Consider the following 243,793-nt stretch of genomic DNA (forward strand, 5'->3'; position numbering starts at 1 on the left):
TTTCTCAGAGAATCCTTTCCTTACATGTAGGTCTGTGATGGTGGTAATTTTGGTAAGAAATGATGCATGGCATTGTAGAATGTAAAGTTTGTAAATGCTGCTACATGATAGTGAAGTAGCAGTGTCTGATGTATTTCAGATGAAGATATGTAATTTACTCATAACTAAATGTAAATCTACTCAAGATAATTTGTACACGTTAGTAGAACTTTATTTTTTTTACTAAGATTCAGTTGAAATTCAGCTTTGAAAATAGGTGAGTTTGAGAGAAAATACCACGGAAAACCATGCAAAAATCCTATTTTTAACTTGTTTACAAAGTGAAAAACAGCCACCTACTGGAAATTTCACAGGAGATAAAAAATAGAATACGTGCAACAATGAAAAATAAAAAGTTCGGGTATTTCCACATGAAATTTAATGATGCATGCATTTTGTATTCCACAGAACTCTAGTTTGAGGCCCCTACTGACTTATTATTGTTCTAAATAAAGCATCATCAAGCAACAAAGAATGTGACTGTGGTAACTGTCACCTTTACTAAATAAGGGGGCCCCAAATGAATGGCTTTGCAGCGGGGCCCAAGATTGGTCCTGCCAAGTTGTTTCATTCTCTCTTCTTCTTATTTTTCTCCTCAGCTATGAACAAACTGAAAACTCCTACACAGAGGAAAAAGATGAAATCTACCCAGAGAGAGTCATGGAGAGCAGCTTAGAGTTAAATAATGGAACAGCTTTGTGGTTACCATTCAGGCAGCTCTCCAAGTCAGGGCTATCAGGCAATGAGGTAGAATAATGAAGCTACTCCTTCAGATAAGAGATCTGCTTTATAAATATGATCTTTTGTACAGCAGCTGTAGGAGAACTGTACCCTTGAAAATAAGCTTGTCATCTCTCTGAGAGTAGGTGAAGTGGGTCTGGTTTGTGTATGCTTATGAGTTTCTGGTAACATTGGTAATTTTATAGAAATAAAAACAGAAAAGTAAATCTTCAGAAGGAAAAGCTTGTTAATGTGTAACAATCCAGGGATGAATGCATACATATGTGGTCACCAGCTAATCAAAATGTGTGTGGCTTGAAGAACGAGACTCATAACCTTTCATTCCAAAAGCACAGGCTTTTACCACTTGAGCTAAGAGAGACCCTCCCTTCCCGGTCAGCAGTGTGGGGTTACATCCTCTTTTCAAGCTAGCCACTAGAGTAGGAGAGCATTACCTAATAAAATACTTGAACAGGTCTGACATTCCATCCAGCACAAAAACCACTACATTACAAACTCAAAAACACTGGGCATGTGCTGCATACAAATGTTTTCTGTATGTCACCATGCCAAACTAACATGAAATTTGCAACCACCATGAGCTTTTATGTCCAGTTGCTCTATTTAGGGAAAGGCTATTCCCCAGAGAAAGCGTAAGTAAGGTCTTTCATCAAAGGTTTTAGGGTAGGGCAATTGTTACTGGAGCATTATTTAAAAGTTTAACAATCAAAACCAAATGTATAGATTTAACTTTTTTGCTGGTTTTACAAAATAGTCCCACATTTTTCCTTTGCCTGGTATATTTTTTGCTTGCTTTTCTTATAAGTAAACTGCAGTTTTGTTATTAATAATAATAAATAGCGTGCATTGCATTGATGTATGTAGTGCCATTTATCACAAAGCGAAGATGAACCCCCAAACAGCCCTTTGCACCTATGAAGATCTCACCCACACATTTTTGAGGCCACAGAAAGATGTATCCAGAAAAGCCCATTCCAGCGAAGACAAAAAAATAAGAATCTTATAAAATTGAAATATTTTCTATTTTCCCCACTCTTTCCAACATTTTTATCATATATTTTATTACATGTTTAAATAAATTGATACAAAGGGGCATGACACGGGAAAAAATTACAATCACTGAATAACTGTGAGATCAGTATGAGATTCAGAAATGCTGAGGCAAAAATGCAAATGACCTTGCAGAATGAATATCCAACAGTGTACGGCAAGTGCTGTCTTTCAGAAAAAAAGCTTAACATGCCAAACAAACCTGAGTGAATTCTACATTTGTGTTGTTTTTCTACCTAAGTTGCTAGTAGGTACCCAGAGAAAGCAGCAATAGGAAGAAAGCCCTTAGCTACATCTCTCCCTTCATGGCATTTCTTTTCTCCCTCTCTATCCAAGGGGTATTTCCCCCTAGTGGATTCATCCAGGGTGCACTCCTTTGCTCTCACCTTTTCTTCTCTCCTCTTTCTTACAGTCACCCTGGAGTGTCTCCCTTCTTCATCTGCAATATTCATCCCCTCCCTTTGCCTCCCCCATCAATTATCATCCTCTTTGCTTAGATCTCTCTGGGCACCTCTACTTTCTCATTTCCCCTTCCCCTGAAGGGAGCTGAAGCTGCTTCTGCTGCTGAGGGATGGTGGTTTGAGCAGGCTGGATGTGTGATGTTGCCTCCTTTTCTCCCTGTGCAGTGAAGCACTCATAGCAGGCAGAGGGTAGAAGACAAGAAGAAAAAAGTGAAGACAACAGGAGAGCTGCAAGAAAGGGAATGAGTGAAGCTGGTAGGCTAAGGCTGAACAGAGCAAAGCAGAGAGGGAGTGCTAGCAGGAAATGGGGTGTAGACTGAAACAGGAGAAGAGAGTGAGATGGAAAAATCAAAGGACATCAAAGAAAGACAACCAAGGACAAAGAAAGGGATTTTTTAAAAAAAGGAGAAATGAAAGAACAGAAGACGATGGAAACCCCAGAAAGAGGACAGAGGATAGAAACAAAAAGAAGAAGAGTAAGACATAACAGAGGAAGAGTATGGGGGAGTAAAAAGAAATTAGAAAAGAACTGGGTGCCCAGCAAAAGAGAACGAAGTACAGTGAAAGAACCAGGACTGGGACAAAAACCGTAAAGGGGGAGAAGGATAGAAATATTATTTTCTCCCACCATGCTCTATCTCCCAGATGATCATTCTAAATAGGAAAGGTGGTGGTGGTGGTGAAGAAAGAAGTGAGTGTGATAATGCAATAAGGAGGGAAAGGGGAGAAGTGGGCACACTTCCTGCTCATGCCCATGCACAGCTTCCTGACTCCCTATAAAAACTCTTTCCCCCTCCTCACAGGTCTCAGTTTGGAAAATGTGGTGACCATATAGGAAAGGACAGGAGGCAGTGGGTGGATCTCTTATTAATGTTGATGCTTTTTAAGAATCAGCGGAGAATGAAAATTTGTGCTGCTATTAAACAGGTTTTTCTATGTACACAAACCTCCCACATGTGTTTGCTTTGAAAAAATAACCCAGATTTTAACAGACATTTCATGTTAAACTTGCAGGAAAAAGAGACGCAATGTTTTATCTCGCCTGATAGCTCAAGGAATGGTGTCATATCAGAACACATTTCCCTATGCAGCAAACCAGGGTTAATGGCAAGAAAATTGACCAAGGATACTCTTGTTCTTGACCACCATTTCAATTTGCCTGAGAATAGAAAACAAGAACTACAGGATCATTTGTTTACTAAGGGCCTGTTCCTCCCTCCCTCCATGGTGCAGGACTGGATTCAGCATCAGCAGAGATTATTTGAGGTACAGTCTAAGTGTTCTCTCACATACACATAGATTCAATATTTTTCAATTCTTCCTGACATAGTTTTATAATCCACAATTAATTTTGTGCCAGACACTTTGTATTTTCTAGATGTTTTTTATATTCTGTTCCTCCATCCTTAGTGCATTCCGTTCTTTCAGTTTTCCTTGTATATTTACTATATGTGGAAAATACTGAAATGAAAAAGGCACTTTTAAGCAATGGTTTCTATTCTTTACATAATGTTCTGAAAAGGTTCCACATGATGCTGGCAGATATTGATGCACACAACATTTTAGCTAAACCAGTGATTGACAGGTACACCACCATTTCTACAATCTGGACTGACTGTTACACAGAGTAAATGCTAATCTTTACCCATTCAGCTGTTTCTTCACATTATTCATTTTCCCCTCCTCTGTAGAAATGACCTGTTTGCTGCACTCCTAATTCTATGCCCTTGTGCCAATCGACACCAGATTGAAATGAACACACCTGGACAGCTACTCTCTGATGGGATTAAGGGAATGACAGTCATAGTAGAGAATATCTCCAATAACTAACTAACTCTTTGGGTGCCAAGGAATAAATCTGCTAATCTAGCAAAAAGAACAGGAGTACTTGTGGCACCTTAGAGACTAACAAATTTATTAGAGCATAAGCTTTCTTGGGCTACAGCCCACTTCATCAGATGCATAGAATGGAACGTATAGTAAGATAGATATAGATATATAAAAGTTGGAAGTTACCATACAAACTGTGAGAGGCTAATTAGTTAAGATGAGCTATTATCAGCAAGAGAAAAAAAACTTTTGTAATGATAATCAAGATGGCCCATTTAGACAGTTGACAAGAAGGTGTGAGGATACTTAACTTAAGGAAATAGATTCAATATGTGTAATGACCCAGCCACTCCCAGTCTCTATTCAAACCCAAGTTAATGGTATCTAGTTTGCATATTAATTCAAGATCAGCAGTTTCTCATTGGAGTCTGTTTTTGAAGCTTTTCTGTTGCAAAATTGCCACCCTTAAACCTTTTACTGAGTGGCCAGAGAGGTTGAAGTGTTCTCCTACTGGTTTTTGAATGTTATGATTCCTGATGTTAGATTTGTGGCCATTTATTCTTTTGCAAAGAGACTGTTCGGTTTGGCCAATGTACATGGCAGAGGGGCATTGCTGGCACATATCATATTGGTAGACGTGCAGGTGAACGAGCCCCTGATGGCATGGCTAATGTGATTAGGTCCTATGATCGTGTCACTTGAATAAATATGCAGACAGAGTTGGCATCGGGCTAACATCGGGTTAGTGTTTTTGTTGTGTGGTTGCTGGTGAGTATTAGCTTCAGGCTGAGGGGCTGTCTGTAAGCAAGGACTGGTCTGTCTCCCAAGATCTGAGAGAGCGAGGGATCATTTTTCAGGATAGGCTGTAAATCTTTGATGGACTGAAGAGGTTTTAGTTGTGGGCTGAAGATGACAGCTAGTGGCGTTCTGTTACTTTCTTTGTTGGGCCTGTCCTGTACCTCTGGGTACTCTTCTGGCTCTGTCAATCTCTTTCTTCACTTCAGCAGGTGGGTATTGTAGTTTTAAGAACGCTTGATAGAGATCTTGTAGGTGTTTGTCTCTGTCTGAGGGATTGGAGCAAATGCGGTTGTATCTTAGAGCTTGGCTGCAGACAATGGATCGTGTGGTGTGTCCTGGATGGAAGCTGGAAGCATGTAGGTAAGTATAGTGGTCAGTAGGTTTCCAGTATAGGGTGGTGTTTATCTGACCATCGCTTATTAGCGGAGTAGTGTCCAGGAAATGGACCGCTTGTGTGGATTGGTCTAGGCTGGGATTGATGGTGGGATGGAAATTGTTGAAATCATGGTGGAATTCCTCAAGGGCTTCTTTTCCATGGGTCCAGATGATGATGATGTCAGCAAATGTAGTGCAAGTAGAGTAGGGGCATTAGGGGACGAGAGCTAAGGAAGCGTTGTTCTAAGTCAGCCATAAAAATGTTAGCATACTGTGGGGCCATGAGGGTACCCATAGCAGTGCCGCTGACTTGAAGGTATATATTGTCCCCAAATGTGAAATAGTTGTGGGTGAGGACAAAGTCACAAAGGGCAGCCACCAGGTTTGCCGTGACATAATCGGAGATACTGTTCCTGATAATCTAGGTTAATTGAGCTATACCTAGAGATTGTGTATGTTTATGTGGGTGTCTCATTTTATCAAAACTAATTTGCATGCAAAATAAAATCCCCATAATATAATCCTACACTCTAGTCTGTTTTAAATTGGACACCGTCTTTTGTGTGCACTCAGGACATGGAAGATTTCTTTTCCATTTTATCGGATGTTAGCTATCAAACATTCCAAGGAGTGAATTGAGGGTGACTGATGCCATAACACATAATGTTGGATTAATAATAAGAAAAGCGCATATTCTAAGTAAGTTATCTAAGAAATGCATTTTTCAGTAGGAAAATTACCTTGGGACAACCCAAAGCATATTTGGAAGGGAGTTTTATTTGAGAATATTTTTCATCTTAAATTCTGCCCTGAACAAGTTAGTGTCTTGTAGCACACACAGAGCGCTAAATTTAACAAGTTGTATAAAAACCAAGCAATTTATAGCAGGAAAAACACAGTAAAAGGAGTGACAACTGAATCTTATCCTGAATGTTGCCAGTATCAGTACTTAAAAACTAGAGATATGTACCATGATGGCCACCTACTATAAACAAAAGAATACTGATGGGGACAGGGTAACACAGGAGTTTGGGTTCTTTTGACCTGAATGGGTTCTATGCTATGGCACACACTCCATGAGAGATACTGATCCCACACCCGCTCCTCCTGTCTGTTAGTGTTTACGGTATGGAAGGAAGAAAATAATAGAAGCTAATGCACTGGAAATGGAACTATGAGGGCCAGACTTTCTTGTGGTACTCCGATCTGACCACAAGCACTGGCAGTCTCTCAAGAACGCCTGTTCTCATGACGTCACATAGTATCTACATTTTTCATCTCTTAGCTGAGCTGCACCTCTTGAGGTTTGACTAGCACTACAACAGGAATCCTCGATTTCTGAGTCTCCTGTTCAGTGAAACTATGCTGCAGGCAGGGCCGGCTCCAGGCACCAGCTTTCCAAGCAGGTGCTTGGGGCGGCATTCAGAATGCGGCGGCAGTCCGTGTCCCACGGCGGCAATTCGGTGGCAGCCCCACTGCTCTTCCTGCTGCGGCAGCTTTTGGGCGGCAGCTCCGCCGCTTTTCCAGCTGCGGCAGCAATTTGGCAGCGGTTCTACCGCTGTTGCAGCGGCGGCAATTCGGCAGCAGCTGCTTGGGGGCGGCAAAATTGGTAGAGCCGCCCCGGCTGCAGGACAATGGTTTGGAGAGACAGAACCAAATTCAGCCCCGGTACAATCAGGCACTACTCACACTGAAGTAAGAGGAGGCCATTCCCACTTATATCACAGATCAATCTGGCACACAATGTCTATAGCTGAGAGACATTTTTCATAGGAGTTCAACAACGACAGCTTGTCCTCTAGCATTTTAACCATTAGGATGAATTCATACATTGGCAGTTCAGTTATTACAGCCTTAAAGATGGAGTTTCTTTGCCCACTAAACCACAAGAGGAAAAGCAGTAGAGCGTTTCTGAAATATAAAGTGGAGAAAAGCGTTCATAATGACAAACAAGCTGGAGCAGAAGAAAGAGGAGAATAAAATTCCCTTTCAGGACTTGTTTTTTGTGAATGAGGGGCTAATTATTAAAAGGTATTTAGGTGTCTAAAGATGAAGATAAGGCACCTACAAGGATTTTCAAAAGCATCTAGGCATTAGAGATGCCCTGCTTTGAACTGGGTGGGGTGGGAGTCCGTGCTCAGATACTTTTGGCTCACAATCACAGAACAAGAAAAACTGAATGGTTACTGATGATTTTTTGAAGTGTACTTAGTGTGGATCCCACTGTAGATGTGCATGTGCCTCACATATGTCAGATGAGATATTTTTCAGTAGCAGTGTCCATTGAGGTGATACCTGTGCCCAGTGTCTTCTCATGCTCCCATGCAAGGGCATAAAGAGTGCAGCAGCCACATCTCTCCCTCTGCTCCCTCACAATTCAAAGTCTGCAGTAGCTGGCCCTTGACAGAAGATGGTATTTATTGTCTGTTTTGTGGGAGCTGGGGACTGCCAAATTACTTTTGCTGGGTCTATAAAGGCTTCATTTACAGGGAGGAGAAAGAGAGGCTGGTAGTGAATGGAACTGTCTGGCATAGACTTGGACAAGAACATCTAATGCCCATTTGGTGGCTGTGATACCTGCCCAGAACCATTTCCCAAAGGTAGGGGTAGGCTCCAGATCACTTCTGGTGTGACTCTTGACATTTCTGTCAAATCTGCTGCCTCAGAGTTCAAGCAGGAGATGGGTGCCTCTTCGTGTTTCTTCCTTTATGGATATTCCAGCCCAAGGAGTAAGAAAGAGTCCTCCGTCTTTGCTAGGGTTGATATTTGAAGGGTGGCTTGTTCAAAGGCCAGTTCTTCCTTTGTGGCCTGTACTTCACATGGAGCCAAGAGGCTGTGGCTATTGACCTTGTGGCCATATCAGATGTATCTTTGGCCATCTGCAGCAATGTGCTTGCAACCATCTCCCCGGCTTGATGATTTCTTTTATTTCATCCCTGCAATCCTGCAGATTTCCTATAGGAGTGGGGTGATTCTCCCTCATGTGAAGCAATTATACTTGGCAAACAATGCCAGGCAGTTCACCCACAGCTGTGATCAGGCTGATGAATTTGCCTTTTGGCCAAACAGGTCAAACTTCTTTGTGTCCTTCTCCTTAGGAACAACTTTAAGGGGTTTCAGGGCTTCAGTTTCTCCTGCACTACAGATATAACCAAGGGCCCTGAATTTAGGTGGGCACAAAAGTGTTCAAAACCTCTGATACCAGGTATTGCCACCTGATAACTTTTCTCCATGTATTTGCGGTGAAAGGAAGAATGCCCAGCATCTGCCAGAGCCCTTTCGCCAGTTTTAGGATCCCTTCATTAATAAGAAGAGCAATACTGTCCAGTGTTGTCTTGCTCAGCTTGTCAAAGGACTTCTGAGACTTTTCTTGTATGAATGGAGTTTCAGTGTCCAGGGTCTCTGCCATCTGGCACAGGGAAGGTGCTGGTATTACCACATCATCCAGTAATAAGGAGAATTCCTTAGGAGGAGACTGAGGTTGCTGTTGTCCCTCTATTATTGCCAATTCCTGTGGGCATGGGTGGCCTAGCCAGTGAAGCCATAGGGGATATGATCTCCTCCTTTTTCTAGACCCATGAGAGGGCAACCTGTTCCTTGACATATGGGAGAACAGTCCCCTGTAAAGCCAATATGACATACGGGTATTGGCCTGGTTGAGACTGACTGGCTCTGTGCCACTCCATCACCAGTTGGGGCGGCACTCTGAACAGGTCTCCCCAATATGCTCCTTAGAGTCCTTCTCGCATAGGAGAAGAGCAGGTTCTCTACTCAATGCTGTCAAGAAGGAATACATTGGTGATTGCAAGGATGAATATATCTCCTCTTTGAAGGATTTCCCTGGGGAATAGTGTGAAACCAGTGCCTCTTCAAGAACATTTCTAGAAGTGATACAAATGTTTCTGCAACATATCTGAGGCTCTTGCTTAGCTCCATTGTAGGTGTCAGTACCAGAATCAGTGCCAGGTCTCTAAATCTGCCCAATTGCTATGGGGTTGTGTCTTTGAAAAAGCAATGTCTTGTGTTCTCCCACCAGGATTTTCCTCAGGACGTTCCTTCAATCTTGGAGCTATGTTAAGTTGAGGCTAGTGTTGAAGCAGCTAGTGCAGGAGCCAGAGTTGTCAGCAGTGGGGTTTTCAATGCCAAGGCAATCATTGTGCTGGGACCGTCGATACAGAGGCAGTCAGCACCAGCACTGTCAGAACTGAACGTCTTGTGCACCAGGACCTTTGCTAATGTTGAGATGGTTGATGCCTTCTGCTGGCATCCCCTTCAACTTCTTTCCTCTGGCCAACCCTGGAGCAACCATGATTGCTGACCAATACTGGTTTATGAGCCTCGCTATAGTCATAATTGTCGTCTCTGCGTCCAAAGTGACCCACAGGGACAACTCAAATAGACACCACTTGAGCCAAGTGTCATTGGATTTGAAGGTTCTGGCAAGGAAGGAATGATACAAAAACACCTATCTGAAGGTGGCTCTTTCCTAAGCAGAAGGGGCATTGGGCTGTGCCTATCCTTGATGGAGAAGGTTTGAACCTGAGAGTTTGGATTCCCCATAAGCTGTAATGGTTGGCAGGAGAGTCATTGATCCATTTCTTCTTCTTCTCCTCCTCTTTTGAAAGGGATGCCCTTTTAGATGAAAATGTTAAGATAAGATTTTTTCCCACCAAATAGATCAGAGAACTTAAACTCGTTCTTCATCAAAGAGGATAGTGATCAGACACTTTCTGGGTTCCATCTCACTGCCGTGGGTGGTAGGCGGGAACTGATGGAGGGATCACGGCTGCCCTACCCCCTTATGCCTGTGTACAAGAGCATGAAGCAGCATAGGGTGCATGCACTACCCTGGACACGGCTAATAAAAAAAAATCAACTCTTGCACATATTAAGGAACATGCATAGGTATAGTGGGATCCACACTAGCACATACTCGAAGAAGAAATGTATGTTTTATCTGTCCCAGTTGCCTCAAACCCCATTATCTTGTTTTTTGGGTGTTTTGTTTTACCCCATTTGTTTTGGTTGGTCAGTTGTTTTTCTGATAAATTTCTAATACTATAAACATCAATTTTACCATGGCAACAGTAAAAGAGACCAATAGTATTTTAAATGTTTAGATTATAATCAAGTATTCAAACCAGGTTTTGGAGCTTGGATTTAGATAGGCACAATTAGGGTTCACTAAGGAGGAACAGGAGGAAGGGGAGGGAATTTACACTTTAAAGTCAAAGAATAGTTTTCATGTACTAGTATAATTCTCTTATTAGAAGGGTAGGTGAGTTTTCTACGCTCTTCTGTCTAGGGAGCCCAGATATATGACACCACTGAAGGAAAGAATCTTGTAATGCCGACACACACACACACAAATCCCCCTACCAAAAATAAAACAAAAAGAAATACTTACAACCTTCTCAATTGTATCTAATAAATTTACATTATTTTTAATATTTTAATTCCATGTTTTAATGGTGCTGTTCTAAGCCACAAGCCTAGGTGTTGCCAAATATAAACATTGCCTGAAAAGGATGCCAAGCATACATAAAGTCAGAAAGGCAGCTTTTATAAAAGGGAGTCTTCTATTTCCTCAATTACAGCAGTTATTCCAATGTGAGTTAGGTGCCTAAATGCTTTTGAAAATCCCTCAAGGTGCCTATTTGCATCTTTAGGTGCCTAAATATCTTTAAAATTTTGACTCTAAGTAACTAAACATCCCAGTGAAATAGTAGGTTTCCTTATCTAATCAAGTTCTCATCTGTTGTGGTTCAAGAAGACCAATTTACCATGGCATCTCATACCTATATCAATAAAAGAAGGAATGAAACAATATTTCCAGCTCTAAATTACTAAAACACAATTTACAGTGCTGTGTATTTCAAGCACAAGTGAACACATCTAGAAAATTATATGATATATGACTTACCTCTACCTAAAACTGGATTGCAAACAATAACTGGGGATGCACCAAACCCACAAAATTTATATCCAGATTCAAATTTCCCCAAAGTTGGGATGTTTGGATCTAGAGTTGAGGTTTATGTTCATGTCTACTGGCATCACGCTGAAAACTTCACGCAAAATTTGAGCTGAACAAGAAACCAAACTTCGTGTCCTTCTGCTATTCCCTTTTTTCAGTGATGAGAAAAGGTGTTCTCAGTGCATTTCAAGTACAGATAAAAACTGGAAGTACCCATAACTTGACAATATAGCCTGATCTCACAAGCCAGACTTCCAGGCTAATCGCATTCCACTAAGATCACTTTAGCATCTAAATGTTTGGATAGTTACCTGAAACATTGAGTGTAGGTATAGTCTTCTGATTAAAAGCAAGGACTATGAATCAGATATGCAATCTATTCCCAAACTCCTGCTACTAACTTGCTGTGTGACTTTGGGAAAGTCTCTAAGGACCCTATCTAATTTCCCTCAGAGTGAATGGAAAGGCTATCATTGACTTTGATTGAAGTTAAATTGGCTGCTGCTATTTTTGGTGCCTTAATTGACTCACCTGCAAAATCACCTGCCTTCTGGGGCTTCGGGTTGTGAAACTGGATTAATATTTGTCAAGTGCTTGGAGATCCAGAATGGAAGATGCAAATGAATTGTAAGGTATGATTATTTAAAAATATATAAAATGGACTGTAAAATCTTATGAAATTGACCCATCTGTCATTAAAATCCAACTTGGGGTAGAATTAAAAATGTGTTAAATAGTAGTTATCAAGATAGACTTTACTCATAATGCAGCAAGCAACTAAAAGGGAAAAAAGTTCACACATATTGTACATTTTTTTCTATTTATACAGCAGTAAATTGTACCGCTGTACTGTAAAATACCCCTGCATTGTCATATTGAAGAACTTCAGATTTAACCTGACCTACTCAGAATGGATATCTTCACTACAGTATGTTATGAGACCTTTGTGATACTTCTTTGATAATTCTTTGCAAACCTCTATTAGAAACATGGAAAAGCCACTTCAAGAGTGCACACTTACAGCTTACTGTTTACCTATACACTCATAAGATCAAAACTCCTGGTCTTACTGTTTTTGTTAACAAGGAGCACTAAAAGTCTTCCCACATACTGAGTTTTGGTTTCCATTTTACAATCTGAGATGACAGACGGCACAAAAATGATGAGAAAACTGTGGGGAGGCTTCCAGAAGATTGATTCTCTCATCAGCTGATTCTTTTCTAGTTAGTCTTTTATTGACTACAAAGGTATAGCCAATGCAGAAAAGGAAAACCAGACTGCCCTGTTTAATCCTGAGGGCATTGGCAAAAGGTGATCACTTTTTGAGAAAACAGCGGCCTACAAGGAAATCAGCACACTGTATGAGCCGTTAAGCTGATTTAAACACACAAGGGATGCCTGGGGTTGAGCTCAAGATCTCTGAGGTGTGAGATGAGAATGAAACCATTCCACAGACTAATATTACTGAGCTTTAGTAGCAGGTGGTATAGTTGATCAGTCAGGAACCTGTCATTTGGAGAATAGGCCAATATATCTGAGAGACATGAAAAATCCCTCATTTTTTCCCCTTTCCTACCAAGAATAAAAATATTGCAATTGTGAACTTTGACAATTAACTACAAGTTTTGCACTAGTTAGACACAAAAAAGTAAAAGGACACAACCAAAATGTATTTAAAGAACACAAAGTGAAAGACTGTAAAAATATATGAAAAATAAAAAGCAAGCTGTATTCTATATTAGATACTTTTACAACTATGATTACAATAACTCTATTTGTGATTCAGACTTCTGCTTGCTTTCAGTCAATACAACTCATCAGCCTACTCAAGAAACAAAGGAAATTCACATATGAATATGGAACGTCCCAGTGCAGAAACAGTGAGATTTATTTTATTTTAAATTCTGAACTATATAATCTGAAATTCACACTGCAGCACATGTGTGCACATTGGAGGCTCCTCACAAGCCTCTTCAAAGGCTGCAGTTAAAATAAAAAATGCTAACACCCAGAAATCACTCCCCATTTGCAGCATCCTTATTTCCATAACTCCCCATTTGCCATTTTCCACTCTACAGCAGAATTGTCACTATTTAACTGAGGGGAGAGAGTGGCTGCATAATGCTGGCCCAAATGATAGCAGATTTAAGCTGTACTGTGAAAAATGCTGTAGTGTTTTCTGCTTATTTTACACCTCCAACAATTTCTGAGTTTTCTCTTCTCTTTCCCATTTTTTTTTTATTTTTCAGTTTAACTAGACTTCAGTGTGAGCTTCTAGAAAGTTCCACTTTGCGTCTGACTGGCAAACAATGCCACAGTACAAAACCTAATGAAGACAAAAAACAGAAGAAATCTCTAATATGCGCTAGTGTCCTCCAGCCAGCTTTAGTGCCCTCCAGCCAGATAGACCCCAATTTTCAGTGAGGCCACAATCTTGTGCATGGTTATCTGCATGTATAGTTTTGATGCACTAACACAGTGTGCATGCAATTGTTAGTTTCTAAAACCTGGATGCATAAATGACGGGTTTTGCATGCATGCATTCTAACACCTGGGCATGCTGGCACTATCAACTGCATTTACAGGTGTTAACAAGCTCACCAAAGTGAAACCCCTTGGAAATAACAGCACACACAATTCAATACAGATTGGCTGACACTGATTTGATCCCAAAATAAAAGCTTTGTGGGACATGGAGAAATATAGTATCACTGAAACACATCAACCCAATACCCACGCCAGAGGACAAGGATTGCATCCAAACATAATGGCACCTTTACCATTTTATACCGCAAAATTGTGTCCATGTGAAACACAGAACTTTACAGCACTGTGGCACAAGTTATCAGAATAATTGCAAACAGTACGTATAGCTGATAAGGAAATTTTGGAGACCAACATGCACAGACCTTTGTTTATTTAATGTTAAGGTGCATAAGCCTAGAGAGAACACAATTAAACTTAATGGGTAACATCTCATGAAATCCAAAGTTAAATATTTCAGATATGCTATTTTTATTCTGGGTAGACAAAGCCACTTCCTTCAAGTGATCCCACTCTCAAATGGAGCAAGTCAGGAGTTCAGTATACATATAATACTGTATACAAATACAGACTGATTTCAGGCTTGTTTTCAATCCAGTGATTAGGTGCACCTGGACTCACAACTGTATTCCAGGTAGATCACCAGTGAAAAGGAAGCTGCAGAACTCCAGCTGACTAAGCAACTTGCCTCAGCACCTGACCTGGCTGAACAGCGTGTGTGTAGTGGTACACTTCTCGGAAATTTCTCCAGTGGAGAATTTCTAATATGATCAGATTGTGATCACTATTCTTGAATGTCATATAGCATAATTTCACAACGTGATTGGTGACTTATGAGCTCATATTTTAAGTTTATTTAGATTGTCCCATGCTCTGTTTTTCAGCTAGAAATACCTGCCCTTTTACTCCGTACGGATGGAGTTTTGACTATATCTATTTGTTAGATTAAAAATTCCCTGGGGTTAAGCCTGTTCATTCCTTCATCCTCTTATGTACAGTGCCAAGAGCACTGTCTGCATCTGAAAAATACTCAATTCATTTCAAATAATTATTAGCAATAAACAGACACCCTACATATAATCATATGTATTATACAAGTGAATATTACAAACATAAAAAACAAAGTTAAAAAAGCAATCACACTGCAAGGGAGATTATATCTGTGCTCTTGAGCCTACACAAAATGCTGATACTGTACTGCTGAGCCACAGGCTTTAGTAAAATGTTTTTCAGATGGGAATCTATAGTGCAACATAACACTGGGAATGAATATGGAGATCAGAGAAAGATGGTGAGGTGGAACTCAATGCAGTCACAAAGTCATCTAGCTTAAGCTGTGTATAGTGCTGTATGTATCACCTAAACAAAAGGAGGAAAGGGAATGGCTCAGTTTTTAAATTTTAGACTATGATGCTTTTCCATCAGTCACAAAGAAAGGTGTCTGGGGTAGGAAAGATACATCAGGTCAGCTTTGAGTGCTGTCTACTCCATGACTGCTTCTTATGAATAGACACTAACAATTTATTTGGATTTACAATCTTCTATTCCCAAGTGTTCATTTTTGAGGAATCTCATTGATTTTTGCCACCAACTACCAAGCCCCCTAGGAAGTATTACGCACAGTGCTCTCCCCTCTAATCCCATAGGTGCTGTCTTCAAAGTTAAGCTGCTGATGTTTGTTGAGTGCAGAAACAAACAAAAAAAGGCAAATGTAAGGAAATCAAACAGGATCTTTGAGTTTGCTAGAACTACACTTCAACCCAACACTTAAGTGACATCCCCTTTCTCTATAAGCATTTCTTGTTAAATTTCTAACATCAGAAGCCTTCTTAAATGAGAATAGAATAATATAAAACTAGTACTTGGCCACTTTCCTTGTTCTCATTTTATAAGCAATTTTATATTTTATATTTATATTTTATTTTGCTCAAAATTATTTCATTTGTTTTCATGATAAAGTGATGCTCAAATTCCAACATTTCAGATTGCCATGATTATTATGGAAGGTCCTCTGTGCTGCATATTTGGCATTTTGCAATGTATTTTAATATATTTGTCATATTAGTAACTATGGTATCCAATAAACTCATTGATAGGGAATCTAATTGCATAATGTGCCATTGCAACTTGACATTATAGAGCAGCTCAGATGAAAACACCTGGTGCCCACTCACTGGTTTCCACGTGTTGTTTGTAAACCTTCATATTAGCTTGTGAAATATTTTTTCCAGAGAAGGGTAGAAGTCCCATTTAAAACAAGACGAAACAAACTACTAGTAGCAAGTGGACAATAGGGAACAATTTTGCATTGACTGGGCTAGACGCCCTTTTGCATTGCCATGTCTTGCTTCCATCCCTTAGCTTCTAAGATTTGCTGTAAATACCTGCCAATTTGGTCCCTACCCATACTATAGCTGCAACAATGCCTGCCATAACCATGCTTGTGCTAGTAAAGTTTCCCTGATCAATGTGGCTAGGGATTACTTTCTAAGAATAGTGTTATAAATCCAGACTGTTCAAAAGTTAGGGTACATAGACATTAGCACATTCTTGCCATCACAGTTCTTGGAAAAAATAGTCCCCGGTCACTTTGTCCATGGGAAAACATGACTGACCTGTTTAAAAGAGGGCTGTTAGCATGGATTCAACCATAAATGATGACTGAGGCACCGCAGATGTAAGACCACAAGATGAATAAACAATCCCTTTATTCACAGGTGTCTTGGCAGTCTCAATCTCCTAGAATATGTTAACATTACCTGAAAATCGTTTAAGCAATAATGATGCCAAATAATGACCATTTGCTTTATAATATAAAACTGCAAGCATAAGCAGGCAACCAATATGATACACAGTATCCCTTGGGGAGGAATTCCTGCAGGGGCAGGATTTTATAATTGTACTATAAAAATTGATGTAAACTTTGAATTAATTCTGCCAGCCACCCTTTTTGAATAACAGAAAGGAATGACCATCTGAGATTGGGATCTTGTTTCCTACATGCATTATAAACTTCCCTCTAGTCATTTCTTTGGTTTAAGGTTTAGTGAGTAAAAGACAGGATCTTGTATTGTGTCTATGTTAATTAGATTAAAGGAAAGTTAAAGGCCTGAGCCACAACGTAAACGGCTTTGATTTAGTGAAGTTTAATTCACAATGTATTCTGCTGAATATAAAATACTGCTGTCTTCTCTGTGAGAGATGGTTTGTGTGAATGAGGAATGCATGCATCAGGAAAAGATAAGGTGTGAAAGCAACCACAAATGTCCAGATGGTCAAGAAAAAGTGAGAGACTTGGAAACACCAGGAGACAATCAGAAAACATCCATTGTATCCGATGCTATACATGTTAGCAGCATTGACGGCCTCAGAGGTGAGGCAACCACTCCTGAAGGCAAGACAACAAATAGGAGATAACGATGGGAAGCCCGACAATAACCATCAAATGATAACAGCGGAAAAACCCAAGATTACCACCACTAAAGGACTAATGATTACAGGATGACATTGCAAAATGCATGGACTCAAATGGGAATTTACAAGTATAAAGCTGGGGTGTTTTGCCATGAAACTCTGGGTTCACTCCTGCCAAAACCTCGGAGCATCGGATCGCGACCGACAGAGCCCAGCTCCTCACTCGTGTTCAATCTAACTGGCCATTAGATTGACTCAAGCTACAACAGACTGGTAACTATAAAAACATCAACTGGCAGGACTGTGTGCATGATGTGTATGTATGTGTGTGACTGAAAAGCATATGCTAACTGTTGTATTTTCAATAAATATGGTGTATTTGCCTTCTCTCTTATAAAAGATCCTCTGTGCTTTGTATAGCATAAACATAAGCAGGCAACCAATATGATACACAGTATCCCTTGGGGAGGAATTCCTTCCTTCAGTGGAGTGTTCTCTAATGGAATAAGTGTTTTTCCACAATTGACACTACATTAAATGAAATATGCTTGACAGTGAACTTCTGAACTGTATTCATTGCTCCCAGTAAGAAGACGGATGGCCGGATCCTCCTTGCAGTCACCCACAACTATTCAAAATGGGTGTAAAATTCTACTAAGTTAGAAAGGAAGGTAGCTGGAATATGTTTGTAATTGTTATTCTACTTAAGGATATGTTAACAGGCCACACTGGTCAGTGTGTGTAATACATCCCTCTCTGTGCCCAATCCACAGAGGAAATGAGTCTGTTACAGCTCCCAGCTACAGACCCTGGGGCATTAGCTCTATCTGTAAACAATGATGCTTTCAGCTATGGAGTTCCCCATCCAGTCCCTGCTGTGTTGCCCAAGATGGACACCATCACCCCTGGCAGCCTGAAGAGGGGCAGGTTAGCACATATGAAACCCATGCTCTGGAAGGGACAAAGATCTCCAGTATTCTGAAGGAGAACCCCCAAATGATTTACTTTCCAGCAACACTTCTCTTCCTACTCCCTCCCCACAACCCTAAGCCTTGTGGATTAATTTACAGCAGTGCCCTGGTGCCAAATTCCACTGTTAGATATACATGGACAACTTGTGCATATATTTCTGCTGGCAGACTCTGGCTGCTAGCACATAAACCCAGGTTGTTAAAGGAAAAAGTTGTAGGCTTGCCTCGGTTTCCTCTGCGGAGCTGCATGTTGGGCTTCCCACTCTCCTGTCTCCCCACTTCCCACTGTCCCCCAAGGCATAATGCCCTTTTTAAAGGATTAAGAAAAACTCTTCCTGTTCATTGCTCAGAACAGAGGTGTCAGAACAAAATTCCCCTCCCTCTACCTTGATCTTAGTATATGCTTTATCCTACCCCATCATGACAATGACACCAACATTAAGAGAGAATTTTAAAAGGAGCAATAGCAACAAGCAGGCTGAAGAATTTAATAATGGTATAAAGACTGTTAAAACACACAACATAAAGAGCAGTTTTTTCAGGCAATACAACAATTATTGCTCCAAATGTTAAACTTCAGATCATAGGATTTTTTAAAAATAGTGGATTCTAAAAATCTGATGATTTGCAAAGTGCAGACAAAATTTTGCTGCTGCTTCCGTCATTACTGCCTTGAAAGTAGATTATTGTTTAATCTTTGTTCCTTGAAAATGTGTCATAATTTCAAGGTCTACAATAATCTGTAATTTTTTTTCATCCTTTAAAATGATCCATTTTTTGATTGGTCACTGATGACACCTCCTTGTCATACTGTAAGTTGCTGAGGCTGTGAAAGAGTACAAGACTAGTCAGCCAATCAAATTATAGAACAATGAGAAGGTCAAAGTAACATTGCATATTGCTGTCCTTCCAAAAAAACACATTGCACAAGGCATTAAAGATGGAAATTTAACCCCTTGCTGGTGTTCTGTAAGCCTGATTTTTATTACCCGAGTAAAATGGAGCAGGTTGTCCCGCTAAGCCAAAGCGAGCAAAGAAGGATAAAACTCTCAGGAAAAGGAGGTTATAATTAAGGGTATCACTTGCCCCCTCATTCTGCCTTTTGTGGCAAAAAAGTTGCTAGCGAGGAGAACATGGAGGTGTCTTTTGTTATCCAAAGAAATGAACTATAGTTTTCATCCCACTAGGGGTTTCCACAGTAAATGGAGCTTTTCTTTCTTTCAGCCTTATTTTAGCAGTTCTCAGACTGGCAAGCTGTTAGAGCATCAAGTTATCTTCTACTGGAGCCACACCAAGGAAAAGAGAGAGCCCTTTCTTCTCTCCAGAGAAAAATAATTAATTTTAAAGAAAAGAAGATGCATAAAAGAAAATACTATTCAATTCACACTCATACACACAGTTTAAATATATAATATACACACACGTGCACATATATCTGATGTATGCTTTATGCATATATATTTTACTGGTGCAGACCAAAAAACTGCTATCGTTTGAAACTTAAACACCAAGACATCCAACATTTGTTTTATTTCTGAAGCCTGCACCTTATCTCGCTGTCAATACTGTATAAATGTTTTGCATGATGCAGGCTGTGCATCACAATTGTATTGTGCTGGATGTGCTAACACTACATGGGCTATAATAAGACTGAACAAGTGTTTCGTAAGGAGCCTGGGATTTACAAAGAAAGTAAAGGAGGAAGAATCCCTTGATTTTCTGGCATCCTATGCCACATAGCTGGACAAGACTGAGCTTTCATTCTGTGAATTTTTACAAAAACGGAGATGCTTAGCACCATCGTAACCCCATCCCCATATTACAAGAAAACTACTTAGGACTCAAGATTTATAAACCTGCTAGAAATATTTTAATTTTTTTTGAGATGATGAGAATTATATGCCATACAAGATAATTCCATTAGAAGAAGCTCACCAGCTGAAAGAACAAGCCTATCAGTGAAAGAGACAGTCATAAAATGAGAAAAGAAGGAAATGAGAGATATGAAATGCCACCCCTGGAGAAATTTCTTTTGTCAGCACTCTCTAAGCTTGGCCCTTTCAGTTTTTCCACTGACAGAATAGGCAGAAAAATCAGTTTTCAGCCATGAACATATCAGGCAGAGAGCTCAAGAAGAACTGGCCAAAGTGTTTGAACAGCTACAATATGACACCCATCTCATTAATGTTAACAGAACTTATGCACCAAGAGACAATGCATTCTCACATCTCCTACAATCTGGACCAAAATGGGACTCTCCAAAGGATTTTCAGGTCCTAGGTAATTGAATCAACTTGTCTCTCCACTTCCATCATGATTCCAATGTCGAGAAAAAGAATTCCAATTACTCCACTTTTCAAAATTCTACTTTCCCTCAGTGAGGTTTGTTTTATTTTTGGATAAGTAAACAAAATATTACTACTGTTGCATTATCATCCATCACGACAGAGGGTGAACAAGTCAATTTTATGCATGGCCTGGTTAATGGACTGGGTTAATCAGTGGCTTTAACTAAAGCACAGAGCCATTTGTGGACAGTAATTATTGGAGTAGTTATCTACTCCAGGACACACACAACAACTTGGGGGGAATCTTTCCCAAGGTTTACTACCTAGCTAGCAACTACAAAAAATACACTCCAATGTGCCAGATACATTGCTGGATGTGTGCCATCGCTGCTCCAACTGCAGAAAGGGCCAGCTGCTAGGTGCTTTGCTAATGAGGTATTGGGAAGAGGATTCATTAGAAATAAAGGCAACAGAATAATCACAGAAAGAAAGAATATATTTGTTCTTGCTGTCCTAATTTTATTCCTTACTTATACATTCTCCATTGATTTTATGTAAGCAGAACTTGGGGAACATAAGCTTGTTAAGTTTAGTTGCTGAGAACGTAATTGGGACGGAGTGTATAAACTCTGCACCAGCATGGAAGGGGTTAAGGAGCTGCTATAGCCCCCACCACACTAGGATTGCCAACCTTCCAGGATTGTCCTGGAGTCACCAGGAATTAAAGATTAATCTTGTGTGTCATGTGATGAAACCTCCAGGAATACAGCCAACCAAAATTGGCAACCCTACACCACAACCTACCGTGCCAGGAAAAGAGAATTTTAAAGGGAGGAAGCCGCACTCAGTAGTGGAGCAGCCCTGGGAAGAGAGCAAGCCATTGAGGTTCCCAGCTCCCAGGAAGAGGCCTAGAAGCTAGCAGAGCCTCTGCCTGCACAGATCTCCTGTGCTACACAGAGGGAAGAGAACCAGCGAACTTCAGAATGGACTGTGGCCCACCCAGAGCCTCTCTAAAGAAAGAGGCCAAATATCCTGGCTAGAATTCCCAACAGGATTCCCTCACCACCACCACCTTTACCCTTTTGTTTAATCTCTTTTGCTGACCTGGGGTTGTTCGTATGATTCACTGAAAAGGGGAGAAAGAGTCAGAAGGTCTCAGCCAGGGGTCTGAGAGTCAGTCATTGCTGGACTGACATTGAACACTTCCACTGGAAGGACTAGACTTGTGCCAGTGCACTTTGCACATAGCAGCCAAAAGGAGTTCTCTGTTGGGGATAGATCCTTGACAGTAATCACCACGGCCCTGAGCCAAAGCCCACTGAAGTCAATGGGAGTCCTTCCACTGACTTTAGTGGGCTTTGGAGCAGACTCCACGGGTGATATTTAGAGATTCTCACAAATGTAGATACTGTATGATAAATGAGGGGAAAGTGATGGGAGATGCTTGTTGCATTAAGTACCCCTCAGTGCCTGTGATTTCACCGGCAAGCTGACTGACCCTGATGCACTAAAATTCTTGGAGCGATGTGGAAAATATAGGTTGTTCCCTAATTATTTCTTGGTTTTCTTCTAAACTTTTTGGAACTAGCATCCACATTCCCTGCTGATAGGTGCAATATAGGTAAATTAGAGATACAGTAATCTACCTGGTCTAGCTCAATTCTAGAGTGAGGTGTCATGACAAAAAGACAACAAAACAAATTACCAAGCCACCACAGGGCAATTTTAGCGACTTTGTGGAGTCTTCAGGAGAGGTGGACTGACAAATTAAATTGATGTTACTCTATTTTCATTTACTTTTTAATCAAATATAGATGAATTCTTTGTACCATAAAAAGCAGTACACATCAATAGTCAACGAGTTTATCATGCATAAAAGACGATGATCACACTGCCCAAAGCCAGGGAAGCTTTACGCATACTTGTGTCAGATTCTTCAATCTTCAAAGGAGGTCATTCATATAAATACAGTAATGTGTGAATCTTATGCTACCTTGACCCCACTCCACCTTCAAAAGCAACTCTAAAAGCTTAAACGGTAAAATTCAAACAAAAAGGCACTTCCACTGCTGCCAACGGATAGGTAGCCTGTGCCTTCAATTCAGTTTACAAAACAGTGACATTGCTGTACATTAGCTGCTTTAATAGATTCAAGTTTACTTTCAGAATATACGTCTACCTTCAGCAAACTGCACAATGAGAACCGAAGCAAAAACTGCTGACTGAGAAAGTGTCCAATAAGCAGAAGAGACAATATAAAAAGTTAATTAACCCATTCCGATAACAATTTTCTTTTCCATCTTATTCTTCTTCAAAAATTGCACAATGGGACCAGTTGTAACACTCCTAATTTCACTATTCCAAAATTTTTAAATTGTGTTGAACCTGTTCATGCACAATATATTGTAGAAACCTGTCAGGAGTTCTGATATAGTCACCCCAAGGTCTAATCCCATTATACTGGATGAAAAACTGCAAGCATGAATACAAGACCAGCCCTACCCAAGAAACATCAAGAAAAACAAAGTACCGTAGGTGTCTGGCCTTAAGTGTTGCTAGAACAGTAACAAGCTGAAAGCAATCTATGAATCTAGGTATGGCAGTAAATAGGATTGCTTTCAGTTTATGAGCTGGTAAGCCTGTTTCATAGAGTAGTTCATGGTGACTGACAGTTAAAACATTGGGTCATCCACGAGTGCTTGTGCTACATGCCAAGTGGCACAACGCCATGAAGACTGATGGCATGAAGAGAAAAATCTCACAACAAATGCTCATCTGATGTAGCCACCTAGAGGGAAGATGAACAAAGGTGGAGAAATAGATCAAAGTTGTAACCATGTCTAGAAAGAAACATCTGAGACTATGAAAACAAAAATAAACACTGTCTTTTTAAAATGTTCCGATGATTGCCTGAACTATTGACACTATAGCAATAATTATGATAAATTACTAAAACTAACCCTCTCTCCTCAGAAAGATTTTAAAAGCAACACTCCTTCAAACTCTTTCCTCTTGAATGGGTTTTTTAATTCCTTTAATTCTATTCTTCAGAATTGGCAGCAAGTTAATTTTGAGAGAGAGAAGCCTTTTCTTGCAGCCACACCTGACATCTATTTCAGGCCCACGTAAGAGCATGTTCAGCCACTGACAATTCTCTGATATCCTTCTCTCTTATGCTTCATTTTTTGAACGTGTAGCCACTCATGCTAAGGAAGTTTCAGTGGATGCAATTACACAACAGCCTCTTTAAGAATGAAAAGGGGAGTTTAGGGACATATAGGAGAATATATTTTTCAGTTGGCCATGAGGTGGAATGAACGAGGTGCAAAATGGTGGAATGATGAGACAGGCCTCCCTCAGATGAGGAGATGAAAACACACAGGTATTAAAACTAAACTAGTCACAGAAATTCATGATAATGTCTCAGAAAAACAGAGAGGAGCAAGTACTTCGATCTGTTATGAATGGGCAAAAGCAGAGGGTTTAAGGATGGGCCAAAGAACGAAGGTATATTACAGTTAAATTCTATCAGGACTGAGCACAGTCTGTAGCAAGTCTGTGGAAGGTTAGCAAAAATAATAATTGTGGAGATAATAGAAAAGTTCAATATAAGAACTAAATATTACAATTATCATTATAGCCTACGGAGCACCTGTGGAAGGATGAAGCTGAGTTGAGGTTCTGTCTTTTTCTACTTAGCTCTAGGTAGTGCCCCTGCAATTTGGCAAACTGTTTTTAAAGTGACTTAAAGCAAATATTTATGTAAAGGGAGAACATTGTCTGCTTTCATTTTATTCTTTTCCCTAAAGTTTTGGGATTAGATCAGTATTTCAGTACTTTTGGGAAAATGTACTGAAATACTGATCTTTCAATATACCGTGGCTGGCATATTCTTATAGGCTGATATTTAACCATAGGCAAAGGGCCAATATCAGGCTCATGAAATACTGAAGTCCCACTTCAGTCCTCAGAATGGGGCTTAATGGGGACATAGGCCTTGGGCTGGTCCTCTGATTCACTGATAGAATCCAGGCATATTTAGCCTTTAATTCAAACCCTCACCACTTTCATTTTGCTAACTGCTACAAATCAGTAAGAAACTGCATCTAGCAAAAGGCAATGGGAGACGTGTGTGTGTGTGTGTGCATGTGTGCGTAAGTCTCCAGCCTGAAAGCACAGAAATCTTAGAAAACAAGTTCAGCTAAATTATAGAGGGCTCAGAGGGCTGAGAGGTGAAATGGTATATTCTTCTAAATCCGAGATGACAAGAAAAGAATCATGAGCAGAGATGAAATGAAAAGAATAATTTTTCTGGCTGGAGTGCAGTGTGCCTTCAATGATTTTTAAGGGACATTTTTGAGCATTGCGTATGTTCAAACATACATTTCCAAACAAAAAGAGTACTTTCAGCATTAAAAGTACAAATCCTCACCATGCTAAATCTTCTGACTGGTGTCCCAGGCAGAAAAGGGCAGTTGGTGCCGTCGCTCAATACTATCATAAGTCCCAGCTTCTCTCCCTTCCTCCCCTCCCTCTCTCTCTACTCGCAGACACACAGCTTGACAACCTATCAGGTCTCGTGGCTGTGTCAAGTCCACTTCTGCTAATCCACTTGCACTGTGAAGCTGTTCTCTTTACTTGCCAGATCAACAAGTGGTTCAAAAGAGCAACTGGACAAGTGATTCTGGGGTTTATGAAGCCCAACATCTGCTGCCCGTATAGATTGGAGACATCCAATGGGAGCGAGTTGAATAAAAAGGGTGTCTCAACTGTCATGAGGCCCAGAGATGTGAACTCTTTTGAACAGTGTGAACAGGCAGATGAAGACAAGAGAGTGATTTGGAACAAGTGTTTTGGCTCTGGATCACGTCAACAGCCCAGGTACTATTCTAGCAGTGAGAGGGGAAGAGAGTATCATGTTCCACTTTTGACAGCTTCCCCTTCAGTTTGCCACTAACATGTGGTACTCTAGGTAGCTGTCTATTTCTAAGCACCCTCTATTTCCACCACCACTTTAAAAGATTAAAAACTTCCTCTTTACCTGGAAATGTAAATTTGGAGACTGTCATGAGCATTGCCTAATAAGTATTTTTAATAAAAAAACCTAAATTTTAGGGGATACGTTTACAGCAAGCTCCCCTTAATGCACCCAAAATTTACAAGCACATCAGTTTTGCTCATAAAAAACCTGCATTTCTGTATATACAACAGCTAATTATGCAAACGATGGCTTGCCCAGTCAACTATTGTGTGCGCACAAATGTAGGTTCTCTCTGTGCATAATGGTTTAGCTAGCAAATTTTCATCTAAAGGAATAGCTGCACCCACTTTTATTCATTTAGATTTATAACTAAAAGGTAAAATACACCACTACTGGGCTCCAGGCACCTTGGACATTAAACAAAACTAGGGAAAAAAAAACCCATACAACCCCTTAGCTTCCTCAAAAGAAAAAAGAAAAGAAAATAACTCAGAGGTAAGAATCAAATCCATATAGTACCTGAACCCAGCCATTCTTTTCAGCTGTGGATTTTAAGTTGCAAAGATGGGAACTTAGTATTCACAAGGTGGTATTTTGTGACTAGGTTACACAAGACAAATTTCTACCTATTGCTTTTAGATGAAGTTTATAACATTATCATCACACATTCCAGCTCTTGCACATTTATTGTGAGAGATGCGATTTCTAAGTAAAATTAAGCCTCACTCATGATCTCGGGATAGAACTCTCAAATGTCAGGACTTTTTTTTTTTTTTAAAGCGGTAGCTAAAAAAACAAATCCTGACGTTTGCGAGTTCTATCCCAATATCATGAACGAGGCTTAATTTTACTTAGAAATCACTGCCAGCCCCGGGTGGCCAGACTCCGGCTGCCAGCCTGGGAAGTGGCACTCCACCTCAGCCCCCACAGGCTTGGGGCAGGTGAAGAACTCTGAAAGGAACACAGGTAAGCCTGGGAGGACTGAAATATGGCCAGGGGACTGTATTGATGGTGGGTTCTGAGTAGATGGGGTGAGTGCTGGGAGGGTGAACTAACAACGGTGGGTGTTGATGGGGTAGAGGAACTGATGGGGTGGTAAAGATGGGCGCTGGGGGCTGAACTGAGGGGGAGCTGAATTGATGGGGATTGGGTGGGGACAGAACTGGTGGGGGACTGGAGGACAGGATTCATAACTGGGCAGGAGATGGGCGGGTGTGGGAGTGAGAACAGCAGAGGCCAAAATCATCTTATCCAGTATATGTGGGAAAGTGGGCAACACTAACTGTCACATGCACGTATCCTGCTGATGGGCAGGGAGGGTTCAAAAATCAAGAGACTGACCTAAAAACACAATATAATCTTTTACTTTAAATCCCATGAGTTTGGTGGGTCCAACTCATGATTTCTGATCTCTTGAAGTTGGCAATACTGTGATATTGACTTCTTCAGGCCTGAATGGCACGTGACCATATTTTATATTACGGGGGCAGCATGGTATAGGGAGAAAGGCAATTGTCTAGGTAACCAGGGCCCAAACCATAGGCAGATGACATGTGGCAGGTCCATCGCTGAGACAACTGGCTCACAAAGGATTGAACTAGCTTCAGCAGTACCATCACACAACTAGACTGCACTTCCTTCAAAAACCAAGGCCACATTTTGGGGATTGTTCACAGTCAGACTGACAGACCAATTAATGGGCTGGGGAGAAGATATCTGTCACACACAGAGCTCCTTATATTTGTACATATGCACTTACATACATACAGAGAAAGAGAGAGACAGAACACACACACACACACACACACACACACACACACACACACACACAGAGTTAAAGATGTGTGAGATTCCTGTTAGTATACAGTCATTCTCTAACCCTGTACTCACATTGAGAAGTGTCTTCTGATCTTAATTGTCACAATGGCTGTTAGGGATGCTGCTGCCCAGATAGTAGAAGCAGGGATTTCTCCTGTGTCATATGGCATCAGATGGAGAAACAGGTTCTTCAGGAGAGCCACAGCTTGAAAAGCTGGTAGAGCTTTTCATGTTCACCCTGAGCATCAACTGTTAAAACTTCAGCAGATCCTGTGCTCCTGGCATTTGGCCAAAAGCAGCAGGATTCTAAACCAGCAACAATGAGAGTAAAGTAAACTTTTCTCCAGTTTGGGCACCAATGTCAAAATCTGGACAGTCCTCTAGGATAAGGCAGATAATTTCAGTGGCATATGTCTCAGCTAATTCTGATCTCTCAGACACCAGCTACAGTTATGGGGCAATATCTGTAGAAATCTAACCTCTCAAGGACACATGCATAGGGAAACAGATGGCTTGCAACAGACTGTTTAATCCCAAATCAAATAACAGAATCAGCACTTCAGGATGACTGCTTATATAGACACTTTTTGTCAGACAGTGTGGCCTGTAGCTAGGCATTTTATGCTATAGGACCCCCCCAAAAGGCATGTGAAGTGTGCAAGTTAACAAAAAGGTAAAAGACTAATATTTTAAAAGGCAATTTACCAAAACATTATATACAAGTCTGCTATACTTGGGAGCAGATTAGGACTTGGTTCAAAAACATTACCCCATTTGAAATTAAATATAGTAATGTATAAAAATTTTGCTTATCCATAGTGATGTATAGTTAAACAGTTGTTTCAAGCCTCCAGTTTAGCTCCCATCCACCCACCCTTTTATGGTTTGTTTGTTTTTCATTTGTGAAACGGGTCCTTTTCATAATCTTATCAAACTGGGGGCGGGGAGGAGCTTCTAAGGGTACCAAGCTAGCAAAAAATACCATTCCTTAAAAATGTTTTAAAAACTTCTCACGTTGCATTGGTACATGAGGAGACTGGGAAAATACATGGCAGACCAGAAAATGCCTAAAAGTCTAAAAGACCCATACACTCTTTTTCATCATGACAAAAACAGCTTTCATAAATTTTCTGACTACTATACAAAATTTAAAGGGAGTCAAAAAATTGTGACTCTGACATTACCATGTGCCTAGTTAAAAACAACCAAACGGGCTGCTTGGCCATCTAGCTATTCTATGAGCCTGTCCCATTTTTAATATTTTATATTTTTAATATTCATTTTATTTATTAGTTCTCACAAATGAAAGTAACACTGACCTGATTTTGAGGTCCTGAATGGCCATCATTTAAGCCAGTGGGGTCTGGGGGTGCTTAGCATCTCAGAAAATCAGGCCACATGTTCATGGGTCCAAATATAGATTTACTTCAGGCACCCAAGTTTCTAACTTCTAACCCTATTTTTGATCACTTTAGCCATTGTCTGCAGCTTCTCTTACTTTTAATGCTACCATTATTAGAATCTGTCACGGTCTTAAATAAAAATAAGCCAGGTACTCATGAGGAAACTTAGGTAACCAGTACAAACCAAGAAATCCACCCTACAGCCATTTTTCATTAACCAACAGTTATTATACCATAATGTGTTGTTTGTTGGATACCAACAGTGTGTTTGGTTGCATGGGGAACAAAGAGATAACATGGTCCACGTCCCCCAGGAACTTATAATCAGTCAAACATCCTGAATCAGTTAGAGGCTGGAAGATTACTGGGAAGCACTAAACACTCTCAGTTCTCATTAAACAGGGCCTGAGGACAATCAGCACCTCTCAGGATCAGGAATTCCATGAAGGCAAGTATGGGAGACCATCAGTGAACATCTTCTTAGACATCCAGAATTTGAAACAAATACCTTAAAAATATTAAATGTACAAGTAATCCTATGGTGTGTCCTTAGGATCTTGTCACAGCTCCTAAGCAAGCTGAATCATTTGTCTCTGGCTAAATCAGTACTGAACCAATGCCAAAGTATGGTGCTGGTTTGGGGGAAGGGGGATTATGAGCTATGGTTGCTTTTAGATGAAATGTAAAAACAAGATCCTGCTGATCATCTGTGTCATTGTGGATCCCCAGCAAGAAGAGGAGCATTAACCTGAGTCCTGGACAAATTCTAGCTTAGCCAATTACATTCTGCATTCTTAAAATTGCTCCTCTATTATTTTCATTTCCGTTTTTTTTTTTTCATTTCCTTCCTAAAAACTGTTGAGTGATGTAACTTCTCTGATTCATGTCAGGTACAGTTGCATTTCAGCGGTGAATGAACCATACCTAATCACTTTACAGATGGTCTACAGTATTTAGGGTTCCTTGTAGACTATGCATGCTGTACAAAGTTATTATTTTAACAGACTGGGAGCTGATGCAAAAGCCACTGTATAGTGAAAATTTTTAGGATCTCAGCAGAATTCATATGACTTCCTCCAAATTTCCAAAACAGAAAAAACGGCATTAGGTGATTTTGCCAAGATAATTTGAAGTGGAACCTAGCAGTTCTTCACCAGCTCCAGTCAATAGTGCTTTATGGCTTAGCACCCTTGAAATATTTATTGACAAACAGAGACAACAGAGCAGCAAATGGGTTTTAGCATAGCTAAGAAAAGAGATAATCTTTGACGGAATCAGTAAAATTAAATCCTGACAGAATCCTAAGTGAATCAGTGTGTCTGTTAAATATAAATGACACTGACAAACAATATATCTCTTCTTGAAGAGCCTATGGTTTGTGCCGTCCTCCCCCTTCTGTACTATTGAAATCATGTCCTTATCTCAAGTACTTTTCACATATCAGAGAAGTGGCAAATTTCACAAAGCTTGCACTAATGTTACTCATTTCCATTCCAAGTGAAATGCTCTTCAGTAAGTAAACATGAGTATTCAATAATGCTGTTTCTGGAGACAATGGAAAAGCTCCCTGTTTCAAAATATATTGATAAATAAATCATTTTAAAAGCATAGGATAATACTGTTGAACACTGAAGGGCTGAATCACTCAAGGCTGAGAATAGTACTGATGTGATTTTAAGTACCCTGGTTTTTATTTTTTCATTTGCTCATTGTGTTTGACAATACACGACAAGATGTTTGTATTATTACATTTTATAATTCTGTAGGTACTTGACTAGATTATCTGAGAATAATCACATTTCTGTTAAAGGACTAGGAGCATACTGAACACAGCCAAGTAAGTTGGATTTGGAATGTTTTGCATATTTCTTTTTTCAGAACTGTTTTGCACAGCTTTGCAGGCCCTGAAATTAATATTGGATTGGGTTGGAACAACTGTTTTCTCATGCTTACATTTTATTGTGTGCATAGGCAAAGTAATGATTATTCAGCCATCAGTAGAGCACAAACGCCGCAGTCAGAATCAAGACCCTATTATCCTAGGTACTGGATTAACATAGGCCATGATCCTGTAAAGGCACATCCACAGGCTTAACTTTACGTGCTTTGAATAGCGATGCACAAATAACTGATTTTTCTGTATTTTAAAAAAATGTTGCAGGTTTAACAAATGTTGAAATGAAAAGTGTTTCATTTTTGAGGGCTGTTTTTACCTTTTTAAAAATGAAAAGTAATTTGCAATTGAAAAAATGAAAGATTTCATTTAAAAAAATGTCTAAACTCAGTGTTTAGATTCTTTTTCTAATTTTTGGTTTTTTGACCAAAACATTTTGTCAAATTCAATGTGAACTCACAAACTGTTACAGTTGACCCAAATCTGCATTTTTCAGTGGAAAAAAAGTTTCGTCCAAAAAGTTTCACCAAGCTCTAGCTGTGAACAGTTTAATTGAAATCAGAAGGCCTACTCACATTCATAGAAAACTTAAGCACACATATAAGCCTTTGAAGGTTTGGGGACATAAAGGAATACATGTCCCCTGCTTCTAATAGCTTACAAAAAAAAACAAAACAGATGAAGTTTGGGGAAGTGTGATAAAACAAATGAGCAAAGTGATCAGGATAATAGGAACACAGCATTCCTTTTAACAAAAATGTAACTTATCCCTAGCCTATATATATTTTTGTAAATAGAGTCCATTACATGTTTACATGTCCATCTGATGACTGTTTTATTTTAAAAATAAAATTAGATTAAAAGTATTAAATTGCCTTCCCAGACAGCAACCCCTTGCCTCTCATTATGAGTTCTGCATCAGTAATCATTCCACTCAGTTTATACAAATTAGCAGGTGGTCTGATATCAGAGGAAGAGGCCCCTGATGGCAGAAGACCTTATCAGACTGGTTGGTCTGAACATGGTTAGACACAGTATATATAGGATGTTCTCTGGTAAAGTGTTTCATGATCCCAGATCGCACCTCCAAGAAAGCTTAGACCCCCATGCCCAAGAGTTTTATCTTTGGCCTTTTTAGTTGTAGAATCCCTATGGAACTATACAATGTGGATGGATAGGCAGCCTCTGGCAGAGCCTGGTCTTAGATCATGAAGGCCCTTGTAGATTAAGACTAGGGCTTTTAATTAAATCTAGAAACAAATAGGTAATAACCAGTGGAGTTCACAGAGCACTAGTATGAAGTGTTCTTCACCAGATCTTTTTGTTCAGCAATCATGCTGCTGCATGCTGCACCAGGCAGAATAAGTTGCAGTGATCTATCCTAGAGCTGACTAAATGCTTATATCTCAGTGGCAATATTCTCAGCTACAGATTCCTGGCTAATCAACGATGATAAAATGCACAATATACTAAAACGTACTACCTTGACAACATATGGTCAGATGCCCTCAATCAAAAGGGAAGGTTTTTTACTTTTTTCAGCTCTTCTCAATTTTTCATTTCTTCTTTCTTCCTGAATTAAAGTTGAGGCCAGTTGCTCATCATCTTTTCTCTTATACCTTCCAGACAACCTAGGTTTCTGATGTGCTAACTTATTGATTATACCTGGTCATATGTTTAACAAACAAATCCTTCTCAATGGGTCACACAGACCAGCCATTAATCCAGACACTGGCCTGCAAGTCAGACTCAGAGGCAAGAGTAAAAAAAAAAAATCTGCTTTTTCTATCTCTGTTCAGTGTTCACCTCAGATTCAATTTAAACTGATCCTACTACTCATAAGCAGCAGCCTCAGAAAACTCCCAGTTCAAATAGGGTGGGGGTGGGGAGGGGAGAGAAGCTTTGACAAAGTTTTCAGATGGAAAGAATATTTAAATAAACTGATTGTTTATTAATACAGATCAGACTCAAATCAAGGCTGATTTTGAGAAGATCCAACGTGTGTGTTGAATGTTTCCCATACTTCCAAACAGTGAAGCCATATTTATGGGGAAAATCTTAAAACTTAAACAATGCTCAACACAAGAATATATTTGCCAGACTAGCTAAGAGGCATCACAGAACCGGGCAATATTCTGCATCAGCTGTAGTCACTCTGCATGCCACATCATATTTCCATCATTTCACATCCCAACGGTTGCAGGGGTTGTGCATATTAGTTGTAAGTCAAAATTTTCAAACCTGGGTGTTTGAAGTTAGGCTTGCTAAATCAGTATTTAGTCTCCTAAATGGCAGTGGTCTGATTTTCAAGGGAGCTTAAGGAAAGCCAATGAAAGCTGCAGTCACTAAACTGCATACCCATGGACAACGTTGCTAGCCTAAAACTGGTGGAGGCAGTTCTGATGTATTGCCTCTTGTGCCAGCAATGCCTTCCTAACACCTGTGTAGGGAGAGGGAGAGGGAGTGTTGGGAGAAGGAATCAAGTGTAATTTTGCTGCTCCCGGGTCTTCACTGCAAAAGGTCACTGAAGCACCTTACATCAGTAGCACAAGTTAAAACTGCTCTCTGCAGCATTAACTTGCACTGGGGATGGTGGCTAAGAATCAGGGAACCAGCACCAGTTTCCTGATGCCCCCCCCCCCACCCACACACACACACTTCTTTCACTGTGCCCAAGCTCTGCGACTCAAGCTGTATTATAGTAGTGCCCAGAGATCCCAAACAAAATGGGGGTGCAGTTATACAAACATAGCTGTAGATTGGGTCCCTGCACCAAATACTTTAAAGTCTAACTTCTGATTGCCTCACTGTTTGCCACCCCCGCTCTCACACCCATGCAGTGAAAGGCTTCTCCAGACACTGGAATTGAACTGCTTTGTATAATTCCCAGCTTTAAGAGACTTCTGAAGTGAATGTTGCACTCAGACACTTGGGTTCTCTGGCCCCAGGTCTTGAGCAAACAAAATTCACTTTGGCCATGTCCTTTCTTCAGCAACCAGACAACGTCCCGTATGTTCAGTCACTTTGTATACTTTTTAAATATTAGCATCTGTTCTACAGACATCTGCAAAGACATGGTTTAAAGCCACTGGGCTAGATCCCTAGCTGGTGAAAATCGGCCCAACTCCATTCCGGCAGCTGACAAGCTGTCTCCCCACCACCACCTTTTTAAAAAATATACTATTGTGCAGTCAGAGTAACAGGAGCTGGCCATCCACACAGTCATTTGGTTATTTATGCCCCAGGCCTATGATCACACAAAAAAAATAGCACTTACAAAAAATAAAGACACCTTCCCAAATTTTGAAAAGCTCATTTCTCCATCACAGTGATTAATATGGGGGCTCCATCACTAAAACAGATGTGGAGCCCCTTATTTGATCACATTGGTGATGCTTCAGGCGCTTTACTAAGAGCCTAATGGTGCTGCTGCTGTTTCTTTTTCTATTTTCTTCCATATATTTTGAAGTTTGGTGGGTAGACGTGGATGCCACTGTCCCCTATTCATCTGTATCAGCACTCCATATCATTGTCCAATCCCTACATATTATTTTAAATATTTCCCTTTCTCCAAAACACATATCACATACCCCAAAATCTTTGTCAACCTTGTCCCAGTTTTCCTCACCGAGATACCAATCAGTTGCTCCCCTCACTCTGCTCCCCCCAAACAATTTTCACCATTCAATAGCTAGTTTTTTGCCATTTCTCAAGGTCTATACTTCCAAAATTGTCTCAGTGTGATGGGTGGCCACCACCTACAATACACCAGCATGCTGAGAGCATGAGCGCTGATGCTGAACCATGTTTGTCATGTCATAGCATGCAAAATTTACACTCTAATCCCTTCACTTCCCACCGTGGTGATATTTGGGTTTTATTTTAAAAATTGAAAACAATCAAAAGTGATTTTTTTACCTTTTCACTGTAACCCTTCTGCCAGGCCAAGTTGATAGCAGCAAGGGCCGGGTTCAGTACACAGGGGCTCCCTCTCATCAAAAGCAAATACAAAACTGGCTCGAGCCCCCACCCAGTGACCTGGGAAATCTTACACACCCCCTGGGCGCCTCAAAGAGGCAATACTTCCCCTCTCACAAGCACAGAGTCTCGGTGTAGTAGAGAATCTTTAATAACATGAGGTAAACGACATCAGCATTAAATTGGGGAAACACCACAACTAGTGTTCATTAACCAAACCATGAGCAAAGACCCACCCCAGAAAATTGGGCCACATCCTTTCCCTCGGGTTCTTGAGTCCCAGAACCCAAACGTCTCTTTAGTCCAGCAATCCACAAATCACCCAAAGTCCAAAAAGTCCAGCCCCAGAGTTCAAAAGTTCATCTGCATAGTGTTACTCCCCAGTCTGGCTAAAATGTGCCTGTGTGTGGGGGAAAGGGGTAAGGGGCACCTTACGTGTCCTGAAGCTGACTGCCCCACAGGGCTCTGCTCAGCTCGCCGTCTCACGACCGGCTCCGCTCTGCTCAGCTCGCCGTCTCACGACCGGCTCCGCTCAGCTCGCCGTCTCACGAACACGCCGCTGTCTCACGAACGGCTCCGCTCCACTACGACCGGCTCCGCTCTGCACAGCTCGCTGTCTCATGAACAGCTCTGCTCAGCTCGCCGTCTCACGAACACACCACTGTCTCACGAACGGCTCCGCTCCACCACGATCGGCTCTGCTCTGCACAGCTCGCTGTCTCACGAACAGCTCTGCTCAGCTTGCTGTCTCATGAACAGCTCCGCTCTGCACAGCTCGCCGTCTCACGAACACGCCGCTGTCTCACAAACGGCTTCGCTCCGCCACGACCGGCTCCGCTCTGCACAGCTCGCCGTCTCACGAACAGCTCCGCTCTGCACAGCTCGCCGTCTCACGAACAGCTCCGCTCTGCTCAGCTCGCCGTCTCACGAACAGCTCCGCTCTGCTCAGCTCGCCGTCTCACGAACACATCGCTGTCTCACGGACGGCTCCGCTCCACCACGACCGGCTCTGCTCTGCACAGCTCGCTGTCTCACGAACAGCTCTGCTCAGCTTGCTGTCTCATGAACGGCTCCGCTCTGCACAGCTCGCCATCTCACGAATAGCTCTGCTCAGCTCGCCGTCTCACGAACACGCCGCTGTCTCATGAACGGCTCCGCTCCACCACGACCGGCTCCGCTCTGCACAGCTCACCTCGCCATCTCACGAACACTCTGCCAGCCTAGCCACGAACAGCACCACTGCACTCTAGATCTTCTGGCTCCCCACTGCTTGACACAGTGCTCAGTGATTTCAGCTCATAGTAGTGGGAGCCTTAGTGCTGGTGCACCATAAGGCCAAAGTGAATGCAGCACAGTACCTGTAGCTGTAGCAAGACTCTCAATAGACCCAAAATTAGCTCTGACATTACACAGTGGAGAGAGACAGAGGTGCAATTGGCGTTTCAGGCCCTCACAAAGGGGCCCACACCACCAGGTACTAATACCTGTCTCAAGTCTCTCTCAATTCACACAGTTTTGGAACCCATGACCCTTGCCTAGCGAGTGCTACTTAGTTGATGGTGAGTCCCTCCATCATAGCAAAAGGCCAAGTACAGTTCCAAGCACAGTTCCCATAATCAGGGTAATAACAATTTATTCTTCCTGCCCCAATAACAGAGACACTGGGGATCCCACAGCAGCCGAAGTGACCATTTGGGCAGCTATGGCCTCAGTCTAGGCGGGGTGGGTGTGCCTATGCAAATGAGATCGGCCCCTGAAGGGTTTTTTTTTCCACAACTTGCCACACCTCACCACCAGATATCAGGGTGGAGCTCATCCTGACACTGCTTACATCACAAAACTGGCAAAAAGCCAAAATTGTGCGTGTAAATCTGGTTATTAGTGTAACCCAAGCCAGAGGAATAAGAAATGTTTTGTAGCTCTCTTCAGCCCTTTAAATAGTGATGTGGTGTTTTGTTGGGCAGGCAAGATAAAAATAATATAGGAATACTTGGCATTCAGGCTACATGCTTTGATAAAATTGTTTACTTAATGCCTTTCTTCCCCCTTGGGTATAGTTATTGCCAAGGCACATAGATTTATATTCACTTCTTTTTCAAGTACAGCTTTTAGAAAGGTACCCATATACCATATGTCTAAGAGCAACCTCCAAGCTGCAGGCAGAATAAAACAAATCCAAAAAGTAAATGTACCTTTTCAGAAAATTGTTGAGTGGATTTAAGTTACAATAATAAACAATAAATAATAAAGTCTCTCTGAAAGCTAGAGAAGCACGTGTGTCATCTTCATTGATTTTATCACTTCATCATGCACAACAAATCTGTGTCAACATGAGTGGCAAGTCTCTGAGGTAAAAAATGTACAAGTCAAGGCCATGAAAGCAGACCACATGCTTAGGAATTTGTCTATTGTAACCATAATGAACTGGCCTGTTGTCTCTGAGGAGACAATTCACGATACATAATATGCTAAGAGAGGAGTTCGATAAAAATACTCTTTCACTATCTTACATAGTAATCTGTAAATCAATGAAGATTCAAGTCCTTAAAAGAGAGAGAGGAATGAAGAATACCTGTTGATATTACAGTACTGAGGAATATATTTTAAAAACCATGAGCCAGATCCATACTCTAACCAGCGGTACTCAGTCTGTGTCCAGTCCTGTGCTTTAACCACTACACAAACTTATTCCATTAGAGTTCAAATGTGTACGAATGTACAATTCTCTAAATACTGAAAATTTGGGTCACCACCAGAGCTACTGAAAATACATGCTAAAGAATTAGAGTTGGAGAGCTGTGAATTGTCCCCATTCAGCTCAAAGGAGGCTAAACTCTGAAACCTACTATCTCTCGCTTTATGCAGTGGGGCTGAATCTATGTGAAAGGACACTCCAAGGATACAAGACTTCAAGGAAAAATGAATATAATTTTACTTTTATCAAACGTGTGATTTTCTTTCATCATAGTGCACTGGAAGGGAGAGGAGAAGATGGTTTAGTGGACCTAGAGTAAATTTGGAATCAGGGCATGTGAAGATCTGGAGAAAGTGAACGTTTCTAATCTCAAAGGGGAAAAAATAATATAGATGAGATGGGTGAAACTAAGTAAAGGTTAGTGAAAAATACATAGTAATGAAACATAGTATACTGAAACACTTATTGGTCTCTTCATATATTTGAGTTTTCTTTTTAAAAGTCTTGCAAACAAAGCTGTGGAGTAAGGATGTATTATATAGATCTTGGTGAAAATTCCCACGTATTTCCAGGCGCCTTAGTCACTGCTTATTTCATCTCTTTTTCCCCCTTGGTAAAATGTGACATGAAGCACCTGACCAAATTCTTCCTGCAGTTGCACTCACAAAACACATTTTAATAGTCAAGGTTTTATTTCCACATACATTCTCTTTTACTGGCATTTGAGCGAAGCAATAGTGACATCAGCTGACTAGTTGATTACAGATTTATATCCCATAAACATGAGGGCATATGGTGTGACTCTGAGATGGCTATCAAATGTTCACACAGTCTAACATAGATCATGAAGTGAAGTGTAAAATAGGACACAAGTGACTTGGATTCAGTCATTTAGCATCTGCTCCAGTTGTGTTAATTCAGGCTGGACATTACGTGATAGCAGGGACATAGCAGAAACAGCAAGAAACCCATACACACACGATAGCTTGATTGCTCATGTAGATGAAAATGTGCTGCCATGCAAGTGATCTGTGTTTGAACAACAGAGAGACAGTCCCATTCCTTAGGCTGGAACTTTGGAAGAATGAAGATGTATCTTTTGGTCTTTGTCAGCAAAGAGGGCCGCAGTGTTCCTGCACATACCCATGAGTCTGTATCATTGCAGCCTCACAAGCAGAAGACCAACTATTCTCCCAGGGATAAAGTCAGCATAGTAGGGCTACAACAGTATACATGGAAGATGGAAGGTAAATCATAGCCAAGAAAGAAGAGGTGGATTAAACCCCTGAAACCTCATTCATATTATCTGGATGTGCCAACTGTATCTTTGGGCAGGTGGGAGCCCCTCAGTCATGATCTAATTGGCCAAATGAGCACATGCAAGAGGACTTACTTTTGAATATCTAGAGCCCTGATCGTGCAAACAGTAATCAATTAATACAAATGAGAAAATGCCATATATTTGATTCACTAGGACTCACTTCACCCAAACCAAAGCCAGTGAAACTGGCCAATTAAAAAAAAAAGTGAAGACGGTAAGTATCTGTACTGTTCTTGGCAGATACTGGGCAGTAATTATTAATATATGAACTATCTGGGAGTAGGTTAGAACTTCTGTAGCTTAAAAAAACTGGATGGCATACAATGTGCTAAACAGAAGTAAAAGTTCTTGTGGGGGCCATTTAATACACTGCATGTTTATTCAGATTTGTCTTCATAGTCTAAGCAGATGGATAAGTCAATCTCTCTCTCTCTCTTTCACACACACACAGTGGTGAGCTGGAGCCAGTTCGCACCGGTTCATGTGAACTGGTTGTTAAACTTTGAAGTCAGTTTAGAACCGGTTTTTAAAGGGGTGGGCAAATTGTGTCCCGCGGGACCGTCCTTTCCGTCCCACCTGAGCTCTCAGCTGGGGAAGCTGTCCTGAGAATTTTTACTCACCCAGCAGCACTCCGGGCCTTCGGCGGTGGGTCCTTCACTCGCTCCAGGCCTTTGGCGGCACTTCGGTGGCAGGTCTTTCACTCGCTTCGGGCCTTCGGTGGCACTTTGGCGGCAGGTCCTTCAGTGCCGGCGAAGAACCGGAGCAACTGAAGGAACCCGTTCTTCAGCTTCTGACAGCTCATCACTGCATGCACACACACACACCTCTCTCTCTCCACCAGGAAAAGAGATGGGGACTATTTTGATTTAGTGCTTGTGTAGTTAATTTGCTTTTGCCACCTGCTTTTACCCTTAACACTCAGGAAACAATTTTTTCACATCACAGGTAGCAAGACACTTAGATATTCATTGTGAACTAATATTATAACATTCAGAGTACCCGTCGTGTTAGTCTGTATCCGCAAAAAGAACAGGAGTCCTTGTGGCACCTTAAAGACTAACAAATTTATTTGAGCATAAGCTTTCGTGGGCTACAGCCCCCTTCGGCCCACGAATGCTTATGCTCAAATAAATTTGTTAGTCTTTAAGGTGCCACAAGTATTCCTGTTCTTATTATAACATTGTATACTGAAAGATTGGGGCTGCTGGTATGCTTTTTATGTTATGTTGCACACAAACAATGAGACAATGTGATGAGCAGATAGGCTCCTAGGTCAGTGCAGCCCCACTATGATGAACTGGTAAGGGGTGCCCATCTTTGACATGATTGCTGTCCTCTTTTTTTCTATTTTCTCTCTCCTGTTCTTTTCTGTCTCTGCTCTCCGTTCTTTTGCTATTTTAATTTTCCATATTAATTTGTTTTCTAATTTTTGTCCCTTTGCACTCTTCTTCTGTGGAGCCCACTGCCTCTTCCTTACCAGCATAAGGGTAAATAGAGTGTTTCAGCACTCATTGGTGCTGACATGAGGTATCAGGAGAGGCATTTGGTCCTGAAGACTGCTGCCTTAGCCTGAGCCCTGTGCATGTGTGCTACTGTTGTGACCATGGCCATCTCCATCAGGTGTAGAGCAGAGAGGGTGTGGCCTTCAACAAGCTATTATTACTCTCAGCCAGCGAAGGGCAGATCTGGGATCATGTCACTTTCCCCACCTCTACTGTTTCTCTCATCTGCCCAGCAACTTTCCCGGACTGGGGCCGGGGGGGTGGGGCAGTAAACAGTAAGTGGTAAAACATACCCCAAATAAGACAAATAGGCAGAACCATGATTCCTTGGATTCCTCAGACACAGCTCAATTATAGTCATCACCTTAGATTCAATCTCCTATAAACACCGGATTCCTTTATAGGCACAGGAGCCTCCCAACCCTCACCTGATCTTCAGGTTTCCAGAGAGGCCTTAGGACACTTATGGGAACATCAGACACTGGGGGCTGCCTGAGTGGTAGATCTAAACTGGGGCTGGCTGAATGTTAATGAAAAGTTATTCATGAATATTTTTGGCAAATAAAAATGGCAAGTTTGCTGTTATTTGTCCCATCCTGTTCATTTGTTTTTGAGGATTTGAATGGCTGCTGGATGCTCCTAAAAAGGTTTTTGAATCCCCAAAGTTTCATGAACTTTAGCATGCATGAAAAAAATCCATATTGTGAGTGAGTTATATGCTCTTCACTACTCATTGTTCGTTATTTGTTATTCCCATTTAAAAAGTTTCCGTAATCCAGCTAGGATGCAGAAAAAGCATCATATGACTTAAAAAGAAAAGGAGTACTTGTGGCACCTTAGAGACTAACCAATTTATTTGAGCATAAGCTTTCGTGAGCTACATATGACTTAAGTGAACAATCGCACATCATGAATAATAGCAAATAGGTGAAGTGAACAACTACTCAACAAGACACAGGTTGAAATTTGTTTGCATATGTCATTTCATTTTTCATCTATAGCCCATCCATAAACACTCTGTTTAACTACATTTTATAATGTTTAGAATACTTCTATTGTATTGCTGTCTAGCCTCCAATCACTTTGGTGCAAGGGTGCTTTATTCTTAAATCTCTTTGAGTGAAGTTATTTTTCCCCACAGACCAACTTCACAAAAAGAAGTTCAGTATAACTAGATTTGCTTTGAATTTCACACTGAAAAGTGATGGAAAAGTTGGGGGTTTTCAGAGTCTCCATAACTGAAACTTCATTCATCCAAATCCATGATGAGCAAGTTCCATTGGCATGAAACTCCATCCTTTGTGGTTCAGTTGCTTTTTTCTCATTGATATTCATCCATTTGTATATTATAAAGAATCTTCTTTTGATTTTAGAAAGTTGATAGTTGGCCTAATGGATTGGGGAAATAATTTGTGATTCCATGCCTCGCCTTCTCTTCCAAAGAGTGTCTCTAAAGAAAGTGAGCACTGTTCATACATCATCAGGTTCAGGGTGGCAAAGCTGGTCAGCAAGAAATGTAAAGGCCCTTTTGGCACTCATAGATGAATGATGTTCTGCTAATTTCCATAGACCTTTTAACTATAGCCTTGAAACCTGATTTTTATCTACTCACCTTACAAAACCAAATAAAAGCTGTTGTTGGCTATGCTGATGGCACCCTAGAGTCCCATTAGCAAAGCCTAAACCTCTGAAAACTAATTTGACCTTTCCTCTGAGAAAAATGTGTCATCATAGAGGGTTCAGAAGTTGGCTGGTATTAGTGGCTGAGTATTAAAAGATTAAATTATTGATGATGCCAGTTTTCTTTTTTTAAAACCCCCCCACCATTTTCTACATTTTCAGATAGCTCGCTTCTAAGCATCAGAACCCAAGAAGAATGGGGATCAGAAGAGGTTCCTCTCAGAATTTAGACTAGAAATGAGAAGGAGAACATAAGCTCCCTGAAACTCAAATCACTAGAATGAACGCAAAGGAAAGGAGATTTAGAGACTGTGTAGGCTTAGGTAACCATCTTCTTTGTCTACATGTTTGAAATGGCTGCCCCAATCAACAGTATCACATGACCCAGATGCAAACCCTATACAGGTTAATTCTTCATCATTATTGGCTATAGTAAAGGATATCTCCCTCTTCATGGTTTTCCTTTTCTATTCACTACAGTGTGGGAGGAGGAATTTAAAAGTAATTCATTACTACAACAGAGTTTCCTGTTTTGGGCTATTAATTATTTCATTTGTGAAACATCAACAGCATGCTACAGTAAGTTCTTTGCAGACAGCAAAAAAGGCAATTCAATGCCCTTTTCTCTGACCCTCTTGTCATTTAACTGGGCACAATTAAGCTATTAAGGTTTTATGCAAGTAAAAATATCAACATTTGTTTAATTTAGCTATCAAATTCATTTTTAGTTTGCCAGAGATTTCAACTTTGGCTTTTTTTCTGCCTTATAGAAAATAAAATATTTCAAAAATGGAAACACAATAAGAGATTGCACGTTATATTAGTTGCTGTCAAAGAGGTCCTTCTCTCTGTTGTTTCTGGCATTCTCTATCTCCATTCCCTTTTGTTCGCTAAAGTAGCTTACTGATTATAATAAAGGGAGTCCAAGTGTCAGCTCGAGACTTCATGAAAACTAACATTCACATAAACCATTTCCCCCCACTTTTGTTAAGCTTCTTATCAAAAAGAACTCTCTCTCTCTTTCACACTCACACACACACACTCTCATTCTCTCTCTTTCTGTCCTTTTTAGGATCTCTTTCTAATTTTGCTGAGACTCCTCTGCTAAGGTACAGCACTATAGTTCAGTAACTATAGGAAAGTGAACCCAAAAGAGCCAGCTTGAGACTACCACAAACCATTTTCACTTCTTATGTTAACATTTCATCTCAAAGGACTCTTTTCTCTGTCAGTTGCAAGGCATCTCTTTGTCTCTATTGTGCTTACTGTGCTAAGGTGCCTCATTGACTGTAGTGAAGTGAACTCAAGCATGCTAACTTGAGGCTGGCACACATTTTTTTTAAATTTGGTTGAAGTTGACACCCTAAGGGATTCTTACTGTTCTAAGCAGTAACTCTCCCCCTCCCCCGCCCCCATGCCTTCACTGCTGAGATAGCTCTGAAGTATATTAGATATACAAACTTTGTATATACACATTATATGTTTAATTTGACAGAATTTAACGGATCATAACCTATGGGTCATTCAAGGGTATTTCTTTACCATCGTCTAGAGTACCTTGGATACTGTAGCAAAGTGAATCCCCCCAACAAACAAGCAGCGAGATACCCTTCAGCCCTGGAAAATTTCTTAGCAAAAGCAAAGCATAAAGATTGCTGTTTAAGACGAACCTCCCAAATGTATTTCTGAAAACGAAAGGGCCAGTTCTTCTTCCTCCTTGAAGTCCAGTTCCTCTTTTGCTGAGGAAAAAATAGCATATAAGATGACGACATTTTATGGTGGTATCAAGAATCTGTTGGTGTTTCTCAGACAGGCAGTACTGAACTTTTGAGTCTTGTTTCTCTATAGTAGCCACTCAAGAGGACTCACACTGGGAGATAATTTTAGGATTAAACATGAACTAAGCAAAAGCAAGTATCTAATATACTTACCAATCTTTTTATACTCAGTGGAGAGATGGCAGAAAGACTACAAGGAACAGGATTCATGGTCATCAGTCTGGCAGTGATATCAAATATCGCTTCACTATTTAAATGACAACAGTGAGAGCAAAGTATATGTTTGCTCCCTGGGACAAGATTTGTAGAGTAATCATTTTCTTCCAGTGATGCCCTTAAAGTACTGTATCACAAAGAATACCATCCCTGGATTAGTCCTATCTGCAATGTTTAGCACTTGCCTCTTCCTATGAACACCCAAAAATAAGACATGCTTTTTGAATTGGAAAACACAAGTCCAGTGCTATGTGATAACAATAGGTGAATCCTACAGTTTTACTGCATGACTCTATGAGTTTCTGACAAGGCAATTACAGTGGAAGATGGACTAGGCTTTTCACCTGCATAACGAAGTCTCAAAAGCACTTAACTTAATTTCATACAGTTTTATAATTGTAGAAAACACAGAGTCATGTCATGTATTTTCAGACTCAGTTTATGAATTGTATAGTATTTAAGGATCGGTAAAACTGAGGCACCCAAAAAAATCAAGAGTCTCTTTTAAAAATCTTGGCCACCCCAGTTGAAGTCAATAGGAATGTTGCTATCGATTTCAATGGCACTCGGATTTCAGCCTTGGTCTTTAGAACAGTGAGCAAGTCCTAGAAGCAGAGTGATGGAGCCTCAGAAGCAGAAAGACGAAGACAGGGGTGGGCAGGTGTCTGGAATAAGGATAAGCCTAAGTCAAAGAGCAACATTATGAAAGTCAACCTTGGGAAATCAACCCAGCCAGTGGAGCTGTGAATATAAAGAACTTAATTGATCAGCTCATTTATGTGATATAAATTAATATATTTAGTGAATGAAAATTTTGTGGTGCATTCTAAGTAGTTGCTCATGTAACAAATGTGTCATTTGGTAACATTCTTTGTTCCTAAAACACTATGAGCTTTCCAAAAACTTTTAGCAAGCCTAGAACTTAGAACATGTTAAGGCTTTTCCTTCCCCAGTTAATCATCATTTACTGTTTACCTGCAGGAAATTGAGTAAAGCTTTAAAAAATGTCCAAACTCTCAAACCTGTCTTTGGCAAACAGTGAAATGACTACAACTGGCCAATTTCAATCAGATTTCTTTGGCAATTTTTCAGAGAGACAACGAAGTGGTACATGAGAATTCTGCCAGGCCTCATGAGCCTCTGTGAATATTATGTAAACAGCAGCACTTGAGAACATCCCCAGTCAAAATTATACCAGCTGTTGTTCCAGCACTTATTCTCTGTAATAAAGTGAAGCAGCATGATTTTGTCTTCTATGTAATGCCCCCCCCCCCAAAAAAAGAACAAAAATACCTCAGCCTCATACACCAGGAAGCAGGGGTGCTGGAACAATTTTTATAGTGGGGGTGCTGAAGGTGGAAACCATGTATTTGGGTTGTTATTGCTACTTCAAGCCAGGGAGTGTGGTAGTACCCCTACTTCCAACACCTATTCAAGGAAGGAGCAATGTTAATGGTTATTTTGAGAAATATACAAACTTTGTATATACACATTATATGTTTAATTTGACAGAATTTAACTGATCATAACCTATGGGTCATTCAAGGGTATTTCTTTACCATCCTCTAGAGTACCTTGGATACTGTAGCAAAGTGAATCCCCCAAACAAACAAGCAGCGAGATTCCCTCCAGTCCTGGAAAATTTCTTAGCAAAAGCAAAGCATGAAGATTGCTGTTAAAGATGAAAGATGAAGAGAAATTTGCTCCCTCTTTGTGGGTATTTTGTGACAGTCAGGGACCAGCCATGATGATGATGATGATGCTGTTATGGAAAATAAAGCTGTACTGACTGGACTTTCATTCTGCTCCAATCAGACCATTTTACCAGATTTCTGTAAAGTTCATAATGTTTCAGAGAAGAACAGAAAGACTAACTCTGCTGTAGTTCATGGAAACTTTCTATGAGATAGGAAATGTATTCCTGTTGAAAATATTGAGTCACTAAGCCTTCACACTGCATTCCAAAAGTCTACCCGAAACATTTCAATCAGGAGTGCGAATATGTGACAGCCAGGCCATTTGGGCTAAAAAGCATTGTGCAGAATTATGCCGGCGAATCTAGTGCCCTCTAAATGACCTCATATTATGGCCATAGTATTAAGTCATGGAGAAACCTGTAAGAATAATAATTTTTTTCCTTTTTTTAAAAAAGAAAAAAGAGAGAGAGAGAGAGAGAAAGAAAGGCAAAACTCTTGAGTTCCTAGTAAGAATGCTAAATTACCCCATCTCCCAATGGAATGGTTCACTTTCATTTCCAAGTAGCAGTAAGCCTATTGACCCCCATGGTGTTATCCTTTTCACTGCTCATGCAGTACTTTCTTTAATCTCTCGGATCAAAGATTGGTCAATAAAAATCATCTCTGCTTTTGTGGGGAGCAAACAAACTGCACTCAGTCCTATGATAATTGTAAATCTTCACTAAAATCCTTGAAAAACAAAACCCCATATGTTATCATTAACTTTGCAACTGGAGATGTTTGTGTTCCCTTTTGCTCTAAACAGTCAAAATGCACTTGTTCTGAATCATAGCTATTATTGTTTTATGCAGCTTCATTCTCTTCTCACTTTTAATTTAGTAATTTTAGGCCTTGAAATACTGCCGCTAAATTATGTTTACACTCATTTTTGCCAATTGATTAGAATTATTGTATACTACAAGTCCTAATTAGAGAGACATCCCAGGGCTCATTGCAAAGAATAGCAAACTGGGCAGTATTTTAATAACAGTACCTATATGTGCCAAAAGGGTGCTATTCTGTTTTTGACTACAAGCACTAATGGGGCTTGAGCCAAAGCTCATTGAAGCTAATGGAAGCTGACTTCAACAGGCTTTGGAGCAGGTCTTGATTACCAAGTCTAGAAAATAATCCTACTGGGAAACTTTTAACACTGTAGAAAACAGTCACAATAGGCTGTGAAGTCTTTCTTGGAAGAAGTCATCCAAAGCTGATATCTACAGCCCTGCAAATCTGCAGATAACCATTTTATATCCATGGACCATGTTTGCAGATTTCAGATCAGATGCAATTTTGTATCCTCGCAAGGCTCTACTGATATCTTCTTGGCAATCAGGCTCATAACCTGGCAGCCATCTTTAATTTCTTTCTTGCCCATGCCCATACATTCAGGCTGTGTCCAAAAAATACCACTTACTGTTCCACAACTTTTCTAACATCCAACACTTTATTGCAGTCTAGATGGCAAAAACTCCCTGCCAGGCACTCATTTCTCATCTTCATTACTCTACCTTCCCCTACATCTACATCACGCATACCACCCCTATTGTTTGGCCTCTGTATACGATCTGCATAGCTGCACTGTGGGCTCTAGAGTAAGCCCTGGGACCTTTGATCAGTGCCTTGCTATAGGTCTCAAGACTCTAGCCTTTGGAACTTTGATCAGCCCAGCTGTTAGAAATCTATAAGTGGTTTATTTCTCCCTGCTGGTGAGGGGCAGTGCTGAGCTGAGCTAAGCAGGGAAAACTATATAAAAAGTGATTTGCTAAACAAACTCCAGAGATATGAACAGAATCAGTTAACAGGAGATATTCGGAGAGATTCTGAAAGGATTTCATTCCATGTTCAGTACTACGTGTGATATCAACATGGCCTGTGATGGATTAATGGTAGCATGACCTGCAATGGATGTGCCATGTTCTTAGGGTTGCCAACTTTCTAATCCCACAAAACCAAATACCCCTTTTCCAAGGCCCCACCCCTGCTCCCGGCCAATGGGCGCTGCAGAGCTGGTCCTCAGGGCGGGGGCAGCACGTGGAGCCCCCTGGTCACCCCTGCGCCTAGGAGTCGGACATACCAACCGTTTCTAGGAGCTGCGTGAAGCCAGGACAGGCAGGGAGCCTGTCTTAGCCCTGCTGGACCGTCAATCTGACTTTTAGCGACCCAGTCACCTGGCAACCCTACATGTTCTCTTTCTTGCCTGAAGACAGAAGGGATTTCATGTGCATGAAGTGCAAGCTGATGGCTGTGCTGGAGGAAAAGATTCTTGGATTGGAGGGGCAAAGTGAGATACTACTAAGAATCAAAGAAGCCGAGGAGTTCCTAAACAATCAGATTTGGGAAACATCAGTATCCCTGGTTCAAGAAAGAATGGAGCTGGCAACAAAGGAATCAGTGAGAGAGGGAGTCAGAGAAGAGGTCTGGCAGTTTGTAACCACCAGAGACTAGATGTCACAGCAGCATTTTACATGACTGGAGATGGATGAGGATAAGCAGACAGTGGCCAGCAGAGAGAATAGAAAAGAAACAGGAGGAATTTCACACAACTAGAAGTTTCAAATGAATACCAGATCCTCAATATGGAAAATATGAAAGATACAGCCCAAGATGGAGCAAGTCCAAGAGAACAGAGAGATATATGGGACATAAGTATGGATGACAGCTAAGCCCAACCTATAAGAAAATCAAGTTCACCCTCAAAGAATTCTCCAACCACCCAAGGAAGACAGAAGATTCTTGTTGGAGATTCGATACTGAGAAAAATCAAAAGTATATTCTACAAGGGACAGGTGGACAAAAGGACAGCGTGCAGCCTTCCTGAGCCAAGACAGGAGACATCTCTCGGAGATTGAATAGACTTAGGAAGCCGGCAGACAAGGATCCATTGGTGATAGTTCATATCGACACTAATGACACTGCATTGTGGAGTATCTCACAGATAGTAGAGGACTTCAGGGAACTCAGAAGCATGCTGAAGAATGTCCAAACAATCTTCTCTGAGATCCTTCCTGTCCCATGAGCAAAGGAAGACAGAAGGCAGAAGATTCTGGAATTGAATCACTGACTAGGTAAGTGGTGTAGGGCTTTGGTTTTTCAGAACTTTGGTCCACATTCTATGGGGAACAGGGGGCTGTGTAATTTTGGATGGCCTCCATCTCAACAGAAGGGGGACCAATCTCCTTGGGAACAGACTGGCTAGAGTAGTCAGGAGGGGGATAAAGTAATAGCAAAGGGGCAGCAGGGTAAAAAGAGGGGAGATACAAGCACTCAGCACAAAATCGAGATGCTGAGAACAAAATTAATCAAGAAACCAAAAGGCATGAAGAAAAGAATTCCTCAACTGCCTATACACTAATTCTAAGAGCGTGGGTACAAACAAAAGAAACTAGAATGGTCCATTTCTGAGCATAAATTCAGTCTAACTGGTATTACTGAAACCTTATGGGATGATTTGCATGATTGGAATGTTATCATCAATGGTTATGAGCTATTTAGGAAGGACTGCGAGGGAAAAAGGGAGGGAGAGTGGCATTCTACAACAAAAATTGCATTACCTGTTTCTGAGTCACTCATAACCTATAAGCATTCAAGATCATTTTCTTTTGAATCAGTGCCCTAATAGATAAAGCACAAGATAGGGCACAAGTTTGGTGTCTCCTACAGACCACCAAAATTGTACTAGGCAACACTAGGATGACCACCTCCTTTACACACACATCTATAGTGGGGTGGGGGGGCAGGGCAGAGGGGACTTCAATTTGAGTGACATATGTTGAAAGTCTCATGTTGCCAATACTAAAAACTTCCTTGGAATTTCTAAACATTATAGCTGACAATTTTCTAATTCAAAAAAAGCGTTGCAGCCAACACAGGGGAATCCTTTATTAAACCTTGTCTTAACAGACAGAGAGGAATTGATCACAGAACTAAAAAAGTTAACGGCAGCTTAGGTGCAAGTGATCATGACTTGATCACATTTATAATGTGCAAGCAGTATAAAGTCCAGATCAGAAATACCTGGTGATTTAGTGGGACCAATTTCACAAAGCTGAAAACAATTATGAGCCAAATCACCTGGGAGGAAAATTGTGAATGATAGAGAATAATTTAACACCTTACTAGATGCCCAAAAAGCCACAATCCCATAACTGAGGAAGAAGGCTGTGCTGGTTAAAAAACCAAACCTAGTTTAGAGGGGAAGTGAAGTAAATAGATTATGTAACAAATGTAATAAAGTGGAAGTTGATAGCAATTAATACAAATCAGAGGTTAGGAATTGTAGAAAATCAATAAAGGAAGCCAAGGGAAGCAAGGAGAAACCTATGACCAGCCGAGTTAAGGAAAATAAGGAGTTTTTAAAATATATTAGGAACAAAAAGAATTCTGACAATGATATTGGTTCATTACTAGATGGAAATGGTAGAATTATCAATAATAATGCAGAAAAAGCAAAAGTATTCAATAAATATTGCTGTTCTGTATTTGGGGGGAAACAGATGACAGTCTCATCATATGGTGATAAAACTCTATCCAGTCCACATCTGTCTTAGAAGGATGTTAAACAGAAGCTACTAAAGTTAGACATATTTTAAATCAGCAGGTCCAGATAACTTGCATCCAAGAGTTTTAAAAGAGCTGACTGTGAAAATCACTGGACCATTAATGTTGATTTTCAATAAAAGTCTTGGAGCACAGGGGAAGTTCTAGAAAACTGGAAGACAGTTTATGGCACCAATTTTTTTTAAAAAAGGGTAAACAGGATGGCCCATAATTATAGGTCTGCTAGCCTGACATCAGTTCCAGGCAAGAGAATGGAGCAGCTGACATAAGACTTGATTAATAAAGAACTAAAGGAGGGTAATGTAATTAATGCAAATCAACATGGGTTTATGGAAGATAGATCCTGTCAAACTAACTTGATATCTTTTCTGATGACATTACAAGTTTGGTTGATAAAGGTTATAATGTTGACATAATATACTTAGACTTTTGTAACGGTTTGACTTGGTACCACATGATATAAAATTAACATGGCACACAGTAATTGGATTATAAACTTGCTAACTGATGGGTCTCAAAATGTAACTATAAATGGGGAATTCTGACCAAGCGGGTCTGTTTCCAGAGCAGTCCCACAGGGATTGGTTCTGGGCCCTACGTTTTTCAACATCTTTATTGATGACCTGGAAGAAAACAGAGTAATCGCTGAAAGTTTGCAGATGATACAAAAATTAAAGGAGTGGTAAATAATGAAGAGGACGGGTCACTGATTCAGAGTGATCTAGATCACTTGGAAAACTGGTTGCCAGCAAACAATGTGTGGTTTAATACAGCTAAATGTAAAGGTATACATCTACAAACAAAGACTGTAGGACATACTTACAGAATGGGGGATTCTATCCTGGAAAGCAGTGACTCCGAAAAAGATTTGGAGGTTGTGGTGGATAATCAACTGAACATGAGCTCTCAGTTTGATGCCGTGGCCAAAAGAGCTAATGTGATCCTGGGATACGTAAACAGGAATCCTGAATAAGAGTAGAGGTTACTTTACATTTGTATTCGGCACTGGTGTGACTGGTCCTGGAATACCAGTTCTGGTGCCCACAATTCAAGAAGGTTGTTGATAAATTGGAGAGGGTTCACAGAAGAGCCAGGAGAATGATTAAAGGATTAGAAAGCATGCCATACAGTGAGTGAGCTCCTTGAGTCTATCTATTTAGCTTAACAATGAGAAGGTTAAGGGGTGACTTGATTACAGTCTATAAATACCTACATGGAGAAAAATATTTAATAATGGGCTTTCAATCTAGAGAAAGGTATAACACAATCCGGTGACTGGAAGTTCATGCTAGATAAATTCAGATGGGAAATAAGGCATAAAATGTTAATGGCCAGAGTTCTAAACCATTGAAACAATTTACCAAAGGTCATGGTGGATTGTCCATCACTGACAATTTTTAAATCAAGATTGGACATTTTTCTAAAAGATGTACTTTAGGAATTATTTTGGGGAAGTGCTAGGGCCTGTGTTATGCAGGAGGTCAGACTAGATGATCACAATGGTCCCTCCCTTCTGGCCTCAGAATCAATTAATATTCATATAAAATGCAGTCATTAAGATTATATTCCTGTCCTGCTGATCTGACCAGGTCACACATGCCTCTCTGAATCCCTTCACTGGCTCCCACTTTTCCATCATATCAGGTTTAAACATCTTGTCCTCAAGAAGTTTTGTCCTTCAAGGCTCTATGTAATTTGGCCCTTGCCTACTTATCAAATCTTTTCTCTTATGTTAATCCCAAGCCCAAGGAATTTGGCAACTCCTGTTCATCCTATGCTTCCACAACCATCTCCACACTTTCTTCCATGCCGCCACCAATGCACGTAATGCCCTGACAGAGGGCAAAGCCACTACCTTCTCCTCATTCAACCCCCTCCTTAAAAATCTATTGCATCACCTGTAAGAAAGTATTAAAAATAAGATTTATATATTTCTGATTAGTAAAAAGAACATTTAGCGTGCTGTGAACTAACCTTTGCTGAGAAAGGGCCCAGTCCAACTTCTACTGACTCCAGTAGGAGCTGGATCAGTCCCTAACTGTGTAATCTTACTGCTTTAACCCCTGTCCTTCCTCACCAGACTCTTTCTACTGTCTTGCTACAGCTCCCACCTCCTCCCATTTGTTGCATCACGTCTGAAATTAGACTGGAAGCTCTTTAGGACATGGTTTCTTATTTGTACTGTAAGATGCTTAGCACACACTTTTGGGTGCTATAAAATAAGAATAAGACAGGATGTCCACACACCACTCATAAATACTGAAGTATAATTATTTTTTCACACATTTATACTGCAAGGTTAATAGGTATTTTGCTAGTGTACTAATTTTAAAAACAGGCCTTCGCTTCCAAAGCCAGGTCACTTGCATCAAGATGCAGAGGTTAAGGGGACCTCTCATTTCCATAGGTCACACCTCCATATTAAGGGTCAGGGCAGATGCAATCTGCAAATTAGTTTCAGCCCTCAAGTTCCAGGCAAGATGGAAGTGTGGTACCCAGCTGAGCAAAGCCTGGGAAGACCTAGCATAGCCACCCTCAGACTCAGTTCAAATCTAGGGATCAATTCTTGTATTCCCTGCACCAACAGATTTATGAATATTTAAAATTTGAGGTATGCAAGGATCAAGCCCCTACATTTGAAGAATTAGCTGGATTCTAACCATCTTTTTTCCTGTTAAATATATTATTTTAGCATTGAGAAAATAAATGGAAAAAAAAAACAGGCCTTGTTCTTATACTCCTAAAAAAATACAAGTGTCTTAGCCAAATACTTTGTCTAATCCATACTTTTCCTATAGCTGAATATATTTCTACTGAAAGCATCAGTGATGCTAGCGCACAAACAGAAAAGCTAACAAAAGGCACCCATGCTGTCTACTGCAGCACTGGAAACGGAGAAAAATACAAAAGATGAGAAAATCAGAAGAGGAAAACAAATTAATTGCAAGCATCAACTCCAGACAAAGAAGAGTTAAAAATATCGAGTATGGTTTAAATTTCTTTATGAATGGCCATAGAGATGTTTATTTACAATTTTACAATCATGGTATTATTGGAGCCACAGAAAAATATTTCTGTATGCACAAGGACTTTACTATGACACTACAGTACAGCTACAAAAACTGCCATATGTATTGTGCGTATAAATTCATGGTTTTATTAATTCTGAATGTAACAAATACACACGCTCCAGCATATATTAACACTTCTTCCCATATCTTTTTAAAATGTTGCAACACTTAAAATATTTTTTTCATAAATGATGGCAGCAACTCATTTAAAGTATCATGGTTTATTTTTTTAAATAAAGCACTCAGACAGTAACAAAAATGGCATACTTCATATAGAAAATAGGTTGCTATTCCCTAAAATTGCCTCTAATGTTAGCTGAATATTAATAAAATCCATAAACCATTAGTACATTATGGCTGCTTTGTTCTGAATTACATAGACCTTTTATGTTTATTCCTCAGTGAAAATGCATAAAAAAATGAAATCCTCTCTAATTGTGCTCTCTGAAGATAGCTGGTAAAATCATTTCTAGCAGCTATAAATCAATTGTAATATTAAAATGACCTGCCAGGTGCATCTTCTGGGTATCAGACTAATTAAGGGAATGTATTAATTGCAACTATTCATCAACACCACCAATGTTGTTAGGTAACCCTTACAATGAATCTTTTTACCACATTATCCTGCAATAAAACTGCAGTTTTACCAAATGTAAAGGGGGGTGGGGGGGAAGGAATTTTCAAAAGAAAAATACAACTTACTTCTGGTCTTGGTCTTATTTCATTACTTGTAAGACAATTAAACATAAGACCAGATAATGATTTGTGCATATATATTTTATACACTGCATATACATATATCAACCTCTCTCGAGATAGAGAGATTCACAATTTCAACACCAAACTTTAGAGGCTGATACTATTCTTTATTTCTTTTTATCACTGATCAACTGCTGTAGTAGGTGGTTCTACTTTGGGGTTTTTTTTCCAGCTGGGAGTTAATTGTAATAGTAATGTTAATTAGTAAGAGGAAGATTTCTCATAGATTTGAATTCTTAGCCATAAAATGAGCATGCACTGCCATCTGGTCCCTAAAAACTGGCATTATACCCACAATGCCCCTAAGAGAGAAGGTAAGGATTGTATCACGTATAGACTAGCATTCCATAACACACATGACTATCATAAGCTGTGGGTACCATAACACATGTCTAATGGATGGTCAGATGAGTGGTACCTTGACCTGAGGACAGCTAATGCAATGGGCATTCTAATTCTTAGTTGGCTAACTAACATGTTGACCGATTACAGGTTTATCCAACGGCATTAACTTACCAAAGAGTAAAGAGACCCTACTGACAGCGGAAATGTAATTTTTAAACTGTGATTGCCAAGCATCTTCAGAATTTTTTTCCAGGATGTCTGTATTACTCTATATGTTCTTATAAATAACAGTAATATCATTGTTATCATGGTAGTTAAGACTATGTGCTGGTTTTCTCCATGATGTGATTCTTGGACATAAAAAATTAATATTTCTTGAAACTATTGATCCATTTTTGGTCCACTGCACTGCTGCAACTGTAAGCACGCTATACCTTAACAACTTTATGTACTTCATGTTTGTAGTTGTAGTAAAATTCCCACTATGCTGCTTTCCTAAGAGTTTGTGTTGATTTAAAAGAAACTCTGAAAAGTGGGATTTAATATGGATATAAGCTGGAGAAGAAGACTTGCAGGTATGAGTTAAACACAGAAAACGACATAGAGCACAAAAACAAAAAACAAAAAAAGACAGCCACATTCTCCTCTCACTTTGTCAGTTGCACAATTGAAACCACACTGACAATGAGAAATATGATGACACAATTTGGCCCATTGCATTCTTCACATTCTTTTCTCTGAATGTGTTTAAAACATTTATACCTAGCGGGCTGGTTTTTGTTGACCCACATCTCTTAGTTATTTCTAAAGCACCCCTCATAGTTAAATTTAACTCTCTCTCATTGCCATCCCAGAATAATTACCATCATTGTGTCCCAGCTATTCTCCACCCCAGCTGAACTTCAAGAAGACTAATACAACAGATCATTCCGGTGCCCAGAGCTTAATGGTCTGGATAAAAATCCGAAAGATTCTCACCCTCTTCTTTCACTGAAACCCAAGCACAAACTACCAGTTAAGGCGGCATGGCTGAAAGCCTAAGGTGTAGAAACAGTGGCCTGTGCCTTAAATTAGTTACCATCCATCACACTCATGTTTTAAGTCACACAGCATATGTCGGCACTGTAACTGAAGGTGTGATTGCAGTTTGGGTAGGCATTCCATGCTAACTGTAACCTAGCCGGCACAAGTAACAACACTAGTGAAGGCATGGTGAGTTACGCTTGTACTCGGACCAACCACCCAAGTACAAGCCTGCCAGGGACTCTGGGTATATTCAGGCTGCTAGCCTATGCTGAAGCCTGTACCAACATGTCTCCACTGCTATTGTTACCTGTGCTAGCACAGGTATGACTACCCTGTGCTAAATCATACTTTCACTTGCAGCCTGCAAATTCTATTTCCCCTCTGTGTTTCCATTTTTTTAGTCCCTGTCTTCATTCTGTTCTTCACTAGATCCTTCACATCATGCTCTAGCCCTCGGTTTTGTTTTTCAGCCATGAAATGCAGCAGATTCAGGGCAGAAGAGGCTTTATCATTCTCTCTGGAGTAGGGTTCTCATTATAGTTGAGAAGGCATGGCTGAAAGCTTAAGAGGAAGAAACAAAGGCTTGACCTTAAATTATTATTTGTATTTCGGTAGTGCCTAGGAGCCTCAGTCATGTACCAGGGCCCCACAGCACTAGGCACTGTACAAATACAAAACAAAAAGATGGCTCCCATCCCAAAGACCTTACAATCTAAGTAAAAAAGTTTAAAGAATGAAGCATCATTTCCCAGTTTACTTTTAGCAATATTTGTATCAAACAATGGCAGCAAGTGTAAGTGCTACATGTTATAACTTGTCTATACACAGCCTGGCACTGAAATAACACCATCGGTTGCACTTCACATCTTTGATGCCAGTAACTATGTGAGTACTTACTTTGGAATAAGTGTCTTATTTTGATTTAACTTCAGATCACTAAAAATTGACTTCCCAGCCTCTAATGGCCTCCTACTGCTCCTCTCTCAGTCCCAGAGTATCCTATTCCCCAGGAAAAGCCAGTGTATTTTGCAGTGTGTTATAATCATACCCAGGCTCTGGTAAACTTTGCCAGGAAGCAAGCTCCAGAAAAATGAACCCTTCACTGAAAATGCCCTGCTACCCTGGAAAGCTTTGAACTTGAGCCCCGATATCAGAGAGGGAGAGAGGGAGTGTTACTTACGCAGACAGTACCTGAGCAATTCAGTGCCCAGAGCCACATATAGCCCGGGCAGTTTTTCAAGCTCCCTTCACACAAAGTTCCACAAATGCCTCCATTCTGAATTGCTGCTCAAGCTGTGAAGGGATACTGCCAGAATTGTCTAAATGTGTAGGTTTAAGTAAAGAAATGGGCATGCAGTGAGACTACCCAATTCATTTTCATTTAGGACTTCAAATACGAATAAACCCCCAGAGTTTCCAGTCTTCCAAATGATGTCTTCTTTAATATGACGTAGATTTGTTAAGTTCGGCCACAGCAATTTAAAGCCAACTACTTGTCTGGAGTTTGCATCAATATATTTGAAGGGATATTCAATTATTTTTGGTATTCAAGCAGTTAGGAAAAGAAAGTTCAAGTAAAATACTGTTCTTCTCTTTTCCCTCTCTACCCATACTGCTTTATATTCTTACCTTTGTCCTCAATCCTTCCCTTATCCTTTTCACCTTCTCTTTTTCACTCTCACTCCATCCCCTTGATCCATCAGACACAGCCAAGCCATCTGATACTCTGCCTTAAAGTGATTTTGGACAGAAGCAAAATGCCCTAGAATCCCTAGTAATCCTTTTCAGATCCATGTACTGAGCTCTGGTTAGGCTCTTATACAGCCAGTAAGCAGTCTTTTGGCCAACAGCCTGGAAATTGAAAACCTGTTTCCTTAACTTTGGAAGGACAAGTCCTGAAACAAAAATCAGACTAGCAGGTGAGAAAGACAGGATAAATTAATGCAGACTGCACCCCATTACCCATCAAATAATTCTAAACCCAAGGAGCTCAATACTTAAGCAGAGACTATAACAGCACCTAAATAGGCTTCCTGAACAGTCAGCAGCTGCAGGAGTATTCTCCCGTGGGCTCAGTAGGTGCCCATAGATACTCTGCAGAACGGAGGTAGGCTCCATTAACGGGCAGTGGCTGATCGGAAGGGACTTGGAAATGCAAGAATGGGAACCCAAAGGATCCTCCATGCCCTTTTTACCCAAAAAGGGCAAGGTATCTGAAACTTGTTCTCTGAGAAAAGGTGCTGGAGTACAGTACTGAGGTGAGCTCTAATGATACCCAGTGCTTAAATGGAGGGGTGCATAAATGAAAGAAAGTCAGGATGAGGGAGATGACGGAAAGGACAGGTATGCCACAGAGCTCAGAACAAGGGCTGGAAAATGAAGGTGGAAATCCAAAAGACACTGAACTGTTAAGGACTGGAATAAGCTATTTTTACTGGGTGTGACTCAAGTTATTATCCTTTGAACAGATTTGGCAGCACCAGATATGACAGGAGTTCAGGCTCCTGCTGAACTGGGCCAAAATACATTCAAAGACATTCAAATAAATACATGCACACCAACGGATAAATCATCCAAACCAACAAGTAGTCTTCTTTAGTTGAGAATGTCTGGCTCCTTAGCTAAAATGTTTACAAAGGGGCAAGGCTTTTCTCCTTTATTCACCTTCCAGGCTGAAGCTCTATTAGGTAGGGTTGTGGAAGATGATCAGGCCTTGAAGGAAATCTCATCTTATTGCACCTATACACACACAGCATTTTGAGCTACCTCTCTAACTCCATAGCCTCGAGGTCCAATCCTGGATTCCTTGTGCTGGAATTTTAGATGTGCTAAAAACACAGCATCAGGTCCCTCGGTGTTGCGATGTCCTTTTCTGTGTTGAATCTTTTTTTCCCCATAAACACTTTCAGAAATTATATGCCAGAAAGCAGTCTATGGTTTGGTTTGGTTTTGTTGTTGTTGTAGTAACATCATTGCAATTTAGTACTCATTAAGCACAACAGAAGTGTGGTGCAGGACAGTCTTACACTGGTAGGCAGTACAGCTAGGCATCAGATATTTCCTTACTTGTACATATCCAGTCATTTGATTTTGCTGGTCGGGGTTTGTTCACAGATAGCTTAGTCAATGAACTGTAATAATTTATAATAGCGACAGTGATACAGAAATTTCCTTTGAAATCTCTTGTATGCTTTCTTCAAAACTGAAACAATGCACTGGACTTAGAAGAGACAACAGAGCAGCCAGAAGCAGTTTCTTTCTATCAAGGCTTTTGTCTCCAAAAATATGCACACTGGATTTTGTTGCAACTGATAAGAGATGCTGATTATATAGATTTCATATTACAAAGCTTACAGTACTTTCAACAGACTTTTGGCCCTGGTAGAAGTATTCACTGAAGTGTATTCACTGTGAGGAAAGACAGTCCCTCTGGCATTACCAGCTTCACCAGTATATTTAAAAAAAAAAAAAAAAAAAAAAAAAAAAAAAAAGCTTTCCTATTGATGTAGATAAAGCATTCAAATTGGCACATAAACAGTGTTGAGCTACAGTTTGGATTTACAGACTTCTCTTATGGGCCTGAGAGTATCAGTGGAATACTGCAGACCCTAGAACCAAATTCTACCATTGTAAGCCTAGAGCACATCTCAGGAGTCAACAAAAGATTTAGCGGAATCTGGTCCTCAGTCATTATAACTAAAGGTTGCTTCACTGGACCCAGCCAGGTCTATTACTTTGCAGTTGGTGGGGTCACAAATGTAGGCAGAAGAAGCCCCTTCCCTTGTCTGCCATTGGCTGCATCAGCCTGCTCTAGACCTTCTGCACAGTACATTTAGAAAAAGTTTACAATAAGAGACAAACGTATTTTAAACCAGTGCAGGAAAACAGAATCTATTTATTTCTGAATAGTGAGTACTACCTCAGGTGCCAATGACCCAGGACGGACAGTGCTCCTTAAAGGGACCAGCCAGTTGCCATGGCAACACGGGCTAGGCATCAAGCACATCAAAAGCTGATCTTAGCTGTAACCATGATGCAAGATGGGGTAAGAACTACATGCTTCACAAATCCACTCCTCTCCTCCTCTCCCTTGGCAGATGAGGCACTGAGACAGCTTGAGTGCTGATGCTGCCTCTCCACAGATCCAGGATGTCAGCTAGCAACACTCTCTTGAAAAGTCCAGTCCAACTTTCTGTAGCCTTCCCGCTTCCCACCCTCCCACTACCTCCATGACACGCTGTAGAGCAGTGTGCATGCAGAGACTGGAATATTCAGTACTGTGATTTCCAGTGCTTCCAACCTCAATCTCATGGCACTTACTGCTTTTCTTAAAGCTCAGCTCCTGGAGCTGAGAATCTCAGATTTCATTTTTAAAAAGAGAATTGAAACTTGCTGAAAAGGAGAAAAACAAAGAGAAAAGCCTGAAAAGGTAAACTGTGTGAACCCCAAGGCTCAGAAACCAAGAATTCAAATAAGAAAAAACTCAACACACTTCATGATTTTGGGGGCCTGGCTCAATATTTCTCACTGCTTGGGTTGGCAATACTGTGTCTGGCAGCATGTACCCATTCAGGGCCTAGTTCCTGAGACTGCTTGGAAATGAGGGGCAATCTGTTTTAGGACTTTCCACATCCACACCTCCAAAGACAAATCACAGGAAAATGATTTTTTTAAAAAAAGTATGTTTACCCTACTTTGCTAAACAGAGGTACTGTAAGTCAGTCTTGCCTGCACATTCCACAGCTTGCTGGATTCAACATACATTTAATCAACCTTGTCTATAGTTTCTCTCGGTTTCCTTCTCAGATGTTACTACGGTGAGATGATACTCTCCACTGCAGCTGCCCCCGGGAGCAGGAGGAATTGACCCCATTTCCAAAATACCAATGCTGCACATGAAGTAAAAATCTATATATTCACCCAGCTCTTACCAGCATAGCTCTAGCTAGAGCCATGTAGGAAATGGTTATCCCATCCCTCAAGAATTTATGAAATTTCAAATAAATTTCCTATCCTGATTTGGGATGAAAATTCAAAGTTTTGTGCACCAACAATCCAAAAAAAATTCAGATTGACCCAAACTAAACATCTTGTCTGGATAATTTTGAAACATTTCATTCTGATTTCAGCCTTTGTTGGTTTTTTTTGTTTGTTTGTTTGTTTTAAATACAAGGGAACTAAAAGTGAAAATTCTTTTTGAATTGAAAACCAAAACTTTTCATTTAAAAATTTTGAAAAGGTATGTTTTGACAATATCTAGACTTGAACTCAACGTTGTTTCCGATCTGGAGATTAATCAGAACCAACTCCTTCCAATGAACACTTTCAGTTTCAACAAATTGGCCTTTTTCCATGAAAAAAATGGTCAGAAAATTCCCAGACAGCTTTAGTTCTAGCCTAATTTTCAGCCTGTCAAGGCACACACAAATTTAAAAACACTTTCCTATGCTCACCTCTGCATGTTCCCCTACATGCACACACTGATGAATATTTTGACTATATGTAATTTGCCAGTGTCACCCAGCAAATCTATGGTAGAGTCAGGAATAAAACCCAGATCTCTTAACTCCCATTTCTGTGCTTTAGCCACCAGATCATCCTCCTTCCTCATCTCTGATCCTATTTTCTTACATTGATTCACCCCTTTCGAATGTTCGCTGTAACCTTAGGTGAAAGATCCTCCCCCATCCTTTTCTTGTCTTTTCTTTTCAGTGGGTTTTTCTGTCTAAAATAAGCCCTTTATTCCTTATTACAATTGTTCCAACACACCTTTCTCCCTTTTATTTTATCATCATCATCCTAGCAATTGTTTTAATCTTAATTTATATGGATTTTGGCTTTTAGTTATTTTGTTGATTAACTTTCTATTTCTCTGTAGAGTCTAACTGCATTTTCCCTTATTTTCACACTTTCACTTCTGGCTGTTCTGTAATATATTTTTTTTCAGATATCTTTTCTAGGAATTGATTCAGATACGCACAGCACTGCGATTTAATAAAGCAGTTCTAAAGTATTAACCAATGTCAATTGACAAAAACAGAGTATATCTCGTATACAAATGCTGGACAGTTGTTAATCTTCAAAAATATGTTGCTAGTAATGAACTGCTATTTAATATTCAGTTCCTATTTCAAGAAACCGAAATAAAATCTTTAGTTAAGCATATTTAAGATGGCTAGCACCTTATTTAGCAAAACAGCCACCAGTCTTCCATGGCACACACAGCTATGGCAAACAAGTGTTCAGGATTTTTGTGACCTTGCCCAGCTCAGAAGCCAGGGTCTTAGTTTAAAATGATGCCAATTTTTCTTTTGACACCTTAGATTCTTTTTGTTTGTATTTAGAAAAGAAAAAAAGAAATATACTTTGTTTATTGATGCAGAAACCAGTGAAATAGTAGAATTATTGTCAGTACATAAAATAGGGAGGACATCAACTTTTTTTCAGAAATCTCCAGTGGAATTAATTTGGGCAAGGTCTTTTGTCTCTGTCTGAACTGCTATTGGTAAGATGGCTTCAAACAAAATTGAAAATATAAATGCATGATTTCTATACATATAATGGAGAATGATATGCTTAATATTCATCAGATTAGTGGTGGCGCTTCACTATTATACTAGAAAATATTTACTGCATTTCACTGTGCTATTCAGTTCTTGCTGATATGAAACACAAAACCATTTGCAAAAGGCATAGTACAAATCCATTCATGTATTTTTAAAGGAAAATGATATCATAATAAACATGTCAGACAACTAAGACTTTCTATGTTAATAAAACAAATTTAGGACATCATTTTCAAGACTTTCAACTATAGAAGCTGAGAAAAATAGGTTATAAATGGCCTTTATTCTCTTATGAAGTTCTATTCCACTATTTGAGTTTGTACTTCTAAATTTTTACAATAAAATACATTTGTACTATAAACTACATAATTAATATTTTGCTAAAGGAAGTGTTCATAAAGAATGATATTGATTGAAACTGTTCATACATTCTCATTTTTACCAAGTATTTTTATTACTAAACTGAGATATCACATATTATAACCTGATTTAAATTAATATTATTGAAACCATGATTTGTTGAAGCTCCACTAACATTAGAAACCTGCCAGTCTATTTCCTATAACTATATCAATAAAGATAGAGCTGTATCTTTATGTAAATCATATATAGATACACATATCCATATAGTTCTAAACAGATATTAATATTTCATCCTTATGCCCTTTTCACCTTATATATCTGAATGGGCCTAATGCTCAAGAACCACACATTTTATATGTTACTGGTGCCTCAATAATTATGATGGAACTAGGAAGGAAATGATACATTCCTTGGATGATTAAATCAGCCTAAACATTCTACTCTCATGATTCACAGTGGCATGAATGAAGGCACCATATTCTTAGCCTTATATCTGTCCTGCTAATTTTCCTTAGCTTCATTATTATTTTTTTTTTTGCCTAGTATCTTTGACCCCTCTTTTTCTTCCCCTCATCATCTGTCTCTCTCCTTTTTCTTCTAATTAGGCCACTTCTTTTTTTCTGTCCTCCTTGCTCCAGGTATACTTGCTACTTTCTGTCCGTGCTCTCACCTCTTTTCCACATTATCTCTTTCTAAGCACAAGAACAATGCCTTTTTTTTTTTACACTTCTGATTTGTGATAATCTCGCTTTCCTGTGTCCCAGCCCAGGTTTTCTACCCCATGCCTAAGCTTTTCCTTTCTCCTGTTATCAGGTACGGTCTCTCTTCTATTTCTAGCCCTTGAAGGCTATTAACATGACCAACATTTATTGTTATCGCCCTGATCTTTCGAAAGCAAAGACTTGTGCACAACTTTCCTTGCACAAATAGTCCCAGTTTTTCAATGGGGCCACTCACGGAAGTAAAACTGTGCACTTGCATAAATTTTTGAGGGATTGAAGCCTATAGTCTTTTTTTTTTTGGTCCTTTTTTTTTGGCGGGGGGGTAGCATCCTTCTTAGTGATGAAGACCTTCCTACTTCTGCTCTATTCTTTCTATCCATCTGTCTACCCAGGCTCTTATAACAGCACCCATTGCCATAGTATCCAAGTGCCTTCTGCATCATCTTTGGTTCGCTATTGTCTTAATTTCACTATACATTTAAAAAAAAAAGATTTTTAAGAAACACTAAATATGTGAAGTATTATTGAATCAACCGATCATTATAACTGTAACCTTTAGTTTTCCTCTCTGTTTCACAATGGGCTAAATCCTGCCTTTTGTCCCCAAGAAAAGCACTCACTGAAGTCAAAAGGAGTTTTGTTAGAGTAACAGCTGCAAGATTTGGTTTCTCTCTTTACTGCCACAGCACAGACATCTAGGGACAGAATTTGCAAATCTGGATTCTGATGCCCAGATTAGGTTCCTGAATCCATAGTTGTGCATTTAAATATAAGTGGCCTGATTTTCAGAAATACTAAGCACCAACAAATCCTACTGATCTCACTGTGAGCTCCAGGTCTTTAGCTATCAGGCAGCTTTTATTGAGGTGCCTATATAAGGGTTTGAAAGCCCAGGTTTAGAGATTTTGCCCTGACTCAATATATTTCAACTATCTACAGAAATGGGAAATAACCATGGCCAACTTGATTGCAACACAGAGAAAAATTAACTTTGCTTAAGTTATAATGAATTTAGGACCAAACTCTGCCACTCTTCATCACATTCAGCACCAACTTATTTGACATGCAGTTCCATTGACTTCAAAGGAACTAATCATGTAATAAGTTACTGCTCAGAGTGAGGCAGTATGACAGAATCTAGCCCAATAAGAAGCAGGTGTCATTATTACAGGACTAAAGCAAAAAACAATATCTTCCTGGCACACGAGGCATTGGAAACTCTGTATCAAGGACACAGAGACAGACAAAGGCTGACACTACTATTGAAATAAATTACACTGGACCAAATTCTGCATTGACTTCTATTCCATGCAACTCCGTAAATTAGGGCAGAATTTGAACGATTATATATTCCTAGTATATTTAATAGACTACTGGCCCCAACTTTGTAGGAACTATGAGCATAAGCTGTGAATAAAAAATTGTATTCCATTCTCTCGATATATATTTTATAGAATCACTTTAAGATAAATATTGCTGTGATAAGAGGGGAAAAAAGCATTAGCACTAGCATTTTGGTAAAAGTATTTTGTCCAAAAAGTACTGTAGGAATTACAATTAAATATCACTAGCACAGTGTAACATAAAAATTAAATACCATTTACTCGATATAAAATTGGGATAGTATGTAAATTAAGTTTCAATTCATGTCTTCTTACTCACATCTGTTGGCAGTTTAAATAGTTTTAGTGTCATTAATTGTTATAAAAGTGCAAGATTTGCTGTATGCTTGCCACTAAGGACCAAAGGCACAAAAGTCTAATTGAACTAAGTAATTAGTAATTTGTCATTTCCTATTGTCAGCAATTACTTTCCATTAGAAATCCTCACTGAAAATTCTAATTTGAAGTGAGGTTTGCATTTTATTGCTGTCCATCCAAATTAGTTTAAAATTGACAGCTACATTTTCATTTAAAATTTTAAGATATTAAATATGCTTGACGAGGCTGAAGCATATTCTGCCCTACGTGTGCCTGTGATTATGCATCCACACTCAAAAGAGTGAAAAGTGAAATCCAAAACACTTCTCTTCTTTATTCCATTTACGAGGTATCTACAAGAATCACATAGTGGGTCAAATCCTACTCGTCTTGCTCTTGTGCACAGTTTCGCTAAACGGGACTACTCAAGTGAGTGAGATGAGCAGGTCTTTTACCCACCAAGTTACATTATGAATCAGTGGCTTTCTTATTTTGCATTTTATGTGGGAAAATGGCAGTAGAGATTGCCAGTACAGAATGAGAAGGGACCCTTGCATTTTCATACTTTCATACTTTGTCCTGTAGGTTTTCCCATGTGGCTTTGCTGCAAAAGTGATTTTTCATTTGTTATTTTTCAGACTCCATTAAGGCAATCAGTACTGCCCATTTCCAAATGTTCTGAGTGCAGCATGAGACAACACTTAGGCAGGGTAAGAGTGCTTCAGAATGCTTGAAATACACAGGGCTGATTAGCTGGTGAGGAGGTAATGATTTACAATTAAGATGTGCCAAATGGATATGCATCATCCTTTAAGAGCTCACAACAAGGAACAAGCATCCAAGTGCCAGCTTGCTATTCGGTCAGATGATTCTCTTGCCCAGCCTGGAGCTAATACTGAAATTGGGAGACAATGATTGTATGCCCAAAGTTATACATTCCAACTTTTCTCAACTTTAACTTGTCTCAACTTTTGTTTCCCAGGAGAAAAAACTGGAAGCACTTGTAAAGTATGACTACTATGTATGCTACCTAAAAAAGAGCTTCTAACAAAATGCATATTTGTTTGCTTTTTTAAAATCAAAGAGACTAGCAGCAACAAATACTATCAGGCTGGAAATTTGTTGTCTAACTTTTCAAAACATCAGTATTTAGTGGTAAAGCTGACATCGTGACCAGGATGTTCATGCTAAATTCAAATGGAAGAGATCAGTTACCAGAAGATTTATAATACAAATGCTTTCATTAACAAAGACAGCTATCAAAGGTACAAGATCTGCGATGATCCTTTACTGTCACAAAATGCTGTGGGGAAAACAACTCTGATATGAGACGAGTTGGCCAAGTATATATTGAGAGATTTATTAACCCACAGAATTAGTAATGTATTAGGGACAGAAGAAAATGGAATTGCACAATTGTGTGTCTAATAATTCAATAATGATTAAAGTAAAATTGATCAAATAGATACATTAATTACAGTAATATTGTATATTACCATTTTTCTTGTTCCTAATTTACACAAAACCAAAATTAACTTTTAAAACTAGGAATGGTGATAAATGTCTCTTGATTTTAAATATTCTACATTCATATACATTGAAAGAACATATTTTCCACTGAAAGTCTCTCAGAAAAAACAAGCTGATATCACAGATCACTAATACTTAATATTAAGTGGACATTAATGCTAATTTACAATGAATTCCTATGAAGTAACATATTATAGCCACATGAATACCAAAACAGATCATCTTGATTATTTGACAAAGAAAAGTGAAGAATCTTATTGACTTATCACTAATAAACAACAGATGTCTACAATTCTTTCTAAAATTCACCATACCAGGGGTCTTTCAAAAAGGAATATCATATGCAACCGTTTTTTATCCTCAAGTTTGTTTAATTATAATATTTAGTCAGTGCAAGAAATGACTTGTTTCACTTTTCAGTCTCGAAAAAGAGGAGGGAAACTGAAAACATAAGGGTGAAAGGGTCAACTGGACTTATACTGCAAGTCAACTGGACTAGAAGCAATTTTTCCACACTGCAATCAGTTTTACTTCATACTATATTAATAGGAGACTGATTATAATTAGATGCTTGATATGTATTAAAAAATCTGAACTTCAAATGTGTAGATTGCTTCTGCACTATGTGTGTCCTAATTCTATGGGGTTTTCATAGTGAGGTCTGGAGACATCTCTCAAAATAATAGATATGCAAAATATATTTGAAAGCCCTTATTCTGCCATTTCTGCAATTGTGTTTAATTGCCAAATGAACAGAATTAAATTAAAAGTTCAATAAATACTGATCAATAGTCTTGTAAATACCAAGTCTATAAAATGATTCTCCTTAAATATAGTTATACTACAGGAACCGTGCAGACTATCTGCATTTGAATTTAATGAATTGTTTTAAAATCTCGTTAGATTTCTTTCTAATAAAAAACATGTTAGAAATCCAGGAACACAGACAGAAAAGATTATAAACTAGTCTTTATTCCTACACTGTTGCTCTCCTCTGGGTTAGCATTAGCTCACGATCAGCTGAATAAAGAAGTCCTCTTCTGTCTAACATGTAAATAAATTATCAGACTTCAGTTACTTTACCACGAGCTGTTTGTCATTCGGGAAAATAATGGTTAATCAATGACTAATCAATGAAGATGTGTAACGTATTAGTTTGCAGTCCTTCATCATCCTATTTTCTTCAATTGCCTGCGGGTTTGTGTTCAGTACTTACAGAATCGATTACAATTGAGAGTGATCATTCAGCTCATGTTGAGAGCTGTCAGCTGTGCTTTCTGCTATGAGTTTACCCTCCTGTTTAATATGAGATGCTAATATTTAGCTGCATCTGACAAACAAGGTACCACAGCGGAAAATTTTATGAGAAGTGCTTAAGTGACTAATTGTAACACTACATGTTACTTGATGAAACTAAACTTTTCCTGACTTCACAATAATCATAACCATTACTGGCTTGCTGTGGAAAATTAAAGGAAAATAGCTGTCTGCTTGAGTCTGATCATGCCTGCAGGGAAGGTCTAAGAAAGGCAACTGACAATGATGCCTTTGTGCAAAACTGCAGGGGAAAAAACAGATAATTCTTCAATTTTCATATAAACTGACATTCTTTACCATATGTGACATTCATGTGTGTGTTCAATTTCCTACCAGAGCCACTAGAAAACTTAGACCTGAAGACTTTTGACACAAGGCCGCATTTATGAGTAACAAAGGGTTTTTTTTTTATATAACAAAAGTAATGTTTCACTGCTTGACATGTCTGTTTTCTTTGAAGCAGATATAAGCTTGTCACCAACATAAAGCTAAGAGAAGATTGGCTGCTATCCCTCCTGCACTGACTCCCTTCCTCTACCCCCACAAGTTGCTATCAGTGTCTAGGGTTATTCACTTTAATTATTGTTTTTATAGTTCTTTTACCAAATCCTTGTTACCGATAGTCGTAGGGATTGACTGTGGAAACTAATAATCATGAATATATTTCATTAAATATTTAGAGCTCATCAGTATTGATTAAAAGGTGTGTGTAGGTTCTCATTTTAATGGTTTTAGTTCCAACAGTACCCTCTTGTGGCTGAAATGTTGCAGATAGTCTTGTCTGAACTGAATTACATTTGTATGCAGTACTAAGCATACTGCCACTGTCTTTATGGCCAATATAAAGAAACAAAAAGAAAAAAAAAAAAAGAGAGAGGGAGTATCTATCATCAAAAGGTGACCTTAATGTCCTTTGTTAGCTTAAAGTGTTTTAATATCATTCTATGATCAAGTGTAATGTGGAAATTTTAAAATGATCTAAGAAGTAGTTTTAAATAGGCCCAATGGGGCATTCACTCTGTAAAAGTCTCATTTCTCAACTGCTTTGTGCAATTTATTGATTCATCTTAGAATTTTATGGATATTTTAGCATATAGCTCAATTGTTTTAAATTGCTGCTGTAGTAAGGGGGAAATACTGTACTAATTGTGAGAGCTTCCAGAAAACAGACAGACGTTCTGGTACCAGAGAGCGCAAGGCAAAGACTAAAAGATACACTATTATGTGTGTTATTGAAAATGATTATATGCCTCTATTCTTACGTTGTGCATTTGATCTGAAAATAGAAATGAACACCACAATACATACTATGATTTAAAGCAATGGATAAGCTATTTTAAATATCAAGCATTATCATCTTGTTCGTATGAAGAGTTTTATTTCCAGTAGCATGTCATATTTTTGCACCTTCTTTACTGGAAGTAAAATTGATCTTTTGAAAAGGACCAGATGCTCAAAACATTTTCTTTTTAACAGAAAAATAGAGAGAGAGAGAGAGAGAGAGAGAGATGAGTCACCAGGTATTTACGTTCTATTTTACAATGAAAATATAGAATACCTTTGGACCATATATGCTACAAGAAATTACAAAGCAGCTTTAGGACTAGCATATACAGTATTACTGCACACAGAAAACATAAGGATGAACAATTAGTTACAGGACTAAAAACAGATTAATAAAAAAATAAGGTCTAGAAATTTATGAGCAGGTGTAGATTCTTCACATTCAGATATGAGAAATTGGAACACAGAAACCCATCAAAACAGTTACCAATATAGTTCAACTGTGTTTCAGTTAAGTCCATGATTATAATAGCTTTAGAACTTTTCCACTGTGTACCCTGAGTCCTGTTCAAATTTCTTCCCACTGGTTTTGGAGCTAACTTTTTTTTTCTTAAATTCTCATAAGAAGAAGAAATCTTTAGAAAAATGGCCCAATTCACCTCCAAAAAATTTATGTAAGGGGGATAATTGTCCAACAAAAAGATAAAGCAAATTACTGCTCTGAAATAATGACATCCACACACTGACAACAGGATGCTTATTTTTTAGTGCAAACTTCCATTGTTCTTAGCATATACAGTTCAACTCAAATATACCTAGAACAAGAAATATGTAAAATGCCGCCATCCATTCCTAGCTATCATGTGAAGTTTGCTTTTACTACAGAGTATCTGCACGTCATGATGCTAGCCAAGCTGAAGATGAAAACAATTGCCCATCTAGATCAAGCTAACTATCACAGTTCCTATGGCTTGTCTTTATAATTTCTATTTTTTTGTCTGTGAAGCACCTTTCAGACTGGTGATGCTATACAAATAAAAAACTAAAAAATATTAATAAGCAGTTGGTGGTTAAGGTCTTCTATTTCATATTTTACAAGTCAAAGTATATTCTTGAAATATCCATTTCTAATACATCTCTATTTGGGTAAAGTTACTAACTCCTGCTACTTTACAATAACTTTTATTGCAAGATGTCTGACCAATCCTATATGAACATAAAAATGACTTAACTAATATTACCAATGTAACTGAGAAAAGAAAAAGTCTTGTGAACTATGATACATGTTTTCTGATACAGGTAATTTTTTTAAAAAAAGCCATAATCATCAAAACAATGACAAATGAAAGACTTAGAAAAGGTTATGTCTTCACAAAGTAACATTTTTAAAATCTGGACACCAATCAAATTGATGTTAAGTATCAGTGATGCAACACTTTCTGACACTAAAGTCTTTACCACTGTCTAAAATATATAGAATAGCCTATTGCGATTGCTTAATGTCAGCTTTTGTTCATAAGCTCTTTCATAAAACAGAATTGGGGGAAATGATTTAAAGCAGTTCAATTTGTCTATTTACCTTAATCTTTAACTATTCCCATATGTCTTAGCGACATGATGCATGACTCTTCATAAACCAATTTTTCAAAGATATACAAGACAGAAAAAAAAATCAGACTCCTAACCTTTTATGCACTGAACTTTCATAGACAGCTGGCAAAAACAAAACTCTTTTAGGTTTCAGGAAAAACTGAAACGGTTATTTTGCTCTCTCTTGCTTTTCGCAAATATTTGAATCCGTTAAACAGCAGATGTCTGAAATATTTCCCTATGTCAAGCAATCTCAAAGGAAAAAGGCATTTGTTTAAAATTGGAATGTAACTGAAAAGTTGATGATCTCCATTGTAATAAAGACAATTAGACCCCTATCTAGAAAGTGGATTGTACAGTTGTGAAGTCTTGTTTGGAAAATGGATTATAACGCAGTACAGCTGCTGCGAAAGTTGCACTAGGTGCTGACTTTATAATGGTATGTAGAACATAGAATGCATGGTCCAAACTATAGTCATTGTTTTTCTAACTATTTAATAATGGGACTTGCTTTAATAGACAGGCAGCACCCCTAAGATGCAATACAGCCTGTTTTGCCATTTAAAAAAAAATTATTGTACTGACACCTTTACTGAGTATTCAAAAATGAAGCAAATCCTGTGCTGAGCAATGAAAAAACGACTCACTCATCACATTGGAACTCTGTAGTCTGTAAAAAGGGGAGTCTACAGTCAATGGAAAGCTTCCATTATGTTCAAGGGTAAATTCTGGTGCAGGGTTCCATTTGTGCTTCTGTTTGCACTGCAGCTTGCAGAGCGGGATTACTCAGAACTATATTCCCCTCCCGAGAAACAAACAAAAAATTCTAAATTTAAAAGAAATTTTATATGTATATTATATAGATATAGATTAGATATATATATAGAGAGAATATAATTCTGTAGTTGTGTTTCCTAGTTCAGGAAAGATATGGCAATAGCAGCCAGGTAAATTGATTTCAAAAAGTATTTATTATATATAACATTTCAAATATGAAAATCAAATCTTGATGTCAAAAGAGTGAACCAAATTCTGAACTTGACATCAATGGAGTTTTACCTGAGCAACAAGGGACATAAGAATGTGCACTTTTTAAAAAAAAAACAAAACAAACAAAACACATCATACTTTACGATAACCTCACTTCCCTAAAACCGGTTTATAGTCCTAGATGCATTGATTGCATAACTTTGTTACATAATTACTAAACATCCCACCTGACAGGGTGAACACCACATTTTAAAACTTTCAGAAAGAGAAACAATTGTAGTATGGAATATATTAAGTTGAGATTTCTAGAATTAAAATGGCCATCTTTAAAACTTCAAGTAAGCTTGAGAAACTGACTGTGGATCATGCATACAATATAGGGTCAATGCCATATTGAATTTCTACACCATTTTCAGACTACCTTCTGGCAATGGAAGCATTTTGACCACTGACACTCCCTATGGGTATTTCTGACTATCCTGGTACAATGCGCCATTCCCCATTATTGAATCTACAACAAACTGCTCTAGGTTATTCATTGATTGAGTGTTTAAGTGTATTCTTTGGCAGCAAATGGAGAATGAATTCTGTAAACAATCACATAAAAAAAATCAGCAGAATTCCTTACTCAGAGATGTATTTCAGCTGCAGCACTGAATTATTTGTATTCTTGGATTATGCTGTGTCATTTTAAATAAGGATGCCCTGGAATTTTGCTCTTCCTTTCACAGACAATACAAAAACAACATGTTGAGCTGCACATTTTATTTCAAGGAAAAATTAAGCCATCACTAGCCACTAACACTGCATAGGGACATAAGGTTTAAGTACATGTGCCATCTTTTATGCTAACATCTTTATCTAGATCAATTACAGTATGCCCTATCACTGTTAAATAACCAATATAGATGCAGACTGCAGCTCTATAACATTCCTAATGGAGGTTAGACCAGACATTAAGGACTACATTTTCATAAGCTCAAGCAATAATTATGTGTCTGTCTGTCTGTCGACGTCTCCAATCATACAGAATTTTGATTCTATAGACAAATGTTCCTTTTTCCATTGTAACCAATGAAAAAACACAAAAACTTCAGTGTGTGTGTGTCTCTGTCTGTCTGTGAGGGGCAGCTTTGACTGCATTCACACTGTTTGTCTGCCAGTATGTATTTACAACTACTCCCTCACTCGCAGCGCTTCATGGGCTACAAGGAGAGAGCTATAAACCAAACACAACATTAAAACATTTCAGACTCCTTTTGCCATTTCCATCTCTTATTTATAAAAAAGGATTTATTTGTGTATGTCCTGAAAATAAAATTTGTAAGCAATATGGTACCAGCATGTGAAAAATGTATTGACATATACTCCAATGTATTACTGTAGCTTAATAGAAAACTTGTTTAAGTATGTTTCATTTAGAGAGAATTTAATCATTCTAATGAACTTTACAATACGTCTAGAAAATAGATTACTAACTTGATTATTTCATAAGGCACCCACTGAAAAGTAAACAATGGAATTATTATTATTCAAAATTTATATTGAAGTGGCATGTAGGACCATCCACGTTGGGTTCCAGTATGCTAAGCATCCCTGCCCCAAAGAGCTTACAGTCTAAAACAGCAGAGCAGTGCAGAAAAATATGCTGCAAATATCTTTTGAACCTAATCCAGGGTTGTTCAGGGGATCAGGCCTTGTGGCTCTGTTATGAAAGGAGACAGCTCCATAGAGCTACACAAGGAGAATCCACACACACCCTTCCCTGAGTGCCTAAATGGGGACTATGGTAGAGGGAGTAGCTGGTGAGTCTATGAATTACATAGATCCACAGGTTCAAAATTCAATGAAATCACAGTGGAGCAGGACACAGCTGATACTAGAATCCAGGGATGGTAGTAGGAACTGCAGTGTGGATGCAGAGTCTCTGCTCATGGCGGGAGGGGGTTTCCACCACTTTTGGCTTTGTGAAGGTAATAATTAAATACCAAATTACTGTTCCCAATTCTGCAATTAAGAACTTAACCAGACACTTACTACAGGCGCCCAAATACATATTTTTAAGGGTCTACATACGTCTTACTGTCTCCAGGTACAGAACTAGCTGCCTAGGGTGCACACAGCACTTAAAATGCACATAAAAGCCTTCCTTGGAAATCCCATAGGTGCCTAACTTCAGCCCAATTCTAGGTGCCTTTGGAAATTGGAGCCTAAAATATCATTTGTTTTGCAGGAGAGCCTAACAGGCCAATAGAGATCAAGCATGCTTTACTGCTTACTATGAAAAACAAACCAAGATAAGTGCAAAATACTTCACTTAGGAAAGAAAAAAAATCAAATGCACAACTACAAAATGGGAAATAACTGGCTATGTGGTAGTATTGCTGAAAAAGATCTGGGGGTTATAGTTGATCACAAATGGATTACAAGTCAACAATGTGATAAAGTGAAAAAGGCTAACATTCTGGGGGGGTATTAACAGGAGGCAATTGCCCCATTCTACTCAACACTGGCGAGGTCTCAGCTGGAGTACCACGTCCAGTACTGGGCACAACACCTTAGGAAAGATGTGGACAAACTGGAGAGTCCAGAGGAGAACAATATTAAGGATAAAAGGTTGAGGGGGGACCTGAAAACATATTTGAAGACTAAGGGCTGTTACAAAAAGGATGGGATCAATTGTTCTCCATGTCCATTGAAGGTAGGACAAAAACTGTCTACAGCAAGGGAGATTTAGGACAGGTATTAGGAAAAAAAACTTACTAACAGTAAAGGGAATTTAAGCTCTGGAATAGACTTCTAAAGGAGGTTGTGGAAACCCTATTTTAAGAATAGGTTGAATAGCTAGCACTCTTTCATGGATGGTCTACTTTGTCCTCAAGTAGCACAGGGGGCTGGACTTAATCACTTCAAGCTTCCTTCCAGACATACATTTCTATGATTTTGTGCAACTTAATGTCAAAGAATTCAAAACATTTTCTCATGTTATTATGTATTAGCACTAAGTTAATTGTAAAGTTACTGTAAAATTGACAAAGGAAGTCTTAAAAAAAAAAAGAAGTTTGAGCCTGGAATATATTTGACTCTCACACTATTCTCCTTTCCTTTGTCTACAAAACTTCATTAGTCTTGGATTTTCCCCCTTAAAGCACTAAAGAAACATGAAAAAAGGTTCAAAACTAAACTTTCCACTGGGGTGGTTGCTTTTTAAGTGCCATATAATTGTCCTTTATATTGTATTAATGTGGGAAAACTGTGACATTCAAACGACTAACTAGGTAAAACTCCCCTGTAAGAAATTTCCATTCCTGAGGGAGATTTTGGGACTCCATTACATCACATTCACACTGTTCCACCTTAAGTTTTGTTAGTACTAATATTATAAAACCCCTCGTTTTAGAAGTTTACAACCTGGTCATGAGAGTCTTTACTCCCAGATGAAATGTGCTGGAAAAGAGTCAGCTCTGCAGCAATATTTGTTTTATACCATTTAATTTTTTTTTAAGTGTTTGGATAATTTTAAATGCCACTACATCAAGAGGACTATATTAAAAGAAGGTTGAACCTGCCAAGGAGAGAAAGTTGAAATCTGGCTGACAAAGAGTCCTAATCATTAAAGCTGCTGCACTGGTAAGAATTTACAAGTCAGGAAATGACCACACTAATTTTGTGAGTGCAACCTTAACCATCCCCTGAGGTGTATGCATTGCAATACGCTTTAAATATATGACAGCATTCTATTTCTCAAAGAACGCAATATAATTAGGGCCCTACCAAATTCATGGTCAGAGGATTTTTAAAATCGTAAATTTAATTATTTCAGCTATTTAAATCTGAAATTTCATGGTGTGGTAATTGTAGGAGTCCTGACCCAAGGAGGAGTTGCGGGTGGGCAGGGGGAAAGGGGGATTGCAAGTCTATTGTGGAGTGGGTTGTGGTACAGCTACCCTTATTTCTGCGCTGCTGCTGGTGGCTGTTGCTTTCAGCGCTGGGCACCTGGCCAACAGCTGCCGCTCTCCTCCCACCCAGCTCTAAATGCAGCGCAGAAGTAAGGGTGGCAATACCGTGACCCCCCCTAAAATAACCTTGCAACCCCCTGAAACTCCCTTTTGGGTCAGGACCCCCAATTTGAGAAATGCTGGTCTCCCTGTGAAATCAGGTCTTTTGTGTGCTTTACCCTATACTATACAGATTTCACAGGGGGAGACCAGATTTCACAGTCCGTGAATTTGGTAGGGCCATAAATATAATAAACATTTTTTCCTGCAACTTTAGATACACATGTAACGTCTTGTACTGTCTATGTCAGACAAAAAAAGTCCATTAAAGCCATGACTTACATATAACATGGAGGATTAAGTATAAGAACACTGAACATGCAGTATCTAAATTTGCAACTAATTTAGCTTTCCTGTTAGCTGCCTCAGTCCCTTTGTTGCACCTAAGGAAAGCTGCATCACTGGTGAAAAGAATTGTGACATGGCTGCTCACTAAGGCCACAATCAGCTCCCCACAGGCAGACATACCTGCATAGAACATCACTGCTTCTATTAGAACCAACTCCTCTGTCTGCAGCAACCCCCCAGAACACCCTGGGGGTGAGCTACATGGAAAAGGAATACAGCCTGCAAATGTATGACCTTTTCCAGATAAGGTCATCAGGGCTCTAGGGGGATGATTTTTGTTTCACCCACCATGGCTTATTCAATCTCCATCCTCCCCCTCCTCCCTGTGCAACCTCTGGGTTACACAGCCATGCTTCTGGAGATCTGTGTGTGGAGATCTAGCCATGGACACAATTTGTCAAAAAGATCTAGACTTCTGACATTTTTGCAAATAATCTGGCAAACCTCCAAAAAAGGGGGCGGGGGAAAGGGGAGTATTACGGTCTGTTGAGAAAATAATGCAAGCATTAGTAACAATTACAAATCTGTATACACCTGCTAAACTTCATATGCACTCCAGCCAAGTGGGAGAAAGAAAGAAAAAAAAAAAGATCTAGGAATGTACACTGCATCAAAAACAGCTTTAAAACTCATTCAGCCAAGAGAGTTGAGAGTCGGCTCTGAAACAGATCCCATAATTAATGTGAATAGGAGTTGAGAGAAGAGAACCTCAAGAATGCTGCTAAAATCATTTTAAGGTTAGCATAGAAACAAACCCATCTAGAAAATGGAGAGGGTAAAGCAGGTACTCTAAGCCACAGAATGTCTTTGCTCTTCAAGCTAAGGGGCAAATGTCATCCTCTCTAAAGTAAACGGGAGTTTGGTGCCTCTGACTTCAGTGAGAGCTGGATTTGGCCGTAGGCAATAGGAACTGTATGTGTGGACTGAAGAGAGGCTGTGTAACTGACGAAGCACTTTCAGTGCAGAGGTAAGGAGAATAGCAATAATGACCTCTTGTAGAGATGGAGCCAATGATTATTTCTCATATTTAAAGGGCAATGATTATGGAGTTTAGGGTCTCTGAGAGGGGCAGTGTTTTTAAGAAGGATGGTGGGAGTTTACTCCCTTTTCCCTTTCTCATCAAGAAAAGGCCCTGTGGTCTGAGAATCCTGGTTCCTAATTACATCCCTAGCTCCTAATTATATCAGTTCATTAAACCTTACATTGACTCTTGTAGTCAGCAAGGCTCTGTTCCTTACCTAGAAAGGGAACCATTTAAATAAAGCTGTATTATTGCTCCTGCTAATACAGTTTAGATAATTTTTTGGTACTGGATATGAAGACTGCTGAAACCTGCTCTGAAGGGAATGTAGGAATAGTCCGATTCTCTGACTGGCCAACTTGGCTCTTTTGTTTCTAGGGTCTTTTCTCCCAACTACTATGTTTCTCCCAACAACACACCAACACTCTCTTTTATGCTATAACTAAAGGACCAAAATAAATATCCTATATGGGGAGGTGAGGAATATTTTCCCCACTGAGAGAATTATTTCCTAGTTAGTTGGTGACTATTTAAAGAGGAAGGAATTAAATATGTTGTCATGAGGGGAGTTAACTGTAATTTTGAAACAAAAATTCAGTGTTTCACCTACGATTGCTCTGTTCTGACAGAGCCCTAGAAAGCACTTAGGAAAGAAAATAACCTAGAAAACCAAAAGAATAAAATTAAGGGAAACATTCAGGTTAAGATTAAACCAGAAAGGTGCAATAGAAATATCAAGCACACAGTTTGTTGGCTACAGCACCTAACATCCTAAAATCCTTTGCTACATTAAAGGTTTGATTGCTTTTAACTTTACAGACTGCAAGCAACTTGAAATTCTCTGCTAAAAAGAGATGCAATATATGCATATGCCTAAAAGGTGCAATTGCTACATTGTATAAGAGACAAGTTTTAAAGGTGTACCGTGGCACCTAAAGGTCATAAGGTGGCTCCTAAGGAGGAGATTTTGTATTTGTACAGAACATAAATGATGTGAGTGTAAGATGGGATGTGAGATTCAGAGAGGGTTGGGGGTAGCGGGGGGACATTCTTGGAAATGGCATTGTATTTTGGAGACTTTTGCAAATTTAATGCTAATCCTGTCAACATTAGCTCACTGGTATTTACCTCCAAAGCTTGGATTCTTCCCTTGTCCCCAATCACACCACACCACCACAGGTGTTCTGGAGTCCCTTCATTCAGGAAGCTCTGTCAGCACGGCCAAGCCAGAGTAGAAAGGCATGGAGCCTTTCTGTATGAAAGTAGACTGTGCCTCTATGACTCCGCTGGAGATCTGTAAGGCTTGGGGCTTGAACCTCCAGCCATTTGTTAATCCCATGAAGATGAAGGGGGGAAAAACTACCATGAAAAGGAGAATTTAGGGCAAATAGTGGAAGCCCAAACTCCCGGAATTCCCAGCTGACACCTAGCCAGTGGTTTTGGGGAACTGTACACACTAAAGAGAAATAATTGAGCTGAAAATAGTCGCATGATCTGTGTGGTTTGTATAGAAGGCAGAAGAGCGATACCAGGGAGTTAGAGCGGGGACCAAGAATCACCTACATGAGGTTTTTAAACATAGCAGGCTCTCTCTCTCTTACTTTGCATTTCCTACTTTCTGTCACAACCTTAACTTCAAACACAGATCACTTTCCATTTCCTTTTTAAAGCAGTGCTGATTAGATACCTATGGATATTTCAGCATACATCTGATTATTGCAGGTATAATTGTATATATCACAAAAGATAAGCAGCAGAAATTAAGTTAATTGAAAGGCTGCTGTTTGGTGCAAAGAGTGGCTCCAATGTAAGTCCAGTCTGTCTTCTAATAAAGCAATAGAAAAAAAACAAACACACACAGAAATCAGAGTCCAGATGCTGAAGCCACTGCCCACATGAGGAGTCCCGTTAGACTCAGTGGAATAGACTCTTGTAAGGATTGCATGACACAGTCCTTAGTTGCAATCTCCAATCCCTTTTTCCAAGCATACTGCATTTAATGTAACTATGATCCGATTCTTTGCCCTGGGTTTAGCCCTCTGGATCAGCTTAATGGCATAAAGAGACAAGAATCTCGTTAGTGGTGCCCACTTAAGAGTTTCCCTTAATGCCCTAGCAACAGGAATTTCTGCAATGGCATAAACCTAGAGGAGTCAGTTCCTACCCCAACTATCTCCCCACAGCATGAAGGGTGCATTGGAGGGATGCAGAATATGCTCTACTCTGCAAATTCACCGATGGTGCATGGTTCTTTATGGCCCCCAAGCCCAACATTATAAGTTAGAGGAAATCCTAGCTGCTTTACCTCACATCAGGGCTGTGGTCGGGGCAGTTTGAGAATCAAGGTGCTGTACCCCACTCCTGACCTAATCCATGCCAAGTGGATCTCAGTGCAGAAGAGAAGCTGCTCCTTTGTGTTTCCTTCTCATCAAAATTGAACTACTTTTCTTCACCAAAAAGAGGGGGTTTGTTTGAATTGCATCTCCCAAGTGTAGGTTTTAACGTGTTCTGTTACAGTCACTATTCAGTCTTCAGCCAGTGAAATAAAGCTCTGAGAATTTAAGATTAATACAGGCGGAAATTACCTTGCGTAGTCATGCCTCATCTTATTAGTATCCTGCAGTTGTGTTTCATTTAGGAAGTGGTGAAAATATGATTTGAAAACCACGAAGGCAACTGTTAGCACTGGACTCTATTCAGTAATTAAAGCTGCATTTCCAAAGATTATGTTACTGTGCAGTGCAGCAAGTGACAGGACAAAACTGTATTGATGTGTGTGAGAAACAGACCACGATATGTCTCTTCCATTCTTGTATTTACATAGCAGGTTAGCTCAGAAGTTATATTTGTGTGGGTTTTTAAAACTGAAACATTTGATAATCACTAGATCTGGATTTGAACCTAGATACAATATATGGAACCCCACTGTTTGTATATTTTGATCTTCAAAGAGTTCATGGCTTTATTGATTGGACCATACAGTACAAACTTTCAGAGTACATTTTTCTGTTGTGTAGTTTATTTTTATTTATTGTAGTAAGATAGGGTTTAAACAGAGAGCATGATACAAATTTCAGTTTAAGGTGAAGTTAGTTTTATTTGTTAGGCTATGGTGTACATGAATTCATTAGCAAAAAGGCAAACCAAACTAGACCATCTAGGTTAGAGAAGGCCTAAAATATTTATCAAAGTTCTTTATATGAACCATGCTCCCAGTGGAATTTGCCAATATACAGCATGGACTTTCCCAGCACTCTGGTCATGACAACTATATAGTTACACTCCCATGCAGCTGTGACAACACCTTCCCATTAGTTCTACAGGTGGTTTCATTTTCTTTAGCTGAAAATTAAACTGACTTCGATCTATAACTGCAAAGCTGAACTGGGTGAAACAAAACTGTATCTCCACCCCACAGATATTACCAAACCCCCCAAAAAAGGGCCTTTCAACATGTGGGTACACCAGACCGTGATTACTGGTGAACAGGAAAATGTTGCTGCTGAGTAAGAGCAGACAAAGGCCAAACAAGAGTCCTTTGTTGGTGCTTTGTGATCATTGTTAGCGAACGTTCATGCAACCTAGAAGACTGGGAGTAGGTTTGACTGAGTAGCAGCAGTTTCTAGAAAATCAGGAGCAAAGCTATGCTGATGTTAAACTTCCCCCCTTTCCTATAGCTGTGGCCTCTCGATACTCATGCCTGTTAAAACCAATGGCAACACAGTAATCTTCTATCAGATCAAAGTTAGAAAGCAGTTACCGGTAGAATGACACACAGCAAAAGAGTGTACGTAGTAAATGTGATAAAAAATGAAAACATGCAGCAAATAAATGTGAAAGAAGAAATTGCAGAGTTAGTTATCAAATTGGGATCAACTGGGCGAGGGGGAAAAACAAACCTGTTCATTTCCCCAGCCCTCAGGAGGAATTGAAGAAGGCAGAAGGCCTACTTTAAAATGTGTAGTGGTGAAGCCTGACATAATGGCCCAGGCCTAACCAAATCAGAAAGAAATCAAAGTTGGTGGATGACTATGTCTCTCATATGAGAGCATTTGGGACCTGCATGTGTGGCAGTAAAACTTTGCAAATGGTTAAAAAAAAAAAAAAATCAGGACAGATTGAAAGTTTCTAATCAGAAATGTTTTACAATTGAAAATTGGGTTTTTGAATGCATGAAAGGTTTTATGAAAAGTGTCTGTTTTCTGTGGAAAGTGTCAATTTTGTTGAAAGACCAAATGTCTGAAAACCAAATTTTTCAGTTCAGAAATGCTTCCACAGTACTTCACGTGAGTTGAAGTTCGGCTGTCTTGTTCCCCCTTTCCTTCTCTAAGGACAGGATTCCCAGGGGACTACATTTCCCATGACTCAGTAAGAGGGGACAGTGGTGCATCATCAGAAATGCAGTCTGACCAGAAAGCCCAGCTGACAGAGGAGAAAGGGACCATGAGGCACCTGACAACTCCCTCCTGGCACTTTCAAATCAAAATCCCCCAGTTTTGGGGCCAAACACTTCTAGTTTTCAAACTAAAAATTTTGATTTTCAAATTTTCGCCAAGAGTTGAAGTTTTCCCAATCACCTGAAATTAAAAATGAAAAATAAATATTAGACAGTGGCCAAAAACATTATACTGTGAGTCATGCCTGACATACCGGTGGCTAAGGCCAGAAGCCTACAACAGTAGTCCCGAAAGGATAGTATAAATTCACATACAACACTATGTAGGTATAATGTAAAAAATAAAAATAGTTACACAAGTCATTAATCAGATTCCACTGCTGTTTTGACTGTAAAACAATATAAACTATTTTTCTCATCATTCTCTTCAGCCATTTCCTGAATGAATCAGTCAGAACACTGACCCAGAATGCTAGCCATCATGATTGCTCAGCTAAATGCTGAGATGCTCAGCTAAAATACAAGAGCCAAAATACCATGTGTCTGAGCCCAATCCAGTATGAACATTAAAAATTGATAAATGCATTTGCCACATTTTGCAGTCATCCTCATAGCAAAAGGGAGGGCAGGAAAAGCTGTGTGAAACTTTCACTTTTCTTCACTTTCTTCTTCACTGTGAAGCATTAAGGCTTGGTCATTCTCTGCAGGGGTGTGCTTTTTAATTACTATCTTTATTTGGCCACAATTGTTTGGATGTATACCAAGATTTGAAACTTTTTCTTTAACGTTTCCAAGTCAAGGAAAAGGCCAACGAGGGAAAAGGAGAAACAATTGTACCAAAAATCTAGCAGGGCTAATGCAAAGCCCTCCTTAAAGCTTATTTCTGACAAATTGTTTCTTATTCTTCTCAGGTCGGGCCACCGCAAAAGAATGCGTAAGAAGGTAAACATGAAATGTAAAAATGGCTTGCTGGCCTAGTAAAGGACTTAAGACACTGAAATAGATGCCAAGAAGAATTTCCCTTTAAATTTAGCTGTTGGATTGACAAGAAGCAGAGAGTGAATGTACCCCTCACCATTAGAGGGCACCTCTCCTGTTCAAAGGATGAGACACGCCGTCCGGACAATGTAGGTATGGAAGCTGGAACCTCTCCTGTCTAATTTGGGTAAACAAAGGACATCAATTTCTAGAAATCTGTAGTGACATGCAAATTAAATTTAAAAGAATGTTTGTAGGAGAGACAGAGTCCTAGAAGGGTGGAAATGAGAGAGAAGAAACGTAGGGGAAGGGGGAAAAACCCACCAGTGGGACACTGGACATGGTAATGTGGAAATAAATTGCAGTATCTGAGGGGGGGAAAGAGGGAGGGTGAGGAGGCCATACTGTAACAATCTCCTTAGTTACATGTTCCCTTTCATCATGAAAGATCTAAGAATCAAACTGAAGTTCAGACTAGATTGTAAGCTATTTGGGGCAGGGTCCATCCATCTTTTTGTTATGGGTTTGTATACTGCCTAGCAGAATGGGTATTTGTCCCTGACTGGGGCTTCTAGGCACTACCATGATACAAACAACAATGATATAGTGTTATTGAAATGCAGCATCTTCCAGGGCAGAACACAAAAGTAGTATCTTTGTAGTGAACAGCTACACCACATAGAGTGTTTTAATATAGGGAGCGAAGAATGTCTTTTCCAACTGAAACTGCAGAATTTTTGCTAAAAGAATGTAATTGCTAGAGTTGGAATTTGGCCAGGTCATTGGTGTTAACATTCCCACTCTCTTGCAAAAAGTGCCATGAAGCCTTTAATGACCACAAGTGGTCAGGACCTTGAATTTACATCTCAGCTAAAGGACCTCAAGAGCATTGCACTATTATGCACAAAGCCTTGAGGTGTCAAAGGGGTAATTCTTCTAGTTAAATTTAATGTCAAGAAGCTAACATGAGATGATCTATGAGCCAGCCAGGGATACAAAAAGTAGACCTCAAATTGAATTTACAAGCCCCAGGTAGTGGTCATTCTGGCTTTGGGACACAAAAATTAATAAATAAAACCAAATTAAGATATTTTACTTCTGGGCTACAGTAGTTGTACATGCCATTCATGGACAAACACATCCTTCATTCAAATTAAGAAATACTAGTTCCAGGAACCCAAGTAATTTTTCAATCCCAGATTCCTGGGGTTTGGGGGTAGGGGGGAACTGTGTGAAACACATGACTGGTGCATGCATTATGAGAAGGGAAGAAGGAGAAAGGAGAGCATATTGATGGTGATTTATTTTCATATTCAGAGACACTCCACGGGGGTGGAAGGAGGAGAAGCTGAGATTTTCAGTTGCTTTGCTCAACAACCACAAGAAATGTTTAACTGAGCATGTCACCCTACAAACAATAAAGAGATCCCAGCCTGCTGACCAAGGTGCACAGGACTCAGAAGGAAAAAAAAAGTGGATTTTTTTCCCCCACACTTAAAATATATATCAGATTTCAGCAGTGGAACCAAGATTGATCCCTGGACTGTATTTTGCCATTGTATTGCATTTCCTGTTTTATGAGGAATATATTTAACGGTAGGAGTTCTAATACACCAGATCACGCATCGCTCATTCCATAAGGACCTTCCCCAACAGCAAATAGCTATACTTCATGGAGATGGAAGAGCCCTCAATGAGCTGCCTAACAGACACAGTCAGGTGTTCAGAAGCACTTTTAAGAACATCTATAACTAGGGTACACCTGCAGCTTTGTAGTAGGATTAGGTTGTAATGTGATCTGCTTTATGCTCCACCATGTAAGGGTAAAGAATCTTTGGGCCTATTACCCACTATTTATGCAAGAGAAGTTGCAATGTCTTCTGCTGCCCCATTTGTGTTTTCCTTAGAGCACTCCCAATAGTAGCACCACATCCAAAACTTTCTGCTTCTTGCACCATGTTACAGCAGATACCTGAACGGCTTTAAGGATAAACTGGAAGACAGGTGAACAACTAGAGCTGAAGATAGGGGAAGAGACTGATCATATGGATGCTGCCAACCAGAATCCCAGGTTGGAGAAAATCCAAACAGGAAGAAGCAGCAGCAGCAAGGAGAGTGATTGGTTTGAGAGAACACCTCATAGGGCAGGGAAGGATGAGTGGGTTGCAACCTCTGTTGAAGTACAGAGAGTCTCTGGGTTATTAGGTTGGGGGTGGAAGGAGGAGACAGACTCAACATGTAAAGTCAGAGGTGATGGTACAGAGTGGGAGGACCAAGAAAAAAAAAAGCCACATGGACAACCACGTATGTACACACACACACACACACAGAGTTTGTGTGAATTTAAACATGAAGGTGGCATTTACAGGCATTGTTAACATTAGAGCTGCGTCAGGAGAAGCAGTGCAATTTCACACATTCTTCCTGTGGCCTATAGAATTTAACTACTGATAACTAAAAAAAGTAGACTTAAAGAAGCCATTTTAAAGTCAGGCAAGATGCTCCTCTGCAATTGCCATCTCTCTTCCCCTTCAGATTATAGCCAGGGTATAAAATCATAGATGTTAGTGATGGAATAGATGCATTAGGTAGGTCACACAGTGCAGCTTCCTGCTGACTCAGGACTGTTCCCTATAGTACATTCTCTAGTGTTTACTAGTTTGGTTTTAAATGCTTCAAATAGAGCTTCCACCACTTCTCTTGGTACAACTAATCCACAGCAGAATAGTTGTCAGTACCAGCAATTGTTTCTGACAGTCAGCCTAAATTTTCCCTTTCTTAATTTCAATTGTGTTGTCTACAGAGGCTTCTTTCCCGGGTGTCTGGCTGGTGGGTCTTGCCCACATGCCCAGAGTCTAAGTGAACACCATATTTGGGATTGGGCAGGAATTTTCCCCCGGGTCAGATTGGCAGAGACCCTGGGATCCTTTCACCTTCCTGTGGTGCGCGGGGAACTTGCAGGTTTAAACTAGTATAAATAGTGGATTCTCTATAACTTGAAGTCTTTCAATCATGATTTGAGGACTTTCAGTAACTCTGCCAGAGGTTAGGGGTCTATGACAAGAGTGGGTGAGTGAGGTTCTGTAGCCTGCCATGTGCAGGTGGTCAGACTAGATGATCATGATGGTCCCCTCTGACAAAGTCAGGGTCCCACCCTAAAGAATTCTTCTTACTCTTTGGTGTTCAATCTCTTCTGCTATTCGTAGACTCTTGCTGTATGTTCTCAGTTGACACATAGCCAAGCTCTACACATTTACAATAGATCTTTAAATTAGTCTTTAAAAGTCAGTTCCTCTAGCCTCCCATATGACAGTTGCTGCTTTTTTCTCAGGTCCTTCCAGTCTGTATCTGGACTGGATGGCAGGAAGTGAAAACTACTGTTTATCCCTTTGGCCAGAGCAGTTAACCCTTAAGCTCCTTAAGATCTGTTTCTACTAGGGAGAGAAACTGAGGACGGAGTTACATATTTTTGGGTTTATTTACAAAGAACATGGATAAAAGTGGATAAAAACACAGTTGTGAGCAAAGAAACTGTCAACGTTTGCTTCCAACTCCAAGCCTCGTTCCAGGCAGCACTCTACCTCAAAGCTCTCTTCAGATCACAGGTTTCAGAGTAACAGCCGTGTTAGTCTGTATTCGCAAAAAGAAAAGGAGTACTTGTGGCACCTTAGAGACTAACCAATTTATTTGAGCATAAGCTTTCGTGAGCTACAGCTCACTTCATCGAATACAGACTAACACGGCTGTTACTCTGAAACCTTCAGATCACAGTACAAGTACTTCTGTCTATTTCTCAGGTTTCCTTGATGCCTTTCCTGTGTGCTGCTCTGTTGTTGCTCCTGCTTCCCTCTCACACACACACACACACACACAGTTGCAACCAGGTCAATCCCCCACAATGCCACATTTGTCGTCAAATCCCTGGGAAACCTTAGACCATAAAGCTCATACACTATTTTGGCATGCAGTTTAATCAGCAGGTGGCGATTTCTATTGTTTTAGGTATTACTAAACAAAGGGGCATTTAAATTGTTTCCTCATTTAGCCTGAATGGAAGGTAGCAATCACACCCAACAAGGTGGTGTCATTGATAAATCCAATTATGCTGGGGAATGGACAATGCCCAGCTGGACAACACTCATTGTGCTGCTCTTCTATTACAGTATGGCTCTGTCATACCAGAAGACATCATGGCATCTCAGATGTTCCCATGTGTCTGTATAGTCAAATCTGGGAGGTGCAAGATCACCAACAGATGTCACAAAGGATGTGCAGGCTCCCACTGAAGACTTGGCATGATGCCTGGCCCTTTTTATAATCAGTTGTTCATGTCTTTCTCAAAGAGTTTACAACCTTCATTAAATAGTTGCTCTCCATTCAGGTCTGTTCTTAACAGGGTCTTCAAAGTTAATATTCATATTGCATGAGTTGAGATTCTGCATAAGGGTGTCTGAAGCATTTACATTTACCAGCTTTATGGTACTTTGAGTTTCAGAGCACCATAGAGAACTTTTTTCAGGAGTTGGTCATCACCCATGCTGATAACATGGCCTGTCCATGTAAGCTGAGTTTTGATAATCATTGCCTTGATGCTGTTTTTTGGCCCTTTCAAGGATATTAATGTTTCACACTTTCTCCATTGGACCTTCAGAATAAAGCAAAAGCAGCATGTCTAATTTATTAAGTTGCTGGATGCATCTGTGATAAACGAACCATGTTTCACATCCATAAAAATGGATGCTCACTGCTGCATTGCAGATCAGCAGTTTTGCTGACAGTTGGATGGTATGCTGGTAAGAATCCTACGGCAGGCAAAAGTATTCCAAAAGTCTGGCTTGCCTTTCATATTCTATTTGATATTTCTTGATCCAGGGAACCATCACTTGAGGTGGTACTGCCATGGCATGTAAAATGATTGATGTTCTTCAGGCTTGTACTACCAATGGTGATGTTTGACTCAGTGGTACTGGTTAATGGGGGAAGTGGTTGAAGGGAGAGTTAATTTTTCCCCCCCATCAGGCCAATGGTGAACCCAAACTCTTCAGTTACCTCTGACAAGGAGAAGCTGTAAGTCACTTTCCACTATGACTAAGTGGAGAACAATCATCTGCAAAAAGAGCTTGACATAGAAGTTCCGCAATATGTTTGTCTTTGCAGTAAGCCTTCAGAGACGGAAGAGTTTTCCCACCAGTTCTGTATCTTATGTAGGTGCCCCACTGAAGGTTTTCAGCTGCATAATTCAGAATGGCTGCAAAGAGACTGAAGAGGATCAGTACCAGCACACAGCCTTGTTTCACCCCATTAGACAATATTCACCCCTGGGCAATAGACATGGGGAATTGTTTAGAGAGGCCACCATATGAGGTTACTTGGCCATGTCTTCGTGGAATAGACATATGTTAACATGTTGATGAGACAGCAAAACTTTTCTGGAATTTTCTAGGAGACCATTTATGCTCAGTGTCAAACAATTTTTAGGTCAATGAAGACAGCTTATGTGTTTTGTTCAAGGCATTTTAAATCTGTCTCTCAAAATTCAGGTCTGTGGTGCTCCAACCTGATCTAAATCCACATTGGATCTCTTGTAGAAGCTTTCCTGATGCTGTTTCAACAAGCCGACAGGTCACTACTTGGGTTTCTCTCCACTTTGTATAGGTGGGGAAATTCTAGCTCTCATTTTTATCTCAGTCAGATTTGTTGCCTTTATTTTTTGCATAGTGTAACTGTGATTGTATCTTCAAAAATCTGGAGGAATGTTTGGTTTCACAGATAGTTGACAGTTTTGGGGCCTGCAGGTTTAAGATTTCAGCTAGCATGCTGTCTTTGAAAAGTGATTTACCTGACTTCATTGGTTTGACAGAAATGCCTAGAATCTATAGTGTAAAAACGAAGGCGCCCATCATTATAACATATGAACCCCTGCTTAAAACCTCCTCTATGCACACTGAAAAGTTGCATACACTCTACACGGAGCAGGAAACAGCTGAAAGTACAGCAGGACAGGGCTGGTGACATCAAAGAAGCAACAATTATGTCACCAGCCAGATTAGCAAGGCAGCAGGGAAGGTGCACACAAGACACTAATGTCTTGTAAATTTTCAATTTTGAAAATTATAAAAATCCAAAAATATCAAAAACAGTGCAAAACAGACAGAGGGAAACAGGAAAAAAAAAGGAGTAAAGGGAGAATATATCAAAGCCTGTGTCTATCAAAATATTATTGATATTATAGTTCTGATCGCTGTTACCTCTTCCACAAGGTACGCGCAGTGACCCTGTGATAGGAACACTAGTTCTGGTGCCAGGGCAATCAGGTAGCATGCTCCCAAGCCTCCTGTATACAGTATATTGGAATTGCACTTATGTGCTTCAATGCCCTGCACTTCTAGTTGGGAGAAACACTCAGCCCTCCCTCTGATTCTCTACAGTCACCAGGGCTGGTTCTAGGTTTTTTGCCTCCAAGCTCCGAGAGCGCAACTGCCCAAGCAAAAAAAAAAAAAAAAGTGGCCGGAATGCCGCCCCTTGAAATGTGCCACATGCTTGGTTTGCTGGTGCCTAGAGCCGGCCCGGACAGTCACATGGGAATGAAAGACTGGATTTCTCCCACACACACAAAAATTGAATCATTATTTGAAGTGGTTTTTCCCCAGCAAAGATTGAACAGGAATCTTTAAAGACAAAACATCAGGTATGCATGGTGCAATAGACCCCCCCCCCGCACCCGTGGAGGTGGAATAAGAATTTGCATGATATAAGGATGGTTATAATTTCAGAGCAGTAAAGCACAGCTAGCAGTCAATCTCGGATTAAAGAATATGAACATGGGACATCATGTGCCACCAGGAAATGCTGCAGCTGGTTTAATCGGGGAGGGCATCTCATCATGGCCTGACATCCTGCCCCTGCCTGGAGCAGCAATCTTTCAGAAGATAGTTTGATGAGCTATCATCTACCAGAGTAGCAATGATTCTAGAGAGAGTCTTTTCCTACCCCTCTAAATTGGGATCCACCAGATCATTAACATTTTCCAACTCTGCATATCCCAGATTACTAGACACTTCTGGAGAGACCACTGTCCTCAAGGGCAGCTCTTGTCTTGGGTGCTGAATTGATGCAGTGAAACCACAAGGCTTGCAGAACTGAATTCACCCATTCACTTTTCAGGAGTGCCTCACTTCATTTCAATTTCAGTAAAAACTAAGAAAGCAATTCAGTTGACTAGTAATATTTTGTGTACATTTATTCTGGGGTTAAATTTAATCATTTATGCACATCCAGGATATTCTGGAGTGTTTTTAATGGATTAATTGGTAGAAGAAAAAGCCACACCCACCCCAAAAAAGGTACATTGCACTATAGGCAGGATAACAAGGGCTGTTTTGTGCTGCTCAGTATAGCAAGGGTAATACACTGTTTGCTCTGCCCTCATATATCCCACCTATTATGTGGGAAACATTTTCTATTTTTAATAAAAGAAGTTGCCCTCAATTAATAATAGCCCTTGTTTAGCAGCTGTACTTTATGAAAGTCTTGTCAGAGAAGCTGAAATAGAATAATTAAGAGAACTGGTGGCTTCTAATCAAAGCTAGGTAGTATTCCTGTGCCACTGTAGAATTTTTCAAAGACTTGTAGGTTCAAATCCACGGAAGCTCTATTCAACCCATACCCAGATTTCAAAGTGCAGTCTCATCTCCCCTTCCATAGTTATAGCTCACTACTGTCATGTTCTTGCATTCTCTTTCAGAGCAATGCAAAGGAAAAAAAAGACTTTGCCCTCTTACTAACATTCAGTGAGGGTGTTTTGGTTGGCTAGTGCCCATTACTAAAAGGGGAAGGGGCGATGGGGAATCAGAACCCTGAGACTGATAGGCCCCAGGAACAATGGGGAGAGGCCAATGCTCCAGGTCAGCCTGAATGACAGGGCAGGCAGGCTAATCAGGGACTCGGGAGGCCAGGGAGGTCGCGTCCTCCATGTGAACTGAATTTGCCTGGGTCAGACAGAGTGGGGCTGAGCTAAGGAGAAAGCAGGGGCCCAAGCTAAGCTGGGGAGCAGAGCTGGGCCAGATCCAGCGGGACCAGAAAAGTAGCCCAGAGAGAGCAGACCCTGTCCTGGGAGCAGAGCTGCAGCTCCAAAGCCAGAGGCACAGCCCAGAGAGAGCAGACCTGTCCTGGGAGCAGAGCTGCAGCAACCAGAGCCAGAGGAGCCAGAAAAGCAGCCCAGGAAGCAGGTCAGTGCTGGGAGCAGAGTCACGGAAGCAGCCTGCAGAGCAGACCTGTCCTGGGAGCAGAGCTGTAGCAACCAGAGGCAGAGGGGCCAAAGAAGCAGCCCAGGGAGCTGGAGGCAGAGCAGCAGCAGCGCTGAGACAGAGTGGTGGAGCTGGGGCTGGAGCTGGGTGCGGTGAGCAGCTGGGGAGAGCGAGGGGGACCCTGGGCAGCGGTCCCAGCACACGGAGATGCCTCAGCCAAGGGGCTCTGCAGGCCAGGCTTAGATCGTAACCCCGACAGGGTGGGGGCGACACTGGGAAGAAGGGTCCTACCACTTAGAGCCTGAGAGCATGTGGCCACCACCAGAGCAAGTGTCCAACCCACAGCATCCCTGCAGCACGGCCGGGGCCTGAGAAGGCAGCCTGGGACTTACAAGGAACAGACTGAACTGCCCTGACTGTCCAGAGACACTGTTTTTGATGTTCCCTGCCACAGAGCGGGTTGATGTGCTTCCTTTAACCTTTCTCATTTTTCCTTATTCTTTTTAAAATTAATTGTTGATTAAATAACTTGCATTTGCTTTAACTTGTATCTAATAGTCAGTGGGTCAGAGAAGTCCTCAGTGCAGAGAGAGTACCCCGGAGTGGGGACATCCTAGCCCCTGTCCTAGGTGGCCACAGCAGGGTTGGGGGTCGAGCCCCCCAGGAATCCTGGGCCCAGCCTTGTTGGGGTTATGACTCTGCCAGACAGGAGAGTGGAAGGGGAGTCCTCAAGGGCAGGGAGGCCACTGGATAAAGGAAGTGGGAGCGAGAACTCAGATCTTTTTGCTAGCCCACTTCACCAGGGTAGTGCAGAAGCCAGGAAAGTTCCCCACAAGAGCGGGACTATTCCCCCACTTACACATAGAAGCAGTCTAGTTGGTGGATGTGATATATCTTGATTTTAGCAAAGCTTTTGATATGGTCTCCCACAGTATTCTTGCCAGCAAGTATGGATTGGATGAATAGACTATAAGGCAGATAGAACGCAGTCTAGATTGTCAGGCTCAACGGGTAGGGATCAACAACTTGATGTCTAGTTGGCAGCTGGTATCAAGCGGAGTGCCCAAGGGGTTGGTCCTGGGGCCAGTGTTGTTCAATATCTTTATTAGTGATCTGGACAATGGGATAGATTACACCCTCAGTAAGTTCATGAATGACACTAAGCTGTGGGGAGAGGTAGATATGCAGGAGGGTAGGGATAGGGTCCAGAGTGACGTAGACAAATTGGAGGATTGGGCCAAAAGAAATCTGATGAGGTTCAACAAGGACAAGTGCAAAGTCCTGCACTTAGGACGGAAGAATCCCATGCACCACTACAGGCTGGGGACTGACTGGCTAAGCAGCAGTTCTGCAGAAAAGGACCTGGGGATAACAGTGGATGAGAAGCTGGATGAGAGTCAGCAGTGTGCCCTTGTTGCCAAGAAGGCTAACAGCATATTGGACTGCATTAGTAAGAGTATTGCCAGCAGATCAAGGGAAGTGATTATTCCCCTCTATTCGGCACTGGTGAGGCCACACCTCGAGTATTGCGTCCAGTTTTGGGGCCCCCCACTACAGAAAGGATGTGGACAAAGTGGAGAGAGTCCAGCAGAGGGCAACAAAAATGATCATGGGCTGGGGCACATGACTTACAAGGAGAGGCTGAGGGAACTGGGCTGGTTGAGTTTGCAGAAGAGAAGAGTGGGGGGGGGATTTGATAGCAGCCTTCAACTACCTGAAGGGGGGTTGGTTCCAAAGAGGATGGAGCTAGGCTGTTCTCAGTGGTAGCAGATGACAGAACAAGGAGCAATGGTCTCAAGCCAAAGTGGAGGAGGTCTAGGTTGGATATTAGGAAACATTATTTCACTATGTGGGTGGAGAAGCACTGGAATGGGTTACCTAGGGAGGTGGTGGAATCTCCACCCTTAGAGATTTTTAAGGCCCGGCTTGACAAAGCCCTGGCTGGGATGATTTAGTTGGGGCTGTGAGCAGGGGGTTGGACTAGGTGACCTCCTGGGTCTCTTCCAACCCTTATCTTCTATGATTCTAGTCTTGCTGGGTTTGGCAATCCCTTGGCATCAGCTACATAGCTGAAAGTCCCTTCCTCATAACTCTGTGCCACTTCTGGAAGCAGCCTGAGCATAGTGGGGTTCTTCAGCAGCTGTAGAGCTGGCAGAGGCCAGCAGCTCAGAAGGCATGTCATGGGTAGATCAAGGAAAGTACAGGCTAAGGAAGGGAAAAGACATGTCCAGGGTGTTTCTATACCCTCTTGCAATAAACACTAGCCCATAGGAGCTGTTGCAGCAGCTATGGAAGTTAGGGGAGTCTTCAGGCATATTCACTGTGATAGCTTGAGAATGGAGGCATTATATTGCCAACTCCCTCAATCCCTATGCCAAGTTCCGCATAGGTGAAGGGAAGAAATGGGGCCAGAGAATCTAGCCCAGGTTTTACACTGTGCTCAGAGCATGTTAGCCCAGAACTTTGTGAATTTAGTCACTGCTGTGTGAATGCCCATACAGCATAAATGGGGGGTTAGGGGAATTTTCAAACATACCTGCCTTTCAGTGAGATTTAAGCACTTAGGTAGCTATGGCTTTTGAAAATGGGATTTCAGCTCCTGTGTCACTTTAGCGCTTTTGAAAAGGTTGATAAAGTTTAGGTCACTGCTAGGTCTCCTTGATTAAAGGAGTGCCAAGTAAACAGCGATATAGCAACTGCATCCCTGCTGGAAACGGATGAAAATAATGAACTTGAAATTGCGCTGAGTTTCATTAGATATTGAAAACTGCATGTTAAGACAATGAATTATGAACCCTTGAACTCTAGCTTCAGCTTTTCTGCTAATAGATTCCAGTATGGTACATTTACATTACATGGTCTTCTGTAATTTGCTGACTCAAAGCAAGTCCAGTAGCACCAACATAATCTAGCCTGACCTAACGTTACCTGGAAATGTAAAGCCTGACTTGGAAATGTGAAGGGGACTCAGAAATACCAGTGATTTCTCTAGCATGAAAAACAACAAGGAGCTTCATTTGAGAACAATCACTGCGTTAGTTTTGGAAAAGAAAAATCTCAAATAGGATTAAGCCTTGTGCTGGAAGTCCCTTCCACTTATACATTGGCTGAGATTATACATTTACCATGGTTTGACGTTGCATTTCTATTTTTAAAACAGTAGAACTTTTACAGAGAACTCCAGCTCTTTAACAGTCAAATGCTGTGTAAAGAGAACAGTTACTGTGAAATGGAATATTTGGAATCAAAATGATAAGTGTAACTAATTTAATACTTGCATTATAGTTGCGTTCTGACTTTTTTTTTTTTAAACTGCTGATGGCACTGGCGAGAGCTAGATGTAATGAGGATATGCACATGCAAGCATCCTGACAGCTGTGCCACTATCAATCCACTTCAATCCCAGCCTGTGGTATCTTTGCTATCCTAGCCCTACCCTGCTCATAACAGAAGCTACCAGTTGTACTGGATTCTATGGTGGTTCTCAAAAAGGTGGAGACATATCTACAATACAACAGACAAGACAGACCACCAGATTCAGTTCACCACCTGTGATATCAAATTTGAACAAGTCCTCCTGAAGTAAAAGTGGAGCATATCAAATCCACCATATCACCTAGCTCTCCTCATATTACAACATTAGTCACTTTCCTTATTATTCAGTCAAAATATGCTATATTGAAACAAATTAGATTCTTAGCACATATTTCATATACTAGATCAAGTCTTGCAAGGGTTTTCTTTTATTATTTATAAGATCATGTACTGTCTTCCTGCTGAAAATGAGATGGTCTGCATGAGGAAAAAATGTACAAGAAATGCAGAGAAATGAAAATCAGATATTCCCTAATGGTATTTAAAAATAGAAATTTTGCTGCTGTTACATACACCATGTTCCATCTTTTGAGATTTAATGGCTCTCTTGTGGTTTAATGGAGAATTACTTTCAGTAATTGATTATTAAAATTTAAAATTGCTAACCATCTTCATTATTAGATGAGTGAACATGTTATCCTTGTAATTAAAAAAGCTTGAGATTCACTTTCATCCTGTTGACAGAATGGGTAGACAGGCTCAGCACTCCTGCTTGATGGTTTCAGGCTTCTTCTTTGACAAAAAAATAGCCAGCAAGTTATTTAATGATGAAAATACAGAACATCCACAGAGAGCATAAAAATGAAGATAAAATAAAAAAGCCCGACAAGCTAATTAAAGTTTTCAGGCCCAAATACTGTATGCAGCATTTATTGGATATTTCAGTGTACTCTATGCATGTTAAAACCCACACACATTTTTCTTGTTCCAAAATATACACTGAATTGCATCAAAAACTGGTTCCACTGGATGCACAGTCACATTTGCCCTTTGGAACTCAAAAAGTTAGAATTTGCCAAATGCTGCAGCAGCAGTTTGGGGGGGTCTGCGAAGGATCAGACGACTACACTCTCCGAAATGGGGGAGGGAGGAGAGAAAGGTGTTGTTGGCATGAAGGGAGCCGATTGACAGACTTGGTGCCCTCTAGCATCCTCTCTATGGTACAAAAATGAGAAAGAGCTTTGAAGATTCCCTGCCAATAGAATTCTCAGCTGTGATCTGAACAGCCAAGTAGTGGAGAAATTTAGGTAAACACCATATTCCCCCAAAAATGGCAAGTGGTAAATTCTGGAAATCTTCAACATTACTGCAACTGAGATACTTGTAGAGATGAAAGAATAGTTTACTCTGTATGCCCATTCATTGGGCTTTTTGCTGAGATTACCCATAAGATTTGAAATCTCTGGGACAGCCAAATAGACCACTAATTAAAACCATGGGTTAGACTACAAAACAGCTGACTAAGATGGTGAGCAGGCTAAATTCCTCCAAGCGTGATCCTAAAATGTTGTACAAGTCTGAAAGGCACAATACAACCCTAAAAATATAACATTTACATGGAGCCAATGTCCCCACTTTCCATACACAATTATTCAAAATGCTATTGAAAAAGGCGGAAAATTTTATAAATGTTTTACACCCCCCAACTGCTCAGCTTATTAGTATGCCCATAAAAAAAAAATCAGAATAGAGAGAGAGGGAAAGTCAATCAGGAAGCTTCCCACTTATGTAAGACAAACTTTACATAGCTGTCAAGACCCGAGTCTGAAGTAGCGTGTTCCTTCTACTATAATGGATAATATGAAGCCAAAGTCTGGCCCATGTTGACTAAAGCAAAGTCTATGGATTTCAATATGAACAGGCTCTAAAAGTGGTCAAATTTTGGGGTCATGTACAGACCTGCAGTCTTGCAGGATCTGCTAGTGCTTGTTAGTATTTTTTCTCCCCAATATAGGAAACAGTTTCCTTTTGTGGCTGGAAGACCTGTGCTTGAGGATATTTGTGAAGTTATCAACTCTAACAAGAGGAACACATAGTGAATGAAAGTTGCAGTGAGGTGGCTGATCACCTATTATATGGCCAACTGTGCTGGCACCACATCAGTTTCCAAAATAGCTGGCCATGTGAGCAATAGCCATGCTGACTAACAGCTCAAAAGAGCACAGCAGTTCTATTAGTGTCAGGTTAAAAACATATATACACTCACTATATTTGAAACAAAATATCCCTCATATGTTACTACACTTATTCATTAAAATCAGAAAAGGTTAAAAAAAAACAAAATTAAAGTTTTATTTTCCCCACTCTTTCCTTTGACTTTCTGCATTTTTTCCCCCAGCTTGAAGGATCAAAAAAGGTACTAGTCAGTGTCACTTTTTGACCAGTCAGTTTCTAATCAGTTTCACTTTGATCTCAAGCATTACCTTAATGCTGCAAAAGTATGGTTGCAAATACTGCAAAAGAATGTGACTCTCCTGTAGAAAAAATTCTATTCCCCAAGTATTATTTTGAAAACATCTATTGGGTTTTAGGCTTCCAGGAAGTTAGTGTAATGTTACCATTTGACCCAAGAGTGCCCATTTAAGAGGAGTTAATACAAGGACATCAATTAGAAAGGACAATTGATAAAAATCATAAGATTACGTGGAAAAGGACAATCTATCTTGAAACCAAAAAGAAATTTAGCAGATTAATATTTAAACCAAGGGTTCTATACCCTTGTTATCTGGTCTTATATTTCACTTTATAAGCAGGTAAATATAACAGGTTTTAATATTTGTAAAAATAAAAAAGTTTCTTAGCTCTAATGCAGTAGTGCACAGCAATTAAGCATATTTTATTGATTGTGGTAAGAAAGGATGCAGAAAAAGTGTAAAAATAGTTGACAAATTTTGGCTCATTTAAGCCAATACCACTGTACGTAACATTTCAAAATTATTCTTAAATATAATAATCAGTCTACTCCCTACTTTTTTTTTTAAACTATCTGCTTTTCCTGGGGTTGCTTCAAGTTTAGGCAGATCAAAATGTGAAATCTTATTGATTGGCTATTTTTAAAATGAACTCTTCTCACTAAAATAGAAGTCATTTTTAAAGACCAGTCTGTTAGGATTATGTAGTACAATTAGTATGGGATTTTGCTAGAATAAGTGTTCTGTCATTCAGGACAGACGGCAATGAGTTGCCGTCAGCACATTGAACAGCTTCAGCTAGAAGATGCTTATCCTTCCATCAATGCACATGCCTTCTGCAAAATGAGACAAAGCAATCACTGAAAATTCACAGAATAGTTATCTACCAATCGAGACAATGGGCTCAGCCTACTCTCTAGTGTTCTCTTTTGATCATAGTCTTAACATTGGTGAACCATTTGGTCTTTGGTACAGGAACTTCAGTTCAGACACCATTATTTCAAATTCTTCTGGAGGCATATGTTCTCCATGTTCTTAATTATAACCTGGAAGAACGCTACCTACAGTGCTTGCCATTAAAAACCCAGAATTTGTCAACAGTTACCTCATACATCTGAAACACCATGTAGGTAAAATAGGAAAGGATTGTGCAGTATCTTTAAGTGTTGACACTTTAATGTCAACCACTGTTCCTTATGTGGCTATGAACCTGCATGCCCCTCCTCTCCCCCTCCCCAAGAATAAAGCATGCATTCCCCAACACTTAGCAAAGTGTATTTGTAACCATTCTTGCCAATATGTAGCCTCTGTTTTTCCTCTAACACAAGCTGATTCTTTTCACATTCCTCTAGAGTCTGGTAATGTGGTTTGCTGTATTTTTTGTGTCAGCATGGGTAGAAGGCATCTCAGTGCAGTGGAAATGGCAGATTGTGAATAATCAACAGCAGGCATCAAGGCACTGACATGTCATTCACTGGTAACACCATGGGATGGAATGCCAATAATACTTTCTAAATATGCCATTGAGGGAATTCCCAGATCCTTAACACAGCGTGCTTTAATACATTATGTATAAGGTAGCATCCAGTTTCTCCATATAAATAGTGCTAAAAAGCAAAGGTGGTTGTGGAGGAGGTGGGGGGCGGGGGACAGCAAGTGCATTAACTTTAAAATACGTAGGACATTGGTTTCCAGTCCCCACTATTAAAAATAAATGTGTTTTTATTACTGTAAAGGATCTATATAGATGAGCTACATAGAATAAAGAATGGTTTCAGAGTAGCAGCCGTGTTAGTCTGTGTTCGCAAAAAGAAAAGGAGTACTTGTGGCAAGAACTCCTTTTCTTTTTATAGAAGGAAGAAGAAATCCTACTGCTGAATTTACTATAGTTTTATAAAAACAGACTGACTATCTTACCATTAGCAGGGTATTACAAAGCAAGGCCACAATTCCGCAATGGGAGCCACATGTGGCTCCATGCATGTGCAGAGCCCCATTAACTTCAGTGGTTGCCTTCTTATGCGTTGCAAGCTATGCATAGTGCACCACATTCTGCACTAATGTGCTTTGGCGTAATCAAAAATTGCCAGGAACTGGAGACAAATAGCAGTACAAGGTCAGTCAAGTACAATGCGTTGTGGTTTTTTTTTTTTAATTAATTTCATTTTAGAATGCCAGGTACAGTGAGTCTCCTCTGATCATGAATTGGGGAAGATCAAAAATGCATCACAAGTCAATCCTGTGGTCTATGCTCCCACAATTAGACCTACTGAAGCCAAATGAGTGTCTTTCTACCTTAAAGGAAAACTGCATCTAATTTTGCCCTATCCAGGTAATGAATAAACCTGCATGCCCCTCCTCTCCCCCTCCCCAAGAATAAAGCATGCATTTCCCAACACTTAGCAAAGTGTATTTGTAACCATTCTTGCCAATATGTAGCCTCTGTTTTTCCTCTAGCCTAATTGTTTAATAGCTAACCTATCAAAACAGATTTTTAACTCAAACTGTAGTTTATGCCCAGCAAGGTATGGTAGGTTTGTTTAAGAAAAGGCTATACAGTATTTTAAACATGGGTTTTCTTTACCCCTATGTCTCTCAAATGTTTTTCATTTTCAAAAATTATTTATACTTCACACACATTTGGCCATCCATTTGCTTTTTTAATGTTATTTTGATCAGAAGTACAGAATCATGAAACTGAGGTTACAAAAGGAGATATTTATGCTAAAGGAAGAAATTCCACAAAATTTTATTTCGGTTCTGTGTCACTCATTGCACCCCCTATTATGGCCTTGGTAGGTAGGTCTATACCTGTGCATACTGAAAGACAATTGTAAAGCTGAGACATCAGTTAGACTATTCATATGAGTGTGAACAGGATAGGGCCCACTCTTCAATTTCCTGAAAATAAATACAAGTTGTGGGGCCAATGGGGCTTCCTTATATGAGTAAAAGATGTAGGATCAGGACCCTATTTAGTACCATTAAAACTTCAAGCCCTCTGATTTTGAAGCCGTGTAAATCTGCACCTTACATATGGTAGCATATTTTTAACACATCTTTTTCTAAATCAGACTCACCAAGCCTTGCTGCCAAAAAACTTCAAGTCTCCTGAATTCAGCATAGTTTGTTTCAATTAACAATATTTTTGAATATTGTATTGGCTACATTTAGAAGCAGGCTTGATGTTTTGGCTGGATTACAGACCCACTGTCACCTCTTCAGGTGATGCACTGTAGATCAGTTGGATGTTGGCTCTGTGCCTAACTGCAAAGTGGGAGACTCAAACCTTCAAAGCTACCTTTGAGTCTTTCTGCCCACCTAAGCAAGTTTCCTCTTGTTCACACATAGCTTCTCTGTACACTTATTATAGCAACAGAATGCCTTAAAACTAATCCTGAGCAAATAAATCTCTGTGGGAAGTGACAAAGCAGATATGGACCAGTGAGGCATGCAGTGTCTATTTTAAAAGGTTTTTAAGAAGTGTTGAACCAGTGTCTTTCTACACTTCTACAAAGAAGCGTATATTCTCTGGGCTGACTGAGCGGTACACAGCACAAGTCCAAGGCGGCAAGAGTAGGGAAAAGTCACATTTGCTTTTCCCTCCCTCCGCCACCCCAATACTGCATCTAGCTGGTGATTGTCCTGCTCCAGGTTCTGGTCTGAGTAGCCTTCAGAGTCAGACAGCTTTCTTCTACAAGATTACCAGTGGCCCACAGGAGCCCTTGTAGCTGCTGGGAATGAGACAAGGTGGTGCAGCCACACCACCTGTACTGAAACTGGCAGATTCATAATTTAGGGCCAGAAGGGACCACTGGGATCAGCTTGACTGGCTTTCTGTATAATACAGGTCTTACACGTTATCCAAAATAATTCCTAGAGCACATCTTTTAAGGATAACATCCAGTCTTGATTAAGATCAGTGATGGAGACTCCCTCACAACCCTTGGCAAATTGTTCCAGTGGTTAAGTTACTTACTGTTAAAAAAAAAAAATGTATGCCTTATTCCCAATCTGAATTTGTCTAGCTTCATCTTCCAGCCATTGGATTGTATTATACCTTTCTCTGCTAGACTGAAAATCCACATTATTAAATATCTGTTCCCCATGTAGATACTTACAGACTAATCAAGTCAGCCCTGAACCATTTCTTTGTTGATCTAAATAGACTGATAGACACAAGGAGCTGAACTCTATCAACCCAGCAGTCATGTAGAGGATGAGGGGATAGAAGCCCTAAACTACTAGAGAATTATCCTAATACAAGGGGATATCTCCATGGGCAGTTGAGTTTGTTTTAGGTCTGTTGGGTCAGCACAATGCAGATTTAGCTGTCCAACTCTGTAATTAGGAAGTTCCTGCTCCTATTTAAATAAATTGTGTAACTCCCATTAACTTCAATATGAAACCCCAAATGTTTAACCAACGTGCCACCCCAGTGGAACAGATGTTTAAAGCTACACACACACACACACACACACACACACAGAGGGACTTCTTCTTGGCTTCTGACTTAACATCTGCATGTTCTCTACATCCAACTGGCAGGTGAAAATACCATTGGTGCCCACACATGAGGTAGACAGATTTAAAAGGTCTTTCATTTGCACTCATGATTGGTTACAAATGCCTGCACCTGTAATTGATTGCAGAGGCAAAATTATAGGCTATTTTTGGAAGCCTGGCCATCAGAATCCTAATGTATTAACACAAAGAGCCCAATTCTCCACTATCTTGTACTTATTCTCATCTGTGAAAAGTAAAGGCAAAAATACGTGTAAAATTCTACTGTTCCAATTTGGGGACATTTTACACTGTAGAAGTCTACTTATGGTGCAGGGTAGAGGAGAATCATACCCACAATTTCCAATTGATCATCAGAAGTGTGTTGTGGTTAGCCCAGGTGTTTCTGTAACAAATGCATAGGAGAAGATGTACATGTCCTTAAAACACACACTATGTAATATGAAGGATCTAGTATTCTGTAGATTTATGTATCACCAGGAAAGCATTTGAGCATTTACAATGGAAGAATGGCTACATTTAAAATTTAATACATGAAAAGCAACATCCCAAAACAAGGATTGCTTTTTACTATAAAGAATCTCCATAGTTGTTCCCAGAAATCTAAGGGTATCCCATTTCCCACCCCTTCCACTCAGTCTTCTTACAAAAGACCCTCAACCAAGCAATCATCCTTTTCATAGATATTGTGTTCTGTGCAGCTAGTATGAGACTAGTAATATGGAAATTTTTAACTATTCAACATTACCATGTTGATTTGGTCTCACACACAATGGGAGTTTTTCCACGTTTACCTGAATTAGTTTCAGGAACTGCAAATCCAATGTATAATTTTCCAAGCATTACCACCCATTGATGTCTGGGTCGCTCAGAATGGCTGAAGTAATGAAATGGAGAGAGTATGTCAAGCTATTAATGGTTTTTAGATTCCATGCCAACACAGGGGAAAAGTGATGGTTTAAACTCCCTCCCAAAAGTAAAATGCTTCACTTTTTTCTTCCAAAGTCTTTTCTTTTTCTGATGGTAGCAGGGGCATCTGCAGGCACAACATATCTTCCTGCAATCCTCCTGTCAGGGTTCCCTCCCCACTCTGAACTCTAGGGTACAGATGTGGGGACCTGCATGAAAGACTCCCTAAGCTTATTTCTACCAGCTTAGGGTAAAACTTCCCCAAGGCACAAACTTTTTGCCCTTGGAGAGTACCCTTCCACCACCAAGTGATTTAACAATGAATCAGGGATAGGACCACTTGGAGTTCCTGTTCTCCCAAAATATCCCTCCCACCCCACCCCTTAGACCCCCTTTCATGGGGAGCCTTGAGAATAACCACCTAACCAATTGGTTACAAAGTGATCATAGACCCAAACCCCTGGGTCTTAGGACAATAGAGAAATCAGTCAGGCTCTTAAAAGAAACAGAACTTTATTAAAAAGAAAAAAGATAAAAGAGTAACCTCCGTAAAATTAGAAGGGAAGCTAATCTCACAGGGCAAACAGATTTAAAAAACAGAGGATTTCCCTCTGGGCAAAAACTTTAAATTTACAAAAAGAAAACCAGGAATACACCTTGCTCTCAGCACAGATTAAAATCACAAGCCAAAACAAAAGTAAACTAATGCATTTCCTTGCTAGTACTTACTCATTCTAATGGAGTTGGATTGCTTGCTTTCTTGATCTCTCTATGGCAAGCACACAGAATAGACAGACAAAACCTCCCCCCCCCCCCCAGATTTGAAAGTATCTTGTCCCCTTATTGGTCCTTTTGGTCAGGTGCCAGCCAGGTTACCTGAGCTTCTTAACCCTTTCCAGGTAAAAGGATATTGTTCCTCTGGTCAGGAGGGATTTTAGAGTACTGTATACAGGAAGGCTGTTATCCTTCCTTTTATATTGATGACACCTCCCTTGCAGTTTTGTTGTAAAGAGGCCTAAACTATTCCTCTTCCAAAAGACAGTCCCTTGTTTTAAGAACACATTGCAACTGGCCAATAGATAAAATGTCAAAAATAACTATAGAGTGAATGTTTTACAAGCTAGAATCTATTATCTAGATTTAGATGCAATGATGGACTATGAAGTGTCCTGAACAAGTAACATGCGGTGTTGCTGCCTACAAGCATAACAAAGGCTTCATTAAATGCTTTCCAAAAAAGGGATCCGTTTTGTTAGAACAATATTAAGTGATTTGAATGGTGTTGTTATCTTTACCTAGAAAATTTACTGTTTGGCTTTTCCTTCTGTTCTTGTAACCATGACAGTTGTTGATTTTTAATACGGCTGTCAGTTTAAAAATACCTTCATTAGCATAAAATCAGTCCGTCAGTTTGGACGTTGTTAAAAGGGCTGTGACACTTTGACGGATAACTATCTCAGTTGGTTCATTTCCATGCTATGATAAACTGAGTGATTAGCAGCTAATGTGTTTAATAGAGAGGATTTGCTCAATTCCTCTAAGTTTCCCCCGGTTTTAAATCCATACCCACATGGCTTACCTGAGGAAATTGATTGCACAGCCCTATGTGAGACAGAGTCTTACACATTCCAGTTCCATTGCAGTGAATTGGGATTTATATGGTGGTTTTGCTTTTCTGAAGCATGACTCAAGTACAGATGCTAGATGGCATTTGATGCGGATACTGGAATGACCCAGTATGGCCTATGGACTGCTGTGAATCAGACATGGGCAGTTTTACTGGCAGACATCCAATAGAGACATGGGAAATCCCCATGTATTTGCTCAGTGAGGTCCAAAGCCTCCTGAAGAAAACCCCTGTAGAAAACTCCACCACATTAGACACTCACCATTTTGGCTGCATGGTCCTTTTTTTGGGGGGTGGGGGGGGAGGGATTTGAAGCAGACCCTACAGAGCAGGGTAGGGCTTCTCCACAAGGTGCTAAGCCAGCCTCTCCACAGTATTCCCCTCCCTACTTCCAGCAAGACTATGCTCTTCTCCCTCAAGCTCTTTTCCACCCCCACATCTGTACAAAGTCCCCTGCACGGATAGGAAAAGCAGACTCAGAGCATCATTTACCCCACCCCAAGTCTTCAGGAGTATTGCAGCCCTTTGTTCCCCTACATTCTGTCTTCCAACCCACAGGCTTCCAGCTGTGCAGAGTAGCCAAGCAAAGGCGGTTTTAGACTTTGGACGAGGATATCATACCACAAAGCCATTGATGCCCACCGCCCCGCCTCCCCCCACCCCTCTTTAGTAATCGATCACAAATCAACTTACGTTTATCCATGTTGTTTAGGATTGTGAAACAGCAGCCGTTTGTGCCACCGAGTTTTATAAAGGCACCATAAAACAGCACTGACGCAAAGCGTGCAGCCTGGCAACTTAAAAAAAGATTTTAAAAGGCTTTCCAAAACATTAAGAACAGAAGGGCGATAATAGAAAAGTAGGCTATGTAGATCCAGACAGAAAAAAGTCTGGGAACGTACAGAGCCGAGTAATGATCTTAGTGACACTTAAGTCAATTGAGTTATCCCAGATTTACACAAGTAAAAGTCAGAGCTATGTTTGTCTCAGTATAATTATTTAAATATGTTCTTCTCTTAAAGTCTCAAGTACAGTCACAACACAGATATATATAGTTCCTTAAACAATTGTCTTAGGGGCCTCTGAAGGGTCATACCACTGAAAATCAGGACATACAATGGGGAAGATGTAATGCTTAGCTGACGCAGACAAGGGGCCAAATCTTGCCCTATTTTTTTCCTTTGTTTCATAGAATATCAGGGTTGGAAGGGACCTCAGGAGATCATCTAGTCCAACCCCCTGCTCAAAGCAGGACCACTCCCCAATTTTTGCCCCAGAGCCCTAAATGGCCCCCTCAAGGATTGACCTCACAACCCTGGGTTTAGCAGGCCAATGCTCAAACCACTAAGCTATCCCTCCCCCCAATGGTACAGCCAGTGCATTCCCACTGCTTTCAGTGTGGTTGAAAGAATCAGATTCAGCACCGACTTCCACTCATGAAGGGAGTTTAGGTATCTAAGGTCAGATATATGGCAGACCTCTTAAAGCAACAGACTTTCTACATACTGCCTCTTCTAGCAACATTTTTTTGCTTCTTTATTGCATTTACCTTGTCACTATCGCTATCAGGTGTCCTTCATTGCTCACAGGATCAAGAAATAAATTTGTAGATTAGCAAAAGGAAATTTTATTTTAATTGATCCATCACCCTTAAAGCTCTGCACACCTCAGTACATCCACCTCCATCCTAACAGAGAAACAGGTAGTCACATGGCAACCCTCAGCCTGGAATCAGAGAGAAAACGTCATTCAGAAATCAATGTCCATTGAAATAAAATTATATTGAAAACAATCCATTTTCTCGCCCTTAAATAATTCACATTTTTCCTGCCTAATGTGTTCACATAGTATTGTGGCAGTGCCCAATATGGAAGGTTCTGTACAAATGGGTCAGAGCCTCTGACCCAAGAAGCTTACAATTTACAAACAAGAGACAAACCACACCAAACAACCTACCTATGAAATATTCAGGGTGAAGTTAGTCAATGGAGCTCAGCCAAATCTTTATAAAGAAGCATGCTGAACTCTGAACAGATGCGTACAGTACTTGTCATAAAGAGACAGCAAAACACTTGCTGAACCAGTGTCTAGACAAGTCAAATAGTTTAGGTCAATTCCTTTAGGCTCCTTTAAAAATCCAGTCGTAAGCTATTAGACACATGCCTTGCACAAGGAACTAAAGAGTAATTATCTCATAGTATACACAAATAGGCGGACCTGTAACCAGTACACGCTCTTAATTCCTACTGGCTAAAGTGACAGTCAAAATGTAATGCATTGAGCTATAATTAAATACATTAATTTTTTTAACTTGGGCATGTATCTGTGGAGAGATTGGAGCAGAAATGATGGTTGCTTGTTAGACCGTAGTGCTTTTTGAAGGATTTAAAAGCCTTCTGCATTGTTACAGTAGGAAACAGATATGATTCTGCACACACAGTGGTGCCCTGCCTGATCTGGATATTCTCAAAACCCCACAGAAATAGATGTGGCACCATTTAAAAAAAAACAAAACAAAAGACAAAACACCACACACCCTGGAGAATAGCAAGCTCAGCAGAGTGAAGAGAACAATTGCTTGCTAAAAGGTTAGTAAATAGATAACTCTGCACTTAGCATAAAAATTGCTCAAATTTTTAACCCCATGACCTCAGTTTCTCATACAATTAGACAGTAGCTAGTTATGTCACGACAGAAAACCTCCTTTTTCAAGAGCATCAGGGGGTCATTACTTCTGGAATCCACAGGCAGATAAAACCTATGGCACAGCTGGGCTTCTAGTAGAGTCCCTGAGGATCTCTCACTACATCCCTTCTACTCTTCATGGTCTTTTAACAACATAACAGTGGCCAAACAATGGCCCAACTAGCCCAGCATCCTGTCTTCTGACAGTGGCCAGCATCAGATGCTTCAGAGGGAATTAACGTAACAGGGCAATGGAGTGATCCAACCGCTGTAATCCAGGCCCAGCTTCTGGCAGCCAGAGGTATAGGGACACCCGGAGCATGGGGTTGCATCCTTGACCATCTTGGCCAATAGCTATTGATGAATGTCTCCTCCATGAACTTAAACTTCTTTTAGCCGTTATATTGTTTGCCTTCACAACATCCCCAGCAAGGAGTTCCACAGGTTGACTGTGCATTGTGTGAAGTAGTATTTCCTTATGTTTGTTTATGCCTATTAATTTCATTGGGAGACCCACAGTTCATGTATTACATGAAGGGGTAATGACACTTACCTCTTCACTTTCTCCTTGCCATTCCTATTGTAGACCTCTACCACATTCCCCCTTGGTCATCTGTTTTCTAACCTGAAAAGTCCCTTCTCATATGGAAGCTGTTCCAGATACCTAATCATGTGTGTTACCCTTCTCTGTAGCTTCCCCCATTCTAATAGATCTTTTCCAGGGGGTGACCAGAACTGCATGCAGTATTTGAGGTATGGGCATACCCTGCGTTTGTGTAGGGGTATGATGATATTTTCTGTTATCTATTCCTTTCCCAATGGCTCCTGACTCGTTAGCTTTTTTCACTGCTGCTGCACAGCAAGCAGATGTTTTCAGAAAACTATTTGCGATGATTTCAAGATATTTCTTGAATGGTAACAGCTAATTTAGACCCATCATTTTGAATGTATAGTTGTGCATTTATCAATATTTTAAACTCTGATGTTCAGCGCTTAAAATATTGCTAAAGCCATCTGCAAAATAAAATACCTACGAGTATCCCTGGGGACATCACTTTTACAGCCAGATTTTCACTCGCTCACTAAATGCAGACCTATGATCTCCCCCCGGTCTTTGTTCCGGGAATTCCAAATGTAATAAACGTCCCTTTGTTCCAATAGGATTTTTGCTGCTATTAGATTTAAACAAATATCTTAGCTGCCTGACTCATCAGTTGCAAATAGCTTCTAGTCCAAGGCAGACACCTTACTAATGTATTGAGCCCTTCATTATGCCCCTAGTCCAACTTTCTGCTAGCCATTTGGAGACTGTAAACTGACAGCGGTTTCAGCAGCCACGGAAGGAAAACAGAGCTTCAGGCACTCGTCTTTTCAGGCCTTTCCTCACTATTAGTTTTATTGTCCACAAAACAATCACAAATCAAAAAAAAAAAATCAAAACTGAAACAGTGAGCAAGGAAAGCCCGTGGGAATTATTGCCCAAACCAGTCACCCTTCCCCATTGGCCCATTTTCCCCTTTCTGCTATATTCTGCCCAAGCTGCCATGTGACAGGCAAGGACCTATAATCTCTTTACAAACTGCAGTCCTTTACCTTGTTACAGACATTCTAGACGAGACAGCCCAGCATAGGAAGTATTAGATATACACATAGCCAAAGTGAACTAGAGTACTTGGAGACACTTGGATCATCATGAATGTTAGTGATCCTTCCCTGTCAAGATGACAATTGTCCTCTTACAAGCAGAGTCAAGAATAAGCATGTACTATGCCTACTCCTAACCCTATACCTGCTAATACTTGGTTAGGCCTATATGTGGCAATAGCCACGTTCCATTTACAGTAAATTCCATCTCTAATGGGTGCACATGTACAGCACTTAAAAGGTCTGAAAGCTTGAGATCTTCTTGTTAAGTTCACTGCTTAGCATTTGGAAGCGTTATAGGAAATCCTTCCTCCTCCCCACTCTCGCCCTTTGAAAAAAATTCATACACTTAGTATCATATGTAGAGTGATAGATGGAAGTGCTTTTTCCCCCTCTGTTTGCCTGCCATTCCTAAAACCAATGACATTATTAACCTCTGTTTTTCAGCATCTAATAAAACTGTTTTGCTTGTGACATCTAAGAATAAATGCATCCTGGAATATTCTGTTTGGAGCTAAGGTATGTAAGAAGGAAAAGTAATGATATAAGTGATAAATGGAATAAAGATTTTAGGGAAATTTTATTGTATTTAATTAATCTACCATTTTTACTAAGTTGCTTTCAAGTGAAATGGCTTTTTACCAACTCCTTTTGAAGAGGTTAGAAGGGTATTCCCTGAGCTACAATCATTAGCATATAGATGTCTCTAAGTGTTAATTTCTGTTTTCATTGAATGAATGTAATTTAAAATGAGGTCCTTTCAAATCAGTTAACTTTGGCCATTTGAAAAAGATAAGAAAAATGGACTCAAGCATGAACCCCAGCAAAACCTGCTTCTTAAGGATAAATATGTCACTATTTAAGAGTCTTCATTTCTACATGCTGCATGTGATGGATTTCAGGAATATTACGGAGAAGGGTGGGTACTAGGATTAGAGTCCCATCGCTAGGAGACAGAATCCATTAATAGGGTTAAAAATAACAAAAAAGAGGGGTTATTTTTCAATTCATTTTCTAAAAGAAAGTTGAAAACCAGCCTAGAAATTAGAGCTGTGGCAATTAGTTTCATACCTACTGCAAAACCCATTGAAATTTTTCCTTTTCAGTTTCATGTAATAAAAGGGAGAATAATTTAGAGCCTGATCCAGCTCCTAGTGAAATTAATGGCACAGCAGCCATTGACTTCAGAGGGAACAGGACAAGGCATATTTTTAGGTTTTAGTTTTAAACTATTTAATATATGTGTAGTGTGAAATGCCGTAGGCCCCTTCGAACACTTGTGCAACAGAGCATGAACCAAGTCATGCTCCTTAACAGCAGAAAGATTCTATTCAGCCTATGGGGCCATCGGACATACACATGCATATATAAATGATAAATATATGCAGTTTGTATAAATATTCATTAGATGCAACATGCATACCCTACCTATAGTTAAGGTTGCTTGGCACTTCCTATTTTAAGTTGCTTATATCTTTGTCTCGTTCCCTTCTATTGTCTCGCCCACACAGAAAATAGCCTACTACTGCTACCAGCTACTCTATTGGCTCTAGTGGTAGAGACGAGCTGTAGATCAAAAGGTCTGAAACTTGATGACCTAAAAAGTCAGGGTCAATATCATTGCACATGATAAAAATTCTGTTTTCTCGGGGGGGTTAAATTAGGTAATTGTACCCAAAGAACATTTAAAAGAATATTAATATTGCAAAGTCAGGTGTTCAAAAGTTAATATTAATACTGACATTTCCTAACAATGCAAGGCAAGGCTGAGCTCACAGAAAAGTCCTCCTTGATGGTGCCTTCCATTAAATGTGGGAGTAGGGCTAGCCCTTAACAAAAGTCACTCTAGCAAAATGTGACAGGTTAAACAGGAACAGATTTAGGAGCAACAGCTAGTTTGTACTTTATTTTAAAGTAAAATTTGTGCTTGTGAAATATGCCCAGTCAACGGTCCTTGAGAGTGAAACTCTCTATTAATCCCTAGAACAGGGCAGCACCAGTCCAGAGTTTCCCCAAATTCTCTAGTCACTGTGTCTCAGACATGCCCTAGAGAAGAGAAGGTAGATCACTACTTTTGTCTAGTCCTTGGCATCTCTGCTGAGATTGCCCACAAGCAAACCAATTGGTGTCAGCTGTGATGGTGGTCTGTCAGATGGACAGTAGTCTGTTGGGTGAGAAATGGGTTGAACGAATAACTGATGGCAATAACTTTTGGTAGGACACTGCTGCTTACTTGTTCAGAGAATTTACTTAAGATGTGCCAGTTATTCCATGACTTTGAAAACATGCACCTGAATCTAACATTATAGCTGCTCATTCAAATCAGACTGGTACAGTGAGTGGACACTGCTATGCATGGCTGCTATTAACAGACTGGACTTGATCCAGCAATTTAGAGGTGAACATACTGTAGACATTACAAGTCTCCAGAGCTATCCAGACCCTTTGTTTGCTGAAGAAAATGGAGGTACATGAATTGCTCTCATCAGTGAATATACATACTTTTATTGTAGGCAAAATCTTACTTACAAGCCAATTTGCATTAATGGACTATTTGTAGGAGTAAGAACTGGTTACCTCTGAAAAAGTGTATAGGATCAGCCCCTTTGTTCCTCATGTAAGTAGCAAGTTTATCCAGTTCCACGCTGATTGAACAACTTTCTATCTGCAACACTTTCATGCAAGCATTGAAGTGGCTGATTTACTCATTAAGGTGCTTTTATCTGCTGATGACCAAGCACTGGTTGCTCTCTCAATTTATAACTGGTTCACTTCATGACTGAAGTGAACCATTTCGGTTTCAGAGTTTTATTTAGGCCAACTGAAGTACTGTACCAACCTGTACCAGGGAATGCAAAGGTCTACCCAGTTATGATCAACAATGCTCTTCAAGTCCATACAGAAGTTTTTCTACCTATAGAGTGGCATTCTGGGACTGCATACAACCAATTAGGAGATTATCCGTCCCAAAGCCAAGGCCAGCTGTGCATTTGAAATGCTGTCACGCTGCCTAGGGACCAGGGCAGTCAAAATAAGTACTCAGCTAAATGTATATTGGGCAATGCTCCTATATGACTGAGACACAGACAGCATGCCACCATCACATTAGGAAACTTGATCAGTTCCATATGCTGTCTCTGGTGTGTTTGCAGGAACAAGATTCCCTATATTGAAGTCCTTAGTCATTGGCAGAAGTCTGGCATTCAAAGCATGCTTATAAAAGCTCAGATGCATTGTCTGGGCATCTCATTCATACATCCAAGTTGAGAATATGCAAGGCCATATTTTACAGCCAGCTAAAGCAAGGCACCTGATCTCATGGTGGCCAGTAGAAACAGGGACACACAAGTCAAATTTGAAAGCATATCAGGTTGACCCCAGCAAATGGGAAACGGCCCACAAACAGAGCAAGATGGTGGCAGATTTGTCACGTTGCCATTAACTGCTTTAAAGCAAGACAATCTTTTGTGTGAAAAACAGCACAAAATAAAGATACAAGAGCCTGGACTAGCCATGGACAATCTTGTCTGTCCTATAGGTAACTGTCTGTGATTCTCTCATTGGTCTAACCTTGCATATACATGTTCACCTATAGTGTTTGCTGAATCCTAGTATGTTGACATCAGCTGTATGCATCATCATGTAGTAAGCTTAGAAAATAGTGCACATCCGCATGTCATTCCCCACCCCCATCCGCCCTTGTTTAAAATTAAACAACTTTGAGGAAAGATTTTAGTGTGTACTTACTATTCCAACCTCAAATCAGTCTTCCCAATGCAAAAAAAAAAGTTAAGAAGCAGAGGGCAGCAATAAGTTTTGTAGAAATTTCTATTTAAATGTCAGATGAAATTTCTTCAATTTTCCCCACCAAAAAAGTTTTAAAAAGCAGAAAAACCCCATACACCCCACACAGCCTGGAACTCCCGCCCGCCCCCCCCCCCAGAAACTCTGCGCATGCAGAATCCTTGTGCTCTGCTCCCAATGTGTATATTCTTTAGAAACACAGATAATCAAAAGAGAGCCACGAGGGACACAAAGTAATAACATTAACTAATGCCACACAGTAATGTTTATTTAACAAATCTGTGTTGCATGCCCGACATTTCCCCTGGTATCAATTTATTTTGTTTTGCTTTTCTCTGATAGCAGCACAAATGCATTTAAAATGTAAACTTATTTTACACATACCAAAGCATATACACAACATAATAAAAATGTATACATCTTTTTAATGTCTTGGGGGAATACACACTAGAGATGCACAGAAAGCCCAGTGGCCAAAGTAAACAATCCAGATTATGGAAAATGTTCATTTTTAGCTGTTCTAATAGCTACTACAACTGCATTTATCATTGCACTGTATATCACTGCATTGTGTTAGATATAAGTGCTGCAAAATGACAACATGATGCTGTACAATCTGAAATGAAGTTGGCAAAGGGAAGAGGAGGGGATGGGAGAAGTCCACCCAGCCCATTAAACTGACAGTTTGGAGAGTTCACACTTAGCAATTTTTAGAAGTCTAGTCAGAAGTACTCAATCGATTCTCTGAAGAAAAATGGGACACACTCTTCTCCTGCCAAACCCCTTACTGCATAAGTCTTATTCCTGCAACTTCCACTACCATCATTATAACCCTTAGTTTTCCATCCCCTCTTCTCATCTGCCTTAATTTTCAGCATTGATTCCTTTCTTCATTTAGAAAGCCAGCCCAGCCAACTAGCCTCCATTTAAAAAAAGAATCATTCCCCTCCCCCCTTACTTTTTGCCCACTGCCCAAGACATCCTTCTGTCTTTGCCTTCCCCAGTTCACTAAATCATTACATAGATATGAAAGCACAAATTTTATATTTAAGAAATGTATGGTTTAGAGTCTCTTATGGACAATGACCAGAGTAATCATCCCATATCCCCTCCCATTCAGCTTCTAACTGCCCTAAGTTATCTCCCATAAGTCCTTTGCTCACAGTATGAAGGGGCACAACCTCACCCCCACATTAACAGTAAAGATTATCCTTTCCACAAAACCATTGCTCTTCTCTTTTCCAGCACAGCAATATCCCTGGCACAAATGGTCCAGTTTCACTTACTGTCACCAAACTTGCTGCTGCCAAGCTAATGTAACCCCTGACTACCTAAATCATTTAGATGTGTGTGTTTCTCCCCCCCCTTTCATGGAAACAATCAAGCTGCTTTTCCACCTCTAGCAGGGATTAGGCACCCTCTGGTGCACGAAATTCTGGTCAGAAGTTCTGGTGCAGCTAAAAATGCACATTTACCATAACCTAGATGTTTACTTTGGCCACAGGCCTTTTGGAACATCTCATGTGTGTATTTCCTCAAGATATTAAAAATATCTATGTTTATTATATTGAGTATACACCTTGAGAGATATAAAATAAGAGAATGTGTCAAATGTACAGAATTGGGCTTTGAATCCAGTGAGGACACCACCCTGATGAATTGCGTGCAGTTCCATATGGACCCTGTGATGCTGTAGGATTGAAGATACCATTTGCACCATAGTTGCTACCACTGTTACACAATTGCAACAACTCTTATGCAAAGCGTGTCCTGTAAGGTCTCAATGGAAAAATTACAATGTCAAGTATAATTATTCTGTTAATATGCATGTATCATATTTGTATCTGAAGTTTTGAGTATTGGTTGTGTACTTGTATCTCAAACAAATGTGTTCCTTGGCAACACCCCAGACAGATTTGCCTCAGGACTAGAGACAACTGTGTGTTGATGGCCCATTGAGGCCACTCATCCCACCCAGTAGGCTTTTCCTGTGGATGCCTCAGACAGCCAGGAGTCACTGGCCACACCTATGGCAGTAGTAGGTTTCTGAATCACAGAAGGATCCAGAATAGGCTGCTGCCATATGGCGCATGTTGAACTTTGCCCAGCTGCCTCCTAAATGCTACCATATATAATGGATCATTTAAAATCTCATTTCAGTTTGGGTCAATGAAGTTATTTCTGTTATGTATGTTTAATTTGTCTGGTACCAGATACATGTTAAAAATGTTATGCACACAAATTCCATAACTTTGAAATTTTAGTTTAACAAAAAACTTTCAGCAAGTATAGAAAACTCATTGTATTACATACTAGAAAACCCTTGCACTAACAAGTTTCTGCTAGCACATGATCAAATGCCACAATTTCTGCTCCTATTATGTAGTATGTTCATATTCTATGTCATTATTTTGCACTTGCCAATTTAAAAAGATTACACGAATATGATCTGATGCCCTCACCTAATCCCATGGCATGGCCTCAGTAGGATTCTCTTCCTTCCAATAAGCTATTAGTAGGGCTCCGTGTCTTTCATGGAGGTTGTGGAAGTCACGGGTTCTGTGACTTTCCATGATCTCCAGGACTTGTGCAGGGGCCAGTGTGGCTGATCCCTGAGACAGCCACACCAGCCGCTGTTCTGGCAGTCCTCAGCAGTCCTGGGATAGATGGAACAGCCACACTCCATGGCTCCTGGCAGCTGGTGACACTGCCCCACCCCACAGCAGAGCCCACCCCCTCCCCAAGATTTAATCACAGATGTTTATAGTATAAGTCATGAACAGGTCACAGGACATGAATTTTTATTTATTGCCCATGACCTGTCCATGACTTCTACTAAAAATTCCCACAACTAAATTGTAGCCTTAGCTATTAGCTACCAAAGATGGACCCATACATTGAAATGATTTAAAAAAAAAAACACCACAACCACCTTTCCAAGTCAACTACTACCTACCTCCACCAGTGTAGCATGATTTACTTGGTTCATCGTGCTGTATTCTTCCTACTCTGCTCTTTTTGCTTCCCCCACAGCAGAGCTCTCAAATGTAAAATTGCTGGAGTTGCTGCTTCCATGGATGAAAAGAACTTTCCAGTCTTACATAAGTTGGCAACAGAAATAAGCTATCAAGGTTGTTATACACTCATCACAGTGGTGGTATCTGAGGTCTTTATCATCTCCCCTCCCCACAAACATCTCACCCAGACATCTCTTAATTGCTGGAGTGAATGTTTATAATTGGCCCAGTAAAGCCATACTTGTTTATTCTTCTCGTCCATAGTAGTGTTAGCACTAGACTAAAATATGTTTTATTAGAGTCACTCCATTCCTCTCTCTGCTACAGACATTATGCTAGTCTGCCCATCCAAAGACGATCAGCCCCCATTCCTAGATCACCTGAGGTGGCATCTTACTGCTAGAGATACACTCCAAGGACTGACTTCACTGATTCCACAGTACATGCAGCTGTTGCTGGACCAAGAGATCATCTGTGACAAAGTAATGTTATTACGCTGTTCATCACTGCCTTCTCCTTGGGTGGCCTGTTGGATCAGTTCAAATGTGTGATGTCACCCTCTCGTAGATAAAGCCTCTAGAGCATACCAAAACCAGATTTTGCCCTTTGAGGAAGTAATAAGTTTCCTGGGTTTGCACTAACTGTACATGCACCCCTGGTTACATATACTGTTTTTGGCTTGGATACATACATCTTTTTAAAATTTGATTTCACCCACTTCAGTTTGTAATTCTTTGTTTTATAACTCTTATGTAGGCCATTAAGACAGTAGAGAAGAGGGTATTACAAGATGTAAGATTAAAGGAAGAGTCTAAATATACAGAAAAATATAAATGCCTTAGGACTAGATCTAGTCCAGAATCTTTCAACACAACATGGTTTTGATAAATCAGCATTTTCCAGTGAAACCAAGACTTTCCACAGGAACGCCTCAGTTTCAACAAAGCCTTCTGAAGGGCAGGAAGGAGTTTGAGCAAAGCAGGAAGTGGGGAGGGGAGCAGGGAAAGATGACATGGAAACACGTTTATTCACAAAATCCCATATAAAACCAAAAAAAGTGTCAAATATTAAGATTACAATATTCACACAACAGGTATAAAGAGTACCCCAAGCAACTCTTACACCAAGGCATCACCACCACCAAGTTAACCTAAAACATTGTTACCACACCAGGTCAACTGAAAGGTGTCCAAATTTAAGTCAGTTAATAAAAAGTATAGTCAATCTGCAGTGCACAAGACAGACCCAGGCCATCATACCCCTCTTCCTCTGCCACTCTGTCCTGGTCAGATTTCAAAACAAGGAGTGTGGCCTAACCCGGTAAGAGTCTGGCCAGGCAGGAACCAGGCTGTATGTGAGCACTGTATCTCACTTCCAAAACAAATCGGGGCTTGAAGAAAACCAGTCCCAAACTGCTGAAGAGCTGCTGTTGAAAGAAAGAAAGAGCAAACAGGGGCAATGGAGGAAAACATTAAAACCTCTTATCTGAGGCCAAACAGAATGCCACACCTTGACACACATACCACAGAGCTGCTTCTTGCTCATGGCTAGGAAAGGAACAGCTACCCAACCCTTCCAAGACAACCACCTCCCCAACTGCACACAACTCCTGTCCACCAGAGGGGAGATAACTAGTGAAAGGAGCACAGAATTCCCCCCAAAATTGCACAGCCAAGAGTGCAATCTGAGCGGACAGGGCTGCTGCCAGCTTGCATCCCCACCAGCCAGGAGCAATCAGGTGGGACTGCTTGATCAACCCAGCCTAGTTAAACAGCAGAAAACAAGCTCATGGAGAGAGCCTCAAAAGTAGCTCTTCCAAGAGCCATGGACTAGAAAACACTGTCTGGCTGAACACTTTGCAGGAGTCCCCAGACATTGAAAATGCTATTGTAGAATGGTGGTGTACCCGTTCTGCCAGATGTACTCAGCAGCAATAAAGGGCTATATTCAATATCTAGGGGTTCCTCTTAAAAGAGCTGGCTTGAGCCCCCAGTAATCTGGGAAAACTCACCATCACTGCTGGGTGCCCATAAGGGTATATCTGCACTGCAGTTAGGCACCCAGAGCTGGCCTGTGCAGTTGACTTGGGCTCATAGGGCTTGGGCTAAGGAGCTGTTTAATTGCAGTGTACACATTAGGGCTTGGACTGAAGCCTGGGGTCTAGTACACTGCGAGGTGGGAGGGTCCCAGAGCTTGGGCTGCAACCTGAGCCCAAATATCTACACTGCGGATAAACAAACCTTTAGCCCAAGCCCCGTGAGCCCAAGTAACTGGCACAGGCCAGCTGTGGGTGTCTAATTATAGTGTAGACATACCCTTAGAAGCAATACTTCTCCACCCACAAGCACTGAGTCTGCATATAATAAAAGACAAAAGTTATAAAGGGAAAGGGAACCCAGCATTATTTGGGAAAACACCACTACGTGTACCATATTCAAAAGCATAAAACCATAAGCCGAAATCCACCCCACAGTATGTTGGGCAGCATCCATTGCCCAAAATTCCCCATCTTGGGGTGGGAAAGTCCAAGAAGTGTCTCTAACATACCAATCCCCTCTCCCTCCATTGCACCCATTCACAATTGGTTGTCCTTAGTGAGCCAAGTCACAGAGTTGCATTCACATAGGTCCACCTCCAACCCTCATTAAAAAAAAAGGGGGGGGGGGGTTGAACAATGCTGCCACTGCCTCTGCAACTACCCCCACCTCGTTGTTCTCTTACTGCCACTTCTGCAGAGCCGCATTCGGAGGGTCCCCCACTTTGCCCAGCTCTTACTAATTTCATCTTTTAGTGGTTTCACCAGGTAGCCGGAAAGCTCTGCGTTGCTGCCTCTGTCATCTTGCACTGCAGCACTGCCCCCATACAAGGCCCAAGGCTTAGCCCCTACACCTGCTCATCAGTGATTTCAGCTCTAGTAATCACTCAACAAAAGCAAGGATGCTCAACTGAGTCCAATCAACTCTGTTTTTAAAGTACTGACGAGCGGAGGGTCAAATTGTGCCTCGTACTCCCTAGGCAGAGTCCACACCATCAGGTAGGCATATCTGTGCCCACCCCCTCTCAGCTTCAATGGGATTTGGCTTTCCTACCCACTTCTTAACAAGGGCGATTTAGTTTAGGGGGACACCCTTAATCAGGCAAACTAAGTATAGCTCTGCTGCCTTCTACTCATACAATAAGGATAACAGATCATTACCTGTGCATTCAATACTAAAGTGAATTGTAACCCAAAACCAGCCAAAACTGATCATTTTGGCAAAGCAGGTCTGCCTGCTGAAAGCCTCGGCAAAGTAAGTTTGTCTATGTCAATATGATCTGCTCCTGAAGTCTTTTTCCCCAGTGTATCACTAGATGTCACAGGAGAGCTCATTCAAACCCCACATACATCAGCAGACCCAGGCGCTCCAAGTGACTGGGTGCGAGCAGAAACAAACGAGAGTCAAAGCAGGATGGGGAGGGGAGACAGAAGAGAGCAAGGGGCGTCCAAGTACAGCAGCTGCTGGACAGAAGGTGAAAAGCTGCCATATTATTGATCAGGTTGATGAGATTCTACCCCCGCCCCCAATTTAACAGCAACAGCAGTGTCCAAACAATGGTAACTGTTCCTGAAAAAAGTGGTCGATGGCCCTCTCAAGTCCAGGAGCCCCAGGGAGGTCCAGACACACCAACTAGTGCAACAACATTGAGGCCACAAGGCTGTTGGCAATCCAAATCCACCTCCGAAAAGGAAGTCTAGGAAGAAGCCAATGCCATTTCTGCAGCCAACCCAGCACCCTCTCCTCTTCCCCCTCCCAGTTCTTTAACATCTACTGTTCAGATACCCCCACCCCCCAAAAACCCAACACTCTAATCCAAGAGATGCCTGGGATGGGGTACACTCACCCTTGGAGCACCCTCTTCCATCTGTGCATAACACTGCTAGTATCCTCTGCTCCAGTGCCTCCTCATCAGGTCTTCCATAGCTCAGTCCTCTGCCCAAGACATATAAAGTCCAAACCCCTTCCAAGGTAACTAAAAAGTCCAAATGAAAATCCAGATAATTTTTCTGCTCCCCTTGGGCAGCCTCAGGGATTCCTCCCACAGGAACCTGCGCTACTATCTGTAGGTTTCTCTCCATAGTAGAGTCCTGCCTCCTCTGCATTCTCTCCCTGTATCTTGCCCCCAGGGCTTGCCATGGGGATCAATTCTGTCCCTGTGGTTTTCCTCAGTCAGTCAGTCTGCCCCCAGCTCCTTCCCAGAGAGGACAAACTCTCTCTTATGGGTCTTCTCCCACAACTGAACTCAGCTCTATTTAAGTAATCCTCTGCAGCTCAGATCAGTCTAACTCCACTTCACCCAGCTGAGATTACTAATTGCCCCAGAGTGGCTAGATCAGGAGCTAGTCTGAGGGGTTACTGCTAGGTCGTGGGCCAGACTGAGCCCAGCTTGCCTTAAAGGACCAGCCAGCCTCTAACAGTGCCCCATTGCAATTGCTGGGGCAACAGTTGGGGACTGCTGCACTGCCAGGAACCCAGTAAAATCAAATTACTCTTAGCCCAATTGATTTGGGAAGAGAATGCCTGTTTGTATACTCCCAAACAGAGGCAAAGTGCCTGCACAGCACCCTCAGACATGATAAAAGTGGAGATGTCGTCTGCACAGGTCAACAGACAAACCGGGAAAGCATCCAGCATCCATGGCATAGAGAGGCTGGTCATTTGGCACCAGGCTCAGGGCATAGAACATCCCAGACAGAGGGCACCCCGATGAATGCCTTTGCATACTGGGAAGTAGCAGCTAAGACTCCCATTAATCTTTAAAACACTAAAAATGGTATGATACAATAAAAAATATATGATGTAAACACTGGCCCAATCCCAAGTGCTTTTAAATTTTTTAAAAGATAGCTTTTGACAGAGTTCACCATGGCTTTCGCCTGGTCCACTGAAATAAACCCCGCATGCAGATTAAGAGGTCTGCTTATTGTAAAAATATCACAAATTAAAAACAATTTATCAAAAATACAGCAGTTCAGGGATACAATATGTTTGATCAAGGTGCATCAAAGAGTCCATATGCCTATTTTATCAAATCCTATCCGGGATTTTAGCATCAGAACAGAGAAGGGAAACAGGTCTTATTTCCGTAAATCATAATGGTTTCTTTGGCAGCAGGGGTAATTAGTGCCCTGTGACATGTCAGGGGCACCTTCTTCTCCTGGACACACTTCAACACAACCAGGAAAATATCAGAACCAATCAGATTCCAACAGTGTTTATAAAATTCAGAGGGCTGTCTATTGAAACCTGGGATATTACCCATAGAGAGCTGCAGGTCTGCAAGAGAGCTCCTACAAAGACAGGTGCATTCGGATGCCACATCTCCTTGCCACTCAGACTGGGCAATGCCTGGTACAGCTCGTCCATTACCTGGACATCACAGGCTTCAGGCAAATACAGAACAGTAAAAGGAAACAGCTGCTCTCCAGATCTCTGTAGTGTCAGTCATCAGATGACCACCGGGCAGCCAAGGCTGTGAATCTTCTGGTGATCCATAGTCTTTTTATCAAAACCAAAAATAAATAAATAAAATCAAGTGGGAACATCAGTGTCATGCAGCTGGGTGAAACAGGCCCAAACCAGGACTCCCTACACCTTTCCCTTCAGTAAGCACCTCAGAAGCTGATATTTCTCCCACACGCTTGTCTGACTATAATTATGTCTCTCTCTCTCTTCCTGTGTGTGCTTCCTACTGGCACTTTCTTGCTAAACTGTTGCAGAACTTGAATTTCACTCAGGCTGAGTTCTGGTAGCATTGGCAGCCGCAGAAGAAGCCCTTGTGTGAGTCCCTGAAACAGTGGTGGGATGTCAGGAATGCCCAGTACACCCCAGAGAAGAGAGAAACAATGGAAAGTGGGATATCTGGAGAGCCATGAGCCAAGGGGGAGACAATATGCCCTGAACAGTCCCTGAATGCTTCCTAACCTTACTCAGCAACTTCCTGAGAGAGAAATGTTTCCTGCAATTGATAGAGGTGTCTCTCAGAATAAGGGCAGTTAAATGGGCAAAGCACAGCAAACTAGGGAAACAGGCCTTAACCTCAACTCACTTCTCCATTTTAGTGCTACCTAAGAAATCACTGATCTTGTGCACACTTTGTCCACCCTCCTGCTCAGCTGACTGGCTGGGACATCAGAGACCAGCAAGGACTCAGGGGTCATCATCATCCTCTTCTCCACCTTCAGACTCTACAAGCTCAGAAGAGCATTGCGCTACTGTGGCACCACCTTCATCACTCACAAGGGAGATGCACTCTGTGGGAGTGGCTGACAGCTTTCTCTTCTCAAGAGTTGCAGGCATGGTGGCATGTACAATCATGGGCCTGAAGGATCACTATGCCAGGCATGGAGCCATCACCCAGAGCTATGCCATCCTGTTCCACAGGGGCCTGTAAGATTCCACTCTCAGCCACGGCTGGCAGATCAGAGGCCTCCAGAAGCTTGGCCTTTTTAATAACCGCCCCAGGCAGATCTGTTTCACTAGTCTGCTTCTCACCCCCATCTCCAGCAACTGTCTTCACTTGCTCTGCGAGGAGGTGCTCTTCAGACTCTAGGACTCATTTCTGTTTCAGCACAGGTGATGGGGCCACAGTAGAAGGCCTCTCTAGGGCGACTGTCCCCTGAACAGCAGTAGACCATCTAGGGAGAGGAGGGGGAGCAGATCCAAGTTGTGCAGACAGAGGCTTTGTCTTCTGCTGGCCCTATGATGTTCCTTCCCCCTTTCTCCAGAGTCAGCAGTACATGGGCAAGATCCCCACAGGTGACCAGGTTCACCACACAAGGAACATTTCATACTCTCAGTGGTGGCAAACACTGTATAATCTGTCCCATCCCCAGGGCTGCCTAAGGTCATTTAAAACCACATAAACCTAGTGTTGGGAATGGCATCATATAGGGTGACCAGATAGCAAGTGTGAAAAATTGGGACAGAAGTTGGGGGGGGGGGGAATAGGTGCCTATATAAGAAAAAGCCCCAAATATCAGGACTGCCCCTATAAAATCGGGACATCCGGTCACCCTAACATCATACCTGATGTCTGAGCTCTTACAGGCTAGTAGAATCATCCAAACAGGAGAAACTACTTTCCCATATGAAGAAAGATCAGACACCAGGGTCTTATTACAAAGGAAAGGAGGGACTGGGGAAAAACTGTTTTCATTACAGGGGTAAACAAAGGGAAAACTGGAACAAAAGACGCCTGACCCAGAGCCCTGTCAGGACCAACCAATTCACAAACTGCTTCTGGGTCACAAAGATCACTACAGAGTTGCTTGAGAGGCAGGTTTTATGTTGACACAGCCAGTAACCTCACCTACATTCAGCAATAGGTCCTCCACAGAAGAGGATATGCAGGCACACATCAAACCCCATATCTGTAGGTAAGAGTGCTAAACCCATCTAAAATGGACCTCTGAATGAGTCCCCTGTGGCCCCCGTAGGTAAAAAGCAGGGGAAGGGGAAACACCACTACTCCTAAAAGAAACAAACCAGTAACAAAGAAAAACCAAACTAACAGAAGGACAGCTTGCACACACACCAAACACAGCCTTACTCTTAGAAACTCCCACAATCCCCAGAATAGCCAATAGCCCAGCGGTTAGGCACTCACCTGGGATAAGAGAAGACAAGTTCATGTCCTTGATCTAAATCAGGTGAAACAGGAATTTGAACCTGGGTTTCCTACATCTGAGGTGATTACCCTAATCTCAGGGCTATCACAGGGGCTTGCATATTTGTTTTTTTGATTTGTTAGTTTTCCTCTCTCTCCCTCCCCTCCCCACCCTGCTCTACTTAGAAAATCCAGTGAGACAAATTGTCTCTTCATCCGCCTGCTCTGCCACTGAGGACTTGGGGGGGAAACTGGATCCCTATTTGTCTGAACCTGAAGAGACAATTTCTCTTAATGGCTGTGAAGGTGGATGAAGGCTGCAGCAGAATGAAGATCTCCAATCATCTCCTTGCCATTGGATTATGCTCCTCATCCTGTCTAGCACCTTGTGGACACTGGTGTGCAATTGTATCTCCACATTAAATGAATCTATGCATAGGCACCTTCCATATTCATGTCCAAGTCCTGTAGTGATTGGCAAGTGGCGACAGGTGCAGGACAGTGATGACAGGAAGCTCTTAATCATGGACTAGCATGCGGGTGATGGCTGTCAGATGGTTGGTTTTGCATTTGGACAGAGGCAGGAGTGTAACTCGACAGCTGCAACTGCGACTGAGCAGCCCTTTTTAGGATCCACTCTGCTCACCCTGCACAGGGAGGGGGCTAGAAAAGGTGACCTAAATGTAGTCTGCCTCACCTCCCCCGACTGGATAACCACATCCAAATGGATCACCTTTCTGCAGTCAAAACTGAACAATGAAATCTGGGACCTGGGCCATTCGAACCCTGATGGACCACCTGAAAAGTAACTGGCACATGAAGTCATGGGAAACCCAAACTCTCAACCTACCAAAATGGAAAAGGATCTTCTGGCGAGGATCCCAGTATTTTGAGATACAATTTAGATGACAGGAAATGGAGAAACAGAAAAGGAGGAAAGAACACACTGCGGCCCAACTCAACAATCCAGATCCTCCCATTGAGAAATGACTGTCTCAATTCTGACAAGATCTGTGGATCCTGGATCAGTCTCATTAACCACCTGCAGATCCACCAATGATAACTGTCTTCCATAAAATGATAGCCAATCATCCTCAAACTCTGAGGGATTACCTATGATTTAGGAAATCAGGATAACTACTGTTGATTAATTTATTTTATATATGAAATATACTCTCATTATTTTTCCACTGCTCATAAATCACATTCAAAATCTGTTTGAAGCCCCTAATTGGAAATAAAGAAGTATTTTACACAAACAGATTCTCCTTAACCAGATGGTTTCCACTGGTATTCACTACTAAAAAGTCTAGTTAAGGAGCTTATGTTCAGCTACTTTGAAAGATGCCAGGAACAGTACTATTATGCCAGCAATTAATCTCATTCGGATGAGTCTCTCTGTCAATTTCCTCCTGGTATTCAACAGCTATTACAGCATATTTGGTTTCATGCTGATTTGATGTCCACCTCACAGCATAGAAGATCTTTCATCAGCAAAACTGTGTTTTTTAGCTTGATGGGACAAGTTTTTAATGCAAATTTAGCAATATTTGGGCATATTAATATTGGGCATATTATTGGGCATACCATTATTGTGGCATAAAATCCTATAGTATTTTTGCTACAGTTTTACCTCAGTCCTTGATCTATAAATATCACAGCACTCGTAGAGTATATACTGTATTGTTCATCAGAATTTTTTTGGTCCTTAATTTCTTAAACTATAACTATGTTTGCTACTGAATTTTGTTGACATGTTAGTCTGTACAAAGGCACTTTTCCATTGGCATGTTATTGACCCATTTTATCAGCTAGGGTTCATCATGTGAATTTCACCAGTACCTCTTAGACACTGTTTGCTCTTTGGTATAATACAACCTTTCAGATATATCCACTCAACCAAATACATTTTATACCAAAATAATTTAAATTCAACTTGAACCCAAGTTGCCACATTATGTCAAACTTATGTATTAGCCCCATAGATTTTCATATTATATTTTTCATAGCATGGAAAAATGTGTGTATGCGGGTTAGAGATTTTTCAGATTTACAAACCCCAGACATTTTAATGCTGAAAAAACACCCAATCACCCTCATGTATGAGGTAAAAGAAAACTGCTGCATATGGCAGTGGATAGGGTAAATGTTAAGATTTGTTTCGGATTTCGAGGCACAAAATGTGGATACTCATAATATGAATGGCAGCCACTTTTAAAAGCTTTCCTACTCCATAAGAAAAGTGATATCCCTTATCCCTAAGAGGATATTTCATTGCCAGGCCTCTGTTCACTACTCAGATCCAATAAGGAACCTGAAATCTTCCAGCCACCTTCAAAACAGTGACATTTTCTGATTTGGTTGGAAGAACCAATCCTTAATATTTTGTTGTTGTTCTTGTTTTAAACTCACATAGTAGTAACTACTGCTGAGGGGTGGAGGACCTTATCACCTCCAGAGGAAGCTCTGGCCTCAGATCATTAAGAGGGGTGGTAGTCTTGTTCTTTACCTAGACTTCTCACCACTTCAGAACACTGCTGCAATAAGGTCCCTTTTCACCTATTTCAGGCCAGACGGCTACACAATACTAGAACGCAGACTTGTGCAGCATGAAAATGCATTAGTAACCTCAAAGCTCAATTACTGTAACAGACAATTTTTAAAATGCTCCAGGTGATAAATCTCAGCAGCCCTCTAAGCCACCCAGGCTGCAGGCACATACCACCCCAGTATTATGTTGTCTTCACCGGCTTGCTGTTGAATTCCACATCAAATTCAAGGTTTTGCTCTTCGCCTTCAGGGGACTGACCCAACTTACTTGAAAGATAAGGTCACTGATTCAGAGTGATCTGGATCACTTGGTAAACAGGAAGCAAGCAAACAACTTGTGTTTTAATGAGGCTAATTGTAAATGTATACATCTAGGAACAAAGAATGTAGGTCAAACGGACAGGACGCGGGGACACTATCACATGAGTGGGGATAGGGGTGGATAATCACCACCCCTGAACATGACCTCCCAATGTGACGCAGTCACCATAAGAGCTAATGTAATCCTTGGCTGCATAAGCAAGAGAATCTAAGTAGACAGATTATTTTACCCCTACATTTGGCACTGGTGTGACCACTGCTGAAATACTGTGTCCAGTTCTGGTGCCCACAGTTCAAGAATAATGTTGACAAATTGAAGTGCTTTCAGAGAAGAGCCACAAGATTGATTAAAGAATTAGAAAACATGCCTTATAGTGATAAATAGATTGAGCTTCTTGAATTTATCTTAGCAAAGAGAAGGTTAAGGGGTGACTTATTACAGGCTATAGATACCTACATGGGGAACAAATATTCAATAATAGGCTCTTCAATCTAGTAAAGAAAGGTATAACATGGAAGTTAAACACAAATTCAGACTGGAAATAAACTGTAAAATTTTAACCGTAACCACTGGAACAATTTATCAAGGGTCATGTCAACAGTGACAATTTTTAAATCAAGATGGGGTGTTTTTCTAAAAGATATGCTCTAGGAATTATTTTGGGGAAGTTCTGTGGTCTGTGCTATACAAGAGGTCAGACCAGATGATCAGAGCGGTCCTTTCTGGCCTTGGAATCTATAAACCTCATCCTATAAGATCACAGTCTCCCATGGCTAGAGCAATAGAACTATCAGCCTCAAGAGTGAAGCTGGAGACAGAGCTTTCCCAGCAACTAACCCACAGATCTGGAACTCTCTTCCAAAAGAGATTAGAATGACCACAAGCCTCAGTGCCTTCAGAAAGAAAAGTTTGACCCATTCATTCTTCAATACCCCAGAATTCACATTTTTCAAACAAAGGGTCTATAAAATTTTCTTCCTAACAAAGAAAGTCTTGTGATTAAGTTACAGAACTGAGATTTGGCTTCAGTTCCTGGCTCTTCTACAAACACAGTATAGCACTGGGCATGACCCTTAAATCTCTCTGTATCTGTTGCAGGACCCAACTGTAAAGTGAGAATACTACTACCTTGTTACTTCACTGTGGGGGTTGTGAAGTCCATGCATGCCTGGACACTGCTCAGGTGAAAGCCACAGGAGTACTTAGAGAGACAAAATGGTGGAGGAGAAGAAGAGACACCTTGTGTTCACTACAATAATGTAGTCTCATACTCTGTAGTCAGATACCAAAGTGATGCTCATGTTACAAGACAGATAGATTCTCATCTTTCTCCTACAGGCAACATGCTTAGTAGTATTCCTTGATTCTGGAATTTCCTCTCTCTCTCATTTCCAACAGAGGTGACATTTGCTGAGTTTAAGGACATGCTACCCAAGGACACAATAAAGGGGACCGTAAGTTTTGTTTCTTTGGGGTGGGGAGGATTTTGTTGCGCCTATTTGTCATTGAGTTCAAAATGCTATGTATGAATACCTGCACTTGCAGGGTGTGACAGGAGCGATATTATGAAAAATAATCAGAATATTTTTAAAAATCAATGTCCCATATAGAGATTACATGTGAAAAGAAAGCTATAACGGGAAAGAAGAGTGCTTCCTAAAATGGTACAAGGGCAGAATAAGAGCTTTGAAAAAGAACTTTCATTACTTAACACTGAACATATTTGCAGTTTCCAAATTTATGGGTGTAGCTGTCAACATGTATATTTACTTTTATAATAGCTTTCTGGCTTATTGAGGTCGCCTGGAATGATTGTTCTTTTAAATTAAATTCCCTTTTGTAAAAATTCATGCTGATTAGGGTTCCACCTGTTCAGTTCCTTGCACCATCTTGATTGGTGGCAGGTTCATCATCATGAAGGGGCAGTTAACTTACCTTTACATTTTAAATATCTGATAAAACTTTGAAGAGTACGAGAACTTCATTCAAGAAGCTACAACGCTGGAACAACTGGCTTATTTATTAAAGTGTCTCTTCATAGAATGTAAAACATTAAAAATACCTGTTGGAACCATTAGTCTGGAAGGGCTGGAGAGCAAGCAGCTCAGTGTAAAAAACTTGAGTTAGAGAAGGCCACAAAACAAATCAATCACATTGTGATGCTGCCTCATTGCAACTAACTATCATCACATATTGGTGCAACATGACAAAGCAACATTAGAATGCTTCACTGATTAGTTTGTCTTTCTCATACTCCATTTTTCTCCCAAGCTTCCTGGCTACTGGACTGAAGGTGGCATTTCTTTCTCTCGTTTCTTCCTGACTTCTCTTTATTTGTTCTGCATTCCTCCATACAGACTGAACAGGAGAGAAACCTTGTGACGGCTGTTTCTTTCCAGCAGTATGATATCAGCCAGAGCATCAGAATCTCTAGTCAAACAGAGATTCTAAAATAAATCCTTGCAAGGACCCTTCCAGCAACGTGAGGCTCTTGAGTTATAAATTCAGGATTACCGAAGAATAAGACTATCTAGTGTGTCACCAATTAGTGCACAATTGTTTCCTATATGACTTTCTCCACAACCTTGTATACTCTTAAATTTGAATACCTCCATCACTTCCCTTGGAAATTTGTTCCCTAAACCTCTTGACCTAGAGCTCAGACTTTTTTTGGTTTCATCCTAAAATCCTCAGTTATTCTTCCCCTCTTTAATGTTCATGCCCTTCCTATATTTATTTGTCAACTTGTAATACCCACTCTCACAGTCTATGTTTGGCCAAGTTACAGTAGTTTATTAGCCTTTGCTTGAAGGTCAGGCCTTCCAAGTTCTTCATCATTTTTATAGCTTTTCTTTGGATCATTTCCAATGTGTTGATTTCTTCCTTGAACTGGGGGCAAGCAAACTGTCCAGCATACTCCAAATGCAGGCAAACCACTGCTCTGTGAAGAAGTCAATTAGCCCCTGCTCCATGATGCTATTCCTTGCCTGAACAACCTAGTATTGCACTGGCTTTTTTGCCACCCACGTCACATTGCAAGTTAATCACCATCACAGTTTATCACCATGCCAATTTTTTTCACCATTACTGCTGTGAAAGCATCTCTTTCCCAAGCATCTCAATAAGCACATGTGCAACCCTTCATTGCCACCTTTCCCCAGCAGCAGATTTGTCATATTCATGAAACATGTGGGTGTAGCACTCAAATTACTTCCAGTTGCACTTTTGTTGTTACAGAACACTTATACCACTCTGCAAATTTACAGAAAATAGACACGACACATTCCCTGTCCCTGAAGAGCGTCAAATATATCCAGCAATCAAATGCTCCTCCATGATAGGTCATTCACCAGTAGTAGTAGTTCAAAGTGATTTAAAATGAAAGGTGAGATGAAATTGTGCAAAGAGAAAAAGGATAAAGGAAAAGAAGTTGTGCAGGGAGAGAAAAGAAAAAACCCAGAAAGAATACCATCAGCTAGTTCTTTCTGATCTTTCGAACTAATGCGATGGCAACAGTAGGTTCATTCTTCTGACTCTGAATTCACACAAGATGTTTAGCCTTAGTTCAAAATGAAAGAAGCAGTGGGAGTGGAACATGTTTCTGATGGCTGATATAGTCATTTTATTCATTATATTACTTATTTAATAGAACTAACAATGACAATCAAAAATCCTTTTACAGTAAATGGCACTATCCTAAGCAAAGAGCAAGCTATTGGCTTATTACAAGTATTTTCTTCTACAGCTACGCTTCTTTCTTTGGGTCATTTTGTGGGGAATCCCTTTTTAGCACCTCAGCACCATTAAATATGCTGTGAATTGGTGTGGTAATTTATTTATAGCTACCTATAGAATCACAGAATCATGGGACTGGAAGGGACCTCGAGAGGTCATCTAGTCTAGTCCCCTGCACTCATGGCAGGACTAAGTATTATCTAGACCATCCCTGACAGGTGTTTCTCTAACCTGCTCTTAAAAATCTCCAGTGATGGAGATTCCACAACCACGCTAAGCAATTTATTCCAGTGCTTAACCACCCTGACACTCTGTCCAACATAAACCTCCCTTGCTGCAATTTAAGCCCATTGCTTCTTGTCCTATCCTCAGAGGTTAAGAACAACAATTTTTCTCCCTCCTCCTTGAAGCAACCTTTTACATACTTGAAAACTGTTATTGCCCCTCTCAGTCTTCTCTTTTCCAGACTAAACAAACCCAATTTTTTCAATCTTCCCTTATAGTTCATGTTTTCTAGACCTTTAATCATTTTTGTTGCTCTTCTCTGGACTCTCTCCAATTTGTTCACATCCTTCCTGAAATGCGGCACCCAGAACTGGACACAATACTCCAGTTGAGCCCTAATCAGCGTGGAGTAGAGCAGAAGAATTACGTCTTGTGTCTTGCTTACAACACACCTGCTAATACATTCCAGAAGTATGTTCACTTTTTTTGCAACAGCATTACTCAGTTGACTCATATTTAGCGCGTGGTCCACTATGACCCCCAGATTCCTTTCTGCAGTACTCCTTCCTAGGCAATCATTTCCCATTTTGTATGTGTGCAACTGATTGTTCCTTCCTAAATGGAGTACTTTGCATTTGTCCTTATTGAATTTCATCCTATATACCTAAGTCTATTTCTCCAGTTTGTTCAGATCATTTTGAATTTTAATCCTGTCCTCCAAAGCACTTGCAACCCCTCCCACCTTGATATCATCTGAAAACTTTATAAGTGTACTCTGTATGCCATTATCTAAATCACTGATGAAGATATTGAACAGAACTGGACCCAGAACTGTTCCCTGCAGGACCCCACTTGTTATGCCCTTCCAGCATAACTGTGACCCACTAATAACTACTCTCTGGTAATGGGTGAAACAGTTTATTCCTGTTGCGTTTGTTAGCTTCTAATATAGTTTTCACTGATGTGTATAATGTGGATTCCTTTTGTTTTTTATTTACTGACCACCAGCAGCATAAAAGGTCCTGTACAAAACAGAGAACAATATCATTTCAAGTGTAAGCATCCTATTACCAGTTGTTTATTGTAGGTAAAATCACTCCTGTTTTTGCAACAAATAGCATTAAGTGCCAATAGTGTTATCAATTTACAGAGCACATAAAGAGGAAATAAGGCAAAAAGCTATTTTTAATTTCTCTCCATATGCGTCAGTTAGTGTAAACCAGGAACATTTTCATACAGAGAGAGAGAGAGGGTGTATGAGCTATTATTTTCATTGCAACTACAATGAAAGCATCATTTTATTTCACCAGTGATTTTCAACCTGCGGTCCACAAACCCCTTGGGGGGTCCACAGACTATGTCTAAGATTTCAGGCTTTAACCTATATCCATGATGAAAAAAGTACAATTTGTATAGAATTAAAACATTGTGTATAGCCCCATCTGCAATATTAAAAATGCTACTAAGTTGGGATGAGGCAAACAGTATGAAAAAAATGAATATTTTAATTATCCTCAGATAGTCTACATGTTCTCAAATCACACCCTAAAAATCAAATACAGAAGCCAACACACATTTGAAATGGATATTACAAGTGAAGTGATCTCAAATATATTCATATATTGGAAAACATGTTAAAAGCACATAAAAGCTGCAGCTTCAAACACTATTCACAAGTTAGGAGTGGGAAAAGTGAAAAAAAAATTAAGCTTTTACTTTGTGTAGCTCACTATTTATCCAAGCGCACTTCAATGTGTAATTTACCCATCCTAAATGTACATCTGCCACAATATCAACACTTAGGCTATGTCTACACTACAGTTTATGTCAGCATAACTTGTCATTCAAGGGTGTGAATAAAGCACATACACCCCCCAGCAACGTAAGTTACACCAACATAAGCACAGGGTAGACAGTGTTATACCACCACTCATTGGTTTTATTATGCTGACAGGAGAGGACTTCATCAAATGCAGCGCAGCACTGTATGTGTAGACAAGCCCTTACTGTAAGGACAAGGTGGGTGAGGTAGTATTTTTCTTTGGACCAACTTCTGTTGGTGAAACAAACAAGCTTTCAAGTTGCACAAAGCTCTTCAGATCTGGGAAAGGTACTCAAAGGTGGAAGAGATTGTTTTGCATAAGAAATTAACACACATTCCAAGGGATTATTCGAGGCGAAGTAGCCCATTAACACCTCTGCAGTCACAGGACAAAAGTGGGGGTTTAGTGGGTTACAGATTGTTGTAATAAGCCATAAATCCAGTGTCTTTATTAAGACCATGATTTTTAGTGTCTAGCAAAATTAGGAATGCAAGCTCTTTTGAAGGTGTTGTGCAGGTTTTCTTTGAAGACGAGGACTGAGAGGTCACATAGGGAGCGATCATTCTGTGAAAAGTGTTTGCCCCGGGCAATATGGTGTTTGTGTGTTATTTTTCTGTGTGAGTTCATTCATGAGCATAGTGATGGTCTCATTTTACACACATAGTTGTTATTGGGGCATTTAGTGCACTATATGAAGTATACCATATGTGATAGGCACGTGTTGGCCCCATAGATCTTGAAAGGTGTGCTGTGGGAGGTATAGATCATTGTAGCAGTGGAGATATGGCTGCAGGTTTTGCATCTGTTGTTATAGCAGGGTCTGGTGCAGCATTCAGTTGATAGGCCCTAGTCTGTGGGGATTTTGCAACCATTAATGACAATTATTTTAAAGGGAGAGAAAAGCAAAAATTTTCTGTCAGCAAATAATTTTACGACCATCTCATGTGATGGGTTCAATGCCTCCTCTGTATTTAATCCTTTCTCATGTCCTACTCTGCTTTAAAAAAAATCTTTCAGGCTTTTTTTTTTAATTAATTATACAAATCATTAGTATTAAAAAGGTAATGTAATGGTTTCAAGAACAAGCTTCACAGACTATCTGCATATTTAATCATCTCTAATAATAAATTTTTAATCATTCATTGAGTTCAGGTTCTTGTCTTGAAGCTTAACTTGATAACAAACCTAGCAACTGGTAGAACTAATTGGTACAGAACAAGTTAATAATTTATAAAAGGCAAAAGCACTGGGTGTTCTGAAGGTGTGCGGCGATCGCAAGTCACAGATATTTCCGGAAGGGAATAGACAAACAGCAGCAGATGGTAGGAATTCCATGATACACTGCTGCCATCCAGAGGCCAACTTTAAATATTGTTCACATTTCTTTCGGTTGGGACTATAAAGCCAACTATAAAGTCAGATTCATTACATTTTAAATATTCATGCATTTCATTAAAGTTAACATTAATTTGGCTACCATACACATTGATTATGCATAGACCATCAAGTGTTTAACCTCTGAAAGCTTGCAAGCTTCAAATAACACACTGTGTCTCATCTTAGATGACTTTAGTGAAATCTTCAGTTATGGCCTGAATTAGGAAAAATTACATTCCAATGCTAAAGGATAACCATTTAAAATATCAGAGAAGTAATTAAAAAAATAATTTTATTAACTGATTGGGAGAATTGGTGCAAGTTATGTCTTGCTTCCATATATGTGCAAAAAAAAACTGTAAAACATTTGGAAAACTAATAAAAAGGTGGTGAAATCTCATTGACTGATAGACTACTTAAAGTATATTGTGGAAGCTTCCAATTACATATATATAAAAATGTTGAACATTCAACTTACAAATTAGTCAGCTGCTCTTTTTTGGTGAAAATGACAATTTCAAATTGTATATCATATTAAAAACAAGATGATTGATCTCTTGAACCAGGAAAGGTAAAGTCAGTTTACAATATTTAATTAAAAAAAGAAATCTACAAAATAGATTTTTCTTCCCTCAGAGAAAACACAGAATACTACAATCCCAAAAATAGAATGCCTATGCTACTGGCAACTTTTGACAGAAGACTGAATTCTTCCCCAACTTTTAGCCAATTATATATCTAATGCTGTAATATTTATTTGGTTAACCATGACTCAAAGCACTTGAGAATGTACATAACTTTAAGCATGTGCTTTAAGTCAATTTGACTTGTGCACATAAAATGCTTTGTTGAATTGAAGACTTGCCTGTTAAGTACAAAACATTTACAATCTTAATAAAATCTTGGAGTTTTTTTACTTTACATTAAAAGAGTTAGGAAATGGCAGATATGTCATGTAAACTGAATTCTGCTCTTTTAACATATGTATTTGATAGTCTTTAATTATATCATCAATTTTTTCCCCATAGATTCCCTCCCTCAGGGCACAGGATAAAATATGCTCTAAGAACGAGGTAGCTGTTTAATATTTTTTATTCTCATCATACAGTGTGTCACTATGCCTTATTTACTGTTCACCATCCAAATTCTGCACTGGAATACTGAATTAACTTTTCAGGAGGTTTTCTGTAACAGTCAATGCTGTAGTATCAAAGTGTCTCTCAAACGTTAATGAGTGCACGTTCAACTATGTGGGGGATAGGAATGTTTATCATCCCCCTTTCACAGAGTGCAAACTGAGCCACTGAGACTATGGCCAACCACTGGGCACCCAACTTGAGACATCTTGGAACAATTTTTCAAAATATTTAATATTTTTAACGTACAGAAGTTTGCCATTGACTTCAAAGTGTCCCAAATTTCACCCTTTATACCTTCCATGCACTGTGCAGATACTAACTAATCCTCACAACATCCCTATGAGATAGGTGAGAAAGTATCATCCATATTTTGCAGATGAGGAAGCTGACAGAGCTTCAAAGTCAAAGTCAACATTGGAACTCATCATCTCTGGATTCCCTTCTCAACTTGGGCACTAAGAAAATGAGAAATACATAATTAGGGGCCACCTGGCAAAATTTTGGTTTAAGTGACAGCATCTCATTGAAAGTTCATGGCAGAGGCAAGGATAGAACTATGTTATCCTGGTTGAGATTCACCTGTCTTATTCACTACATGGCTTCCAACTTTTACTGGAAATGGGGCACCATCCACCCTGCATAACCTCTACGAGTGGCTAACAAAGAGCTTGATAAAGAGTTTGTACAATTTTGCCTGTTTAAGACTTGTTCGGAACATGAATAGTTTCTACATGTTAACCTCTCACTCAAGTTGCTTTTTCAGGTACTTCTACCACTATAATTTGATCAAAAAAATTGTGTTGTCTTTTAAATACCAAATTCTTGGAAGAATTTCAGCTTAGTTTTCTGCTTTAGGCTAGTTTGTCAGAAGTATTGTTAAAATAAAAAAAGACAACATTTTTGTCTTCAGTACTTCCCAGGTGAAAAGCATTAAAAATGTTCAGACAGTCTGCCAGCTCACTGTACTATATTTTTCCATTAATTTAGCATTTGTGAAAAGTTCTGGATTGGAGAGCCATGGAGTCTTCTGTCCATAGAATAGATAAAGCAAAGTTGGCAGTTCAAACTCTTGAACTTACATTTCTCATCCCTGACCTGGAGGGACCCAAGGTGAAAGGATTCGGTCTCCACTTTCATTCAGTGGTTAACTTCTCTACTGAGAAGGCTGATGACTTGAGTGCCAGAACGGCAATTACAGTATTTTTGAAAGTGACACTTTCCTGCTATGAAAAGGACCAAAGTAAACAACTTGTTTTAAGTGTCAGATGACAACCTGTGATCATTTTTTGCCTAGTGATGTGGAGGATGTGTCTCTTTTTCTCACATTTGCAATCCCTGGAGCCGTGCAATGCCCGGAAGTAAACCTATAAACATGGTTAAATTGGGGTTCAACAAATTTCATTAAATAATGCAATAGCAACTTGGGAGCTTTTTAATTAAAATTATTCTTAGAATAAAATTTAAGTTTATTTTCAGGTTTAATTTTAAAGTTAATGTATTTAGGATGCAAAAACCTTAACATTCAGTATTAATTTGAATGAGATGATGGGCAACACAAGTTGCATCTTCAATGCATGTTCTGGAATGTTGCTTCTCTTCAGCCTGGTCTCTAGTAGAAAATTATGCCAGCTTAACTACGACTCAAGGGTGTGAAAAATCAATTCCCCTGAGTGGTGTAGTTAGCTGACCTAACCCCCACCGTAGACAACAAAGTTGATGGAAGAGTTCTTCCTTTGATGGGAATGTGGACTACCTGCCTCAATAGGGAACCTCTCCTGTTGGTGTAGGTAGTGTCTACACTGCACTGAAGTGCTACAGTGGCGTAGATGTGGTACAACACTGTTGTATTTCAAGAGCAGACAGGCCAGGCTCTACTGTCATTTTGAAAACAAACATTTTTACATTTAAGAGGGAAGGGGCTCTGGTGTGTGGCACATATTGAGTAGGGGTATTTTGTTTTGTTTTGTTTTTTAGTTTTTATGGAAGTACTAGAACACGAGTAGCTATTTAAAGGCCTTTGGGAAATAGGCTGGAAGCTAATACTGCAAATTTGAACTAGTTGCTGTCCAATTGGTCAATAGTGCAATGTTATCAGCAAGCAGACTGTTAATATTGTAGCCAATCATTTGGGGAGATTTTTTTTTTTTTTTAAAATATGACCACAGAGACAACCACAATCCAGTTTAACTCTTAACTTGGGAAGGAGTAACATTCCACATACCTTTACTTCCAAAATATAACACTAAAATCAGGGCCCTTTTAACTGCCTATGGATAAATAAAAGATTGCACATATACACATGCACGTTACGTGCACTACAAAATACATATATGCATGCTCATATGCACATCAGCTCCAAATCTGTATAATAAAATGTGGTTCAAGTCACTACTTAAAGGAGAAAACCTATAAAGAGTACTATTACAGGAGCAATAGTACAGTTTATAACACAACTGATCCAGAATTAGTCAAGACATCAGAAGTAATTTTAATTGGTTAATTCAGAATATTTTCACTTTTGAATGCAAGAAGCCACAAAATAGCATTTAAAAATATAGCGCAAAATAATTGTTTTATTTACAAATTAAGTACAATCCAACTTCTAGAGTTTTTCCACCCAAAGTTCATGTTATACTCCACACACACACACACAAAATATCTATTCCACAGTGTAGAGTATTTCTGAACGCAATTAACTCATTTATTAGTCATCTATTACTAACAAGGAGGCACCCTCCAATTTTATTTTGGTAAATAAAGTTGCATAATATTAAAAATATCTGTTTGCATTTGAAAAAGATTCCAGTGCTGCAACATTACATAATTTCACATGAAATACTTTTTTCTGAAGTTGATTTTTGCAGTGACAATTACAATGCAAAGGACTTTCTGTATGGAGCATATAAACTTTTCTTTGCATCTGAAATTCACCACCATTTCAATATAATGACTTTTCCCCCAAGGAAATTGCCTTAGAAAAGTGTTCTAGCATCTCCTTTTTTTCCTGTTTGGTGAACTGACTTGGTTTTGGTTAAAGAGCAATTCGGGCACAATAGTGTTTTAACTTGCAAGGTAATACTCCTTTATTGAGCTGATAGAACTCCACAAGCTGGATGAGATCAGTAAATCTGGTGTGACCATCATCCAGTGTATAGAATAGCTTTCCGTCATCTTCTAGCTGTAAAAGGGGAAAAAACAAAAAGATAACAAAAAACACTATTGAGCTACAGTGTTTGTCAGACATTCAAAAATATGTACTTTGTTGATCTTTAATGAAATCAGGCCTTGTGACATCTTTGTGTAGATTCATGCTCCTGAGTTATTTATAGTCTGTGGGGAAGGGGGGAAACAGTGTTCATTCATAGCAAATTAGAAGTGACCAGTAGAAAAGTAGTGCATTCTCTAACTTCTTTTCAATTTTAATTAAATACATAAGGTAAAAGGAAGCAAGACTGAATATGTATTAGAACATTAGGCCATGAAGACTGCTAATGTCAACACCTCTTATGCCTTTTCCTTTATTCAGAGAACATCTGATGATCACACATGCAAAGATTTAAATTGGAACCATAAAAACCTTGAGCCTTCATAAAACAAGAAAACTGAATTTAGGTATACTCTCTCTCTCTCTCTCCAAAGAAAGAGGGGGAGGGACAACTCAGGGGTTTGAGCATTGGCCTGCTAAACCCAGGGTTGTGAGTTCAATCCTTGAGGAGGCCATTTAGGGATCTGGGGCAAAAATTGGGGATTGGTTCTGCTTTCAGCAGGGGGTTGGACTAGATGACCTCCTATGGTCCCTTCCAACCCTGATATTCTATGAAAGAGGTGTCATATTATAACTGCCTTTTGCCCTACGCTCGTAATACACAATGTTCTGTGTACTTAGTATATTTTGTGTAGCAGCGGGTGGCTGTATATTCATAATTACTTTTGTGCACTGACGTAGCCTTTACTGCAAAAGGTGCTTCTAGGCAGGAGCCTTCTATTGTTGGTTACCATGATGGAGGCAGCACATGTTCATTGATGCCAGAGGCAGCAATAGGAGAGCAAGGGGAGAGGAAAAAGACTCCTGCTGTTCCAGATCGCCATTAGCATGCTAGCCCCAGGAAGAGAGAGGGAGGAGAATACCCACTGTAAGGTTACCTTGGCTAACTTTAAAATCCCCCCCACACACACACACACACACAAAGATTTACAGGGAATATTTCCAATTTTAAACTATTACAAATGAATAATTTGCATCACCCAATTAATTCTTAAGCTAATTCTTTGGCTAATAGAATATCCTCAATCAGCAGAAAAGGGAATCTGAAGCCTCCTGGTACTAAAACATTTGATACTTAACAGTAATATTGATCAATTAATGAAAGAAGGCAATTTATAGGCAGTGGATAGTAGTGCACAAAAGACCCTAAAATGGTGATCGCATTGGAGCATCAGCTACTGCAGCAGAGAGGAAAGATGTAACCATCCTTCTGGGATGGATAAAATTAGTTCTCTTACCTGTAATTAAGGTTTCTCAGTGTAAGCAGCAGTTGCACTGGCCACAACTACTGGGTTATCCTACCCATTCTAAGTCTGGAGGCAGCTTCCTTTTTTCAGATTTCACCAGTCCAGGGCCAAACACTACTAGGTAAGGAAGGGTTAACATATGTGTCACACTGTGGGTCTGATCATGCCTATTTTCCAGCGAGAAATATGAAGATGCACAGTCATCCATAGGACTCTATGCATGCATACCACGATCATGCCAACATGATAGACTTTGCAGAGCTGAAACATTTAGGAGAGCTGAGGCATTTGTTAATCAGGAATTAAAATTTAACAATATTTTTTGTTATTCCCAAACTGATGTTTGCCTTGAATTACATGAATATTCCCTCAACAGAAACAGCTCTTCAGAAGATAAATGAGGAAACCATAGTGTCCAAGAATCTGACATGTTCAGCAGGTTTGCAAGGTTGTTATTCTGAATGACTGATCTTTTATTAGAAGATGATTGTCCGAGAACTAGTGTAATTGTATCCCTTTCCTCTCTCAACTCGAACAGCTGAATAGTGATTAGCGTTCTAGACATTAGAAGACACTAAAACTGGGAGGAGCGGTAGATACGCTGGAGGGTAGGGATAGGATACAGAGGGACCTAGACAAATTGGAGGATTGGGCCAAAAAGAAATCGGATGAGGTTCAACAAGGACAAGTGCAGAGTCCTGCACTTAGGACGGAAGAATCCAATGCATCGCTACAGACTAGGGACCGAATGGCTAGGCAGCAGTTCTGCAGAGAAGGACCTAGGGGTTACAGTGGACGAGAAGCTGGATATGAGTCAACAGTGTGCTCTTGTTGCCGAGAAGGCCAAAGGCATTTTGGGGTGTATAAGTAGGGGCATTGCCAGCAGATCGAGGGACGTGATCGTTCCCCTCTATTCGACATTGGTGAGGCCTCATCTGGAGTACTGTGTCCAGTTTTGGGCCCCACACTACAAGGATGTGGAGAAATTGGAGAGAGTCCAGTGAAGGGCAACAAAAATGATTAGGGGACTGGAACACATGACTTATGAGGAGAGGCTGAGGGAACTGGGATTGTTTAGTCTACGGAAGAGAAGAATGAGGGGGGATTTGATAGCTGCTTTTAACTACCTGAAAGGTGGATCCAAAGAGGATGGATCTAGACTATTCTCAGTGGTAGCAGATGAGAGAACAAGGAGTAATGGTCTCAAGTTGCAGTGGGGGAGATTTAGGTTGGATATTAGGAAAAACTTTTTCACTAGGAGGGTGGTAAAACACTGGAATGCATTACCTAGGGAGGTGGTGGAATCCCCTTCCTTAGATATTTTTAAGGTCAGGCTTGATAAAGCCCTGGCTGGGATGATTTAGTTGGGGATTGGTCCTGCTCTGGGCAGGGGGTTGGACTAGATGACCTCCAGAGGTCCCTTCCAACTCTGATATTCTATGATTCTAAGAGCAGAATATATGGTGATTAATTGGTAGTGGTGGCCCAGAGTCATAAAGCACAAATTGGGAATGGAACATACAGCAATGAAGGATTTTTTTTAAAAGGAATGTTCAAACATTTTCATAGATGGTGTAGCTCATAACAGAGAAATTGTCTCCTACCATACCCCCTTCCAACTTCCCAGTCACACATCCATTTGTGAATATGCAACATCCCTTCACGAATTGCTAAATAGATTGCTAATATTGGAGAAGTTGGAAAAATGCTGCTCTCCATTAAATCCAGGAACTCTTTTGATGTGTTCTCTCAGATCTGGCAGGCTAGACTCTTGACTGCAAATGCTACCAAGCAGATATTTCCTCTTCCTCCACCAGGGATCCTATTGCAGGAGAGAGAGGTTTTAGCAGACATAAAGGATGAACAATACTTGTATTTTTTGCACAGTGCTTCTGTTTGGCAAAGCAACCTGCAGAGGTGTATAAGAAATGACTGGCTTTTTGAGAAGGGAAGAAGGGGTACGTCTGGGTCAGAGGGAAGGGGAACTTTCTAAAGAAGAACTGAAGTTTCCTCCACAGGAGAAGATGAAGAGCTAAGGGCCTGTTTCCTGATAGGGGAAAGAGAAGGTGGTCTCTGTTTAACAAGTCAAAGGGGTGCCATGCTGATGGGACTGAATCATTCAGTTTTTTTATGAATCTAAAAAGCTGTTTCAACTATATTCCATCTGATCCAAGGACAGAGAGGAAACAACTGGATAATGGAGGTGCATCATCAGTGGCCCTGACTATAGGGAACACAGGGTGGGTCCAAAGAGGAAAGACACTGGTGCCAAAAGTCCTCTCCTTGAGCTATTTAGGCCAGAGATACCACCACCCCCCCATATGTCAAGGCAGTGCAAAACTGTGGACATTTTTGTCCTGGCACTGACTTTGCTTAAGAGGTTATGGGCTGGTTTTCAAGCACTAGATCAGATTTACTGAATCCCCTGAAGTGTTTCAGCTCCATTTTGCAGCAAAGAGGGAGATTTCTAGGATGCTGGCTACAGGAGCAGGGTGAAGCATGGAAATACCAAATGGTGGCCCTCTGAAATCTCACTGGAGCCAGTGAGTCAGGGGAAAGAGCATTTGGGGAAGTGCCCAGTCTTGCAGAATAGAAGAATCCCCTGAAAAACCCAACAGGGGAACCTAATTATCAAGAGGTCTAGAGATTGTGGATAGAAGACAGTCTGGGAGGGAGGTTCTTTGAGAAGTAGTAGTTGTGGCTCCTAGGTAAAAGCAAAGCACTAGGGCTAAAGCAGTGAATGAAAATGTATTTCAACATGAAGCAGGATGGAAAGAAAGTGGAAGAACTTTAATACTGCCTCCAGAGTCAGTGGAATGGATAGGATTACCCCACTATCATGTCAAGAGCATCACATGTGATATAATTGCTTTCACTGAGAAAGTAAGGGAAATATTGCTGTACCTCAGTAAATCCACAAGGGATTTCAAGATTAACCCCAGGTAACTGATCTGTAAAAGCATTATATCAATTTTAACCAAAAAGTGAATGTACACTGAGGAAGAGTGAGAATACCTATCTACCCTACTGGCCTCGTACCTAGATACACCAAGGCAATATGAGGCAGGAAATGGGGCCTGTGATGCTGTATGGAAAGTGGGGGACACTTTAGGATATTATGAACACCAATATTGTAAAATTGCAATGGGTGATGCCAGATATGCCATGTAAGGTATCTGCAAAAATATTATAATTTGCAAGGTATGATATCTTGTTATGTGTTTGTATCACCTTTGTCTTGTAACATATATATATGGTATGTCTGTAGTTCCAAACTTGCGCTGTGCATCTGGGTGACACCCCCAGACAGGTTGGCATTAGAACTGCCTACCCTGCTTGACAACCCATTCAGGGACATCAGCTATACAATTGACCCACTGAGAAAAGGCAAGGGATACACCTTGTGACTCAGCAAGGCATGCAGGGGCATGCTTATGGACAGACCTCTAAGGTTTCCAGGCCATATGCTGGGCAGTTTGTGTTCAGAACAAAGATGATCAAGCTGCATAGCAAAAGATGATAAAAGGCAGCTGTACCTTCTGCTTTTTGTCTTCATTCCTGTTTCTTATCTCTGGAAGAATTCTGCTACAAATGAAGCTCTAAACAAAGGACTCTGTGTGTTACAGAGGGACTTTCAAGCCAGCAAACTCACCAATTCTGCTAGGAACATGATAGACTGTGAAGTCTTTGTATGTATGTGACTGCTTTACCATCTCTCTTCTTGTTCTCCCCCCCCCCCCCCACCTTTAGAATAGACCTTTAGTTTTAGACATTAAAAGGACTGGCTGACAGCATTGTAGTTTGGGTAAGCTCCAAACCTATATTGACCTGGTAATGTGGCTGACCCTTTGGGATCAGGAGAACATTTTATATATGTAAGCAGAGTTTTTTAAATAACTACTCACTGTACTGGTCCTATGTGCTGACTGAGAGCTTCTTGATAACCAGTCGGGGGGGGGGGGGGTGTCAGAAGCACAGTTAGTGACTGGCTGGGGAGTTTAACTTCAGTGTTACCCACCAGTCTTGGTAGTATCTGCTCTCCCTTTTGCAGCCTACCCTGACCTTGACATTTCCAGTGAGGGCTGCCTCAGGCACCCAGGTCACAGGGCACTGAACCAAAAAGACTGGGCCCTGAGACATGAAGGAAGCAGCTCTGAACAGAGGCAGTGCCTGTGCATGTGGCTAAGATTTCCAACCTAGGTAGGTCCATCTAACTGAAATTTAAGAAAAAAAAAAAGGTGTGGGGGCCAGGAGGCTGTGAGACATTTGAAAATAAAACATTTTCATCCCATAAGAGATGTTTCTATTTAGTTTGAAAAATAGACTTGCCTTCATCTTAAGACAGCTCACACAAAACCCAAACGATATTGCCAAATCTTATAACAAATCAAGCCGCAAGTTCCATAAATGTTTAATTCTGTCTATGCAGGGTTGTTGTAACTGTGCTGGTCCCAGAATATTAGACACACAAGGTGAGTGAGAGAATAGCTTTCGTTGGACCAACTTCTGTTGGTGAGCGAGACAAGCTTTTCTAAGCTTTTTTAGTGTCTAATACTGTAGTACCAATATATACCATCTTCCATATACCAGAAAAAATAACTTCAGAAGTTTGACACGCTATTATGCCTTTTCAATTATATACAAATTAACAAGTGTTACTTACTGGTACAATTTGAAAGTGCTTTATTTTTAGTCCATGGCTCATTGACAATACAAACGTTTTGGGGTTACTTTGGCTATCCCGTACCAAGAAAACCCTAGGGAGAGAAATTAGGAATTTTCAAAGTAAGCTCATGTTGAATTGTTAGAAATTTTTTGTAGCTTTCCAATGAACACTGTAATGAATTGCAAACACAGTATTAATGAACATCAATAATAAGTCAATCAAATCAATTTTGTAACAAAGTTTAATTTCAAGAGTTCTGCTTTAAATCTTTATATGTTTTGAGAAAGAATCAGAATTGGAATACAAGTTTTAAAATAGTCTATTTAATCAAACACTGTCTCTCATGTGAAAAAAATATGCATCTACACAATGATAGATACAGCAGCTGTTATGTATGTCAATGTCAAGATGTAGCTTTTTATCACAGACATAAAAACATGTTTAAGAGTTTGCACTTTTAGCAAAGTTTTGACCAAGATCTTGACAGCTATCAAAATCACAAATTATACAGGGGTAGAATGCTAAGAATTGGCAGCCTGTGATTTTTCACATTGGAATTGTAAAAACTTATTTATTTTCATCAGAAAAAGCCACAGGCACCAATCACCAGTCGATTGACATACGGAAATTTTACCTTAGAAAGTACTTCAGAGCAAAGGAAAACATTTCAGTTTCTATATTCAATAGAATGTATCCAGTTAGTACATTGCTACTTATTTCTTTAAATCTTCAAATAGTATGGTTGGAATTTGGACATCTAATTCCCTTAAGGGCTTTCGAAATTCCCAGTCTATGTGGCATAAGAGCAAAAGCATATAACATAGCTTGCAAAGTTCCCAGTTCTATGGAGAGTTTATAGGAGATATGGTACAAGACTTGACGCTGGCCATATTGTTACAGTTGGCAAATATCTGCATACAACAAACATTAACATCTGTAGAGCAGGAAAATTCCCCTTCAGGATCAAACTCTCAAGCTTACAAGTTACTGGTTGTTTTATTGCAGAGTTCAAGTAAAATATTCTTAATTATCAACAGACCCAGTCTTAGTTGGGCTGTTCTAAGATTTGAAAAGCCATTCCAGACCAGTTTTTCTGACAGCCATTGTCCTGGGCACTGTTGCAGCTGGAGGCATGAGGAGGGAGGCTGTCAGGGTGTCTCCCTCTCCACTGCTTACCCTATCTCTATAGAGCAGGGCAGGACATGACAGGGCTCAGGAGGGAGGGAGTTTGGTGGCAGCAGCTGCTGTCTTAACTTGCTGATCTACTTAAAAAGGCAGTGTACTTAGAGTGGGGTCAGCTTACTTAAAGGGGCAATGCGTGTCTCTCTCTCTCACACACATACACACGCGCTGCGTGTCGCTGGCTATCCCTCCATTTGTGCTGCCTTGTAGAGTGTGAGGCTACATTAACAATAATGTGTTAACCCTTGAGGGCTCAGCCAAGTGCTAGTTCATCATTTAGCAGTAAGGCATTCCCTGGGAAATATCCCACCCTCTGACTTCACCACCTCAACCAAGCTTCACAATCATCATTGCTGTGTATAGTATTACATTGTTTGTTTAAAACTTATACTCTGTGTGTGTATGTGTATTTTGACTAGTGAAAAAAAAATCCCTGGAACCTAACCCCCCCCCCCCCCCCCGCCCATTTACATCAATTCTTATGAGGAAATTGGATTCACTTAACATCATTTAGTTTAAAGTCGCATTTTTCAGGAACATAACTAGAACATTAAGCGAGGAATCACTGTAGCTTAAAGATATAGAACAAAGCGGTTGCTACAGTTGGAGGGGAGACAATCTGGACTGGATGAATAATACAGAACAGAGAGGGGTAACCACTCCAAAATAAAAAAATGGAAAATGAAGAACGAATCCATTGAAGGAGAAATCCACATGGGTAGAGAATATATGAGTGGCTGCCTCTTGTAGTCACCAGTAGAATAAAAACTAGTCTTCTATCCTCCCCATGCACATGCTGGCAGGGTGTAAGGGTAGTGAGCAACTGGACCCCCCCACACACCACCTCTGACAGACAATTACATGCAAGCGGGAGGCTGTTAGGGGAAGGAAAGTTGTGTGGGAAAAGAGGATGATAGGAAACTTATAGGGCCCTCCATTGGCTCATATAGGCCTCCAAAGTGCTACACATTCATGTAAGTCCCAAAGCTTTTGAGGTTCTCCCATCACCAATGTAGGTATTGTTATAACCACCATAAAGGAGGATTTATTAGCAATTTTGAAGTTCCTGATCATTTTATATTAAAATAAACTAAAATTCACCAGGATGACCTCAGAACCCTTGTGCTCGGCTCATTTGGAGACATGTCCATGGGGAGAAAAAAATACATATATCGGCAACTATGCATATATTATACCAGTAAAAGTAGCTAATTGGGTTTAAATGAGTTATAGAGTGATTAATATACTTAGATGTTTCTAAAAAGTTCTCCCACACCATCTAGTTGCCTAAAAATCATCTCTTTGCCCTTTCCAGGGCTGTGCAAAAAAGTTTTCAGGCTACGGTTAGATCCCATGCATAAATCATATGGTATTTTATAACTCTTAACATTAAGGATGGGCAAACTGGTCCAGAAAACATACAAACAATTTCATTATTTGAGCATTGCACTTTACAGACATTCAAAATAAGGCCCCCATCCTAAGCAGCCTACTGTCCAAATTAAACAACATTATGGATAATTACATCAGACCACCAAAGAAGAGGCTGAAAAGGAGGATCAGGACTCTGCCAACACATTCATAATTTCATTTTAGGGCACATTATAAGGCCCACTCATTTCAACAGCCCTGTCTTTACTGGGCCCCATCCTTTGTTTTTTTAGTTATTTATTTTTTAAACTAGTTAAAGCCTTTCTTAACCCTGTTTTTGTGTTAAGTGTGGCTTCTTTCCTTTTAGATGATGGGGTCCCTCAACCCTAAACTATCCTTGTGCATGCTTGAGGAGCTTTAAAGCTTACATAACAAACAAAAGTATCCAGGGATAGTTTTTGACACACATCTAAAACCCATCATCTTCCCCCATTAAGCCCACCCTATGTCTAAAAACATCAACCCCCCACTTACACATACAAACACACATACCTTGGGTGTCAAAGCCCAAATAACCCTGATTTGTAAGAAGTTCCCCGCTTGACCAAATGCATAGTGAACTGGGGTCTTATGATGATTATGATTACAACGACGACAACATTATCCTTTCCATATATCAGGAGCCTAATAGTTTTAAATCCTGTCAGCAATTTATTAACTAAAAAACCTTCAAATAGCCACTAAGAGTCAAATACCATAACCATAATCTCGCTGCAGCTTCTGCCATGCTTTAAAGCAAATATCATTGCTTAAAATTTAGTAGATCCAAAATGAAACATCCCAGAGTACGCATTAATATATATAGACACACACACCGCATCAGTTGTGTGTCAGCCATAAACGTATTTTATTTTTTTGTTGCATTTCCTAAGCTCCACAGAAAAACCAACAAACACGTAAACTTGGATTAAAAGTAAAATAAAGATTTAGCGAGAAATGCTTTCAAAATTATTATGCACTACTTCACCTAAACTTGGCATGTAGTAAAACTTGGGAAGAAAAATGGCCTAGACACATGCAGTGCTCAGAGACAAACTTTCCAGAAAATAGACAAGTTTGTAAAATTGCTGGAGATTAGATCTGTGACTCATTAGTATTCCCTTCATCCCTTGAGAAAGCAGTTGTACCATGATGAGTCTCAAAAAATGCTTTAAAAATTGTTGCTATCTGTAATTAGGTTCAGCACTCTCTTCACATGATGGCACCATTATCAGCCTGCTGCAGTTCCTTTCCATGATAGCCCTTGTTAAACTATTAACTTTCCTCTTTTATAAGCCAGTATGAACATTATTTATCAGGACACACATTAGAACAGCAGCCTATAATCTATTTGCATCTGCATAGTGGGTTTCATTGCCTGGAACAGTTATCTTTGAATTGACACCCACCAAGGCTCTGCTCAAGGAATGCAGAATTTTGCCTGATACATGGGCAAGCCTATACAGAAAGAACATCTTATTACCCCCATGCAAAGCCTCTACATTCATGGTGGTAGTTCATTTTTTCAGACAACTAAGCAAGTGAAACATTTGTCACATGTTGTATTATCGGTATTTGTGAAAGACTTCTGTGCCAGTTTCCGCTAATGTCTAGTATACAATTTGGGCAGATATATGTGTTCAACACAAGCTGCCAGTCCATGATTACCGGTACTACCAGTTTCAAATAATTCTGGACAGTCTATTCGACAAGATCCCTCCCACCAAACTGCAATGCACATCTCTCTATAGAAACCAGGATATTATCACACACTAACATGGTACAGAGGTAACTTTAGGTCACTTTCTAGGACCTTTCTAGGCTCAAATGGTATTGCTCTTTGCTCCCCAATCCACTGTTTCTTTTCATTTTTTCCATTTAAAAACAGGTCTTGCATTTTGGTTCTGCTAAAATATGGCTCAACTTTAAATCTGCACACCTCAGAAACATTACTTGCTGGGTATATTACGAGAATTCTTACTTCCCTTTATTAGACCAGCTTCTAATATTATTGCAGTGAAACAGAATTCAAGGAGGATGGAGCTCTTGGTTTTGCAGCTGAGATTCAGAGCTCCACAATGGAAAATGTTTTCAGCCCTGTGAGCTACTTTTGTGCAGCCCTTTCTGACAGATATAGGAAACTGTGTTAAATCAGTGATCTGAAGGGGTTTCCAATAGCATTATTCTAAGCTCCAGAAAGATTTGAAGTGGTGGCCCAATATAATAGGTTAGACAGATGATAAGAGTTCATATCTGGAAGGCCAGCAGGTAGGCCAAAATAAGAGGGGAATGTATACAGGTAAGTTATGGGACTGAGGAAGCCCTAAACTTTAATCACAAAATGCAGCTGTATTACAGCAAGGCAGGAGAAGAGATCTAGAAGCAATAAAATAAATATGAAGATTTGGACAAATAAATATGTATTATCTTTGTACTTTTTTTTCAGAGAAATACTTTAAATATTCTATCATTAGAAGACTAAATGACTCATCCTGAAGTTCAACATTTACGCTCTCTCGCAATTACTTTCATAGCATCTCTGCTCAGTTTACAAATAAAATGGATTCTTCCAACAGCCAGCGCTAGAAACTCAACCTTGGATTTGAAAGCCAAGCAGTGTTTTCTGATTCATCATGAGTAAGAGATGCTGGAATTCAATTTTAGGCCCTGATCTTACAGTTGACAGTGCAGACAACAGACTGCTGTGCCAATCCGAGCCCACTGATTTCAACATGGCTCTGTGCAAATGCAGCCGTCCATCCACTCAAGTGCAGAATCAGAACTTTAGAGCACTGTTTTATTGTTCAAGAAAGATGCCTAATACAATCCAACTCATTCTCCAATAACTCTAATAATATGAATGTTTTTATATTATTTACATTAAGTAAGCAGATATCACAACACAAACCCTTCAACAAGCAAATAATGTTTCTACATAGTTATTTTTCTGACCATACCTACAACCCAAAAAAGTTAAGAAAAAGAATCAGCTTACCCATCTACAAGTCCTTGCTGTAAAATAAGTCGTTGAGCTTCATCCCTAGAGATTTTATGGTGAAACCACAATTGTGTTCTGTGTATAGCTAGAAAAATTATAAAGATCTTTGTTTTAACAATATTGTTTTATCACAAACATTATTGCATCTCTTCTGCAGCTGTAAATTAACTCACACATACCTACACTGGATGTGGTACTTTGAGAAGTGGTAGGACTTCCATGTGTGTTGAGTCGTAAACACCCTTTTCTCTGAGTGGGAGAGAAAAAAAAAAGTGTCAAAGCTTTTTGTGTGAGAATAAAATTAGAAAAAATACTTTGAAAAAAGTAGAGGTGTTTATACCCGCCATGCTAACCCTTCTTCAACTGCAACTGAAAGGGCTTCTGTTGGATTTTCAATGACTCTGCTTCTATGTCCTGAGAAGTCCATTGCTACCAAGGAATTTTCTGAAATGCTTCTCTGGGGGAAGGAGGGGGGCAAAAAGAGGGGAATTCAGATTTGAAAGAAAAAAAAGAAGTTTAGGAGGTTTCTAAACCTTATTTTGAAATATTATATTTTGCCAGTTGTGTTTCAAATTTTTGCAAGGCTTTCCCCTCTCAACCAAGATTTGTTTCACTTTGGACAACATTTGTAGTTCTAATTCTCTTCAAGGGGGACTATCCAGCTGAACTTTAAGGTTTGGCCAGTCGGCAAGATAATTGTTGGAGGAAGGAGAAGGTAATGGCTACTTACTATTGTAAGACTTATAATGTGTCTTGTTTTTGCATCACTGCAGCCTATAGTACCTGGTCTGAAGATGCTTAAGCTACTGAAGACTGGTCCTCACCAGCTGTAGTTGAGGCTGTGGATTTAAACTATCTCAGCTTGCTATTTATGGCTAGTTAAGACAGTTGTCATGAGACACTGGACACAAACTTTTGCTTTACTTACTTCAAATGATAGCCTCCATCTACCAAAAAAGCCACACAGGTCGGAATTGGAGTATGTAGTCTCATTAATGCTATCAAACTAGATCCTTACAAAATAACTGTACTCACACATTCTGAGAAGTAATTTCAACTTCCCTGAAACTCAAATACGGTTACAAAAAAACCAAAAAACAAACACACTGAACCACTTCCAAAAGACTAAAAATTTCCAAGACGATTCTGTAATATTCCATCGCTGTTCTGTGACTCTGATACATTAAGAGAGAGGGGAAGTCAAACAAGGATACAATTTCCTTTTCAATGGCCACACTGAATAGAATAGAAAAAGATAAGGAAAGAAAACTGCAAACCATGAAAAAACAATGCAACCTTTTTGATGGCTAAATCATACATTGATGTGACTGCTATGGTACAGTTGTGAAAATATAGCTTTTTCCAAGGTCCCATTTAAATTTAAGAGTGGATAGACGATGGGCCTGCCTACTATTACTGCTTTTGAAAACTGCTAAACATGCACCGCTTAATATGATTTGGTACTCACAATGCAGACCTCTTTCAAACAAAACAGAGCTACTCAACTCACTAAACTCAGTTCCATGTGACTAGGCAGGCTGAGATGAGGTATGGGGAGGAAGAGAGATTATTCCATTCAGGAAACCCACTTTGCTACACAAGTAGGAAAGCCTATTAAAACTCCACACTTCAGCATGGACTCATCTGTGTCCAAAGCTGTGACATAGCATGGCCAGCCTGTACAGGCTGAAGTTAACCATGTTTAGACCAGGATTTTTCTGCTAGTGCTCAAAGAGCCAAAAAGTCTTATTTTTCTGAGACATCAAGCCATTCTGGAATAGAAGATACCAATAACAATCTTATTTTGTCTTGTGTGGCTTTGGCACTTTCCGTTCTGTTCAAAAGCCCTTTACAACACTCCTAAAACCAGGAAGGGAAATTGAGATGTCCTTCAGACCCCTGGAGAAAGATTCTCATACTCTACTTTGTTTCTCCCCCATCTCTCTCCCCCATCCCCTATGCCATTAAAGTCAACCAAAATTGCGAAATACTTGGGGTATGTCTGAATGTACACTCAGCTTCACAGTCTAAACTTCCAATATAAGTTTCTGTGGGACCACTAAGAGGAATTGAGTAATGTTAGTTTGTACGCCTTAATGGATTGTAAGATCTACTTTAGTGCTTTCTGTTAAGCTCCTGGCTGTTATGAAGGAGCATAAAAAACAGTAAATGCAAGTTCGTATATAAAATATTCTAACTGAGAGGCAGGTTTGCAAGACGGAAGTAATTTAATGTTTTATGTAATTGAGTAAACATGGACAGGGAAGACTCGAAGTTAGCACAAGCACTTGTATCTTAGGCATTCAGGTTTATAAATTGAGCTTGATACTAAGTACACCAGCTCCACAGCAACCATTGGTGGGCACTGGGATATAAATAAATAGAAAACCCCCTACCCTTCTATAATTTGAAGCAATGTGTAGAGAACAAAAGACATGCCTAACCAAAAATCTCTGCCCTTAAAATATTCCTATTCAGTTACAACCCTAGAAAGATTACTTTAGAACTCAGATAAATGGAAGTAGAAGAGATTTCAATAATATGTATTAGGACAGCCTATCCTATCAAAAACATTTAATTGCAATTACTTCATCAGAGATCACAACTGAATGACTTCAAATCCTGGGGCCATCTCCTGAGCTGAAGATCAGGCCAATGAATTACAGCCTACTTAAACTTTCACCAAGGTACAAACAAGGACTGGATAAAAGGCAATGTTTGGCTGTAGGGGAGTTTAGAGAATGGGACCTGCATTGCTGAGACAGTTGTGAACTATGATTCAGGGATGTGAAAAATTAACTGCTTTTTATACTGAGAATGAATATGCAGAATAATCTCAGTTTGATCATTTATATTAGTCCTTTTTCAAGAGTGCTGCTGGACTGATTGGTTTCTTTATACAAAAGTGGTGAATTGCTTAATATTCCTCTTAGCTAGAGCATGGTTCAAATACAGGGCTAGATTCTCTCCTGCACCAAGATCCACTTGGCACAGAAAGAGACACAGGGGGAGTGCATGTCAGGGAATCAGTAAGGGCTTCCTGACTGGCTCAACCTCCGGCTCCAATGTCAATAAGGGCAGCTGATCATTCTCCCTAAAGATTTTGGTAAGTGCTTAAAATGAAGCACACGCACAAACGTTTCTAGGATCACAGACACAGGTTCCATTGCTTCTGCCATAGGTTCCATTTTAAGAAGTTTATTTGCTCAATAAGTTATTACAGTACATACCATAGGTGATATAGTCAGAGAACTGCAGCCACCTCTACCTTGATATGGTTGCATGTAATTCTGATACAGCTGCATTCCATACTAGAATCAAAAAATAATGTGCCTTATCACTATTAGTTTATTGTGGGGATTTTTGTAGTATCACCTTGAAGTACTAAATAAAAATTATACAGGAGCTCCTGAATACTATACAATGGATTTCGTTTTGAAAGATTTTGACTTTTATTAGCTTAATTAATTTAAAAATAGAACTGCCTGCACAGACAATAGGAATCCTTTCCTTAGAAATATATTTTTCCATTATTGTTTTCTGCCACTACATTTAAAAGAGAATTCTCTAAGTCCAAAACTGGAATGTGTAAATTTTGCTCCCACCAAAAAAAACACAAAAAGTTGACCAGAATGAGTAAATGGCTACAGTTTTCATTTTCTTAAGAAATAACTTACATCTATGTTAATTCTAGCCATTTATAGGCACCATATGACCCATTCTGCCTACTTTGCAACTAAAAACAGGCTCTTCTACCACTCAAATAAGTTCTTGCATCATAATCGGGGCCAGCACCAGTAGCAGCAATGACAGCTTTTTCTATTGTACTGGAAATTCAGTGTCTATCTTCTTTATTGGGAAAAGTCAAAAAGAGCCCACAGTGTACAAAATTAAGGATTTGTATTACACTGAAACCTACAAGTAACCCTTGCTTCTCTATTCCAGAATATAAAAGCACTTAACCTAGTAAATTACTGGCAAGAAATTAACTTCACAGAAGATTGTACCTTAAGTAATCTAATTGCTGTCATCCAGCAGGTCCTACTCTGCTCATCATCTGCACAAAGCTGCTTCAGGTCTCTGACGCCTCCTGCTTTGTTAGGCTAGAAGGCCACAGCACATTGTTTATCATTAATGCATATCTTGCAGATAATACCTGTTGAAATAAAAGCCACTAATTCTCCTATTTTATAATAGACAGCTGAATCTTTTTTTAAAAAAATCTCATAGAAACTTAAGCTTACCTAGGAACTGTGGCTTGCTTTAGCATATATCTATCAAAATATTAAGCCTGTACCTTAAAGCAGAATCCATAGTTTGCTGGTGTTCCAGACGTCTTTTTGCCTGCCAAAGACATATACATATCACTACTGCTGAATTCACTGAAAAACTGCAGATGTCTTGGTTCCTGAAAGGAAAAGCAATATAAAACAATCAGACCTTTTTGCTTTATTATAAACCAATGAAGGAAATAATAAATAACTATATGAAAATCAGAAAAATATTAATATTTATACAAAAAGAAAAGGAGTACTTGTGGCACCTTAGAGACTAACCAGTTTATTTGAGCATGAGCTTTCGTGAGCTGTAGCTCACGAAAGCTCATGCTCAAATAAATTGGTTAGTCTCTAAGGTGCCACAAGTACTCCTTTTCTTTTTGCGAATACAGACTAACACGGCTGTTACTCTGAAACCTGTCAATATTTATACAGTAAATTATTTAAATACATGATAACTATATCTCCTGGAAATACACTACAATTCATATTAAAAAAAATAGTTCTATCTATGCTAAAAATACATCCGTATCAACCACTCAGGTTTGCATGTGCCTAGGCCCTTACCATCAATCAAGTTATGTGCTTTCCATCTATGAGGCTTTTATACATCTGATCCAAATCAGATTTGCATGCACCCAACCCTATTAATCAGGTTAGTTTGCACCTGGCCTTCATCAATAAGGTTTGTGCACAATGCATAAATTTTTCATATATAATGTGAACAATGGCCAAAAAATGGCCCTAAATCAAAAACTAAAAGCTTCCCTGTTGCATCGTATCTCGTCAAGTCCTAACTTCCCAACAAGCTTTGAGTTGATAGATAGTATTTTTTGAGATATCACTCAACAGTGAAAAGCAAACCTCGCAAGAAAAACCATTCAGGTGGAGCTTAAATCTCAACTATTAAAAATGCACGAGGAGAAACCAAAACCATACTACACAGAAAATTGAAAGGGTATAAAAACTAACCTGGTGTGAAATGTCACACCAACTGGCCACCTACTTTTAGAGAAATAGTAATTTTTACTCCATTTTAAAACACAAACTTGACTGCATAACGTGATGATTATCTCATCATCCAGCATTTCCTTGTGAAGAGGCTGGGTGGAGGAATTGTTTGTTTTGGAGGGAGCTGCTTGTTCCTTTTGGGGGGAGGGGGAAATCAGGGGGGAGTGGGAGGGAAGAGACGACAGCTGTATAGCAGTTTTAAAATTACATTCTGTGCATTTGCCCTAAGACACAATAATAGCATTCCTCTTGTAAATAAAAATACCACACACACACACACAGCTTAAGGAAATTTACAAAAATTAAACTTGCAATTTACCTTTAAAAGGAAATTAACAGTAAATTAGGAAAAGCGTAATAAAAGAGTAAGTTACACAGAACATTTTCAGAGAGAGAAACACTGAGCACTTCTCCTTTTAGACAGACAGCCTCTTTAAATACCAATAACTACACTCATCTGAGGCTCTTATCTTGTTCCAAATGGCAGTTTTCCTGATACTATGACAGTAGAAGTTGAACTGACTGAAGACATCCAGAAAAAGGCCACTGAACCGCCTACCTGCTGCAGCAGAGGAAAATGCCCAAAACTAGACAAAGCCAAAAAAGCAAACTTTCAATTTTTTGTGAGAAAAATATGTAGCACCAATGAACTGATTTCTGGAAAAGCATATGAGATAAGCCATAATGCTTAACGATTCATTACATCTTAAAATGTAAGAACTTTTGAAGTCACTTTGCAGTTTATTTTTAATTCCCTTGTTTAAAACACATCATCTGAACCAAGAAAACAACATATTTTAGCCATTACTGTCCAGTCCCATTCTAAATATTAGTTCCATTCCCGAAGTTGAAACCAGTCAAGTTTCTTCTGTTTGATTCTTTGTGTCCTCAATTAAATGAGGATAGCTGTGGAAATACTTTGACAGCTAACACAGAAGTTCAGATGGACATAAAACCTTTTTTTCTAAGTGGGTTACATAAAAGTTCTCTCCTCTCCAAAGCACCCTGTTTAACAGGTGTCAATAGTTATGCTTCCAGTATAGACAAAAAAAATTGAACAAGTAAAGTGGGGAGGAGGTATGGATACAAAAGACCATGATAAAAATTGAGGCGCTCCAAACATTTCCCTACAAATTATTTTTCTGCAAATTTTCTCCTTTCATTTGCTTCAAAATAAATACATGCTCTGAAAGACAGGTCCAAATGGTACATTCAGGAACAACAGTTAACGTTTGCTTATGTTCTCACCCTTCAAAATTCTCAACCAGTACATCTGAAATGCAGAATTTATTTTTGAAGAGCTCTGGTGTTGACTGACTGAAAAATAAATTTAAATTAATACAATCAGAATGAACCAGACTTGTTAGGCCAGAGTACTCGGGTTTATACAGGAAATTCTAATTTATTCTGAAGCCCTGTTCTTACATATCCTTACTCCCATCAATCACATGTTTTATCCTTAGAATGGATACTTGAATAGGAAATTTGGGAGCAAGGTTTTTTCCTTTAATTACCATGGATTGAAATAAAATTAGGTTAAAACTACTGCAAATGAAAATACATGCTTACCCTATGCTTATTGTTCTCTATCATATTTTAGTCTTACCTTTGATGTCCCTTTAGTGGAAAAATACAGGCCAGATCTTCTCAAAAGAAAGTATAATTTTTTCCATGATGATTTCTTCCCCTGCTCCTTTGCATGCAAATAACCATGAATTTCAGGATATGTGCTGGAACTTAGGAACATCTGAAACAAAATATTGCATATGTATTTCCCACCTGAAGCCAGCTTTCTCTTCTATTGACATACTATTCCACAGTTTTGCCAACATTATACCAAAATGTTTAAAAGTTAAAAATACACACTTCAAAAATGGAAAATTATACACATGCCTCAAAACAGGGGGACCATCTACTTACAACAGCATAAAAGACACTGAACAAAGCTTCTGGTAACTAAAGGAGGAGGTTAATCCTTCAAAGATTTATCAGAAATTTAGAGAAGGCAATAAATAACACTATATAAAATATAAAACCTAAGTTCTTACACCCTAAAAGAAAGAACAGCCTTCTACAAACTTGAAAGTTCAGACAGATATTCATGGCAGTAGTTTGTAAGATTAAAAACAATGCTTTAAGGTATTTTGTTTGTTTTTGTTCTATTTTTAAAAGTGGTGGGTTAATGCCATATCTCCCAATTCTAACTCCCGCCAGCTGATAAACCACTGGAAAGGAAACAAGTTAAGTTTATAAGAGGTAGGCACATGCCATTATTTGGGGGTGACGGAGCATATCACCACTTATACATACAACCCCTCTCACTCTACCACACACAAACCCAAACATACACACTTTGAGCACTGACAGAAAATTAAAGTATGCATAAAGTGACCCTGAAATCAAAGCTAAATTTCAAACCCTCTGGAAAAGAGCCTTCCTCCTTCGAAAAAAAAAATTTAGCTGCATTATTTTGCAAGTACATTAGACTGAGAAATATTCCAAGTCCTTGACAAGGTAAAAATTTGTTATTCCCTAGAATAGTTTGCAGATATCTACACAGTATGCTACCACAACGTTCTGGTCCAATGTGACGCTATAGTTTTACTAACATTGAAGCTACAGAGAAGCAAATACCATTTATTATGAGGGAATTGACCTTTAATAGCCAGATAAAGGGATATATACACTCCATAAAGAGCATTCCTTATTAGTTCAATGCATTGCCCTTGTTATTTGTACTGAATTTTCTAAAGGAATATATCATGCCTTTTGAAAATCTGACAGAATGCCCAAGAAATTGTATCAGATACTGGAACACTTCCTAATTCAACCCAGAAACAGATTCAGCTCCAGGCCAGGGGTTCTCAATCCATTTCCCTCATATAAATCTCTCATCTTGGAGTCCTTTGTGCAAGTCCCTGCAGCTATTCTAAGGATTTCAGACACCTGGGAAGAGGACTCCATTCACTCTTCTCTATAACCGCCCAACTGCTCAAGGAAGGTTAGTACCTTCTTTCCGAGGCAAGGTGTCACAGCATCCCTTCCTGACACAGGTCCTTTCAACACCTCTAAAATAGTAGGCTTTTTATAGCTCTCTCTGCTCTGCCCTGTACACATCTATTAAGGAAAGTGATGAGCCCTCCTGGGATCAGCACTCCATTCCTTCTTTTCAAGGATGAAGAGAAAAAGTTGACAGAGGCAACTCCTACCAATCTACCTCTTCCCAGCACATCCCCCTCAAAAGAATTAAATAGATCAGTTTACCTAAAGGAGAAAAATATCTGCTCTAGCTAAGAGGTTCAGTTGTAAATAAAAAAGGACTTATGTTCTGCTACTAACACAGTAATTTGTCTGATACACTATAACCATGTTCCTGCAAAGTCTTAAGCAGATGTGTAACTTTATGTACTCTGCAGCAAATTGTGCATCCGAAACTCATGTTCTGAAGCAATATTAAATTTATTCTATCATGCAATACCCTTCATTCCCACATCTCTACACCCTCACAAACACATACAGCAATAAATATTGAAATACAATTATTGATTGCCACAAAAAACCCACATCCTGAAATAACCATCATAGAAAACAAATCCCCACACCATGGGCCTGGACTATGCACAATGTTTTCTAGGCAGTCAGGTCAGAACCACCTTCCCCTCCTGAATGGCAAGGAAAAGGGAATGCGGTAGCTAGCTGCAATGGCTCATCTCCCTGGCTCCAGAGTCCTTGGCAGTTGTGCTTTTCTCCAAGCTGTCTAGCTCATGAACTTGTATTTCTGGTTTCAGAGTAGCAGCCGTGTTAGTCTGTATTTGCAAAAAGAAAAGGAGGACTAGTGGCACCTTAGAGACTAACCAATTTATTTGAGCATGAGCTTTCGTGAGCTACAGCTCACTTCATCGGATGCATTCAGTGGCACTCCCTGCTCACTGTCTGAATGTTGGACGCCTGTTGCAGCGTCTCAGCAATAGGATGGCTTCATGGCACAGAGCAAGAAGCATGCACTAAAACTGGAAATAAGGAATACATTTTTAATGGTGAGAGTAATTAGCCATTGGAACAGTTCAGCAAGGGTCATGGTGGATTCTCCATCACTGACAATTTTTAAAACAAGATTAGATGTTTTTTTCTAAAAGTTATGCTCTGCAAATTATTTTGAGGAAGTTCAATGGCCTGTGCTATACAGGAGGTCAGATTAGATTATCACGATGGCCCCTTCTGGACTTAGAATCTGTAACCTATGAGCCAATTAACTTCCGCTTGTAGGGAAAGCTGGAGACAAAAAGCTGCGGGCAGAATACAGGAGAGCAGGAAGTCAGAACAAAGTATCAGGCACCTGGTTGCAGAAAAATGGCTAATTCCATCAGGAAATATGCTAAATTCTTATGGCTACTGAATCACTGAGCCTATAGAGCCTTGAATTATATTATAGCAGCGTGTATCTCAGAGCTATTGTTTCAGCCTTGCTACAGATTCAGGCAGACACATTGCTTTAATTACCATTCATTTCATGTTTCTGAGGTTTGCCCCATGGCCATAAGAGCTAAACACATTTTTTTAAAATGAAAAGGAAAGATTGTGGAGCACAATTCTGCAGCAAAGGTTAAATTCCTCAGTAAAATTTTTGCCCACAGAATTGTAGAATAGACAAGGTCCTCTGTGTCAATAATCCCATCAACAGGACTATACATGCACAGAACAATCTCAGAATCAGGGCCTAGAGTTGCTTACGCAAACTGTTTTCCAGCTTTGCTCACAGTTGAAGGGAACGACATCTCCATTGCAATGTAGGCACTGTTCCACAACACAGCTTCATTTCAGTAGCCATAAGTGATATTTATCATGCAAGAGTGCACTTGATGGAGGCATAAAAATTGTGATTGGTGAAAAGAAGGAAACACTAATTTTGCTTTCTTATTGCTTTTGGTTTTGAACGTTGCTTGATGAGCCCACAAAAATCAAATAATGCGGACTTCTAGAAGCAAGAAGTTTGAGGCAAAGACTTCTAATCTCAACTTGAAAGTGTACGTGTCTGAGATATTATCAAGGCTAAGAAGGTTTTTCGGCAAATGACAAAAAGGAAGATCAATAACGTAAACATACAAATACATTATTTTTCAGGCACATGTGAGAGTGAATAAAAACACTATATTAAAGCTGTAATTTAATTCTACAGACCAAGTTCAAAGGGAGGCTTTAGGAGAGTTTGAAAGATTGAGGGTATGTCTACACTAGAAATAGTGCAGTAGCACAGCTGCAGTGCTGTGGTATAGACTTACAACAGTGATGGAAAGGAATCTTTGGTCTTCGGGTTATGGAGCTGTAAACGATAGTAGGATGATAAATATACTCTGATCAAAACCCAACCAAGTTAAGACCAAAGTTTATTACAGCTGGAAGAAATCATCAATGACAAAGAAAAGCTTTATTAGGGAGCCAAGTAACACTGGGTAAAAAGTATAGACAATTAGAGGATTCCTCTCAAAAAAAAGGATGGGTTGGATATATATAATGCAGTAATATTCAATGTATTTTGCTCTATGGGGATGAAATATACGATATGATTTATAGCAAATGAACTGTAAATATCATTGTTGTAAAATGTCATTATGTATTACAGAGTCTACTATACAACAGCATCAGACATTTATAACTTGGTTTGTATGTCTGTAAAGCCTACTTAAAGAGAAATGAATTCAGCAGATAACACAAGGATGCAAACTCAAATGTCTGAGATGAACATAAAAACTAAGGAAGAGGAAAGTTAGAAGAGGTGGATGTTCTTGCATGAGAACATCTAGGCCTAAAGTTACATTTCCCCTTATATAATCTCATTCATTATTATATCCCCCAAACTTACAGTGAAACATCTGAAGTGCTAGAGCTGTTAACAGCGCCCTTGAAATTAGATGCACCATCTTGCTTCTTGAGCAGAGACCCTGACTCTCACAGATGAAATGGGACGAAGACTAATTTCAGAGAAAACCAGCTTTTTTTTTTTTAAAACTTTCAGATTTGAATTAGAGCCTTTTTGTATCCAGTTTGTACCCAGACTGCTTTTAAGTTTCTCTTAATTGCTCAGATTTTAACTCAGTCCCATAAAATCAAATTTGGTGCTGAAATCTTCCTTTTTGCTCCATGTGTGTTACTACTGATCAATATTTAAGAATTGCCTCCAAAAATGTTCCAATAAATTTGTGAGCATGCCCTCTTGCAAGCAAATTGGAGATAATGCAGCACAAATGGAGGGCTATATGTGCACATTTAGCATATAAATTGTGGGTATATTTTGGAAGTATCTCTGAAAATTACTAACTGAAAAATAACATTTTGGGCTCAGTTATATTATAGGCAGAGCTGCTAGCACTGTAAATAGGTGAAGTTGCCGAATGACTCCCATTATAAAGCCCAGTTTTCAATTGCTTAAACCTTTGCCAAACTTTTCCTATCCATGCTGAGCATCTGCCTCAAGCTGAATATTTTTGGAACGTTTCTACAAAAGGAATTCATCAATTTCTCCAAACAAGGTTATGGAAAAATATATTGGTTTGCCCATCTTAAAACCATTTTACCATGTTTGTTGCAAAGTTATAATGCCTTCATTCTTTGGAGCAGGGACATGAAATTTGGCAGGAAGTCACCTTTGCTGTTCCCATGGAAAGCCAGCCCAGATTTGACCAGATTATAAACAGAGTTGGGTGGAAAGAGGTTTTCCATTCTGCATTGAGGCAAACCCAAGTCCTATCAAAAGTGTTTATGAAAAACCAGAAACCAAAAAGCTAACATTCTGGTGAACAGTCACATGAGATGTGAAAGTTGCTGCTCTGGCTGATTCACAGCAGGGACTTGAACCTGGGTCTCCTACATTCCAGGTGAGTGTCCTATCCACTGGGCTTTTGGCTAAACATCTCTCTCTCCTTCCCTTGAGAAACCTTTCCACGAAAAGTTAAGGTTCCAACAAAGAAGCATTTTCTGAAAACAAATGTTTTGTCAAATAACTCCCAGCTACCTCCGTTTATAAACCTTGGAGGGGAGGGGGAAAACACAGCTCACACATGCTCAGTAGAGACTTGACAAGTGAACTTTCCAGATTCCGTCTGAACTGGGCATGCTGCAGCCCCAAGCTTCAGGGGGGTAAGCAGGATTTTCCTTGCAATTGCCACTCCTGGATGCTGCAGAACCAAGCACCAGAACTGAGACCAAGACGACTGACACTCAATGCTCTCCCTGATGGTGCCCAGGCAGTATGGCAGCCTGTCTGGAACGCAGAGGGGACAGAAGGTGGTGGGGAAGGCAGTGAAGAAAGTAGAATGGGACAAGGAAGTAGGGTGACCAGATGTTCCAATTTTATAGGGACAGACCAGATTTTTGGGTCTTTTTCTAATATAGGCTTCTATTAACCCCCCACCCCCTGTCCCGATTTTTTACATTTGCTGTCTGGTCACCTACAAGGAAGGGAGGTGGGTTGAGAAGAGACTGGGATTGGGAGGTCTGTGGAAATTTGGGCCTGGATGGGCATGAAGACTGGATGTAGGACCCAGGGTAGGGGAGACTCAATGCTTTGAGCTGAAGTACTCAATGCTTTTTTTGCCTCTGTCTTCACAGACAAGGTCAGCTCCCAGACTGCTGCATTAGGCAACACAGTATGGGGAGGAGGTGAGCAGCTCTCAGTGGTGAAAGAGCAGGTTAAGGACTATTTAGAAAAGCTGTACATGCACAAGTCCATGGGTCCAGATCTAATGCATCCAAGGGAGGGAGTTGGCTGATGTGATTGCAGAGCCTTGGCCGTTATCTCTGAAAATTCGTGGTGATCAGGGGAGGTCCCGGATGATTGGAAAAAGGCAAATATAATGTCCATATTTTAAAAAGCGAAGAAAGAGAACCCAGGGAACTACAGACCGGTCAGCCTCACTTCAGTCCCCAGCAAAATCATGGAGCAGGTCCTCAAGGAATCCATTCTGAAGCACTTGGAGGAGAGGAAGGTGATCAGGAACAGTCAACATGGATTCACCAAGGGCAAGTCATGCCTGACCAACCTGATTGCCTTCTATGATGAGATAACTGGCTCTGTAGATACAGGGAAAGCAGTGGATGTGATATATCTTGACTTTAGCAAAGCCTTTATATGGTTTCCCAAAGTATTCTTGCCAGCAAGTTAAAGAAGTATGGATTGGATGAATGGACTATAAGGCGGATAGAAAGCTGGCTAGATTGTCAGGCTCAACAGGTAGTGATCAACGGCTCAATGTCTAGTTGGCAGCCGGTATCAAGCAGAGTGCCCCAGGGGTCGGTCCTGGGGCTGGTTTTGTTCAAGATCTTTATTAATGATCTGAATGATGGGATGAATTGCACCCTCAGCAAATTCTCAGAGGACACTATGCTGGGGGGAGAGGTAGATACACTGGAGGAAAGGGATAGAGTCCAGACTGGCCTAGACAAATTGGAGGATTGGGCTAAAAGAAATCTGATGAGGTTCAACAAGGACAAGTGCAGAGTCCTGCCCTTAGGAAGGAAGAATCCCATGCATCGCTACAGGCTAGGGACCGACTGGCTAAGCAGCAGTTCTGGGGATTACAGCAGATGAGAAGCTGGATATGAGTCAGCAGTGTGCCCTTGTTGCCAAGAAGGCCAACAGCATATTGGGCTGTATTAGTGGGAGCATTGCCAGCGGATCGAGGGAAGTGATTATTCCCCTCTATTCGGCACTGGTGAGGCCACACCTGGAGTATTGTGTCCAGTTTTGGTACCCCCACTACAGAGAGGATGTGGACAAACTGGAGAGAGTCCAGCGGAGGGCACCAAAAATGATTAGGGGGCTGGGGTTTATGACTTACGAGGAGAGGCTGAGGGAACTGGGGTTATTTAGTCTGCAGAAGAGAAGAGTTAGGGGGGATTTGATAGCAGCCTTCAACTACCTGAAGTGGGGTTCCAAAGAGGATAGAGCTAGGGGGGAGATTGGGAATGAAAGCCAGGATGGGGGATAAAGGAGACAAACTCTGCTGAGGAGCCCAGAGCAGGAGATGGGGACTGGAGTGAGGAGCACAGAGGAGTGAAAAATAGAAATGAGACAAGGAACTGGGGCTGATAAGAGGGAAAAAAGAGAACAGGGCAGAAGGAGTCAGGTTTGAGGGGAGATTCTTCAAGATTCCAGAGTCTCAACATTTCTCTGTCATCAGCAAACATCTGTGAAACCCTCTGGCAAAGTGTATGTTTCATCCCTCTCTAGTCCACAAAGGATGACACCTTACTAGTCTGTGAAGTGGATCTAAAGACTCAAACCCTGCTGATGTCCCATGTGGCTATTCCCATAGGATTAAAAAGGCAAACTGAAAAACAGAAAATTAGAGACCTCAGAAATTACACACACAAAACTACATTAGAGAGAACATTAAGGTTGCAAAGTCAAGTACTCAAAAGTTAGGACATGCCAGAATTGAGTGCTTTGCAGCCTTCATGCTCTTTTAACATAGTTTTTGTGTATATATTTCATACAAAAACTATTTTAATTGCCTAGAAAGGAAGTGCGCCCTGTTCTTTAACATGTATTTTACATTAAGATAAAAATACTTTGTTTCATAGCATATGTACAAGCCATTTTTCACAAGCAATCTACACGTATTTTCTAATGTATTTGCATTCTGCTGAAAAGGCAATAAGAAAGAAGCAGCTAAATTAGTCAATACAAGATTTGCACTCTGAACTCAAAGTACACCTACAGAACCTGAATATCAATTGCATCTATTGACGAACCAGACTTGGGGAAAATAGAGCTACCCTTAAGAAAAAGTAGAAAAGCATAATCAGGATAATTTTACAGACTAACAATTGTGAAATTGTTGCTCTCAAAGTACAAAAATAATTAACAATATTCTGCAGAGTGAAAAAAAAATTAATCCTGGTCCCAAAAACCACTGCAGCCAAAAGTTTTGAATAGTACGAAGAACAGAGAAGTGTTATTCGTATAAGTAAAAGATGAACTCTTAACCCCTATCAAAGTCAATAGCAAAACTAACATTTACTTCAGTGGGACTAGGATTTCACCCACTATCCAAGTTAGCTCAAATGGGATCTAATCCTATGCACATGATTAACTCAATGGGAGTATTTGTAAGAACTAACAACATGAAATTTTATCCATATATTGTTATTGAAAAGGTGTGGAGGGTGTTGCCATAGAAAACACTGATGAAAGCTACTGAATAGGTTTTACAAGTGAAAAAATCTGATTTTAAATTAGATCTGAAGACATCAGCTTCACATTTAATTACTAGAAATAGGTGAACTATAAATGAATTCATTCATACTATGAGACCTATAATTTCTCAAAGAAACAGATAAAAATGAAATATCAGAATATTCTATTAATATTACTGTGAAGGCCTCAAGTTTAAAATCCATTTGATCTATTAATTTTTTATGTTTAAAATTGATCACATTCATGAAAACCCAGAATATGAGCTATACTCAGTGATTCCACACTCAATGCCCAAGGAATGTATGCACAAATACTGTGCCTCCCTAAAGTAGACTATGATACCGCCTCGTACCATCTACGCAACACAACCCCTTCACCTTCTTCTTTAGGCTTAACACTTGTTGGGGGCAGGGATTAAATTTCTCGCTCTTTGAGAAGTGCTACCAGAAACAATTTTTACAAATCAATGCACATCTGATAGTTAAGCACCAGAATATGCCTCTAAGGGAGGCTCTGGAACCTCCTTCAATGGAGGTTTTTAAGAACAGGCTGCAAAAACACCTGTCAGAGATAGTCTAGGTATACTTGGTCCTGCCTCTGTGCAGGGGGTGGGATTAGATGACCTCTTGAGGTCTCCTTCACCCCTACATTTCTATGACTCTGATTATTAGAGAAGAACTAAGGAAAACAAATCAGTACATTTTTAGGTATTTCAGCTCTTTGAGTTAAAAGGAAGGAGCCAAAATTCTTACCTTCTCTTACTCTTGCCTTATAACGAAAGGCAAGAAAAATGGTTAACACATAGCTAGAGAATATTTTATTTGCATATATCTCAACCCACAGAAAACTATAAGAGAATTTCAAAATTGGGTTGTTAAAACTAACATCTCTCAATACTTGACCAAGCATGTCACAGATAATAATGCAAGCCCATTAACTTGTCTTAATGAAAGTTACCAAGGAAAGAGTGGCATACTTTAAATGACAGGTTTCAGAGTAACAGCCGTGTTAGTCTTTATTCGCAAAAAGAAAAGGAGTACTTGTGGCACCTTAGAGACTAACCAATTTATTTGAGCATGAGCTTTCGTGAACTACAGCTCACTTCATCGGATGCATCCGATGAAGTGAGCTGTAGCTCACGAAAGCTCATGCTCAAATAAATTGGTTAGTCTCTAAGGTGCCACAAGTACTCCTTTTCTTTATACTTTAAATGATCTACTGAATGGCTTTTGCTGAAATGTGCATGATGGCTTTGTAATTCACAAAGGTGTTCTGTACTTAATGTCTAGTAAGTCCTATTGAACCAAATATAAATAATCAGACAATACTATGTAAAAAAAATATACTAACAAGAAACAGTTTTATCCAGTTTTGATTAATTGACAAGTTAACCTGTAATCTCATATTTGGAGTAAAACTGAACCCTATGCAGAAGGCCAGCATACAAACTATGCACTGCTTAAACACTATTTTTGAGGACTTAAGTGACTTAGTGGTACATAGGCCTTAAACTTGCTCTGCGCACAGGTTTTTAGCAGATATACTTTAGTTTTTTAAAATAAGTCAAATATTTCTTTCAAAACTATGAGATCACTTTTGAGATAAAGAGATGTTAAATTCTATGAGCACAGAGACCAAAATTTTGAAATATAGGTGCCTAAAGTTAGACTCTGAAATCCATATTTAGGCAGCAAAAGAAAAATGGCCCGATTTTCAAAGGGTCAGCACCCTTGAAAGGTAGATTTTTTTTAATGTTCTTATTTTTGGTTCCTGAAGATGATTTTAGGGACTGAACTAAAAGCATCTAAGTTTCAACATTTTGCCCACAGCAGGGGGTTAGAATCAGGAAATCTACACTTTATCTTAACTCTGCCACAAACCTAACCATTCACTTTAGCTCTCCTTTCTGTTAAATGCATCTGTGATAAATGAAGGGGCTGGGTGTAGCTCCCTTTTATGGACATCCAGCCAGCCAGCCAGCTATAAAATCCCTGTTAGTAGCTGTTCTCTACTTGCTTTACCTGTAAAGGGCTAAAAAGTCCATAGGTAAAAGGGAGGGAGTGGGCACCTGACCAAAAGAGCCAATGGGAAGGCTAGAACTTTTCAAAATTGGGGAAAAAATTCCCCTTTGTCTGGTTGTTCTCCTGGAGAGCAGAGACAGGGTTGGAGCTATGCTGTAAAAGCTTGTGCCAGGTATGAAAAATCATCAGATCATACCTAGAAACTACTCATTTAAAACCCCAGATATGTATTAGAGAAGTAGCCATGTTAGTCTGTATCCACAAAAATGAGGAGTCCGGTGGCACCTTAAAAGACTAACAGCTTTACTTGGGCGTAAACTTTCATGGGTAAAAAAACCCACTTCTTGATAAGCTTATGCCCAAATAAATCTGTTAGTCTTTAAGGTGCCACCAGACTCCAGATATGTAAGTAGATCAGGAAATGTCTAGGAAGACACGATTAGATTTCTCTCTTTTAATTTCTTTATGGCTTGTGGACTCCTGTGCGCTAACCCCAGATGCTTTTGTTTTGCTTGTAACCTTTAAACTGAACCTCAAGGAAGCTATCTTGATGCTTAATCCTTGTAAATTGTTTTTTGGGGTTTTTTTAATCTAGTAAAAAGCTTAAACTCAAGATGTATTCTCTTTCTTTTTGTTTTTAATAAAATTTACCTTTTTTAAGAACAGGATTGGATTTTTTGTCCCTCAGAGGTTTGTGCATATGTTGTTTAATTAGCTGATGGCAACAGCTGATTTCCTTTGTTTTCTTTCTCAGCACTTCCCTGAGGGAGGGGTGAAAGGGCTTGAGAGTACCTGTAGGGAGGCCGTGTGGTTCCCCACTGCCCCGGAGAGGGATAAGCTCTACCAGACACCAGAGTGGGCAGGGCCAGAGCACTCCAGGCCTGCCCTCCAGAGGGTCAGGTGCTGGACAGGAAGTATAAGAGCCCAACCCCAGAGTGTCAGCCACTGGAGGGGCCAGACACCTCTGGACTCCAGCAAACAGTGGCGGACTTGGAGATTGGCCTGACCAGCCGATACTTGACACGGATCAGCGTGTGGGAGAGTTGCCAAGCCTACCCCTCACCAGCTACCCCGAACATCCAATGGTGATGGATCCCCCTGAGGGCACCACCTTGACACAGGTACCTCCAGAGGGAGTTGCGAAGTAGCCCGGGGGCAGCCGACCCAAGTCTGGCTGCAACACTGCCGGAACCCACATCAGTGTGTTGCAGCCAGGATCCCCACTGACACAGCCGCGGGCCTTTGGCCGCTGCTAGGGCCCTGGGCTGGGACGCAGTGGAGTGGGAGGGCCTGTGTCCCTCCCTGCCACCCACACATTATTTGGCAGTCTCCCCCTTTTCAAGGCCACTCAGAGCCTGAAGCCTGGGTATGCTATTTACCTGCGTTTGCTCAGCCCCTGCCTGAGGGTCTGAGCCCGAGACTCGCTGCTGCTGACTATATAAACTGCTGCTCAGCCCCTGCCTGAGGGCCTGACCCTCAAACTCATTTCTGCCTGGGCCTGTCAACTGCTAACTGTTACCCGTGTTTGCTCAGCCCCGGTCGGACAGCTTGAGCCAGGACTCCTGTGGCTCGACTGATTCTCCAGGGACCAGTGCAGGGACTAAGGGAGGCAGAGAGGGACGAGCCCTGACAAACCCTCTCTACAGTACCCCACAGGAAGGAATTCACAAGTGCGCCTTTCTGGGTTCTCGAAGGGGTTTTTGCACTTGGGTGGTGACTAGGGTGACCAGAGAGCAAGCATGAAAAATCGGGACGGGAGAGGGGGGGTAATAGGGGCCTATATAAGAAAAAGACCCCATAATCATGACTGTCCCTATAAAAATCGGGACATCTGGTCATCCTAGTGGCTACCCATCCAAGGTCAGAGAAAAGCTGTAACCTTGGGAGTTTGATACAAGCCTGGAGTGGCCGATATTAAATTTTTAGAATCCTTGTGGGCCCCACTTTCTGCACTCGAAGTGCCAGAGTGGGGAATCAGCGCTGACAGCGTCCTACACTTATAACAGGCATGTTTTGAAATTTAATTCATTAATGTTTTTAAAGCACTTTGTGCTTTCCCCGAAGTGAGCTGTAGCTCACGAAAGCTTATGCTCAAATAAATTGGTTAGTCGCTAAGGTGCCACAAGTCCTCCTTTTCTTTTCGCGAATACAGACTAACACGGCTGCTACTCTGAAACCTGTCAAAGTATATTAAACTATCTTCCAATTTTAACAGATCTTGCTGTTTTAACTTTTTTTAAAAAATCCTATTTTGTCACTGTTCCTTTTCAACACCCTTTTAGCCCCAAATACATATGGTAGGTTGTTCTCTCTAGCACCAGTGAAAGCTTTCCCATGTGTAAGTGTTGCCATTTCAAATATATAATAAAAGAAAGGGAAGATCCTTGTTTAGGATCCGTCTCATAGCCACTACAGGATTGTTTTCTATTCTGTAGATTGCTCCCCATTTTACATTTAAAATGATGCATCCAGCTTATATTTAAAACATACTGTGGATATTATTTATTATTTGTATTACCATAGTGCCCAGACGCCTGGAAGTCATGGACCATTGTACTAGGTTCTACCACTTCTTTTGGGAGACTGCAACATTCCACAGACTAACAAACCGTGCCAGCCATAAGATTTTTTTTTTCTGCCAATCAGTCTAAATCTTCCTTTCATTAAGTTCATCCCTTTACTTCACTTGCAATGTGTTAAAAATCTCCTTGTTTTCCTTTGCATGTACCACTGTCAAACAGTTGAGGACTGCTGGGCTCCCATCCTTTTAGATGGGCTACACTACTTTAATCTTTCAGTCATTTCTTGCAAGTTACTCCAGCCAACTCAACCAAACCATTTTTTGCTGCATTTTGTTCTTTTCTGAATTCCCTCCAATTGGTCAATATCTTTACGGCAATGAATTCCCCAAAACTGAATCATTCCAGGTGCAGTTATATCGGAACGGCATAGCGGGGGAATATTACCTTTATGGTTCATGACAAGACGTCTCTCTAGTCATCCAATAGGCCACTACAATTCGGTCAGTGACAAAATACTATGTACGCACAAACTAGACACTTGAAATTGAGGTATTCTGCTGTGAAGTGGTTTACCCTAATGCAAATACTGCATACCTGTAATATCTGCGTGTGGCCTATCATTCCACTGGTCTCGCTTGACAACGACACCATATGCTCTGGAAAATAATTCTGTTAAAATAGAACATATTATTAAAACTTCTGTAAATGTGAATACAAAAACCTTCAGATTTCTCTTAGACATATAAATGGATCCACCACCCAATTGCACAGAGCAAAAAGACAATGAGATTTCCCCACTCTCAAAGAATTTAGGAAAGGGGAGGAATCCATTAAAATAGCCTCATAGTGTGGTATCTTAAAATAGAACATATTATTAAAACTTCTGTAAATGTGAATACAAAAACCTTCAGATTTCTCTTAGACATATAAATGGATCCACCACCCAATTGCACAGAGCAAAAAGACAATGAGATTTCCCCACTCTCAAAAAATTTAGGAAAGAGGAGGAATCCATTAAAATAGCCTCATAGTGTGGTATCTTGTAGATTCAGCTGCTGAGTTTGTGAGAGCAAACTTCAAAGTTTGGTTGGGGTTTTTTTTGCTTTGTTTTTTTAAGATTTCAATGCAGGGTCTGCTGCATCAAGTCAGACTGCAGGAAGGACAATACTTAGGATACATATATACTGCAAAAACCTGTGCCAGTGGGTTTCAGAGCCTGGGTCAACTGATTCAGGCTCACATTATGGGGCTAAAGCAGCAGTATAGATCTTCCCACTTGTGCAGGTTTCAAACCCTGCGCTCCAGCCCAAGTCCCATTTACTGAAGTCTGTTGACTCAGGCTCATACTCGCTGCTAGGTTGTGGTTTGTAGGCTGTTGTGATTTGTTATTTTTGTTTGTTTGTTTTTTGAACTGTAGACATTACCTGACAATCTAAGGTTATCATTCATCCTCCCCTTCACGCCTAATAGGCCTGCCCTAGGCTTCAACATATTACTATCTAGGAAGAGGGGAAATGCATTTAAAAAGGAAAGTTTTGTTAAAGTTGATATGGTATCCCAGTGGACGAAGGAAATAAGTGGGAGATATTGTCAAAAACATTTAAAATCTTATTTGAAACAAAATGTTGGTTAGTATATTTTTTGCTACCTTTTACTAATTCAGAAAAAATCCCCTCTGATTTGTTGTGAACGCTCTTTATTCTGTGTGATATTAATATGGATCAAATGGGGGAAACCTGCAAAAATACAAAAGAGGTATTGTAGGCCAGAGCTAGTGTAAGTCAGCACAGCTCCACTGACTGAATTGTAGCTATGCAGGTTTACACCAGTTGAGGATTTGGCGTCAGATCTAAAATGATAGTCTTTCCTAATAGCTGGACAATTCCCAAATTAAATCCTTCACAAAGTACATAAAGTAACCTTTCATGTTGGGCCCTGATTGGTAAGCTAATGAGAGTCTATATTGCCCACCAAGGCTGCATGATTATGGTCAACCAATGTACTGGGTCTAATTATATAAAGTTATTTCCATGGACCACTATAATATCTGACCCCTCACCATTAATTAATTTAGCAACATCTTTGTGAGATGGAGAGTTATCCCCACTCAGAAATAGGGAACTGAGGGAGAGAGTGATTAAATGATTTGCTCAAGATAATACATGCAGAGCAAGGAATAGAACCGAAAGCTCGTGTCCCTTAAGATATGTCTGCACCACAGCTGGAAGGTGTAAATTCCAGCTTGAGGAGACATACCCGCATTAGCTGTGATCAAGCTAGTGTGGTAAACTAGAGTGTAGTCACAGTGGGGCAAATGGGGCGGATGTGGGGAGCTGCCATAAGTACGACCTTGTTGAGACCATAGATATGTACTTGGGCAGCTAGCCTGTCCCAGAGCTTATGCTAGGCGACTACACTGCTATTTTTAGCACACTGATGCAACTGGAGCTAATGCAAGCATATCTCCTCAAGTTGGAATTTACACCTTCCAGCTCTTGCATAGACATACCTATAGTGATTTAACATCATTCTTCCTTTCCTTTTAACAGGTCACAGGTAGATGTAGGTTCCATTACATTTTACAGATCACTCTTAAGTCCTCCTGCATTTCTGGCATTCCCCCTCATCACTATGCCACATGGCAGATGTCAGGGCAGCAGTAACAGCTGCCCAACCAGTGCTTTTAAGAAGACAGACATACCATTGGGTGTTTAAAAAACTCATATTTGGCATAGTTTTTTCTAAAATACAGTCTATTTTCTTCTTCGATTCCCCAGTTTGACTGAACTTCAATTACCAATTCGTGGTCTTCTATCATTCTTTCTGTAAAACAAAGAAAAATACATAGCCTTGCACACAAGTCCACCATCGTGGTAAACCCATGAGAACTTAGGCTCAGACACAAATGAAGAGTTATGTTCAACCCAACATGAACAAAGTAATATGAACACCTTCAATTCATCAAGTCTATTTTACATTTTGTCACCAAAGTCAGTAATCTATACAGTGCTCTTTTATAAGCCAACTCTGCTCATGAAACATGAATATCTGCAGTAGGTGAGCAAGCTAATTTCCTCCTCCTCAAACACCAACAAGGTTTTAAAATCTCTCATATAAATGCAAAATGAGATATTGCCTCTTCCAAAGCCAACTTATTACATACTGTAACATTTTTACACAGCTTGGAATAGAGAAATGGCGATTTTGGCAGCTAGACTTCTTAGTTGTATAACTTCCTTCTTTGAGAAATGAGAGACTTGGAGCCAAAAATTAATTAAGGGGAATGGTTAATTACAAAAACACCCAACATTCATTCATAAAGCGTTTTTTCACATTGGAAGAGTTCATCCTGAAATTACTCAAGAGCTGGCAAAGCTATTATAAGTGATCCCATTTGTATAGCTGTGAGCTCATTAACTAGGTTGGATGCCAGACATTTAGATCTGCAAAGCCATGTAGGGAATTTGAATCTTTTGAAAACCAATTCTGATTGCTAATTACCTTTACAGTAATTGGGGATTTAGAAAAATCTAAACAAAATGGCAAACAAAGGACTTATATAAATGGATAATAAAAACCAATCAATCCGCCTATGTCTGCTCCAGAGTTTTTTCTAAAGATTTTCAGAATACTGTTGCATCTCCTCTGCAAGCTGTTTCTAATCTCATTTTTGACAGTTTCCTGCAATGTAAGAAACACTAAACTACGTCTGTATAAAAGGAAATATGGTTTAGAATTTAAGGTCCTGATCCTGCAAAGAGTTATGCATGTGATTAACTATAAACACTAGGAGCACTATCGTTGATTTCAGTGAAACTACTTGGAGTGTATAAAGGTAAGCCCATGCATAACCGTTTGCAGGATTGTGACTAAATTTATTTCTGTACATTGGATATCACTTATTAAAAAAAAACAAACAACTCATGTAACTTTCATGCTACAAATTAAAAAATACATTTCAGTACACAGGAAAAAGTTTGGTGGGCAATTTTTATTTTGCTGACGGCATGAACCAATAAGGAAACAAGTTATTTTAAATGTAAGTGAGGAATATTTTTTCTGGAACTTTATTGAATTGTACTTAAAGGGTCACTGTCAATTTCAAATCTAATTAATTCCAACAAATAAACAATTTAAAATAGTTTCAGCTACTGCTCCTGGGTCCCCCTGCAAATTATACAATTTTACACAACCACCTTATTTTATTTAAATTTCTCTCTCCCCCCAGTATTGCCAAAATGCAAGAACACCAAAAAAAAAAAAAAATCATAGTCAAGCTCTAAAAATGCATGAGATGAAAGGGGGGGGGGGGGTTTTCTATGTATTTTCCTTCTAGTTTTTTAGCCTTTAAAGGTACAGCCAGTTCATGTTCTCAGCTTTATTCCATAACCACAAGGACTTTAAGCTTACAAACAAAAACAAACAAAAAAAAACCCTCTTACATAGTCACTTTAGTCCAGGAGCTGGGGCTTTAAGAAACATCAAGTATCTCAAGACTTGTGATAAAATTGTGAGCTCGCAACACTGCTTTCCAGGACTGTGTGATTGTAATGCAGCAAAACACAAAATGTCCATTAAATTCTTGAAATACATTGGGGACAAATGTTTGTTTCAGAAGGTGGAGGAAGTAACTGAGGAAACTGCCATTTTAGACTTTATTCTGACTAACAGCATTGTGAATCTGAAGTTGAAGGCAATCTGGGTGAAAGTGATCATGAAATGGTGATTACGTGATTCTAAGGAAAAGAAGCAAGAACAGCAAAATAAGCACAATGGCCTTCAAAAAAAGCAGACTTTACCAACCACTTCTCTGAGTTTTGTAATGGCCTATGGGAATAAAATCTAAAAGAAAAAAGTTCAGGAGAGTTCTAAGTTTCTCAAAGAGACAATGTTACAGGTACAACAGCAAACTGTTAATAGGATGAATACTAAAAGTAGAGCCCTACGTGAATACAAAATTTGTACCTGCGGATGCGAATATCCATGGATATAAAGCAGATACCCGTGAAGCTGCAGGGCTCTGTCAGGAACTACAGCAGCCTGTCAGGCCACCACTCACAGGAGCCAGAGCCCAGCCTGGGCAGCTCCTCCAGCGCAGCTGTACCGCCCCCAGCTCTGCCCACCAGGGTGGGCACCAACCTCACCGGCAGCTGCCCCTCATCACGCTAGTGTGTGCAAGCAGCTCGCGTGCTCCTGGACAGAAGTAGTAACCTTAAAGAGGAAAAACAGTACACTTCTATCCTTTTTTTAAAAACCAAATTTTGCTGTATCGCTAAGATTTTCAAAAGGGTTAAGTCATTTTGAGGGCCCAAATAGAGAACGTGGAGCACCTGTCCTCTGCAAATCAGACCCTATTTAAGGTATCTCAAGTTGGGCGCACAAAATCTTTTAAAAATTAATTTGGAATGTCTTGGCCCAGAAAGAATTAGAAGGGCAGGAGTACAATAGCAGCCTCTTTCCATCAATGGTCTTCACTTCTTGTGGCAACACCCACCCTCACAAAACAAAAAAAATACTATGCACAGCCCAAATACGGCCAAGTCTTCAAACCTAGATTAATTACTGTGCCAAGAAGTCTCCAGATCTCCACTGAGTGAATTATTAACATTCACACAGCTAAATTCTATAAGTAGGAAAAAAAGGTGGGCTCATTGTAGGCCACATATACTGATAGTGCTCATGCAATGATGAGACCAATTGTTCATCTTAAACAGTTCTCTTTTTAGTTAATAATACAAATTAGAATTGGGTAACTCCTTGATTTGACTAATTTTATTTATATATTAATCCCAACGTATTTTCATATTTTTTAGCACTCGAAGGAAGTATGAGAAATTAATTAGTTAACCATATATTTATTTAAGAGCATAAACAACTGTTATAAAAAAAATCCACCAAACTGGCTTCCTCTTATGAAATGACAAGGTAAAAACCACCTTAATTAAAGGGACTGTAATTAAACATTAGACTCTAGTCCTGAAAACCCACTATTATTATTAGGTCATGCCTAATCCAAAGGAAAAATGCAGCAGCCCACCATAATCTACTAAATACCATAGGATTTGGAAAATAAATGACCTCCACTCCCACTGACTAAAAAAAAAGTCAAACAACAACTCAGTTGAGAAGCTAATTTAACCCCTCATCACACGGATAAATAAATGAAGCAAAATTGTGTAGTAATCATATCTACGTAATTCAACCAATATAGTTTCTCAAAAATTCTCTGTGAAAATTAAACTGAACCAGGCACACAGCTTTTCTCCAAAATGCATCTCTCATATTTATGGAAAAAAAAACACGGAGAACTGAGGTGCTGTCTTAAAACAATTTTTTGTTGTTGTTTTGCACAAGTTTTTACAGAAAGCCAATGCTGTTCTGGTATGCTATTTGAACTGTTACATTTCTGGCACCGTGACATTTAAATAAATATCATCTCCTGGAGACTTGCTTCTTGGAACAAAAACCAAGACATAGTGCATCACCTCATAATAGGTAAAGATCCTGGTATAGCATATGAACTCTACCCAATGGATTTTTAAGGTAGCAGATTATAGAACTTCTAATATGGATTCAGATTACCTTTTAAAGGAATTGAACTATTAACAGAGTACTATACTTTAATCCAATCCAATCACAGGATTGTTTTACTTTTCTTAACAATGCTGTCTATCCAGTCTTGAATAAGGACTCCCTAAGACTACAGTACAGTCCCTGTGCAGCTCACAGAAACGATACAAAGGAACTTCCAGGAAAGTAATCAGTAGAAACCATTGCAATCTCAAAATGCTGTTCAAGACATTAAGTCTCAACACCATAGTAAGGAATTCTTCGATATTTTACAGATTGGTGAACTGAAGCAACAGAACTCATATACGAGTCCAACCCTCCCCCCCGCCCGTCCCCTGCTCTAACCAGTAGACCACACTTCCACAAAAGCTTTCAGCATAGTTTAAAACTACCTTGCCCAGCTCTTCCCCCTGAAGGCCTGCCTGATAAATGCTGAAATCGTCTTCAGGCAGAAAGGTGACAAAGTTATTTATTGGGACCTATGTAAAAAGGCTTCTTTTGGCTGTGGACATCTTTCAGCATCCTCAGAACCACTTCATCTTATGAAAACATACAATACTGATTCTCAGCAGACTAGGTTCCTAACTGAAACCTGTCATGGAGAGAAGGGAGTTGGCAAAATTCTATCTTCATTTTGGATGGAAGAGTTTTACCCCGGGACTTGATTTGTTCATCCTCTTTTTCTAGAAATATCTGGATAGTGGCCACCATTTTCCTCCCTCTTGTCTCAAATGCATTTCCTACTACTCTGGCTAGCATTTATCATGGTCAAATATTAAGAGTTTCCTTCATTCAGGGGAGATGCTGAAGCTGATGGAAGAGGATGAGTATCTTGAATGCTTTCTGGCTTGTCCCCTCTATCTTATTGGGCTCTTTGACTTTTCTTTTGGGGAGAAGATTTCATCCTTGCAGGGGGATTGTTTCCTTTTCCTAAATAGTGCCCTTTTTGGGGCTTAGCCTGAGGGGAGGGCTTCAGGCCTACATGCTCTCACTGAAAAACCCCAGATCCTCCACTTGGGAGAAGGCAAGGCAAAAAGAATGCCAGACTCCTTGCTGTGAGACTCGATTATCCAACTGAGAATACAAGTAGGGATGCTGGAACTTTTCTTCTTTGTGGTGGATTGGGCTGAGAGGCAATTAGATGAATATTTGGACTTAACTTGCAAGAAATCCCTAATCAACAAAGATGGATCTATCTGCCAGGTCCCAAGTGCTGAAGACTGACCTCAGGTGTCTCAGAAGAAGTCTCCAACTCTGTGAGGCCTCAATAAGCCATCCAAACTCCATCACCTTTCTCACAACAAAGCAAAGGCCCACAGGCTGCAATCATGGCAGAGCTCCCCTTTCTGTGGCACCCAGACAATCTGCATACTCCATTTTAAATGATTCTGCCATGCTGCAGAAGAAGATCAGCGTGGAGATCATTCCAGAGTATAAGGGGGTGGGGGAGGAAGAGGACGTGTCCTTCTGCATCAGGAAAAGGGGTGGGGAATACTGCTCACCTCTTCTCCAAAATTTGGCTTCAAAAATCCAGGATAACCAACAGGGTAACACAGGATTCTCTGCCGCCAGACAGAGAAATCTGGCTCTCTGGGTATGTCAGAGCCGCCTTCAATATTTTCAGGAAGAAATGCTCAGCACCAACATTTTGGAGTGGCAGACAGGTCCCTAATTCATAAAGGGGTATTTGTGATATATGGTGCTACATACAATTATTTTACACAATAGCCAATGAATAAAAACTACATCCAGGAAAGCATGAAGTTCACATAATACTGACTAAGACTATGTCTACATTTGGAGCTGGGGGTGTGATTCCAAATTCAAGCAGATATGCTCATGCTAACTCTCATCAAGCTAGCACGCTAAAAATAGCATCAGTCATGACATCATGGTCAGCAGCAAGCAGCAGCACAAGCTATCTGCCCAGAATACAGACCCAGCTAGATACTCTGGGTACATACTCGGGTTGGTAGCTTGTGCCGCTGCTCACCGTGCTACGGCTCTGACAGGTATGGCTATTTCCTACAATATTCTGGACAAATCTTACTGAATGAAGTTAAAGTATCTTAGGAATTAGTTGTATTAAAAATGCAAATGGTTATGTATTATTGTGGGACTGTATGTAACATCTCTAGGAAGCAGATATGACAGATGTCTCCTGGGAACTGTTATGAGCTTCAAAGGGCTATTTTAAAACAGCAGGCCAGATAAGTAGTATATTTTGAGGGAAAACAAAATTAAATGGATTTCCTAGGAAAATACCCTGGGGAGGGAATGCAAATTCCCCGCCTCCGGACCAAACCTTTGAAAGCGTCGCCTTGTGGAGAAACCCATTGTCCGTCTGATCACCTACTCCTGGTCTCTAAGGAACAAAGATCTAAACTGTATAAAGGAGAAAAACAAATATCACAGATTTATGGGTATGCTAGTTCTGAGCCAAGGCAGTTGTGAACTTGTAACCACTCGAAAACCCCTTGATGATGTCAGTATTGCAGATCTGAATGGAATGAAGTCCTTGATGTCGTCTGCAGGACTTGCATAATGACAGGTTTCAGAGTAGCAGCCATGTTAGTCTGTATTCGCAAAAAGAAAAGGAGTACTTGTGGCACCTTAGAGACTAACCAATTTATTTGAGCATAAGCTTTCGTGAGCTACAGCTCATTCGCATCCGATGAAGTGAGCTGTAACTCACGAAAGCTTATGCTCAAATAAATTTGTTAGTCTAAGGTGCCACAGCTACTCCTTTTCTGTCTGCAGGACTGTTTACCTACCAGAGCCCTTATTGGAGTCAGGGTAATCTCTGGTCATCTTATTTGCATGCGTGTAGGTTCTTTTTATTCTTTTCTCCATAATTCTTTTACTTTAAGAATAAATGTGATCGTTTTAGAAAGAACCATGTGGTCACTTAGCACTGTTTATAGGCTCTGAGGAAGAAAGGCAAACTGGCCTACTGAGGCAGTCTGCTTTGCTGGAGAATTCACAGTGTAGACAGTGAACTGGGCAGCATGGAAATCCTCAGATAGGAGAGAGAGGGAGAGAGAGATGTACGTCTCTCCTCAAGACAGGTGATGGTGGGGGAGCTGGAAGCCTCAGAGCAGACCACAGAGGGATAACAGAGGTGCATTTGCCCAGAACAGTGAAAACTGCAGCTATACTACTATTTTTAGCATGTTAGCCTGATGTCTACTGGAACTGGGACTCACACTTCCTCTCCAACTGTAGACATAGCCTAAGGGCTTGTCTACAGAGCTCCTCGATTTGGACTATGGAGGTGTGAACTGTAGCACACACTAGTGCACTCCACTGTATGGACACTGCTGTTGCAAACTACAAGGTACCTAGTTCGCATTAACAAGGTTCTCTTTAAACAGGACTATTTAATTGCAAACTAAATACCTTTTAGTTCATGCCCTTAGCATCCACTTAGGGGAATTACAGTGAGGCAACCCAATGCACACTGCAATTTGTACACCCTATAGTCCAAACTGTGGGACTGCGTAAACACAGCCTAAGATTCAAGTGCTACCATTTATTCTGCTAAAATAAATCTGGTACAGTACCTGTATATGAGGAACAACAGTGACATCCGGTGGATATTAAAAAAAAAATCCCACACACCTGTGATAAGCATAATTGTTTGAGAAAGAATTGTAAGTTAAACATTTGAGGAAAGCATAACAATTATCTCTAAAATGTACTATCCAGAACCAAATATATTTTAGCATTTGCTGTCCATGACAATAATTTAAAAAAAAAAAAACTAAACAGTTTTTTTTTTTTTAACCTATGTCTACTGGATTCTGAAATAATTTCTGGTAAACACATCCCCTTTCAGGGTACATACCCATTTGAATGTGCATGTAGCTACTCAAATATATGTACCCAGATTAGAACATATTCCAATGACTTTGTGATAATTAATGTCATTTTTATATAAATAACAGCTGACTTGTGGCTTTATTTGCAAATAAAAAGCACCATGTTCAGTTCACTATGATTCATGGGGTCAAAAAAACACAAGTATTTGGATAGCTGTTGGATATTAGCGAAAATGTTTGTGTCCATGACAGATTCAGGAATTTTAATATTAATTATTATTCATCCAAAAAATGTTTTACTGGAAATGAGCTTTTTGCTATTTCCTGTTTCAAGTGCTTCCATCATTCAACCAGGCAGTTGAAAAAATGCCGTGTGTGTGTGTGTGTGTGTGTGTCTTAGTGGATAAATCACACAACAGTACAATTGCAACCATCACCAAACTGTTCACAAACCACAATCTGAAAGTTATTCATCCAGTACTTACAAATAGTGAATTTATTTGCTTACAAGAAAGATTATCAGTTTGTGAATATATCACACACCTAAAAAGGGTCTAAATTTGTGTCAGAATTAAAAATAGTTAAACCAACTCTAATGTTTAAGTATTACAGAAGGAGGAGGCATCCTGAAAGAGAATTAATCTCCATACCTACTGGTACCTCATTAGTCTCCAGCATCAGCCTGAAGAAGGCAGACTGACTAAAAATGGGAAATATAGTCTCTTACTAAAATTACACCTGAAGGAGAACCAGACATCTCAGAGAATTGGTTAAGGAATGCAGTGCCTTAGTGCTGGTTCATATTCAGCAGAGCTCAATAGTGAGCTCAGTAGTTACTACTGGAAGAGTTTGTATGCCTAAGTGAAACAACTTGATGGTCTCAATCTTGTTCTCTAGAAGGAGTGGACAGGTCTCAACATAGTACTTCATAGAGGTTTAAAAATTCCCATATTTGAACAAGGGACTAGTATCTTAAGATAAGTGACAACTAAAAGATTGATATTTCAGCAACAACTACTGTCATTTGGATTGAAGCGGTCCAATTACATGACAAAATATGTATTGTATCAATAACTGAGACAGACTGGACCATGAACCATTGCAGTGTCACTTCTTCAGGTTTATAGTTCATTTTGTTTTCCTTAATGCTTTTTACTAACTTTCTTCTCTATTTTAAACACCAGTCTTATTAATAAAGAGAGAAAATACTTCTATTATTTGTATAATAGCTTTAGACAATAGTATCCCTAGCCTTCTCCCAATAGCACATTTAGTCAATGTACAGTCCTGACCCAGTTTTAACTCTGATCTTATTCTCTGAGCTAGAAGCATCTTACAACTGATACACTCAAGGTAAAAAAGTTATAAATATCTTTGAAATGCTACAAAGGAGAAAATTTTCAAAAATATTTGTGGCTTCTTTATAAACCATAAAAGAGCAGTAAAGGGTAAAAACAATTTTAGCTTTGTAGTTCATCTTTAAAATACTGCTGTTAAACATAATACAGTATAAACAACGAGGAGTCCTTGTGGCACCTTAGAGACTAACAAATTTATTTGGGCATAAGCTTTTGTGGGCTAGAACCCACTTCATCGGATGCATGGAATGAAAATACAAGAGCAGGTATAAATACATGAAAGGTTGGGGGGTTGCTTTACCAAGTGTGAGGTCAGTCTAATGAGTTAAATCAATTAACAGCAGGATATCAAGGGAGGACAAATAAAAAACTTTTGAAGTCGTAAGAGAGTGGCCCATTACAGACAGTTGACAAGAAGGTGAGAGTAACAGTAGGGAGAAATTAGTATTGGGGAAAATTAAGTTTAGGTTTTGTAATGATCCAACCACTCCCAGTCTCTATTCAGGCCTAATCTGATGGTATCCAGTTGGCAAATTAATTCCAGGTCTGCAGCTTCACGTTGGAGTCTGTTTTTGAAGTTTTTTTGTTGAAGAATTGCCACTTTGAGAACTGTTATTGAGTGACCAGAGAGATTGAAGTGTTCTCCTACTGGTTTCTGAATGTTATGTATTCCTGATGTCAGATGTGTGTCCATTTATTCTTTTGCGTAGTGACTGTCCGGTTTGGCCAATGTACATGGCAGAGGGGCATTGCTGGCACATGATGCCATATATCACATTGGTAGACGTGCAGGTGAACGAGTCCTTGATGGTGTGGCTGATGTGGTTAGGTCCTATGATGGTGTCCCTTGAATAGATGTGGACAGAGTTAGCACTGGGGTTTGTAGCAGGGTTTGGTTCCTGGGTTGGTGTTTTTCTTGTGTGGTGTACAGTTGCTGGTGAGTATTTGCTTCAGGTTGGGGGGCTGTCTGTAAGCAAGGACTGGCCCATCTCCCAAGGTCTGTGAGAGTGAGGGATCATCCTTCAGGATAGGTTGTAGATCCTTGATGATGTGCTAGAGAGGTTTTAGGTGCTGTAGGTGGCATTCTAGTGGCATTCTGTTACTTTCACTTCACCAGGTGCGTACTGCAGTTTTAAGAACACTTGATAGAGATTCTGTAGGTGTTTGACTCTGTCTGAGGGATCGGAGCAAATGCAGTTGTATCTTTGAGCTTAGCTGTAGACAATGGATCGTGTGATGTGGTCTGGATGAAAGCTGGAGGCATGTAGGTAAATATAGCGGTCAGTAAAATATAGCGGTCAGCGGTTTCCGATATAGGGTGGTGTTTATGTGACCATCACTTATTAGCACTGTAGTGCCTAGGAAGTGGACCTCTTGTGGAGGATAGGGTGGAAATCATTGAAATCTTGGTGGAATTCCTCGAGGGCCTCCTTTCCATGGATCCAGATGATGAAGATGTCATCAGTGTAGTGCAAGTAGAGCAGGAGTGTGAGGGGACAAGAGCTGAGGAAGAATTGTTCTAAGTCAGGCATAAAAATGTTGGCATACTGAGGGGCCATGCGGGTACATCTTTATCATCTGGACCCATGGAAAGGAGGCCCTCAAGGAATTCCACCCTACCATCAACCTCAAGCTGGACCAGTCCACACAAGAGGTCCACTTCCTAGGCACTACAGTGTGCGGGGCATGTGCACAGGCAGCCTATACAGCGTGTGGCTCCTCAGAGGGGAAAGACCCCTGACAGTATGGTGAGAGGGTATGCTTCCTGAAGGGCAAAGAAAAAGGGCTTGAAATCAGCAATACCAAAAGCCGGAAGGGAGCTGCTTTTGTTCTCTCTTCCAATATTAAACACACATTGTATTGTTACTGAGTTTGTGACTGTGTCATCATTCCAGGGACTCTGCCTGCTTATGCTAACCCACAAGGAGACCAAAAGGCCACGTAACGATACACTCTAAGCTGCACAGTTGGGTATCATTTTACATAAACACACATTGTTCACGGATGACACTAAGCTCAGGGGAGAGGTAGATATGCTGGAGGGTAGGGAGAAGGGTCCAGAGTGACCTAGACAAATTAGAGGATTGAGCCAAAAGGAATCTCATGAGGTTCAACAAGGACAAGTGCAGAGTCCTGCACTTAGGATGGAAGAATCCCATGCACCGCTACAGGCTGGGTACTGACTAGCTAAGCAGCAGTTCTGCAGAAAAGGACCCAGGGATTACAGTGGATGAGAAGCTGGATATGAGTCAGCAGTGTGCCCTTGTTGCCAAGAAGGCTAACGGCATATTGGGCTGCATTAGTAGGAGCATTGCCAGCAGATTGAGGGAAGTGATTATTTCCCTCTATTTGGCACTTGTGAGGCCACATCTGGAATATTGCGTCCAGTTTTGGGGCCCCCACTACAGAAAGGATGTGGACAAATTGGAGAGAGTCCAGCGGAGAGCAAGGAAAATGATCAAGGGGCTGGGGCACATGACTTACAAGGAGAGGCTGAGGGAACTGGGCTTGTTTAGTCTGCAGAAGAGAAGAGTGAGGGGGATTTGATAGCAGCTTTCAACTACCTGAAAAGGGGTTCCAAAGAGGATGGAGCTCAGCTGTTCTCCGTGGTGGCAGATGACAGAACAAGGAGCAATGGTCTCAAGTTGCAGTGAAGGAGGTCTAGGTTGGATATTAGGAAACACTATTTCACTATGCGGGTGGAGAAGCACTGGAATGTGTTACCTAGTGAGGTGGTGGACTCTCCATCCTTAGAGGTTTTTAAGGCCCGGCTTGTCAAAGCCCTGGCTGGGATGATTTAGTTGGTGTTGGTCCTGGTCCTGCTTTGAGCAGGGGGTTGGACTAGATGACCTCCTAAGGTCTCTTCCAACCCTGATCTTCTATGCTTGGGCCAGACTTTCTGGAGCAACGAGAAATCAGCACAAAACACAGTGATGGCAAAGCATTACTGACCATTCTTTTAGTTACAAATTGAATCCAGGTGATTTCATATCTGCTGATAGGGGGTAACTGAGTTGTTTGAAATTATAATATAGTTTTATGACTTGATTTATAGTAGATTTCTCCATTATAGCTCTCTCTCAAAAAAAAATCACAAGATCTAATATGCGAAGGTATTGTCCTACTTTTTATACTGAAAATGGTATTTAGACTGTGATGTAAAGTTTTAAGTTGATGTCTTTGGCAAAATCTTTACTGTGTTACATATTTTTAACATGTCTAATACTTTACTTTATTGCAGAGTTTTTAAACTATGTATACACTGAAATCAGGAAGTGAGACCACTACAACATAACATAACATTACAGTGGTTATCTGAAACACACAAAAGTTAATATCGGTCACATTACACATAAATGTAAAGGTAGAAACATTTATACTTTATATGGCAACACATAATATCAACAGGGCAAATATAGTTGTTGAAGCAGAAGTATGAATGTCTTGATTTTTGTGGGCTTAAAAATCTTAAACTTAGTTGTTTTTATGTAGGCTTCTTTTGTATTTAAATATGTAGATGGGGGGAGTTTAAATAATATAGGTCAATTTCTCTGGAGTTGAAATCAAAACCTCACCAAGCTAATTGACTGTATTGCGGTAGGATGTTGACAAGTCTACTTCAATAGAACAAGATGTAATTTAGAGGGATAGACTCCCACTGTCCACACAAAAGTATGAAATATGACAGTTCTTCTGTCCTTTGTATGAGATATTCATTGACAATGCCCTCTCAAAAATTTCAGCTGGTTGTGTTGGCGTGGCACAGCTACCATTTGCACTGGAATACTGGCCCAGCTCTTTTGCTAGAGATAAACAGGAGCAAGTCAAGAAAGTAAAAGGGGGAAAACTGTCCAAAAAAAGCAGGAAAGAACTAAAAGCCATTTATCATAAGTGTTAAGAATCTATGTCCTAGAGACCCCTGCTTCAGATTCAGACCAAGTAATTTGGGAACAGTGAAAGAGCATGCCTTATGACTATGCACCAGAAAAAAACATGGGGAAACAGAAGAATGAGTTTTAATAGCTTCCTAGTCTTCCTACATATTTAAAAAAAAAAAAAAACACACACACACAGTGATACCACCTTCTTTATGCCATGAACAAGGCAATCTTACCTAGACCTATGCGAGGAAGGTGTTCAAACAGTGTCCAGCTGTGGTCATCTATGTAATGATTCTTCAGTATTAACAGCTGGCATACATCTCTGGCTGTTACATCACCTGGCACTTCCAAAGCTCTGCTAGTGTCATCCTCACTGTATACTTTAATTACCTGCAAAAACAAGGAGTATAAAATGGGAAAGCTAAAGTGCCCATACATTTAAAATTGCAAAGCATTGGTTAAATCAGCCCAGACAACTTATTAATCTCCACACCTTATGACTAAAAGTGTAACCTGAAATTCAACAAAAGCAGAACGCTTCCTTGTCCCCTTCTAGTAGCTGGATCTCCACATTAATATGAGACAAGGATGGTGCTGCAGATGACTAATGGTACAATTCAAGGACCCTGAGAATGTAGCTATCCAGAAAGGTTAGTGAAACCAGGTCTGAATTTGTTGGAAGAAATTAGACAAAGAGAGGTGAGCTAATTTGAGATGTACACAATTCTGTAGGGAATAGAAAGGATGGATGCCACAAGACTGTTTGAATTTTGATAAGCAAGAATCAGGGCATTAAAAAAGGGATTGACACACAAAGGAATGGAAGTAGAATTAAAAACATGCACCTGAACAAAAGTGATACATGTGAAAGATTCCCAGGGTCTATGAGCAACTAGAGAGCAGTTCAAAATATTGTAGGAGGGGACATAGCACAAGTGAACAGATTTATTTGCTCATCTTCTATCCTTACAACTTCCAAGTTTCTTCCTATTGTATTATATTCTTTATACAAAATTTGTAATTTTCTGGTGATCTTCAGCAATGAGGAGTTGTTGACTTGAAAATTTCAGTAAAGATCCATGCTTCTGAAAAATAGGGAAATGTGTATTATTTAAATACCATATAGCTTTTTGGAAGACGAGAAGGTTTGAGTTGAAATTGCTCATCCTTGCACCCAGACAAAAGATGAATCCCAAATCCAAACTACAGCCAAATCAGATGGAATTGATGAAACTTGCTATTGCCTTACTCTCTGAAGTGCTGTGCACCTACTGCTCCAATTAAAAAAACATGGAAGAGTTTCAGGTATTCAGGAAACATTTCTGAATTTCTTGATTTGCATGCAGTTATAACGGAACCTTGAAACTAAATTAATACAGCACCATATTTTGCATTTACCTTTATTTTTACTTTTCCATTTTTAAAGAGATAACAAAAATAAGCAATGAAAAATATAGAAGACACCTGGCAACAGCCTGGCCTCTCATTAACTTCATTGTGGTATTAGAACCTCAACATTATCACTGAATTATCGTAAGTGTTTCGAGTTTAATTATAAAAATGATAGGAGGTGTAAGAGAAATATGCATATAAAAAAAAGGTCTTTTAGATCTTCTGAAATCCAGTAAAATGGCACAATCTGAAACTGAGCCCTTTATTTTTATTAGCTTGAGTTTTGTTTGTTCTGGGCAGAGTATTTTAATCCAAAAGCTATTTTAAAATCATTGAAAGGTAAAGAACAAACTGTAGGTCATTTCATTAAGATCTCCCACCAGTACAGAGTTTCTTCCCTAGTGTATATATTTTCTAGTAGCTTGAGACAACTCTGAACTAGACAAATTGCTGTTTCACTACGTGTCTCACTTCCCTGGGAACTCTATGACACAGAGACCTCAACATTACAAAGTTGTTCTTGATATTCCACTTAAAGTCTTTTATTACATTTTCTCCCAGTGTAGCTAGATACCCTTTTATCATACTAGTGTGCATAACTTATCTGGTCCTCTGAGCTTTACACACCAAGTTATCATGTCTTTGTACTACCTTATGTTGTAATTTAAATGAGCTACATGTATTTGGCTCCTTTTAAAGCTTTCCTTCATGAGGCAATCCTGCATCCCTTAAACATTTGCTTCACCCTTCTCTGAATCTCATCTCACTTAACCAGTGAAAGGCTTATTGGTGAGCACCTGATCCATGCATCAGCAGCAGTGCACTGAAGGCCAACTCCACCCTGGAACTCCATTCCTCCACTTGAGCATTAGCTAGACAGCCAGCAGGAAATCCCACCCACTCATGCAGCCAGTGCCACATGAAAAGACAACATTGCTGCAGTAGTAGCAACATGTGCCCAGGCTAAGAGACAGCAAATCCAAATGGAGCCTTCCAGGGGACATAGGCCAGGAGAGCAGCCTGAATGCAAGGTCACTATGAGCCTGCATGGCAGGTAAGAATTGCCATTTAACAATACAATGGGAAAGAGGCGCCTTAACATAAGGGAATAATGCCTAAGGGGTAGTTGAGATTGTTTGTTAGCGATGGAGTTAGTTCCTTAAAACCGACTTGGATTTGTGTCAGACTCATTAACTTTTTTTTCCAATGACATACAGCTTCTGTCTCTGTAGTTGTTGGGACTGGATCTATGCACTGGAATGATTCCTGTCTCTGCAAAGGTCATAGGAGGTTGGAACAACGTAGCAAAGAAGCCCCTACCAGTCCTAGAGAAAAAAGATACTATACTCAACTGTTCAAGATACACTGGTATTATTCATCATATATATTAATATAGCACTCAGAAGCTCCAGCTAAGTTTGGTGCCGCATTGCAGTGGGCCCTATCCTAAAGAGCTTACTGTCTAAGCAGATAAGACAAACTGTGCAAGAGAAATAGAGTGACTTGCCCACGGTAACGCATGTTGGTTGCAGAGCTAGATGTGACTCCCATTCCAGCAACTTGTCTCCAAGAAGATGATACTGCCAGTATGTATGTTGCATATAGAGATTCTTTTAGATATATATCAAGTCAGGTGTCATGTAATGTCACTTTATAGCAAGAATATGCACAAGAGTGTATGCTGAGGCCTTTGTTAGCCATTTTAAAAGAAAAACTTGTGTAAGAGTCGCAGTGCAGATGACTATTCTCTGTATTACTGCTGAAGATATAGAAATTGGCTTTTTAAAATACTGAAGACTGCAACACACATCCTGATAATGAGCTGACTGAGGCCATTTGACTTGGGGACAGGGAAGCCTTGGAGGTGGCCTTGGACCACAGCATTATAGCTGAAGCAAAACAAAAAGCAAAAAAATTTAAAGTAGAGTTTATATTCTAAGTCTCCTCACTTTCTTAGTATAGGTGAATACATCCTGCCTAAGTCTAAGACAGCCAATTACCCACTACTCTCAGCTATGACATGTGATACCTTGTAAAACATAGCTACACTGTGCCATTTAGTTCTGTTCCTTGCAAAAGATCCAGATTCTGCTGGGAGACAACTGACGGCTTGTAGCATCTTTCTGAACTTTTGTTACAGTTTGATGAAGTAAGTGTGACAGGGTAAGTCTCATCAAGTTAGAGTGACCTTTTGTTTTCCTTTTAATTAAGAAAATAAAACTGTACCATATGTATACTCTGGGTACATGCATTTGAGACGAGTCCAGAGCAGATTTCTTAGGAATTTATTTGTTTCAAAAGGTCTCCAAGAATAGAGCCACCTGAAAGAGGATGTACGGAGATGCTTCCTTTCCTTAAAATGCAGAGCTATACGTTTCTTTCTTGCCAGAAGCAGGGAGAAGGGAAATGCTCTCTAGGAGTAAAATGAGGATAAAGTCATGGCCAAGATTGTGACCACACTGACCTCCCCTGACCTACAACCTATGAGGCACCTGACTAAGTAAATGTCTGTCTCTATTTTTGCTATACCTTTCCTGAACTGAGCCAGCCATCTTCACTCTCTATTCATTTCCTGTCTCCTGACACCTACCAAGACTGGAAACAGAAAGATAAGGAAAACAAAGTCTGCTTCCTTTACTTATTTTAAGCACCTGGCAGGTATAAAGCAATAAGTCAGTACAGTAGGACATTTTAAAAGTGGGCCCCAGACCCTGATACTTATATGTCTACATGCATTAGAAGACTCACAGCATGGCTGCAGCTGGCCCAGGTCAGTTGACTCAGGCTTGAGGGCCTCAGGCTGTGGGGCTAATAATCAGTGTAAACATTTGGGCTGGAGCCCAGGCTCTGAAACTCCGTGAGGGTAGAGGTCTCATAGCCCATGTGCCAGCCTGAGCCCAAACATCTACACTGTACATTTTAGCTCCGCAGCCCAAGCCCTGCAAGCCTGAGTCAATTGACCTAGGCTTTGAGACTTGGTACCGCAGGTTTTTTATTTCAGCGTAGACAGAGATAGGGTCTTAAAGTGGAAGAGATTCTACTTCAGCTCAGAGAAGTATTTGTGCATAAAAGGGAAGGCACCACCTTTAGTGCAACAGGCATTAAGTGGTTACATTGCTTGAAGGGTGGGATGGGAGATTGAGCAATTTGTCATTTTTATTTATTTATCACTAAATTTTGAATATTGAAATAGACTCATGAAAGCATTTGTGCCAAAAAATAAACCCAGAAGTGTCACAGCGTACATTTTATTTGGATTATGTTTGTTTCTTTAGTCATTTTATTCAGATTGTCAAATCATGGTTGACTTATATTTAAGGTGGAAATGAATACTGTGTGAATTGTTTTGAAATATCATTAACATAGGAGAGCAGTAACTGCTTGAAATGAAGAGGGAGCAGCAGAGGGGAAGGAAGCATAAAAGGTAACCAGAGCAGGGGATTTTTTTGTCCCCTGCTTCTCCCAATGTGTCATGCTGAGAAGTCTCCTAGCAGACCAAGGGCGGCAATTGTGAACTTCATGGATTTGTTGGAGGAGTCTTGCAAATCCTACAGAATCAGGTTTGAAAACTAATTCCTATTGGTATTCTATTCAGACTGCATTATTTGCATTACAATACAGTAGGAGGGCCTCAGTATGCAGACACTATACAAACATACAGAAAGATACACTCTCAATCCTAAAGAGTTTAAAATCTAATTCATTTAATGCATGGTCTAGACAATGCAATAAGATGTAAACTACCATACAAGTAAAGAGCCAACTACAGCTAACAGACAAAACTATTGAGCTTGAGTGCCAAAACCCAGGCATTGAAACCCATATTTAGGCACTTAAATCAAAATGACCAGATTTTCAGAAGATGCGGAGCATCTCTGAACCATAGATGATCAACACCTCTGAAAACCAGTCCACATTTATATAGATTTAGGTGCCTAACTTTAGGTCATCACTACCACAATTTTTTTTTTCCCTATGAATAAAACTTTGCACATTTTGTACTTCATTACAGTTTGTCACGTATGTTAACTAGATAATTATTGTATGTCAGAACCAGGTTTTAAAAGTCCTTCATACCTCCTGAGATCCTGATTGGTATCATGCATGATCATCAATAACCCGCTATCTTATAGTTAACTAAACGGCTGCTTGCCTGGAGCACTTGTTCTCTAGCTCCCAACCTTCTCCTCTTCTAGGCTGAAAGGTTTGCTTATTGAGGCTGGCAGAGTAGGGTAATGGGAGTTGTAGCATACTGCACTACAACGGAGGCATGCCGAAACATTTTACAACTCCCAACAATATTCCCCATCACTATCCAGATAATTCCACTAGAAATGGGAAAATTTTGCAGAAACAGTTAAGGGCACCCATATATTTCTAAAAGGCTAGTGTTAGCCTATTGGCCAGACAGGATTCCACCTACCCATCATGTAGAGTCTCCATCACCAGGTAGGTTTCCTGGGTGTGGTGGAATGCCAATCCAGGGAGTTTAAGGACCTTCCTAGGATTCTTCTTTTAAATTTTACCCACAAAGAGCAGATGTATAGAGAGAAAGACTCTCATAACTCTCAGAAACTACCTTATGCAGTCATGTCAAAGAGAAGGAAAATGTCATCAGGACAGATTTCTCACCCTATTCTAAGCTAATTAGGTATTATTAATTATTTGTATTACCATAGCACCAATATGGCCTCCTTTACCCTAATATCTGAGTACATCACAAGCATGTATGAATTTGTGCTCATCACACTCATGTGTGATAGGGAATTATTATTGCCATGTTGCAGATGGGGAAAACTGAAGCATCAAGACACTAAGTGACTTGCGCAAAGTCATACAGCAAGTCTGTGCCAGAGCAAGGATGGTCTCCTGAGTCCCAGGCTATTGCCTGGACCATCCATCCTTTTGCTTTTGAATATCCAGTGGAAAGGAAATTGCTCTGTTTCAGCCAAGGGTAAGAACATTTCCACATAGCTCCAGCACCAACAGGTTCCAGAATCAAACAAACAATCAAGGAAAAAAACAAGGGCATATATGGAAGAATTCAGAAACAAGCGCAATTACAGCTACCTCAAGTATGCTGTTCATACCTTGAAGTGACTTAGTCCAGATGAAAAGCACACAGAAAAATGCATAAATTTTCAATTGTTTTGAAAGACTCAGTGTTTCTGTGTAAAATATAATGGTTTAAAATGTTTTAACATTAAGCTGATCACCTCTAAAAGTGAATGAGGAACTGCATACAATGATGTTGGCCGAGGGAAGGAAATAGGACTAACGATGTTGTGGGTAGGAAAACAGAAGAAGAAATAACATAAGACCACACACACAGGGCAGGGACCTACATACAACTTGAACTTGGCAATCCAAGTACTGGCTGTAGCCTTATGCAAATATTAGTGGTAAATATGTTATGTTAGATAGTTTTAAGCATAGAGATGGAGGGGAAGTAACTGGTTCCCTATTGCAGTTAAAAGGGTAGAGTCAAATAAAATGCTCTCATATTATTATAGTAGCTTCAGATGTACGCAGTAAACAGGAAATAGCAAAAATACATCAGTACAATAGTCTGTAGAGGCAAAAGAGGCAGCAAAGAAGGGTTGTCTTTAGGGGTAAACAAAGAAGATCTGGGTTCTCTTTCTGGGTCTATCACATACTTCCTGCATGTCCTTGAGCAAGTCAATCTCCAGGCCTCCACTTCATCTTCGTATAATGGGGTGGGGAGTAACAACATTTCTATATGGCAGGGTAACAGGTTGAACTCATTAAGATTTGTGAAGTGATTCGACTTCATGTGAGTAGTGCTTTATATATTTAACATATCATACTATCTGCTTAGCCTAAAGGATTTACAAACAGAATAAAAAAACTTTACAGATCAGATTTGCTGTAAGATCTTATGCAAGCAATTCACAAATAAATGACATTTCACTATCCACCAACAGCTAAACTGACTTTAGGAAAGTCACCTGACCTCCTTGTAATTATGATTCCCCATCAGTAAGACAGGTACACTGCTTATCTTCCTAACAGTGATTATAAAGCACTTGAAATCTTTAGATGAAAGATGCTGTATAAGTATCATCATTATCAAAGATATGGGGGGCAGGGAAAGATGGGCAGAGAAGGAGAGAAAAGCTTGCACTGCACTCACATTTCTTCTCCTAAACTAGTAATACATTAAGAAGCACCCACATACAGGTACACTTACAAAAAAGTCACCTATGAAAATGAGGGAAAGAAAGGACTTCCAAAATCAAGCTAACACAACATTACTTCTCATTTTTGTTTGCTGTGGTCAGTGAAGTTAAGAGCAGGAGATCATCAGCCATACATTTGAATTCCTTGTTCTCGTTTGTGTCAAGTGTCACCAATACAGTATTTAAATGGTGCTTTGTAATTAACTGTCCAACATATTCTTTGCTTGTCAGAGAGCAATAGAATTCGATGTTCTTACATAAAGTAAATCTGTTAGAGACACATTCAGGGTTGGATTAAAAGAATTTGGGAGCCCTAGGGGAATCAGGGGACCCCCACCTTTCCTGCCCCAAGGAGGTAGGAGGCTTGGGGAGGGAGCTGTTGGCAAGCAAGACTGCTCTGCACTCATCCTGCAGCAGCTCCTGCTATTCAATAAGAGGAGCAGATTATGTTCTTTCTGGGCAGCAATTTTATACAGGAAATCTAGGTTGAACTAGAACATACAGGCTTCAAGGTAAAAATGCCAATATTAATATCAGTTTATCTTCCGGGAGCTCATTAAAGAAAGAACATAGATGGGAATTTCAGCTTTAAATGTAAAAGTTGATAACTTGTCTGCTCATTGTAGCATTATTCTCGGATAGTAGCCTACATTGTCCAGGCAGATTTTCCCCTTGACCTGGCACAAATATATGCCACATCTCTCATGGATTATTATTTGTACTGTGGTCAAGCCTAAAGGACCCTTTGTTTTTTCTAAAGTATCTAGCTCAAAGGAAGACAGAAATATCTCTGGGGCAGCATCTATCTAACTTGAAACAAAACAAGTGAACATGACAAAAAAAAAGTGTGGGGGGGGGGGATTAAGATACTGTCTTGTGGTTACAGAAGGAATTCCATGCCTAAAGGACAACAAGCGTGACAACGTCTGTGGCAGTAAACAAATAGATATTCAAGGTTGGGGGATGGGGATGATAAAATACGTGACAAATGTAGATACATAGCAAATGGCAGAGTTGTGGGAGGCCTTGAAAGCAAGGATAAGAAGTTTGAATTTTATGTAGTGAAGAAAGAAGAAAGGGCATTATCAGATGAACAGACAAAAAAGATGGTCTAGTATACAATGGAGGGGGGCAAGGTGGGTGTCAGGGAAGCCAGCTAGGAGGTGGTTAACACTGTCAACACTTGAGATGAGGGCCAGAATAAGAGTTTTACTAATATGGAAACAAAAAGATTGGATTTCAGGGATTTTGTAGAGGAAGCAGGAAATTTTGGACACAGCATGGCTGTGCACAGCAAGGGAAAAGAAGAACTCAAAAAAGACACCACAAGTTACAGGCTTAAATGACAAAAGGATATTAGTGTTGTTAAAGGTGACAAAATGGGGTGGGGTGGAAGGTGCCAGTCTAGAAGAACAGGTAAGGAGTTCAGTTATGACCATAATATGTTTAAGTCTGCACTATGGAGACTCTACAGGCATAGCTATGCAGGCATAGGCCTGTAGTGTAGATGCCGCTTACACCCATCAGAAGGGGTTTTTCTGTTGGTGTAGGACCACCACCTACTTAAACAAAGTTACGATATCAATGGAAGCCCTAAGCACTATCAACATAGCTGTGTCTACACTGGGGTTAGTTGTCATAGTTACATCAGTCAGACATAGCTGATCTCACAGGAAAGGGGAGGAGGACTTACTAGGGTTGCCGACTTGGTAATATTTTAAAAACGGACACTCCAGCAGGAGTGCCAGAACATCTCCTGCCCCACCTCTTCCCCAGAGTCCTCCTCACCATCCACTTCTCCCCCCCCCGTCACTCACTGCTTTTCCCCTCCCACTCCCCCATCCAAGTCAAGAGGAACTCACCTGGCAGAGCCAGGCCTGGGAGCTGCAGCCACTGGACACAGATAAGAGGTGGCCCCAGCTGAGTAGGACTGGTGCAGGTGATGACCTGGCACCTCCCCGCCTTCCCCACCCACAATAACCAGACATTGGTTGTCCGATCAGTAGATCTGACCAGACACTGTCAGGTCCCCTTTTCAACTGGTAAGTCCAGTCAAAAACTGTGCACTTGGCCTAGGACTCACTTTAAAAGATGCTAAAAGAAATGGCCAGAAAGGTAGGAGGAACAAAAATGAAAGCCAAAGAAAGGCAAGATTTCAATGACAGTATGATCAATAATGTCAAGAACAGCGCAAAGGTCAAAGAAGGCAAGAATAGAGTAGAGGCCCTGAGATCTGGTCTTTAGAGACTCAGCAAGAGCAGTTTCAATGAAGAGGAGAAGGCGGATGCCAGATCAGAGGGAATTCAGAATGGAGTTGGAGGACAGGAATTCAGGGCAATGGTTATAGAAGGCACAGAGTGTGCTTACAGGTGATAGAAAAAAGGGAAATGGGTTGATATTTGGACAGGCACGTGGGGGAGACCAGAGCATGCTTGTGTGAAGAGAGAGAGACAAAGAAGGTCTGGAGGCCTATGAGTAGAAAAAAGCAAGAGACACATTAGGGTCAGTCCTGGAGAAAGAAAATAATTGGGGAGAGAAAAGGGGAAGACCAGTCTAAACCTGATGAATGATTCAGTACATTGTGTTGAATTCTTCCTGGGCAAGTTAGTGTGTGTAGATTTTATACAAAGCTCAAATACCTCAATAACTAACTATATATTTATATAGATCAGAATAATCTCAAAGCTGCACATAAAATCTTAGTTATGGGTATGGGAAATACTTTAGTTTTAGTATAAAAAGCCTAAGCAATTCCTTTTGTGCTGTATATATGCTACATTTATTCCTTTATATACAGCTATGCAGAATCATGTCTACTAAGTAAGAGATTTACTCCTAACCGAAATAACTATTCAGCAAAGCCTCTTGTTACACTTCAAGGCTAGATAACAGAGTCTGAAGGTTAAGTTCTGACTTACTGGAAGCCTAATTTTTTCAAAGGAGACTAAAGCAGTAGGGCTAGGAAATGGCCAAGCACTTTCCCCAATTGATGAGAAATCAGTTTTCTTCCAAGGGATTTCTGCCAAAAGGAAAGGATTATGAGCAGAGAAGAGCACTAAACACTGCCAATTTCCTTGGTTACTATATGAAGAATGTTAGATGTTCAAAGAAGTCAGTAAGAAACTGAAAAACATATCAAAGAACTGAAGAGGGAGAGGGGGTGGAGTGCAACATTAATTGTGCCACTAAAGCTTGTCAAACCACCCAGCTAATAAGAAATGAAAGAATGCACTGCGCCATTGAGATTTAAAGACTTGGAAAAAACCCACACATTTATGACTTCTCTCTCACACACACACAAATTTCAGATGAGCTGTACAACATTTTGCCATACAATTCACATTAGATCATTGTGAATTCTGGGACTAAAAATCTGAAAAAGCCACAGCAAGTGTAGAATCCAGAGTGCCATTGAGTGACTATCATACAGCAACTGAACCTAATACACAGTATTTTGTCACATCATAAAAATATTTAGCATGCACATGTTAGAAAAAGCAAAAAGGCTGGAACAGGGATTTTTACAAAGACTGTGGAAAAACCAACACCCTCATCTTTCCTGCTAGGTCTGGGTTTTTTGGGGGTGAGGGGGTTGTGTGTGTGTGTGTGTGTGTGTGTGTGTGTGTGTGTGTGTGTGTGTGTGTGTGTGTGTGTGTGTGTGTGTGTGTGTGTGTGTGTGTGTGTGTGTGTTTTAAGATTATTCCTTTGAAATGGCTAACAATTAAAAAAATACCTTATTGCATATTTGTAAACAAACATGGCTATTTGCTGGAATAACGTTTAAATAATCTGTATATGTGTGTTAAAATTAGTTGTCAACTATTTCTCTCCCCTGCTCAAAGGGTAGCCATTTCAATACATAGAGAAGGCAAGGCCACAAACTTGTCTCCCTCTATTCAATCTGAATCATATCTGGTCTCTCTGTCATCTCCTTTAGGGTTGTCTCTCAATCAGCTTAAAATTTAAACACCACCAAAATAAACCTTTATCTTCCTTCCCAAACAGCTCTTCACTCCTCCTGTTCTTGGCCACTCAGGCTCATAACCTGGAGGTCAGCTTTGACTATTTTGATCCCCCTCCCTGCCCTTCACATCAAAGCCATCTGCAAATCCAGTGCTTGTCCTAACAGTCATGTCTAGGATCTGTCCATTACAGCTTTAAAATCATATTTAGGCCTTCATGATTGCCTCTCATGGTTATTTCTACCATCTTTTCTCTGGCCAAACTGACAAACCATGCTCCCCTCCCATTTCCAGTCAATATATATACGCACACAGACAACAAAAACCGTAGCCATTAAGACAATCTGCCTCAACTATTGTTCTGACCATATCACCACTGTCTTTGAACTCTTCTGTTCCGCCCCCCGCCCATCCCCTGTCTCCTCCCCCTATCAAATTGAAGTTTTTTATCCATGTCTTCAAGCCCTTCCATAACTCTGCTCATTCCTTTTTCAAGCCTTTTCTTCAGGTTATTCTTAGCATAGCCTAAACTGATCACTTGCCGGGACACTTGAATATTCAATGGAAAAATGGAAAAAGTTCGTTCAAGTTTCAGAAACAGGTATACAGTTAAAGATCTGCAGACCTGGGGAAATTAATAAGACCTAAAATCACACTAATTTAAAATTCAATCACAGGTGTCTTTCAGCTAAGATCAGCCTTTCAGCTGCATCTTCTCTTCAAACAGCTATGTCAGGCAAAACAGCCAGGATTTAGAGTATGCAGGGGAGACAGTGGGCTCACAACAATCTAAATGCCTAATATTAAAATAGATGCATTTGGAATATATGTCCAAGCTCCCAGTCCTTTTAACTACATTTCCCCCCCCATGCGTTATTATTTGTATGATAGCAGCAGACAGAGGCCTCAACTGAGACTGGGGCCCTGTTGTGCTAAATGCTATGCATACATACAGTAGAAGACAGGTCCTGCCCTGAAAAGCTGGCAGGCTAAGTAAGTCAGACACACAAAGAATGGAAGGGGAAACTGAGGCACCAAGCAGTGAAGTGATTTACCAAAGGTTACACGTAAAGTTACCGGTAGAGCCAAGAACAGAACCCAGGTCTCCTGACAGTCTAATAGACAAAGCACTGCTCTGACCATGTCATCTGACCTCATTTTTACTTTAGTTCCGCTCTGGTTAGAGGAACATAAGCAAACAGTTTTATTTCTCCCAGTTGTATTACTGAGCAGCCCAGGACAACAGAGATGGCTGCCGTCCATAGCATTGGGCTAATAAGATCATAAACATTCAAATTGCAGATGTTCAGCAATGTAGATGGTTTGTGCATTATACCCTTTCCCCCACCCTATGTCTATCTTATGTATTTAGGGAAGCTCTTTAAGGCAGGGACTGTCTACTACTTTGTGTTTGTACAGGGCCTAGCACAATAGGTCCCATTCTTGGTTGGTCCTTAAACGACTCCATAATAAATAATATTAATAGGGGTTTTCATCCTTCATTTAGGGTATGTCTACACTACAGCTGAGAACATACTTCTCAGCTCAGGAAGACAAGTACGCTCTAGCTCTGCTTGAGCCAATGCTCTTTAAAAAAAAAAATAATAATAATAAAGAGAGAGAGCGCGCGCGCACGAGCGTGCGCGCACCAGGGATTGCACAGGCAAGCAGCTCAGGCTAGCTGCTTGATACAAGCCTGCCCGGACCCCCCCAGGTATATACTCAGGCAGCTAGCCTGAGCTACCACCTGCACTACCACTGGCTAGCTATCACCTGTCTGTCTTTCTGAGCTGGGAAATATACTCCCAGTTGCAGTGTAGATGTACCCTTAAAGTGCTTGCACTTTTCTGCATGCAGCACAGTAGTCAGTAATAATCACCTGGGCCAATAATAAAAAACACCAACAATATTTATCCTCCTCCCTATTTCAGCTGCAATTCTCCTATGGTGTCAGAATTCCTAGCAGCATTCGCTGTATTATCCCATAGAAAGTGCTCAGAAGGAACTTTATCAACCATCTGCTATTGAACAGTTTTTATTCCGATTCTTCTCCACGCAAGCCAGCTCCTGCTATACACCTACGGGAAGTTATGGAAAGATTTATTAGCAGGGCAAAAGTTCACACTCACATAAGACCCTTCTACATGTGGAGCAGGTTTAGCACTACTTCAATAACCAGAGAAGTAAGCCGAGCATTTCAGTAATCAGACATTACAGTAGGTCTGTAACCAGCATGGATGTGTTATTTGGGCTGCTGTAATACTTCATACTTTTATGACAGTGTGCTAGAAGACAATATTTGAGAGTAGGACAAAAGTGCACTAATCTCCATTCCACCCTGTTTGGAATTACCTCATTTCCAGCCTCCAGTCTCAGTGGTTGCAATTTGTGAAATCTATTCTGGCTGTAGATTTCTGGGTTGGATTCCCCAGGCTCAGCAGAAGGCAGATCTGAATTTAGATAGTGCCCACAACAAACTCATTCCTTCTGGCAATATACCAGAGCCTGGATTTTGTGAGCTTCAAGAAGCGGAACAAGACTTCCCTGTTCAGTAAGGCCTTTAGACATAGTATTGCAGTTTGAATCTAAAGAAGGTGCTCAGGTGTTTATGAAATGGGTGGTATTTATGCATTTTTAAATAACTCCATTTTTCCCAATTGTCCTTATGGATAGGAAGACAAAATATTCCAAGAAGAAACCACTGCCTCCAGATGTAACCATGTACAGACACCATTGGTATGTCAATTTGAGTGCTTTTATGTTAAGTTCCCAGGTTAATGCACTAGCCTTTCACCTCTGGGGACCAGAATACAAATTGAAAAATGGCTTTCAGCCTAACAGATGTACGTTCTCATCACTAACTCTGAATAAGATTTAGCTTAAGCAGCAATTTTTGCTGAGAAAAGGCCCAGGATTAAAGTATAATGGCAGATGCAGGCCAGAAGTTAGGGGCACTAGAGGTGTGTGGGGAAACTTTCAAATTGCTTCCTTACATCCATCCTGACTTTAACCAATCTAATCAGACCCTCAATTCTTATAAATGACAATTTGTATTGTTTTAAAAAAAGAAAAGGAGGACTTGTGGCACCTTAGAGACGAACAAATTTATTTGAGCATAAGTTTTCGTCAGCTACAGCTCATTTCATCGGATGCATTCGATTGTTTGGTTTAAGTTATCTTATGTAATATTTTTAAAAACAATGGACATGATACAGTTACCTGCCATGCTATATATGCACTCAGGGGTTTTATACACAGAATGACTTCTAAAACCTTATGAAAGTAGATCCTAGCTAGCATGAAATGTCACGGAATGCTTTTATCATTCCTTATTCCTCATTCCATGTATATGAGTGTCTGTGTTTACCTATTACCACAACCAATCTTGTGGATGCATCAGTATTTATTTTTCTTGACTAACTGGTTCTCAGACAGACATAAATAAATGTTTTTTAATGCAGGTTGATATTTTTAGTCAGATTCCTTAAAAACAGTTTATAGAAGAGTAAAAAGTTACCAAAGACTAGAGAGAGAGAAAACAACATTAATTCTGAATCATTAATTCAATGATTGTGGGGCCAAAATGTACAGATCTGATTTGAACAACGCTTAATATGCACATTTGCATGCCTATTCAATAAATCACCTTTCCGGCTGACTTTTAAAGACCCTTTTGGAGAAAAAGACAGAGCCTTTTAGAATAACATCCATAGCAAGCAGTGTCCATTTATGGTCTGTAGAAAAGGAATTGCATGAATCATGGAAGTACATTCTAGAGGCAATAAAGCTTGTACTGCATTTTATTCTTATGAGATGTAGTTGAGTGGCAATGGTATGAATAGCATTTGTCTATATTAGGGTACAACAGATACATATTTGGAGTATGTATTCCTTTCAGCTTTTCAAAAAGAAAATGAAGGTGAGTAGTGCATCCATCAGGAACTAGCAGGGTAGCCAAAGATCAGCTAAGTAATGCAACTAATTTTTCTTCTCATGAAAAAAATGCCATTGCAATTTTTTTGTAAAATTGGTAAAATCCGCACTTTTGCCCTACTATATCTGATGGATATTAAATCAAATTCTTATGGAATAGATGACCATCAATTGAGAATACTTCGTGGACTAAGGCTGTTTTCATTTGATAAGAAGTAGAGCTGCTATTTCTAAAACTGTCTGACAATATATTCCTAATTACCATTGAATACCAACATAACATTTCATTCTTTACTTACACTTTTTTCCCCATTTTTAACATTGTATATAAATCTATTACTCAAAAAATAGGACAAAAATAGTACATTTGTGACTTTTTAAAAGCACATTTTTGGAAAAAAGAAAACAGTGGAGACTGCCTTTTAAAATGTGCATTCATTCTTCTAAGGAAAAATATACTATTTGAAATAGTATGAAACATAAGAAAAGCCTAAAGATGCTGTGATTCAAGTCAATGAGAGCTTTGACCTTGGTTTCAAGAATAGTATGATCGGATCCTAAATGTTATACTATATGATGCAGTCTCTGTATTTACTAAAAATATACTAGAAAGAACTAACCAAAAAAAATCTTAACTTTTTAAGTTAAGGAGAATGATACTCTCCCCCATTATAAATATTTCCCCAACTTTGTTTCTACACTAGAGTGATTTAAATAGCTGTAATAAAACTTATGGGGAGGGATTCATAGGAGGAAGTCTCTCCAAGGAGTTCCCCACAATTGTTCTGGAGTGGGGGTTGCTCTCTGCAGAACCCACTCTCAAACCTGGGGGATCCCAAGAATACTAGAACTATACCCATGGAGACCTGCTGCATCCCTTCCCTCAACTACCCCTTATGCCCAGCTCCCTGGAAACACAACTCTATTGGAGCTGCTCTACAAGGGTATCTTCCTGCCCATGGTAGCTCCCAGAAGCATTAGGTGAGGGGGCTATACAGAAATAAACACAGCCCTGGGCTGTGTTTATCTTTTGCCTAATGTCCACAAGGAGACAGAATAATACATATCCCAAACTGACCATCTCAGATGCACTCCTGCCTTTGGCCTGCCCAGTCTCTGTTCCCTCCTCCATTGTGGCTGCCCATAATCAGGAAAGATCAAGGATTTCCCTACACCTCCCCTGAATTTCCCCAATCCTCCCCTCCCCCCATTACATGCAGTGCTGCCAATTTGGTTGTTGGCTGGAAATTTGAATTGAAATTGAAACAATACACACTTTAAAAGCATATACAGTACGTGAGAAAATACTTGTACCTGAGAAAGCATAACGGGTTTGAAAAAGTATGAACAAAGACTAGCTTCTTCATACAGCTGTTATTTATGACAATGTCGGCACATTTTGGGGGGCTATTTGGCCTACCTAATGATGTCAAATTATGATTTGTAAGCAAGGTCTGAATGAGCTCTCCCCTGACTGCTAGTGATGAGCCAGGGGTGGGTGGAAAGGCTTCAGGACCAGACTGTATTTATATGAACACATATGTATTTATATGCGTTTATATGTATTTATATGCCTAGGTATCTAGTAGACACAGCTGGGCTGCCAAGTGATCACTTTTAGCTGGTGTTGGATTACAAATCACTTTAGTATTGAATTTGGGGGTCATGAAATGTTATTATCCTTATTGTATGAGTAAAGGGCAGCAGAACTGTACGTAGTCTGCCTGAATGAGGGGGTCTCCCTTCTTGCTTAATTTGTGCTAGGGCTTGCCAGGGCTGAGCCTTGGCACCTCTAAGCTTGGCAGTTCATAGCCCTGAGACCTCAGGGCTTGCCACATCAGTTATGAAAGTAACAAACTTGCTTGAGCCCTGGCACCCCTCTCATTACAAATTAAGCACTGGTCACCCTCAAGTGAACTGCACTTCCTGATCAGGAGGTTTGGATGGCATATCCTAGTGAAAAGAGAGAAGGGGGATGGGGCGCAGGTGTTTTGCTTGGTGGCATGGGCTCTGCCTAAGAGACACAAGCACTATTTGACCTGCCCCTCTCTCCTGTTTAGAGATAGAGCTGATTAGGCTCCATAGAGAGCCTTTTGGTTTGTTAAGTGTCCACTAGAGCTGAAATCAGAGATAATCAGGTCTAAGTGCTTAGACCTTCTGTGGGACAGTGTTTCTGTGGAAGAGACAGCCCAGCCTGCACTAGCAGCAAGGTTCCCCCACAGAGATGAAATCACTGAGAGCTGGGTGGAATTTTGAGACCCCAACTCACAGAGGTCACAGCGGCAGGTGGCAGCAGAAGGTGATGGTGCAGAACCATTGGGGACAGAGAGGTGAAGCGAACAGTGGCATGATGAACAACAGTGGCCAGAGCATTTGTTTGTTGGACTATGTTTTAGAGACTTCTGATTCTTGTATTAAGTGATGGGGTAAATAACATTTCCTTATTAATTATCCTCCATACCCAGTCAAGATTTTATAGGTCTCTATCATATCCACTCTTAGTCATCTCTTTTCCAAGCTGAAAAGCCAGTCTTTTTAATTTCTCCTCATATGGAATCTGTTCCACATCCCTAGCAATTTTTGTTGCTCTTCTCTGTACCTTTTCCAATTCTAATATATCTTTTTTGAGATGGGGTGACCAGAACTGCACACAGTATTCAAGATATGGGTATATCATGGATTTATATAGTAAAAGTGGATGAGCTTGGTTTGCCAGAGTGATCAGCCAAGCCAATACTGACAACCTATATGAAAAGGCTGCAAAACACCATGGCCTCTGGACTGCATCAACATGCAGAAAGCCTTATAAGCCAGTCGCTGTCAAAGCCAATTTTAGAAGTACTTAATAATGCTGTTAATAATGTTGGAGACACAACTCAGTTTACGTGAACCAACATGGCTTTTGCATCATACTTTCTATTTAAGCAAGAGATACCACACACTAAAAGCTGGAGGCCAATTTTAAGTGAATTGTCATTTGTTAATCGTGAAGTTGGACACTGGTTCTGAACAAGACCACAGCAAATGCTCACTAACTTTCTGCAAGAAACTCAGCTGACTGGTTAGAAGCATGCAGTGCAACAGTGAAAGACTCAGTAGCTGAAAAAGTGAAGAACTCTCTCACCACATTCAGAAAGTTTCCCTACATGGCTGATGAATGCACCGATGCAAATGGGTGTCAAATATTAAGTTATTGCGTATGTTATCTTAATAGCTGTGGTAGGCCAGTAGATGCATTCTAGATGTTCAGGTTATAGAAGAGACATCAGCTGCATCTGTGACATCTAAGAGTTAAATGTTTGTAAATTGAACCCCAAAGAGATGGCTGCTTGTGTATTTGATGGAGCTGCAAACTTCTCTGGAAGACATAGTGGAGTACAGGCTTTGCTCAGAGAAAAGCGTATCTCTAAACTCTCCTATACGCACTGCAGAGGCCATCTACTCCAGATAGCACTAGTATAGCTGCAGAATCTTCAAAAGACATTAGCAAAGCTATAAATTTAATGCCTGTATTATCGTCTTTTTTCAGCAAGAGTCCAGAAGGACTGAACATCTTGGAAACAAAAGGAAGATACACTGGGACTGAAGTTCAAATTAGTCCAACCTGGAAAAACCTGCTGGCTTTCTCATTAGCAGTTCTTGGCTGTTGTCTTAAAATTACTGCAACCATTATTACTGGCTTTGGAAAGTATCTACCCAGATCTAAGTAGTGAGGATGGTGGACTATTTCTGTTACTAAGTTCAGAAAAGACTATTGCCATGCTCTCTCTAAAAAGAAAAGGAGTACTTGTGGCACCTTAGAGACTAACCAATTTATTGAGCATAAGCTTTTGTGAGCTACAGCTCACTGCATTGGATGCATCCGATGAAGTGAGCTGTAGCTCACGAAAGCTTATGCTCAAATAAATTGGTTAGTCTCTAAGGTGCCACAAGTACTCCTTTTCTTTTTGCGAATACAGACTAACACGGCTGTTACTCTGATGCTCTCTCTAGTAAGTCTACTGTTGAAACCACTTGGGTCATTAAACAATGTCATCCAGGCATCTGCTACAATAGTAGTAGATCTTTGTCCAGCAGTAGAAGCTACCCTTGGATCAATCAGACATCCACTGAAAACATACTGGAAGAAACAAAGGCTTCAGTCCAGAAGTTGACTAATGAAGGCACTTATATTGACTCCTTACGTGAGGAGGGCAAGACGTATTTGTCAAGCCAGCTGAAAAAAAGTACACAGACTTGATTCTTACAAATCTACAATAGTGATTTCTGGATTCTACTCAACGTCTACATAGCTTTTACAGATGCCTGTCTTATAAAACAGCTACAGCCTACAGTTGAGTGGAGTGAGGTCCTACCAGCAATGGGGCTGCTGTGTGACCAAGACAGAATAGAGAATTTTGAACACAGAGTGCACATCATACAAACAAATGAAGATTTAACTTCAGCTTCTTCTTTATCATCACTAGGGGTTCGACCCAATCTTTGTGCTAGGTTTCCTGGTGTAACCGGACACAGACTCACCAGCAGCGCCTCCTGCTGGTCGTCTCAGGGAATTAGCGTTCCAGCCTCCGGAGCGCCCTCTTCAGGCCGGTGTCTCGCCCTGATGCCGGCTCCCATGTCCCTCCCAGGACACCGGTGCCCCTTTCATTGGGTGCTGCCCCTGGCAGTACCACACAGTTCTGGGTCTCCCCCTCCCAGGGGAACCCCCTACCCACTATCCCTACCTCGCCTCAGTCGTAGGCTCCTGTCAGTCACCAGCTAGCCCCCGCGCCCTGCGGCAGACTGCAGTATAAGCCACTCATCACAGGCAAGGTGGGGTTTGGACCTGCTGCCCTCTGCCCACCCGTGGCTGCCCCCTGGCAACCCCGGTACCTAATAGGCCTTTCCTAGGCCAGAGCTCCCTGGCTCCCTTGGCCTTTCCCCAGCCCTGCTCCAAACTAGGTCCTCTTATTCAGGTCTCTGCAGTCAGGTCCCTCCCTCTCAGAGCTAGAGCGAGAGTGAGAGCTCTTCTGCTCCTGGCTTCCCTGGCTTTTATAAGGCCCGCTGGGTCTGTTTGGGGCGTGGCCCACAGTTGCAGCTGCTCTGCCAATCAGCCCAGCTCTTCCCCTGCCCCAGCCCTCTCCCAGGGCTATCTAAAAACCCCTCTGGGCCCGAGTGGGTGTCCACCCCGCTACCCCAGGATGAAAGAAGTAGGAATTCATCTCTTGCTACGCCCAATCACAACAGCTACAGTTGAGCATTCTTTTTCCTCATTGAATAGAATTTTGTGTTCTGAAAGAAGTCGCCTTCTGCATGATCATATCATGAAGGACTGGAAGTAATGGACACACAAGAAGACACCAAAAAGTTGTGCAAAATTACAAGAAACCAGGAAGGATGTAGGTGTAGTACTTCATAGTAGGCTTGAGTAGCCAACTTTAATTTCTGTGATTTTAAAAACATGAGTTAAATCTAATAAAATGGTCATGAAACATTTTTCCGTTTTTACAATGGGGCTATACAGTCCACCTTCGCCCTCACAGTCTCAACCCTTGTCGACCCTTTCCCACCCCCCATATATTCAAACACTCCCCCTAATTTCAATTCCTGGGGAAAACACAGGGGAAGATGGTGCTACAGAAGTGGCTAAGTCATCCTTCGGGGTGGGTAGGAAGATCCTTACAGAAGGTATGCCACATGCACAGATACAAAGAACACAAGCTGCAGCAGGAAGTTTGAATTTGGCATTGAATTAGCCCTGATCGAGGACACGCGCCTTTGAATATTCCAGTGTAAAACTTGTTTGGATCAGATATCCATTGAATATTGGACTCTGGGTGCACACAGTACATTTTGCAGTTTTCTCACTGAGCTTATAAAATGTGCAGATAAAGAAGGCTGTACTAAGCAAGCATATCTAACTTCGCTGCATGTTGAAAGACTTAGTGAAGTTGTGCAGTGCTTGGGCAAGAGCTATACAGGCACACTTGTCCCATTCACTATCTGTAAAGTATGTAAAGAACACTTAAATACTTGCTAAGGTTCGTGGAAGAATGGGGTCTTTCAGGCATACCTTATAAAGTTTTAGAGGATTGGGCACTGGTGGTATCTAACAAAACAAAAATAAACTCCCAAATGTGGAATTACTTTTTCCTTCATTAGTTCACACAGAAAATTCTGACAAAAACTTTAAGGCTGCCAGTGAAGTATTCAAAAACCAGGGAACTCCAAAGTTACAGGTACACCTTTACCTATGTCTGTGCGTACAGCACAAAGTGTAGTGGGTAATATTGTGTATTACTCTGTCTATTCTAGACAAAGTGCATTAAAACAAATGCCCAACAAACAAAAATAGAGCAATAATGAAAGATTGTGGCTCATGTAGACCACCTAAGTTTACAACTGAATTATCTTGAAGCTAACTGCCTCGTTTCCTAAAATACATGAAAGGATTGTTGAAAATAAAATGCATAATACGAGGGTATTGATTAACTTAACATTCAAACATTTTAGATGATATTCTTCTCTGGCAAGTCAGTTAAGCTATATTGGACTATTAGGACAAAAAAATGTATGGAGACAAGGACACAGACATTTACAAGATGCTATATGCATATCTAAGGTTGGGGGTGGAATATTATACCCTAGATATAGTATGCAATCATCTAATTAGGACAGTATCATAATTCATATTGCATAAGACAGAAAAATTAAGTTATATGTAAAACCTTAACTGTATTTGTATTATACGTAAAACCTTAACTGCATTTCCTGAATTTTGAATGTTCAACTGGGTAATCTGACCATTCTCCTAATGTTCTTTTTTTGATAGAACACTTGAGTCAAAACTGTTTTTTGAGTAAGAAGAGATACAAAAGCTGTGTGATCAAATGGTGTAGACACCATGGGCCAAACAAGTCATAACAAACATGCACTATGTCTTATTTCTGTAGAGATGGCCTTGAAAGCCTCTTAAAACTACAATGATGTTTCACTGAAATTCCATCTTAGTAACTGAGTAACAAAAGACCCTATTTACCAGGATTTCATTTACTTCGAGAAAATAAAGCTAAACAACACATGGCAATGAAACCTACCTTTGCAAATTTATTTTAAATCATATGAGTTTTTTTTAAAATAGAGATGCCTGCATTTAATATAAATTAATATCACTGTATTAGAAAAGAAGAACATCTCCCTCCCTCACCTTGTTGTTTTTAAGTGTCTATACATCTACACTACGTAGACTGGCTAGTTTCCAACTCTGGTTCTTATTCACAAGGTGTAATATCAAAATTGTATGATTCTGTATCATATGTACATTTTTAAAAGTTAAATCCTTAAGAACTGGAACAAATAAGTTTAGTTTAAAAAATCTGTTAGAAACTATTTTTAAAACGTTAATGCTCACATTCAACTTTTAAACTGAAACTTAGCCAAAAGAGTCTGTAAGAGAGTATAGGAACATAGACGCTGATCCAAACTTCAGTGGGATTTGGATCAACCCCTTAAAAACCCCTATAAAAAGTGCATATTTTAACATTAAAAAATAGAATTATGATATTTTCGGCCCAACTAAGATATTCTATACATACAATTTTCTCCATAAAGGTACAGTACTATAACCACAAAAATTAGGATAGAGAAAAAGGTATGTGTGACAAGTAGTCTAATAAGCATTAAATCAACTCAATGAAATAAAGACATTTCACTATTTTCTTAAGATATTATAGGATTTTTAAAAATCATATATGCTTATATATGGCTACATTATATGTATTTAAAGCATTGTTTGTTTAAACTGTGCAACCACTTATCCCGCACAGACACTACAGTGAATGTTACAAACTTATATAAATGCCCTACCCTTTTTTGAAGAACTATTGGAGTAATCGCTGGCAAAGTTACCCTTCTTGCATACAAGTTCATGTCTGCTCTTCACAGAATTAAACTAACAGCCTCCGTTCAGGTCATACATGAAATAAAAGTCCCTGGCAATATTCCTTGGAGCCTCAGTTCTCAGAACCCAATACCTCAGAGTCAGTGCAAAGAAACAAGAAAGAATGCAATAAATGTCACCCTGCTTATGTGAATCCAACCCTACCCAAAGCCAATTAAGGAGGACTCTGGGACAGGACTAACTAGCAACCAACCAATCACAGGGCTTGCAAACTCCTCCTTTGTCCTTGTAAATATGTTCTGATACTTTTGTTTATGAATGATATTTAAAGAACCAGATTAACAAGTATTTAAATCACACAGGAGCCCCTCCCCTACACCTCCATCCCCCCCATCCTCAAAAAAACAGAGCAATTGTATGCCTTCTTTGCTGGTCGGAGAGAAAGAGAATTGTGCCTTTTTTTGTTTCGACAGAACATCATTATATTTTTAAATTGTAAAAAGTAGGCATATTTAGATTACATTTAAAACATGCTGTTCTTAAAAGGACTTAAATTAAAGCAGATTATGCAGTAGATATGGTTAGAACTATGAGATTAAAATATGTTTTAAACACAAGCCTCTTTTGATCAAGTATGTAGGTTCTAAAATGTTACCCACAGTAGATTAACAAGGTAAACAATCTACAACAGTTCAAGTCAAAAGTTCATAACATTTCAAACAATGATGTGCAAGATACACAGCTATTGCAGTCTTTTTAAAAAAACCACTGAGTAAATTATTTAGTGCATGTCTGAGTACTGTACATATCCTTGAAATGTTCAGAGCTGACTTGGCAAATACTATATTAATCCATGCCAAAACCACCTTATCCTTGTGATGGTGCGGGGGGCGGGGAGAAGAATAATTGGAAGATGAAGATAGCCATTTATGCTCAGAATGTGGTGGGGAGGGAAAAACTGATTACAAGCCACATTAGTCAGTGATTTAAAGAATTAAATGCTGATGCGTTAAACAGAAACAATACTATCATCTATAATTAAACACTCAGTACAAGGGTCTTTTAAATAGCAAAAATATATAATCTAAACATGCCACTGGTACTGATAGGGCACAATTAGAGCTCAGAAATTCAATGTGCCCATTCATGATTTTAAAGTTAGGCATGTGCTTGATCACCTTGGTGAGCCCTGAAGTCAATAGGGCTTAATCACATTCTTAAGTACTCTGCAGAATTCGGCCCTGAATTAGAGCCTTAATGCTCTTTTGCACAGAGCAATATGCAGATTTAAAAAAAAACACAACAATTTAACCTGTAGTATGTTGATGCTGTTACCTATAGCTATTAAAGAATGACAAAATATTGTCAGATAATAGAAAGCACAGGCAAACATTTTCCTGCAGTTTCAAAATCTATTGGCCTTGATTATGACATTATGAATAGCTGCTGTAAACTGATGCAAAGTCATAAAGGGATCTAGACTGGAGGCTGGAATTTGATCCTTGTCGAGTTAACTTGAATCATTTAGTAAAGTCATGAAACCAATTAAAATGTGCCAAAAATTTTTGTTTGCTCAATGAAAGATGCTCGGTATTCACTTTGGTTCATTTCACATTCGGGCTACAGAAAAACCAAACTTATGGTAACTATGTAATCTCCCAAATATTAGACACAGTACTCATACTTTATACTCTGCTTATCTCGAGATTTAGGTAAAGAATTCATTATATCTATGTGCTGGAAATTTTCTAGGATGCAGTTACTCTTGAAGGTCAAATTTTAATCTCCATTCTATAGCATCTGGAATGAGCATCTCCTTCTACTACCACCGTTCTCAGATTGGCTACAATAAATGTCAAGTGTTTGATTATATATTTTTTTTCACCTTTTACCCCAGAATGTGACTTTAAAAAATTTGCAGTAAAACTTGAGACACAAACGGTGTTTGCAGGATTGGGGCTTCACACTTTACTCTCAGGAATACAGTTACACATGCACAAGTTTGCAGCATTAGGGCTTTAAGATCCCATGATGATTTTTTTAAAATCTTCTAGAAAAAGTGAGGTTTAAAAAACAATAATAGTAATCCCAATATATTGCACCAACCATTTTACTGCAAAGAGAATAAAAATATTAAACTGATTTTGGTTCTTACCCTCAGGTCTTGAAGTTCCTTATCTGCTGCCAAGAATTTCAATGCTTTTCATTGTATGAATAATATTTTCCTGTTTGTCTACAAGATGAGGCAGAGGATTATTTTCCCCAGTGAGACTATTTGTGTTTTTTCTGCTCCAAGCAGACATATTGACCACACCAGGTATTTTCTTACTTTCCAAGGTTTTACCAAATGTTTGAGTTTAACAGGAAGCCATAATTCAGATGTTGTTTTTAAAACCATACCTACCCACATTGTACATGTCTGTTTTCAAAAGTCACTCTAAAATGGTACTGTGGGATACTTCCATTTCTTAATTATTTCCAAATCAAATCAGCACACAGTTTAGAAAAGACATCTTTTAAACTTGCATAGAGATAAAGCCAGAAGAGATCATTAAACCGCCTGTATATCACGGGCCATTAGTTTTCACCTATATTAAACCCAAAATATTTTAGTGACACCAAAGCATTTTGGTCCTTGGGAGACTAACTGTGTGCCACAGGCAGAAAACAGCAGAGACTAAGGTGCCACTAATGCCTGAGGTCCCTGCAGTGGCAGAGAATTGATTAGGTAAAATATGTCCAGATGATCCCAGCAGCCAAACCATGCTCCATTTTGTAGCGGGGGGGGGGGGGGGGGGGGAGGAAGAAACCCCCAAGGTCCCAGCTAATCTGACCTGGGGGGAAATTCCTTCCTGATGCCAAATATGTCAGTTAGTATGACCCTGAACATGTGAGCTATCTCAAGGGAAATTAGTTTAGGCTACTTTCAGTTACAAGCTGTGTGCATGGAATATAAATAAAATACAGGAAATACTCAGGCAAAATAATATTTCAAGAAGATGGTGGAATAGTCCTGACAGTGGTTTTCCTGGAAAGGAAAAGGGGACCAGTATTTGTCTAGGCCTTGTTTGACCGTTTCCATGTGTGTCTGGCAGCATGCAAGTGCCAATTTCCACCTCCCCCATGCCATTAGCTATTTACCTTTAGCTATTTCATCTAGAAAGAAGATTCTCTGCACCACCTCAGAACACTGGTCCACCCCATATGGTACCCCATCTCTGATGTTTCAGAGGAAGGCAAAAAAATCCAGACAACATCTGGACAACTGCATTTGGGAAAAAAAAATCCTTCCTGATCCTTACAAGTGACCAGCTGAAGCCCTGAAGCATGAGATTTGATTATAGTCATTATCTTATAGTGCAGAGCTGCAAGCGTTGCGAGCATATTGAAAGCAATTCAGTCAATCCCATTCTTACTATGGCTCCTAAAGGAAAGGGATGAACAGGACGAACTTTCAACTGCCAGCTCTGCAAAGTTAAGTTGAGGTCTGCTTATCTCATTCATCAACTTCAAAAAGAGATTTTTTTCAGGCTAACTAATATATTTCGTACATGTGTTCAACTCCTTTGCCTTCTGTGGGTTGAAGTTATTACTGATCTGGCTCTAGAGCAGCAACTTAGTAAACGTCCATGTTGATGATGCACAAAAAATAGAATCCAGCCCACTCTATGTTTGTACCACTTTGAACTAGTTTAAATCACTAAAATAGCAGATATTACTCTGCATACATACAGGGAGTAGATCAGCTGAGTAAGAAGGTGCCAGTTTTTCCCATAGTACTTTTGAGAGTAACTACACTTAAATGTATGTCATATTGGATAATAAATTCTAGAAAAGCTAACTACATTTGTCATCACTCTCTTTATATAAAAAAAAGTAACTAAGGGGGAGAGGGAGTGGGAAAATATCTAAAACCTGTGGAAAGCTCATGAAAATCAGCAGCTACAATCAACTGTTTTATCAATAGCACACGCAGTAGGGATACACTTCTAGTGGTGGAAGGCTGGGCTTCTGAAGGCCCGGGCCAGGAGTAACGAGAGCCGAGTTCTGTTGCTGCCACAAATACAGCATGTGAACTTGGACGAGTCACAATCTTTGTGCCTCAGTTTCTACTTCTTTAGAATAAGGATACCACCATTGAGAAGCTAGGTTCATTAGTGTTTGTCAAAAGAGCTTTGAGACCTTTACATGAAAGATGCTACAGAACTATTATTTTAACCTAATACATTAGTATTAGATGACCATAAAAGACCAGTATATACTCAGTTAAGTCTGTTAGTCATACCATCTGCATTTCTTTACCAGAGCCACTGAACAGATCGGACAGTCATCCTTCTGGATTTCTCTCTTTACCGGAAGAATCAGGAGTTATACGATCAAGGTTACTGAGGAAACTCGTTATACGGTAGAGTTGCATTTTTCTGAAAAAGTATTTTCTTTATAAGTAAAACTGAAGCACACAAGACAAAAAATTTCAGACTTTAAAGTGCAATTTGGATCCTTGCATAAAATGGAACAAGGTCTTATTTCCAAACTGAACATGGAATGTGATTTCAGATATGCTTGAAGTAGGGCTGGAGTAAATATTTATTAATTCCCACGTAGAGACAGCTGCATTAAAATGTTACGCCATAAAACAACATTCACAGTATATATATCCAAATATTTAAACTTGAATTCTAGATACCTAGGAAGTTTACAATTAAGGTTAAATAATCATCATCAACTATGTACCTCTATTCCTCCACATCCATCTTCCACCTACTTAACTTGCACTTCTTAAAACTAGCATGGTACAGAACAGAATTCCAACAGCACGCTCTTCAGTTGTAGGAGGATACCACCACATCGACCTCTCCAGCCTATATCGTGTGCAAGCCATGTATAACATCATCCATTTCAGGCAAGTTAAGGGCAAAGCATGATAGCCTTGAGATTCTGAGCCCTGTGCTGAAAACTGAACCCAGATTAGTCAATTGGTGGTGCTCAGTTGACAGCCAGCTGCTGGTACTGCAGCCAGGACCAAGAGGAGGCAAAGAAACAGGTGTACTGTGTACATTTTGAAACCCCTCTACTTCTTCCCTCAGGTGGGATGTGAGCATATTACGAGTAGATTCATCACCAAATTTGGTCAGCTGGATGTAGCATTAGCTTCCCCAGCTTGCGCTGGATACTGACAGGAATTACTGCTCACAAACCGGGAAGAATTAGTAGGGGAAGCAAAAGTGGATGGGAACCTGGGAGGCAGTAACTGTGAGATGGTCGAGTTCAGGATCCTGACACAAGGAAGAAAGAAGAGCAGCAAAATACGGACCCTGGACTTCAGAAAAGCAGACTTTGACTCCCTCAGGGAGCTGATGGGCAGGATCCCCTGGGAGAATAACATGAGGGGGAAAGGAGTCCAGGAGAGCTGGCTGTATTTTAAAGAATCCTTATTGAGGTTACAGGGACAAACCATCCCGATGTGTAGAAAGAATAGTAAATATGGCAGGCGACCAGCTTGGCTTAACAGTGAAATCCTTGCTCATCTTAAACACAAAAAAGAAGCTTACAAGAAGTGGAAGATTGGACAAATGACCAGGGAAGAGTATAAAAATATTGCTCGGGCATGCAGGAGTGAAATCAGGAAGGCCAAATCACACCTGGAGTTGCAGCTAGCAAGAGATATTAAGAGTAACAAGAAGGGTTTCTTCAGGTATGTTAGCAACAAGAAGAAAGTCAAGGAAAGTGTGGGCCCCTTACTGAATGAGGGAGGCAACCTAGTGACAGAGGATGTGGAAAAAGCTAATGTACTCAATGCTTTTTTTGCCTCTGTCTTCATGAACAAGGTCAGCTCCCAGACTACTGCACTGGGCAGCACAGCATGAGGAGGAGGTGACCAGCCCTCTGTGGAGAAAGAAGTTGTTTAGGACTATTTAGAAATGCTGGACGAGCACAAGTCCATGGGGCCGTATGCGCTGCATCCAAGAGTGCTAAAGGAGTTGGCGGATGTGATTGCAGCGCCATTGGCCATTATCTTTAAAAACTCATGGCGATCGGGGGAGGTCCCGGACGACTGGAAAAAGGCTAATGTAGTGCCCATCTTTAAAAAAGGGAAGGAACTACAGGCCAGTCAGCCTCACTTCAGTCCCTGGAAAAATCATGGAGCAGGTCCTCAAGGAATCAATTCTGAAGCACTTAGAGGAAAGTGATCAGAAACAGTCAGCATGGATTCACCAAGGGCAAGTCATGCTTGACTAATCTAATTGCCTTCTATGATGAGATAACTGGCTCTGTGGATGAGGGGAAAGCAGCAGACGTGTTATTCCTTGACTTTAGCAAAGCTTTTGACACAGTCTCCCACAGTATTCTTGCCAGCAAGTTAAAGAAGTATGGGCTGGATGAATGGACTGTAAGGTGGATAGAAAGCTGGTTAGATTGTCAGGCTCAACGGGTAGTGATCAATGGCTCCATGTCTAGTTGGCAGCCGGTATCAAGTGGAGTGCCCCAAGGGTCGGTCCTCGGGCTGGTTTTGTTCAATATCTTCCTTAATGATCTGGAGGATGGTGTGGATTGCACCCTCAGCAAGTTTGCAGATGACACTAAACTGGGAGGAGAGGTAGATACGCTGGAGGGTAGGGACAGGATACGATACAGAGGGCCCTAGACAAATTATAGGATTGGGCCAAAAGAAATCTGATGAGGTTCAACAAGGAAAGGTGCAGAGTCCTGCACTTAGGATGGAAGAATCCCATGCACCGCTACAGACTAGGGACCGAATGGCTTGGCAGCAGTTCTGCAGAAAAGGACCTAGGGGTTACAGTGGACGAGAAGCTGGATATGAGTCAACAGTGTGCCCTTGTTGCCAAGAAGGCCAATGGCGTTTTGGGATGTATAAGTAGGGACATTGCCAGCAGATCGAGGGACATGATCATTCCCCTCTATTCGATATTGGTGAGGCCTCATCTGGAGTACTCTGTCCAGTTTTGGGCCCCACACTACAAGAAGGATGTGGACAAATTGGAAAGAGTCCAGCGGAGGGCAACAAAAATGATTAAGGGGACTGGAACACGTGACTTGTGAGGAGAGGCTGAGGGAACTGGGATTGTTTAGTCTGCGGAAAAGAAGAATGAGGGGGGATTTGATAGCTGCTTTCAACTACCTGAAAGGGGGTTCCAAAGAGGATGGATCTAGACTGTTCTCAGTGGTAGCAGATAACAGAATGAGGAGTAATGGTCTCAAGTTGCAGCGGGGGAGGTTTAGGTTGGATATTAGGAAAAACTTTTTCACTAGGAGGGTGGTGAAACACTGGAATGCGTTACCTAGGGAGGTGGTGGAATCCCCTTCCTTAGATATTTCTAAGGTCAGGCTTGACAAAGCCCTGGCTGGGATGATTTAGTTGGGGATTGGTCCTGCTTTGAGCAGGGGGTTGGACTAGATGACCTCCTGAGGTCCCTTCCAACCCTGATATTCTATGATTCTATGAATTAAGAGTGACCCCGATCCATTGCCCCCCTACCCCCCATCTCCTTGCATCATGTTATCATGACTGACCCAGTAAATAGCTAATGGAGTTGGGGAGATGGAAATTGGCACTTGCATGCTGCCAGAGAGACAGACTGACAAACAAGGCCTAGACACATGCTGGTTCACTTTCCTATTCCAAGAACAGTTGTTCTAAAATGAGTTTACAAGCTCTGCAGGCTGTGCTAAGAGACAAATGTCTGTCAAGTTTCAATATTTATTTTCCCAATGGGAGTAAGTAGTAATATGCATGGAACTTGACAGAAGGAGCACAGGCTGCAAGAGAGAAGAGTTTGGGCGAAGATATCAGAACAGCCTCTCTACATACATGTGAATGGAATGCTAGATGCAGATGCAGCACCACTGGGAATAGTTCTCTTAATAAAGAGACAGTTTAGTTTTAGAGATATGGAGTCCTGTCACATAATTACCTAGCAGAGGGTACATGAAACAGAGTGAGGATACAAATGTCATCCTGAGTAGAATCATATTCAAGGCCTCAGAAGCTAAGCAGGAATAACTTTCGCCAGGAATAATTACCATGAGTCACTCATTTGAGGCCTCACTAAGTAATATGTTCCACTAGCATGCAGTTCACAGTGGTTTCAAAAACCACTGACATGGAACTCAACATCTTATAACCTTCTGGCAAAGCTCAGGGTTTAAATAAATTCTTAAGGTTAACACTACACGAAATCCAGGACTCCTGGCTATAATCATTTTGTTTTCAGGCATGCAGATGTGAAGGAACAGCTACTTCCCTGCTCCACTCTGCAGGCAGGGCAGGGCAGGGCACGGCACGGCACATGTGTCCCCCTTCTTCTCAGCCCGCAGAGCACCAGGAATAGATTTCATCCCCAGCCTCACTCCAAGGCACCCTTTTTCCCCCCCAGACAGAAATAGTGAGAAGTGGTTCTGGGACTTGGGTAAAATGCTGCCAGTTTCTTTAGGTGTGGGTTAGAGGTAGGCAGGAACTGGTTTTCCTATCCTGCAAAGATTTTTAAGATTTCAGAAAATTTTCCCATTACACATTGGGATGAACTTGAGACCTTTCAAAAAATATTGCAAAAAAAAAAAAAAAAAAAAAAAAAAAAAAGAAAGACCAACCCACCCCACAATAGCCTGGTGTTAGTGCACTCACCTTGAAGACGGGAGATACAGCTTCAAATCTCTGCTCTGCCTGATTTGGAACAGGGACTTGAACCCAGGTCTCACACATCCCAGGTGAGTGCCAAAACCACCAGGGTACTGTGGGTCAAGAGAGGTTCTCTCTCTCTCTGCCCAGAAAATCCATCGTGGACCTGAGACAACTTCCTGATTAAAGTTGTGTTAAAACCAACCCATTCCCACAAAAAGTTTAGTTTTCATCAAAAAAAAGGTTTAATTGAAAAATTCCCCAGTCAGTTTTAGTGGTGGGGCTGGAGGAGTATTGGAAGCAGACACCAGGGACCCGAGATGGGCTTGTTGACTACACACACGTTAGATGGATATAAAGAGTCTACTACTGTTTGTTTCCTTTCCCCACACCTCAGTTTCTATCTTTATCAGAAGCCTAGTCCTAATGACTCATTTCCTCTCCCCAGTAAGACCCTGTCATATCCCCCCCATCTACTGTATTTGTAGATATACCACCAACTCCTCACTCTGGCTAAAGAAGCTGAATAGCTTCTACTTGTCAAGCTGTTCAGGACTCAGGCGCATCTCTAATTCAAAGCACCCCAGAAGATGAAGACAAAAATAACCGAGTTGAGTTAGTTTGTCTCAGCTGATAAATCTATCACATTGTATCACAAGTATTTTTCTTCACTTATATGGCATAATTACCATGCAAATTTTAGTCTTCAAACTAATATCCATTGTTGCCATAGAGAGTCCATGCATTACTTCAGCTTTTGTCACCTTGTCCTTTAATATGCTCAAATGTATTACAGGACTTCAAAGGTCACCATTCACATGTACAAATCCTCCACCTGTTAGCCCCCTTCTTCATGTGTTAAAATTAGGGCTGTCAATTAATCGCAGTTAACTCACGTGATTAACTCAAAAAAATTAATTGTGATTAATTGCACTTATCACAATAGAATACCAATTGAAATTTACTAAATGTTTTTGGATGTTTTTCTACCTTTTCAATATTGATTTCAATTACACCACAGAATACAAAGGGCACAGTGCTCACTTTATATTATTGGGGGTTTTTTAACAAATATTTGCACTGTAAAAATGATAAAAGAAATATTTTTCAATTCACCTCATACAAGTACTGAAGTGCAATCTCTTTATCGTGAAAGTGTAATTTACAAATGCAGATTTTTTATTTTTGCTTACATAACTGCACTCAAAAAAACAAAAACAGTGTAAAACTTTAGAACCTACAAGTCCTACTTCTTATTCTGCCAATCACTAAGACACACAAGTTTGTTTACATTGACGGGAGATACTGCTGCCTGCTTCTTATTTACATCACCCGAAAGTGAGAACAGGCGCTTGCAAGGCGATGTTGTAGCTGGCATTGCAAGATATTTATGTGCCAGATGTGCTAAAGATTCATATGCCCCTTCATGCTTCAGCCACCATTCCAGAGGACATGCTTCCATGATGATGATGCTCGTTAAAAAAATGAGTCAATTAAATTTGTGACTGTACTCCTTGGCGGGAGAATTGTACGTCTCCCACTCTGTTTTACCTGCATTCTGCATATATTTCATGTTATAGCAGTCTCAGATGATGACCCAGCAAATGCTCGTTTTAAGAACACTTTCACAGCAGACTTGACAAAACACAAAGAAGGTACTGATATGAGATTTCTAAAAACAGCTACAGCACTCGACCTAAGGTTTAAGAATCCAAAGTGCCATCCAAAATCAGAGAGGGATGAGGTGTGGAGCATGTCTTTAGAAGTCTTAAAAGAGCAACACTCTGATTTGGAAACTACAGAACCCAAACCACCAAAAAAGAATATCTACCTTCTGCTGGTGGCATCTGACTCAGATGATGAAAATGAACATGCGTCAGTCTGCAGAGCTTTGGATCGTTATTGAGCAGAACCCATCATCAGCATGGAAGCATGTCCTCTGGAATGGTGGTTGAAGCATGAAGGGACATATGAATCTTTAGCACATCTGGCACATAAATATCTTGCAATGCCAGCTACAACAGTGTCTTGCAAATGCCTCTCCTCACTTTCGGGTGACGTAAACAAGAAGCAGGCAGCATTATCTCCTGCAAATTGTAACCAACCTTGTTTGTCTAAGTGATTGGCTGACCAAGAAGTAGGACTGAGGAGACTTGTAGGCTCGAAAGTTTTACATTGTTTTGTTTTTGAATGCAGGTTCTTTTGTCATAATTCTATATTTGTAAGTTCAACTTTCATGGTAAAGAGATTGCACTACAGTACTCGTATGAGGTGAATTGAAAAATACAATTTGTATTTTACAGTGCAAATACTTGTAATAAAAATATAAAGTGAGCACTGTACACTTTGTATTCTGTGTTGTAACTGAAATTAATATATTTGAAAATGTAGTAAACATTCAAAAATATTTAAAATAAATGCTATTCTATTGTTGTTTAATCACGTGATTAACTTTTTTAATCGCTTGCCAGCCCTAGTTAAAATGAGTAAAGTGAGTTATAGAACTCCTGTCAGATAACATGGGCTTGAAGTAAAGCAGGTAACATTTAATTTTCAATGCTGTGTACCTATTTTATCCCTATGCCTGTCTATTCTAAAGAGTAATTTAAAGGATGCAGTCTATGTTCTATTTATTAAAAAACAAAAATCACATCTTTTCATTCTTGTTCCTTAATTGAATTTTAGAGGTGAACATTACAGTGGTATAATGTTCTAATTCATTCTAATGAAACTTAGTAGCCACAAAATTTCCCAAAAGTACCACAAATTATTCACCCATCAACAAAAAAGTGCGGTAGATGGCACACTGGTTAGTTGTCTACTTATCTTCAGACCCCTGCCCAAATGCACCATGTTTCGAAGATGGCTGAATATCATCAGCTTTGTATAGTTTATCTCCAGTTAATAAGGCAAACAAAACTAAAGTTGGTCAGAACATCTTTGACTAAATGAAAATTCACCAAAATATTTTGCAAAGATATATCAGTTTCACTGGGAAAGAAGGTCAGAGTCTGTGTGACTTAGAGCAGAGTTTTTCATCCCAGATCACTCTCTGGCAGAGCAGGGACTTGAAACTGAATCTCCCACATTCCATGCCAATGCTCTAAGCACCAGGGTACAAAGTGAGAGAGTCAGTTCTCATCAGAAGGGACCAGAGAGCACCCTGGACCCAAAAAGACCTTCCTGAACTGAAAAGCTCAGGTTTTGATTCAAAAAGAAACATTTCAATACAAATGTATTTCTGCAAAATGTTCAAAAGGTTTTGTTGACATTCCAGCATGGAACAAGAACAAATTTGATACCTTGAACGTTGCTGTGAAACGGAACTGTCAGTCTCTGTTTTTAGCTCTACACAAAAACACAATTTGCAACTACATTTAATTTAATATTAAAATAGGTATTAAATATTAAAATAGGTTTTAAAAACATTGTTTCAGTGGGGACAAACAGTTGTCAGAAGAGACCGAAGAGACATTCAGATAGTAAATACAACCAAGAAACACTTTCATGCCAAAGTCTACAGGTATGGTCATCTGGTTAATGCACTAACAGGGCCTCAAGAGATTTGGGTTTTACCTCCATTTTTGCTACAGATTATGCGTATGAGCTAGGAACAGGGGCACTATGGGGGGGCAGCCCCTCCCAATTGGCCACAGAGCAGGTGGTGTGGTGAAAGTAGGAATCCTGGCCAGTCCCAGCAGGTTTCTCTTACCCAGGCCTGGTCCACTTACCAGGATGCCCCAGACCCAGGTCCCCGCTTCTGTGAACCCTGCCATAGGCAGCAAGTGGCTAGGGCTAGAGCCTCCCCAAATCTATTTTATGAGCCACCCCTACATATGCCCAGTTTGGCAAGCAAAGCTGCATATCTAGCAGCATCAGGGTCAGGAAAGGGCCCCACTTGTGTGCTGGATTCTCAGCAGGTGGAACTAGATTCCTCAGTCCTGGCAGGGGAGTACTGGCTCCTGAGCAGTGCTTCCCAGCAAGGTTCACTGGGACAGGGCAGGAGATCGGAGAGTCCCTGGGGAATCCCTGAGGTTATGAGAGGAAAGAGATCCTGAGGTAATGACCAGGGTGTGGGAGGAGAGTGGGAGGTAACCTGGAAAATTCTGGTTGTGCCCCTGGCTGGGGAACTGAGAAAGATTCAGTGTCTTGCTCAAACTGTAAAATAGGGAGAATACTTCCCTATATGAAAGGCTAAATTAATATCTATGAAACGTTCAGATATTATGGTGATGAACACAGAAAAAACCTATAAATAAAAATAAAATCAATGCTGGAATGTTCTGTGGCCTTATTAGACTATTCATCTGCACAGCTGCTGTGGGGATATTAGTCCCCACCTTGCATATCAACTGTTCCTAAGTTTAGATACACAGTGGAGACAGCTGAAGATTACTTTCTTCTAGGTTCTTGACTACAAAAATTGTGAGAGAAGTCACATTAGATAGCATAATACAGGGTTCTCCCGCTCCTCTGGCCATTCCCCCCCCCCCCCTCCTGTTCTGTAGATTGTTAAACTCCTCGTTACAAGCAATTCCTGGAAATCTGTGTATTTTTCAACTCTTTGCTATTCATGTACTAATTGATATCCTCAAGTTAAACCAAAGAACATTAACTCCAAAGCTCTGCCAACTCAGTCATAACAAAACCATTGTATTTCATGTTTTCTTTTCCCCTTAATATATCAATAACTCATAGTAATGAGGAAGAGGGTTGGAAGTTTGTAAGAATGTTTTCTCAACATTTGATAGCATTTCTATGTCATTATCAAGTGCTTGCAGCTGCTCACAAACTCAAGGTCTTAAAGCAATCAGTAATAGGAGTTCTCAGAACTAATATAAAAGCCTATTTATAACCTAAGTGCAGGCACAAGCTGAAAATTTCAGTTTTGGGGTCACAAGACAATTTATACTATCTTGCTTTGCTGCATATCATGAATATTGTAGCAAGTTCTGAAGTGCATATGCATATATACCAGTATTTAGCACATATACTTGCCACACAGCGTATATGTATGTACCTGAAATAGGAATGTGACAGTGTATCTGTGTACTAATTTTAAAAAAAGAAAAAAAAAAAGATGTGCATGCATGCACGCACACAAACAAACACAGTGATTTCTCAAAGTTAAGCAATATCATGAAATCTCTATCTGGAGCTGCTTGAGTGAGTAATTTCAGATATTAACAAAGCTGTCATTAAAATGGCTGGCCAAACTGGCAGCTTATTAGCAACAGAATGCCTTCCCACGACAAGCATCAGAGTTAGGGACTGAGAAGAGGAGAGAGTTTCCCTTGTTGTTGGCCATCTCATTTCTCCCATCTTGTCATTACTTCCTCCCCCCACAATTGCCTTTTTTGTGAGAAGGGGAGGTTACCTTTTAGATCTCCCTAGCTAAGAGACTCATTTTAGAGCTATAAGACAGGATGAGTCCATTTGCAAAAGCACTGTCTTTAAGAACTCCCTTCTCCCCACGCAAGCCTGCAAGGAAAGAATATCTTGTGATAAGAGCTTTAGACATAACTAAGGGATGGTCTACACTGTGAACTTATATCAGCAGAGCTACGTCCACACCTGAGGGATGTAGCTATGCCAACCTAAACCCCCCATGTAGACAGTTCTAGGTCAATGAAAGAAATCTTCCATCAAACTAGGCACTGCATCTCAGAGAGGTAGATTAACTACAGCAATGGGAGAACCCCTCCCATCGCTGTAGTGAGTGTCTACACTTAAAATGCTGCAGCTGCACCACTGCAGCTCTTGCACCACCAGCTGCTTACGGCAGAACCCTGCTTTATATGGCTTTTTCTGGAGTGAGAGTGCTCTCCGGAGGATAGTGGTTTCTCCAAACTAGATTACTCCTCTTTTTCCTAAAGGATGTCAACCCCTGCTTCCTGCAACATACAATAAGAAAAAGTTCCCCCAAATCTAGGTTCTTGGGAAAAAAAAAATTCCCCAGCTGGAATTTACCTAATTTCCTCTCTGTAGCAAGGGCATACATAGTGGAAGCCTATCTTGTCTAAGGAAGGTCAGAGAATTAACCCCTACACCTCCCTAATAAGTCTACACTACAAAATTATGTTGACCTAACTTATGTTGGCATACAGCCACTGCAGTTAACTCACTTGTGTGTGCACACACTTGGCTTCTTGTGTCAGCAGGGTGCATCCTCACCAGGAGGACTTGTATCGATTGTATTGTCAGGATGGAGCATTGTGGGATGGCTCTTGAATGACAATAACAGGTGACATAAGCAACGCAGCATCTACACTGATGCTGCATTGACCTAACTACATCGACCATGAGTTTACAGCACTAAAGGAGGTGGTGTTACTAAACTGGCATAGAGAGGCACTTATGTCAGCAGGAGCTAAATTTAAGTGAAGACACTTCCATAGATAGGTTTCAGGGCCGCCCAGATTGGGGGGGTGGGGGGGGGCAAGTGGGGCAATTTGCCCCAGGCCCCACATGGGCCCCGACAAGAGTTTTCAGGGGCCCCCCTGAGAGTTTTCAGCAGCACTTCAGCAGCGGGTCCTTCAGTGCTGCCGAACACACCCACAGTGAAGGACCCGCCGCCACTTCTTCCGCTCCATGTCTTTGGCAAAGTGCCCCAAAGACCCAGAGCAGAAGGACCCCCCCGCCGAAGACCCCAGGCCCCCTGAATCCTCTGGGAAGCCCTGATAGGTTGACATAAGCTGCCTTGCGTCGACCTAATTCTGTAGTATAGACCAGGCTTAAGACTGAAATGTCGTAGTAGAAAGTTGAAGTCTGGGTGCTCTGAAACCCAATATGCTGTATCAGTCTTTGGCCCCGCAGGAAAAAAAGTGTGCACCAAATTAATAACTATTTGTTGTAGTAGCAGCAGCATTTCAGGAATGCCTAGGAGCACTAGCCATAGACCAGGACCCCATTTTGCTAGGCGCTGTACAAACACCATACACAAAGATGGTCCCCCTCCCCCAAACCCCTTACACTCTAAGTAACCAATGGATGGCCAAATGCTCTACCATAAAACTGTGATCTTAGTGGCCTTAGAGTTTTTAAGTAATTTCCACCATCCTCTTTCTTACTGAAAGCAGGCTTTTCTTACCATCCAGGTTCTCCCGATTCAAAGTTTTTAGTGCTGAGGGGAGTGAACAGGCTGAGGAACAGAAAGAGAAACAAGATAAGTAGCAAAGTCTCAGTTTCTCATGGGCTACGTGAGTGAAAACCAGTCTCATGTCCAGATGAACTGTTCTCATTGGGAAGCTAGAAATAATCTTAAATGCACTGACATTGCAGTGGTAAATTTAGTTATGTAGGTGACAACTAGGATCCAAGTGTGATTAGAAATTTCTTGCATTCTAATAGCCTTCAAATGACAGCCCGTTTAGAATGATCAAGTGTCATCACAGATATCCCTGTATAGCGTATAACTGGAAAGTAAATACATGCACACGCCAAAGCAATTTTAATTATCAGCTACTTCTTAAAATTACTATATATACACGTCATCAAATGTTAATGTCACTGACCAGGTTTAGCTGTTGGTATCTGCTTGGCAGTATGTTCTGTATATTTCAATATAAATTCTTCCTATTGCAGCTACATTTTTATTTTGTGAGTGTTTCTCTCTAAATTCATGTCACTTTCTCTTTTCAGAGACCTCTGAGTACACATCTTCACAATTTAATGGTTTCCTATTTTTAGTTTGGATAGAAATAGAATAAAATAAAGTTGCACACATACACACTCTTAAGAGCTTCCCAACCATTTAGAATGCAGCACTCCAAAGATGCATTGGGATCACACCATTCTTCTGCAACAAAAAAGCTGCACAGTAACTAAGAATAGAAACCATGTTGAATTTGATTTACATTGATGTAACAAATTAAAAAAAGCCAAAAACGCACAAGGTGGAGACAGAGTCATAATAAAAGCTTTGATCCCAAAACATCTTAGTTTCTGGGAAATTCGCACAATACAGCTTATGGAGAAAGCTATCAACTAGTTAATATCTCATCCAGTATTGAATCGTGTCTAAGTTGTTCACTTTACAAAACCTACAGTATATGAGGCAATGCAGATGTTTATACAACACTGTTATGAGGTCAAAAAGCCACCCCCCCCTCAATCTCCTATGATGACCAAGTTAGTTTACAAATATACAGCACAATGCCCTGATCCTGCAACTGGATCTGTGCAAGCAGAACATTGCACTTGCATGGAACATCTCTGAATTCAGTGAGACTTTGCACAGGTTTGCTCTCATGGTTTGCGATTGAGGCCCAGACAATGCAGGCATACTCTTAGCAAAAGAATAAAGAGATCCATATGTCTAAAACATAAACTGGATGAGATTATTGCAACCCTGGTTTTTTTTCACATCTTGCCTCCAGTCAACCCTCTTTTTGGTTGGTTATCCTTACTTGGCATGTCTAACATTCTAGCTCTTTGGGGAAAGAAAGTTGGTTGAGATTTTGAAATCAGTAAAAAGGGAATGAACCACACATCTTCCATTAACTTCAATTGAAGGTGTATGGCACTAGGTCTCCGGTATACCTGTGATGCTTTCTCGGCATCCAGAACTGAAAGCCACCCTATCACCCTCCTGCCTTAGCAAAGGAGGGGTATGCGGATGCCATAATGTGTGGCAGCTCCCTGCCATCCCAGTCTGTTAGCCAACCAAACAAACTCTTTAGGACTCTGCCACTCCTAACTTTGCCTTGCAGGATAACTTTTGGTGTACTTCAGTTCCAAACACTCCAGAAGGATCTCCCTGCAGCATCCAGCCTGTCACTGGATGCCCACAGAAATACAGATCTGCTGTCTCCAAAGGGACAGAATATACACCAGCCTGTACATCTCACCTAATAAAACAAGAATAAAAGTATTACTAAAGAACAGAGATTTAAGTGATACTAAGCTGAGATAATAGAAACAGAAATGGTTGCAAATAAAAAACAAAAGCATATCATGTTTCTAGGAGACTACATATAACCTTAACAGGCTCCAAGTTTTGGCTAAAGCAGTTTTCTCATCTATCTGTGCACCACCAACCCACTTAGATGGGGATCCACTGTTCATAGATGCCAAGAGCACTGAGCCAAAGCAAGGTAGTACCAGTGGAATGGGAGGACAGTAAGTACGCTTCCAAAGACTGCGTGATGGGTGTGGAAGCAAATATGGTGAGTCCATGGATACATCTACACTACCCGCTGGATCAGCAGGTAGTGATCAATCTATCAGGGATCAATTTATCACATCTAGCGTAGACACAATAAACCGATCCCCGATCACTCTGCCGTCAACTCCTGTACTCCACTGCGGCAAGAGGCAAAAGCGGAGTCGATGGGGGAGTGGCGGCAGTCAATCCTGCGCCGTGAGGACGCGAGGTAAGTCGACCTAAGATACACAATTTCAGCTCCAAGAATAGCGTAGCTGAAGTCGACGTATCTTAGGCCGATCTTCCCCGCCCAGCGTAGACCAGGCCTAAGGAAGCACTTACCAAAAGGCCATGTAGAATGTGTTGTCTTGGAGGGTAAATAAAACAAATAAGGGGGAGCTCTCCAAGCACCTCAGAGTGGTGGGAAGAAATTTCTATATCTTGCAAGCTGGCCTTTCTAGAGACATAGATGAAGATGACACTTCTTTCTATATGTCTCTCCATATAGAGGCTAAGGTGCAAAAGGAAATCAATGCAGGAAGAAGAAAAAACCACCACACACACACACCCCTTGTCAGTTTCTCCTAGATTTAAAAAAAAAAAAAAAAAACCCTACAGTAGGGCTGGTCAGAAATTTTCCATCAATACTGTTTTGACAACAACAAAAAAATTGTCAAAACTGTGTTTTTTGTGAAGTGTTTGCTTTCTGTAGAAAATTTTGATTTTTCCCAACATAAAATATTTCAGTTTGGACATGCCACCACTGTGCTTCATATCCCTTTTCTCCTGTATGGGCCAGGCTACCCAAACAGACTTCGTATCCCATGACGCACACATGCCCTTACCAAGAGGAAAGGCTGTAGTGTATCATATGCCCAGCCTATAGAGCAGAATGGGAGCATGAGATACCTGAACTACAACTCCCATGAGGGCATTTCTGAATCAAATTATTTGGTTCCAGAGATTAGAGGCAACAGGCTGAGCTCTGCTGCACCAACCTGGCTGGAAAGAAGGGAAGGACAGGTTCCCACTGTATTGTGGAAGAGGGCAAACAATTCCAGGTTCCCTTCATCAGCAGCACACCTGGCAGCTGCCCTCCTGAGGATGAGAAACAAATCTGGGCTGAGAGGGCTGGGACAGAGACTGCACTTAGTGTACAGACACTGAAGTCAGGGAACTCTGGAGCCTATGAAAATAAAGACAAGAGGGTCTTGTCTCAGTTCTTGGAGTCATGTGATTATCTATTAGATTTCATTTAAACAAAAGATTCTAGCCCTCATGATTGCAACAGGAACTAACTGGATACAGGAACCAAGCGTAACCTTTGCACAGTGTGCCTGCGACAGTCTGAGAATAGCTCAGAGACGTGAGCTACACCATGTATATCAGTAGGATGTTAACTCCAAGACCAACTGCTCTGGGAGATCCTGCCAGCACCCTTTTATGCAATAGAAAAGTCTGAGAGTGGTTGACTCTCTGGGATGGGGGAAAAGTATGTTTATAAAAACGGCAGATGACACCAAACTGGGAGGGGTTGCAAGCACTTTGGAGGACAGTATTGGAATTCAAGATGACCTTGACAAATTGGTCTGAATTCAACAAGATTAAATTCAATAAAAACCACATACAAAGTACTTCATTTAGGAAGGAAATAAATCATGGGTAAAGCAAAATGGCCAAAAAGCAGTTTTTAGCCCACTGGGTCATTTTCAGTCTGTGCATAATGCTTTTCCGAGATAATGGGTAAACATCCTCTCCATAAAAAGACAAAAGGCAGGGGAATGTAGTAGGCAACGTACTCATGCAAACACATCCCGATATCAAGTGGTACCGAAACATCCTAATATCAAGGATGGTACAAAAACATTCCCCAAGGATAACAGGAACACACTGACCCCTCCTAAAAGATAAGATCAGGATAACAGTATGTAATGAAATGTTTTAATCAAACCAATATGTTCAAGGTGATGGGTAGTAACTAGCCATGTCAGGGGGTAGTAAATAACTCTGTCAAAGGAGCAGTACGTAACTTGTTTGTATCGGGGTATACAAATTTATCTCAGATGGAGTGTCTTTGTCTAGCCTAGGGAGGAATGGAAAGACCCACAGTTCACTGAGCTGGTCCATTGTTACGGGCATCCCTGTATTAGCGGGCTGGCAGAGTCTGCAGCATACTAGTACCATGCTTTGTCAACAAACCTGGGTAGGTGCTTTCATCCCTTAATTAATCTTGCAGTCATTGGGCAGTTTGCTCGAGGTCTGCCAGGCCAACTGTCTGTGCAGAGCTTGGGCAGCACACAGGGGGAACACACACACGCAGCGAAATATCTATCAACATCAAACCATAGTATTCATCAATTGATGCATCAGCTAAATATATCCTGACAATAGATTGTTTAACACATCTTTCCAATTATCAAAAATGGGAAATGGAAATGTAGAGACTACATGGCAGCTTATTAGGCTGCATCTACACGCAAAAGTTGTACTGTTTTAACTGCACAGATATAGTTAAAGTGGCACAATTCCCCTAGTTTCAGCATTTATACCAGTATGAAAGTGTGGTTATGACAGTATATCTTAGTGCTTTGAGTTTCCTTGAATCCAATTTCAAGTGTAAAAATAAAACTACAGTGAATCTCAAGGTGAAGAACAGTTTATTCCTTGAAATGTTATCTTTGTGTGTTTCTCTCTTGATGTTCTCAACAAATGGATATTTTTATCATTGAGGCCAAATACACTTTAAATAATTCCACAATTTTCATTTTAGAAAAACAGTGCTGTAAGAGAATCTTAGATACATATTTTAAGTTCCAGTGTGATTGTTTGCTTCCTTTCAGAATTTCCTACCTTGCATTAGTAACTTTGTTTAAAATTTCATTGCAAAGAACAACTTTATGGCATAGAACATGGCCTTTCTTTAAATATTTACTAATCAAAGGTTAAAATTAACATTAAACATTTGACTCTATTGTAACCCTTCTCCTTTACTGCCACTATAGTTCAAAGTTTTTCAGCATTTCCATTTGAAACCTCATTTTTTACAGAGTTGCAAAGAGAACTCTTAGTAATTGTGCATTGCTAAATATCTGACAAATTTGCTAAGTTCCAGTGACAAAACTTGATAAAAACAAACATTATCTCTTGACTTGAAAACTCCCTCAGGCTTAGGGTTGATTAACTGAAATAGAAAGGGGAGACACCTGTGCTCCCACTTCAATGGTTCATGAATTTCCAGTTAAGTATTGGTGGTTGTGCTTGTGAATATTAGTTCATAGGCCTACAGGACTCCTATCTTATTTTTAGATTCATTTTTGCACAAGATATAAATGCTTTTAGGACTCAGGAACCTTAAGGTTCCATTTCCTTCAAATTTTGTTATATTATGCTCAGATTTTTAAGGCTGGGAGTAAAGCAGGGAATTAAATGCATTAATGACTATTAGATTTTTTTTTCTTTTTTAAAAAAAAGCAAAAAATGAATGCAAACTACAAAACAATATCATCAAAAAGTGTTAGTGGTAAGTAGGTAGAAACTTAAGGATAACTGCCATGTTTTCAGCTAACCTGGAAAAGTAGTCTGCTAAACAAAGGCTTGTTCTACATATGGATTTTTGTACTAGTATAACAACTTTTGGCTGGTGTGTGTGCAAAGATAGTGCCATGTTCTATGCCATAAAGTTGTTCTTTGCAATGAAATTTTAAACAAAGTTACTAATGCAAGGTAGGAAATTCTGAAAGGAAGCAAACAATCACACTGGAACTTAAAATATGTATCTAAGATTCTCTTACAGCACTGTTTTTCTAAAATGAAAATTGTGGAATTATTTAAAGTGTATTTGGTCTCAATGATAAAAATATCCATTTGTTGAGAACATCAAGAGAGAAACACACAAAGATAACATTTCAAGGAATAAACTGTTCTTCACCTTGAGATTCACTGTAGTTTTATTTTTACACTTGAAATTGGATTCAAGGAAACTCAAAGCACTAATTACCTTGAATGACTTTTGTGATGAAATAGTTTTTGGCTTATCCTTGAGCAGAGCAAGAACTGTCACTCCAAGGCAAATTACTCTTGTTTTGTCATCATAGAGCACTGAAAACTGAAACTTAACTGACTCTAGGCGTTAATAATTTCAATAACCCTTTAAATACTAGTCTTTATTTAACATGAATGGGGAAAATGGAAACATATACTAAAGAATATAAAACTAGATTGTTTTGTGCTTTAAAGTGTGACCATTAAATATATGAATGGTCAATACTTTCTTCTGTAATTTATATAAAATAGAATCCAACAGTAAAACGGGTACTGATTGGGTAATCTGCTAATGATCAGAAAAACAAAGATCAGAACTATAATCTATTTTCCTCTTTAAATTAAGAATTTAATGGAGGAAAGGAATGTAAAAATATATGTAGTATAGTATGCATAGAGTCCTATAAAATATACCAAAGATAGAAATGCAATTTGCCATTCCTGATCATACCATAGATTCAACTCTTATATACTTCTGACAATAACAAATGGTTGACCCTTAGGAGAAAGGCAAAATTCCCCACCAACACACTTGGCCAATTCTGCAAAGCTGTACTTTAGGGCTAAATTTTCTTCCTGATCCCTGCAGAGGAATATATTATGCCCTGAAGCAAGATATTTCATTACTCTTCATTGAACATGCATATATACATGAGTTAATTATGGCCAAAACTATCCATCCATCTTATTATACATCTTGACAGTGATTTCCTACAGCAGTGGTCTCCAAACTTTTTTTGATCGCGCACCCCTATCAGTAAAAATTTCAGCATGCACCCCCAATATATGTATGTATAAATTATATACATGTACTACTGTACTAATATATTGTGTAAATTATAAAACACACACAAAAATAGAAATTAAAAACGATGAGATAGAGATGAAACAACATTATTTTATTTATTAACGGTACAAAAAACTTTTGCTCTCACTAAAAAAAAATATTTCTAGTGAGAGCAATGTGATTGAATATGCTTTATTATTTTTGAAAATCTTGGTTTAACACTTTGTGATACAGCCGGCGCTCAGGGTTGGGGTGCGGGAGGAGGCTCAGGGCTGGGGCAGGCAGGAGGTGCAGAGCACTTACCTGGGGCAGCTCCTGTTTGGTGCAGGGGGCTCTGCGCAGCGCACCACCCCCCCATGGCCACGATTCTGGGAGCCGCGATTCTGGGAGCTGCCCCTCCCCCCCTCCCGGCAGGCAGGGCCACCCAGAACTCAGGGGCTTCAGGGCCCCGGCCTGCAGCTCTAAAGCCCCTTTCGGAATGCAGCCCTGCGAGCACGGATCGGAGGACTCAGGAGGAGCAGGGGCAGCCGCGCAGCCAGTGGCCGGAGAGAAGCTGCACTTTCCCCTTCAAAGCGCCGCTTCTCTCCGGCCGGCTTTGAAGAGGAAAGTGCCGCTTCCTTCCAGCTGGTGGCTGCACTGCTGCCCCTGCTCCTCCACGGGCCAGAGGACTCAGGGCCGCCCCCTTCCCCCCCCCCCCTCCGGCGGTGCTCCTCCTGCTGCGCCCCCCAATCGATCGTCTTGCGCACCCCACTTTGGAGACCACTGTCCTACAGAAGTGAATTCCACAAACTGATTACTTATGTCCTGTTACTGTATGAAGTGTTTCCTTTTATTTGTTCTAAATGTGACAGACACGGATTTTGTCTCTATTCTTCTATTACTCATACACTAAAAGAAAGAGAATAAAAGAGCAGGGAACAGATTGGTTCTCTCTAAGCAGAGAAATACAATTCAGCATTTTGTATTCTCAGACCAAGGCCTGATCTTGCAATCAGACCCACCCAGGTGCAATCTCACACCAACGCAGCTCCTTGCTGAAATCAAGTCTTACAAATACCTAAAATAGATTGACAGGTATTAGTTCTTCGAAGTACAGGGGTGCTTCCTGTATACAGCTCACTCCCTGGGATACCCATCTCAGTCCCTCTTTCACCACTTGAAAAGAACTCAAGACTTGTGACCCTGCTGGTCCTATAGTACAGAGTCTTTTGTTTGTTTGTTTGCTTGGTTTATAAAACTACACCAGAGCTTTGGTTTAATCTGTTCAAATTTTAAGAGTTTTAAGTTTATTCAGTAAAAGCTATTCTGTTTATATGGTGTTGGTTCATTAGAATATCGATGTTTTAACAGAAAGTTTCAGGCACCTGTGGTACAAAATTCTGCTCTAATAAATGTTGCCATAATATCAGGACTGCAATCAATCACAACATAATGCAAAACTTTCCCGAACTGTATGAGGAAATGGGAGAGTGACAGCTGTGTTGACAGTGCAGAACGGAATAACGTTTAAACACAGATGGCCCACTTCCCAAGCACATAGGCAATTGATCATTCTGCTATAAAAGCAAGTTTTTAGCCCACATAAACTCAAGTCCTGCAAGTCAGCCCCATTAAACAGGTGTCCTAGTCTGTCAGCATGCACTGTGTTGTATTTGACAATGCTTTAAACAAAGACAAAAGATCAACAGAACAGTAAACTTCAGCTTGGGAAAGTAAAAGTTCACACTTAATGTTAATAGTTTTAAGCAATCTTTCATTTTTGACTAAGTGGTAACTCCATCTCTGGGTGTATCCTAATAAAATAGAGCTGACAATTTGAATTAGGCTGTGTGATGGATATCTGAGAGCTAAAAGGGTTTATAAAATATAAATAAAACGATATGCAAATTAGGAGGACACTATTGTTGAATCTAGGGGATATAGGTCTATTCCAATCAGGTGTCTGATAATATCCTAATAAATAATCTAAACCTCTTTCAAATTAGAGAATTACTGTAGTTCATTTTAAAACTGGAAGCCACATGAGGAAGGTGTTTGATTACTTTGACTTGTAGTGTGGTGGGACAAACGAATAGAGGAAAACCATGGATATCTTGAATAGCCCATGAGATTGGAGTCAAATTAAACCTCTCCTTCCTGAGACCAAAGATTATAGGGAAAATCCCTCCCAACAAGGCAGAAAAGCCCTCCCAAAATCTATTAAACACCTAAAGACATCTCCAGAATGGTCCAAGTACCTGTAAAACAGTTAGTCAGACTCGCATAGAAAAAGGGTTTGATAAAATGAAAAGTTATTTTATGGATATATGAAATGGTTCTGTTGTATATATCTAGTTTGTCTTATTTTTATAATGTTAGGTATTTTTCTTTTAGAGGCATACTTGGCTGATAATGATACATTAGGCTTATGTAGAAGCTAACTTCGTAAATTTTCCTTTACTTGTCTCTATTGCTTAAATCCATCAGGAAAATATATTAAGGTAAGAAGGAAGCAGTCTAATATGATAGTCTGAGAAAACATATCTAGATCAGAGGCATGAAAGAGAAAACCCTTTAGCCATGAGCACTATATATAATAAAGTATTTGACAGTAACATAAATTACATTTTTCTTTTTAGTGAGATAATGAATTTCTTTATTGTAGGTGGCTTTGAGGTTTCCAGTAGACTATAACATTCATGTACTTCAGCAGAGTTATAATATAGTCACAGTAGTGTTTGTGTATGTATTAAATATACTGGAGCTCTGTTACAAAGGAGTAAAAATAAGTGGCTAAAGCAACCACTGGGAACTGGGTCTCATGAATTTTAGCACACAGAGAATCTGACACTTATTCTGTGAAACCTTTGACAAGTTATTTCAGCTCTCTGCACATCTGTTTACCCATGTGCAAGGAAGATATACTTTACTGTAAAAAAAATATTAGAAGGTTTAAATCTGAATCTGCGTTCTCAGCAGACAGATATTATGGGTTTGATCAAATGCCCAGTGAAATCAATAGAAAAGACCCCTTTACCGAGCATTGGATCAAGCCATATAAAATATAGTTATTTTAACTCCATCTTTGAAGAAGTCCCTAGATTTTTAATCCACTGATACTGCTTTTACCACGCACAATATTTTTCTCCTTAAATGGGAAATAAGAAGATAGTACAAAGAGTAGGAATGGGACCAAAGATTTGGGTCCTGGGGCAAGATCCTTTAACTGAACTAGACAGCAATAAAAGCAGTAAAGATATGAAACTTACATTTATACTCATACACCAACCTCAGGATCAAGTTAACACACACGTTTCAACTTGACGGGCTACATCATTATGCACTTGGGCTCTTGCATGTTAAAGCAGGACTTGAAAAATCCATTTACTAGTTTCAAGTAGGAAGATTGACAAGTTGAGTGGAGGCAGAGACAGGTCTAAGCCTTCAATATGAGGTGTTTAAACTTACTTTAAAAAAAAAAGTTTCTAGCCCTTATGATGGCAAAGAATTTTCCAAACATGAGTTGATTCAATGTATTCTTCCTTCCTCTGCTGCCGTTTAGAGCTTCCCCAGGCATTAAAATTACAAGTGTGAGCTCAGTTTCACTGCTGACATTCAAAATCCTGTGGGCAGTTATGAAACTGACAAGAGTGATGTCAATTTTACTCCCTTATTGCAAAACTCAGAGCAATAATAGTATAAGCAAACACCACTGCTGTTCCTAGGTGAAGATGAGAAGGAAACAGAATTAGGTGGGGAGGGTTAAAGTAGTGATGATCTCTAGCTTCAGTCCCCCACCACACACTCCCAACCTTCACAGTGGGAGGTTGAAGAAAAGGTAAAGTAATGGACACTCTCGCACAAGGTGTCATAGGGAAAAAGGGGTTGAGAGAGAGAAACAAAGCTCTATAAGCCACGAGCAAGAAGTTGTCAGAGGCCAATATTGAAAGACGGAGCCTCTAAAAAGGGACCGTGCCACCAGCTAAAGGTCAGGAACTGGCATCTCACCAAAGTGCTACCCTTGCCTTTTGCTGATAAGTGCCTAGTACCCATCCTTTGCATCAGCCTCAAGACACATATTGCAAAGGAGCTTACTATGACTGGGAAGAAGTTGAGACATAGCAACACAGCAGCTGGAACAGTGGGCCAGATTTTCTCCATGACAGGGGTGCTCATGTGAGGACAACCTGAGGTGCCTGAAAATGCCATCCAGATGGACTTCTTTCAGAACACCACCCCCTGTAATAGGACAAGTTTAAAGGGATTATCAAAGAGATCCTCCACACAAAAGGGCCCTCTCAGATTTTTGACACCTCACATACCCAAGGAGGACATTTTCCAATAGAAGCTATGCTGCCAATGACAGTCTCCCTGCAGTTGAACAGCAGCACCCATGGAGGGGTCAACTCCAGATAAATGAATGCTGCTGGTGGCCATGTTAGCTTCCACAGTTTCTTAGTGAAAAACTGAAGGTTGAGAAAGGAGCAGTACTACAGTGAGTAGGTACTCATCAGCTCTACTTCCTCTTGCACTTGCCCTGCATCTAAAACACCTCACAGGAAAGATCCCACAGAGAACAAGCATGCAGAGACAATGTCCTGGAGGTAGCACCACTGGGAGTGTTCCACCCAGATAAAGTTTCTTCCACCCACAAAAAAAAAAAAAAAAAAAAACACACACCAACCTGAAGAGTTGAGATGGGCCAGTTTTTGAGACACAAACTGAAAGTTTGAACACCGCTGCTTTCTTCAATTCAATGCTGAAATGAAAGCTTAACTACTCTTGATCTCTAGTATCCGTCCCTGGTCAAGCATGTTACAAGGGAACATGGACAACAAAAGAATAATTTCTGGCAACTTATTTTTTTTCTTGCCAGAAAAAGATGACCCACTATTGGAGTGCAAATCCTTGAAAGCTGTGACAATGCTTCCTCTGACTCGCATTTAAGAGATTCGCTTAAAATAAATATTGTATATGTATGCCACAGAATTTGGACATAAACCCGCTATCCACCTAGCATGGTGAAAAGCTTGGTATCTGAGCCCTTTAATTATCAATATGTTTTGTTTTTACAGCTTTACTAACAACATTAGACTCTTTAGATATAAAGCTGTTCAGTTACTGTGGACACCGAGCTGCTATGGTCTAATTATAATGATGGGCAAGGTATAAATTTAATTTTTCATTTAAGGATGACAAAGCATAACCTGCTTGTGATTTCTCTTTACCTGTCACAGATTAGTCAGTCACATCTCAATTGTGAAAAATATTCATACTTCCTAGATTTGATTCCAAAAAGTCATTATCACCATTAATACTCTGTTTATTAGACTGTATATCTTAATTTCTTGGGAATGTTTGGAATTTATTATTTGGAACTTAGAATTGGATCAGTTAAGTAGATAATTGTATATTTCATTGAGGGTTGGAGTAAAAAAAAAACAAACACACACACTTTTGTAGAACTAAGTGTTTTAACAAAAAATAATTTATAAATCTTACCTGCTTTTTTCTTGAAGTTGCCTTGGGCAACAGGCTGACTGACAAAACCGATGAAAGTGGAGAGCAACATAGCTCAGGAAAAGGGTTTGGAATTGATGGGATTGCCAACACATCAAGCTCTTTCTTTTTGATCCTACATCAACAAAATGTACAACATGGTTTATATAAATACAGTATATATTAGGACATTAATATTAGGGGATTTGCCACATTAGTTATTGGTCACATTACTAGCACTTTTTTGTCAAAAGGCTGTACTGATTAAAATGCATATGATTAATTTTGCACATGCAGGATTTCCTTACAGCCCCAGAACTCTCCCATCTCCCCCAGTGGTTGCAGTGTTGCCAATTTAGTCATTTTCCAACCCTCCCCAGTAAATTTAACACCCTTTTCTAATTTCAATTAATGGGGAAGACTAGATTAAATCCCATTGACAACCCATGGTTGTAAAGTTAATTGCTAGTGTAAATCTTTACAGCACCAGAGCTTAAGTGTGTCCATACTGTCCTCAAGTATTGCAAATATTCTCAGGCCCCGGATTCTTACGCATATGCTTAACTTTACTATAAGGAGTAGTTCTATCTGTTTGAACAGAGCTACTCATGATAAAAAGTAAAGCACCTGCATGAGTTTTGGTGGGGTCCAGTCCCAAGGTGATTCATAGCTTGGAATTTCACATAGGAAAAATATTCCTTTCTGCCTCTAACTGTCTCGGTGTTTGTCTTCTTTCTTTAATAACTCCTTAAATTAGCTATAAGACTCAGTATAGGGTCATGTTTTTAAAAATCTAACTTCATATTTGTTTCAAATACCACCAGCCAGTACCTGCGAGAGTTTGAGCAGATTACCACTTCCATAATCATTTTGCAAGAGCCCTTATGCATTCATTTAAAAAAATAAATAATTTTAACCAGCAACATCTAAGCTTTTAGAATGCTGTGCACACTACATTACACAATTTTCTGACATGTAAAATATAAATTTGATTTCTATTGCCTAGAAGAATAGACACAAAACACCATAAATCTTGATTTGATTTTGCAAGCATTCCTTCCCCGCCCCGTTCCCCATTTGTGGGAGTTGAAGACGGGTTAATATTTAACCTCTTAGTTACCTATATTAGTGTCATTCTATGGGTCACTTGTTAATTGGTATGATAAAAATGTTTAGATTCTTCCACATCATTAAATTACTTTTGAGGCTGCTTTTATTTCTTGAAGTATTTAGAGAACATTAATTTACAGGGAATAGATAGTGTTTAGCAGGAGTGGAAAGTATTGTGCTCACAATGTTTTGAAGTGTGTGAGAAGTTAATGTAGACAAACTATCAGACACTTCATAAAAGCCTAACAGCTCTCTCTCTCTCTTTTAATACAAGTTGAACTATCTTCCTTTTGAAGCATGAGCTTAACAACTGGTGAAAGTACCTGGTACAAATATCACTTAAAGTGGTTATAACTCTTACAGAAGCGGCTTTAATAGTAGATGTTCCTGGCAAATGGAGTGCTCTTATCTTACAAGCTGGTTCATTTCACTTTTAAAAAGTGTGGTGTATAATGTTGCCTATAGCCTTGCCAGATCAAGTTCTGAAACTACAAACAGCAATATTAATTAGGTCCAAAAAAAGCCAGTGGAAGTTGATGGCTTGTGTGAAATATTTTTTTGCTGATAAGATTCAATTTTAAAACCCTTTAAAAAGTAAAACGTGGATTAAAAGCTCTTAAGGGACAAATTAAAGAAGAGAAGACCTAAAACATTGCCACATAAATGATAAAGGTCCCTATCCTGCAAAGACTTGTGCGTGTACTTAACTTTACCACTGTAAGTAATTCCATTGATTTCAGAGACTACTCGCAGTAGGAAAGGTAAGCGTATGCTTAAGCGTTTGCAGGAGTGGGGACTAACGTTGTGTTCAGAGCCAATAAAAAGGGGGGGGGGGTAATTTTAACTGAAGAAAAAGATGCTTCCGCTACAGGATACCGCACATCTCTTTCCCTTTCCAGCTGCGACTTCCCTACTCCGCCTTGGATGTGGCAAACCTTTGATAGTATTTTCCGAAAATTGTGCGAATAGTTTTTAGCCTGTTCCTGTCCGACCCCACTATTGCTCAGACATCAGACCTCTGCGATGGCTTCCTCGGGTTGGTTTTGATCACACACCACCTAGGCTTAAGTAGCATCAGAACAGGGTCGTCGCCTCGTGTAACCAACACACGTTCACCTCCGAGCCTCTTGTCGCCCGGGAGCCTGCCCGCAAAACGCCTGCGAGGCTCCGGCGGGGAGACGGCGCGTTTCTAGGGCGTTGCGGTGGGCTAACGCTTCCCTGCTGAAAGTGACTCTCTCTCTGCCAGATCCCGGGAGCTTGCAGCCACCTGTAGCCACACACAGAGCGGAGGGACAGGCGGCATCCGCCCGGCAGAGACGCTGCCCCCCCTTCAGCCTTACCTGTCCGGCCTGAGCCGGGGCCCCGCCTGGGAATGGGGCACAGCAGGGGGGAGGAGAGGAGCCCGCTGGGCTAGCCAGGGGGAAGGAGCCAAGTCACCGCTGCTCTCCTGGGAGGGAGCCGGAGTCTCTGCAGCCCTCCCTGCGCTCCGCGGCAAATGTGGCAGCGGGGCAGCCATCGCGGCGGCGCCGGCGGCTCCTCCTCTAAGGTACCATCCTCCGGCTCAGCCCAAACGGGAGGCACTGGCAGCAGCTGATCACTAAGGCAGTAGCGGGAGTGCCGGCGGGCCGGACTTGTAGGGTGGAGACGTGGGGGGCGGGGGGAGCGCGAGCGCCGCCCGGGCAGCAGCAGCCCCCCCAGCCCCTTCCCCAACTCACGTGCGGCAGGAGGCCGGGCTGCCCCCTGCTGCCCGAAGTCCCCCAGCGATGAGCGGAGCGCCCCGCGCTGCCGAGGCACCAGGGACCCCGGGCGAGGGGGCTCCCTAAACTCAATGCCCCCGTGCCCCTCCTACCCCAGCACGGCCGCGCAGCCAGGGGACCCCGTCAGCTGTGCCCGGGGACAAGGGCGGGCTGGAGAGCCCACTCCAGAGCTGTGACCCGCCGGGCGGGGTCTTATTGGGGTCACTCTCCTGCCGCGCCTCGTCCCCCTGCCCAGCGACAGAAACAGAGACACAACTAACCCTTAAGGTACTGAGGGGAAGGGAAGTTTTGTTCCCGCTCGGCACCTGGGTACATGGGCGGTTCCTTGTGAGAGTCTCTGGCTCCCTGGCCAGCTGCAGCTCTTTGGGACAGTTAGGAATGGGTTGACTCCACCGCGGGTTGGGTAGGCAGGTGGCTAAGGCACTAACCTCGGCTCAGGAAGCCTGTGATTCAATCCCCACCTCTATCACATTCCTCCTATGGGACCTTGGGTACTTACTCTCTCCCTGGCCCCCTTCCTCTTCTGTAAAAAGTAAATTAAAATCTCTCTTTCCCCCTCGCCCTGGACTTGTCTGTTCAGTTTGTAAACTCCTGAGGCAGGGATTGTCTCTGACTATGTGTATGTACAGCCCCAGCCCAGTGGGGGTCGAGTCATCCTTGGGACCTGTTAGTACTAATACACATTTGCCCAGAGCCACCACAGAGCTTAGATGCCTAAATTCCAGATTGAGGTACTACTGTGAGCCAAAAAACCTCCACTCAGCTAATTAGGTGCCTAAAATCACTAAGTGCTAACATTTCAGCTATAGAAGTTCCCTAGCCACCTAAATTTCTACCTCTGAGCATGCATATGGCTACCTCAGGCAGGCAACCAGCTGCCTGTATCATGCCTACACCCCAGCAGGATCCTCAAACCATAGGACGATACGTGTTGTCCCGCCTTTCTTTCATGCAGGGTTTGATCGAGTAACTCCACGCAGAACTCACCCACTAGTGGGGAGAAAGACCGGATTCCTTATAACTTTTAGCCCAGTGATTAGGGTATTAAACCAAGAGGTGAGAGATCCTGGTTCAGTTCCTTCTCTTGCCTGATGATGTGAAGGAATTTGAACAGGAGTTTCCCTCCTTTCAGGAGAGTACCCTAACCCCAGAACTACCCCTATTCTGCTGTATCTCTCTCTCAATTGCTTCTGTTGAAACCAGTCTAAGCCAGAAACACTGCAAGTGACTTTATAGTCTAGGGTTTAGGGCACGCATCTGACAGGTGAATAACCCCTGTTCAAATCCCTTCTCATCAATCTCTTTGTGGAGCTCGACCATTAGTAATACGCATGTTCCAAGTGCTTTACAATTCATTAACTAAACTTCCCAATACCTCTGTGAGATAGGAATGTATTTTTACACATTGGAGCAGAAAGAAATGAGCAGATCTGGAAAAGGCAACACCCATGTGCCAAAACAATGAACTGATCCCAGGCTGGGGTTTGGCCCTTCCAGGAATGGGGAGACATGCAAAAAGATTATACATCCTAGCTGGAGTCTTGAGCGTGCCTGGATGCATGTTCACAAGCATTCCTTGGGCCATATCTACTCAAAGGGTATGTCTGCACTACCATGCCAGCTGACTCGGGCTTGTGGAGTTCAGGGTAAGGTGCTATTTAATCGCAGTGTAGACATTCTGGCTTGGTCTATAACCTGAATTCTGGGACCCTCCCTTCTTGCATGCTCCTGGAGCCCAGGCTCCAGCCCAAGCAAAAGCCTACAGAGCATTAGCCTGAGCCCAAGTCAGCAAGCATAGGCTAGCTGGAGGTTTTAATTGCAGTGTAGACGTATTCAAAAAGCATAGAGTCAAATTGTGAGTTGCACTTTTGGGGCAATATCCTCAGATTAGGAAGCCTAACTCAGACTCAGTTTTATATGCCCAAAACTCAGATTAAAAGCATGACAATCTCCAGATTGTTTTTGGTCAACACTCAACTGACTACAACACAAAAAACCTGAATCACAAAACTTTAACTGCACAGAACTGACTGCATGAGATGCACTCATGCTAGTGAATAGGAGATAAAGTGTTCGTGAAAAGATTAGGGCCCACTCCAACTCCCAATGAAGTATGGAGAAGTACATAGAACTCTGGTAGTATTTGACTTAAAGAAAGTAAATATTTTGAGACTAATGAGAAAACAAAAATAAAATGTTTCGAGATAAAATGTGTTTTGCTGTTTTTAAGCTCACTGAAGAAATCCAGATATGGAGAACAACATTTTAATTATTAAGTGAGGGATGTTCTAAAATAGGAACAACACCAGCAGTTTTCATTCTGTCTTAGTTAGAGATGATTTTCCATGAGGTTGATAAAACTAGGAATTCTCCATCACTCACACTATGGCAGTTGAAAATTTGGGCTGATGAATTCTTATATACTGGCTTTTGCAAATGTATTCTGAATGTAATAGCATCTAATGACTCATTATAATTGGCTGGTTGATGTAATGGTGTAAAAGACTGGCAGGATTCTCCTATGAGGAGAGACAGAATGGCAGGTTTATTTTTGCTGACTCACTGACGCAGGTGTGACTTGTTAAACTCCACCAGGGGAGAATATGGTGGGTATCAGAAGAAATAACTTGTGGGTAGAAAACTAGGATCTGGGGTAGATAGGAGTCATAAACACTACGTTTAGTCTGATGTTTATTACATATATAATATAAAGTTAAACTATAGAAAGAAGGCAACATCTAAACGGCCACAAAATCTGTAAAAAAAAAAAAAAAATTTGTTGGAGCAGGATAGGGACTGACACTGTATACATGGTAAATCTTTGATTTCGTATATAGTAGTGCAATTAACTGGATAATTTAATCGTTTATATTCATCTTTTGTTAAAATAACTTTTTGAAAATTAATGTATTCAAAATACATTAAAATAGTGAAATATGTTCCAACACTCCAAACTTCAATCGAGTATTAATAGCTCACAGCAGTGCAAAAATCAGTTGCAGGAAGACCGTAAACAAAGGGTAAGTGCTATTGATATTCTGGTTCTAATTTAAAGGGCGTTAGCAAGGAACTAGAGGAAATACATCTGACTTACATTTTATGTAAAGCCTTCCCCCTCTTTTCATAGCCTTTGATGCTACTTTGCACTTATATTACCTTCCAGAGGAGAATCTATAATGGAAATTTTACAGATGAGGAAACAGAAGCAAAAATACATCAAGTGACTCACCCAGGGTTGCACAGGCAATATAAAATCAAGCTCTCGTGACTGCTAGGTCTGTTCTTCAAAACGTACGACTACCTTTCCTCTCTATTTTGATGTCCTTTGCATTCCACAGAATGGAAAATGCTGCCTGCGCGTCATTATGGATAACCTGAACTATGAGTACTTCAGTCAGAGGAATACACTAACATTCAAGAGTAACCTTCTTAAACCTACTTCACTGAACAAGTGCATTTTAAAAACCATGCTGAAGGTAGAATAAAAAGCACATTGCTGCTTGAACTTCAAATCAAAAAACAATTTCATCAGTTGCAAGGACCTTACTTATACGTCATCCATTGGCCTCACATGACTTTACCATAAATGCTCCAATAAATTCCTTTGCTACATGTCTATCACTGAACTGGGCAGTAGTAACTCTGCATCACTCCACTTCTTGCCTCTTCTTGGTTCTTGTTCTGCTAAGCCAGAGGTGAGCAAACTACAGCCTGTGGGACCCTCCTGCCCGGCCCCTGAGCTCCTGGCCTGGGAGGCTGACCCCGGCCCCTCCCTGCTGTTCCCCCTCCCCTGCAGCCTCAGCTCACTGCACTGCCAGCAGTGGCGCTGACCCATGGTACTGCGCGGTGGCATGGCTGGTTCCAGCCGGGCAGCATAGCTGCCTGTCCTGGAGCTCTGGGCAGCGCGGCTGTAGCACTGCCAGCCACCGGTGCTCCAGGCAGTGCGGTAAGGGGGCAGTGAGTGGGGGGGGGGCATTGGATAGAGGGCAGAGGAGTTCAGGGTGGTGGTCAGGGGCAGGGGTGTGGATAGGAGTCAAGGCGGTCAGAGGGCGGGGAACAGGAGGGTTGAATGGGGCCAGAGGTCCGGGGGGGGCAGACAGGAATAAGAGAGGGGTTGAATGGGGCAGCGAGGGGCAGTCAGGAGCGGGGGATCCGGGTGCAGCCAGGGGACGGGGAGGGGGGGGATTGGACGGGACAGGGGACCCGGGGGGGACATCAGGGGGTGAGAAGCAGGGGGTCAGGTAGGGGATGGGGGCTAGGCCACACCTGGCTGTTTGGGGAGGCACAGCCTCCCCTAACCAGCCCTCCATACAATTTTAGAAACCCAATGTGGCCCTCAGGCCAAAAAGTTAGCAGAGGGGTGGGCAAAGCAGATGTTTTGCCAAAACTAGCTCTGTAGACAACCTTCAATCCCCATCTCAATAGCATTACAGTTTCCCCTTTCCTCTTTCATTTCCCATCATTTCCATGATTCCATCACCAGAGTAGCAATAAGATGGACACCTGAAGGCAAGCGAAAATGAGGCTGCCTGAAAACAACATGGTGAAAAGCTGTGGAAACCAAGCTGAAAAGCCTGGGGCACAGCTGGGGAACCATTGACAGACTTGCCAGAAATAGACAGGAGTGGAGGAGCTTCGTTGCTGCCCTAAATGCCAGAGGTGTAATAGGAACATGATGATGATAATTTCCTCTTTCATAGCCACCTATTGAGATCAAGAGCAGGTGGGGACAAGCCCACCCATGCCTGAAGATCCCTCTCCCAGCCTAAAGGGAGGAGCCACTGAACCCAAGCCTCAAATGATTCTGGGGGACAACTAATAAGAAACAGGGACAGGAGTGAGGTCATAGGGCCATAAGCAGGGAACCAGATGGGGCCACTGAGCAGAGAACCCCAGACAGTGCCCACTGTTCCTCAAAGGTGTCTAGGGAGTCAGGGGACACAAACCAAAGGAATTCTGCCTGGATGCGTGATGGAATGGAGAAACAGAAATAAGCCCCACAGTCTCAGAGCACCTCCCCGTCCACCATCCTCCTCTTGTTTTCCTCTTTTATAACCTGGTAGCCTGTTTGCAGATACAAAATGTCAGTTGTAGATGTTGTGAAAAATAAAATTAAATTTTTTTTAAAAAAATGTAACAGAGTGAAGCTATTCAGAGTATGCAACTCACAATCAGAAGACTCCAAACTCTACAGTTCTCAGTTTGTGTGCTATTCATGGCCAAACCAATTTGAATAATAGAACAAAGTTGTATTTCTAATTAGCAGAGAGAAAACCTTCATAATTAGCATCAGAGGGAAGTTAACCAAGCACACCACCTAACAAGCTTGCAGGTAGAATAATTTCTTTTTCCTCTTATACTCCATGTATTTGAGAACAAACTATACAGAATGAAATGGATTTTTTAATATAAAGGTTTCCAACTCCAGGAATGGAATTTATTACAGAATTAGTCCCGGTCTTTCATCTGGATCTACTAGTGTGGTCTCTGGTGCCTGTGATTCTCCACAGGTATCTTAACGCAAGATTGAAATGTTAGGTAGGCTATAGATATAGGAAAACAAAGGGTACTGGCATGAATCATGCTGACAATGCTTTGTTCTTGGCTCTTTTACATAAACCATTGATTACCAGTTATTTATGCCTTCATCATCTCCCTGATGTATTGCAGCAATGAGATATACCTGGGCAGGAAGCCTTCAACACTAGGAAATTCCAACTAGTTCAGAACTCTGGAACACATCTCCTCAGCAACACGTTATATGAACTTAACAAGCCTGTCTTCCACTCTCTACACTGGCTTCCCATAGAATTTTGAATCAAGTTCAATGTCTCAGTCCTTCAAAGCACTCTGTAGACTGGGTTCAGGTAGCT

The 243,793-nt window shown here is 40.4% G+C and overlaps 1 protein-coding gene across 3 annotated transcripts; it reads right to left on the minus strand.

The window, feature by feature from the left end:
• Positions 1-135,642: 135,642 nt before the first annotated feature.
• Positions 135,643-238,177, minus strand: GRB14 (growth factor receptor bound protein 14). 3 transcript variants are annotated; one of them, XM_037912987.2, is made up of 14 exons: positions 237,504-238,177; positions 235,057-235,189; positions 183,832-183,988; positions 170,670-170,791; positions 168,563-168,637; positions 154,837-154,977; positions 152,240-152,350; positions 151,950-152,045; positions 151,173-151,253; positions 148,283-148,399; positions 148,122-148,191; positions 147,940-148,027; positions 142,350-142,443; positions 135,643-136,352 (listed from the first exon to the last, which is right to left on the minus strand). In XM_037912987.2, exons 1-14 carry the CDS (start codon positions 237,677-237,679, stop codon positions 136,206-136,208), a joined length of 1,608 nt encoding a protein of 535 aa, XP_037768915.1. In that variant the 5' UTR covers positions 237,680-238,177; the 3' UTR covers positions 135,643-136,205. The 3 variants fall into 3 exon arrangements, with proteins under 3 accessions (XP_037768915.1, XP_043381496.1, XP_037768916.1); XM_043525561.1 differs by lacking the exon at positions 148,283-148,399; XM_037912988.2 differs by lacking the exons at positions 235,057-235,189; positions 237,504-238,177 and adding an exon at positions 206,931-207,148.
• Between the last annotated feature and the right edge of the window lie 5,616 nt (positions 238,178-243,793).

Source organism: Chelonia mydas, chromosome 11 (assembly GCF_015237465.2).
Source record: "Chelonia mydas isolate rCheMyd1 chromosome 11, rCheMyd1.pri.v2, whole genome shotgun sequence".
In the NCBI taxonomy this organism is placed as follows: domain Eukaryota; kingdom Metazoa; phylum Chordata; order Testudines; family Cheloniidae; genus Chelonia; species Chelonia mydas.

Bases quoted from the DNA above. Each gene is read 5' to 3' on its own strand.
- GRB14 (XM_037912987.2), bottom strand. From the start codon at position 237,679: ATGGCTGCCCCGCTGCCACATTTGCCGCGGAGCGCAGGGAGGGCTGCA. The intron at 151,254-151,949 runs GTACAATCTTCT...TTTTGATTCTAG, and splicing joins CAGCAATTAGATTACTTAAG to TATGGAATGCAGCTGTATCA. The intron at 148,400-151,172 runs GTATGTACTGTA...TCCTTCCCCCAG, and splicing joins CTCTGACTATATCACCTATG to AGAAGCATTTCAGAAAATTC.